This window comes from Acomys russatus, chromosome 19, assembly GCF_903995435.1.
Source record: "Acomys russatus chromosome 19, mAcoRus1.1, whole genome shotgun sequence".
Classification (NCBI taxonomy): domain Eukaryota; kingdom Metazoa; phylum Chordata; class Mammalia; order Rodentia; family Muridae; genus Acomys; species Acomys russatus.
In genome coordinates, this window is record NC_067155.1 from 17,797,160 (window position 1) to 18,071,042 (window position 273,883).

At 53.7% G+C, this 273,883-nt stretch overlaps 16 protein-coding genes and 3 non-coding genes across 21 annotated transcripts; 7 read left to right on the forward strand and 12 right to left on the reverse strand.

Moving 5' to 3' along the window:
* Positions 1 to 3,404: 3,404 nt before the first annotated feature.
* Positions 3,405 to 11,975, reverse strand: Dll3 (delta like canonical Notch ligand 3). Its single transcript, XM_051162039.1, has 9 exons — positions 11,913 to 11,975; positions 11,517 to 11,798; positions 9,967 to 10,024; positions 8,528 to 8,770; positions 8,136 to 8,353; positions 5,872 to 6,094; positions 3,942 to 4,521; positions 3,681 to 3,765; positions 3,405 to 3,410 (listed from the first exon to the last, which is right to left on the reverse strand). Exons 1-9 carry the CDS (start codon positions 11,973 to 11,975, stop codon positions 3,405 to 3,407), a joined length of 1,758 nt encoding a protein of 585 aa, XP_051017996.1.
* Positions 11,976 to 17,527: 5,552 nt separating this feature from the next.
* Positions 17,528 to 25,562, reverse strand: Timm50 (translocase of inner mitochondrial membrane 50). Its single transcript, XM_051162725.1, has 11 exons — positions 25,440 to 25,562; positions 24,336 to 24,486; positions 23,612 to 23,643; positions 23,389 to 23,410; positions 20,441 to 20,499; positions 20,237 to 20,356; positions 19,865 to 19,969; positions 19,686 to 19,784; positions 18,978 to 19,134; positions 18,527 to 18,633; positions 17,528 to 17,779 (listed from the first exon to the last, which is right to left on the reverse strand). The coding sequence occupies exons 1-11, from the start codon at positions 25,548 to 25,550 to the stop codon at positions 17,678 to 17,680; spliced, it is 1,065 nt and encodes a 354-aa protein (XP_051018682.1). The 5' UTR covers positions 25,551 to 25,562; the 3' UTR covers positions 17,528 to 17,677.
* Positions 25,563 to 29,588: 4,026 nt separating this feature from the next.
* Supt5h (SPT5 homolog, DSIF elongation factor subunit) lies at positions 29,589 to 59,466 on the reverse strand. The gene is made up of 29 exons (XM_051162782.1): positions 59,394 to 59,466; positions 59,049 to 59,135; positions 47,310 to 47,472; positions 46,282 to 46,347; positions 45,795 to 45,806; positions 45,367 to 45,436; positions 45,185 to 45,253; positions 45,031 to 45,096; positions 44,803 to 44,833; positions 44,158 to 44,226; positions 42,884 to 43,135; positions 40,973 to 41,062; positions 40,811 to 40,881; positions 39,713 to 39,818; positions 39,472 to 39,565; positions 39,250 to 39,386; positions 36,465 to 36,620; positions 36,220 to 36,366; positions 35,226 to 35,372; positions 35,013 to 35,138; positions 34,060 to 34,144; positions 33,720 to 33,830; positions 33,541 to 33,643; positions 33,305 to 33,432; positions 33,118 to 33,223; positions 32,617 to 32,775; positions 32,330 to 32,498; positions 32,028 to 32,231; positions 29,589 to 29,978 (listed from the first exon to the last, which is right to left on the reverse strand). Exons 2-29 carry the CDS (start codon positions 59,121 to 59,123, stop codon positions 29,736 to 29,738), a joined length of 3,255 nt encoding a protein of 1,084 aa, XP_051018739.1. The 5' UTR covers positions 59,124 to 59,135; positions 59,394 to 59,466; the 3' UTR covers positions 29,589 to 29,735.
* Positions 59,467 to 65,905: 6,439 nt separating this feature from the next.
* On the forward strand, positions 65,906 to 69,443 carry Rps16 (ribosomal protein S16). Its single transcript, XM_051162757.1, has 5 exons — positions 65,906 to 66,053; positions 66,973 to 67,074; positions 68,893 to 68,989; positions 69,078 to 69,125; positions 69,226 to 69,443. The coding sequence occupies exons 1-5, from the start codon at positions 66,006 to 66,008 to the stop codon at positions 69,369 to 69,371; spliced, it is 441 nt and encodes a 146-aa protein (XP_051018714.1). The 5' UTR covers positions 65,906 to 66,005; the 3' UTR covers positions 69,372 to 69,443.
* Positions 69,444 to 75,315: 5,872 nt separating this feature from the next.
* On the reverse strand, positions 75,316 to 87,839 carry Plekhg2 (pleckstrin homology and RhoGEF domain containing G2). The gene is made up of 19 exons (XM_051162781.1): positions 87,698 to 87,839; positions 86,894 to 87,026; positions 86,127 to 86,386; positions 85,943 to 86,043; positions 84,722 to 84,788; positions 84,567 to 84,613; positions 84,178 to 84,322; positions 83,802 to 83,939; positions 83,427 to 83,627; positions 80,873 to 80,965; positions 80,683 to 80,769; positions 80,345 to 80,378; positions 80,149 to 80,250; positions 80,005 to 80,052; positions 79,891 to 79,929; positions 79,695 to 79,711; positions 78,420 to 78,596; positions 77,409 to 78,288; positions 75,316 to 76,868 (listed from the first exon to the last, which is right to left on the reverse strand). Exons 2-19 carry the CDS (start codon positions 87,000 to 87,002, stop codon positions 75,358 to 75,360), a joined length of 4,056 nt encoding a protein of 1,351 aa, XP_051018738.1. The 5' UTR covers positions 87,003 to 87,026; positions 87,698 to 87,839; the 3' UTR covers positions 75,316 to 75,357.
* Positions 87,840 to 88,933: 1,094 nt separating this feature from the next.
* Trnai-uau (transfer RNA isoleucine (anticodon UAU)) lies at positions 88,934 to 89,027 on the forward strand. The gene is made up of 2 exons: positions 88,934 to 88,971; positions 88,992 to 89,027. It is a non-coding gene; the product is annotated as a tRNA-Ile (tRNA).
* A 5,199-nt stretch (positions 89,028 to 94,226) lies between these two features.
* Positions 94,227 to 96,104, reverse strand: Zfp36 (ZFP36 ring finger protein). Its single transcript, XM_051162040.1, has 2 exons — positions 96,081 to 96,104; positions 94,227 to 95,350 (listed from the first exon to the last, which is right to left on the reverse strand). Exons 1-2 carry the CDS (start codon positions 96,102 to 96,104, stop codon positions 94,322 to 94,324), a joined length of 1,053 nt encoding a protein of 350 aa, XP_051017997.1. The 3' UTR covers positions 94,227 to 94,321.
* A 7,600-nt stretch (positions 96,105 to 103,704) lies between these two features.
* On the reverse strand, positions 103,705 to 108,720 carry Med29 (mediator complex subunit 29). Its single transcript, XM_051162774.1, has 4 exons — positions 108,472 to 108,720; positions 107,456 to 107,514; positions 107,161 to 107,245; positions 103,705 to 104,069 (listed from the first exon to the last, which is right to left on the reverse strand). Exons 1-4 carry the CDS (start codon positions 108,682 to 108,684, stop codon positions 103,827 to 103,829), a joined length of 600 nt encoding a protein of 199 aa, XP_051018731.1. The 5' UTR covers positions 108,685 to 108,720; the 3' UTR covers positions 103,705 to 103,826.
* Positions 108,721 to 109,183: 463 nt separating this feature from the next.
* On the forward strand, positions 109,184 to 114,244 carry Paf1 (PAF1 homolog, Paf1/RNA polymerase II complex component). The gene is made up of 14 exons (XM_051162797.1): positions 109,184 to 109,245; positions 109,598 to 109,627; positions 110,583 to 110,675; positions 110,907 to 111,028; positions 111,117 to 111,183; positions 111,259 to 111,360; positions 111,446 to 111,551; positions 111,628 to 111,696; positions 111,774 to 111,877; positions 112,103 to 112,219; positions 112,309 to 112,437; positions 113,406 to 113,511; positions 113,598 to 113,688; positions 113,765 to 114,244. Exons 1-14 carry the CDS (start codon positions 109,199 to 109,201, stop codon positions 114,166 to 114,168), a joined length of 1,587 nt encoding a protein of 528 aa, XP_051018754.1. The 5' UTR covers positions 109,184 to 109,198; the 3' UTR covers positions 114,169 to 114,244.
* A 1,858-nt stretch (positions 114,245 to 116,102) lies between these two features.
* On the reverse strand, positions 116,103 to 154,739 carry Samd4b (sterile alpha motif domain containing 4B). Its single transcript, XM_051162693.1, has 13 exons — positions 154,706 to 154,739; positions 139,305 to 139,706; positions 127,243 to 127,713; positions 122,581 to 122,820; positions 122,128 to 122,237; positions 121,906 to 121,992; positions 121,072 to 121,390; positions 120,655 to 120,740; positions 120,209 to 120,327; positions 118,542 to 118,740; positions 118,298 to 118,421; positions 116,782 to 116,865; positions 116,103 to 116,592 (listed from the first exon to the last, which is right to left on the reverse strand). The coding sequence occupies exons 2-13, from the start codon at positions 139,498 to 139,500 to the stop codon at positions 116,564 to 116,566; spliced, it is 2,064 nt and encodes a 687-aa protein (XP_051018650.1). The 5' UTR covers positions 139,501 to 139,706; positions 154,706 to 154,739; the 3' UTR covers positions 116,103 to 116,563.
* LOC127204080 (U6 spliceosomal RNA) lies at positions 129,426 to 129,533 on the reverse strand. Its single transcript, XR_007832435.1, has one exon. It is a non-coding gene; the product is annotated as a U6 spliceosomal RNA (small nuclear RNA).
* A 5,789-nt stretch (positions 154,740 to 160,528) lies between the features above and the next one.
* Gmfg (glia maturation factor gamma) lies at positions 160,529 to 166,668 on the forward strand. Its single transcript, XM_051162758.1, has 7 exons — positions 160,529 to 160,598; positions 161,011 to 161,107; positions 161,211 to 161,260; positions 163,015 to 163,064; positions 165,310 to 165,392; positions 165,952 to 166,025; positions 166,474 to 166,668. Exons 1-7 carry the CDS (start codon positions 160,596 to 160,598, stop codon positions 166,543 to 166,545), a joined length of 429 nt encoding a protein of 142 aa, XP_051018715.1. The 5' UTR covers positions 160,529 to 160,595; the 3' UTR covers positions 166,546 to 166,668.
* A 5,109-nt stretch (positions 166,669 to 171,777) lies between these two features.
* On the forward strand, positions 171,778 to 189,262 carry Lrfn1 (leucine rich repeat and fibronectin type III domain containing 1). Of its 3 annotated transcripts, none has more exons than XM_051162684.1 (5): positions 171,778 to 171,834; positions 174,218 to 174,250; positions 177,943 to 177,997; positions 178,761 to 180,203; positions 188,298 to 189,262. In XM_051162684.1, the coding sequence occupies exons 4-5, from the start codon at positions 178,798 to 178,800 to the stop codon at positions 189,193 to 189,195; spliced, it is 2,304 nt and encodes a 767-aa protein (XP_051018641.1). In that variant the 5' UTR covers positions 171,778 to 171,834; positions 174,218 to 174,250; positions 177,943 to 177,997; positions 178,761 to 178,797; the 3' UTR covers positions 189,196 to 189,262. The 3 variants fall into 3 exon arrangements, with proteins under 3 accessions (XP_051018641.1, XP_051018640.1, XP_051018642.1); XM_051162683.1 differs by lacking the exon at positions 171,778 to 171,834 and adding an exon at positions 171,998 to 172,126; XM_051162685.1 differs by lacking the exon at positions 171,778 to 171,834 and adding an exon at positions 173,208 to 173,322.
* An 8,642-nt stretch (positions 189,263 to 197,904) lies between these two features.
* On the reverse strand, positions 197,905 to 216,964 carry LOC127203251 (interferon lambda-2-like). The gene is made up of 4 exons (XM_051162042.1): positions 216,856 to 216,964; positions 198,292 to 198,485; positions 198,096 to 198,185; positions 197,905 to 198,012 (listed from the first exon to the last, which is right to left on the reverse strand). Exons 1-4 carry the CDS (start codon positions 216,962 to 216,964, stop codon positions 197,905 to 197,907), a joined length of 501 nt encoding a protein of 166 aa, XP_051017999.1.
* On the reverse strand, positions 208,233 to 208,339 carry LOC127204070 (U6 spliceosomal RNA). Its single transcript, XR_007832426.1, has one exon. It is a non-coding gene; the product is annotated as a U6 spliceosomal RNA (small nuclear RNA).
* A 2,465-nt stretch (positions 216,965 to 219,429) lies between the features above and the next one.
* LOC127203252 (interferon lambda-2-like) lies at positions 219,430 to 221,094 on the reverse strand. The gene is made up of 6 exons (XM_051162043.1): positions 221,085 to 221,094; positions 220,811 to 221,001; positions 220,219 to 220,296; positions 219,808 to 219,951; positions 219,612 to 219,701; positions 219,430 to 219,528 (listed from the first exon to the last, which is right to left on the reverse strand). The coding sequence occupies exons 1-6, from the start codon at positions 221,092 to 221,094 to the stop codon at positions 219,430 to 219,432; spliced, it is 612 nt and encodes a 203-aa protein (XP_051018000.1).
* Positions 221,095 to 232,910: 11,816 nt separating this feature from the next.
* LOC127203253 (interferon lambda-2-like) lies at positions 232,911 to 234,574 on the forward strand. The gene is made up of 6 exons (XM_051162044.1): positions 232,911 to 232,920; positions 233,004 to 233,194; positions 233,708 to 233,785; positions 234,053 to 234,196; positions 234,303 to 234,392; positions 234,476 to 234,574. Exons 1-6 carry the CDS (start codon positions 232,911 to 232,913, stop codon positions 234,572 to 234,574), a joined length of 612 nt encoding a protein of 203 aa, XP_051018001.1.
* A 19,025-nt stretch (positions 234,575 to 253,599) lies between these two features.
* On the forward strand, positions 253,600 to 255,003 carry Sycn (syncollin). The gene is made up of 2 exons (XM_051162759.1): positions 253,600 to 254,001; positions 254,984 to 255,003. Exons 1-2 carry the CDS (start codon positions 253,607 to 253,609, stop codon positions 254,991 to 254,993), a joined length of 405 nt encoding a protein of 134 aa, XP_051018716.1. The 5' UTR covers positions 253,600 to 253,606; the 3' UTR covers positions 254,994 to 255,003.
* A 3,267-nt stretch (positions 255,004 to 258,270) lies between these two features.
* On the reverse strand, positions 258,271 to 261,678 carry Nccrp1 (NCCRP1, F-box associated domain containing). Its single transcript, XM_051162742.1, has 6 exons — positions 261,319 to 261,678; positions 260,837 to 260,899; positions 260,699 to 260,750; positions 259,388 to 259,483; positions 258,591 to 258,729; positions 258,271 to 258,466 (listed from the first exon to the last, which is right to left on the reverse strand). The coding sequence occupies exons 1-6, from the start codon at positions 261,641 to 261,643 to the stop codon at positions 258,326 to 258,328; spliced, it is 816 nt and encodes a 271-aa protein (XP_051018699.1). The 5' UTR covers positions 261,644 to 261,678; the 3' UTR covers positions 258,271 to 258,325.
* Positions 261,679 to 273,883: the final 12,205 nt, after the last annotated feature.

Genomic DNA, 273,883 nt, shown 5'->3' on the forward strand with positions numbered 1-273,883 from the left:
CCTCCATCCCCTAGCCCTGTGACACGATACCTTCTACAAGCTGTGGGGGAGCCCAACATACACACACACACACACACACACACACACACCCTTGAGCAGCGGGACCACTAAAATTTAAAGTGGTTCGCTGTCAGTCCTCCTCCCGCCTCGCCTCAGGGCAGTCTCTCTCTCTCTCTCTGTCTCTGTCTCTCTCTGTCTCTCTCTCTCTCTGTCTCTCTCTCCCTCCCTCCCTCCCCCCGCCCCCGTGGAGACCGCAAGAGACAAAATGTCTCTCGCCCGCCGCCCCGCCCCAGCTCAAGCTCAGCGGGAGCTGTCCATGGTGCTATTCTGCTTCAGCTAACTGAACAGGACACCCTTCCTTACCTCAGAAAGCCTGCTCCTGCCACCGTGGGAGCTGTCCACGACGACAGCCTTCCCTGTTTCAGCCTACTGCCTCCACAAGGGACTCTGTAAATTTTGGACACCTTGTACATTTTATTACCTCTCGAGGCAGAAAAGCAGCCAGACATGGGCTTGAGAAAGCTCTAACAGCCCAGCCCCCGCCTTCTCCAACCCCTTAAATTTGACGTGAGAAGTCGGGACAAAAATCCACCAATCCCTGAGCTTCCCCCAGCTAAGGTTTTTTTTTTTTTTTTTTTTTTTTTTTTTTGGTTTTTCGAGACAGGGTCTCTCTGTGTTAGCCTTGGCTGTCCTGGACTCGCTTTGTAGACCAGGCTGGCCTCGAACTCACAGCAATCCGCCTGCCTCTGCCTCCCGAGTGCTGGGATTAAAGGCGTGTGCCACCATCCCCGGCTCAGCTAAGGTTTGAAATCCCACCAATCCACTCTCTGGAAATCCTTGCCCAGAAAGCTCCGCCCCCTAGGAAACTATATAAAAGTTGTGTCTACCCAGCTCCCCTGCTCTCTCTTCCTGGAAGCAGAGCCAGCCAGCCACTCTTAGATTCGTCTCTCCAATAAATATCTTGTAAGAGATTTACTACCTGGGGTGACTCATTTGTCAGAAGAAGCAATGAAGAAGAGAAGAAGAAACAAAGGAGTGCAGCTCAAGCTCCAAGGCTCCTCGGTTCCTCAGGGTTTGGGGTAACCATCCCTGGGAGCTGCACTGTCTCTCTTGAGGAGGCTTCCTCTCAGAACTGTGAGGTGCCTGGGCGCCCGTGCTTCAGGATATCCTTGGTGAGCCACCACCACCTATCAGATACATCTCAGAATATGACCCTGTTGATGTCTTAAGAAATGTGAGTCCAGGCATGGTGGCTCCTGCCTTTAATCCCAGCACTCGGGAGACAGAGGCAGGTGAGTTTTGAGGCCAGCCTGGTCTACAAAGAGGGTCCAGACTAACCAAGGCTACTCAGGGAAACCTTGTCTGGGGGGAAAAATTAGCCTAGGGAAACTGCCATGGTGGCGCACGCCTTTAATCCCAGCACTCGGGAGGCAGAGGCAGGTGGATCTCTGTGAGTTTCGAGGCCAGCCTGGTCATAGCAAGTTTCAGGCCAGCCATGGATACATAGTGAGGCCCTGTCTCGAAGCTGAGGTGGGAGGATCGTAAGTTCAAGGCCAGTCTAAAGTATACAGCAAGACTTTCCCCAAGACAACAGAAAGCACACCAAAACAAGAACAAATTAAAAACCCAGCCAACTGAAAGAAGGTCATGGGTGAGGCAGTGGTTCCAGCACTTGAGAGACAGAGGCAGGAGGATCGCTGTGAGTTCCAGGCCAGCCTGGTCTACAGAGCAAGTTCCAGGACAACACAAAGAACCCCTGACTCAGAAAAGAAGGAAGAGGAGGAGGAAGAGGAGGGAGGAAGAGGAGGAAGAGATGGAGGAGGAAGAGGTTATGGGCCACATCTGAGTGTTCTTGTTGGAGTCATACACTGCACTGACTTCTCCTGGCAGCATGGCAAGATAATGTACATAAAGCACAGCATGCCGGAAGCACACACACATCCTGCAGGCTAGAGTCTTCATAGGGTCTTGGCCAGGCAGACATAGTTAATAGCCCTCTGAAGGCTGAGCTGACACTGCGTGGTCCAAGCTGTCATCAAACCTATTCTTTCTTTTTTCTTTTCTTTTTCTTTTTCTTTTTTTTCGAGACAGGGTTTCCCTGTGTAGCCTTGGCTGTCCTGGACTCACTCTGTAGACCAGGCTGGCCTCGAAACTCACAGAGATCCACCTGCCTCTGCCTCCCGAGTGCTGGGATTAAAGGCAGGAGCCACCATGGCAGTTTCCCTAGGCTAATTCCCCCGCCGCCAGACAAGGTTTCCCTGAGTAGCCTTGGTTGGTCTGGACCCTCTTTGTAGACCAGGCTGGCCTCAAAACTCACCTGCCTCTGTCTCCCGAGTGCTGGGATTAAAGGCGTGCATCACCACACCTGGCCGCCTTGGCGGCTTTTAATCTATATCCTTCCCCTGCCCTACACCATAACACAAGCCTGTCAACTTTTGGTGGCCCCTTCCATCAAAGGCTTGATGTGCTGTGTGCCTGTAACAAGAGCCAGACAGGTGCTGCAAGCCATAACCAAAAGGTGCTCGGTTTACAATCCATTGGTTCTAAAGAAAAGAAAGAAAACAAACCTCATGGTGGTAGCACTCCCTGCACTCGGGAGGCAGAGGCAGGTGGATCGCTGTGAGTTTGAGGCCAGCCTGGTCTACAAAGTGAGTCCAGAACAGCCAGGGCTACCTCATAACTGTTATTTAGCTACTGTTATGAATGGTAACGTTAATCTCTGATACGCAGGATATTTTATGTGTGACCTCGGTGAAAGAGTCTTCAACTCCCAAAGGGGTTTTGTGACCCACATGCTGAGAACTAATGGTTTAAAATATTGAGTTCCAAGCTAGATCCTGTCTCAATTTTAAAAACAACAAGATCTAGCCGGGCCTGGTGGTGCACACCTTTAATGCCAGCACTCGGGAGGAAGGGGCAGGTGGATCGCTGTGAGTTCCACGCCAGCCTGGTCTACAAAGCAAGTCCAGGACAGCCAAGACTATACAGAGAAACCCTGTCTCAGAGGAAAAAAATGAAACAAACAAAAAACAAAGTTCTCACCTGGCAGTGGTGGCGCGTGCCTTTAATCTCATCACTTGGGAGGCAGAAGCAGGCAGGTCCGAGTTTGAGGCCAGCCTCTCAATAGCGAGTTCCAGGACAGCCAAGGCTACACAGAGAAACTGTCTCAAAGGAAAAAAAAAAAGAAGTTCACAGCCTGATTTAGTTGATCAAAATAAGAACCTTTATAGATGTCTCTGGAGAGATGAGAAAAAGTAGGTTATAAATACACATAAATGTACAATAAAGTCCTCTCAAACAGCCTCCAGTCAGTGGAGGGGGGCAGGAGCGCAGAGACTGAGCATATCAAAGCAAATAAAAACATTGAGGCTCCATCTCCAGGCCATGATGGAGAAGGGGCAGGATCAGGCCTGAAAAACAAAACGAAAAAGAAATATTAGAAAGGAAATGGGCCCAGCACTCGGGAGGCAGAGGCAGGCCCATCGCTGCGAGTTCGAGGCCAGCCTGGTCTACAAAGCGAGTCTAGGAGAGCCAAGGCTACACATAGAAACCCTGTCTTCACCCCCCCCCAAAAAAAAAAGAAAGGAAGGAAGGAAATTGGGGGTGGGGAGAGTGGAGCTGGCTGCCGCCATGCCAAGTGCCAAAGGTATGGAGTATGGGGAACCTGGGGTGTGGCTAACCTCTCGACCGTGAATGGAGGGGGCCGGTATGACATAAATGGATCGAGAGTCTCCATCTTCGGGGTGATTTCTGTCAGCTGACGAACTGTGAAAGAAGAGACACGGGAGAGGATTCAGACCCCATGAATTTTTTTTTTCCTTCCCCCACCCCTCTCCGCACCAATCAAAGAACTACAGGTTTTCAAGTGTGAATTATGCAATGAGCACATCAGAAGAGGGTAAGAGGTTACAATCAAGATGGATCAAGCCGTCAGCCCTCACCTGAGGCCATCCCCGGCACCGTCTTGTAATCTCAGGTTGTCGAGTGAATCGGGGAGCGTGTGGACCGAAGACTCCCCGGTCCCAGACAGCAAGCGAACCCCAGTATCCTGGCCAGGGCCTCGGCGGCGCACGTAAACAAACACAAGTGAGGCGCCGGCCAAACTCGCCGCCAACAGCAGCCCCAAGGCGGGAGGCAGAAGGAAGCGCTGCGGGTCAGCCTGCCTCAGGCGTCGTGGGGCTGCGGGCACCGCGTCCGCGCCATCGGGGCTCACGGCGAACTCGCATCTCACGCCCATGTAGCCCGGCGCACAGGCGCAGACCAGACCGGAGAAGTGAGCGTAGCAACGGCCTCCGTGCGCGCAGGGCCGGGAGGCGCAGGGGTCGGTGCGTTCGCGACAGTCGCGCCCGCCGAAGCCCAGTGCGCACGAGCAACGGCGCGAGCCGCCGCCTTCCACGCACGTGCCGCCGTTGGCACAGGCGCGGCCGGCGCAGTCGTCCAGGTCGTGCTCGCAGCGCGGCCCCGCGAAGCCGGGGCGACAGCGGCAGCGCAGCGCGTGGCCCAGGTCCAGGCAGATGCCACCTGCGGGCAAGTGGTGTCAGTGACCACCAGTCACCCTCGCCCGCTCCCCCCACTTCCTGCCCCCCCCCCGCCCCAGCTCTTCTTCTCTCTCTTTGATCAGACGTTAAAAGTCTCCAGTCCAGAGCGCGTGCCTTTAATCCCAGCACTCGAGAGGCAGAGGAAGGTGGATCTCTGTGAGTTCGAGGCCAATCTGGTCTACAAAGCGAGTCTAGGACAGCCAAGACTACGCAGAGAAACCCTGTCTCAAAAACTAAAAACAAAAAAACGGTCTGAAGAGTCAGTCTGAAGAGCCCGGTCTGAAGAGCCAGCTGGCCCTCGTCCGTCCATGCCTTTTTAATTTTGGCCGGCTCTTTATTCTTAAACGTTTTCCTCCAAGAAGCTCTCTCATTTTCCCCCCTCCATTTCAGCCCAGATACACCGTGCCGTCATCACAGCCCTTATGCCTCTGAGTTCTGAGAGTGGGCAAACAGGAGCCCCTGGGGTAAGGCTGGCACTCACGAAAGGGCAGAGTCTAGTACTGTCCGGTCTATCGCTCCGACCAGAGGACACAATTAGCCCAGGCTAGCTTTGAACATGCGACCCTCTGGCCTCAACCTCCGGAGTGCTAGAATTAACTGCCCCCACACACCACTGTAAACAGTATTTCAGAATCACTGTTTCTAGTGGGTTCTTTACATCCATGGTCTTATTTAACCCTTTACTTCGCTTTGGGGTGTTTTTTTGTTTTGTTGCCTCGTTTTGTTTTGTTTGGGGGGGGGTGCTAGTTCATTATACAGTCCAGAATGGCCCTGAGGTCCTGATCCTCCTGCCCTTGCCTTCTAGAGGGCTGGGACCATAGGTCTGTGCGCTACGCCCAATGTGTCATGTAAAACCGGGTCAAATCAGGGTTCGTCCCTGCTTAGAATCTTCCTGTGGCTCCATCTCACTCAAAAAAAAGAACAAGACACCTTCTACCAGCTTCCCCGCAGGTCCCGGGGTCGGGCCCCTGTCACCGGTCTGAGCTCATTCCTCACCACTCGAGCTCAGTTCGCCCTGGCCAAGCTCCACAACCCGCTGAGCGCATTCGTCTATCAAAGCAGCTCTGAATTGGCGGAGGGGTTTGCCCTCCCTCTCAGCCATATCCTAAATTAAGGCCTAGCAGGCAGTAAATTCTCAACAAAAACCTATGAGATGAGGAATGTTCTTCCTGTTTCATAGCATGGAGTAGGCAGAGGGTCGTGTCCCCAGGACTCAGGACCACACAGGACATACAGGCAGAGGATTCCCAGGTGAGCCACGCAGAGACCCCCATCCCTACCTAATTCTATCCCCCCACCCGTCCCCAGGGCCACTCTGGCTTCCTCGCCTCACCGTTTTGACATGGCTGCAGGCTACACCGGTCCACCCTCTTCTCACAGTTAGAGCCTTGGAAACCAGGTGGGCAATGACAGACATAGGCAGAGCCGGGATCTTCGCCACCAACACACAAGCCGCCATTGAAGCAGGGTCCATCTGCGCATGTCACCCCGCTCACCTCACATCGAAGCCCGTAGAATCCCCGGGGGCAGGCACATTCAAAGGAGCCAGGGGTTTCCTGAACAGAGAGACAAGGTGGCTTTGGGCAGGAGGTTCCTTGGAGCCAAAGTCCTTCCTTCTCGTGAGCCACTGTGGGGGGTTCTTTGGCCAGCCCCCTGTCCCAGGGCACCCTGCTTTCCCCCGGAAATGCTGTTCGCACGCCCATCTACTCCACGCTGCTGTGTCTACACCTGGAATCCCCAGAGTGAGTGAGGCTGTGCTCCCACCACATCTGTGCCTACCACATAACACCTACTTGCCCTGCGCCCTCTGCCCCCCCACGCGCGCACGCGCACACACACACACACACACACACACACACGCCCACTTCCCCCATGAAAGCAATTGTAAAACACAGGATCTCTCCCCTTGGAGTCCAGGATGGCCCAGAACCCAGGATCCTCAGTGTCCCAAGTGCCAGATTACAAGAATGAGTTCATACCTACCCCTACGGTAGCTTCTTTCCCGCCCCCACTCCCACCCCCACCTAAGAACCAAACTCAGCATCTTAGGTCAACGCATCCCCCTCCCCCAGCTATGGTCCCAGCTTCCCCACTAAACTGTGTTAGGGACTAAACTGTGGGCTTCTCAAACGTGAAGAAAGCGCTGGACTCCTGAGCCATGACCCCCCAAGCCCTCCCTGGTGGACTCTGGGCACGTGTTCTATCACTGAGCCACACCCCCAGCTCCTTATTGGAGGATTCTAGGCACGCCCTCTGCAGAGCCAGTTTCCCCGTCCCCACCCCCATCCCCCAGCTCCTCACTGGTAAACTCTAGGCAAGGGCTGATAGCCCTGAGCCCCCCTTTCCCAGGCTCTCTCTGTAACTTGAGACTCACCCAATCTGTCAGTGTCGGAAGACCCTGGATTCGGCCCTCCCAGCATCCCCCTTCCCAGCATCCTTCTTCCCAGCATCCTCCTTCCCAGCTCTGTTCCTTGGCTCCCTCTCTGTTGGCTAGGCCTTGGCCCAGTCCGCAGGAAGCTGTCTGTTGCCTTTGCCCTCCACACTGGCCTGATCTCAAATCTTCAACTCCCAGAAGCCCCCTCGGGACTCCGTTATTGCCTCACACACACCTTCCGACTCCGCCCACTTGCTTTTTACCCTTCAATACCCTTCCCGTATCCTAATCCCACTTTAAGGCCCAAGATGCTGGCAGGACAAGCTTGCCTCCAGGAAGGCTTTCCAGGTAGCCAGCCGCCGCCCCGCCCCCAACTTCCTCCCAGGCCGCCGTGTCCCCGAATCAAGACAGGGGGGTTGCTGGAACTCACAGAGGAAAGTTCTAATTAGATCAGCCATGGTGACACACACCTGTAGTCCTAGTACTTGAGCAGGCCGACAGGAAAGTTAGGAGCTCTAGGCCAGCCCGAGTTACTCAGAGTTCCAGCCAGGGTTATACAACCAGAACCTAACTCAAAGGAAGCGGTGCGGGGGGTGCCTTTGCGGGACTGAGTAGCACACCCCTTTCGTGCCGGGTGCTCATGAGGTCTAGATATATCTCTGTGAGTTCAAGAGCAGCCTGGTCTACACATAGTGAGCTCAAGTCTAGCGAGGGCTACACAGTAGGGACCCTGGGGGTGGGGGTGAGGGTGGGGGCACTTGGGAGATGGCTCAGTAAGTAACCGATCTCTGAGCAAACGTGAGCTCAGAGTCCCAGCACCCAGGTGAAGGCAGGCTTGGTGGTGTACACCTAGCCAGCTCTATCTACGCTCAGGGAGAGTCTCCGTCTCAAAAAAAAAAAAAAAAAAAAAAAAAAAGTAAATGAGCCGGGCGTGGTGGTGCACGCCTTTAATCCCAGCACTCGGGAGGCAGAGGCAGGCGGATCGCTGTGAGTTCAAGGCCAGCCTGGTCTACAAAGCGAGTCCAGGACAGCCAAGGCTACACAGAGAAACCCTGTCTCGAAAAACCAAAAAACAAAACAAAACAAAAAACAAGTAAATGTTGAGCGATAAAGACACCGGTGTCTACATCTGGTCTCCACATGGGTGCACACACGCGCACGCATGCACACGCACACGCACGCACACAGTTGTAATCGAGATGAGGTTGAAGAGAGATACTGACACTGCAGCTGCCTCCATTGGCACATGGGTTCCCATCACAGGGCCCAGGCCCGGGTGAAAGGCATCCAGGGCTGGGAGGTCCTGGGACCTTGGAGTTCAGGCAACTGCTGGTGGCGACAGGGACCGTGCAGAGAGGTCCAGTCCAGCCCTCTAGGCAGTGACATTCAGCGGGCTCTTCACAGTAGCCGTGCTCGAGGCTGCAACCGGCTCGACAAACGGCTGCAGGAGGCAGAGGATAGGCAGAGAGAACAGCCGTGAATACTAGAGCAGGCTGGGACCCAGGCCCGCCCCCCGCCCCGTTCCCTGACGGAGATCGATGAGATGTGGTAGGGGACTGGGACCCGCGCTTAAGCAAGAAGGGCGGGGGAGAGTGGGCCATGCGTAGGGACTCACGCGGGGCTTCGCACTCGGCTAGGAATGGAGCGCAGGGGCGCAGTCCCGGGCCACAACGCGAGGGGGCGCTGCGTGAGCGGCACAGGCGAGCGCAGGCCGCCCCGACGGCGGGCGGCTCGCAGCGCGCGCGGTAGGAGAAGTGTAGCTCCCACTCTCCTGCGCGCTGCACATCGCGGGCCCACGGGCCCCCAGCTGCCAGGCGTCTGCGGCCGGCCACTCGTGCTAGCAGGTTCCAGGCGGGCCCTGAGAGGGCAGATATGGAAGGCACTGGGATTCAGGGCATCCCCACGTAGAAAGATAAAGGGTAGAAGTCCTCCTTAGCGAGCCTGCCTGCCCCCTCCCGCTAATGCACCCAGGGACTTGCATGTCACGCTTCGGTTGGTGTCACAACAACAGGTTTCTCAGAAACCAAATTACTCATGTATGTGCCCCAAGATTTTTGAATATTAAAATAGGAGATTTCTAATAGCCTGTAAAATCTGTGGACCGGGTCTACGGAGATGAGGTCATAGCGCCCCCGCAAGGCCGTCCTACGCGGAGTGCCTCCGCTCACTCCAGTAATGGCAGTTGAAGCCTCAAAAAGAGCAAAGGGTGGATGGCCAAGCCAAGAAGAGACAAGCCCAAAATGGTGGCTCATGCTCTTAAGCGCAGCACTCAGGAGACTGAGGCAGGAGGATTGTTGTGAATTCATACAGGAAGTTCTGCTCTATCACAAAGAATAAGATAAAATAAATGGATTTTTGGAGCATTTCCTATGTCTCATTTTTGGATCAGAGATGCCCGATCCGTACCAGGACATGGTCTCTACGTTGCTGCCATCAGGACTTTTTAAAATATATTTTATTAGCCAGGCCAGGCGTGGTGGTGGCGCGCGCCTTTAATCCCAGCACTCGGGAGGCAGAGGCAGGAGGATCGCCGTGAGTCCGAGGCCAGCCTGGTCTACAAAGTGAGTCCAGGACAGCCAAGGCTACACAGAGAGACCCTGTCTCGAAAAAAACAAAAAAAACCAAAAAAACAAACAAACAAAAAAAAAAATATATATATATATAATATGTGTGTTTTTACCTGCAGGCATGTAGGTAGCACAGGAAAGAAAAGCATAGAAAGAACGAATAGGGTGTTCTAGAACTAGAGTCTTGGATGTGAGCCAGACGTGGGTGCAAGGAACTGAACCTGGTCCCTCACAGAGCAAACAAGCACTCCCAACTGCTGAGTCCTCCCTCGGGACTCTTCCATACCCAAATTGTCCACAGACGGAGAGCCGTTCGCCCAGCAGCACATCTGAGCCATTAGCCTAGCAGCACATCCCAGGAGCTATGATGACATCACAGGTCGAGGAGTCTCATGAATGCTCCTCCACCTTTAGAGACAGCCCCTGTGTCTGTCCTGAACCCCAAGCTGCCCCTGCCTACCAAAGCTCCAAGACCGAAGACACTCACCTCCAGCATGCTCGCCCAGCTGCTCTCTCCAGGTCTCAATGATGAGGGAGAAGGTGCCCTTGGTGGATGGAGAAGGGAAAGGGGGGAAGAATGGAAGCCTGTGGTCAGGGAAGCTCATTAAAGGCCAGGGCATAGCACACACGCCTGGAATCCCAGCACTTGGGAGGCAGAGGGGGAGGCAGAGGCAGGCGGATCTCTGCGTGTTCGAGGCCAGCCTGGTATACAAAGTGTGTCCAGGACAGCCAATGCTACACAGAGAAACCCTGTCTCAAAAAACAGAGGGAGAAGGTGAGAGAGACGGGGGGGGGGGGGGGGGGGGGGGGGGAGAGACAGAAGGGGGGGGGGACACAGACGGGGGGGGGGGGGGGAGACAGAGAGAGAGAGAAAGAACACATTCCCAAAGGGAGCTGCCTGGGGAGCCAGGAACATTTTGGCCTTTTTCCAGATACCTTTTGAGTCCCTCAAAAGAGACCCTTGTGCCAGGTGTGTTTGCCCATACCTGTAATCCCAGCACCCAGGAGGCTGAGGTAGGAGGCTCACAAAGATGAGCAGGTCAGTTTGGGGTACCAAGAGCCAGTCTAAAAAGAAACATGCCTGGGGGTCCCCACCTCACCCACCTCACAGCTGAGGAAATTAAGTATGGAAAAAGAGTCCTCAAGAGCAGGGCGTGGTGGCACACGCCTTTAATCCCAGCCCTCGGCAGAGGCAGGCAGATCGCTGTGAGTTCGAGGCCAGCCTGGTCTACAAAGTGAGTCCAGGACAGCCAAGGCTACACAGAGAAACCCTGTCTTTAAAAAAAAAAAAAAAAAAAAAAAAGAGTCCTTAAAGATGTCTAAATTTCAAACACAGCCCTTCTCCTCTCAGCCCTACAGGGCACAGGGATGGGCACGAGGACTCTGAAAGTGACCCGATGGGGCGCGTACCGCAGAGGTTGAACTATAAGGAGTGAGCAGGGCACTGCAATAAAGCCCTTGGGAGGAGCCCCAGGTACAAAGAGATCTGGAAATAAAGACAAAGACCCCAGACCCAGCTTTGCTAATTGCACACCTGTAATTCTAGCACTTGAGAGGTTGGATATGTGTGTCGGGGGGGGGGGGGTGGAGGGAGGAGGGTCAGGAATTCAAGAGCAGACTCAGCCGCATGGTGAGTCCAAAGACAGCCAGTCCTGTCTCTAAAAACAAACAAACAAACAAAAAAAAGTATACCCAAAATCTAGAAAACCATAGTTCAGTTCCTGGGCCCCACATGGCGAAAGGACAGGACTGACATGACTCCCACAAATTGTCCTCTGACAGCCACATGTGACTGTAGTGCTAGCTTGTGCGCCCCCCACTACATACAGACATACATACATACACACGCAAACAAAACGACAAAAAGACGAGAAGCCCAGTTTTTAGACATCCCCAAAGAGGGGACCTGAGTGTGTGTGGGGGGGTGGGTGTCTGAGAATGTGGGTTCAGGGATAGTTAAGGCTCTGGAACACAGGAAGGTATCAGGAGCTGGGGCACAGAAGGAAGTGGGGGTCTGGCTATCAGGGTTGCGCTCACCGGCCAGGCGTCGCGGAAGGGCACACGTACAAAGCCGTTGGGCAGCGACAGGGCAGCCGCGGGCGCTCCAGGCTGCTCAGTGTAGATGGGGCCGCGCGTGCTCAGCGCCGCGCCCAGGGCGCACAGGGACTCGGCGGCCTCCTGGGAGACTCCCGGCTTCAGGCAGACCCTGAAGAAGAGGCGGCAAGGGCCTCTGGCGTCGCAGGGGGACCGTGGGGTCCCGGGGCCTGGGCCTGGCCCGAAAGATAGGATCTGCAGCTCGAAGACACCGGCTGGCAGTGCCTGGGACGGAGAGGGCTAGGGTTAGGGGACCTAGGCGGCTGTCTGTCTGTCCCATGAACCTTCCTAGGAGCCCGACCCCATGCGTCCATCTCCTCTCTGTATCCCGAGGCTGACCTGAGGAAGGAGGAGGACCAGGATCAGCATCTGGGGTAGCGGAGACACCTGCACGGAGACCATTGCTTTGGGGGACAGGATGAAGGGGGTAGTCGCAGCTGCTAGTTTCCTGAGCCTTATATCTGAGGGGGACGCCCCGCCCCCTCAGCCAGCCTCCTGACTCCTGGGGACCGAGGGAGAGAAGGTCGCAGGGGAAAGGGGACACTCACTGTAACTCTATGTGAGGTTCCTCCTGCGTGTGATTGTATGCGTCGGTCCGCAGGTGACAGGGGTTAATAAACTCAGTGTTAATTGGCAAGGTCTACTGGAAGACAAACTGACTTTGTGCGGGGGAGGGGGGTTAATTATGTGCCTCAACCTGTGTGGACAGTTAAACGCAGTTGCGAGGTTGTCAAGAACTCTGAGATTCCGTGTGTACAGGAGTGGGAGAAACGCAGGGCAGGTGGCTTTATTGTTGTGGCCGTGTGTGCCTTCCTCTCTCTCGTGTAAGCACTTCTGTGAGCTCCTGTCCACTGTCGTGGACCTATATGAGCCTGTGCGTTCTGTGTTTGCGTCCCCAGCTGGTTGCGTGTGGGGTTTACAAAGAAGTGTGTGTGTGTGTGTGTGTGTGTGTGTGTGTGTGTGTGTGTGTGTGTGTGTGTGTGTTTGGGAGGCCCAAAAGATGAGGCGGTGAGGGAACACGATGAAGATCCTGGGTTCTTTGTGCGCCCCTGTGTGTGTTTGCGGAAGGCCTCCCGCGTGCATGCATGCGTGTTTCCCCTTCTTAAAACAAAGCCTCCCTCCCCAGACCCAGCGTCGCCTTCAGACGCCAGGCCCGGGGCACCGCCTGGGAAGGGGCCTCCCAGCTGCATGTATTTGTCGCCATCTGCCGGGCGGCCGCGCCCCGCCCCCTCGGGGCCGCAGCTGGGACTCCCATTTGGACTCCAGAAGGTGTGAGGGGCAAACGGGCAGGAAATTAGTCCTCAGACACCAGAGGCCGGCTCTCCGCCCCAGATGAATGTAGCCGCCCACCCCACCCCTGTGGTGTGTGGGGGCTGGGGGAGCCCCTTCGTGTTCCAGGATCCAGACAAGTAAAGCCACTTAGGCGCAGGTGTCCAGTCTCAGGTCATAGTGTGTTGGTGTCCGGTACTGCGCAAGGCTGCTTAAATAGAGGAAATCCCCAGTAAGTAATGTTAGCACTCAGAACTTACGTCCTCGTTTGTCTTGTAGAGTGGAGGCAGCTCCAGAACAGCTCGGTAACTGTTCATAGGAAAGGAGCCGCGGGTGGACATGGTGGGGCCGACCTGTAGTCCCAGCGCGGCAGAGGCAGGACAAGCAGGAAAAATCTTTCTCAAAGACAACACACACACACACACACACACACACACACACACACACACACACACACACACACACACACACACACACACCACAGAGCCCTGCCACAGCAGGTTTTGTCTAACTCACAAGGCTGTGGGTATAGTCAGTCCCCAGCACTGTAAGCTCAACCACAGGCAAGATGGTGTTTCCAGAACTCTGCCTGCGCTACTAATGAAGCAAACATTAAGGAATCTCTCAAGGCTTCTTAGGGCTTTTCCTTTTGTTTTTGTTTGTTTGTTTCCTTTTGTTTTGTTGTTGTTTTGGGGGTTTTATTTTTGTTTTTTGTTGTGGTTTTGTGTGTGTGTGTGTGTTTTTAAGACAGGGTTTCTTTTGTAGCCCTGGCTGTCCTGGACTTGGAGACCAGGCTGGCCTTGAGATCCAAGGGCCTCTGCCTCTGCCACCACGCCTGGCTGGGCTTTCCTTATATACAGAAACAGAGGCCATGCTGAGGTGCCATGTGAGCTAAGGTCTGGAGCAGGAGAAAGACTCTGGGGAAGAACACACCGTGACCAGCCAGTGCAAAGGCCGTGGGCAACCATGCTTACACACTCAGCCGTCCTGCCAGTGTTCCCTCTCAGTTCATTCTGCATTCTGCTCCGACACACCTTCCCAAGAGGCCTTCTAGATGATTCCATCTAATCTACAGCATCTGCTGGTGGGTCACCTGTTTTATCTCTTGGTTCCACATGATGAACTGACCCCGGATGCTTTCTCTGACCCTATGTGCATGCCCACCCTACCCCCATATACACAAGAATGTAAAATAGTAAGTTAAATCCATCTTCAAGGCCCCAGACCACTGCTTTCTCACCTCAGTTTGTTGTTTTTGTTTGTTTGTTTGTTTGTTTTTGAGACAGGGTAGCCTTGGCTGTTCTGGACTCACTTTGTATACCAGGCTGGCCTTGAACTCACATTGATCCAACTGCCTCAATCAACTGAGTGCTGGGATTAAAAGCATGTGCCACCCCGCTTGGCTTTAAAATGTGGGATTTTTGGGGGGTGGGGGTTGTTTTGGCCTTTTGAAACAGGGTTTCTCTGTGTAACGGCTGCGCCAGCACCCCAGGCTCACCTCAGTTTTGTTTCTCTCCTGTTAGACTAGCACTCTGCGGCTGAGCTACACTCCCAGCCCTTTCATATTTTGAGACAGTGTGTCCCTAAGTTACCCAGGCTGGCCTGCAGCTTCCTACCCTCCTGCCTTCATGTTCTGAGTAGCTGGAGTTACAGGCTTGGGTATTTATCCTGCCCCCCTTCATCTTTACACCCCCCCCCAGCTGCCTGCATTGCACCTTCCCTGAGGACACGGGGGACACCCTCGTCCTGTTACCCTCGTTCACTGCTGTCTTGTGTGCCGGGGTGGGGGGTGGGGTGGCAGGACTCAACCTGTTGGTGCCAGCAAGGACTCAAGCAACTGCAATGAAACTGGAGCTCACCCCCACAGGGGGCAGATGCTCAGACCTTGCCCACTGGCTTCTGAATTCCCAGGTCCCACATGGGAGGGGAGGAGGGGCTCATGGGAAGAGGCCATGACTATACATAACAGACAGGCCTGGAGCACAGAGCACCGGGGTTCAATGCCCAGGCGCCATCACGTGAGCACGGTCTGAGGACTTCTATACCGATGGCCACTTCCTCCTCCAGCGTGAAGGGACAGGGCCCAGTTAGCAGCAAGGTGAAGGGAGAGGATCTGACTGGCCCACTGAGCTCTAGGGCAATGGAGCAAACACGCTTCTTCCTTATGCAGCAGGGAGGTGTGGGGACGCGCGGCTGTGATCCCAGCGCTCGGGAGGCAGAGGCACGCGGATCTCTAGAGTTGGAGTCCACCCTGATCCACAGCTCCAGGCCGGCAAGTTATACAGCCTTGTCCTGGGGTGAGGGGAGTCTTCAGAACATGGTGGGAGCAGACCTCCACACGGCCCAGTACCCCAGGCTGGGCGTCTGGGTGCTAATTATAATTCTCCTTGTACAGTGTCTTGCTACATGGCTCATTTTGCTTCCGACTCGTCCATTCTGCTGTGTCTTAAATGCTGAAATTGCAGCACTACAGCACACCAACCCTTCCCTCTATGCTATCACCAAATGCATTTTAAAGTGTAGAATGCAACCTGATCCAGCCCATGGCTTCAAATGCCATGAAAACATTTTTGTTGTTTTTAAGCTGGGCTAACACCAGGCCCTGGCCAGAGCAGAAACATTTGCACAGCACACAAAACAGATACTTCGGACAGGAGGAAACTGAGGCAGAGGTACCCTGCCTGAGGTTTGTGTGGCTACCACACCAGGGTCGACTGGCTCAGTTAGAACTGTTATTGGTGGCCTGGAGAGATGGCTCCGCAGTGAAAAGCACTAGCTGCAGTTCCAGAGGACCCAGGTTCAATTCCCAGCCCTCACATGGCAGCTCACAACCACAGCGCCCTCTACTGGCCTCCGTGAACTCTGTAAGTTGACAACGCATCTATATACATAACATAAAAAAGGGTGATCTAATATTGGGCTGGAGAGATGGCTGGTGGTTAAGAGCACTGGCTGTTCTTCAGAAGGTCCTGAATTCAATTCCCAGCAAGCACATGGTGGCTCACAACCATTTATAATGAGATCTGGTGCCCTCTTCTGGCCTGCAGGCACACATGCAGGCAGAACAATAAATAAATAAATAAATCTTAAAACACACTGGCTGCTCTTCCAAAGGATCCAGGTTCAATTCCCAACCCCTACATGGCAGCTCACACCTGTCTCTCCAGTTCCAAGGGAAACAAAACCCTCACAAGACATTGATGCAAGCAGAACTGCTGAATTGTGTGCCTGGGGAGGTGGGGGGCCAGATCTCAACCTGTTGGTGCCAGCAAGGACTTGAGCAACAACTGCAATGAAACTGGAGCTCACCCCCAGAGAGGGCAGATGCTCAGACTTTGACCACTGGCTTCTGAATTCCCAGGTCCCACATGGTCCCACCAATGTACATAAATTAAAAATAAATTAACAACAACAAAAACCTACTGGCTCATCCTTTGCTACATGGTCACTCTGAAAGTAGCTCCGGCTACATACCAAGCCAAAAACCAGAACAATGGCTCAGCAGGGTAAAAGAACCTGGGTCTCAGGAGCTCTACCCCAGATCCACAGGAGAACAGACTCCCAAGCGAGCTTCTGCCTTCTACACACACACACACACACACACACACACACACACACACGCATGTGCATATGCACACATACACACTTGCACACACGGGCGCGCACGCGCACACACACTCACACACACGTTACTTTAAAAAAGACAGAAGGTGGGCGTGGTGGCGCACGCCTTTAATCCCAGCACTCGGGAGGCAGAGGCAGGTGGATCACTGTGAGTTCGAGGCCAGCCTGGTCTACAAAGCGAGTCCAGGACAGCCAAGGCTACACAGAGAAACCCTGTCTCGAAAAAAATAGATAAATAAATAAATAAATAAAATAAAAAAGACAGGGATAGATAGATCCAGATCAGGATAGGATTCCCTGGCAGAGCGCTGCTTAGCACATCCCTAGTGTCACAAAGATAGTAGTAGTAGTAATAACAATAACAATAATAATAATAATAATAATAATAATAATAATAATAATGATACAACCACCATCTAGAGAAATCCAGTGGGTTGGTTGTTTTTAAATCTTGTTCTCTAGCAGAGAGCAGTGGCCTATGCCTCCAGTCCTAGCTACTCAGGATAAGGATGACTGCTTCAGCCTAGGAATTCCAGGCTAGCCTGAGCTACAGAATAGGAATTCCAGGCTAGCCTGAGCTACAGAATAAGAACTAGTCTCCCAAAGATGACTAAATCGTGGGGGCATAGTGACGAAGACCTTAGTCCCAGCACTTGAAAGGCAGAGGCAGGCAGATCTCTGAGATCAAGGCTAGCCTGGTCTACACAGTGAGACCTTGTCTACAAAAGAAAAAGTATCCTGACTTCTGGCTTCTATGAAATGTGGATGATCAAACAGTCCCAGAACCGCCTTCCCAGGGAGCCACACGCAGCAGCTAGGCTGAGCAGCCCTAGAGACAGCTCCCGAGACGCCACACTTGCCTTTATTTCCATAGCACACAAGGAATCCAGAGCCAGAGGAGAAAGAGAAGGGGGGGGGGCTTTTCTTTGCAGCTCATACAGTACATGTGCATTGAAACCCAGGTTTACAGAGTCTCAGGCTGGCAGGAGCCCCAATCCCACAAGGCACTCACTGTGCCTAGCAGTGGCGCACAGTCGCTGTGCTGACGACCCGAGTCCCGGCCCTCACCCCAACGCCCCGTCTGGACTCTCTGGACACAGGCATTGTGGCATCTAGGATGCGCTTTATTGGACACACGGCTGTCCAAACCTCGCTCCGTGAGGGCTGGGGCCCGAGGAGGCCCAGGCACCGAGTCTGAGGAGGCCCAGCAGTCAGGGCTGCTTGGAGCGAGGCCACAGGCGGCTGGTGAGTGACCCAAAGAAGAGGCTCTGCTTGTTGGACTTGGAGAGCTCGGCCAGGCGCTGCTGCTCCTCCTGGGGTTGGGCAACAGAAAGACAGAGATCGGCATCCACACAGCTGCCTGCCTGCCTGCCTTGGGGTCCACATCCACACACACAGCAGCCTGCCTGCCTTTAGACTCAGTACAGAACACCAGTCCACATGGCAAGATCTGCACCCTGACAAGAGCAACTCTGAGCCCAGGGGTGCAGGACTAGAATCCAAAAGACACTCTTGTACCCCTAGCATAGTCAGGAACAATTAAAGAGGCACAGGCCACAGCCTATACAGTCAGGCACTGTGACGCGGCACCTGCAAACCCAGACTTCAGAAGACCGAGGCAGGAGGCCAGAGGTTAAGACCAGCCTGAACTGTATGAGATACTGTCTCAAAATGAAATCCAGGGCAGGAGAGATGGCCCAGCGGTTAAGAGCACTGTTCAATTCCCAGCAATTACATGGCGGCTCACAACTATCTATAATGGGATCTGGCGCCCTCTTCTGGCCTGCAGGTGTATGACTGTGGACACTGAAGCCAAGTGTCCACAGATCCCTGCAGACCAGCTCTAAGCCTAGAGCCCACCACGAAAGGTCCCAGAACCAGCCAAGGCCACGGAAAACTCATCTCAATCAGTGCTGACTATATCCCCCCTGCTACAGAATCACCACAACAGCTCTGCAAGGCAGGCTGTGCAGAACCCCCCACCACAGGCCAAAGCCAAGACGACACAGATGCAGGACACAGAGGCAGCTGCTCAGGGCACCCACCATCAGGAGCCTCACCTGCTCAAGGCGGCTCTGCCGCTGCTTGAATGCTTCCAGCGGGTCATCCTCCAGGGCGTAGTGCTCCAGCACTGTGCGCACGTCCTCCACTTGGTTCAGGGCGATGGCTGTCGGCGCAACAGGGAGGGGGGCTGGTCAGTCAGGCCTCGGCATGGGCCAGGGGCAGCAGGAAGGGGGGCTGGTCAGTCAGTCAGGCCTCGGCATGGGCCAGGGGCAGCACACCCTGGAATGCTGTCAGCGCTGCCTCAGGCTCTGGCAGGCTCTCCAAACATGCCCAAAGAGCCCTAAAAGAACTGCCCGGGTATTCCAGAAAGCTCCGGAAGACTCCAGGATACTCATAGGTCTCTTGCACCCTGATTACTGTTTTACACTAATGACAAGCCAGAATCAAGTGTCTGCCATTGCCTTCAGGGTCAAGGGCTCTGGATCAGACACTAGGGGTCAGTCTCACTCTTGAGGAAGGCAGACAGGTCCAACAAGACTCGGTCATCTGAGCTGCCGTCCCAGGGCCGCAGGGCGACACCGTTGTAGGGCTGGAGGCGGAAAGCTTCCTTCTTGCAGTCCACGACTACTACTCGGGCTGGGTCCCGATTCAGACAGGAAATGTCCTGGAAGTGGGTGTCATGGGTCAGGTCAGAGGGGACACATAGACACAGCATCACACACTGGGGTTGTCGTGGCTTGCAGAGTCTCCCAAATACAGAGTATGGAGGGTGACCTTAAGCGTCTGGGAAACTGGAGAGCTGGTCACATGGCCACCTAAGCCAGGGGTCTCTGGAGAGAACACGGGCTCTGTCCTACCCCAAGGCTGTGGCACGCTACAAGCCAGGGATCATAGACCGGCCCTTGTCAAAGCCTGAGTTCTAGCGTACAATGGCCCAAACCCCTCGGTCACCAAGCCACAAGGGAGAATCTGACAAACACATGGTTAAAAGGGGCCTAGCCAACATGTCTAGACGCACGGCTGGCCAACATGGTCGGATGCACGGCTGGCCAGAGGAACAGGTTCTATGGCAGTCCCAAGCACAGCTCCAGAACCAAAGCCTAGGCCGCCACCCCTCGCCCAAGCACTGACGTCAGAAGGAGCAGGGCCCTCTCTCTCAGCAGTAGAAGCACCCCACTCTATCCCAGAGGCCCACCGTGATTCCCTACACGGCACCTTCACATGGTGTCCCTCCATGTATCTGGTGGCATCCCGGAACAGACGGTAAGAGATGAAGCCGTGGGGGTCCACGCTATCAATGAGTGGGAACGCAGTCTGCAAGGATGAAGGGAAGGTGAGGCTGGCTCCCGGCCGCTGTAGCTACTCACCCGGGTCACTTGGGCTCACAGCCTCACCATGCCAGTTTCTGACGTGAAGATGACTATTTCATACAGAGGGGCAAGCTGCTGGAACAGGGTCTCGATGCCTGGACGCTTCTTAAACCTCCAGCCGGTGGCCAGCTGCAGAGGCAGTGAGGACACGGGAGCGTTTAGACCAGAAAAGGCCAAAGGTCAAGACCCAGCCTGAGGTCTCCAGAAGCAGGCTTCTGTCTGCTCCTGGGGGTTCAGAACCATGTGGCACATCTACTCAGAGGCAAGGCAAACTCGTGCTTGACAACCTAACATAAGCACCAAAGGCGGCAGCAGAGCAGACGGCACAGTGAGGCTGACCGCCCCCTCCCGAGCCTCCCCAGGGGACCCCAACACACTGCCTTCCGCAGGACACACCGACCACTCCGGATGCAGAAGGACCCCGGTGAGCTCCAGGACCAGGGTATACGGTGGCTGGTAGTAGGGCTCCCGCAGAGGGTCTGGGAGAAGGCAGGGGCTGGTGGGCTCGATGATCATCTGCAGGAGACGATGAGCCGCTCACTCAGAAGCAGGCCAGAGCACCAGGCCGCGGGGAGGGACCGAGCCCAGTCCCCCACTCACCTGTCTGTAATCTTTGAAATATTTGTACGTCCGGCGCAGCTGCTGAACCAGAATTGGATCTAGAACACCAGGCACAAGGGGTTACATAGTAAGCCTCTGCTCTGCCTCCCGACAGGGCAGCTCACTTGTACCGTCCTGCAGAACAAACAGATCGCTTAAGGAAAAGCGAGGAAAACCCCCAGGGTTTTTGGTTTTCAAGACAGGGTTTCTCTGTGCAGCTTTGGCTGTCCTGAAACTCACTCTGTAGACCAGGCTGGCCTTGAACTCAGGGATCAATCCTGGGATTAAAGGAATGCACTACCACAGCCTAGCTATTTTATTGGGGGTTTGTTTTGTTTTTTCTTGTTTGTTTGGTTTGGTTTTTTGAGACAGGGTTTCTCTGTGTAGCCCTGGCTGTCCTGGACTCTCACTGTAGACCAGGCTGGCCTTGAACTCACAGCCTGACTCTGCCTCCTGAGTGCTGGGATTAAAGGCGTGCACCAGGACCACCCTGCCTCTGTGTAGCTTTTGGTTGTCCTAGACTCGCTCTCAGGGAAGCAGAGGCAGGCAGATCAATGTGAGTTTAAGGCCAGCCTGGTCTACAGACTGAGTTCCAGGACAGCCAAGGCTACATAGAGAAACGCTGCCTGAGAAAAATAAACAACAGAACCAGAACAATGCTGGGGATGCATATGAGTGGCAGAGCCCTTGCCCAGCATCAGGCCTCTGAATGCAGCATCGCTGCCCTAATAAAAAACCATCAGTGTTAAAAGAGCCAAGTGTAGAGGGATGTTAATTCAGAACATGGCTGCTCTAGCAACAGATCACATCCAAAGACCTTCTAGGCCTGTGTGATCCAGCGGGAATACAGACACTTTAATCCCAGGAGACAGAGGCAAACAGATCTGAGTTCAAGGGCAGCCTGGTATAAGCCAAGGTTCAGGTAAAGAAAAGCTTAAGCAGTCAGGGAGGCAGAGGCAGGTGGCTCTCTGTGAGGGGTGGGTGTGTAGCTTTGGTCAGGGTGTGGTGGTCCACACCTTTAATCTCAGCACTCAGGAGACAGAGGCAGGCAGATGTCTGAGTTCTAGTCAGCACGGTTCAGACAGTTGAGTCAGGGAGTTGAATTCATGGCAGTTCAGTTTTACAGGGAGAGTTTGACGCAGACTGAAGAGAGAACCGAGCCAGAGTGAGAAGGAGCCAGAAGACTAGCAGAGACCGCGAGAGTTAGTGGGAGGCCAAGCAGAGCAACTCGGTCAGAAACGAAGAGAAGCCAATTTGAGTTAGTCAACTTGGAGAGGAGTTTTGAACCAGACAACTGAGTTTAACCAGCCAGCCAGAGTTCAGAAACAACTAGAAAAGGTGAGCTTATTTAACAGTAAGTCTCAGAGCCTGAAAAAAATTCTAGGCCCATATTAGATTGTGTGGAGACTACAAGCTTCCAGGACCAGGCCTCAGTTAGCAGACGGTGACAGTGATCAAGAGACTAAAAGATACTTTAACAGCCAAGGGTTAAACTCTTGGCTAAATGAACATATAAAATTCAATAAAAATACTTAAATGTGTAGTCTGTGTTTTGTTTTGGTTTTTCAAAACAAGGTTTCACTGTGAAGCCTTGGCTGTCTTGGACTGACTTTGTAGACCAGGCTGGCCTTGAACTCACAACAATCCGCCACCACGCCCAGCCCTAAAGGTGTCATTTTTAATCTAGCTCTATCTATGAGCCTGCTTCTTAAAGTTGCAATGTTGAAGCCAATTTAAACTAGCAAACATACTTTACCCTCCCATGTCTACCTGCCAATTTTAGTAATCTGTTTAAACCAGTGTGGAGCAGGCATGGTGGCACAGGCCTTTAAACCCAGTTTGTGGGAAGAGAGGCAAGTAGATTTCTGTGAGTCTGAAGCCAGCCTGGTCTACACAGTGAGCTCCAGAACAGCCAGAGCTACATAGAGAGACTGTCTCAAAAACAAATAAAGAGCCAGGCACGGTGGCGCACGCCTTTAATCCCAGCACTCAGGAGGAAGAGGCAGGTGGATCACTGTGAGTTCGAGGCCAGCCTGATTTACAAAGCGAGTCTAGGACAGCCAAGGCTACACAGAGAGACCCTGTCTCGAAAAAACAATACTAAAACAAAAACAAATAGAAAAGAAAATAAATAAAATAAAATAGTGGGCTTAACATCTGTGAAAGAACAGGCCTGTCCACCTGTCTGGTGTAACAAGTGCAACAATCAGGGTTTGTATTTGCTGTCTATGAGTGTGCGTGTACACACAATACACACGCACGCACACAGAGGCAGGGGCCTTTTTAGAACCACCACCTTCAGGTAAGGCCACAACTACTGATAACAATCGATATGTAAGCTGAATAAATTAAAATAAAATTTAGGAAGACCCACAACTACCCCATTATCGCCAGTCATGATGGTGCACGCCTTTAATCCCAGCACTAGGGAGGCAGAGACAAGCGGGAGCGTTCAGAGCCAAGGACAGCCAAGGCTACACAGAGAAACCCTATCTCAAACAAACAAACAAACAAACAAATTCCTTGCCAAACTCCCGTGAATTTGGGTGTGTGTGGAGAAGGGGGACAATGGCAGACATTGTTTAGGAAATGAGACACGGGCTGGAGTAGGGACTAAGGGATTAAAAAAAAAAAAAGAGGATGTCGTAAAAGGGTGGGGCAAGGGGCTGCAGATGCTAAGATCTAAGGCACAGGAAGCCTTGTGTCTGGGACGGACAGCCGAGCTCCCTGCCCCCATCTGTCCCTGACCATCTGCTCCACTGCTGAGGGGCCAGGAAAGGGAGCTGGGGCTTTTGTTATGTCCCTCCCCAAAGCCATCAAACTGTTGCACCTCCATGAAAGGAGGGGGGTTGGGGTACAGGGTAGGGCAGCAGCACTCTATAAACAAACAAAACAAAACAGCAGAGATGGGAACAGAGACGGGGACCCAACTCTGTTTAACCACTCACCATTGTCGAATTCATCCGGAATCTGGGAGAGAAAAGGCAAAGATTTAAAATGGGGGGGGGGGAGGGCGGACATTAGGACCCCAGCACATCCACTCAGGGAGCTCCAACCTAAGTAGGCAAAGGTCCCAGGAAGGGCAGGAGAGGCTCACACCAGACTTGAAAGGAGCCCCAAGCAACCCAGCAGAACAGACCCCTAGCATCTCTGCGTCTCATCCCCCCTCACCTTGGTACCATTTTCATCCACAGGGTTGTTTCCTGCAAGGGAGACAGAGACAAATGAGGGAAATCAAAGCCTCGTCTCCTGGGCGTCTGGAAAGTGGAGAATTGAGGGGCTTGGACTCCCCACTCCAAGGAAACATCGCTAGAGGCACGACTCCCAGATTAGGGGAGGAAGAGGTTGGGGGCTGGGATCCCAAGTGGGCTGAGGCTGAGAAGGACACACCACGGGAAGGTCAGACTTCTGCTACTGAGGGAAGACACAGCTTCAGGTACTGGGCTAGCTCTATTCTTCCCAACGGTCCCTTAGGTCCTCAAGTCAGTACAGGGACCAACCAGAAGACAGAACTTTAAGTACAAGGGGTAGGAGGGGACTTGTTGGACTTCAAGGTGAGGATATTTTTTTAAGATTATTTATTTATTATTATGTATACAGTGTCCTGCCTGCATGTGCACCTGCAGGCCAGAAGAGGGCGCCAGATCTCACTATAGATGGCTGTGAGCCACCATGTGGTTGCTGGGAATTGAACTCAGGACCTCTGGAAGAGCAGCCAGTGCTCTTCATCGCTGAGCCATCTCTCCAGCGCCCCAAGGTGAGTATTCTACTTGACAGCCCCATTGAGGGAGGAGCCAGGAACTAAGAGTATGAGAAAGGAGGAGGAAGTTTCACAGTAAAAATGGGGGAGGCGGGGGGGGGGGGGGGGGCAACAAGCCAGGGTTATGTCTCTCACCAAAAATATAGACGATGCTGACGGTCCCACCAGCCCCAAGCAAACCAGCAAGCCAGAGTGCAACTTTTTTGGCATAGCTGGGACCCTCTGAGCCGGGCTGATGCTGTGGCCCTTGGGCCTTTGAGCCTCCACGGCTGGCGATGTCGGCAACCTGAGCGGAGGGGAAGGAGGAGACACATCAGCTAAGAGGAAAAACAACATGATACTCTGACCTCTAAGTTGGTCCAAGTAGACTCAAGATCAAGCTAGGGGGTGGACATCCACCGAGCGCCATAAAGTTGTGTCCCCGGAGGAGTAAGCTGAGAGGTTGGTCCCCTTAGAGGGTCAGGACTAAAACTGTCTATAGAGAATCACAGAGGTTCAAAGAGCTGAAAGGCCGGATTGCCCAAGATCCTGGAAACGGGACTGCAGGGTCTGAGGCCAGGAAGAGCAGGGCAGGAACGTGTGTGTCTGTGTCTCTGTGTGTGTGTGTGTGTGTGTGTGTGTGTGCGTGTGTGTGAACACGGGGATGCCAAAACTAACGGGACACAGGGCACACAAGGGACAGGTCAAACAGTGAAGGCATTCGGACACCCAGGGCCCAAGATGGAGGGGTCTGGAAGGGAAGGAAGCCAGGGGCAAAGAGATGCAACCCCTTTGTCTGGGGGACTCAGGGAACTAGTGAAAGGAAAGGGATGCGACTTAAGAGGTCAGAACGTAGGTCGAGACGGAAGGCAAAGCTGGCTCCTTCCTGTCTCTCCCGCTCACCCCCGCCGATGCTAACGAAATGTCCCCAGGGCCAGCCTGGGACCCTGGTGTCCCGGGCCCCTCCCACGGCGAGGTTCACCTGAACAGTCCCTGACACCAGGGCAGGTGACCTCTCCCGGCTCCCACGTGGCTGAGACGTGGGGTCCAGAGGATGCACTAGGGACCTCCATAACCCAGCCTCGGGGCGCGCCAACTGCGGTGCACACAGGAGGCATGGGAACAACCCCCCAAAACGCCGGCTCCGTCCCTTCCAGCTCCGTGAAGTGCGGGACTGCGGGCTCGCCGGGCTGCGACCATACGCCCAAAACTTTAGGAAGGGATCCCCCGAAACGGGGTGCGGACCCCGGTGCGGCTCACCTGCTCTGGAGTGCGGGGGGCAGGTGGCGGCGCCAGCCGCGTGCACAGTCCACGCGCGCCTACCCGGAGCCCGCTCCGCAAGCGCGAGAACAGCGCCGCCGAGGCCGCCATCTTGCGCTGACGTCACGCGGCCACGCCCACCCCGGTCGCCCCCTCCCGCCCAGGCGAGGGCCGCGACCAATGAGAGCGCTCGGGTGGGTGCTTGTGGACGGGAACCCGAGAGGGACAAAAAGGGCGTGGGCGGAGTGCCTTGGCGTTGCTCTTTTAGCAGACCTTCAGGTTGTCCCCCGAGAGCAGCTACCGTGGATTCCAAACATCTGGCACCACGACCGGCTTCGCGCGGAAGTTGGTGTTCGCCTCTCAGTGTCAGAGCTTGACCTTGGCGGGCCTCGGTTGTTTTTTGTTTTTCTTTCACTCGGACGGGGAGGTCGAACTGGTATTCTCTCGCGTCCTCAGATCTCTCTCTCTTTTTTCTTTTTTAACCCCTTCCACGGTGAGTTCTCTAGGAGTGACTGGTTTAGGCTCGAGAGTGATTAAGAAAGCAGTGAATTTGGGGTAAGGGAAGCCACCATGAGTGTTCCCCAAGTTGCTTCCGAAGATTTTTAACATTTAAACTTTAAAATACCAAAGTACTAAGAAAGTTAAAATACGACGTCGGACAAAGGAAAGGTACACAGAATTCAGAGACGTGGTTGTTTTTTGGAGTGGAATGAAATAGGTTGCGGTGCTGCTAAATTACATATGTGGGTTTGAGTGTGTGCACCCTCGTGCCACAGGGCGTGGAGGTCAGAAGACAACTTTTCTTTTCTTTTCTTTTTTTTTCCTTTTTCTTAGACAGGGTCTCTCTGTGTGTCCCTGGCTGTCCTGGACTCGCTTTGTAGACCAGGCTGGCTTCAAACTCACGGAGATCCACCTGCCTCTGCCTCCTGAGTGCTGGGATTACAGGTGTGCGCCACTGCACACAGCTCAAAAAACAGCTTTCAAAAGTTGGTTTTCTTTTTCTGCCCTGTGCGTCCAGGAACTCAAACTTGAGTCATTTGAACTAGGCTGACTCCCTTACAGTTGATTTGGAGGAAAAGCATTTGAGCTAGTGGTCAAAAAAGGCCAAAACAGGGCCTCTGCAGCAGATGGCTCAGCGGTTAAGGGCACTGGCTGCTCTTCCAGAGGTCCTGAGTTCAATTCCCAGCAACCACATGGTGGCTCACAGCCATCTATAGTGAGATCTGGCGCCCTCTTCTGGCCTACAGGTGTACATGCAGGCAGAGCACTGTATACATAGAAATAAAGAAGTCTTTTTTTAAAAGGTCAAAACGTTGCCTTGATCTGCTAAGTCGTGTTGGTCTTGTATTACTGTAACTGGGTGGAGAGAACATAGATCTTCATGATGGTTTTTTTTTTAAGATTTATTTATTAAGTAGTGTTCCATCTGCATGTACACCTGCAGGCCAGAAGAGGGCGCCAGATCTCACTGTAGATGGCTGTGAGCCACCATGTGGTTGCTGGGAATTGAACTCAGGACCTTTGGAAGAGCAGCCAGTGCTCTTACCCTCTAAACCATCTCTCCAGCCCCTTCATGCTGTATTTAATTTTTCTTTTAGATTTATTTTATCTGTATAAAATCTGTTCTGTCTTCCTGTACCCCTGCACACCAGAAGAGGGCATTAAGATCCCATTATAGATGGCTGTGAGCCACTGTGTGAGTGCTAGGAATTAAACTCAGGACCTTTGGGAGAGCAGATGGTGCTCTTAACTGCTGACTGAGCCATCTCTCCAGCCCCCGATGTATCTTAACTTCTAAAAATAGTTTTATTTGAGACAGGGTCTATTGTAGTGTTGGCCGGCCTGTAGACAATGTAGACTAGGCTGGCCAGAACTCATAAAGATCCACCTGTCTGCAACTCCCCTAGCGATGGGATTAAAGGTGTATGCCCCCTGCCTGGTTGGAGTGGTCAGAGGGGAGGACAGCTTGCAGGGGTCAGTTACAGGAGTTCAGAGGAACTGAACTCAAGTTGAAAAGTTTGGCAGCACAGAGCAATTTCACCGGTTGTTTTACTGAGACAGGCTTTTCTTTCTTTCTTTCTTTTTTAAGATTTATTTATTATTTATATAGTATTCTGCCCACCACAAGAAGACAACAAATCTCATTACAGGTGGTTGAGAGCCACCATGTGGTTGCTGGGAATTGAACTCAGGACCTTCGGAAGAGCAGACGGTGCTCTTAACCTCTGAGCCACCTCTCCAGCCCCAAGACAGGCTTTTCATGCAGCCCAGGCTGATCCTGAACTCGCGAACCTCCTGCTTCCAGCCCCCAGCGCTGACTTTAGAGGCATGTACCGCTGTACCCTGACTGATGGCGGGTCTGTAATACGTGAGGTGTCTTACAGGACGCTTCCGTTTGGGCTTATCAAATATGAGAAGCAGGGTACAGAATCCCAATCTCTTAGCGGGGGGCAGCTCGTTCTTGCCCCTAGAAGCAATCCTGAGGTCACCGCTCTCACCGTTCAAGATCAGACTGCAGGGCTGGAGACAGCTCAACGGCAGAGCGCTGGCTTAGACTCCACTCAGAAGGCTGCCATCGTGAATACAGCACAGGAGGGATTAAGAGTCCGGGAGGCAGAGGCAGAGGCAGGTGGATCGCTGTGAGTTCGAGGCCAGCCTGGTCTACAAAGTGAGTCCAGGACAGCCAAGGCTACACAGAGAGACCCTGTCTCAAACAACAACAACAACAACAGAAGAGTCCTTGGGGACACTGACTTGCTTTTTCACTTAGCCCCAAGGCGTACTTTATCAGTCATATGGCAAACTGTTTTAAGAAAATCACAAAACTCTAGACAATTTCCATTTCTTTTTGTTTGTTTTGTTATTTTTCGAGACAGGGTTTCTCTGTGTAGCCTTAGCTGTCCTCGAACTCACAGAGACCCACCTCAGTGCTGAGATTACAAGCATGCACCACCACGCCAGGCTGAATTTAAATCTCGTATCTGGGGCAGGAGAGATGGCTTAGAGGTTAATAGCATCGACTGCTCTTCCAGAAATCCTGAGTTCAAATCCCAGCCACCTTTTCAGCTCTTCCTTTAAACCTCTGGCTGTTCTTGAGGGACTTCCTGGGATCAGCTCCTGACCAGGTGTCATACCTTTTTAAATGTCACGGATTTCCTTAGGGAGAGGATACTCCCGCATGCACTTGGAGGCCAGAGGTGCTTGGTGGCCGAACGTTTACCATCTAAGCTATCCCGCTGGGTCTGGGTGCCCTGTCTTGACTCTCACCAGCCACGGACTCCGTGCAGCCAGAGTCTCTCTAGATCTAGACCCCTACATCTACTTGCTCCCTTGTATTTCACAGGGCTGACCACAAGCAGGGTTACGTCCTAACTCCATTCTCCTCACCCCCAGCCCCACTCCCAAGACAAGGTTTCTCTGTGTAGCCTTGGCTGTCCTGGACTCACTCTGTAGACCAGGCTGGCCTCGAACTCACAGCAATCCGCCTGCCTCTGCCTCCCGAGTGCTGGGATTAAAGGCGTGCACTACTTGTGCCCTCCTACGGCAGCTCCTCATGTTGTGGAGATCCCAACCATGAAACTATTTTTGTTGCTACCTGCTAACTGCAGTTTTTGCTGTTATGAACTGTAACGCAGTATGCAGGACATCCAATGTGATCCCTATAAAGGAGTCCTTCCATCTCCCCCCACAAGGGCGGTCACGACCCATAGGTTGAGAAGCACTGCACCAGGGGGCCAGCCTGTTGTCTTTAATGGGACCATTGCCCGGATAGGCCATGGACTTTTTTCCCCCCCATTTTTCCAGACAGGGTCTCTCTGTGTAGCCTTGGCTGTCCTGGACTCACTTTGTAGACCAGGCTGGCCTCGAACTCAAAAGGATCCGCCTGCCTCTGCCTCCCGAGTGCTGGGAATAAAAGTGTGTGCGACCATGGCTGGCTTGGCCATGAATTTTTGATCCTCCTCCCCAAGTCAGCTAAGCAGCTTGGATGACAGGCCTGAGCCACAAAGCCCAGTGGTAATCATCTTCCTCCTGTCTTCAACAGCCTTTGAAGAACCCAAAACATTACTTTCTAGATGGGCAGACTTACTTAGAACCCAGTTATTTGCCCCAAAAACAAGACAACCCTTCACACACACACTTCCGTCCCGCTTCTCTTTATTCAGCGCCCTGAGCACAAGGGCAGCTGGGACAGTGAGAAGGCGGGGACCTTCCTCAAACTACGCTGGTACCTAGACAGTCAGGGAGGGAGGAAGAGGAAACGCAGTCAAGTGTTGGGCCTGGCTGCACACGTGCGCTTCAGGCCTCCAGCAGCTTCCCCAGGAAGCGGAGGTTCAGGATCTTGATCTGCTGGTCTTCAAGGTCCATTCGGATGATGCCGTCCTCGCCATCGATGCTCAGCAGGACCCCGGTGGCCTCTCGGTCCTCGCCCAGAATCACCTTGACCTTGTTGTTCTTGGTGGGGGTGATGGGCTCCAGGTGCTCACTGGAGATGCTGACCACCTTCTCGCTGTCCTTCAGGTACACGGAGCACATGCCGCCCTGCAGGGACAGAGAGCCTGCTGCTCAGCCTGTGCGCTCACCGCAGTCTGGAGCCCACGCTCCAGCCTCCACAGGCTGGGCGGGGCCTGTGGTGTGGCATCAGGGTAAGCATTTAAGGAGGTTGAGGGACCCACTAAAATGCAGCTCAGTCAGGTCAAAAGAGAGCCAGACACTGTGGCCCATACCTTAATATACCTTAATCACAGCACTCAGGGACCCGGCAGACCCAAGAGGACCTCTGTGGAGTCCAGGCTAGTCTGCCTCACCTATATATCTGTGGTTTGCTTGCTTCCTCTTTTGTTTTGTTTTTCCTGTTTTTGTTTGTTTGTTTTTTCCACAGAGTTTCTCTGTATAGCCAGGCTGGCCTTGAACTCAGATATTTGCCTGCCTCTGCCTCTGCCTCTCAAGTGCTGGAATTAAAGGCACCATGCCTGGCTGGTTTGTGCATCCAGTTCCAGGCTAGTAGTCAGGGCTACATAGTGAGACCTTGTCTCAAAAACAAAACAAACAAACCCCAACAACAAAGTCAGATGAAGAGAGAGACCTGCTCGCACAAACTAGCCTGGCCTCTCCACTGCTGCTCCCCCAGCCGCCTCGGCAGCCCTGACCCCAGCCCCCTTACCTCACCATGCTCCCACCCTCCCTTCTCCACTGCCCTGCCACAGGCACCCCAACCTTCCCTGCCTCCCTGACACCAGTGTCACCTTCCCAATCTATGCATGCGACTGCAACGTGGAGAAGCGGGTCCACGTCAGACCGGGCCTACCCGCTGCCCTGCGGCTCCTCAGTGTCCTCAGACCGGGCCCACCCACTGCCCTGCGGCTCCTCAGTGTCCTCAGACCGGGCCCACCCGCTGCCCTGCGGCTCCTCAGGGTCCTCCCAACAGTATACCAGTCGCCCAGGCTGATTGAGCCCAGCCGCTCTGCTCACCTTCCCTCCCCCTGGGGATTTTACAGTCTTGTTTGGTTTGGTTTGGTTTGGTTTTGGTTTTTCGAGACAGGGTCTCTCTGTGTAGCCCTGGCTGTCCTGGAACTCAGTCTGTAGACCAGGCTGGCCTCGAACTCAGAGATCCTCCTGCCTCTGCCTCCCGAGTGCTGGGACTGAAGGCGTGCGCCACCACACCCGGCTCCTGGCTGACTCTGTTTCCTCCTCAGGGCTCAGCTTCAGTGTCATCTCCAGGAAGTGCTCCCCGGCTCCTCTCTCAGCTCACCCTGCCCCCCAAGCCTTCTGGGCTCCCCATCCCAATTCTGCCCACTCTAGGCACATCTCTACCACAACACGATGTGAGGTCTGTGAGGGTAGGGCCTAGAGCTGCAGTCATCCCCAGTGTTTGATCAACGCCATCAGAACATCGACGCGAGGGTTCACAGGGGGCAAAGCCTTCCTAGAGGAAGAAACTGAGCACCCCCAGCCCCAAACACAGAACTGTTACTATATAAGCTGGGGTTGGCACTCAACTTTTAGGGAACAGGTGGGTAACATGAAAAGCTCCGCAGATCCCTGACACAAGCTGAGACTACAGCTGTTTCCTGAGGGCTGACTGGGGTAGCATGTGCAAAGGGTGGGAAGTCAGTGAGCCAGTGGGCTGCGGACCTCTCGGCCACTGCTAAGGAGCTCATCTTTCACTCTAAGTTACCACATCCGAGTGTGCCGCGCGCCCAGGCCAAGCCTGAGCTGTGAGCACATGATGCAGCACTTCCCAGCTTGCCACATCTGTCTGTCCCCCCCTCAGCCTTCCACATCTGTCTGTCTCCCCCCAGCCTGGCACATCTGTCCCCTCCCCCCAGCCTGGCACATCTGTCCCCTCCCCCCAGCCTTCCACATCTGTCTGTCCCCCCTCCTAGCCTGCCACATCTGCCCACATCACTGCACAGCACACTTGATAGCTGTACAGTGAAAACTAAACTATAAACAGTAAGCTGGGACATAGCGCAATGCTAGAGCACCAGCCTAGCATGCATGTATGAAGCCAGGGCTCCATCTACAACACCACAGACAAAATGGGCCTCCAGAGCTGGGTGCCTGCCCAGCTCCTAGGACCCCACTTACCGTGACACTGCGGATGACTCCTGTCTGCCCCACTACTTGTGTGTCCAGATAGGTGTCTCGCACCTTCACCTGGATGTCAGTGGTCACCCAGTCGCTGGAGTTCTGCTCAATACCTGAGCCTGGTGTGTGTGGGTTATAGCCTCCCGGAGAAGGAGCTCCGGGGGTCATCGGACTGTAGCCAACAGGGCTAGGGCTGGGGCTGGCCTGAAGGAAGAGAGTAGTCACCAGCCTGGCCATCCCCACTGAGGGCCACCGAAGCGCTCCCCAACCCCCCAACCCCCACCTTCTGTGACATGGCATACCTGATAGGCCATGGGTGATGGTGTGGGGTGGTAGCTGGCCGGGGAATGGGTGTTCTGATAGCCTGCTGGGCTTGGTGCCACTTGGTGGTAGCTCTGGGGGCTGGGGCTAGGCTGATAGGACCCTTGTGGAGAGGGGGCAGCGTAGGGGGAAAACTGGTCCGTGTTGTACCTGCAGACAGAAGAACAGGCATTAGTCTCGACAGAAAGGGTCAGGAGGCGGGGCGGCAAGCAGCTGTGCAGTGGGTGACTGTGCGCAGGGCTCTCGGGCTCAGCCCTGGAGGACTCACATGGCCGGCGTCCCCGGTGTCTGTGGGTTGTACTGTGGATTGACCTGGGGGGATGATGGGTCTGGGTAGCCGGGTGTTTGGGGATTCGGGGTTCCCCCATATGCCTGTGGGGATGGGGTGGGCTCGTCGTCAAAGGCATACTCGTATTCCTCCTCAGCCCTGGTGGGGACAGAAGTCTGTTGAGAATGATGTGCTAACAAGTCTGACGGTGCCTGAAGAGCAGCGCTACAAACTGGACCCGCAGTCGAAGCCCCAGCCACAGGCTCTGCTGCCACAAAGCCACTCCACAGCAGAGTCCATGGTGCAGAGGGACAAGGCTGGCTGCTCAGCATCACACACGGGCAACATTGCAAGCAGTCACTGTACACTGAGGCTGAGGACTCGGGCACGACGCATATTCCCAGCTGTGCCCATGCTGGGCTGGGGACCAGGCTGGAGCACAATACTCAACACAAGCACTCACGCCCTTGCCAGCACCGCTCTCGGACAAGCGACCCTCACCTGGAAGGCGTGTTCGGGTTGTTGGGGTCCCAGGCCCCACTCTGAGCAGGAGTACGGCTACCATCATGCAGGGGCGTCTGTGAGCCATAGTGAGGAGTGCGGCTACCTGGACAGAGGAAGAAGCACGATCTTCACTCTATGCTGCCCGCCCCCCTCGGCTTCATGCCTAGTATCTGGACACACTTACCATCCTGCAAAGGTGTCTGGGAGCCATACATGGGTGTTCGGGAGCCAGAGCCGTACATGGGGGTCTGAGAGCCGTACATGGGGGTCCGTCCGTAGGTAGATGTCATGCCACCAGGACGCTGGGAGTCGCTGTGGACACAGGACCAGTGGAGTAGGTGGGGTGCCCAGCACCCTTGTGGTGGCCTTCCTGATGCCGACCCCTCAACCCCACACTGCCTTCCCCAAACCCAAACATACACGGTGGTGAGCCGCTGGCGGTCCACAGAGATGGTCTGACAAGTAGAGTGCAGTTCCACTCGGGCTGTGGACTCCGTGGCATCCTTCACCACACCAATGTAGCCTGTGAGGAATGAGGCAGTCAGGTGGGTGGAACTGCCTCCACCACAGCGCCTGCCTCCCCGCACTCCACTGCTCACCTTTGTAGGGTCCTTGGGAGATGCGCACAGTCTGGCCTATGAGCTCGTTGTCTCTTCGCCCTCGACCCCTGCTCATGCCACCACCTGGGCTACCAAAGCCGCCGTGCTGACCTGCAGGGTGGGAGGATGCTGGGGGCTCCAGGAATTACGCTTTTCCCTCTTGTCCTGAGCCTACAGCAGGACATCCTCAAAGCTCTCTACCAGCCTGAGCCATCCCAAGTTGGTAGAAGCCTCCTCCACCTACTCTCTAGTCCTTTCCTGACTCCACTCTGGCCAAGGATCTCAGGTTCAACAGCCAAAGTTCCCCCCTTCTAACCTCTGAACTCTGACCCCATCTCACCTTCACCACTGGGGTGCATGGGGCTGCTGATCCGGGGACTCATAGGAGTGAAGCCACCAACAGTTAAATTGGTCACATCCCGGGGCTGAGAGAGGGATAAAGAATGAACAGCCAGGCAAGAGATGAAGGAGACAGGCCTCCAGCCCTCTCCCCACAACGCCAGGACTAGATCCTGCTTGCAGCAGCCCAGCAATCATCCCCGCTTCTTCTAGGGGCAAATCCTCATCTCCTAAGACAGGAAGTGCCACCCTCCGCCTCTGTATGCCTGTCCATCAAGACTTCTGGTCTCCCCACACCAAGAGCTGCATCGTAACCATCATGAGTCAGAAATGTAAGTCCCTAGTCACATAAAGCCACAAGTCGCGGGCACAAGCCATCGCATCTGCAGGGCACTGACGTCCTCATTTTTACATTTTTATTTTTATTTTTGAGACAGGGTCTTGCCTAGTTCAAGCTGGCCTTGCACTTGCTATGTAGCCAAGAATGGATGAGCTAGCCTAGGCTGCCTCCTGCCCCCTCCCAAGCGCTGGCACTGCAGGCTAGACCATCTTGCTTCAGGGCTCCTTCCCGACATCTGGTTCTGCACAACTTCCCTGCAGTCCTGGCTTAGGGCCTGGGCAATGGCAGCTCCCCAGCTCCCTGTGGCTCTGTATTCCTTCACTCTGTCTCTATCTTTGCATTCTAACCCTCTTCCAGGAAGGGGGGCACCAGGGAAAGGGAGCCCTGAAAGTAAAGCCTGCTCCCACCTCATGGTTTCACTTGCACCCCGGAGCCTCAGCTCCAGAAGGGGAGAGACGACTATGTCCTTTGAAGGCACCCACAGCACCCCACAAAGTGAACAACCAATGACAGGAGAGCAGCTCAGAACCGCAGAGCAGCCCTCCTACCTTCCCCAACAGTCGGCAGTAACAGCCACACTCTTAGCCTCGCCCCTCCTGGGCTCATGTGCTCACCTTGGAGCCCCCGGCCAGCACCAGGTGCCGCGCCTTACACACAAACATGCCGCCGTTCTCCACCAGCTTCTTGCAATGCAGGAAGGCAAAGCTGCGGTACAGATGGCGGATCTCACCCTCGCGGCCCTGGCAGAAGAGGAGGGTCATGTGCTGGGCAGGGCAGGCCGCGCCGCACCTCACCTCCCTCAGACGCAGGCCGGGGCAGACACTTACTGAGTGGGGGCCGTCAATGACCTTGACGATGTCCTTCACGTGGATGTTGTTCTGGTCTGAGTCCAGGGCCACGGCAAAGCGGTTGTCCTTTTTCTGAGTCACAGCCTGGTGCCTGACGGTCACCACCTTCCCGTGCATGTTCAGAATCTGCAGAGGGAGAAGGGCGCAGAGGAGAGGCGATGGCGTGAAGGGAGCTGTCGGTCCTTGCTGGACACAACCCTGAGATTCTGAGCCCCAGACAGCATCCTCACTGCCTGCTCATGGGGCAAAGTCATAGCACCACCCACCAGGTACTAGGTCAGCCACAGCATTCTAGATCATTCTAGGAGACCCTATGGGAGGTTGAGATGTAGCTCAGTTCACAGAGTGCTGGCTTAGTATGCATGAAGCTCTGTGTTTGAGTCTCAGTACCACATAAATTGGGCATAGTAGCCAATGCCGATAACCTCAGCACTCAGAGTAGAAGCAGGAGCATGGGGAGTTCAAGGCCACCCTCAGCTACACGGGAGGGGGCACTTGAGAGGAGGCTCTCCCTTCCTGCCTGAGCATCAGTGTCATGAACGGAGAAGCCACTGATTATCACCCTGCTAAACTCCTCACACACGCCCCTCTGAGAACAACACAGCCACAACTCCTTCTTTCTTACAGCCGCCCTGAGAGGGTCAGCCATGAGGCTAGGGTCACCCAGGACAGCAGCAACGGAGCTGACACTGTTGCTAATGCACACATGGGCCGGGGAGGGCAGAAGTGTGCAACTGTAGCACTCCATCTTTGCACAAGCAGCAAATATTGGGGCACACATCCAATGTCACAGCCAATGAGGTAGACCTCCACATATCTAGGTGTGAATGTGAGACAGCCAGGAGAAGTAACAGGCTGCTTGCCAGCATTACACAGGCAGGCTTCAGGAAGCATGGCCAGACCTACAACCCCCACACTGCGCCCCACTGCTCCCTAGGGTGTGGGGCTCTTGGACTAGGAGCCTAAGGCACACCTGGAAGGTCTCTCGCTCTAGCCGCACAATGACGCCCACGGTGCGGGGGTCCAGCTGCACCAGCTCACCCCACTCGTGCTGGCCCCCGACATCCACACCTGAGGCTGTCTCTGAGCAGAGCTGCAGGTCCCTGGGCAGCACCTTTAACTGTGGGGTGACAGTGAAAAGGATGAGGCAGGCCCCAGGGAATCACCTACCGCGGCCCCTGGTGGTGCTGGGCCCGCCATGCCCCTCCTAGCGCTTACCTCATGCATGGTGAGGTCGGAGAAGAGAATGACAAAGCTCTCCTCCACCCGCACAATGAGGCCCGTGTCACCCTCGAATCGGCCAGCAATCACCTTGACATGGTCCCCCATCTTGAAGTACTTCCGAAGTTCCTGGGCTGGGAACTCAAGCATGTCCTGGGAGGTTTGGCCATGGGACAGTGAGCACTCAAGAAAAGCTGTAGTCAGCTGCCCCCTCCCCTCTAGCAACACCTCCGTCTCAGAAGAGGCCTGAGAAAACAGCTTGCCTACCACCACCAACCCCTGAGGCCGTCTGAAACACCTTTACCCCATAAGCCACAAGCACATGCTGCAACGCACAGGCAGCTTGTCCTCAATACATGGAACTTTCTAGGACCAGTCTTTTGATGCTGTTTCCTAGCCCAAGACACTGAATATTGGTACCAATAATTCCTCATACATGTGCGCACACACACACACTGTGTGACTGAAAGCAGACTGACTTAAGGTTACTCCATAGTCAAACCCTCAGCCCAATGAGACCCACATATGCTGTCCCTCGAAACAACAACAAAAAAGAAACCATGTCATGGGGCCTGGAGAGATGGCTCAGAGGTTAAGGGCACTAACTAACTGCTCCTCCAGAGGTCCTGAGTTCCATTCCCAGCAACCACATGGTGGCTCACAACCATCTATATAATGTGACCTGGAGCCCTCTTCTGGCCTGCAGGTGTACATGCAGGCAGAGCACTGTATACATAATAAATAAATCTTAAAAAAAAAAAAAAAAAATCTCAGGACAGACTGGAAATCAGATCTTCAACAACACATCAGAAAACATCCCATAACGAGAACCTAGTGGTTGTAAGTTGGTCATTCTAGTTACTAGAGAGGATGAGGCAGGAGGACCACACCACAAGTTTAGGTTCAAGCTAGCCTGGGTAACTTAGGAAGTCCCTGACTCAAAAGCAAAACAGAAACAAAAACAAAACAAATCAACCCCACAAACCAGTGAGACAGCTCAGCGTGGGTAAGGCACCTTCCTGCCACGCCTGACAACCTGAGCTTTAGTCCTCCTTCCTCATATACACAGGAATTAAACTTTCTTACGGTAAAAAGACGCTGGGCATTGCAATGGAGGTTTTGGTTTCTTTTAAAACTCAGTTATCGGGGCTGGCGAGATGGCTCAGAGGCTTAAGAGTACTGCCTGCTCTTCCAAAGGTCCTGAGTTCAATTCCCAGCAACCACATGGCGGCTCACAACCATCTATAATGAGATCTAGAGCCCTCTTCTGGCCTGCAGGTGTACATGCAGGCAGAGCACTGTATACATAATCAATCAATCTTTAAAAACTCAGTTATAGCCAGGTGTGGTGACACAGCGCTTGGGAGGCAGAGGCAGGTGGATCTCTGTGAGTTCGAGGCCAGCCTGGTCTACAAAGTGAGTCCAGGACTGCCAAGGCTACACAGAGAAACCCTGTCTCGAAAAACAAAAAACCCCAGCTCAGTTATATTATGTAAACATGTTTTTGTTTTAGTCCCAAGTGTAGAATTTTAGCTTGGGCTTCAGTTTGCCCACAGCTGCTAAGTGCCTCGTGCAGTGTGTGGGCTTCACCTGCTACAGTCAGCTCCATTCTGAGGACACTGAAGGGTATAAATACCAGGGCTCAGGGAGCTAGAAAGTGTGCCAATTTGGAGAGGACGGAGAAAGAAGAGAAAAGGTGAAGACACAGACAGAGAGAAAGCGAGGATGCTTGGGAGATGGCAGAGGGGGGTGGCAGGACAGGGAGATAGAAAGTCAGAGGGGGGACTTCAATCGACCATAACAGCAGCTAGGAGAAGTAAAGTGGTCTACACCCCCTCCCCACTAACCTTCTCCCGTTCCTAGTGCTGAGGTGTCGGAAGGGATTGGGGTGGAGAGGGGAGGTAGAGGCAGTATATGCCCCAAATAAAGTAGAGCTTAAACCTAGCATCAACAGGGCATAGTGGAAATGCCTTTAATCCTAGCACTTGGGAGGCAAAGGCAGGTGTGTGTCTCTGAATTTAAGGCTAGCCTGGTCTACATAGTGCGTTCCAGTTCAGTCAGGGCTACATAGGGAGACCCTTTTTTAAAAATCAAACAAAACAAAACAAAAGAGTACAAAGGGGACCAGCAAGATGGTTCAGCAGTAGGGAATTTATGCCAAGTCTGTGAGCATGAGTTCAATCCTAAAAAGGTGAAGACGGCTCTGTGCTATGATGCACGTAGACACAGAAGTAGGTGTAAAAAACAAAAGGGGACAAAGCAGATGGCTCAGTGGTAGAAACCCCCAGTGAGGGGTGAGGCACGGCTCAGGGTGAGGCACGGCTCAGTGGTGCACTACTTGCCTACAAGCGAGCAGCGAGGATCTGGGGTGGGGCTAAGCGGCAGGGCATATATCTAGCATGCACAAAGCCCTGGTTCCATCCCAAGTGCCGCACATATGCACAAGGGGGGGGGGGGGGGGGGGGGGGGGGGGGGCGGGGCGCCATCCCTTGGAGGTATTCTTCCCTTTATAAACAGTCACATACAGATATGGGGGTCACTGTCACACTGTCTCTCCTCACAACTAGGCCACAGCATGTACCCACAGTCCTCTATAGACAGGCAGGATCAGGCCTGAAACCCTCTCAGATGCCTGCTTCCTCAATCACAGAAAGCCGGCCTGAGTGCCCTCAACAGGCCCGTGAGCACCAGGAGACACAGAAAGGCCCAGACACGCTCTCCTCAAGGACCCGTGCAGGCAGGCCTGTATGGCCGCACACCCTGGCCAGCCCTGCGTCGTCACCTTGAGGTCCTCGTGTTTGGGCATGATGGTGATCTTGTTGCCGTCCACGCTGAGCACCTTGCCCTGCAGGTTGATGAGCTCACCCTCGCACACCTCCACGTTGTCCCCAGGCTGGAAATTGTGCTCTCGCTCTTTCCCTGGGGGAACAGTGCAGGGCTGACTGGGCACCTGTCTCCACAGCCACCCTCCTCCTCCACCAGGCGCGGGGCCAGGACCAGATACCTGTGCTTTCAGTCACCACCTCCAGGTCGATGCCCTCAGGCTGATCTTCAAACTTTTCCAGCTCTGACAGGGTGGGCTTCACACCCTCTGTAATCTGAGACCCAGGGTGAGGGAGGAGGAGGACAGGGGTCAGTGTCACTATCCAGTGCTGAGAACCACTGCCCAGGACAAACACTGGAGACCAGGGCTCCAGGAAGAAACACGCTGCGCCACCCCATGAGCACTGTCCAGCGAGCCTTACCACAGCAGACATGGCGAAGCTCTTGAACAGGAAGCCCTTCCGGCTGTAGCGGTTCCCCTCAAAGATGAGGAAGTCCCCATCAGAGGCAACATCACCCCCCAAGGACCTGGGGTTTCGGGGAGAACAGAAGAAGGTAAGAGGCAGTGTGTGTGTGTGTTTGTGTGTGTGTGTGTGTGTGTGTGTGTTCCTTTTCTTGGACAAAGAAGGAGCTCAGGACCATCCAGCACACAACCTTGGTGGCATAAATGACTTCTCAGGCCCCAAGGGCCAGCTAATCACTGGTCACTGGCAGGTCAGCTCCAGAGGGACAGGCCTCTAGCACCTGCTACGGTCACTATGCTCACTGGACAATGCTGGACGCACAGCAGGCTCTCAGAACAAACACCATTCTTGGAGGGCAGGAGCAAGAGTCCCTGCATGACCACAGCTATGCAGATACCCCCAGCCCTATGACCTCAGACGCAGAACATCATTATCTTGCAAAGGGAAGGTGGGCTCAATGTGGCTGAGAACAAGGCTGACTGAAGAGGTTGTGATCCCAATGCAGCCCCAAGCTGTCAGGGCCCCTCACCCAGAATATAGGGCACAAGCATTCAGCTTAGGTCCCCAGTATGGGAAGATGATGGCCACTATAAGGAAACATTTGAATGGCTGTTGCCTCAGCCATCTTTGCCACATGGAGAGTCTGGGCAAAGGGAGCCGTGAGCTCTACTGGGCACACTGAGGGCCCTCTGCTATCTGCTAGAGCACGGCCCTACAGCAGAAGGTGTGGCCAGTGCGCTCAATGCCCTGAGTCCACCCTAGTACCACACCAACACCTGGCTGCCACGCATACACAGCAAGGTCCAGAACAAGATTAGAGAAACCCGTGTCCTCTCTCTTGTCTGGGGCTGCTCTGACCAGACAGACAGACAGACAGACAGACAGACAGACAGACACACACACACACACACACACACACACACAGTAGGTCATCTTTATTAGCAATGTGCAACAGGCTGGGACGTGGCTGCATGGCAGAGTGCTCACGTAGCATGCACGAGGCCCTACATTCAATGTTAAATACCAAAACAAGTAAAGAAGAGAAAACCCACACACCTGATCTTCTCGGCGTCAAAGAGCCTCTGCGGAGGCCGCTTGAACTTCTTCTTTTTGGCAAACCAGTCTTTCTGTGGAGGACAAGGGCCACAGGGGGGTGAGGGAGGAGGGATGGTCTCTGCAGAGACACAGCGTCCCTAGCAGGCAGCACAGCTGCAGTACCAAGCTCATGCGGGCTTTGATGCGGTCATAGTCGATCCTCGGGATCATCTTGAGGGAGATGGTGTTCTGGCTGGGCTCCACGTAGTCCACCTGGGGAAAGCATCAGGTCAGCAGGGCCCAGCTGGGCTGCATGACCCTCACAAGCTGCAGACACGGCACTAGAACGCCCAGAGAACAGGGAAGAAACCCGCTTGCTCAGAACGCCCAGAAGCCTCGCTTCCCTGCCCACCACTTCTTTGAGCTGGAAATGAGCATATACCACACACCTGCCTTCCCACTTGAATGTCTGAAAGGTCCCAAAAACACTGAGGCACCTAATAATGACCGCTCTCTCCAAACTGCCCCCTCCCCATAACCCCTCACTCTACTCTGCTCAGACACAGCCTAGGGTAACTTTTCCTCCCCCGCTCCTCTCACCCCACCCCCACCCCCTCACCCCCCGAGCCAAACAGGGTTTCTATGTCACTTTGTAGACCAGGCTGGCCCTGAACTCACAAAGATCCACCCGCCTCTGCCTACTGAGTGCTGGGATTAAAATCATGTGCCACCAGGCCCCGTTATTTTCTTTTTCTTGCTCTTTGTTTGTTTGTTTGTTTGAGACAGGGTCTCTCTGTGTAACCTGGCTGTTCTGGAACTCACTCTGTAGACCAGGCTGTCCTAGTACTCAGAGAGCCACCTGCCTCCGCCTCCAGGTTAGAGGTGCGTGCCACCACCAGCTGGCAGTGCGCTTCTCTTTTAAAGGCAGGGTCTCCACAGCCTGGGCTGGCATCAAGCTTGCTGAATAGCTGAGGATGACGCTGCGCTACCTCCTGACACTGGCATTATAGGCATGGACGCCATACCTGGTTTTATTCAGGGCTGAAGATTAAAGCCAGGGCCGTCTACATGCTGGGTAAGCACCTACCAACTGAGCTCCAGCCCCAGCCCCGTTCTTTCCCGTTTCCCCTTCAGTGCAGGGGCTTGAGCCCACAGCCTCAAGCACTGCACGCAGGCAGCTGTGATGGGTTTGGAAGCCTGGCAGGCATTCCCAGCCCCTTCTTTCTCACACACTAGTGCATCCTCTGTGCTCTGAACTGTAAGGCACCCCATCCTTCCCAGCCAGGGTGCGGCTCAGCAGTAGAGCATCTGCCTCCACTCTACCTCTGAGGGGCCTGGGGTGTGGTTCAGCAGAAGAGCGTTTGCCAAGAACGTGTAAGGTCCTAGGTTCACTTGCCATTGCGTAAGAAAATTTAAAAGTTGGGCTACATTCCATAGGACCTTCCCAGCTGCCCTCCTGTGAAGCCAGAGACTTACAAGGCTTTAACCTCAACACTCCAGGGCAGAGGCAGAGGGATGTCTGTGAGCTTGAGGTCAGCCTGGTCCACACAGTAAGTTCCAGTCCAAAAGATCCCATCTCCACAAAACAGAGCAAAGCAAAGGACTTACAACGGGCCACAGGCCTAGCACCTCAGAACTAAGTTTTCCTCACCACTGCTCTAGCCACCTTGCTTTTATTTATCTGGTGTGTGTGTGTGTGTGTGTGTCTGTGTGTGTGTTGGGGGTGTCTGCATCGTGCTGTGCATGGCTCCCTCAGAGGTACATCAGCCCCATGAGCCATCATGTGGTGCTCAGCAGAATCAAAGCCAGGCCCTCTAGAAGCGTACCCACTGCTCCTAACCGCGAGCCCATCTCCCCGCCCTGCCTCACATCTCCCCGCCCACGGCTGCCTTTCCCCACCTCACTCCCTTCCTCAGTCTTTCCTCAATCTGCCTTTGCCTGTCCTAGGACCAACCATCCACCTCCTGTGTCTCAGAGCTGCCCTCACCTGTGTCACTAGGCTGAGGGAGAACCTGCTCTGGGCCCTGGGCTAGGGAGTGGGAAGGAAGGAGGGCAGTGTACAGGAGCATGGCCGCGGGCTGCCCACTCTCCCACCTGAGCGATGTCGTCTTTGTAGATGCCTCGTTTGAGGCGGACCCAGGACTTGGGCTTCAGGTTGGCCACCTCCTTGACCACCTTGAGCACGTCGGTCATCTCCTTGATCGGCACCATCTGCTGGTTCCAGTAGCCGAGCCGCAGGTTGCCCACGCCCTCGATGGCCTGCTTCACATGGGTCTGCTTGTAGGCCTCCACATAGATGTAGCCCTTCACGTGCTCCGGGGCAACCACGGACTTGATCTGCAGGGGCTGGGCACAAAGGTGGGAGGGACAGTCAGGACTGCCCCTCTCTGCCTCTCCTCCAAGAGCTGAGTCCACAGAAGCAGACGGTCACAGCAACCATACAGAAGCTGTAAAAGTGACGGACTGAAGGTTGGAGAAATGGCTCAGCAGTTCTGAGTTCAATTCCCAGCAGCCACACGGTGGCTCACAACCATCTATAATGAGATCTGGTGCCCTCTTCTGGTGTGCAGATGCACATGCAGGCAGAGCACTGTATACATAATAAATAAATAAACAAATCTTTACATTAAAATTAAAAAAAAAAAAACTTTAAGAAATTAAATTGACAGGTTGATCAGAGTCAAAATTAAAACTTTTTAAAAAGATCTTTCTTTTCAGTTCAGGCTGCCTTTCAACATGTCAATCCCCCTGCTTCAGTTTGTGGTAAGCACGTGTAAACTCTCTGTTAGTGTAACATGTGTTTTAGTATGCAAGTTTATGATCTCTACCATCAATGTGCTATAATTCCAGAACATGTCATGAAAATACCACTAAGCCGGGCAGTGGTGGCGCACGCCTTTAATTCCAGCACTTGGGAGGCAGAGGCAGGCGGATCTCTGTGAGTTCAAGGCCAGCCTAGTCTACAAAGCGAGTCCAGGATAGTCAAAGCTACACAGAGAAACTGTCTTGAAAAACCTTTTGAGAAAAAAAAGAGAGTGCTGGGCACAGTGGCGCACACGTGTAATCCCATTCAGCTGTTTCTGCAGCTAAAAACCAACAACACCAACAAAAACAAAGTCCCTGGGAAGGCAGTGTCCCCAAGTTCAGGCAGTGCTCTCATTTGTGCTCCCCCTCCCTTTGCCCCTCCCCCTGCCTCTGCACACTGAGTGCTGGGCTGCAGGCGAGCGAGCACCACGTGCCCAGCTGGTGCTGTTCTCTCCACTCACTCAGTCACTGCACAGCTCTGCTTGCCAGGGCACCCAGTGCCTGTCACATCCCTCCGCTCAGGCTTAGCCCTGGTCCTCACAGTCAGCCATTGCCCAACTTACCGTGTCTGTGAACTGGTAAGCGATGAATTTGCGCATCAAGGAAATCGCTGTGGCTCGTTCCTCCCCAATCTAGAAAGAGATGGATGTTGGAAAGCTGTGGAGGGACAGAGCAGGACACAGGAAAACTGGCAGGAGACAAAAGAGGCAGGAGAAGGTGGGGACAGAGATGGAGGGGGAGGGGCTGTAAGAAAAAGACACTAAGGGAGATGAGAGAAGAAGAGAGGAGAAAGGGGCAAAAACTGGGTAAGAGGGGCTGGAGAGATGGCTCAGAGGTTAAGGGCACTGTCTGCTCTTCCAGAGGTCCTGAGTTCAATTCCCAGGAACCACATGGTGGCTCACAACCATCTATAATGTAATCTGGCGCCCTCTTCTGGTGTGCAGGTGTAAATCTTTAAAAAAACCTGTCAAGAGAAAGAGACAGCCAGCAGGAAAAGGAGCACAGAGAGGAGCAGAGAGAGGAGCACAGAGAGGAGCAGACAGGAGCACAGAGAGGAGCAGACAGGAGCATAGAGAGGGGCACAGAGAGGAGCACAAGAAAGGAGCACAGAGAGGCAGCCAAAGGAGCATAAGACTGGCTGTTCAAGAAGATGCAGAGAAGGTACATGGTCCTCCCTCACGCAGCCCAAGACCAGAAAGAACACTTGCCTTACACTTGACAGTCCACAGGTTGGGGTCCCTACACAGCACAGGGTAAGGAAGACAAGGATGCTGATTACCAGAACTGCCTGCTCAGTGAGTCACGAGCCACAGCACATCTTCCCCTCCAGCCCAGGCACCAACTCTCACTGACGCACACAGGGGTCCTGCTGCCTCACACTTCTGTGTGTTTTGACCCCATACGGATCCCCACCTCACCCTCTGCCACTCTCTTACTTGACTCCTGGGAGCAGCTGCTGCTGGGTGATGTCATCCGACAGCTCATCAGACCCTCCATACACCCTGAGGAGAAAACAGCGTTAAAGACAAGGATATTGTGCAGGCCCCACGTGCTTTCCTCCCAGGGACCCCCTGCAACCCCCGCACTTACGTCTCCCCCACAGATGACTTAGCGTATTTCTTCATGTAATACTCGCCCAGCTCCTCTTCTCTCTGGTCCCTGGAATATGAGGGGAAAGCAGACATGAAGGAAAGTGGAGGAGGGGAGGGCAGGCTGAGCCGCCCTACATCTGTGCAAGGAAGCTGCTCCCACTGTCCTCTGTACTTGCTCACCTCCAGAGATTCTGCAGACGCCGGGCCCCAGAGCGGTCTTCATCCAGGACAACGTTGTCGATGTTGGAGGCTGGAAACAGAGGCGCAGGGAGAGCCAGGCTGGAAACAACGGCCCCGGGCAGGAAGACACCTGGCTGCCGAGACCCCACCGCCCTCATCCTGTCCTAGCCAGCCCCTTGCTTCTCATCACAGGTGCACAGGGACAGGTGCGGTTGTTGGGGGCATCCAGCAGCTCCCCATCTCAAAGCACACCCTAAGCTCCCATTCCCCACACTCCTGCCTGCACATTTTGGCATATGAACACAGAAATGTATACCTTCCTAGGTCGGGGACCCAGACTGCCTAACCCTGCACCCCATGTGAGTCAGAGCCCCAGGGCCAAACAGGACATGGGAGGAGGTCACAGACCACACCTGCCCAGTTCTTACCTTCAATCTCTTCTACTTGGAGGAAGAGGAGAAGGTGGTGGTGGTGGTGGTGGTAGTGGTGGTGGTGGTGGTGGTGGTAGTGGTGTGCAGGGTAGACAAAGTATGAGCCAAATTATAGCAGCGAAATCAACCAATGGGGTGGGGCAGGGGGAGGGACACAGGAAGGTCGAAACCAAAAGGAAAGGCCAGGCACCAGGTGGGTGGGGAAGCCGAAATGTATGAGGTGCACGGACGGAAAATAGCAGGGAGGGGCACTGGCCCAGCAAGTGGGGGGTCTCGTGGGACAGAGCCCACCCACCCTACACCCCACAAAAGGGATACCCAGAATCCTCTACCCACAACACCACCCACGCAACAGTCCCCGCCCCCCACTCATGGGCCTAAAAGGAAAAGGGTTGGGGTGCCGTCTCTCTGGCAAGGACAGAAAGAAGCAGGGTGAAGAGGGTGTGGGTGTGTGGGGGGTAACTGAGGGCACGGCCCCGCGCACCTTTCTCCAGGATGTCCTCGGCTCCGTCCTCCCACTGGTCCTCGTCCTCGTACTCGTCATCTACGTCTGGCGTGGGGAAGCCAGGTGTTCAGCGCGGGGAGCGGCCTCAGACAGCGCCAGGGGACCCAGCACTGTGAGAGACACACTCCAGAGGCCACAGAGCTGGGCGCAGGCTCACAGGGGCAGGACTCCTCACCATGGCCACGGCACAGGCCCTGTGGACCGCCTGTCTCTAAGGTCAGCTCCCCACCCAACCTGCAGACGCCCTTCTGAAAATTAAGGCCAGAGCTGGCAACCAAAAGCAAAAACAAAAGCAGCCGGGCATGGTGGCTCACGCCTTTAATCCCAGCACTCGGGAGGCAGAGGCAGGAGGATCGCTATGAGTTCGAGGCCAGCCTGGTCTACAAGGTGAGTCCAGGACAGCCAAGGCTAACACAGAGAGACCCTGTCTCGAAAAATTAATAAACGAATAAACAAACAAACAAAAGGCCGGAGCAGACATGGTGGCAAACACTTGTAAGCCCAGCATTATTCTGAGTCCGGCCCATGCAACGGGGCAGCCATGCAACTGCTTGAGAATCTGCAGGAAAGCTGCAAGGTCAAGGCCAGTGTCGGCGACACAGTCGGTTTAAGGCCAGACTAAGCAATTCAGCGAGACCTCACCTCAGAATAAAAAGTGAAAAGAGAGCTGAGGGAATGGCTCAGTGGTATCCCGTTTGCCAAGACCCTGGCAGTGAGGTGCTAGGCACATGACTCAGTGGAAAGTAATTATTTAGCACAAGTCAACCCCCACTCTTGGTTCTCTGTCCACATGCCTCTGCCTCCTGAGTGCTGAGACTAAAGGCGTGCACCGCCACTGCGTGGCCGATCCATACCCTCTCATGCGCGTGTGTACGTGTATACACACACACACACACACACACACACACACACACACACACACACACACACACACCTGGAGCCAGAGACTGTCTTGTATGTCATGTATTCTTCAAGCTTGCCCAATGCTTCCAGGCCTTGAAACATACCAGCCTCATCCAAAATGAAGCCCCCATGGCGTGGTTTCTTGGGGGGACGGTCGTCATCTTCCTCTTCTTCCTCCTCATCATATTCCTCCTCTTCTTCCTCCTCCTCCTCCTCGGGCTCCTCCTCTTTTTCACTGCCTGCGGCACTCCGTCGGTCTTCCTCCACCTGCAGGGGTTACGCAGAGTTAGGGCACTAGGGTTTTACTATCCCCAAATCCAAGAGCCCTGATGTCACACACACGTGAGTGGCAGTACAGCATGACCCAGCCACACACCCGACCCCGGGACCAACCTCTTCTCGGGATCCCTTGCTCTGAGGCTGTTCCTCACCTGTGTGCTTCTTCAAGCACCTCCTCCTAACTCTGGGTCTATTTCAGGCGCTAGATACTCACCAATGTGGGTGTCCCTACTGCTAATCCCTTGCACTTCCTCTGACAGGAACCTAAGGGTCAGCACAGCTGCCTCTTCTCCTGAGGCTGCAACACTCTATTCCTGGGAGCACGCGCGCGCGCGCGCACGTGTGTCGGAGACAGGGTCACTTAGTAATGCAGACTGCCTTGGAGCTGTGTCGTCTGGGCTGGCCGTGAACTTGTTCTGGAATACAAGTGTAAACCAGCACAGCTGGCCTCCAGTCTCTCCCCTGAGCAGCAGCTTTGGACGGCCCTTACAGGGACTGCTGCTGCCTGTCACTGGCCACTCAGCTCTCGTGCTCAGCCGCTGCCTCTACCCCTGATGCTTCTTCTCGACTTGTGTGCAGACAGAGCGCACTCCCCACTCCCCATGTGCAGCAGCCTCGACTTCCTCTAGGGATGCAAAGCCAAGGCCCCCATGTATACTCCCTGTCCAGGGCCAGTTACAAACAGGCCCACAGAATCTGCTGCCCAAGCAACAACCTCTAACTCACCCCTCAGCACCTCCTCCATTTCCACACTGCTCCAACCCATTTACCCAGTATCTCTGTATGTTCTTGTTTTTATTTTAATTTTGCTTATTATTTATTTATTTATTTGCTTGCTTGCTTTGTTTGGTTTGGTTTGGTTTTTCAAGGCAGGTGTCCCTGGAACTCACTCTGTAGACCAGGCTGCCCTCAAACTCAAGAGATCTGCTTGCCCCTGCCTAGCAAGTGCTGGAATTAAAGGCGTGCATCACCATACTTAGCTTTCCTTATTATTTTAACTTGTCAGTGTGCACGTGTGCATGCAGTCAGCCTATGTGAGTAGATGACAGACATGTGACGGTACCCAGAAGGTATAAGACCCAACGGGGCCAGAGTTATAGGCAGCTGTGAGCCACATGGCCTGGATACTACAAACCAAACCCAGGTCCTCTAGACATGCAAGGGCTATTCTTAACCACTGAGCCATCTCTCCAGTCCAATTTTACTTTTAAATTCACTTAGTTATTTCTAAATAGCTTAAGGGACAATAAGCACGGCCAGGCATGGTGGCACACGCCTTTAATCCCTGCTCTCAGGAGGCAGAGGCAAGTGGATCTCTGTGAGTTCAAAGCCAGGCTGGTCTACATAGTAAATTCCAGGCTGTATAGTGAAAGTAAAACAAAACCTACCACCAGGGCTTCCGGCTCTGTGCCTCTGGGCTCACTCTCAGGATCCATACACACTGACAACTAAAGGCTTTTTCAATGTTTGCTGGATACAGTAACAAGACAGTAACCACAAGAACAGCAGCAACCTCAGAGAGCAAGGGTTAAGGACACCCAAGCAAGCACCACCAGGAAATTCCACCTTCCAACCAGACACAGGCTGCAAAGCTGCCTAACACACCCCCTACATGGTTCAGTGTGGCCTCAGGTCACATCCTTGTCCTACCTGAAAGCACCTCCAGTCACCTGGCTGTGAAGCTTTTTTTTTTTTTTTTGGTGACAGGGTTTCTCTGTGAGCCCTGCCTGTCTTGAACTCACTTTGAAAACTAGGCTGGCCTCGAACTCACAGCAAATCCACCTGCCTCTGCCTCCCAAGCCCACTGTGAAGGTTAGGTGCTGGAAGCCAGGCCTCAGGAAAACCCTTGTTATCCTAGCACTTGGGTTGCTTAGTTACACAGACCTCAGCCAACAAGGGCTACATATAAGAGCCTGTCGGAAGCAAGGACAAGGACAGCTCCTGCAGCAGCTTCCACGAGGTCCTCATCCATAACGAGGCGAGACTCTGTGATGAGCAGATGTCTGCTGTCGCCCACGCTCCTGTGCCATGCATATGACCAGCTTCCTCAGGCCACTGCTGCCGTGGCTAACCCACCTTGATGCACTGCGGCTTCACCCTGCTCCTTACCTTGGTCAAGGAAGCTTTTTGTTTTGTTTTTAGATTTCTTTTACGTGTATGTGTGTTTTACCTACACAACATGTGCACACCTCCTGTGTAACTAGTGGCCAGAAAAGGCCATCAGGAAGTGGAGACAGGAGAGTTTTAACTGCTGCTGGGAACTGAAGCCAGGCCCTCACTCTCTAAACAACAACTGCTCTTGAGCACTGGGCCATGCTCTAGGCAAGGAAGAGGTCTGTTGGTGTTTACAGTACAGTGGTCACTACAGACTAAGTGACCACTGAGTGAGTGTCAGTTATAAATGAGACACAAGGCTCCGGAACACTCCAAGGAAGAGGAGGCTGCAAGAATGTAAGAGCCAGCAAGGCGCGGATCTCAGTGAGCTCAAGGCCAGCCTAGTCTACAAAGTGAGTCCAGGACAGCCAGGGCCACACAGAGAGACCCTGTCTTGGGGGGAAGGGGAGCATGTAAGAGCCAGAGGCTGGGATGTGCTGTGAAGTGCTGTGGCCACTGCACCCCGGAAGCCACAGCAGCTGCAGATGCCTGCATCAGATCAAATCCATCGATAATCCCAGCCCAGATTGGGGGGGGGGGGGGGAGGGGCACTGTGCTGTTGGCTGGGGAGTCGTGGTAATCTGTCTTCAGTGCTGAGGTCACTACAAGGCTGTCGATGCTTATGAAAGCAGCACTACTTGGATTCAGTGGATTTAAAAAAAGAATGACGCCTGTAACCCCAGCACTCGGGAGGCAGAGGCGGTTGGATTGCAGTAAGTTCGAGGCCAGCCTGGTCTACAAAGCCAGTCCAGGACAGCCAAGGCTACACTGAGAAACCTGTTTCAAAAATTAAAAAATAAAAAAAAAAAGATTAAACTGGGGCTGGAGAGCTGGCTCAGTGGTTAACAGCACTGATTGCTCTTCCAAAGGACCTGGGTTCAAATCCCAGCACCCACAAGGCAGTTCACAGTTGTCTGAAATTCCAGTTACAGGGGATCTGACACTCTCCCACATCTATACCTGGTGGCAGAACACCAATGTAAATAAAAATAAATTTTTAAAAATATATTTAAAAAAAAAGATTGGACACAAAGCTGAGAGGCACACTGGAGGGAGAAGGAGGGGTGTTAGAAGGCGTGTAAGAGGCACTACCACAGCCAGGTGTGGCAGAGCACGCCCTACATCCCAGCACTGTGGTGGTGATGTGGAGCCAGCCAGGGATACAAGAGGAAAGAAACCCTGTCTCAAGGAAGGGGGCTAAAAAGATACAATGTCTACATATGTGAAACTGTCAAAGAATGAAGAAATATTATTTAAAAGAACAGTAACAAACACACCTATCTGTATCAATGTGTACATTTACCAATGCTCTGGGCTACAGCCATGGTTCCAGGGCTACACTGGGTAGCCCACGAGTGCCTGTAACTCAGGCTGGGCTCGGGCAGGCCTGAAATCCAGCTCGCACAGACGCAGAGGCAGGGGATCTCTGTGAGTTCAAGGCTAGCCTGATCTACAAAGCAAGTCCAGGACAGAAAAACCTTGTTGGGGAGAGGGGGGAAAGGCAGACAGACCACTGCCTATTAACTCTAAAGCCATGGGGACCAAAGCCCTCCTTTCTTCTTGAGTGCTCCCTCCATGCAGTCACACAGACAGACAGACAGACACACACGCACACATGCACAAGTGAAGATCTTTACACTGGATGTGGTGACAAATACCTCTAATCTCAGCTCTTGGAACTCTGACTCTGCGGCAATCCTGATCTCTGTATACAATGAGGAAAGAAATCTTTTACAAACTTAACACTTCTCCATTCCATTTTAATTCATGTTCAACCTCAAAATTTTAAATTATAAATTGTATACATCTTAATTTAGTTATTAATATTTTTCCCAGTAATAAATGATAAATGTGACCTAAAGACTTTTAAAAATATGCATTCTACAAAGTAAGTACAGGACAGCCAAGGCTACACAGAGAAACCCTGTCTCAAAAAAGAAGGGGAGGGGGTTATTTAGATCATTGATTATGACACCTGAAAAAATGTAAATGTGGTCATACCATCCAACATCCAGCATGGCTCTTTTTTTTTTTAATTAATATTTATCTATTATACATACAATGTTGTATCTGCATGTACACCTGGAGGCCAGAGGAGGGCACCAGATCACATTATAGATGGCTGTGAGCCACCATGTGGTAGCTGAAGGAGGGACCTCTGGAAGAGGTAGCTCCGGAAGAGCTCTTAACATCTGAGCCATCTCTCCAGCCCTCAAAAATATCTTTTTACAGGTGGGCATGGTGGCTCATGCTTGTAATCCCACTTACAAGCTCTGAGTAACCTGAGGCAGGAGGAGGGTCACTGAGAGTTTGGGGACAACATGGGCTCCCCAGAGCATGTCTCAAGAAACCATAAAAGGGGGCAGGGCTAAGAGGTTGGCTCAGCCAGTAAGAGCACTGACTGCGAAAACAAGAGGACCCAAGTTCAAATCCCCAGTACTCAGGTATAAACTGGGCATGGCCATGTGGTCCTCTAACTATAGTGTTTGGGGGAGAGACGATATGGATGCCGGGATCTCGCTGCCAAGCCAATCTAGCTGAAACTGTGAGCTTGAGACCCTGTGTCAAAAGTAAGGTGTGGGGCTAGAGGGGCGGTTTAGGGGTTAAGAGCACCGTGTCACCTTTGCAGAGGACCCAGTTTGGTTCCCAGCACCCACACGGTGCCTCACAACCCTCTGTCACTCCAGCTATAGGCGCTCAAACACCTCCTTCTGGCCTCTCCAGGCACCAGGCATGCACATGGTGCACAGACATACGTGCTGGCAAACGCTCATACATATAACATAAAAATAAACACATCTTAACAAAAACTTAGAGTGTGATAAGAGATATTTGACATCTGCCTCTGGCCTCCACATGTGTGTGCAGAGGCACACACTACACTCGTACACACACACACACACAAGTGCACACATACCATGCACACCAACCACTGAAGGTCTGGGGTTGCAGCTCAGTGGCAGACTGCTTGCCTGGAGGGCAGGCAGCCCTGGATTTGATCCCAGGCACCTGTGAGGTGGTGCGCACCTGTGGGTCCAGTGCCTGGGAGGTGGAGGCAGGAGGGTCAGTGCTCAAGGTCATCTGAGGAGTTCATAAAGAGTTCAAGAGTGAGTGAGTGTGGTGTGTGTGTGTGTGTGTGTGTGTGTGTGTGTGTGTGTGTGTGTGTGTGAGTGAGAGAGAGAGAGAGAGAGATTACAAACACGCCTTTAACCCAGGAGACGGAGGCAAACAGATCTGAGTTCAAGGCCAACCTGGTATAGAGCAAGTTATCAGGTAAAGAAAAGCTTAGGTCCAGGCGTGGGGGTGCATGTCTTTAATCCCAAATAAAAGTAAAGCTTGTTTGTAGAAGGAAGCACATGAAAGTGATGTCTAATTTAGAGGCAGAAAAGATGACGAATCATATAAGATTTGACAGAATAGGATACGCCCAACTCTCATGAGAAGAGAGAGGAAAGGGAAGCTACTTAAGAGGCAGTTTTACAGAGAGAGGAGGCAGGTTTAGCAGGACAGTAACAGAGAGACGGGTTGCCGAGAGAGAACTCAGGTGAGGACTGAAGGAGCCAGAGAATGAGAAGGAGCCAGGAGATTAGAGCAGATCGCTGAGTTAGTCTGAGGCCAAGCAGAGCAATTCCAGGTGGAGAGAAGCCAGAGTAAATAAGGCAGCTGGGATGAGAGTTGGAGCCAGAACAGCGGAGCTGAAGCAGCCAGCCCAGGGCTCAGAAAGAACAAGAGAGGGCGAGCTTATTCAGCAGTAAGTCTCAGAGGCTGAAAACACTCTAGGCCTAGGTTAGATGTACAGAGGCTAGAAGCTTCCAGAACTAGGCCTAGGTGAGCAGGAGGCAGTGAGCCTCCCAGACAACAGTTGAGCCTTAGAACACGGAAGCCCTTTTGTTGGTGTGTTCGTGTTGTTTTGTTTCTCTCCCCATCCCAGGAGCCTCAGCGGGATGACGAGAAGGGCTGAAATGCTGCCGAACCAGGACCAGGCCCTTTCCTGACGGTGGCTGGGGCTTGGGTGAGGCTGGGGAAAGTAAAGAAAATATAATCTGCTTCCCTGAGTTGGCCTCTGGCAATGTCTGCTGTCACCGCTCTCACACCGAAAGTCTGTGGCAGTCGACTGCCACTGTGCTCTCTGCATCTTCCCCATCTTGTTCAAGACAGGGTTGGCAGGGAGGATGGGGACGGTCCATGGACAGCCAAGGCTACACAGAGAGACTCTGCCTTGAAAAACTAAAAACAACAAACAAACAAAAAAAGCAGTTTGAGAGGCAGGCGGATCGCTGAGAGTTCGAGGCCAGCCTGGTCTACAAAGTGAGTTCAGGATGGCCAAGGCTACACAGAGAAACACTGTCTCGAAAAACCAAAACCAAACAAACAAACAAACAAACAAACAAAAAAAAAAACAAGCTTTTGGGGCTGGAGAGATGGCTCAGAGGTTAAGAGCACTGTCTGCGCTTCCAGAGGTCCTGAGTTCAATTCTCAGTAACCACATGGTGGCTCACAGCCATCTATAATGAGATCTAGTGCCCTCTTCTGGTGTGCAGGTGTACATGCAGGATACTGTATACATAATAAATAAATCTTTAAAAAAAAAAAAAGCAGTTTGTACTGGGCGTGGTTGTACACACCTATAATCTCAGCACTTGTGAGGCAGAGGCAGGTGAATCGCTGTGAGTTCGAGGCCAGCCTAGCCTACAAAGTGAGTCTAAGACAGCCAAGGATATACACAGAGAAACCCTGTCTTGAAAAACCAAACAATTTTTTTTTTTAAATCTGCTTAAGCTGAGTGTCATAAATACTATGGAGGTGGAGGCTGAAGGATCAGGAATTGAAGGATTCTCGCTCAGGTGAACAAGAAATTTAAATCATCGAGGGCTAGGCAGGCGGATCGCTGTGAGTTCGAGGCCAGCCTGGTCTACAAAGTGAGTCCAGGACAGCCAGGGCTACACAGAGAAGCTCTGTCATGGAGGAGGAAACAAAACAAAACAAAACAAAACCGAAACAAACAAAAAACTAAGAAGAGGGCTGGTGCTGGCTCTGAGATTTGAAGGACTTGCTGCTCTTACCCAGAACGGGGTCAGTTCCCAGGCCCTCATGGCGGCTCACAGCTCCCCATAACACTGCAGGAACACATGCAGTCCAAATACAGCAGGCAGACAAAACACTCATACACATAAAATTTTTTTAAATTTTTTTTCTGGTTTTTTCGAGACGGGGTCTCTCTGTGTAGCCTTGGCTGTCCTGGACTCACTTTGTAGACCAGGCTGGCCTCGAACTCACAGCGATCCTCCTGCCTCTGCCTCCCGAGTGCTGGGATTACAAGCGTGTGCCACTGTGCCCAGCAATAAATCTTTAAAAAAATAAAATGAAATAAGATTTCGGAGCTGGAGAGATGGCTCAGAGATTAAGAATACTGTCTGCTCTTCCAAAGGTCCTGAGTTCAATTCCCTGCAACCACAAGGTGGCTCACAACCATCTATGAAATCTGGTGCCCTCTTCTGGTGAGCAGGTGTATATGGATACACAATAATAAATAAATATTTTTTTATTTTTTATTTATTTTTATTTTTTATTTCTTCTTCTTATTATTATTACTATTATTATTATTATTGGTTTTTTTTTTGAGACAGGGTCTCTCTATGTAGCCTTGGCCGTCCTGGACTCGCTTTGTAGACCAGGCTGGCCTCGAACTCACAGCAATCCGCCTGCCTCTGCCTCCTGAGTGCTGGGATTAAAGGCGTGTGCCTCCATGCCCGGCTCATAAATCTTTTTTTAAAAAATTCACTGACGCAGGTGTGGTGGTACCCATCTTTAGTCCCAGCATTCAGGAGGCAGATGGATCTCTGTGAGTTTAAACTGCCCTGGCCTACATAGGCAGTTGCAGGCCAGCTAGGAATACAAAAGAGACCCTGTCTCAGACAAAAACACTGAGAATATTAACACTGACTATGCCACAATAGCTCAGACTGCACTTTTTTTACATATATATTTGTATGTGGGCTGATATGTGGGAAAACCTTCAGGAGTCCTTCCTCTCTTCACCACGTGGATCCTAAGACAGGCTCCTGGATTTAGGAGCAAAGTGCCCTCACCCACTGAGCCATCCCACCTGTCCAATGTCTCACATTTTAAAAAGCAACTTCATAGGCCACTTTCAAGCAATGTTGCCATTGTGTCCCTGCCTGGGTCCCAGAGAAGCCTTTTCTCCTCTGGAGCCTTCTGCTGTGAGGCAGGGCTCCTGCACACTGCTGTGCTCCCGGGAGGCTGGAGCACAGTCTCTGGTTGTTGTTGTGTTTTGGGAGGCAATGTGAAATTGTGATCATAATGAGGACCACACAGCAAAGGCTGAGGAAGGACACAAAGCACTGAGCAGCCAGGTGGAGAGCGCTGCTAGTCTCATCCCAGCACTCATCTGCAGGCCCTCCACACCCCGCGCCCTACCGTGACGGCATGTGACATCGATGGCTGACTATAACAGACACACATAAGCCCATGCTGCCACACTTGCAGCCCTTACTGAATGAGGCGGATGGGGATGAGAACTAGCTGGTCCCTTCAGCACAAAGCAGGCTGCTTGCCTGACCACCTGCTTGCCTGACCACCTACGGAACACAGAACAGCTGGCCCTGTCTCCCACAGTTGGGGCAGGCCTCACACTGTCATCCTGCTTGGTATCAACAGCCAGCAGATGACTCCTGAGCCTGATGAGAGGCCCGGTAAAAACCTTCTGCTAGGAAGGACCCAGGGACCTGCTCTCCTTCCCACCAGGCTACAAGTGCCAGCAGTGACCTGAAGCCATGAGTCACTCTCAAGGGCCCAGGGGTACAGCTTGAGCAAAGGCCGGTCCTGTCACTTCCCCACCTGCCCTGAATCACTATGGCACCTCCCATACCTGCCTGGGAGCAGAGGACCGCCCCCAAAGGCTCAGAGACTGGCAAGTAAACAGCTACACAGGACAAGCAGACCACAGAAACAAATCTGTACATAGCCCCAAACCTGATGCCCTCCAGGACACAGGTCCAGGACACCTTCCCTTCCCCTAATCTCTGCCAGGAACGGGGGGTGCCAACACTGCTTAGTAGTAAGCACTGCCCAGCATGCCTGAGGCCAGGGGTCACGGCAGTGCTGTACCGGGGAGGAGGAGGAGATGCCACTTCCCAGCAGGGATGCTACACAGAAGATGCCTTGAGCTCCACACTGTCACTTCCCTTTGGTTCCCACTAAAGAGCAGACAGACTTGTAGCTTGGCTTACTGTCTGGCGGAAAATGATGATGATACCAGGGTCCCCAGCTTCTTCCTCAGAACTTTTCTATTGTGCACGGAGAAACCTTGGAAAACACTGACATCTCACTTAAGTAGTCAATTAGCTGGGCTGGAGAGACGGAGCAGTGGTTAAGAGCACTAGTTCATGGGGAGACGCAGGTTCAATCCCCAGCCCCAACAAGGTGGCTCACAACCATGCATAACTCCAGGGCACTGCATGCATATGGAGCAGAGTCACGCATTGAACACAACTCACCCAAACACAAAATAACAAAGGAAAAGAAGTTAATTTAGGGCCTGGAGGCACAGTGCCTGCGCTGGCTCACATCCCACCCCACCTCCCCTCTCTCCACACACACAACTAATTTTGAAGGAGGTGCAGCTTAGTGGCAGTGCTCATACTTACTGCGTACAGAGCCTGAGTTGTTTTGTTTGTTTTTTGGGTTTTTGTTTTTTTTTGTTTTTGGCTGTCCTGGACTCACTCTGTAGACCAGGCTGGCCTCGAACTGTCACAGTGATCTGCCTGCCTCTGCCTCCTGAGTGCTGGGATTAAAGGCCTGCGCTACCATGCCCAGCTAAAGCCCTGAGTTCTACCCAGGCACCGTTACTAAAAGGAAAGGGGTTGGGGAGGTGATGGTGCACACCTTTAATCCCGAGTTTGGGAGGCAGAGGCAAGCAGATCTCTGAGGCCAGCCTGGTCTACAGGGTGAGAGCTCTATGACAGTCAGGACTAGAAACCCTGTCCCAAACAAAACAATAACAACCACAAAAAAAAAAAAAAGAAAAGAAAGAAAGAAAGAAAGAAAGAAAGAAAGAAAGAAAGAAAAAGAAGGTCCCCTCAGTCACAGTCTTAGGGGAGAAGAGTAAGGGAAAATGGGAGGGAGGGAGGAATGGGAGGATACAAGGAATGGGATAACAATTGAGATGTAATATGAATAAATTAATAAAATATATTAAAAAAAAAAAAAAAAAGAAAGTAAGTAAGAAACAAAAGAAAAAAAGACCCAAAATATAGATTTCAGATCTTGGAGAATCTTTTTGGATTACTTGCACATTCATAATGAAGCGTCTTGGGATGGGACGATATGACATAAATCCATACATATTTCATATGTACTTTTGCACAGCAGTTTAATACAGAATTTTTAGTGCTCCACCGTTTTGGCTCTGATCTGTCGCATTAAGTCAGGTGTGTGGAATTTTCCATTGCTGGCCTCCATATAGGAAGTTTCAGGTTTTGGCTTTTCAGATTAGGGTGCTCAACCTGTGAGTCTTATACATGCAGCTGCTCTATTTATTCACAATAGCGAATCCGTGTTCACTTATCAGTTGTTTGTTTACATTAAAAAAAAAAAAAAAAAAAAAAAAAAACAGAGCCGGGGGTGGAGGCGCTCGCCTTTAATCCCAGCACTCGGGAGGCAGAGGCAGGCGGGTCGCTGTGAGTTCGAGGCCAGCCTGGTCTACAAAGCGAGTCCAGGACGGCCAAGGCTACACAGAGAAACCCTGTCTCGAAAAACAACAACAACAATCTATTTACAAGAGCCCAAGGATAAAGAACGGTGGCCGGCACACAGCAGGCAGCACAAATGCATTTCCCGAATAACTGGACATACTTAAAAAGCAAAAAACGAGAAAAATAACTAATAGCTGAGGGGCTGTCCCTCGACGGCAGCCCACCTACCCAGCACGAGCAAAGGCCCTGAATTCAATCCTAGCACCGCAAATAACTCATCATCGTCACCATCACCATCATCACCATCATCACCACCACCATCATCACCACCATCACCACCACCACCACCACCACCACCATCAGAATTAAGCAACTCGAGCCGGGCGTGGTGGCACACGCCTTTAATCCCAGCACTCGGGAGGCAGAGGCAGGTGGATCGCTGTGAGTTCGAAGCCAGCCTGGTCTACAAAGTGAGTCCAGGACGGCCAAGGCTACACAGAGAGACCCTGTCTCGAAAAACCAAAAAAAAAAAAAAAAAAAAAAAAAAAAGAATTAAGCAACTCGGAGACGTGACGAAGAAGCGGCCAACGACGTCCCCGGCGCCCCCCACCCGCGTCTCTCCCGACCGTCTGGGGGGCCCCGAGCGCTCTGCGTCCCCAGGCGCAACCCCCGGCGGGCGGACACGCTGGCACCGACCTCGGCCTCCTCCGCCTCGCTGCTGCGCTCGCTGTCCTCCACCTCCGAGAAGTTGCTGTCCTCGCTGTCCGACATTATCCTCCGCGACTGCACGGGGAGGGGGGGGGGACAGGCGGCCTCAGCGCACCGCGCAAGCCCGATCTCCGCCCCCGCCCCCACCCCCAGCCTCAGTTTCCCCGGCAAGTTGCACCGCTGGCTTCCGGCAGCCCGGTTCCGGCCATGGCGAACCCGGGTTCTGCACGCGCCGGCTGACACTGGCTGCGGCCGCCGCCACGCCTCCCGGGTCCCCGCGACCCCCACGCCCATCTCCGCGGCAGAGCCCCCCTCACCGACCGCTTCTCCCACCTGAAGCCTCGGCGCCGGCTGCGGAGCACACAACGCTTAGCTGGCCCGACGCGACGTCTCGCGAGAGCTGCCGCGTTCGCCTCGCCTAACGCGAGATTTTCCCCAGGCGGGAGGCTTTGTGGAGCCGCCATCTTGGGAGTGGCGAGAAGAGCGGGCGGGTAGGTGGTGGTGGTGGCGGCTCACGCCTTTATTCCCAGCCCTCGGGAGGCAGAGGCAGGTGGATCGTTGTGAGTTCGAGGCCAGCCTGGGATAAAAAGGGAGTCCAGGACCGCCAAGACTACGCGGAGAAACCTTGTCCGGAAAAGCCCAAAATAGATAAATAAATAAAATAAAATAAAATAAAATAAAATAAAATAAAATAAAATAAATAAAAAGTGAGAGCAAGTCTACATAGTTTCAGGACAGACAGGGCTACATAGTGAGACATTGTAACCAAAAAAAAATAAAAATAAAAATAAAATAAAGCTGGAAAGATGGCTCAACTGTTAAAAGAACCCTGTCTGCTCTACAAAGGATCTGGGTTCGATTCCCAGCAGCTCACAACCCACTGTAACAGCCCCAGTCTCAGGGGCTCTAGTACACTGCATGTAGTACACAAGAATTTGCGCAGACTGAATATCCACCTACGTAAAGTAAAAATAATAGGGAAAGTGAAAAGTAAATAAAAACAATACATTCGGGCAATCCGGAGGGCTCGTCCAACAAAGGGCCTTGCAATCCTAGCGCTTGGCCGGCTGAAGTTTCAAGTGACCTGGACTACAAAAACGGGACCTTTGCAAAAAACCACTATTTAAAAAAACAAACAAACAAACAAACAAACAAAAAAAAAACCAGTTATGGCCAGTGAAAGAAGTCAGACGGGGGATCTAGCCGAGTGACCGATCCCATTCATACAAAGCTCCAGAGCAAGCAAAACCAAGCTACTCATAGGGAAAGCAGATTAGTGGGCGTCTGAGGCTGAGCCCTGGGAAGGGAGAGCGTGAACAGGAGTGGAAAGGAGTGGGGCTCAGGCTTCCAGCCTCCTCAGTTCCTCAGGGCTTAGGGGCGGCCCTCCCCTGGGGGCTGTGTTGTCTCTGTTGAGGAGGCCTCCTCTCAGAGCAGTGACGTTCCTGGGCTCCCATGCCTCAGTGTCCCACCTCAGGGCTGGGATACCTTCCCAGTTCTCAGAGTTGTGGACAGCCTTACACTGAGTCCTGGAAGGCAGGCCACATCGCCCACACAACCCACGCAGCAGTGCCCGAAACAACAAACGGCAACACCACTCATGGTGCATTCTTCAAACCCTGGAAAAGAATACAATTATTTACATTTTCCTCGGTATGGAAATGGCTGCCTGCATCAGGGTACACACTGTACATGGTGCCTTTCACTACGTATAAGCCAGGCCTCAATAAGTTTCGTTTGGCTTTTTCTCTTTCTTAAAAAATGCCTGGCTAGCAGCAGAGGTGGCGCATGCCTTTAACCCCAGCACTCGGGAGGCAGAGGCAGGCGGATTGCTGTGAGTTCGGGGCCAGTCTAGTCTACAAAGTGAGTCCAGGATGGCCAAGGCTACACAGAGAAACCCTGTCTCGAAAAACCAAAATAATAATAATAATAATAATAATAATAATAATAATAATAATAACAATAATAATTTCTTTTTATTTTATGTGCATTGGTGTTTTGCCTGCATGCTTTCTGCATGAGCGTGTCAGTTCTCAGAGTTGTAACAGTTGTGAGCTGAGAACTGAACCTGGGTCCTCTGGAAGAGCAGTCGGTGCTCTTAACCCCTGAGCCATCTCTCCAGCACCACAGGTGCTCTGGGCTGGGGATGTAGCTCTGTAGTAGATTACATTACTAGCATGCAGAAGAGTGTTGGTCCAGCTCCCAGAATCCCTGCTCTCTCAAAAATACCAATCGAGGGGCTGGAGAGATGGCTCAGAGGTTAAGAGCACTGGCTCTTCTTCTGAATGTCGTGAGTTCAATTCCCAGCAACCACATGGTGGCTCACAACCATCTACAATGTGATCTGGTGCCTTCTTCTGGCCTTTAGGCACACATGCAGGCAGAATACTGTGTATAATAAATAAATAAATCTTAAAAAAAAAAATAATCGATAGCTCTTGGGAGGTGGCAGCTAAGGGATCAGAAGTTCAAGACCATCCATCCTGGGCTACAAAACAAGTTGAAGGCTAGCCTGGGCTACATAGACCTTGACTAAAAAAAAAAAGGACGCTAAGGGTTTGGCCAGAACTGGGCTGAGCTTGCTGAGAATGCTTCCAGAGGGAAGACAGCATCCTGGCTGGCCATCGGCAAGCTGGACCTCAGAGGGTCAGCGAGCACTCTCACAGGAACCCAGCAGCTGCTACCAACTGGCTCTCCTCAAACCCAGTCTCCAACAGTCTCCATCCTAACGGGGGGGATTGACGTTCTCAGCTGAGTAGACCTGGAGAGCAGAGAGAGCAGGGGTCTCCAGAGGGGACCTGAAGCTCCCGCGGCAGAGTGTGGGACCCGCCCTCTCCCCTCTCCAGGCCTCAGCTTCCTTCTCTGAAAAACTTCCCTTCTCTCTAGACAATTTTGCCCTAGGTAGGACTGTGTGCCAGCTGGAGGATGCCACTAGGAGCTGCAGAGTTCAGAGCACTGGCTGCTCTTCCAGAGGAAGGGGGTCCATTCCCAGCACCCACATGGCAGCTCACAGTCATCTGTAACTCCTCTTGCAGGCCTTCTGCCACCTCACGTGGACGTACATGCAGGCAAAACACCAATGCACAGAAAATAAAGTAAAAAGAAAGAAAATGACTCTAGCCTATAGGAGATCCGTGTGCCAGTTAGAAAGACTTTCCTTCAGGGGCTGGAAAGACGGCCCAATGGCTAAGACCATTGTCTACACTTCCAGAGGTCCTGAGTTCGATTCCCAGCAACCACATGGTGGATCACAACCATCTGTAATGTGATCTGGCGCCCTCTACTGGTGTGCAGGTGTACATGCAGATAGAGCATGCATATACATAAAATAGATGAATATTTTTTAAAAATCAAAAGGCGGGCTGGAGAGATGGCTCAGAGGGTAAGAGCACTGACTGCTGTTCCAAAGGTCATGAGTTCAATTCCCAGCAACCACATGTTGGCTCACAATCATCTATAATGAGATCTGTATACATAATAAATAAATAAGTATTTAAAAAAATCAAAAGGCAAGGAAAAAAAGACGCTCTCTCTATTGGATTTTTTCTTTCCTTTTTTTTTTTTTTTTTTTGGTTTTTCAAGACAGGGTTTCTCTGTGTAGCCTTGGCCATCCTGGACTCACTTTGTAGACCAGGCTGGCCTCGAACTCACAGCGATCCGCCTGCCTCTGCCTTCCGAGTGCTGGGATTAAAGGCGTGCGCCACCATGCCTGGCTTTTAATTTATTTTTTATTTTTTGTTGTTCTGTTTTTCAAGACAGGGCTTCTCTGTGTAGCCTTGGCTGTCCTGGACTTGCTTTGTAGACCAGGCTGGCCTCAAACTCACAGCAATCTGCCTGCCTCTGCCTCTCTGGTGCTGGGGTTAAAGGTGTGTGCCACCACGCTCAGCCTTTCTTTTTCTTTTTGTTTTCAAGACAAGATTTCTCTGTGTAGCCTTGGCCATCCTGGACTCACTTTGTAGACCAGGCTGGCCTCGAACTCACAGCGATCCACCTGCCTCTGCCTTCCAAGTGCTGGGATTAAAGATTTGCACCACCATGCCTGGCTTGTTTTTTTTTTTTTGTTTGTTTGTTTGGGTTTTTTTTTGTTTTTTTTTTTTTTTTTGAGACATTGTTTCTCTGTGTAACTAGGCCCTGGGCTGGTCCTGAGTGCTGGGAGTAAAGGCATGTACCACTAAGTACACACATACAAAACAAAACAAAAAATCCCACTCTTTCTTTAAGACACTTCCAGCCCGGTGGTGGTGGCGCATGCCTTTAATCCCAGCACTCGGGAGGCAGAGGAGGCAGCTTGCTGTGAGTTCGAGGCCAGGCTGGTCTACAAAGTGAGTCCAGGATGGCCAAGGCTACACAGAGAAACCCTGTCTTGAAAAACCTAAAAAACAAAAAAAAACAAAAGACACTTCTAAAACCAGATGTAGTAGTGAACATCTGTAGTTTCAGAAAAGGGAGGTGGAGGCAGGAGGGTCAGGGGTTCAAAGCCATCTTCTCCTTAGCTACACTGTGAGTTCCAGGCAGCCTAAACTCCAAAAGAGACTGTAGGGTGGGTGGATGGGGGGGTGACCGCAAGAGGCTAGGCAGACAGAAAGAACAGCGGTTTAAGACAATGTATTTTGGTGCCATCTGCTGGAATTTAGCAAGAATGACTCTGCAATGTCCAAGACAAACACTGTCCTCTGTAGATGTGGTCTCCCTCATGGTTTTAGCCTAGAGAGCACATTCGATAACAGAGCCAACGCATTTGGATTGGATCAGCACCTGGCACACACTAAGCACTACTTAAGTGTGACTCTAATCAACATAATTACCGCTTATGCGTCTCAAATGTTTATCTGCTGAAGTCTGGGGTAGTGGGTCAGAAATCTGACACCCAGAACACCAGCCCTACCGGCTCCTGTGAACATGTTCAGCCACGCCTAAGTGCCTGCACACAGAGCGCCCCAAGGTCTCTCCCTAATTTTCCAGCTTTCAGGGAGGCGTTACCCCTAAGGAAGGTATGGGTCACTCAGTGTGGACAAGCTTTGTTTTGTCTAGACAGCGTCTCACTACGTAGCCCTGGCTGGCCTGGACTGCTCTCTGGAAACCAGACCGGCCTCTAATCTACAGATACCCACTGCATTTGTAGGGTTTTGTTTGCTTTGCATTTTATTGTATTAAAGTGTGTGTGTCTGAAAGCTGGATGGTGGTGGCGCACGCCTTTTTTCCCAGCACTCGGGAGGCAGAGGCAGGCGGATCACTGTGAGTTCGAGGCCAGGCTGGTCTACAAAGTGAGTCCAGGACAGCCAAGGCTACACAGAGAAACCCTGTCTCGAAAAACAAAAAAGCAAAACAAAAAAGTGCGTGTGTCTGTGTGTGTGTGTACACACACGTGTGGACCTTGCGTAGAGCTAGCAGTTTTCTCCTTCTACTATGTGGGTCCCAGGACTCGAACTCGGGTTGTCAGCCTTGAACATTTCACCAGGTGGGTTTCCTTTCCTTTTGAGGTGGGGTCACATGTAGCCCAGGCTGGCCAGACACTTATGAATACAGGTGTACATGAGGACTCCTCACCTTCTTGTTGACAGCCCTGCCCTCCAACTGTCCCCAAGTCCCTGACATGTCCCAACACCCTGTACTGCTAGAGAAAGCTGTCGCCCAACGAGAGATTCCCCTTGACTTATGGGAATTCTGGGGTTGGGTACCACAGGAAAACTAAAAGCTGGGTTTCTTCAGGTAAAATTAGTGGGCTGGGCTGGAGAGATGGCTCAGGGGTTAAGAGCACTGGTTACTCTTCCAGAGGTCCTGAGTTCAATTCCCAGCAACCACAGGGTGGCTCACAGCCATCTGTAATGGGATCTGGCGCCCTCTTCTGGCCCTCTGGCTCACATGCAGGCAGACACTGTACATGATAATAAATCTTTATTTATTATTACGTATACAGTGTGCTGGCTGCACTTACACCTGCAGCTCATCAGATCACATTACATAGATGGCTGTGAGCCGCCATGTGGTTGCTGGGAATTGAACTCAGGACTTCTAGAGGAGCAGTCAGTGTCCTTAACCTCTGAGCCATCTTTCCAGCCCCAAATAAATCTTTTTTTAAAAAATCGGTGGGCTGGAGAATTCTGTGGGGTAGAGACTTAGAGCGGAGGGTTTAGTGGAGCATTAAGATCATCTGGGGGCCGGAAAGATGGCTCAGTAGTTAAAAGCACCTGCTTCCTCTTCTTACAGAGGACGTGAGTTTGTTTCTACGTGGCTCACAGACACCCTGTAACTACATTTCTAGGGAGATCCGAGGCGCCCTCGAGAGCCTGCACTCACAAAATATTATAATTTTTTTAGTTTTTCAAGACAGGGTTTCTCTGTGTAGCCTTGGCTGTCCTGGACTCACTTTGTAGACCAGGCTGTCCTCGAACTCACAGCGATCCGCCTGCCTCTGCCTCCCGAGTGCTGGGAATACAGGCGTGCGCCACCACCGCCCCCGGGCTAAGAAGGCAAATTCTGGTGAAAAGCAGATGGGCGGCGGAGAATCTGAAGGGACAGGGGCATCCTAGGGTCCTAGGGAAGATGGTTTGGGGAAAAGAGGGTGGGCAGGGGGGAGGCGCAGTGGATCCTGGGAAAGAGGAGATCGGGTGGGAGGGTGAGGACCAGCCTGGAGGAGGGGAGAAGCGGGGCAGGGGTGTCTGTGAGAATTGGCCGAAAGCGAAGACAACCAAGGCTGCGGGAGAGCAAGGGGGAAAAAAATAAATAAATACATCAAGGAGCCCAGCCCCGCCTCCCTGGAGGTGCCCGCCTAAGGGCGTTCCCGCCGCGCCTGCTGGCTTCAACGTCAGCCGTAAAGCGCGCTCCCGTCGCGACGCGGCGCTCAGGGCGCATGCGCAGACCCTGGAAAATCGGCCCCGGCGGCCGCGCTCTTCCCTTTTCCGGTGACGGCGCCGCGCGGTGAGGACCTCGTGTTCGTTCCTCGCAGCTATGCCGTCCAAGGGTCCGCTGCAGTCCGTGCAGGTCTTCGGACGCAAGGTGTGCCGGGGGCGGGATGGGAGGAGCCGAGGGAGGCCGGAGCGGGGGGGGGACCGGGAGCGGGAGACACCGGGGACCTGGGTCACCGAGGGAGGCGGGGGCGGGGAGCGGAAGACACCGGGGATCTGGGTCACCGAGGGAGGCCGGGGGGGGGGACCGGGAGCCGGAGACACCGGGGATCTGGGAGGCCGGGAGCGGGAGACACCGGGGACCTGGGTCACCGAGGGAGGCGGGGGCGGGGAGCGGGAGACACCGGGGACCTGGGAGGCCGGAGTGGGGGCACCGGGAGACACCGGGGATCTGGGAGGGCGGGGAGCGGGAGACACCGGGAATCTGGGGCGGGGACCGGGAGACACCGGGGATCTGGGCCCCGCGGGAGCGGGAGACACCGGGGACCTGGGAGGCCGGGACCGTGAGACACCGGGGATCTGGGTCACCGAGGGAGGCGGGGGCGGGGAGCGGGAGACACCGGGGATCTGGGAGGCCGGGGGGGGGGGAGCGGGAGACACCGGGGAGCGGGAGACACCGGAGATCTGGGTCACCGAGGGAGGCGAGGGGGGGAGCGGGAGACACCGGGGATCTGGGAGGCCGGGGTGGGGGGACCGGGAGACATCGGGGATCTGGGAGGCCGGGGTGGGGGGACCGGGAGACACCGGGATCTGGGGCGGGGAGCGGGAGACACCGGGGACCTGGGGCGGGGAGCGGGAGACACCGGGGATCTGGGAGGCCGGAGTGGGGTGACCGGGAGACATCGGGGATCTGGGGCCCCGAGGGAGGCCGGGGGGGGGAGCGGGAGACACCGGGGATCTGGGCCCCGAGGGAGGCCCGGGCGGGGGGGGGGGACCGGGACCGGGAGACACCGGGATCTGGGGCCCCGAGCTCACCCACGGCGGCCCCGCGCCCCTCTCGCCTCCCACAGAAGACAGCCACCGCCGTGGCGCACTGCAAACGGGGGAATGGGCTCATCAAGGTGAACGGGCGTCCCCTGGAGATGATCGAGCCGCGCACGCTGCAGTACAAGGTGTCGGGGCCGGGCGCGGGCGTCTGGGAGGCGCGGGGAGGGAAGGAGGCCCCCGGATGAATTCGACGCTGTCTGGGCCTGGGCTGGGAACCGTGAAGTCCGAGCTGGTAAAAAAATAAAACTCGGGGCCGGAGAGATGGCTCAGTGGTTAAGAGCACTGACTGCTCTTGCAGAGGTTCTGAGTTCGATTCCCAGCACCACATGGTGGCTCACAACTGTCTATAATGAGATCTGATGCATACTGTACACATAATAAATAAAATTTAAAAAACTAAACAAACAAGAGAATAATAATAAGCTAAAAATAATAAAACTCAATCTGCGGTGCCTGGAAGCCTGCCCAGCGGCGAGGAGCCGGTGGTGGCCCAGGGAATAGTAGTAATAGCTCAGTGTGTGCGACCCGATCGCCGTAGTGAGGTGTTCCCCCCGCCCCCCGAAACAGGGTCTCTCTGTGTAGCCTTGGCTGTCCTGGACTCACTTTGTAGACCAGGCTGGCCTTGAACACACAGTGATCCACCTGCCTCTGCCTCCCGAGTGCTGGGATTAAAGGCGTGCGCCACCACACCCGGCTGTGAAGCACACTTTTAATCCCAGCCCTCAGCAGGATCTCTCATGACTGCCAGGGCTGTCTGGGAAATCTGGTGGGTGGGGGGTGTCACTGGCCATCCCGAGATATTCCTGAGTGTGGTGGCCGATGAGTGGATGTGATCTGGGCCACTTCCATTTAAAAGAAGTGTGGGCTTTTTTTTCTTTTCTTTTTGGACAGGGTTTCTCTGTGTAGCCTTGGCTGTCCTGGAGTCACTTTGTAGACCTCCTGAGTGCTGGGATTAAAGGTGTGCGCCACCACCACCACCCAGCTTTTTTCTTTTCTTTCTTTTTTTTTTAAATTTTATTTATTTGGTGTGTCTGTGTCTGTGTTTCCCCCTCCCCCCAAAACAGGATTTCTCTGTAGACCAGGGTGGCCTCGAACTCACAGCGGTCCTCCTGCCTCCCGAGTGCTGGGATTAAAGGCGTGTGCCACTGTGCCTGGCTGGAAGTGTGGGATTTCTGTAATTGGAAAAACATTAGTTGCCCTAAAGTTTTATATCAAGCTGGGCACAATGGTCAGGCAGAGCCACTAGACTTGCTGTCCCTTGGGTCCGCTTTGTAAAATGGGGACTTTTTGTTTTATTCTTGGGGGTTATGTGGAACAGATATGAAAGGTTTGCCTTAAAATCCACCCATTCCTCAAAGGGAAGGAACATGATGCTTTGCAGAGTGGAAAACAGGCTTACTTTGTATCTCAGGGATTTTGAGGTGTGTGTACGTATGTATACACACATGTACACACATGTACAGTTACTTGAAGGGTTAGTGTGTATCCCATGTGGTGCATTGGGGAAACAGCAAAGATTCAGATGGGTCTAGGCCTGGATCTCATGGAGCTTCTAAATGCTGGACGTAATTTGATCCAAATAAGTCAGGACTGGGATGTGGGCTAGGGAAGGCTCAGGAGAGGGTGGAAGGACCTCGCTGCCCCTGTCAGTTCTGCTTCCAGGGTAGATTGCTGCCTCTGCCAGTGCCCCCCTTTTTGGGGGGGGGTTCAGGATAGGGTTTCTCTGTAGCTCTGGCTATCCAGCCTGGCCTTGAACTCCCGGGAGATCCACCTGCCTCCGCCGCACAAGTGCTGGGATTAAAGGCGTGCAGCAGCACTGCCCTCCTGATAGGTTGCCTTCTTTATTTTGGGGATGGTGGGAAGGAGGGAGATGTGAAATGCCCAGGCAGAGTGGATAAGCTGTCCAGTTATGACGTAAATCTGTTCACCTCCCATTTCTCTAGCTACTGGAGCCCGTTCTGCTTTTGGGCAAGGAGCGGTTTGCTGGTGTGGACATCCGTGTCCGTGTGAAGGGTGGTGGTCACGTGGCCCAAATTTATGGTGAGTCCCAGGATCTGGGCCCGTGAGTGTGAGGCAGCTCCTGGAGCAAACTTGGGTCTTCACAAAGCTTTTTCGTTGTGTCCTGCAGCTATCCGGCAGTCCATCTCCAAAGCCCTGGTGGCTTATTACCAGAAATGTGAGTGTGAGCCAGGCTGAGGGCTGTGCTTATGGCCGGGGGCCGTGTGGGAGCCAGGCTGAGGGCTGTGCTTATTTGACTCTTGTCTCTTCATCTCCAGATGTGGACGAAGCCTCTAAGAAGGAGATCAAAGACATCCTCATCCAGTATGACCGGACTCTGCTTGTAGCTGACCCCCGTCGCTGCGAGTCCAAAAAGTTCGGAGGTCCTGGGGCCCGTGCTCGGTACCAGAAATCCTACCGATAAACCCATCTCAAGAATCAGGGTTACCTTTGTAATAAACATCCTAGGATTTTAATTCTGGTTTCTATGTTGTGGTCTTTTGTTTGTGCTTAGACATAGTGCACACCCTTAGTAAGTGGCTGCTGGGCTGGCTCAGCAGTGGCTGCCTTCCCAGGGGATTTTTATGTGTCTGCGGGGTTTCTCTGTAGACCAGGCTGGCCTCAAACTCAACATCTGTGCCTGGTTCTGTAATTAAATGTGTGTATCACTACATCCAGCTACTTTTTTGTTTTGTTTTTTTCAAGATACGGTTTCTCTCTGTGTAGCCTGGGCTGTCCCGGACTCGAACTCACAGTGATCTGCCTGCCTCTTCCTCCCAAGTGCTGGGATTAAAGGTGTGTGCCACTCCCACCCAGCCTCCTTAAAATAACTCTCCCTAGTCTCTGGTTTATAGAGGTGGCAGGTAGATTTAGTTTATGGGGTGCATTGTACGTAGAACCTAGGAGACAGCGGCTTTGGCTGTCTACAGTGTACATAGTTTTTATGTACATGAATGTATAAGTGCACATGTAGATACCAGAGGGCCACCTTGGATGTTAAGTGCTGCCTCCCTTAAATATTTTTTATTTAAAAATTTGAGGTTGCTGAGCAGTGGTGGCACACGCCTTCAATCCCAGCACTCCGGAGGCAGAGGCAGGTGGGTCTCTGAGGTCAAGGACAGCCTGGGCTACACAGAGAAACCCTGTCTCAAACTCCTACCCCCCCCCCCAAAAATATTTTAGGTTATTTGTGCATATATGTGTGATATGTAGTATACATATATATATGTATGTAAGCACACCACATGCCTGGTTCCTGCAGAGGCCAGAAGAGGGTTTTAAGTCCTAGGAGAGCAGCCAGCACTTTCATGGAGCCATCTCTCTGGCCTTAAAGTGTTTGAGAGGTGTGTGTACACCGGAGCCCCTGGAGTCTGTAGTTGAGAGGTGTGTGTGTACACTAGATCCCTTGGCGTTTGTAGTTTGTGAATTGCCTACTACCTAGGCAATTGTATATATTTTAGAAGATTGGTATCAAGTAATGAGCTGCTGGGATCTGCCTGTCTCCCCTGTATAGAGATAACAAGTGTGTGCAACCATGCCAGGCTTTTTTTTTTTTTTTAAGACAAGGTTTCTATTTCTCTGGCTGTTCTAGCAGAACTTGCTCTGTAGAGCGGCCTCAAACTCAGAGATATATCTGTATTCATCTGCCTCTGCCTAGAGCTGGGATTGACGGTCTACACCATCAGGTCTGCTCCTGTAGTGGTGCTGCACTGCACCCCTTTAATCCCACCCCTGGGCATTAAGTACTCAACCACAGAGCCACCCTCTGAAATTCACAACTGTTTTTTGAGCCAGGGTTTCTCTGTGTAGCCTGGTCTGTCCTGGACTTGCTTTGTAGACCCGAACTCAGCAATCCACCTGCCTCTGCCTCCTGGGTGCTGGGATTAAAGCGTGTGCCACCACTGCCCGGCCCTCTTCCAGAAGATTCTGATTCAATTCCCAGCACCACCCACATTGCAGCTCACAATGTGGGTTCCAGAGGACATGACACCCTCACACAGACATACATGCAGACGGAATAATACTGGGCCAGAGAAGAAGGTGAGGAGGCCCAGGCCCCTCATGCTGTGCTGAGAGGCGATAAGTCTACCCTCCATCCTGTCTGTACCCTGCAGTCCTGTCACTGGAGCACAAAGTCAGAGCGTTGAGTTTGTGGGAGAAGCTGAAGCGCACAGAGTAGCCGGTCCAGCCGGGAGGTCACAGGGGATTTCTTGGGGGTGCTATGAGTCAGGATCTGTTGGTAAGCGGTCTTATTCACACAGCTCAGAGATGTGATCCGGGGACCTTGGTGACCAGAACCCACTTTGTTGATAAAATGCTGTTACTGGTAGAGTTGGTGTCAAAGTAGTTGAGTGGTCGGCGGCCAGTGAGCTGCACTGGTGAGTACTGGCCTTGGAGGGTACTGGCCTTGCATGTCAATCAGGAAAGTTCACTCAGCCTGGAGATCCACTGCTAAAGACCACACAGAGCCAGGGAGCTATTTAGGTTTTTTGTTTGTTTGTTTTGTTTTTGCTTTTTTGTTTGTTTTTTGTTTTTGTTTTTCAAGACAAGGTTTCTCTGTGTAGCCTTGGCCATCCTGGACTCACTTTGTAGACCAGGCTGGTGTTTTTGCTTTTTAAGCTTTATTATGTATACAGTGCTCTGCCTGCATGAAACTCCTGCACGCCTGAAGAGGGCACCAGAACTCATTATAGATGGTTGTGAGCTACCATGTGGTTGGTAGGAATTGAACTCAGGACCTTTGAAAGAGCAGCCAATGCTCTTAATCTCTGAGCCATCTCTCCAGCCCCATACACTTAGAGGGTTTTGTTGCTGTTGTGGTTGAGATAGGATTTCATTATGTAGTCTTGGCTGTCTCAGAGATCTGCCTGCCTCCGCCTTGAGAAGGCTAGGGACCCAGCAGAAAGGCTCCATGGGACAGCACTAACATCAGGCACAGAAAAGTGGAGTGGGACTCACCAAAGGCCAAGCAGGTGCCAGCCAGGCTCAGTACTACCTGATATGCTCTTGGTGGCCCTGGGAAAACGTCCCTAGTGTCAAAGACATTACTGGAGCTGCAGCTAATGAGAACTGCGGAGGGGGGTGGCGGAGGGGGTGGGCAACAGGCTCCACTTGAGGCAGGTCTCTCTCTACATTGCCCTGGCAGAGAAAGGCAGCAAGCTTCTTGTCCCCCTCCCCTCCCCTCTCCTGCTCCCTCCCTCCCTTCCCCCGACAGGGTTTTTATACATTGCTCTGGCTGCTCTGGAACTCACTCTGTAGATCAGGTTGGCCTCCAACTCAGTGTTCCTCCAATCCGCCCGCCTCTGCCTCTACCAGGATTAAAGACGTCTGCAATCACCCCTGGTTTCACTGTTATTCAGAAGGGCCATGGTGGCGCACACCTTTATTCCCAGCAGTCAGGAGGAAGAGGGAAGGCAGATCGCGACTGAAACCCTGTCTTGGAAAAAAAAAAGGGGTGGGTGCGGTGAGGGGGATGGGACTTTTACTGTGAGGATCCCCCTGCCTCAGCTTCTGGAGCAGCTGGGACTCCAAGCACCAGCCACATCACCACTGTCCCCCACCCCCTCTTTGCGCCTGACTGAGTGTAGCGATAAACAGGCGATGGGCAAAAAACCCTCCTAACCCTGGTAATCTGGGGCTGCGAAGTAGGGACAGGATGAGGAACGGAATTCATCAAGAGGAGGCGGGGCTGACGCTAGCCTGGGCCCTATGGTTTTCCTGGAGGCACAGCTGGAACACATCTGGAGAAGGGAATTGCCCCTCCTTCCCCGAGCCAGGCTCTGCAGCCGGCTGCCCTTTCTCCCTCCCTACCTCCTTGAATACCGGGAATTCCGGCGCCGCTGGGAGCCCAGGCCAGGCTGGGAATTTTCCTACAGTTGGGGGCGGCCGGGAATGTGCAACTGTGCAGAGGGCCAGCTTCAGTCTTGACCTTGGGGGAAGCCACAGTCACTGTGTATGTGAGTGTGAGGGGGGAAAACACAGGACCCAGCAGTGAGGGAGCCTCCAGGCACGGTCCCGGGCTTGCGGGCAGAATGGTATTCAGTAAGAAAGCAGCTCCTTTTATCCAGTCTGGTCTTGGGCTGGTTGACTCACAGTCTCCCACTTGTAACCCTGGTGGCTCTTGGCACTTGGTGGGCAACTCAGGCTGTGAGGATTTGTCCCTGCTCAGCCCTTTCCAGCAATGAGACTAAACAAAGCACTGCTTCTCCGTGCTTCTTTCCTCTTCCTGTTTTTGGGTCGGGAGGGGGTCCCACTCTGTAGCGGAGGCTGTTCCCTCATCTATACCGATTAGTAGTAACAAAGCTGGAGTGATGTCTGTGGTTAGAAGTGCACACTGCTCTTACAGAGGACCCTAGTTTAGTTCCCAGCACCCAAGCTGGTTGGCTCATTACTACCCACCCAGAACCCGAACTCCAGACGCCCTCTTCTGGGCTCCAGGGCCACCTGCACTCGTGTGCATGCACACACACACCAACCCACCAACAAGCCAGGGCTGGGACTAGGTGCTGCGCTGTGGTGGCAGAGCACTTGCCTAGCAAGCCCAGCATTGCTAACAGAAAAGCCATCCTCAGGGTGTCGGGGACAGACTGAGCTCATGGCCAACCTCTCCAAAATGTAAGGTCCTGGTTTGGTTCTCAGTGCAAAACCAAACCAAATGCTGAGGGCCGAAACAGAATAGGCTCACACAGTGACAGCCCTAAAGCCAGGAGCTACGCTGTAATACAGTACAGCCTCTGGGTGCTTAGCCAATGGCTAATAATCAGATTCCTGAGGTCTGTAGATCAGGGCGAGTGTGTGTGTGTGTGTGTGTGTGTGTGTGTGTATACACCCCTGATTAGAATGACTCCCTGGTGAGTCACAGGTTAAGATACCCTTGAGAAATGACAGGATGTGTTTACTGGATGCTAAGACCCATTTCAGGGACTCATTACTTTAAGGACAGGAAAGCCAGCACTCTGAGAGGAATGTCACACACCAAACAGAAAGGAGATTTGAATTTATAGCCCAGACACAGGGATGACTTAGAATTCTAGGGAGCTTTACAGACAGCGAAAGGAGCAGCCGTCTGTCATCCAACAAACTGTTTAAATTATGCAGCCCCGGCAGACTGCTGCTGGGAGGGGCAGGGTCCAAACACAAAACCCCTTTTTGTCTCTCCACGGCTTGAATTATTCTGTGGGAGGCAAGGGCTGCCGAGGAATTGCAGAGCTCCCAACTGAGGAGGGGTGTGGGTGTGGGTGTGTGGTGGACGCTGGACACAATAATCAGAATATTCATGGGAAAAGGGGGGCCTGAGTGCTCCCAGGGAAACGCCCACAACCCCAGCTTAAATCTGCCCTGGTGTCAACACAGAAAGGCCATGGGGTTTTAGGGTACCTGGAAGAACCCCATCAAGGAGAGATGGCAGAGCCGGGTGCGGTGGCACACACCTTTAATCCCAGCACTCGGGAGGCAGAGGCGGGCGGATCGCTGTGAGTTCAAGGCCAGCCTGGTCTACAAAGTGAGTTCAGTCAAGGCTGCAGTCTCGAAAAACCAAAAACCAAAAAAAAAAAAAAAAGAGAGAGAGAGAGAGAGAGAGATGGCAGATGGAAGGACATGTGACAATATTGAGATGGAGAGGTCGATATGGGATGTATTTAGCTTTAAGACTGGAATATGAGAGTTGGATAAAGGCTGGAAAGTGGCCGCGCACGCCTTTAACCCCAGCACTCGGAAGGCAAAGGCAGGTGGATCGCTGTGGGTTCTGGTGTAGCTCAGGCTGGCTTTGAACTTGCTATGGTAGCCAAGGATGGCCACAAATACCTGGTCCTCCCTCTCCACAGATGAAAAGTATACACTCTCAAACCCAATTTTATGTAGTGTTGGGAGTTCAACTTCGTACGGTTAAGCAAGCACACTCTCCCAACAAGCTGCGAGCCCAACGTGAGACATCCCTAAATGTTCCTAGGGAGTTTTCACGTGATGCCACAACAGTGCTCCCTGTCCCCACTCACCGTGTCTTACCAGCTCCCATTACCTCAAGAATGACAAAACACACAGCAGTTCATAAAATTAATTCACAAAATAACCCTGACCGCAGGAAGACCATCTGTGGACACAGATCCCCAGGGCTAGAAAGCTGCAGCCGTATCTGGACCTGTGTCCAGACTCTGGATGTCATAAAGGGCTGGATGGCACCTGGTGACAGTTCTTGAAGCTCAGAAGTCTATTTTTGTTGTTGTTTGTTTTTTCAAGACAAGGTTTCTCTGTGTAGCCCTGGCTGTCCTAGACTCACTTTGTAGACCAGGCTGGCCTCGAACTCACAGTGATCCGCCTGCCTCTGCCTCCTGAGTGCTGGGATTAAAGGCGCGCGCCACCACCTCCCGGCCAGAAGTTTAGAAGTCTAACGTCCAGGCTTACAAATAGAGCCATCAGGAAGGCCCTGGGCCCTGGGAAGGTCCACAGGCTCGTCGGTGGGGAGCTGCCAAGAGAGCAGGGTGGTTTAGCCGGACCTGGGCCTTAGCTGGTCGGAAGCGCCCACCACCTCCAACCTGGATACTGACTGTAGTAGCATAGCTAAGCCTCCTGGCTGGAGGGGCTGGGGGCTGAGGCTGAGGCGGTGGCGAAGGTGCCCGTGATGCGGGGGCAGAGGAGGACCAGTGACTCTGGGAGGCTACCGGGCCCTCCCCCGCAGGTCCCTGACGCCGTGCCAGGCTCTGGCTGATGTACGAAGCTGCCAGGTACCTCGAGAGGGCAGCTGCACTGGGGCCCAGGAGCTGGCGAGTGGAGAGCGACGGGCTATGCGGTGGGGTCAAGTCTGAAGACTCTGGCATAGCAACATGAGAGACTACACCTCTTGGTTTGGCTAAGCCTGTGGTGGTCTGAACTGTGGAAGTTACTAGACCTTGAAAATCCTGAGAGAATTCTTGTTCGGTGAAAGGCACGGTTGGTGTAACATGGCCATCTATTGGGTCCTGTTGGCCCAGTGAAGCCAGTCTGGGAGATGTTGTGTCTACTATGTGGCTGGCCTCTGGACCCAGACAATCTGGAGCTTCTTCCTGCTTGGGGAAAGATGGGGGCGCTTTGGCCCTGCTGTCTGTAAGGCCTCGTGACTGGGACATGGGTATGGCAGCTGGCACCTGAATGTCCCAGGGCAAAGATTTCAGAGGCCCGCAGCTGTCCAGATGGTTTGCCTGTGCAGGTAGAGGCAAGGCGCCAGGGCCCTCAAAGTCTGGGAGGTCAGGTGACAACGGTAGTGGGGCGGTGGCCGGGACCTCATGGTCAGGGCTGCTTGGGTACACTGCTAAGGGGCTGAGGGCTCGGCCGCCACCAGGAGCAGCAGCCAGGCCCTGGTCAACACTGACATCTTTTTGCTCGCTTCCCGGGGCACTGTTTGGGCTCTGGCTGGTCTCACAACCTCCTTGCTTGGGCAAAGGGGCGGTGGCTAAGATCGTAACACCAGCACTTGCTTCCTCGCTGGGCAACGGCACAGTGTTGGGCATTTGGAGGTCTGTGTGACGCTCTTGCCCAGGGAGGCAGTTGGTGCTGGACTGAACCTGGATTTTTGTGTCGTTTCTATGCTCGGTTGAAGGAGTAGCAAGTGGACACTGGCTTTGGAGCCGACTCTGATCAGGTGACGTTGAGGTGGCTGGGACCTGGAGGTCTGGAGGATCTTGCTTGGACAGAAGAGATGGAATCTGGCTGCTCTGGAAGTCAGTTTGTTCAGGCAAAGGAACAGGAGGTGGACAGCAGCTACCCAGATGGTCTTGCTTGGGCAAATCTAAAACACTTAGACTCTGGCCGTTCAGGTCGTCTCCTTGCTTAGACAAAGGTGTGGCACCTTGAACCAGAGCAGCAGGGCCCAGAGGGACGGACTCCTGGGCACAGTTCAGTGGGAAGGCCAGCTCACATACAAGCACATGTCCAAATGCAGGCAGGGGCCCTGTGTGCAAAGGAAAGAGGGTCAAGGGCTAAAGTTGTAGCTCAGCACTAGAGCCCCTGCCTAGAATCCCCCAGTGAGGGGCTGGGGTGTGGCTCAGTGGTAGAGCCCCTGCCTAGAATCCCCCAGTGAGGGGCTGGGGGTGTGGCTCAGTGGTAGAGCCCCTGCCTAGAATCCCCCAGTGAGGGGCTGGGGGTGTGGCTCAGTAGTAGAGCCCCTGCCTAGAATCCCCCAGTGAGGGGCTGGGGGTGTGGCTCAGTGGTAGAGCCCCTGCCTAGAATCCCCCAGTGAGGGGCTGGGGGCGTGGCTCAGAGTGTGGTAGAGGCCCTAGCAACAAGGATAGAAAAAAGTTTAAGTTGGGCGTGGTGGCGCATGCCTTTAATCCCAGCACTGGGGAGGCAGAGGCAGGCAGGTCTCTGAGTTCCAGGCCAGCCTGGTCTACAAAGTGAGTTCAGGACAGCCAAGGCTACACAGAGGGACCCTGTCTCAAAAAAACAAAAAACAAAAAACAAAAACAAACAAACAAAAAAAAGTTTAAGTCACCTGGTTCGGCCTCCTCCTGGGGTGGGCAGGGGGATGGCTGGGGTTGGGCCAGGACTCGAGGTCGGCGGCGGGGCGCGTTGGTGGATGCCCTCGTCTCAGCTCGCTGCATCTGCTGGATCCGCTCGCTGTAGAGCCGAGCCAGCTCTCGCACCCGGGACGCTGACCGCTCCGAATGTGGCACTGCCACCTTCTCGCTGGTGCTGCCTCCACTAAGATCAGAGTCCTCCAGGATCAGCAGAGGTTCCGGGAAGCCGGGCCGGGCCAGCTGCCCCTGCTCCAACGCCTGCCAGGCGCTCCGGATCTCTGAACAAGAACGGTATTCCAGCTCTTCTGGGAATCCTTGGACAAGGGAGGTGCCACCCTGGGTCTGCACAGCTGGGAACGGCACGCCTTCTGTGCCATCTTCCTCCTTCCCATCCCTGCCTTCTGAGGGTGGCTCGCTCAGTCTTCCTGGATCGCTCCCAGCCAACATTTCCCTCCTGGTGGCTAGAGGTTGAGCTGGCTCCGGCAGGGGTCCAGGGAGCCAGGAGCCAAGGGGGAAGGAGTGCGTGCTGGCCAAGCTGGGAATGTCAGACACACTGGACATGGGTGAAAGGCAGGGTATCTCAAAAACGCCAGGAATGTCAGCGAGACTGGGAAGGCAGGGAGCCTCTGGGATCTCTGGAAGGCTGGGCATGTGAAGCATTTCAGCTGTGCTGGGACCTTCCAGCCCCTCTAAGACGTGGAGCGGAGAAGGCTCTCGTTCATCCATCTCCAGCTCTTCCTCCTCCTCCTCCTCAGAAGACTCTCGGCTGGGCAGGGTTCCGAACAGCGGGAGGGGTTCATCTTCCACGGGCCCCCTGGAGTCTCTGGGGAGCTTGGGGATGTCGTGGGTGGCTGGCTGTAGAAGGGACACAAAGGAAGCCAAGCTTTCAGCGGGGATGGATGGGTGGGCCGACCTGGACTGAGGTCTCACTCTGCCTGCCCAAGGCCAGTGCTTCCAGGGTTGCTGTGAAGGCAGTTTCGGCTCACCCCTGAGTCCCTGAGGCCTCTCTGGTTCAGCAGTTCTAGAATCTCCTCAGTGATGGAAGTCCCTGACCGGTCCAGTGTGGGAGGCCCGGCATCCTCCAGGTCTTCAGGCGGGACGGAAGCAGGCGCTGGTGGCTGCAAGCTGGACGGGGCACAGAGCTCTCCTTCACTGCCGGCATGCTGTGAGAAGAGGAGGAGAAGAGACAGGAGTGCTCTGTGCCCCACACTCCCCCGGGAAATCATGAGCCCCACCCCACCCTCTTAACTTTTGAGTCAGGGTAAAATGTGGTTCTGGGATGGAATTCGGGGACTCCTGAATACTTGACGTGCTACCACTGTTATTCCCCTGAAAACCAACCAACACACACACACACACATACACACACACACACACACTTTTTTCTTTTTTTGAGAGAGGGTTTTTCTGTGTAGCCTTGGCTGTCCTGCACTCGCTTTGTAGACCAGGCTGGCTTTGAACTCACAGAGATCCACTTGCCTCTTGCAGGTGCCACCATGCCTGGCTGCTTATTTATTTATATATATATATATATGTGTGTGTGTGTATATATATATATGTATGTATGTGTGTGTGTGTGTGTATTTTTTTTTTTTTTTTTTTGGCTTTTCGAGACAGGGTCTCTCTGTGTAGCCTTGGCTGTCCTGGACTAGCTTTTTAGACCAGGCTGGCCTCGAACTCACAGCGATCCGCCTGCCTCTGCCTCCCAACTCCTTTCTAGTCTAGCTTGAACTGCAGGCACCTGCCAGGACACCTGCCTTAATGCCCCCACCCTTTTACTGAGTCCCATCCAGCCAGATCAGAACTCGCCTGTCGTCAAGGACAACTCTGAATTCCTGAGCTGCTTACACCTCTATCTCCCTGGTGCTGGGATTTCAGGCTTATGCCACCACGTCTAGTTTTATGTGCTACTAAGGGCTCAAACCTAGAGCCCTGTGCATGCTGGGTAAGCACAGAACCAACCTAGCTATGTCCTCAAGCCTTTAATCTTGTGCTCATTTTGACCCAGAATTGTGGTATTTCTTTTCCCCGCCGGAGCTAGGAATTCAGGTGCCAGGCTTTTTTGTTTGTTTGTTTGTTTGTTTGTTTGTTTGTTTGAGACAAGAGCTTCTCTGTGTAGCCTTGGCTGTCCTGGACTCGCTCTGTAGACCAGGCTGGCCTTGAGCTCAGAGAGATCCGCCTGCCTCTGCCTCCCGAGTGTTGGGATTACAGGCATGCGCCACCACCGCCGGCTCAGGTGCCAGGCTTTGACCCTCCCTTACCTTGACTTGAGGCTTCTCTGGGGATGGAGAAGTCAAAAAAAAAAAAAAAGAATAAAGCAAGACATAGGAGGAAATTATTATTCCCTGTAATCGATCAGACATTCCTTTCCTCCCTTTCCATCACCCCCCTCTCACCCCCCCCAACATTCCTGGAAATTGACAAGGACAGACTGACAGACACGGACCAGTCACTAACCGTTCTGGGGGAAAACGACGTAAGTTTCCTTTACGGGCTCTGAGGGAAGGATACAGGATGTTAGGAGGCCAGGCCACTGGATCCCTGGGTCCCCTTCAAGTGGCCAATACTCACCAGACTGCCTGCGGCCACGGCGACTGCCAGAAAGTCTTGGAGACGGAGCTGTGGGGAAGAGATGGTCAGGAGTCCAGCATGAGACCAGCCCTTCAGGCTTGGGGGAGGGGCTGTGGACTCAAACCCACATTCTACCTCAGTTACCTGGGTTCCTCCTGCCAGGGGTGAAACTTCGAGCATCTCGCGGTCGGGGAGAATCCAGTGGGGATGTTGGGGGTTCTGGGATAGGTTTGCTTTTTGGAGTACCTGTGGGGGAAAAGTTGGGGGGGACAAAGCGTCTACTTTCTTGGAAGCGTCTCCTCTCCTGGCATAGGACCACAGCCCTGGCCCCAGGACTCACAGTGCAGGCTGTTTTCCAGAAGGACTTGCTTTGCCTGAAAAACAGGGAGACAGAGGTGATGGAGGGATGGCGCTGGGAGGGCAGACGCTGAGCAACAGCCATCCCCAGAAACGACCGGATGCTTCTCACATGTCAGGATGATGCCAGCCAATCCCTCACCACAGCCCTACAAGGTAGGAGACTGTCCCTCCAGGTGAAAATATTGAAGGCCAGCGACTCCCTGCCCAAGGGCACAGAACAGGAGCCTGCCAGATCTGCGTGCGCATGCGGGCTTAGCCATTAGATAGCATGAGTGCCCCGCCCACACCACAGCCACTTGGCGGTGGGCAGGTCCACACCTTGGCAGGGATGGTAGCTGGATGGTTCTCAAAGAAGAGGCGCTGGAGACAGTGAATCCACAGCTGTTTCTCTTCTTGGTTTTTGGCCTGGGGGGGTAAGGTAGGCAGAGGGTCGGGGATCTGGGTTCTGCGGGGTGCTGAGGGTGGGGGTGGTAGGGGTGGGGGTCAGCCCAGCCCACCCTCTGCGTACCTGGAGCAGGTGCCTGTGCTTGGGGATGGTCAGATCTGACACCTTGAATCCTAAGGGGTCTCGAGGCATCTCGCTCACACTCAAGTTACAACACTGAGGGGGATGGGCAGAGAGGGTGGGGTGCTGAGAGCCTCCTGGCTCCAAACACCCTTCAGAGAATGCTAGGGTTCTGACCTCCTAGAAAGAAGCTCCCCCACAGGCTGTTTAGCTGCTTGTCCTGCCAGTCTGGGCTCTGCCCACTCACTCCCTTACCAGGCTCCTCCCTACATGCATAAAGTGTAATTCCCTCCTCTTCTGGACCATCTATGTATTTGTTTTTTCCAGACAGGGATTTTATATGTAGCCCTGGCTATTCGGGACTTGCTTTGTAGACCAGGCTGGCCTCGAACTCACGGAGAGCCGCCTGGCCCTGCCTCCCCGAGCGCTGGGATTAAAGGTGTGCACCACAGTACCCTCTACACTCCCACATTTTTAAATGATGCTCAGTTGTACCCTCCAGGTATTCTCACTGGATACCTCTGTGGGCAATGGCATTTTGTTTTGTTTTGTTTTTTGAGACAGTGTTTCTCTGTGTAGCTCTGGCTGTCCTGAACTAGCTCTGTAGACCAGGCTGGCCTCAAACTCAAAGAGGTCTGCTTGCCGTGAGTGCTGGGATTAAAGGCGTGCGCCATCATGTCTGGCTACCTTTTTTTTTTTTTTTGAGCTGGTATCTCACACAGCCTGAGTTGGCCTCAGTGCCCTGAATTCCAACATGTTGTCCACACGCAGCGACTGCCAGAGTTACAGGCATGTGCCACTACTGGTTTATTGGGTTGGGATGGAATACACGGTTTTCTTCATGTGAGGCAAACACTCTTCCTACTGAGCCACATTACTGGCTTATGGCTCGTCTTTTTTTTTTTTTTTTTTTTTTTTTCTTTTGGTTTTTCGATACAGGGTTTCTCTGTGTAGCCTTGGCCGTCCTGGACTCACTTTGTAGACCAGGCTGGCCTCGAACTCACAACAATCTGCCTGCCTCTGCCTCCCGAGTGCTAGGATTAAAGGCATGTGCCACCATAGCCGGCTCTTTTTTTTTCTTTTTTTTTTCTTGGTGCCCTGGTTATACTGGACTTGCTTTGTAGACCAGGCTAGCCTCAAATGCAGAGATCTACCTGCCTCGGGCCTCCCCAATAGGGTCCTCCGTTTTGTTTTTTTTGTTTTTAATTCAAGAAAAATACTGGCAAGGCATGACGGCACATGATGTAATCCTCATACCTGGGAGTCTGAGGCAGGAGCAGTACATCAAGTTTGAAGTCAGCACAGCCTACACAGCAAGTTCCAGGCAGCTAAACTATAAACTGGACAGAGGGCTTAGTGAGGGACAGAAGTGTGTGCCAACCTCAAGACCCAAGTTCAATGCCCAGATTCCACAGGTGGCAGGACAGAACTGAACTGGGAGAGCTAACGCCCCCACCGCTCCGCCCTCACATACATACAAGCAAAATAAAATGTGGCTGGGCGTGGTGGCGCACGCCTTTAATCCCAGCACTCGGGAGGCAGAGGCAAGTGGATCTTTGTGAGTTCGAGGCCAGCCTGGTCTACAAACGAATCCAGGACAGCCAAGTCTACACAGAGAAACCCTGTCTTGAAAAACAAAAAAAAAAAAAAAAAAAAAAAATGTGGGATACTACCACATGGCTCCATCTGCTCTTTATTCTGGAAGGCAAACTCGCTGCCTTTGCTTTCTAGCTAAACATCCTCTCACCTTTAATCCCAGCACTTGGGAGGCAGACGTAGGCGGTTATCTGTAAGTTCCAGGCCACTATATAGTGAGACCATGTCTCAAAAACAAATCGCACATGCTCCTGGAAGCCAAGGGCTTTGGATCCCCTGTAGCTGGAGTTCAGGTGTTTCTGAGCAGCCTGGTGTGAATGCTGGCCTTAAATCTGGACCCTTTGTAAGAACCGTCTCTGCAGCCCAAGAAACTTTACTTACTTGCGTACAGGAGGGGTGTACACACCACCAAGTACCAGTGGAGGCCAGAGGGCAGCTCTGTGGCATCTTTACTCACTGGGCCACGGAGCTACCTGCTAAGTTCACTGTTGCTTTTTTTTTTTTAATTGCTTGTGTTGCGTTTTGACACAGGGTCTGGCTCACTCCATAGTCATGGCTAGCTTAGAACCCTCAGAGATCGGCTTGCCTCTGCTGCCATTTGTTTTGGAAATAAGGTCTCATTATGTAACCTACACTGGCCTTGAGCCCCCTTGTAGGTCTGGCTGACCTTCCTTCAGTCCCCTTGACTGCTGGATGTTTAGGTGTGAGTCTAGCCTTTAGTGTTTGACACAGAGTTTCATCAAATTGCCCAGACGGGTCTTGAACTTTCTCTGTAGCCCAGACTAGCCTTGAATCTTTGATCCTCCTGTCTCAGGAGGACCCCCGTTTCATGTCACTGGGCTAAATACGGTCCTTGGAAGCCAGTCTGTCCCCTAACACACCCTTCGGGTATTCAAGTGACTATGTATTGAAGGTCTACCGGTTGTGACAGTCTTGACGCAGACCCCCGCCCCATACTCACAAATATATGGCCCTTGTAGGTATATTCAGGGCCCCGGCGCTTGGCGACAAGCAGCATCCGGGAGAACAGGAAGAGCAGGCGCTCGCCCCCACGCAGCCGGGGGCCTCCCCCGCCGCCCCCGCGGAAGGTGCCTTCCAGCACCAGCTCTCCAAAGGCACTGAGCTCCGGGCCAGTCCAGCCACCCAGCCGCCGCTGCACTTCCTGCCAGGATCACACCAGGCACGGAGACGGGGGCCCAGGTTGGTGGCACACCACACATACAGGCCAGAACAGAGGTGTTAGTGACTGGGACGCGCTGAACGTCTTGCGCTCCCCCCCTACACACCCCCAAGATCAATCCCCAGGGTAGTTTGGCCCAGCCCACCCTGGGGCCACCTGCAGGCGCGCTGCATGCTCTTGCTTGCGTTTCATGTCATTGATGTACCAGGCCACTGCGGTCATGGACACAATAGCTTCCTCCACCACTTCTCGCCCGCCAGTGTCTGGGCCCTCTGCCCAGTGCTTGCCCAGTTCCTGCCAGGCATCCAGCAGGGCACACAGGGTGGAAGAGAAGAAGGAAAGAGAAAAAAAAAAAAAGAAAATGAGAGTGACAGGAGGCAGAGTAACACGAAGGAGAGGAAGGGCTAGAGCACAGAGAACCCAGGAAACCAGGGGTTGACCTAACTGTGATGCCCCCTCCACAAGCCAAGGCCCTAGGTGGGGGTAGGGGGGAGGGAGTGGTGGTGGTGGGGGGGGGAAGACCACAGCTGACCTGCAGCAGGAGATGGTACTTCAGGATGCGCTGAACAGGCTTCAACAAGAAACTCTGAAGAGGCAGGGAGTGACGGAGCTGGGCCTGACGCTCCTGCAGCCACAGAGTGGCTGGCGGGGACAGCTCTCGGAGCACAGTCAGGGAGCTTGATGGGGGGGAGGGGAAGGTACACAGGCACAAATCAGTGGTGGCTGGTGCTCCAGCAGGTGAGCCTGGGTGGGACTGGCTAGTGGCCAGGGTCCCGGAAGATCAGGGCAGGGCAGGTGAGGTGGTCAGTTGTGGCAGGGGCTCCTTCTGGGCTCTGGGTGGGTTGGTGGGTTGGAGGGTGGTGGCTGGGATTAGCTCATGGGAACAGCCTGGCGCCAATCAGGGACTCCCTCCTGCCTCACCTCGGGTAGTTCATGCAGTACAAAGTGTAGATGTCAAAATCCTCGCTCTGCGGGGACACGGGAGGGAGTCAGCACTGCCTAGCTTTCCAGAGGCCCCGCATGACACTCAGTCCAGCCCAGCTCTTCCCTAACCTCCAAGGCCGGTTCCTACTCACTCTTTGCAGGAAGCACTCCGCGATGGCCCCTGCAGTGCTGCAGCCCTCCAAGTCCTCCAGGAGCTCACTGTGCGGGAGGGGGGAGAAGGCAAAGGACCCACTCACCCACCTCCTCTGCCCAGAGAGATCAACAGTGACAAGGAGCCTCAGGCGGCTTATGAGAAAAGCGTGTACCTCCTCCTCCCCCCAATTCTGTCTTTGCATAACTTTCATCCTAAAAGCCCTGTCACAGCTGGCACATCTTGACCTAGGTAGGGAGTGACACCGCAGCCCTGGGAAAGGGGGTGTTGGGAATCCCCGAACAGATGATCTTAAAATTCTGTTGTAAGCTGGGGAGGGGGGGGGGCACTAGCCTGTACTCTCAGCTACTTGGGAGGCAAGGATGGAGGGTGCAGAGTTCAAGGCCAGTGTGGACTGCTTAGTGAAGACTTGTCTCAAGATAAACGAAAAGAGAGAAAAGCTTAGGACACAGCTCACTGATACAGAGCTTGCCCAGTATGTCCAAGGTCCAGGGTTCAAGCTCCATCTTTAAAAAAAAAAAAAAAAAAGGCTCTTACAAGCCAGGCACGGTGCGCCCACCCATAATCTCACCCCAGGAGGCTGAGGCAGGAAAATCTCAATTCTGAGGCCAGCTCGGAGCCCATACTGTCACACACTGGGAGACCTTATTTCAAAAATCCAAGACCAGCTGGGGTGTGGTGGCGCATTCCTCTAATTCCAGCACTTGGGAGGTGGAGGCAGGGAGACTGAGTTAAGGCTGTCCTTGTCTACCTAGCAAGTTCCAAGCCAGCCTAGTTCCTCCAGAACCTGTTTATGCTAAATAGTAAAACCAACCACAAAGGCTGCTCTTGTGATTCTGAGCTGTCGTATCTGCGCCCCGGGCCCCTTCGTCACTAGAGCGAGCAGCCGAGAGTGTCTTAGGGCCCAGGGAACTTGAGCGGTCAATCTGGGAAAGTCTTGGGCACTCACGCCCTATATGACTCTTAGAACCCAGGCCTGACTCAGGTGTGAGAACGGAACTTAGCGCATGGCATCTCTGTGGCTGTATCCTTCCCCACCGTGCCCATCCTGCTCACGCAAGTGCCACCACACCTCACAAGTGCCATCCTTCACAGGGCAGTGAAGAGGCAGTCAGGTTAGTGTTAGAACGCAGCCCCTCCCTGCTGTCACTGCAGCCATGCCCCTTTTGGTCCCCTGAACCCCTTCTGCCCCCCCCCCCACCTGCTAAACTCATAGATGTCCTCAATGTTGGCAAATAGCGTGGCCACTTGCTCCATGTTCAGGCCCAGGGCCCTGCCATCCGTCAGAGGGCCCAGGTAGTCCTGAAGGAAAGACAAGGGGTTACAGAGGCCAAGGGCCTGGGGCCCCGCCTCCGCCCCTCCCTTCAGGTGCCTGCCCACCTCACCTCCACGATGCTGCGAAGGTCATGGACGTAGGCCCGCTCTGTCTCCACGATCTCCCTGGCCACTCGCTCCAGCCTTGAGGGTTTCACTGACCCCTGGATTCCCACAGGTGACAGGTGCAGGCGTATGGGGGGCTCGGGCAGGGGTTCTGGCCCGGAGGCTGAGCAGGCTGGAGATGGGTCCCCCTCAGAGCCCACGGTACTCAAGGAGGTGGAGCTGCCAGAACCCCTCAGGGAAGTCATGGTGGGGCCTGCAGGGGCTGCTAAAGCAGGGAGCAAGTGGTCAGGTCTCCCCCAGGTCTCTCCTCCACTACCCTAACTTGTCGGGTCCAACCCTGTACCTATCAGCCCTTTGGGCTTTAACTCACCTCTTCCGTCAACCACAACTATCATTTATGACTCTGTCCAACCGATCTTGTCCCTCCCATAAGCATAACCCCCTTTCTGTTCAAGTCCAAACTCTTCAGCTCCACGGGGGCCCCCATCCGACGCAACCAATGCAGATCCCTTCACAGGCATCTCTTTTAACAGCCCCCACCCCCTCACACTCAACTTTGTCCAATTACTTAAAGGTGCAGCTGTGGACCTTTGCACACACTGTCCCCTGTGTGCAGAAGACTTCTTTGTGTCCAACTCCTCTGTGTCACAGGGCTGGGCTGTTTTGGCCATGGTGCTGCTGGCAGCACTGGGCCAGCCACAGGAGGGATGCTCAGTGTCCCCTCCTTAGGAAGGACAATTGCCCACAGGCTCCACCTGTCTGGGCGGCTCACCTGTCGGAGTACCACTCACAGCCGCGCAGTCGCAAACTTCACCTTGGTGGCCACACCCGAGCCTAAGGCTGGGTTTGGACAGGCTGAGTCCCCGGGCTCCCTCAGGCATGGCTGAGTGGGCACAACCCCGGACCTACAAAGAGACCCACTTCTTTGGCAACTGTTCTTCGCTGGCCTTGCAGCCCCTCCTAACTCCCAGATAAGGGGATGAAGTTGATCTAAATCCAAGGTGGGGGGGATGGGGGGCGCCCAGAGAGATAGAAAGTGACAGAAGGAAGTGAGCTGAGAAGACAAGCTAAAGATGGAAAGGTTGAGACAAAGAAAAAAGACCGCAAAAATGCCCGAGTCTGCAAGTCCCATCTGTCTAAGGGGCCGGGGTGGGGGTGGGGTGGCCCTCCCCCCCCTCCCCCAGGCTCAGGGATCCTGGGAACTCTCCGGCTCCGGCTGAAGCTGAGGGCGAGGGGCAGGGCTGGGAAAAACCGTGGGCGGGAGAGGCCGCGGGGTCCCAGGGGAGGGCGGAGGCTGGGGGACCGGATGCCAGGGTCCTGCAGACGGCTCCTTACCCCGCCCAGGACTGTTGCGCTGGGGCGCTGGCCCCGAGCCCTTCACCCAGCTCCAGCCGGTTTCCCTCGGCGCCCCAACCGCGGTCCCCACCGCCTGAGCGTCTTCCCCCCCCACCCTCGCCGCCCCCCCCCGAGCTCCCCGATTCCCGCCGGCGCCTCCGCCACCCCCCTCGCCGGCACGCCCCCTCATTGTTCCGCTTCGGCGCCGCCCCCTCCCCCCCAACCCCTCGCTTCCCCTCACCTCCCCGGGAGCCACAGGCCCTGGGGGTCGGGAGTCCGGCGCGTCTGCAAAGTAACGCGCGGTCCCCGGGGGAGCTCACAGCCCGCACTCAGGTTCGTGGACTTGGGGGATCTGGGAATCCAGAATCCGGGGAAGAGTTAGGGTCCAGAGTCCGAAAGTCTCGTTGTTTTAAGTGGAAGATGCCGCAACCCCCTCCACTCGAGTCTCTGGCGGGGGCGCTGGGGACCCGAATTCCTGAGTCTTCTAGGTAGGGCTGCTGTGTTGTAGCGGGGACCGGGATCCCAGAGTCTCCAGAACCCGAGGAGGCAGGGATGAAGTCACCTCCGAGGAGGGACCGCAAGGACTCGAAAACTCCTCGGTCTCCTGGGAAGTGATGACGGATGCTGCGGCCCTAAGTCGTGGCGCGAGGTCCTGTCCCCAAGTGGCTCCTGGACACGGGGCGGACGGGGGGCGGAGGTCTTGGGCTCAAAAAGAGTTGGGACCTCATGGGGATGCGCGGCCGCGGGTTCTACCGGTCTTCGGAGCCCGGCGCGGGACGGGCCTCCATCCCCGGAGCTGACGTCCAGGGGCCCGCGGCTCCTCCGAGAGGGGGGGCCCCCCGCTGGGCACCCGAGGATTCCCGGCGCGCGAACCTGGACCCGCGGGTCTCTTAGGACGAGAGGTCCCGGACGCCTGGGTCCGACACTCCGGCTGTCTCGGGCTCCGGGATGGGTGGCCCCCGGGGCTCTGGGGGCGGCGACGGCGCCGCATCTGGGGCGGGGAGAAGTCGGGTCCCAGATGTGGGGCGGGGGGCGGCCGCCCGAGGCTCTCCTCCCCTCCCCCTCGCAGCCGCCCCGGCTCACATCCTGTTCCCGCCCGCTGGGGGGGAGGGGCCGCCTTCCGGCACGCCCTCCCGTAAAGGGTTAAACGCCCCCCCCCCCCCCCCCCCTCCCGCCCCCCCCCCCCCCCCCCCCCCCCCCCCCCCCTCCCGCCCCTTACTCTGAATATTCGAAGGAGGCGGGCTCGACCGCCGGGCACCGCCCACATTCCAGGCGCCCGGGGAGGAACTTTTGCCTTTTACAGCATGGGGCTCCCCGCGAGGCGTGAGAATCCGGAACAGTTTCAGGCTCTCGTTCCTATTGGTCGGCCGGAGGGCTTTCTCATTTGCATATTCATCAGCTGGGCGGGGCTGCGCCCCAAAGTGGCGGGGCTACGACAACTGACTGAAGGACTTAGCGGCGCGAGGGTGCGGCCGGAGCTCCAGTGGCGCAATCGGTTAGCGCGCGGTACTTATATGTCAGTGCAAGCGTAGGCGATGCCGAGGTTGTGAGTTCGATCCTCACCTGGAGCACTCCTTTTTTTTTTTTTTTTTTTTTTTTCCTTTTTCCTCTCCCCACTTTTCTCTCCCCGCCACCCCCACCTCCGCTTCAGCTCCTTTTTGGTGTTCTCTCGGTCAGTTTCAGACGTCTTCACATTTTATGAACAGACAAACCGATTTACCTTGTTTTGAGACAGAATGGCACCGTGTAACTCTGGCTATCCTGGAACTCGCGCTGCACGCCAGGCTGGCCTCGACCTCACAGAGATCCGCCTGCCCCTGCTTCCCGAGTGCTGGCTTTAAAGGCGTGCGTCACCACCGCCCAGAACCTACAAAACTTTTGAAGAATGAACGTTTCCTTGTAAATTTTTTTTTGCACTGCTTGGTTTGGAACAGTCCGGAAGGTACGGTTTTCATTCCGGTCGCCAGAGGGCAGTATCGCCTCTCATTAGATGGTCTGGGCGTCCAGTGGCCTCTAAATCTCACCTCCTAGGGATGGATGGATGGCACGTTAGTTAGAGCAGGCTCGCCTCCTTTTGTATATTTCTCTACATGAGGTTTATGATTCGCTGCTGCTGCTGCTGCTGCTGCTGCTGCTGCTGCTGCTGCTGCTGCTGCTGCTGCTTCTGCTTCTTCTTCTTCTTCTTCTTCTTCTTCTTCTTCTTCTTCTTCTTCTTCTCTTCCTCTTCTTCTTCACGTCAACACAATACTGAACACTCACTAGCTACCGTTTTTCCTGTCCCCGAAGACTGGACTTTTTACCGAAGATTGCTAAAAATCTTCGAATTAAGTATATTAAAAATGTGACTCTAGCCGGGAGGTGGTGGCGCACGCCTTTAATCCCAGCACTCGGGAGGCAGAGGCAGGTGGATCGCCGTGAGTTCGAGGCCAGCCTGGTCTACGGCTCGAAAAACCAAACGGGGGAAAAAATGTTACCCGGACTGGCTTCAAACTCCTGCCTCGGTCACCATCTTGGAGTGTGAGTGTATCTTTAGATTAGGTGGGGAGATAAATATGGAGCCAGTAAAGTAGGAGGAGATGTAGATTGTCATAGTCGTCAGGGATGGTTCTTATCTTACATGCACGGGCGTTTTGCCCGCATGTCTCTGCACCACACGCATGTCTGGTGCCTGGGGAGATGGGAGGAGGGTGTTATGGTGTTAGATCCTCTGGAAGCGGAGTGACAAAGGGTTGTGACCCTTGTGGTGTAGGGACTCCAACCAGTTCCTGTTAGAGAAGCCGGTGCCCTTTTTTGTTTTGTTTTTCGAGACAAAAAAGAGTTTCTCTGTGTAGACCTGGATGTGTTGGACTCGCTTTGTAGACCAGGCTGGCCTCGAAATCACAGCGATCCGCCTGCCTCTGCCTTCCGAGTGCTGGGATTAAAGGCGTGCGCCACCACGCCCGGCTTAGCCTGTGTTCTTAACTGCTTCTCCATCTCGCCAGCCCCAGGGAAGATTTTATAACAGACACCTGGAGGAGAGGAGCGAGCCATAGGCCATGGGAACAGCCTCTCCACGCCTGAAGATGTGCGTGTTGGTGCAGCAGGTCAGGAGCAAAAGGTGAGAGGGGTGTGTGTGGGTGGCGGGGCAGGCTGCTGCTGAGCTGTGGCGTTTGGACTCTGACCCCTTGTTATTGAACTCTGGTGTTCAGATGTTTCCCTGTCCCTGGTCTCCTAAGGGAAAGCAGCCAAGTGCAGTAGAGAGAGAGAGAGAGAGGAGAGAGAGAGAGAGAGAGAGAGAGAGAGAGAGAGAGAGAGAGAGAGAGAGAAGCAAAGCAAGATGGGCTGTGGTTGAGAGGTTTCCTGGAGGCTGGGGCGAGTTGCAGATGTGGGTGTTATCTCCAGAGTGTGTCTAACAAACAGAAACGGGCTGGTGTTTTTGTTTTCCCCCCAAGACAGGGTTTTTCTGTGTAGCCTTGGCTATCCTGGACTTGCTTTGTAGACCAGGCTGGCCTCAAACTCACAGGGATCCGCCTGCCTCTGCCTCCCGAGTGCTGGAATTAAAGACGTGCGCCACCACACCTGGCTGGTGTTGTATTCTTTTTAAAAATATTTGGGTTTTTTGTTTGTTTTGTTTTGCCAGGCAGTGGTAGCACACACCTTTAATCCCAGCACTTGGGAGGCAGGGCAGGCGGATTGCCGTGAGTTCAAAGCCAGCCTGGTCTACAAAGTGGGTCCAGAGCAGCCAGGGCTATACAGAGAGACGCTGTCTCAATAAATACATATATTTGTTTCTATTTTATGCATAGGAGTGCCTTCCCTGCACATATATAAGTGCACACTGCAAGCATGCCTAGTGCCCAGGAAGCCAGGACAGGGATGGTATGTGTGTGTGTGTGGGGGGGGGGGTGCGCGCACCTGTGTAGAACAAGATACTGTTTTTTGTTTTGCTTTTTTTTTTTTTTTTAAGATTTATTTATTCATTATGTATACAGTGCTCTGCCTGCATGACAGGAGAGGGCACTAGATCTCATTATAGATGGCTGTGAGCCACCATGTGGTTGCTGGGAATTGAACTCAGGACCTCTGGAAGAGGAGTCAGTATTTTTAACCTCTGAGCCATCTCTACAGCCCGATACTGGTTTTTTTTAATCGTTGTTCTTGGAGGGTTCGGGGTGGATGGACAGGTCAGTGCCAGGGCCGGTAGCCTGTGTCGTTCTTCCTTCTAGTGTCCACACGGACACTTCCTGGCAGTGTCCGGCACTGCTAACCATCCTTCTTCTGTCCACCTTCGCGATGTCTCTGGGTCCTTGAGTCTCCCTCTCCCAACCCTGTTCTCCATACCAGGGCCCGAGCCCTCTTCTCACCAGGAAGGCAGTTAAGTTTCCTTGACTCCCGGGAAGACCCAAAGGTCAGTAGAATGGAGTGAAAGACAGGCAGGGCTCGCGGTGAGGGCGAGAGCGAGGTCCAGGGCACAGTCTCGGGAGGGAAAGACGAAGGAAGGGAGAGAGGTGGTTAAGGGGGAAGCAAAGGACCCAGTAGGGGGAAGGAGACTGAGGGAGCCCCGGCTCAAAAAAAAAAAAAAAAAAAAACAAATGGAACGGAAGTCCTAGGGGTTGGGAGACCGAGGCCAAATAAGGGGGTGGGAGGAGCTGGTGGTGGGAGGGAGGGGGGAGAAGAACAGGGGAGGAATGAGAGGGAGGAGGGAGGAAGCGGAGGACAGGGAAGAGGGGCGGGGCCCTGACGCGAGCAGCTTCCGGGCGCAGCCCGCCCAGCCCGGCCCGGCCGCGGGCGCCGTCCCTTTTCCTTGTATGGTCGGAGCCCGAGCCCGACCGACCGAGCTCCGGAAATGCCCGATCGCGGTCGGCCCAAGGTTCCTGGGGTCTGCCCGTGCTACAAGGCCGCTGGTCTTCCGGTGTCTGCGCTCCCCCCACCCCAAGTTGCCAAGGGTCGGTAGCCTGAGATCCCTGGTCTGTAAAGCGCCCCCCTCCGCCGCCCCCGCTCCAATCCGGAAGGGCGGGCGTGTCTATAAATCCTAAACGCTTTTGAGTTTGAGGCAGGGGGATTGCCAAGAGTTGCAGGCAGCTCGGGGTTTCAGGTGGAAATCCAGTCTCCCCCGTCTTCCTCCCCGACCCTCCGCAGGAAAAAAATCCGTACAGAGGCGGGCGAGAGGGCTCCCCGGAGGAAAGGCGCTTGCCGTCAAGCCGTGAAGCCCTAGTTCGATCCCGGGGCCCACCTTGTGGACGAGCCTGGCTCCTGACCTCCACACGACCCGTTAAAAAATAAAATAAAATTAGCCGGGCGGTGGTGGCGCACGCCTTTAATCCCAGCACTCGGGAGGCAGAGGCAGGCGGATCGCTGTGAGTTCGAGGCCAGCCTGGTCTACAAAGTGAGTCCAGGACAGCCAGGGCTACACAGAGAGACCCTGTCTCGAAAAACCAAAGAAAAAATAAAATAAAATAAAATTTAAAAAAGCCAGGCATGGTGGCTTGCGCTTGTCATCCCAGCATTTCAGAGGCTGAGGCAGGAGATTGCCGAGAGTTCTAAGGCCAGCTTGAGCTACGGCTGACTTTGTTTCCAAAATTATAAAGTTAAACTAAAAGTAGTAAGTCCTCTGTCAAAAACTGATGGTCCTCAAACCCACCCAACCCCAAGCCCGGCTCTCTAGGCGGGGTGCACGGTCTCCTAGGTCCCAGCTTCGGGGTGACCCTTGCCCCTGGCCACCCGGGCTCGCGTTCCAGCACATTCCGTCCTCGCCGCCCCGCCCCGCCCTCCTCCCCGCCTCCCTCCCTTGGCCCCGTGGGGACGGAAACATCCCTGCCCGAGCTGGGTCAAGAGCCGGAGGGACAGGACCCGAGCGGCCCCTCCACACCAGGAGAACTGGCTCTCCTTGTTCTCCTCCTGGATGACCTCATCTCGCCACGCCCCCTCAGGTGAACAACCGGGCTGGTAACGTCACTTCCTGCCAGGTAAGCGCTGCCAGGCAGCAAGGCTCCCAGGAAAGGTCTGGAGGTCAGTTTACCCGCCGTTCACATGGCTGTAGGCGGCGAAGACGACAACTTCCATCTCAGTTCACACTCAAGATTTTATTTAAAAATTCCAAAAGGACCCACAAAAATAGACTTGTACGATAGCAATATATTACTTAATATATTATAGAATACTTAACACAGCGTTCATTTCAACATTACAAAAAGATAAAACGAAGTAGACGACCCAATATATATAAATACTATAAAATCTTATTACAATAAATAAAGTCGTCATAAATAAAGGGCCCACTGGCTGGGGGAGAAGGGGTTTGGCAATGGCTTTGGCTATTTGCTTTGGGAGGGAAATTTGAGCACCAGGATTCTCCCTCAGGAGAGGCTTTCACCACCAGACATTGAACCTTGGGTGGGTGGGTGGGGGCGTGGGGTCTAAGTAAAAACTGGGACGGGGTTGTGGGAGCCAGCTCTTCACAGCACTTAAGATTCCAGGAGACCAGAGTTTGGGGGGGAGGGGCTGGTGCACACCTGTAACCCCAGAATTGGGGAAGCTAAGGCAGGATTATCTTGAGTTCAAGGCCGGCCCGGGGTACAGAATAAACCCCTATCTCAAGAACAATCAAAGACCTGGGCTTGGAAGACCGACTGTCAACTGTCCCCTCAAAACATGCGCTACACCTTAGGTACCCTAGAAACTTGTTATCACCCAAACACTGAATTGGCAAACTGGGGAGGGGCCCGCCCCAGCCCAGCAGCACCAGAGGAGTGGGTTAATGCGTTCGGGACCGTCCAAAGGAGGTAACTTACTAACTTTAGGTGTTCCCCCCACTAAGGTCCCCATAGCAACAAGCAGTCCCTCCCCCTTTGAGATCTAGGCCGATCCATAACTGGGTAGGCACCTGTCACTCAGAGACAGAGATGCGATTGAAGATGGGAAGACGCTTTGGGGGCACCGTGGGCTGGGGAGGCCCAAACACCCCGGCCTCAAACACGGGTGAGTCTGACCCACCCAGGCTGCTGCTGCCGCTGCTGGCGTAGTCATCAGGATCGGATCCCAGAGAGTGTGCAGATGGGCTCCGAGCCAGACCACCCAAGGGCCCCCAGATGGTGCTAGGGGTAGTCGACCTTCGGCAGGAGGGGCAGCAGGCTGGGGTAGGGTCTCTTCGAGTCACAGGGGTCCCGGGGGCAGCAGAGAAGGCAGAAGGGGAAAGTGGAAGGTCCCCGGGTGGGGGTGGGGAACTGGAGGGCGAAAAGGAACAGGAAGACAGGGAAGGGCCGGGGAAGGCTGCGGGTGGCGGTGAGGTCCTGCGACCTGAGGGCAGGCCTGAGAAACTGATGCTTTGTCGGAGCACATGGGGCTGGCCGGGGGCAGCCAGGTCCTCGTTGGGGCTGTGGATGAAGTGGCAGCGAGAGCCGTAGGGACAGCGGCCCTGGAGGTAGAACTTGTGGCAGAGTTCCGTTTTGTACTTGGGGTGGCGATTGGCCTGGCGCAGTTCACCCAGGCCGTGGGCAAACTGACACTTGGCCCCGTAGCGACAGCGCCCGCTCTCAGAGTAGGTCCGACAGAGCTCGGTCTTGTATCGAGAGGAGGTGGTGGGAGTTGCGGTAGGCGAAGTAGGTGAGGGCGACAGCTCAGGGCCCGGGCGGGGAGCCAAGGGTGCGAATCCAGGGGGTGGGGGTACCCAGCCGCAGCTTCGGCCCTCCACCAGGCTGGTGGAGCGGCCAGTCAGGCGAGAGGTGACCCCCGATGGGATGGAGTCAGAGTTTATGTTCCAAAGTCCCGAGGAGGACTCGGTTCCTCCGTGGTCGGATGGGTCAGGGCTCAGCGACAGGAGGCTCTGAGAGGCGGAATAAGGTTCGGTTAGGCCACCAGAAAAGGTAAGGTGACGACGCCCCGCCCCAGTTGTAAAACACTTCACGAGCTTGCCATTCTGGTTTGTGGGTTCTCGGGGCCGGGAGCCCCACCCGGCTCACACAAACTCCCGGAGGGGCGGGGGGGGGGAGGAACCTGGTTATAGACATCTGAGTGTTTTCCACACGACTCAAAACTAATCCAGAAGGATCTAGGGAGCCCCATATCCTTCCCCCCGTGCCCGTCCCCCGACGGATCGAGAGGGGGGAACCCCCAAACCAAAGCACACCTCTGTTCCCCAGTTTGGGGCCTCTAGGCCTCCCCGGATATGACCGCCCATCGGGCGCTCCAGTTTCACAACTTGGAGGAGCCGGCCAAAGCCGACCCGGGAGGCCAGATCTCTCTAGAAGTCCGACCGAGTCAAGTCTCCCTGGACCCTACACACCCGGTGGGGCGTCACACCGCGCCGTTGTCTCCCGAAGGGACCAGACAGGTGTGCGGTTGCTTCCGCCCCGCGCGAGTGACAGCAGTGTGCCCCGCTTTCTGTCCCCTGGGGCCCGCGGGTACGAGGGCCGGGGCGCTCGCTCTCTCTCTCTCTCTCTCTCTCTCTCTCTCTCTCTCTCTCTCTCTCTCTCCTCTCCTCCTCTTCTCTCTCTCTCTCTCTCTCACACACACACACACACACACACACACACAATCTCTCTCTCTCTCTTCCAGCCAGTCAGGGCTGGTCTGAGAAGGAAGGCGGGCATCCCGAGCCTAAGATTGGGGCGTTGGGAACCCGGGGGTGCCGTCTAATCAGTACTCACCTCGTAGATGGCAGAGAGGTCCATGGTGGCGCGAAAGGCCATGGAGAAAAGAGACCGGACTGTAGTGTTCGCAGAGTCTTCAGGGGTGCTTGTCCCGCAGCAAGCGGCTTTTGCCTTTTATACGGAGGCCTTGGGGCGTGGCCAAGGGAGCTTCCCGGACGCGCCCCCGCGGCGTAGCCCGGCCAGCCTCCAGCTGGTACTAGGCCCCTTCCGCCCATCTGCTGGTTGGTTAGCATGCAGAATGCGCCTGGGCTTGGCTGGCGGACAGCCCCGGCCCCTCTCGGGCGGTGGCGGTGGGTGTGTATGACTGCCCGGCGGTGATGGGAGCCGGGCGTCTGAGTGGTTTTCAAAGGTTGAAGGCAGTCGGCATTGGGGGGTGGGCGGAGGGGGGAACTGGGACAGAAGTGGGGGACAGGTGACAAGGGCGTGTGTGTGTGTGTGTGTGTGTGTGTGTGTGTGTGTGTGTGTGTGTGTGTGTGTGTGTCAGACGGGGGCGGGGAGAGACAAGCTGGAAGAGACAGAGATGGCTGGAAGCCGAGAGAAAAACAAAGAGACACAGTGAGAGACATACACAAGCCAGGCCCACTGGTTTAGCACTGTAATTCCAGCCACTCGAGGAGGCTGAGGCAGGAGACTGGTAAATTCAAGGTCTGGCTGGACTATACAGTAAGTTAGTTCTAGGGCAGTCTGGGTAACTTAGTGAGATCCTTGTCATAAAAAAGTAAAAAGGTGCCAGGCAGGTGGCGCACGCCTTTAATCCCAGCACTTGGGAGGCAGAGGCAGGTGGATTGCTGTGAGTTTGAGGCCAGCCTGGTCTACAAAGTGAGTCTAGGACAGCCAGGGCTACACTGAGAAACCCTGTCTTGAAAATCCAAAAAAAAAAAAAAAAAAGGAAAAAGGCGCCAGGTGGTGGGGCAAGCCTTTATTTAATCCCAGCACTCGGGAGGCAGAGGCAGGCAGATCTCTGTAAATTCGAGGCCAGCCTGGTCTACAGAGAGTTCCAGGACTACACACAGACAGACCCGAAAAATCAAAACCAACCAACAACAACAAAAAAAACAAGACAGTGGCATATGGCTGGGATCCTCACATTCAGAGGTGGAGGAGATGAGATCAGGTGTTCGATGCCGGGCTCAGCGATTGATTGATGGATCGATTGAGTCCCAGGTGCTATTTCTAGAGAGAGAAACCACTAAGGTGGGGGAGGAGGCAGTGCCAGAGTGAGTACTTAGCAGGGAGAGGGGGCTGGGAGACAGATTTAGGTAAGGAAGCAGGTTACAGAAAGAAGGGAAGGTAAAATAAAAGCTAAAACCCGCCTGTAATCCCAGCACTTGGGAGGCGGAGGCAGGTGGGTCGCTGTGAGTTCGAGGCCAGCCTGGTCTACAAAGTGAGTCCAGGACAGCCAGGGCTACACAGAGAAACCCTATCTCAAAAAACCCAAAACCGAACCAAACCAAACCAAACAAAACGAAAACCCTAAAACCTCTAGGCCCAGAACCTGTAAGACACAGTTGGCCCAGGAAGGAGTACCCCAGCCCTCTCCCTCTCTGAAGTTCAGAAGCGCCCGCCCTTCCAACACCCAAGGCTAGAAGGCAGGAAGGGCCCTTTAACTAAGCCGCACTTTAAATTATTAAGGGACTTCACTTCCAAAAACTCAAAAAGGTTGGAATAGCTTGAGCCTTTTATTTGGATGGAAAACTCGCCACTACTGGGGGCAAAAAATAAGTAAAAAGGGCCAGCTTCCCCGTTAGTGGGTCTCTGGTAAGGCAAGCAGTCTTTAATTGTTCTTCACGGGATCTGTACTTTTTTTTGTTTTGTTTTTCAGCCAGGGCTCCTGGCTCTCGGATTCTCCCCCATCCTCACCACCCAAGTAATGTTAGGAATACAAGCATGGCCGCGACACCCCGAGTCAAAAAGTGTTATTTCAAGGACATCTCCGGTGAAGATGTGTGTTTGTGTATGGGAGTTATCATCGCCAGGAGTGTAATTACAATGCTGGGAAGTTCTTGCACGGTGCGTTGCGCACTTGGACTGAGGTGGGGGAGATTCTGCCAGGCTTCTCCTCACTGGCTTGCCTCATCCGAGCAGGGGGTGTGGGGGGGGGGAAATCCCTGATGCGGCGCTTTCTGGGGCCAAGGGGCCTTCCAGGGCTAGTCCCGTGAGCTGGGCTGCTGTGGCACGGTTGCGGTCTCCCGCTCGCCCGTGACTCACTCGCTTAGGGCGGGGGAGGGGGGCTTCCTGGAAGCTGTGACGAGGGCGCTCTGGGTTCCTCTCCTGTAACCAGGGCTTCAGTCTGTTGTAAACAGTCTCGAGGACAACGAGCAAAGAAGGGAAGGAGGCGCCCCCCCCCGAAAAAATTTTTTTCCTCCCGCCCAGTTTACAAATCCCTGAGCCAGGCAATTTTTTGGACCAAGCGCAGAAAGCAAGCGAGGGGTTGGGTGGGGCATGCCGGGGTTTTCGGGGGCCAGCTAGGACTGGATCCTGGGGGAGTAATTCCAGTTTCGATTCCCTGGAGAACTGGGAGCTTTTGGCCATCCCTGACTCAGCCTGGCCCCCTCCTCTATCTGCTGAGTCACTGGGACTAAAGCCCGGGACGCCTGGGTCTCGGCTGCCCTCCAAAGGATGCTGGGGTGAGGAGTGGGGTGCTAAGCATGACCCTTCGGGAAAATCAAGATTTCAAGACGTCGTTAATCTAGAACAGGAGGCCAGGTGCTCAGCCCGCATGCAGGTGCCTTGCCTCAATCCCTGCTCCCTTAACCTGTCCTGGGGTCCAGACGCACAGATTACCTCCTTCAGAACCAGGAGTCCGGGCCCCACTTATTCTCCCCTAGACTCGCGGCCCTTTTCCCTCTGACCTAGGGTTCCAACCAAGTGTCATTTCTCACTCCGACTCCGAGATCCAGGCTCCAGCCCCCTGTCCTCTGGACCTAGGAGTCCGGGTTACTATCTGGCCCCCGCCCCCTCTGCCTCTCACCGCCCCCCCCCCATAAACGCCCTAATCCCAGGAGGAAGTTCATGGTCCGACTCCTCCCTGCTCCCCACGTAGCCAGCGGGGAAAATCCGCGGCCCAGACAGTGGCCGGGAATCCCCTCTGGAATGACGGGTTGGGAAGGGGGGGGGGATGGCCAAGGTCCCCACCAGGTCCGCAGCCACGTCCCGCGCGCGCAGGGCAGGGCAGGGCAGGGCTGGGGGCTGCGGTGGGGGGGCTGGGGTAGCGAAAGGGGCGGAAACCAGAGAAGCTAAAAATATAGCAGAGCACTTCCGGCCTCGGGGAGGAGGGGTGGTGGCGGCGGGGGAGGTGAACTCAGAGCTGAGTTTCCAGAAAAACAAGCAGGGACGGGAAACACGGGGGTGTGAGAGCCGGTGGGCGGGCTGGGGCCGGTGTACACGCGGCACGTGTGCCCGTCCTGATTGTGGTCTAGGCAGGGTGTTGCCGACAGTGTTGCCACCTGTAGCATGCCGACCGGATCGGCATGTGGTTGAGGGGGGAGTCCTAAAGCTCCTAGGTATGCAGTTGGGGACACACGGGTGCGGGGACGCGCTTGTGACCCGTGTTTAGGGTCCCCCCATAGGACAGAGCCCAGTAAATAAACGTGAAGCCACCTGTCTGTGCCTCTGACTACTACTCCGCGTGTGCTGCCAGGGGCCTCTGAAGAACTGTCTACCGTTAACTACTGCAGGGCTGCGTGGGAACTGTCACCCCACCCCACCCACCTGTGTGTGGAACCGAGCCACCGTGGGGTCTGGGGTGACTAAGTGCGCTACCATTACTAGCAGGTGCTTGGGTGACGGAGTTGTGCACACAGGACCATGAAGTTGAGCGTGTGGGCTGTGGCTCACGCCACGCCGTTGTGCCACCGTGTGTTGGGCCTGTGTCCTTGTTTGTGGCTGTCCTGGAGGTTGCCTGTTGCTGACAGTGTGTGGACATAGTTCCTCTGTGGATCAGTCACAAGGCAGTGAAACCAGTGAACTTTGGTGCGTGACGTAGCGGCGGGCGGGCGCGTGATGGGGGTTGTTGCTTGTGTTGCGCTCCCGTGGCCTGCCTCTGTGGGCAGAACAGACGTGCGCACACCCGCACCTAGGTGCTGAGTGTCGCAGCCAATCTTATCTTTACCCAGCGAACGAGGTTGCTCTGCCACAGGGCTGAGTCAGCCTGTGATGGGCAAAGTCTTGATGGGGTGGGAGATAGCGGGCTAAGTGGTGGTTACAGGGTTGGGTAGTCACGTGTTAGACGGTAGCTTTGGTGTTCATGGAGCAGGGTCCGTGGGGCGGGGGCGACTGCCAGTGTGCTGATCTCTGCTGGGTGTGAGGCATGTGTTTTATGATTTAAAAAATAAAGTAGAATGAGAAATAAAATACCAAGAAATAAGATGCCAGGCAACAGATTATATCAAGTTTATTAAGTGAGCGTCGGGAGGGAAGGGGTATGGGGGGGGTTAGGAATGGGAGAGGGAGGGGCGAGGTGGGTCTGTCCTTTTATATAGCCTTGGGCAGGGCCACAACCCCATGGCAGGTAGGCAATGACATCACAGGTAGGCAGAATCCTAACAGTATGCTCACAGTAATTTTTTGTTTTGTTTTGAAGATTTATTTATTATTATGTATAGAGTGCTCTGCCTGTATATACAGTCACAGGCCAGAAGAGGGCGCCAGATCTCATTATAGATGGTTGTGAGCCACCATGTGGTTGCTGGGAACTGAACTCAGGTCCTCTGGAAGAGCAACCAGTGCTCTTAACCTCTGAGCCATCTCTCCAGCCCCGGCTTTATTTATTCAAGACAGGGTCTCTCTGTGTATCTCTGGCTATCCTGGACTCGCTTTGTAGACCAGGTTAGCCTCGAACTCACAGCGATCCTCCTGCCTCTGGGTGTACCACCATGCCCCGCTAGGTCCCCCCCCACCCCCAGCCTGTTGATAATATGAAGCAAGTTGACCTAGAACTCACAGCAACCCTCCTACTCCTGCCTCTCAGGTGCTGAGATTACAGGCATGCGCCATTTTGGCTGGCTCTGTGTTTTTTCATTTCAAACACTCTTTCCTGGTGTAGGGTTTTGCACAGACCTCAGCAAGGCCCTTCCTGCTCCATCCAGGCTCCCCTCCTTCCCCCCCGCCCCCGAAAGCTACCCAAGCCTCTTCACCCTTCCTGACAGAGGTACATGCTCTGCGGATCCCTCACTTTTGCTGGAGGGACACAGAAGACCAGATTCTTTCTCTTTTAAATCTGCCATCACCTAACCTGCCGTCTGCCTAACAAGGTTTGACAAGTCAGCTTATTTTTTGCCCAGGCTGATCTCAAACCATCCTCCTGCCTCAGGCTCTCAAATGCTAATATTATGAGTGTAGGGCCACCAAACACCTATTTAAAACATGGGTGGTAGGTCAGGGGACAACCTACATGAGTCAGCTCTCTTCTTCCATACGCATGCCCCAGGGACTGGACTTAGGTCACCTGGTTTGGTAGCAAGTGTGGTCACCTACTGAGCCACCTCAATGGCCCAGACACCCATCTCCTTTTCTCTCTGGAGGCAGGATCTCACTCTGTAGCTGTCTGATCTTGAAACTTGCATTGGTCCAACTGTATGCTGGAATTACAGGCTTATGTCCCAGGTTGCGTTCTGTTCATCTCTAGAGATCTTGAGCTCAAAAAAGCTGCTTTTGTTTGTTTTTGCTGAGACAGGCTTCTTTGCGGCTATCCTGGGCTGACTTTGTAGGGGAGGCCCACCTCTGCCTCTCACAGTGCTGGGATTACAGGCCTGCCCTGCCACACCTGGCTGCTGCCATAGTCTTTGAATGACTGTAACTTGGGGCCCATCTTCTATAGTATGGGGTTGCGGAAAACACACCTGTTACCCCATGGTCTACTGTCACCCAGAGTGTGGTTTTAAGTAGGTAGGCCTTGTGTCTTGGGTGCCACGCCTCCCTGCATGTGGTATGTTGACGTCACCCTGTAGGGCCAGCTGTACCCGTCTTGTACCAGATTGCTATATCCCAGCCAATATATGATGGAGGCCCCTGGCTGGAAACTGCCGTGGTCCACCTTCAACAGGGAGCTAGTGTTCTCGGTTGTATGCAAGATCACCAATTTCCTGAACCGTTTCTAGAAACAAAGAACCAGGAGATCAGCTTGACATATCACTCTGGGATATAGTTCCAGTTTCTAGTCATAGGGAGTTTAGGTGTTGCTGAAGGCTTAGCTTTTTTCTTTTGGTTGAGATGAAGTCTTACTATGTAGCTCAGGGTGGTTTTGAATTTGCAGTTTTCTTGCCTCTGTCTGGAGACATCAAGGTATTTTGTAAGTGAAGCTAAAGCCCAGAGTGGTGCAGCCCTGTAATCCAAGGCATTGGGAGCCTAAAGCGGGAGGGTCCCAAGTTCAAGACCAGCTTGGGCTTATTACATAATGAGACCCTACTTCAAAAAGAAAGCCAGCCCAGCATGGGCACACGCCTTTAATCCCAGCCCTCGGGAGGCAGAGGCAGGATCCCTGTGAGTTCGAGGCCAGCCTGGTCTACAGAGTAAGTCCAGGACAGCCAAGGCTACACAGAGAGAGCCTGTCTTGGGATGGGACAGGGCAGGGGGCGGACCCACAGAAACAAAACCATTAGGCTCACAATTGGTGACTTTAGGTAAGGACTTCTACCCAGTGACCTGGGAAGTTGGGCAAATGGGTGGAGCTCAGGCTTTGCTTCGCACACTGGCATTGAGGGCAGGCAGGGAGGGGGTGCCTGGTGATGTGCACACTCTTCTTTTGATGGCTTTCCAGCTTTTCCAGCGTGGGGACGGGGGCCCCGGCAAATCAGAACCCCCCACGCGCAGACACTTTTGCAGACACAAGGTCCAGTCTATGAGGCCACTGGTTGGGGCATGGGAAGCAGGGCACAGAGGTTCTGGGCGGGGCAGTTCCCTAACCACTGTTAGCCTAGCCTTTCACACAGACAGCTGGCCATTCCATGTAGTCCAGGCCTGTGGGCTGCGGCTGAGCTTCCCAAAGTCCTTGGTAAAGTGGGGTGCTTATGGGGCCCTCCCTCCTCCCCAGCAGCCCCCTCCCCAGGGCCTGCTTCCCGGAGGAGCTGAGTTCTTCCCCAAAACCTATGATTCATTGCTGCTGGGACCTTTTCACTTCTGCTTTGGGGCTAAAAGTATAGACAGGCAGGAGTCGCCGACCAGGCCTCCGCACACACCGTACACCAGCCCTGCTAGACAGGGCTGCTGACGTAGCAGGGTCGACTGAGGGCTCAGAGTGCGCCTTGATTGTGTGTGCTGAGGTCAGGGCCCACATTCCTACACGTCCCCTTCTCTGGGCCAGGAAGCCCATTTCTGTAGCCTCAGGCGTTCTGGTTCCCCTTATGTACGTAGGATCCCAAGGCTACATAATGAGACCCTATCTCAGGAAGAGAGCTGCAACCAGGGGGGACTGGTAGAGAGGTAGGGTTGGAAGATTGGGGGGAACGGGGGGGGGGGGGGAGTCTGCACACTGGACCACACTGAGGAAGGTGTAAAGGGCCCAGTCAGTGCGACTGCCAGGGCCAGGTAGGAGGTGAATTCGCTAGAACAGAGGCCATCAAGGCCCGGCCCACTCAGGGCGGAAGCAGAGTGAGTGGCCACAGCTGACCCGAGGTCTGCAAGTCTCTGCTGCCCCCTGCTGGTCTCAGCCACACTGCTGTGGCAAGGCCAACAAATCACAAACCGGAACCACCTGCTTTGCCTTAGACCATACTTCCTATTTCTGCCCCCACCCCCACAGAAACCTCAGAGGCTGCCCCCAGGGCCAGCTGAGGGTGCAGTGGTCTTGCCAGTGACCTTGTTGGCACAGTCCAGCAGAGCAGTGTGAATGTCTTTGGCACAGGCAATCTGGGCTTTGATGACAGCCAGGTACTGCGGGTAGGGCAGGCTGTCTGGCTGCACTGCATCTGGCTTGGTGGCCGTCGGTACCAGTGTTGGAGAGTGCTTGGCACTGTCACAGCTCTGCGAGAGACACTCGTGGGCCAGGCGCTGTGGGAAGGCAAGAGACCAGCAACAGCATCACTTCCAGGGGCCTGCAAACCGCCCGCCCGGGGCCCCCCAATCTGGGTCTCCCAGGTTATAGTGTGGCTTTGCCAGCCTCTTGCTGGATCATCCAGCATACACTGCCACGGGGCTCAGTTCTTAAGGGCGCTTGCCGCTGTTTGAGGCTGACTTGCTGTGCGGACAAGGCTGTCCTCAAGCTCTTCACCCTCCCGAGAGCGGGGGTCACGCGGGCGCACACTGAGCTGGGCACAGACAGCTCTTTGGGTACAGGTGCTTGCTGCTGAGCCTGAGGACCTGGGCTCCATTTCCCTAGGGCTCATGTAGCGTAAGCAGACAATCAACTACTGCAAGGCACCCTCTGACCTCTGCGTGGGCACAAGGGCAATCCCAGCCCACCATAAGATGCAGCAGTTTTAGAAATCACCAAGTATAATACCATGCCCCGAGGATAACCACGTATAAGGCAGGGTTTCCCTGTGTAGCCCTGGCTATCCTAGACTCGCTTTGTAGACCAGGCTGGCCTCAAACTCACAGCGATCCTCCTGCCTCTGCCTCCCAGTGCTGGGATTAAAGGCGTGTGATGTACTCCCGGCCGGCGACATACTGTGTTAAGCATTAGCTTGTGGGCATCAGCTGTTGCTGCCCCTGTCCTAAACACCAAGCCTGGCCTTCACTTCCTGGTGCACCAGCACCTGGTGGCTGTCCTCCCCGCTCACCCAGGGGCGGCCCTCCACCCTGGTCCCCTTCAGAGGCTGCCACTCTGCCCAGTGCTCAGGCCCCTCCCCACACTGCTGCCGCTTCCTGTGGGCCCTTGTCTCAGAGCTGAGTCCCTTGGTAGGAGTTGTCCTCCTAACCCAGCCAAAAACTCCACCTTGCAACAAAACTCCATTTAGCTGTTGTGTGCTAGACTGCAGCAAAACACGGTCCTTCCCAGGGCTGGACAGTGCTTGCTAAGGCCCGCAGAATGCTGATAAGAGGCGAGCGTTAGGCTCCATGCTGGTACTCCCAGTGACTGGGGGTGTATCAGGAAGTCCAGGCATCCTTGGCTACATAGTGAGTTCAGACAGCTTTTTTTTCCCCCCGAGACAAGGCTTTTCTCTGCGTAGCCTTGGCTGTCCTAGACTCTCTATAGACCAGGGTGGCCTCAAACTCACAGTGATCCGCCTGCCCCTGCCTCCTGACAGGCAGCTTATAAAAAAGTAAAACGGAAGCTTGGTGACAAGGGCTGAGACTTCAGTGGCGCAGCTGTTTGTCCGCACCCCCAGTGTGGTAAGGAGCTCACCCCACCATGCGAACTTTGAACCTTGCAAGCTTCAGTTCCTGTGTCCTCATTTCAAGGGTGAACACACGTTTCTTCATTGGCTCCAGAGAAATCACATTTTTTCTTTTTTAAATATATGACTGCTTTGTAATGCAGATTCCCCTAGAACTGCAGTTGCAAATGTTTGTGAGCTGCCACGTGGGTGCTGGGAACTGAACCTAGGGCCTCTGCAAGAGCAGCCAGTGCTCTTAACCACGGAGTCACCTCTCCAGCCCCCAGAGAAACCATCTAAGCCCTTCCCTAATTCCAACCATAGCCCTGTGCCCCCCCCACCTCCCGGAACTGCTTCCCCTGCAGTCTGTCAAGTCTGTGGCCTGGCAAAGCCTCCGTGGCCCCAACCCCTTCCTCATAGCTCATCTGCAGCTGCGTCCCTGGGCTCCCACCTCCAGTCTCGGCCAGTCTCAACACGCCCCTCGCTTCCTAAAACAGAGACTGGATCCTGGCTGCTCCTCACTTAAACTCCATCACCTCAGCGGAACGGACTGTGTGAGTGTGGTACTGGGATGGGTCTCCAGCTTTACCTGCGTCAGATGCTCTCACTCAGCTTGTCACCAGTCCTCGTGCTCTGCCCTTCCCACAAACAGGCTGGCCTGAACTCATGGTAGTCCTCCTGCATCAGCCTCAAGTTGGGATTACAGACAGGAACCACCACGCCCAGCTCTCTCTCTCTCTTTTTTTTTTAAAAAACCTTTTAAAGGAAGATCTGACCTGGTCACCCAGACAGGTCCTGAACTTTGCCCTTCCTGTTTCAGCCTCTTAGGCAAATAGCAGCTGGGAAAATGCCAGCAGGCTCGGTCGCTTAAGGGGATGTGTGCGTGCGTGTGCGTGTGTGTAGGGGGGCGTGCACGGAAGAGTGCCTGAGGCTGCACAGGCAAAGGCCAACCTCACATGCTGTTCCTCTTTTAAAACAGATCTTTCCTGCGGCTTGGAGCTGGTCTTGCTGGCTGGACTAGCCAGCGACTGAGCCTCAAAGATCCACTTACCTTCACCTCCCAGAACTGAGATTACAGGCATGTGCCGCCACACCCAGCTTTTTATGTTGGCGATGGGAACTGAACTTAGGGACTTGCTGCTTATAGCAAACACTCTCCAACTACATTATGTCCTCAGTGCTGCTCCCCACGGCCCCGGCTTATGCTCCACCGTGTTTGCTTCTCTGCCTGCCCACTCCAGTCTCCTACTCCCAATCAGCCAGTTACAGCCTCAGGGTCATACCTGTCCCTGGCGACACACCACAGGTCCCTGTGGCCTCCCTCAGGCCCCATCGCTGCTGCCCTTCCAGCCAGACTGTCAGGTGGAACTCCATGGTCTAGCAGGAGCAGCCTGCTGTGAGTCACTCTCCCTACTGCAGACTTCCACACGCCCCAGCCCCCTCCCGCTCTTCCTCCAGACGACTGCCATCAGTGTCTTGACCACGAGGAGCTGTCCCTCTTTGGTCTTATGTTTGTGAGCCCACTGAACTAGAATTGCCGTGAGGGTAGGAAGCAGGGCAGCCAGCACCCCCCCCCCCCAGCATCAGCTGACGCAGCCAGCTGAGGGACCCACTGACTGAAGGTTCAGAGCTGGCCATGGTGGTGTGTGCCTGCGATCTGAGCACACTCAGAAGGGTCGAGGTAAGGTCAGCCTGATCTACACAAACCCAGCGTCAGGCGAGCCTGGCCTACTGCCTGATTCTATCTCAGAGCACCTCTTTGATAGATGTTCCTGTGGGAACCAAGGAGAGCTTGGTCACAGAGTATCTAGAGAGTTCCTTACCAAGCAGAGTTCCAGCTGATCACAGAGAGCATAAAATTCCTCTAGGCACTTGTCAAAGCGCTGTATGGGCCCGTCGCTGCTTTTCCTATAGCCGGGGAGAGAAGACTGTGTGTGAGCAGTGACTTCCAACCTCCCGCACGCCAACATCGGCATATAACCGGTCAAGTGACCACCAAGAGATGAGGCCCAGGCCCAGGGCAGGGGGTGTGGCTTGGAGGGAGGGGGCGGGGCAGTGGGGGAGGAGCTCCTCGGGTTGAGGTGGGGCTGTGGCTTGGGGAAGAGGGGATTCACTCACTGTCCGTTGTCTATGTTAGTGTTCTGAATCAGGTTCTGGGCCGCAACCTTCATCAAAGTCTAGTTTCACAAAGACAGTGAGAGAGAAAAGTAAGGGACGGGAGAGAAGAGCCGCAAGGAGGATCAACGGTCTATCCTAAGAACTACGGGGCGTGGTTGCGCACGCCTTTAATCCCAGCACTCGGGAGGCAGAGGCAGGCGGATCACTGTGAGTTTGAGGCCAGCCTGGTCTACAAAGTGAGTCCAGGACAGCCAAGGCTACAAGAGAAACCCTGTTTCGAAAAATCCAAAAAAGAAAAGGAAAAAAAAAAAAAGAAAAGAAAAGAAAAACCAAGGGGGCGGGAGAAGAGAACCACAGGCCTTCTTTTCAGCTGACCCATTGTGATAATACAGACTGAAGCCCACTGCCATCCCCATAGCAACCTCTCCCGGTATTTTCCCCAGAGGCCTGCTCTCCTTTGCAAATCTCACCAATAATTTCCTGGGCGTGCCCTTTACCCGGTCATCATGGGCAGAAATGACGCCTAGGCTGCTCCTCTGCACTAAATTTTGTTTTTGTTTGTTGTTCTGTTTTTGAGACAGGGTCTCTCTGTGTAACCTTGGCTGTCCTGGACTCACTTTGTAGACCAGGCTGGCCTCGAACTCACAGCGACCCACCTGCCTCCGCCTCCCGAGTGCTGGGATAGAAGGCGTGTGCGCCACCACTGCCTGGCTAAACGTCTTCGCTCTTTCGTTCTCATTTTCTCCGTCTCTGCCCGGCGTCTCAGCATGCAGCCCCGGCAGGCCCGGAACGCGCTCTGCAGGGCGGGCTCACCCCGCACTGCACGCGGAGTTGCGTCTGCCTGGCTCCCGGGTGCGGGCGTGCGGAGCGTGCCGCGACTCCGGCCGGAGCTTCGCTTTGCTCAGGCGCGGGCGCGCACAGAGCACCGCTCTCCCTTCCCCGCCTGCGACCTCTTCCCCAACACCCGGCGCCCCGGGGCCCGCCCGCCCCGCTCGCTCCCCGCCGTGCGGCGTCACCTGCAGGCTCTCCTTCAGCTGCGGGATGAGCATCTTGTAGCGCTGCACGGGATCGAAGTCCTGCTGCTGCTGCTGCAGGAGCCCGCTCGGGGCGGGACCCACCAGTTGCGTCGGTGGCGGCTGCTGCTGGGGACCCGGGCCGCCCGCGGAGCCGGGACCCGACACGCCCGCGGCCGAGGAAACCGCCGAAGTCTGCGGCTGGGGCGCAGCCATCTTCCTCCGCCGACACACCGGAAGTCCGTCACAAGCGCGTCGGCTCCCGCTTTTCCTCGGCCTCTTCGGTGGGCGGGGCCTGCTTGCCGAGGCGGCTCAGCCAATGGGAGGAGAGGATGGCGTTCGCCTCTGCCGCCTCAAATCCGAGGCCAGGCCTGGGGTGTCTCTCAGCCAATCAGAGGCGCGGCCCGCACGCCCCGCCCCGTCGCCCTCAGCCCGCCAATCGCCGCGGGGGACTGGCCGCATTTATTTCCCCGAAGGCCTTGCGGCCCGCAGCGACCTCTCCGGTCTTCGGCGTCTCGGTAGCGGCCGGAGCGGGCGCCGCGGGTCCGTGTCCGGCGCTGCCCGCGCTCCTGCTTGGCCACCCCGAGCTCGCCGCGCCGCTCCACCCCGCCCGTCCCCGCGGAGCCCGGCCGCCGTCTGCGGAGCCGGTCCTGGGCCTCGGCACGCCCCTCGGCGCCCGCCCGCCCGCGGCCAGCGAGGACGCAGTCGGCCCCGCCGTGGCCTGGTCGCGATGGCGCCCACCATCCAGACGCAGGCCCAGCGGGAAGACGGCCACAGGTAGGGCTCCTGCCGCCCCTTCCTTTCGGCGCGGTGAGCCGCAGGCCGGGGGCTAGGCCGAGGGCCCGCTGACCATGTCGCCGGCTCCATCAGGCCCGCCCGCCCGCCGCGCCGCGCTGCGCTCGACCCCTGCGGGCCTCTGCGGCCACTCCGGGGTCCCCTGCGTGCAGTTCCGGAGTTTCGCCTTGGGGGGCTCGCGGGGAGGGGCCTAGTCCGCAGCCCCTTCCGTGAGGCTCCCCGAGCGCCCCCCGCCGCGGACGGCACGCGCGCACCGCCCCTTCCGAGGTCCCGGGACGCTGCTTTCCGCTCACCTGTCAACCCCCTGACGCCGTCTCTCTTCTCCCCCTGCCAGGCCCAACTCCCACCGGACGCTGCCTGAGAGGTGAGCGCCGCCGCGCTTCCCAGCAGGGGTGGGGCGCGGAGGCATCGGGGCGGTGGGGCGCTTTTGGTGCATTTGAGTCCCAGACTGAGCTCAGACCTGCCGTCTTCGTGCTGCAGCCTCTGGGTCGTGGGCCGCAGGCCTGGGCCCGTGCCCGGCAGCAGAGACCCAGTTTTTTGTTTTGAATTGTGTGTGCAGTCACCTCAGCTGTGTGGCAGTCAGGACTTGCTACAGAGCCACGTCTTCCACCATGTAGGTATAGACCTGAGTCAGGTCCACAGCCATGACCACACGCCGAGCCATCTTGTCAGCCTGAGGCTGTCGTGGTTGTGTTTAAATTTGTTATTTTTGTTTTTCAGGACAGTGTTTCTGTGTGGCCTTGGCTGTTCTGGACCTCTGTAGACCAGACGGCCTCAAACTCAGAGATCCTCCTGCCTCTGCCTCTACAGGGCTGGGGTTGAAGGCCTGCGCCTTTTACAGATAGATATAATTTTTTTTTCAAAGACAAGTTTCTCTGTGTGGCCTTAGCTGTCCTGGACCTCTCTCTCTAGACCAGGCCGGCTTCGAACTCAAAGAGATCCTCCTGACTGCTGGGATTACAGGCCTGGCATATTATTTGATACAAGAGTTTCACTCCCTTTCCGACTGGACTGGCCTGGAACTCGTTAGATGACTAGCCTCAAGTCTCAGTGATCTGCCTGCCTCCCAAGTGCAGAGATTAAAGGCCTATGCCACCAGCTTCAGCTATTTCCATTATTTATAATTAGATGTGCAAGTTTGTGAAGCTACCTACAGAGGCCACAGGTGTCAGATCACCCTGAGTGTTACAGGTGGTTGTCAGGAGCCTGCTGTGGGTGCTCAAAGCCAAACTCGGGTCCTCTACAGGATAAGTACTCCCTCTTAACTGCTAAGTCATCTCTAGATCTGTGAGACCTAGTTCTGAGCCATGTTTTCCTAGGTCTGGAGTGGTCTGCCGAGTCAAATACTGTAACAGCCTTCCTGACATCCCATTTGACCCCAAGTTCATCACCTACCCCTTCGACCAGAACAGGTAAGACTGAGCCCAAGGATGGAGAAATGCACCTTTCGTGACGTCTTCTTCCCTCGGAAGCGTTCAGTCATGCCAGTAGAGAAAGCAGCACGCAGTGTCCTTGCTGAGAGGATGCCAGCACCAGGAACATGGCACTCTTGAGTTTCTCTCCACAGAAGCTTAGTTAGGAAGGGTGGATGCTGGCCGCCAGGGTGGATCAAAAAACCACAACGGGCATGTTTTCCCACCTAGGTTTGTTCAGTACAAAGCAACTTCCTTGGAGAAACAGCACAAACATGACCTCCTGACTGAGCCAGACCTGGGGGTCACCATTGATCTCATCAACCCTGACACCTACCGAATTGATCCCAACGGTGTGTAGGGAGACAGGGAGGGTCTGCTCTAGGCTGCGAAGGGCAGGCCTGGGCGTCCCTCATGTCCTCCTGCCCCCTCACCTCCTAGTTCTTCTGGATCCAGCCGATGAGAAGCTTTTGGAAGAAGAGATCCAGGCTCCCACCAGCTCCAAGAGGTGAGGCGGTACCACATGGCACTGGGTGGGCGCTGCCAAGCACGGGACCCTGAGGTGCCTGGCCTTCCTCTCCAGATCCCAGCAGCATGCCAAGGTGGTGCCGTGGATGCGGAAGACAGAGTACATCTCCACTGAGTTTAACAGATACGGCATCTCTAATGAGAAGCCGGAGGTCAAGTAAGTAACAAGCAGGTGGGAAGGCAACGGGGCAAGACTTTCAGAATGTCCAAGAGTCCCTTAATGACTTCCTCTCTACACCTAGGATTGGGGTTTCTGTGAAACAGCAGTTCACAGAGGAAGAAATCTACAAAGACAGGGACAGCCAGATCACAGCCATTGAGAAGACTTTTGAAGACGCCCATAAATCGGTAACTGGAAGAGAGGGGATAGAGGCAAAAGTGTGGCTCAGGCTCTCCCTCTTTCTTACTCTTTGTGTTCTACTAGATCTCCCAGCACTACAGCAAGCCCCGGGTGACACCAGTGGAGGTCATGCCCGTCTTCCCAGACTTCAAGGTCAGGCTCCGTGGGAGGCAGGGGCAACCTCGTGTGCCTATCCAGTCCAGACTAACGTTAAGTCTTCCATTCCCCAGATGTGGATCAACCCCTGTGCTCAGGTCATTTTTGACTCAGACCCAGCCCCCAAGGACACGGGCGGGGCGGCCGCACTGGAGATGATGTCTCAGGCTATGATCAGGTCAGGGCTCTGGCTTTCTCCGTGGACCCCTCCTCCACGCCTCTCCTGAACGTGGGTGGGTTTGAGATGGAGTATGGTCCTGTTGTGCAGGCTGATCCCCACCTGCTGCCATTCCTCTTGCCTCACCCTCTGGAATGCTGAGTTCACAGACATACGTTGTCACACTGGTCATACTGTGCTTTACTTGTTTGCCTGACCTTTACTCTTCTCTCCCCCCCCGACCAGGGGCATGATGGATGAGGAAGGGAACCAGTTTGTGGCTTATTTTCTGCCTGTAGAAGAGACGCTGAAGAAAAGAAAGCGGGACCAGGAGGAGGAAATGGACTACGCACCAGACGATGTGTGAGTGGGCTAGGGTTAGGTTCTGGAATTCTGAAGTGTGTCTCCTTTGCTCCTTGGGGGACAAACGCGCTGACCACGCACCTCCTCAGGTACGACTACAAGATCGCTCGGGAGTACAACTGGAACGTGAAGAACAAGGCCAGCAAGGGCTACGAGGAGAACTACTTCTTCATCTTCCGAGAGGGTGACGGGGTCTACTACAACGAGCTGGAGACCAGGTGCACAGCGCTGCTGCTTCCCTCCCGCGTGTGCCCCTGGGCTTCTTAGAGACCGTGCAACAACTACCCCAGGTCACAGAGCCTAAGGATTTGTTGCGCTTGTGAAAGCAGCAAGGAGCCCCTTATGCATGTGGGCAGGACCTGCCTCAGGGTCTAATACCATACACCAGAAAGAGACTCTCCACACAATGCAGGGTCCAAACCCAGCCATTTCCCTCACACATGCACGGCAAGTGCCTGCTGTAAGATGCATTCCTAGTCTCAACAGTTGGAGTAGTTCTTGTGTGTGATGTGTTTGTGCTCAGGGTGCACACAGATGTGGAGGCCAGAGGTCACTGTGTGTAGACCGGCGTATGGCATGGCATGCCTGTACAAGTCAGCAGGACTTGGAAAGGGCTTTTTCCTTCCCACTTCTCACTTGGCACTTTACCAAGTGAGGCACCTCCCCCAACCGTTGACTCAACTTCCAAAGTGTCACCTCAGAGCTGTTCTCTGGGGGCAGAAGGCTGATTTGCCCTGGTGCCTGTGATTTGAGTGTCTGCTCAGTACAGAGGCGACAGGCTGCCATCCCTGCTGTCTGGCTAGAAGGTGAGGTCAGCAGGGTGGCAGCGCCTGAAGCGAGCATCACAGCTTCAGTCAACGGCACTTCCTACTCAACAACCAGAGGCCCAGAATTTGCCGTTTTCTTGTTTCTGACTTGGGTGAGGGGTCTTGGGAAATGGCTCAGCAGTGAAGAACACTGGCTACTCTTCCAGAGGACACCGGTTCAGATCCCAGCGCTCACGCAGCCGCTGTTAATTCTAGGTGCCAGGAAAACCTAATGCCCTCTTGTGGCTTCTGAGGATACTGCACACACAGTACATAGACACACATTGTATGCATCCTGTGTTCTGGTGACCAGGTGTCACCTGAGACTGGCCCCAGCAGAGGCTAACTTTAGTTTCCCCTTCTGCAACTGTCCACTGCAGGGTCCGCCTTAGTAAACGCCGAGCCAAGGCCGGGGTTCAGTCAGGCACCAATGCCCTGCTTGTTGTCAAACACCGCGACATGAACGAGAAGGAGCTGGAAGCCCAGGTAACGAGCTATAGGCGCCCGGAGGGAGGCCAGTGGTGGGTGAGGACAGGGCACCTCCCATCATCTTCCTAATCTGCTGGTTCCAGGAGGCACGCAAGGCCCAGCTGGAAAACCACGAACCGGAAGAAGAGGAAGAGGAGGAGATGGAGGCTGAAGACAAAGAAGCTGGGGGCTCAGGTAAGGAACTAGTCACACCCTGGGGGCCCTGGGAGGGTGGCAGTGGGATCTCACCCGGCCCTGCTTTCTCTCACAGATGAAGAGCGTGACAAGGGCAGCAGCAGTGAGAAGGAAGGCAGCGAAGATGAGCACTCCGGCAGCGAGAGTGACCGGGAGGAGGGTGACAGAGATGAGGCAAGTGACAAGAGCGGCAGTGCTGAGGACGAGAGCAGTGAAGACGAAGCTCGTGCTGCCCGGGACAAAGAGGAGATTTTCGGTAGTGATGCTGACTCAGAAGAGGATGCTGACTCTGATGCTGAGGACAGAGGGCAGGCCCACAGGGGCAGTGACAATGACTCGGACAGTGGCAGTGATGGAGGCCAGCGGAGCCGCAGCCGGAGTGCCAGCCCGTTCCCCAGTGGGAGTGAGCACTCAGCTCAGGAGGACGGCAGCGAAGCTGCGGCTTCTGATTCCAGCGAGGCGGACAGTGACAGTGACTGACCTCAAGGCCTCCCAGTGGAGCCAGCAGGCCCCATTCTTAGGGCAGGGAAGCACTTTTCTAGTTGTCTTGTGTCGAGAGCCCATTGTCCCTACCCCTCAATCTTTGCTGTTAATAAACCTAACTTCTCTTGACTTCACCTCTCAGAGCCTCTGTTCCCCTCCCCCAACCCATTCCCCCTCCCCCCTCCCCCAGGTGCTTAAGGATCTCCACTTAGAGCACGAAAGCAAGTCCCCACGGAGTTCCCAGGAAATGCATTATAACAAAATTCAGAATCTTTTTGGTTTTGTTGGTTTTTTTTTTTTTTTTTTTTTCCAAAATAAGCCCAGACCATTAACAATTGAAACTCCAACAAATAAGTCTTCTCCAACAGCGAGAAAAAATGTACAGTTACTCAAAGCTGATCTGCCAGTGGGGCTGGGGACAGAAGTGGGTAGGGTAGGGTGAAACCATGGAGGGGCCCGGGGATGGGGGGTGGGTGGGAATGTCAGGGTCCTGCCTGTCAGAGTGGGGCCGCCTGCGTCCTACACTCTGCTGTCAGGTGGGGGGAAGCTCTCACCTCCCTCTGGGGGAGGGTGCCCCTCATCGCCTTCCAGTGCCAGGCAGGGTCAGTCACCCTGATGGGAAGTGAACAAGACAAGACTAGACCGGCTTGTGGAGGTGAGGGTCCCATGAGAGGGACACCCTGCTTATTCTAACAAGGTGGCCTTTCACCCCACTTCCCACAGCGAGTGGGAGGGGCCGGAGCAGCCGGGAGTTAGAGGGGATGAGCAAAGGCACAGAAACCTGGAGGGCCGGGTGGGACTTGCATAGGTTGATGAGTGTGCAAGAGGTACATAAATACACCTGACACCCCGCCCAGCCCGGCACTGGGAGAGGTGGTGGGGACCACAGGCAGGTCCCCAGGGCCACTCTACCTCCTGGCTTCTCTTCCCTCCCTGGGCTCAGAGCAGGGGAGGTCCACAGACCAGGAGGCAGGGGCAAGGTCTGGGGGGAATGGGCTGATAGTGCAGGGAAGGCTGTGGTTTTTCTTTTTTTTTTCTTTTTTCCTTTTTTTTGTTTTTTTTTTTTTGTTTTTTGTTTTTGTTTTTTCCCAACATTTTGTATCTTTAATAACATACACAATGGTTACCAGCCATATTCATAACAAAAGTTATTCATAAAATGTATCTAAAAATAACATTTTTTCCTTTTCATGTGAAAAGCTTGAGAATGTCCCAATGAGGGTGTAGGTTGAGGGGGGAAGAGGAGTTTGGAATAGGGGACCCTGGCTTCCCCACAGCCTGAACCCCAAATTCCCTCCCTCCACCTGGGCCCCAGCACCAGCCCTCATCAAGAACGGGGAGCGGAGGGTTGTGACTCGGGCTGGGCTGCACCTCTGGGTTATGATATAGTGTTCCACTTACATGAGGTCATGACATAATGGGGGTAGGGAAGGCTGACGGAAAGGAGGGGGTCGGCAAGAAAACAAAAACCCAACAACCCCCTTTCCCCTGCTTCCTACCCACAAGTCTTTTGCCAACAGACCTGGGCAGCAGAGAAGGGTGGTGTTGGTGGGGAAAGGGGACATTAAGGCAACAGACTTCCTGACCTCACTGTGGGCCGGGGGCTGCCCACCTTCAACCTCTGCATCTGGGAGCCGGGGCTGGGATGGGGGAGGGCAGGGGGTCTGGAAGAGGGGGCTCTGCCCTCTCCTCTCATAAAGTTCAGGCTCCCCCTGCCACTGTCCTGGCTCAGAGAGAGGCCTGGGGATTCTAAAAATGACAGGGAATGATCAGAGAAAAACCGTTAAGAACTATATAAATATGTATCTTAAATAGGCCTAAGAAATCAATTGTAGAGAACCTCTGATAAACAGGGCAAGAAGGGGAGGAAGGAGGTGCCTGTCCTGGGGAGGGGGAGGGGAGGGGGAGGAGAGGGGAGGGGGAGGGGGAGGGGGAGGGGCTCGACTCCAGTGACACACTGCTGGAGCAGGCTGTGCACACTGCTTGCTCCCCCACTGTCATGTGTCTGAAGGGCAGGCTGCACAAGGTGGTCAGTTTGTTTCTGAGAAGTCTGCTCTCTCGGGGAAGGACAGGTGTCAAGTGGTCTGGAGGAGGCAGGGGTGGGGTGGGGCCGGTCGGGGATTTGGGAGGGAAGGGGCAGGCGGTCTGGCCAGTCCTTGCCCCTTGCCCCTTGCTGCCCTCTCTGTCCCTCGGCCTCAGCCGAGATCCCTCCATGGGCCTGGGAGTGAGCAAGGCGTGTGCCAATGTTAAACAAAAGTTAAGAGGATGAGTAGAAAAATATCAGAGTGTATAGCTGCGCCAGCCACCCTCTCGCTGCCGAGGAGGAGCCTGCTGGGGGACGGCCCCGCCCGCCGCCCGGGGAGCCTATGGGTGCGCTGGGCTGTGGGTCCCGTCAGATGGTGGAGGTTTTGTCTGTCCCATCTGTGGTAAGAAAGGGAGGAAGGGAGGAAGATCAGGAGGAAAGGCCCTCACACAGCCTGTCATCCCAGACGGGCCCTCCCTGGAGTCTGGCCTCCCCTTGGGACCCTCAGAATGTTTCCAAGTTGCTGAGCTCAGAGCTGGAGACGATGGGTAGATGGGAGCTAGGTCAGGGGAAGAGGAAATGCTCACCACCCAAGGCGTGTTCTGTCATGCTGAGACACAGAGACTCCAGGGTGGGATTGATCTCCAGGTCAGGCCCAGGTACCGGGCAGTCTAAGTGGGAAAGAGGAGAATGGGGGTGGTGAGGGGGGCCACCCAAACGGGAACAGGCCAGGGCTGGGAGGTGGGGACTGCTGGCCTGGGGGGGGGGGTAAGGGATAGAGCGCCTGGAAAGCGTGCACATAGAGGGGTGGAAGACAAGGCCTGAGGGGGGGGGAGAGTCACAAAACAGGCAGGGAGACAGGCAAGGTAAGGGTTTGGCAATGCGTAAAAGGCCAGACTTTTCAGACAGAGGAAGTGATGTGAAACCGAGGGAAAGGTCCTGGAGGCCACACACAGCTTTGATTATTTTAGACTTGGACTCCCAAGTTGCCTTGGGCTGCCTGGGCACCTAACCCAGACACTGGGCAGCTTCTTGCTGACTGATGGCTCACCCTCTATGCTTGGTAGAAGCTAAGCTAAAGCCGTTCCTATGCCCACTTGGACTTGCTGTTCCAGGCAGGCTGAACAGGTGGCGCAAAAGCAGACAGCAGCCACACAGCCTGTCCCCAAGACACTTCCCAGAAGGACTTGCAGGAGCTCAGGTACCACACTGCTAAGTACTTTGCCTCAGCTCAGGCCACCGGAGCTGCTGGCTCCTATCTCCAGCCTCATTTTCACTCCCATCTCAACTCTGAGGTTAGGTTCCAGGGAGACCCATTTGTCTTAAAAAACAAGCTTTGTAGCTGAGTGGTACGTGGTGAGGTGAGAAGAGACTTGCGCACCCATCCCGTGAGTATCACGGAGGGCTCCATCCAGCAAGTGCAGGAACGCTGGCTGAAGGGCTGGCACAGTTTCTGAGTGCAAGAACTTAAGTCACCTGCAAATCTAAGACCTGTTCAGAGCAGCCTACCGGAGGCAGGGAAGGGCTTCCTGTCACAGATGCCATGTCTAGCCCAAGCATACAGGGGCACGCAGCCAGAAACCTCTCTCCCTTTTCCAGCCAAGCAGGGACTCAGAGCTGGCATAGCTTTGATCTGCCACTGGCCGCTCAACTCTCTTGACCTCTGACCTCCAGGCTGAGGCGAGAGGAGGAGAGAGCCCACTGTCACCACCCTTTCCCCCATAGAACCTCATTAAGAGGTAGAGCCATTGGTTCCAGGGGTCACCAGGCTCTGACAGAACAGAGGTGTGTGGACAGGTTACAACCCTCATGACCTGTCAGACTAGCCCCGTGTGCGTGTTAAGCGAACCTGTAAAGACACAGTGACCGACAGCACAGCACAGCACAGGAAAGGCGAGCAAGCAGAGGGAGGGGAGGGGGAGGAGGGAGGGGAGAAGGGGAGAGGGTTAAGGCCCTATAGACTTGATGGACACTGAACCCCTCCCTACAGACACAGAGAGACGTGAGTCTGTGCACAGCCTGGAGATCTCCAGAGGGGCTAGTGGCCGTGAGCCCCAGGTGAGGGGACAAGTGTACTAAGGAGGGCGGAGCAGGGCACCTCACCTGGAGGGAACATGAGCATAGCCTGGGGTGATGAATGAACTGGGAGCGAGTGGGTGCGCTGCACAGAGCTGCGGCTCTGGCTCGGCATGCTGTTGCTGCCTCCAGGATTGGCAAACCACAGGTTCTACACAGGACATGGGGAGAAAGTGTCAGGGTGAGTGGAAGAGGCCCAGGCCAAACACACGCCCTAGGTACTGCCCCCTCAGCCCCAGAAGCACTAGGGTGTCCATACCATCCAGCTCACCTGTCGGCCCTGACCCCCAAGACTGGGGCTGGTGAGGGCATGTCGAGGAGAGACGCCCCCAATGCCTGAAGGGCTCAGGAGGCCCATCCTGCCAGGCGGGAGGGCCCGAGGAGGCATTGGGAACTGCCGCTGGGTCCGCCGGGCCACACCCATCCCCACAGAGCCAGCTATGGGGAGAGAGTTGGAGCCAAATGCCCAGCTGTCAGAGAGCAGAGCACAGGGTATTAGCATGGGCAGAAGCCCATATCTCCTGTCCTTCCACAGCTCCAATGGGTAGGACAGGACACCAACGTGCTCCGAGCCAGGGTTCCCTGGCCACGTCCTTGCACCCTGCATTTCTGTCTCCACCTGACCCAAGTTGAATATGGGGGGCACAGAAAGGTTTCCTTGTTGTACCCTCTAAGCAGTTCTTCAAAGTCACTTCTTTAGTGTGAGAAGGGACCTCAGAGCCTTTGCATACAGCTAAGGAGAAAAGGTACAACAGCAGGGTCTACTTGATAGACATGTGCTGGGTTTTGGCCACCTCAGCACCCATGTGGTACTGGGGACAGAGGCCAGGGCCTTATGTACAGTAGGCAAGTTTCCTGTAACACCAGGGCCCAGCGTTTATACCCTGTACTGTTAAATGCTGGACCAGACCCTCTACTCCAGAAGTCAGGCAACACTCCCTGTAGCTATTTCTCTCTGGTACCGAGAGCCGACATCAAAGTACGCAGTGGGTCTACAAGATGGCTCAGCAGGTGAAGGAGTTTGCCAACAAGACGGCCTGAGTTCGACCCCTAAAGCCCAGATGGTGTAAGGACAGAACCGACCCCTGGAAGTTGCTCTCTGCCCTTCAGGCGTGCACTGTGGCACGGGTCTCCTCACACACACACACACACAAACGCTGAGAGAACTGCGCTGTGCCCTCATCGGCCTCCCTCCGAGAGCTGCAGAGCAATTTCATGGCTCTACCTAGTACCTGCTTCTGTGCCCGGGGCATGTAAGCTACATCAGGTGGCCTAAGCTGCCCATCTCCCCGAGAAGTCTGTTAAGAGCCAGACTTCAAAGGAAAAGCTTGCTCCTCCCTCCCTTCAAAGGCCGCCATGGCTGCCTACGGCCACACTACATCTCCCCTACAAAGCCTCTCTGGACTCAAGGCCTGCTCTTCTTCAGTTCTTCTCAAGGGGAATCCAATGTCAGTGCCTTTCCACAGATCAAGCTCTTTTTCCACCCCCCTAGTCATAGAAATAAATATATTTGCCTCTGCTGGGATTAAAGTCCCACTAGACTAACCCCCCCCCCCCCACTTCTCTTTGAGACAGGTTTCTCTGTGTAGCCCTCACCACCCCTCACTCAAATGCTAGGATTGAAGATGTGCACCACCACACTGGCTTGCCTTTTTTCTTTCTTTTCTTTCCCTTTCTTTCTCTTTTTTGGTTTTTCGAGACAAGGTTTCTCTGTGTAATAGCCCTGGCTAGATTCAAACTCACAGTGATCCACCTGCCTCTGCCTCCAAGTGCTGGGATTAAGGCGTGCGTTTTACCTTTTTTCAGTTGTCCATCGTGTTGATTAGAAACTCTGTACAGGGTGACTTGCGTGAGCATAGCAGGGAGACCCTTTCAGAACACTTTCACCCTTTAGACACCCACATGCCGACTCCACGGCCTGGGGAGGGGCCCACCTACCCCTTCTGCTGCCGGTAGTTCTGCATGTCCAGGGCAGCTTTGCGTGGGACTGTCCGCAGGAGTTTCAGCACTTGCTGCTTCCAGGACAGCAGCCGCTTCTTCTGTGTCTCTGTGAAAGCCTGGGAAGAGGGAGGAGATGTGTAGACACAGAGGACCATGCCTACGGGTTAGCTAGGAGAGAGGGGGACACAGTGGCACTAGTGCAGTCACCTCTCCCTGTGAGCAAGAAGAGCAAGAGGCAAGGGAGCCTGAAGCAGCAGGAGTGTTTTGTGAGGTGACTTGAGGAAGCTGAATAAGCACTGGGACAGGAACAGGGATGAGGAGGTAGGAGGTGGCAAAGCTAGGAAGCCTTTAAAGGCCACACTGGAGAACTCGGGCTGGCGCACTGTGGGCTCTGAGAGGGTGGAACAGCCTCTCTCCCTCAGCAGCCCTAGCAAAGGCCCTACCTCGTGAGTCAGGCACTTTTCGATGAGCTGGAGGTAACTGGTGATGTTCTCCTCGTCTGGTCGGGACACCAGCAGCTGGGTGCACACTGAGGAACATGGGAAGAGACAGAGCTTAGTCTCAACACACCCTCTGCCACACTGCAGCCTCCTCAGGACCCGATGGTGGGTACAGGGGATACAGTTGGGTGAGTCCCAACTCCTCAGCTTCGAGGGCAAGAGCTAGTACCATCAGCCCAGACAGGCCTGCAGGAAGAGGCCTAGCCACACCGAGGCTCAGCTACTCCGGAGGCCATGACCTCTAGGTCTTTAATAAAGCAGCACTGTTCCCTTTCTCTACGTGGACTTGATGCTGGTGCTTGGGGTTCCCCTGGTGGTCTGCTTCAGGGTTCTGAGCCAGGGCCCGCCTGCTGCTCTCACCTTTGCCCATCACCCGTGTAAACTGGCTGGGGATGTCTCCGTCGGCGACAGGAGCTGGGGCTGGCTCACTGCTATCAGAGGGGGCTGGAGCTGGTGGAGGAGGATAGTTCTCTGCAGCTGGAGGGTCCTTGGCTTCAGTGCCCTTGTCTGATCCAGGGTGGGTGAGGGGAAGCTCAGCACCTGGCAGCAGCGGCTCCCCCCGGCCCCCATCCTTGGCAGTAGGGGTGGCCTGAAGGACACGGTAGGCCTTGATAGGGGTGACGATGACCTGCTGCAGTTCCTGCAGAGCGCTGCGCAGATTGCCGCCTTCCAGCACATCCTGCAAGGGAGGACGTACCTAGGTCAGGCACAGACTGCAGAGGGGCACAAAAAATGGCTACCCTGTGTGGTCAGATGAGGCTTGGAGAAGCCCACATGGTATGCAAGGTTCCACATGGAGAAGCAGAGAACTAACTGGACAAAGACAACAAAGGAGGAGGAAAAACCAGGAGGAAGAAGCAAGGCGAGGAGGAGAGGCAGATCAGTGGACGCGGACAGGACTGCATGGGAGGGCAGGTCACTGGAAAGATCCCTAATCATCTGCAACTCACCACCACCAAACACCCGTCAGGGTGATGTCAGAAGATAGAGACAGGGCAGGGAGGGAGGCCGGGAGCCTGGCAGGCAGCAGCATGTGAGCACCTGGAACCCAGCTGCTCAGGGCAGGGTCCAGCAGAGGTCAGACTGCAGCAATGAGGCGGCCCTGGCAGCTGCCAACAAGGCTGACCCAAAGCCTTCCACTTGCCAATACCACTGGGCCACTGGGCCTTGGAGACGGGGAAACCAGGTCCTCACCTTCTCTAGGGACTTGAGGACGCTCTGTCTCTCACGTAGCTTCTGGATGCTCAGAGCTATCTTGTGCCGGGCACCTTTGGTGACATTCTGTGACAATAGGGAGACAGGAAGCTGACAACAGGTGAGGTACATAGGGGTGACCCAACAGAGACCAGGCTTGATGGCAGGACCAGCACCCAACTGTGTTGGCCCAACGCCTCCCAGGTGGTCCCTCAGATTCACCTGCGACTCCAGGTGCTGCTCAGTTAGGGTCATCATCTCTTCATAGCTCATCTGTGAAAACAGAGCAGCATACTTGTGCAAGCGGAGGCTCTTGAGCCACGAGGGCACATCTGTGGAACAGGAGGGAGGACAGGTCAGGAGATGGATGCTGGTGACTAGAGTGCGAGCTAAGGGCAGAGGTCAGGCATAGGCCGCCAGCAGCCTTGGAAACTGCAGTGAGTTGGGAGGGGTTGGCCCTTTAGGACACCTGACACCCCCCCCTCGCTGCAAGGATGGCCTCCATAGTTTACCTCACCTGTCAATCATATGCGCTCTCAGCAGCAGTGAGGGCAAGGGTTATCTATTCCTTTAGGCCTGTCCCCTCCCTGAGGTGGCAGGTACAGGCAAGTGTCTGTCCTCGGGGCCCAGGCCAAGCCCTGAACAAGGGTTTCCGGCACTGCCCTCTGGACACACCTTTCATCCCGCTGCCATCCTCCTGGAAAGTGTTCCGGCTGGAGCCCTGCTCCTCCGTCTGCTCACTGCCAGAGGAGGCCACACTGCTCTGTGGCGAGAGGGGTGCGTGGTCGGGTGTGGTGAAAGCAGCCCGGGCCCCAAGCTCCTCTGGACTCGGCCACTCACCAGGGGCCTGGGGGCTCGTAGGGATGAGTGACATGGAGCGCTTCAGTGGGCTAGGGTGGATTTGGCAGGGGAGACCTGACCAGAGAAGGAAAAAGAAGAGGTCAGGATGAAGGATCTGAGCATGAAAATAAAATAAAATAAATCATGGCCTGCTCTGACCCATAATCCTCCAAAGGGAAGAAACCAAGAGGCCCCAAGGGAACTGCCTATAGATACTGTCCACCCCCAGAACTTCCCCGCATCGTCCAAGCCCAGCAGGCATGACTGGAATCGTTCCCATGCCTGACTAGACTCTTCTCTTCACCCTTGCCGTGCACAGGCCCCTTGCCTTATAGCAGATTGTTTTTAGAGGTGGTTTTTTTTTTCTTAAAGAGATTGGGTCTCAGTTTGTAGCCAGGCTGACCTGCAGCTCTGTCATCTTCCTGTGTGCTGGGATTACAGGCATGTGCCACCACATCCAGCTATGCACTGACACTTCCACATGTGCAAATCCGGCCCATTTTTAGATCCTGGTGGTTTCCTTCACAGTCACAACAAAATCCAAACTCTGCGACACAGCTGAAAGCTCTGATCACTTAACTCCTACAGCCCAGTCGCTGGTTCAAGCCCCTTCTGGTCCTCACCTCTCCAGGACCATCCACTGTTCTTCCGAGACAGACTCTTGGGCTTCTGTCTCTAAGAGCGGGGACCACAGACATATGCGACCACCCTGGTTTCTGAACACCAAATGTTTGTTCCTGGAACACTAGAACTTACACCAAAGAACTTTGGCACTTGCTCTATTTTTTTTACTTTCTTTGTATCCCCCTTTCCTTTTTCTTTCTTTTTCTCACAGGGTTTCTCTGTGTAGACCAGGCTGTCCTGGACTCTCTTTGTAGACCAGGCTGGCCTCGAACTCACAGAGATCCGCCTGCCTCTGCCTCCCAAGTGCTGGGGTTAAAGGCGCGCGCCACCACGCCCCACATTCTATCCCTTTTCCTATGATGACAGGAAGAACCCAGGGCCTCCTGCACACGAGACAGTCAGTACTCACCACTGAACCAGCCTCACAGTCTCAACTCCCCAGTCCTAGCCGCTGGCAGTCTCAAGCCTCAGTTAACTGTCACCTCCTGAGGCCGACTCCAAGCCTTCCATCTTGTCAATACCCTCTAACCTTCCACTCCAATTACTCTCCCATCACGGGCCGGAGAGATGGCTCAGCCATTAAATATAAACACCAATCACAACCCAGGAAAAAGAACCGAGGAACCGAGACCTGGCACGACATTATCTTGTCCTCAGGGTGGGGATGGCCCAGGAAGTTGCTTCCTTGGTCCTTACAAATAAGCCACGTAAGTACACTGAATCCCTTCTTACTTTCACGGTGAGGACGGAGCTTGAGGCAGGTGCTGCTATGGTGGCCTGGAGCTCACTGTGTCAGCCCAGGCTGACCCCAAACTCACGGCCCTCTGGCTACAGCCTCTCAGGTGCTGGGACAGCCAAGGAGCCACCTTCTCTAACATCCCACATGGCCACTTCTTCCTGGACTGAATCCAAACTGACACCTAAGAGGCCTTGTAACCCAGGGTGAAGTCACTACCCTCTTCCAAGACATTTCACACTCTGTCCATTCTGAGGTAAGCCAAGGGCTCTCTAGACAAGGCAGTATCCTCTAAACAGCTCGACCTTGCAACGGCCTACCCCCTGTACTGTCACTGCTTCAAGCATCTTTTCCTGTTGGCTTCTTCTGCCTTTGGGTCTTGCTCAAGCACGCACTTGTTGCTCTCCGTTCTAGCAGTTTCTCGAACTTGACTGTGGGCCCGTGAAGGGCAGCAGCAACCTTGCCTAGTCATTTTGCACCCCAGGCTTAGAGGCAGGATACAACACACAGAAGCCTTCCAATTGAGTTTCATAAAGAACAAAGGAGTGCTAAAAGGCCCTGTGAGATCAGCAGAGGGAACCCCAAAGTTCCAGTGGCAGCCTCAAGAGAAACAGAAAGCCCAAAGGCCTGGTTAGGTGAGGACAAGGCCCAGGAAGCTGAACCTCCTTGCCCCAGGTCGCACAGGAGGCTAGGAGGAGAGAGAAAACCCAGAGTGCAGGCCTTGCTCCAATGGCGAGGCTGACGTCCCTTTTAGTGTCCCAGTGACATGCAACCCAGGAGGCCACCCTGGTACAGGCCCAGAGCACCTTCTATGACCACCTGAAACAATACTGATGCCCCTGGCCAGAGGTTTACCCACGGAGGAGGGTACTGACTGGCCCTGCACGTGGGCAGTGTCAGGCTCTGCTACTGCCCAGGGTCCTGCAGTGACCTCTGCTCAGGGCTCGTTCCCAGTGTCTGGGCACTGTGGACTCTGGCTTCTACCCCACGTGGGGCGTCCTGGAAGAAGATGGCACTCTGGGCTGCAGGGCTGGAAAGCCCTCAGTACAGGCCGTGGTACCGGCCTTGGTGCTCCTAGTCACCTCCTTCCTCCTTTCTTAGTTAAGAAGTGGCCTGGGGAGGCTGAGGGCAGGAAATTACCCTGACTAGAATGACTCTGCAGTTCCTGAGCAGCCCTGCTTGGCCTGTGCTGGAGTGGAGGCTGGCCACGGCCTGAGGATTATAGAAACAGGAATGCCTGCTGCAGACTCATGGCCTCGCACCGTCCAAGAAATCCTGATCTGTCTTGGCAGCGCACCAGACTCACCCTGCCTGCCCTCCCAGGCCAAGCTTTGCTTCCCACTCAAAAATATTTGAATGGCTTCCTGCTTCCTGCAACTCTCCAATATCCAAAAGTTTCATTTTACCCTTCAAAGGCTCAGGCTGTGAAGCTAAGATCTGAGTTCAAATCCTAACTCTACCACCTTTAAAACCAGTGCTCTTGGACAAGGACCCTGTCTGTCTGTACCTCAATGGGTATAAGTTAGCCTAACACACACCATATGGTGACTCACAGAAACTACAGGCCTGCTGTGCTCTGACCCTCTACTGGGTGCCACAGCCTTTCAGTCACGCTGTGCCCTCTACATGGAATGGCCCAGTCTCTTCTCCCTTTCGGTCCATAACCCTATGCAACACCGTGAAAGCACAGTCCTTCAGAGATGCTGGGTGCTTGGGTTGCAGCTCAGTGGTACAGACTCATCTAGCATGATCCAGATTCTGAGTTCTTCCCACAGAGCCAAAATGCCTACTATGGTTATGAGCAGGGGGCACAGAGGGTGTGGGTGGCCACTGCGCGGATCACGTTCAGGCAGAGGCGGTACAGTATGCATGTTCAGGCCCTGAGCCCCAGAGCCCCAGAGCCTGACTACCTGGATTTAATTCTGGTATTATCTTGGGCAGATGACTTCTAAGAGTAAGCCACGTTTTAGAGTTTACAGCTATGAGGTCCTCAGAATACCTCCTAGTAATATGTTTACTATTTCCCAGTCAGAACAATCAATGTTAATATAGCCTCTAAACCTAGGCCAGAAGTGTGGTACTCCAGAACCAGAAAACAAACCCAAAGTAATCAGGGTTGCTAAAGTTCTCTGGAAATGCCCTGAATCCTTCATCACCCTCGGTCCACTTTAACCTGTGCCCACTAAGTACCTAAGGCTAAATTTTGAGCACTTACCTTCAATCAGGTCATGTCACTCACGGTGGCTTAGGAAAGCCACAGCACCTTACACTCTTCACCTCAGCTAACATTTCAAAGAGACACCTCAATACCAACTCCTGTTTTATCAAGTCTCAAGGCTTAGCTGGTCAGCAGGACAGCACTGGTCAGAGGTGGCCTCGCCAGCTCTTGTACTGTCCTCTGTGTGACGGCCTCATCTGTGACCCGGGTCTAACGGTCTCCAGGGAGGCTTGGCTGACACTGCACCGACAACGCTGCTGCTGGGCGCACCCGGCAGTGCCGCTCAGCTCTAACAGCTGATGCTCTGCAGTACAACTTCACAGACATAGTTCTCGTGTTGGAAGCTCGGACCAGGAACAAAAGTCCTGAGTCAGCTGAAGAGAACTCCGAGGTGGCACCCATCCCTCAGCAGCCAGGCAGGTTACGGAAATGATGACAGGGAGCACGGCAGGGTGGCTCAGTGGTTAGCAGCACCTGTTGCTCTTGCAGACAACTCGGGTTCAGTTCCCACAAGTCACATAGTGGCTCACAACCATCTGCTACTCTTTCTGTTTGTTTGTTTGAAGACAGTGTTTCTCACTGGGCACAGTGCCTGTAATCCTAGCACTCAGGGAGGCAGATGCAGCATGGTTGCCCTGAGTTCGTGGCCAGCCTGGTCTACAAAGCAAGTCCAGGACAGTCATGAATGGGCTACATAGAGAAACCCTGTCTCCAAAAAAAACCACAAATAAACACATAAGTAAATATTAAACAACAAACAATAACAACTCAAGTATGAGTTCCTAAGACACAATTATAGGTCATTTTCAGCTCTGAGGAGGTCAGTTCACAACCTCTGTATGGCCTCCCTCATAAAGCTGAGGCCCAGTAAAGTGATGGGACTTGCCAAGGCCGCAGAGCAAGAGAAGACAGCCCTCACCTGTGTTTGCACTGCTCCCAATACTGTTGATGGCCGGCGGCACTGAGCTGGATGGGTGGAAGGGTACGTGTCCATTTTCCCGGGGTAGCTTGTCCTGCCAGCCTGGCCCTGCCTCTCCAGGGGCCAGCTCTGCAGGTCCCCCCCATTCATCTGAGCCCTGGCGTGAATGGTAGGCAGGCTCTGGCCGGGTGCGGAAACCACTAGCCAGCCGCTCTTCCAGGTGGCTCAGCCAGAGGGCTAGTGCGTTGCGGTCCTCCAGTGTGGTGGCTGGGTGGATGAGGGCATAGGAGAGGAGCTGGCGGCTCTCCTCGATGAAGGCATTGCTCTCAATGGAGTAGGCCAGCACCTTCTGCAGCAGCCTCATGTACTCGGACTTGGCCTCCGTGTTGCCTGGCTGGAGCAGGGGCAGGTGAGACAGCAGGAGGGACACCACCTTCTCTTTGGATTCCTGCTGCCACTGGCTGACGATGGCTGCAGAGGGAGAGAGGGAGCAGCTTGGAGCGTGAGTGCACACTACCCAAGCCCCACAGCCCACGGCCTCTCCCTCAGCTCTAGTCTCTCCCTCACTCAGCTATCACCCTTGACCCTGTCCCCACAGAGCTGAGACCAAGCACCTGTTCCCTGCTTCTAAAGTCGCTTTTCCTAGATCTATCACTTCTGTCCTCAAAGGCCTGCAGTGAGCCCTAGTCAGCCGTGGGGAAGCCTCCACTACATGAGGCCTGCTCACTGCTATGTATCTACCTGCCCACCACTATCACCCGTATTTCCCTTCCTCCACCAAACAGCGTCTTGGCTAAACAGAGAAGGTGCTGGAACACAAGTTAAAGCTTATTCTCTGGCGTAAGATGGTCTCAATTCTTCACCAGTTTGATTTTAGAGAAGTCACCTTAAATGTCATTGAACCTTGATTTCTTTGCTTTTGGAGGCAGACTCTTGCTATGTAACCCAGGCTGGCCTTGAACCTCCTCTGCAAATACAGCTATCTGCAAGACTTGAAAGAAAATTATGCCGGGCGTGGTGGCACACGCCTTTAATCCCAGCACTTGGGAGGCAGAGGCAGGTGAGTTCGAGGCCAGCCTGGTCTACAAAGAGAGTCCAGGACAGCCAGGGCTGTTATATAGAGAAATCTTGTCTCGTAAACCTAAAAATAAAATAAAATAATACATACATACATACAAACAAACAAACAAACAACACCTGATTCACAGTATTGGTTTGAGACTCAATGGGCTAATAAGAAAAGTAACATAGGCCTGGTGCGACGGCTCAGTGGGTAAAGCCTGACAGACCGAGCTCTCGGTGGCTTGTCTTCTCACCTACACGCTGCCCTGGCTTACACTGTTATCTCCCACATGAATGAACGGACCAATGAACGCTAAAAAGAATGGAATATGGCCTACCATCAAAAATGCAGTAAACGGTAGCTACAGTTTTGTAAGCTGGCTTCTCTCTCCCCACGTGGCCACTCCAGTCTGTCCTGTCTGAGTAGGTAGGTCACTCCTTAATCACACTCAAGTCACAGCAGCCTCTGTCCAGTTCACTACAGGACCCAAGGGGTCAGTGTGACAGCTTCCTCCCTAGGTCGCCCACCTCTCACTGGACACTGACTCAGCACTGCTGGAGCAGCCTGTCTTCCCTGGGGCTCCCTTCCCGCTGTACTCACTCACGCTCCACGGTGAGGCTGTGAGTCAAGGCTTCGGCTGGAATACCCTTTTCTTCCTGGACAAATCCGGGTCTTAGTCCTGTCTTCCTCTCCACTCCTAGAGCTGTGGCCCGAGCCTGTGGCTTCCCGTGTGCTAAGGCCGCACTGTGCCGCTGAGCCACATCATCGGCCTTCTCTTTACTTTGTATTTAAGACAGGGGCGGCTCACCAAAAGTGGCCCAGGCAAGCCCTGAACTCATTCTGTAACCCAGAGAAGCAATGAAATGGCAATCCTCCTGCCTCAGTATTCTAACTAGCTGCTATAATAAGCCTGAAGCACTAGGCCCATATTGGTTAGTATGTATGTGTGTGTCCCACAGTACACTCATGGAGGTCAGAAGACAATTTGTAGGTGTCAACTTCCCTCACACACCATGTGGGTCCCAGGAATCCAGCTTACTGTGTCAGGCTTGCCGGAAAGTGCCTTTGCCAATTGAGCCGTCTGCTGGCCCAGCTTGGGTATTTTAACACAATACACAAAAACAATATGGAATACTTCACGTATCTGAGTATCATTATTGCACAGAACTCATGTTAATTTTCTCTATATTGTTCCAATTTTAGCGTATGTGCTATTAAAAGTGAGCTCCAAATCCCACGTCTTTCTTCTTTTCTTTGAGACAGGATCTTACTAGGTAGCTCTGAGCCTCAAACGCTAAATCCTCCTGCCTCAGCTTCCTGTGTGCCCCACTCTGTCCAGCTTCGGCTCTCCTTTGTCTGTAAAGGGAACTCAGAGTCATTCCTACTCAGCACAGCCATTAGGAACTAAGTGAGAGTCACAGCTTAATGTCAGTCCTCTGTTTTTACTATTTATTATGAGTACTGTGGCAGTCTATTTTACTGTGCTTTCTTCCTTTTCAACAACATACAAAGACTCTAAAGGTACAAGCCAACCCGTCAGCAGAGGAAACAGAATGGGATTAGACCTCAGAAGCCTACAGCCAGCCAGGCCTGAAGATGCGAGCCTATAACCCCTATTCAAATTCAAGGCCCACAGGGGCTACTGGGTAAATTCAAGGGCAGCCTTGGCAAGATCTTAGCTCAAAAGAAAAGAGGGAGGGAACATGTACTGGGGACACGCTCAGTGCTGGCAAGCACAGACCCAGTGAAGATGGGGGAAAAAAAAAGGAAAGGTTACATTCTGCAGTCACAACGCAGAATGAGACATAGAAACTTGCAAACTTACTCCTCTGAACCTTTTGTCCTCACCCTGCAGCCGGGAATTCACATTAGTTCTAACTCTACTTAGCTCTGTAGCTCTTGGAATGAGTCTCACAGCTCACAATCCCTGGGGCCTGGCCTGCAAGTCTCTCTACTCTCTGCTTTCTTGGAGAGGACCTGTAAAAGTGCCGGGGAATCCGTCAATAACTCACTTTATGACCACAGCACCCCCCCCCCAAGTAACCGAGCAAGCACTACTGCAAGCACTCCCCGTGAGGCTAGCAGTGATGGTGACACTGAGCGTGCTACGAGGATGGCTGCTGTCCATCCTCACCATTTCTACACACAAGTCAGAGCTGGAAAGGAGGCCGGGCGTGGTGGCGCACACCTTTAGTCCCGGCACTCAGGAGGCAGAAGCAGGCGGATCTCTGTGAGTTCGAGGCCAGCCTGGTCTACAAAATCAGGACAGCCAAGGCCACACAGAGAAACTCTGTCTCGAAAAACAAAAACAAACAACAACAACAAAGACTTGGGAAGGTGAAGTGATGGAACTGTCAAGTGACAAAACTAAGACCTAAGTTGCATGCCCTGCCTTGACATCTGGAAGAAACTTTACCCACACGTTAAAAAATATTTTCATGGCCGGGCGTGGTGGCACACAACCTTTAATCCCAGCACTTGAGAGGCAGAGGCAGGACGATCGCTGTGAGTTCGAGGCCAGCCTGGTCTACAAAGCGAGTCCAGGACAGCCAAGGCTACACAGAGAGACCTGTCTCGAAAAACCAAACCAAAAACAAAACTTTTTTCAACTTATGTGTTTTGTCTACGCGCCTGTGTGTGCATGCTGCGCGCGCACGCATCATGTGCATGCAATGCCTGTGGAGGCCAGAAGAGGGCGTCAGACGCCCAGGGATGGAGTTAAAACCTTTGTGAGCCACCGTTTGGGTGGTAGGGGTGGACCTGGGCCTCTGCAAGAGCAGCCAGTGGGGACTGAGTCACCCTCCAGCCCTCAGCGTAACTTTCCACCTTCCAGGGCACCTGGCACTCAAGGTCAGGACACGCCCCCTTCATCTCACTTCATCTCAACCAGCTCTCCGCGCCCACAAAGCTCTTCCTCAACACAACACGTAAAGGTCCTTCTGAGGTGGGGCAAGTCCTTCTTCACGTCATGAAGTCTTTCCTACCCTAGTCTCCTACCTCCACCTGGCACGAGAACACTCTGATGTCCCCTTTCTAGACTCAGTTCCTGCTATCTAGCATGAGGAAACAGAGTAATATTAAGGACAACGTCAAAGGCCTTGCACTGCAGCTGTCAGAGCAACAAATACGCTTCCTCCTTTATAAAAGGGGCAGAGGGTTGCTGAGAGCTGGGCCGCTCAGATTTAGGCAATGGTGTCCAGGAAGGATTAACAGCTGGCCTGTGGTAAATGTGCAGGGTGTAGCTCAGGGATGGTGCTCTTCTCTGTGCTCCTCATGTAGTCAGCCAGCTCCTTCATGCCGACCCCGACGTTTCCACTGCTGTGTAGGCCTTACAGTGCAGCCAGAGGCATCTAGACAGAGAAGCCTTGTCCTAACCTCCCCCCCTCCCCGCCCCAGGGCACTGCCAGGACCCAAGGCCACGGATGCAGCGTCTCCTCTGGTACTGCCAGGGCACGTGACACAGCAGCCTCAAGGGTTGGGCTCAGAGAAGGGCCTTGTTCTGCTGCTCAGGAAGGGGAGAGCGATTTTGAACCAGTGAAGCCGACCCTGGGGAAATGTGTGCTCATGGGCCTGGGTGGTGGGGAGGGCAGGCCTCCCAGGACAGGGAGCATCAATAGCGCTGGACTGAGTCCAAGGAATGTGCACAGCCCCAGGCCGGGGTGAGCCAGCTGGGGCTGCACATGCTGGGTGGGATGGAACAGCTAGTTTCCTGCTAGAGTTCAGGCACAGCAGGGCCCAGAGAATACCTGAACAATTGAGCCCAGATGGCCCTTGGTAGGTAGTGCTGTCTGTGTGTATCATGTGCCCTCTCTGGGATAGCACAAATTCACCCTGCCTTTTGTTTTAACAGACTATATTCTGCAAGTTCTAAAGGAAAAACCTGCCTGGGTGAAAAAATCTACTTGTCTCCATGACGTAGTGCACCACAGCCACGGGTCAGCCCTTTAAATTCTCTGATCGCGGTCATCTGTGTAGGTAATGCGGCTGTTAAGGCCCTGCTGAGGTCAGAGGGTTATAGAGTCCACACTAGGGAGCAAAGCATTGGCAGGAGCCAGAGCTCAGCGTGTGAACCGGGTGGAAATCTTTCTTGAAGCTGTCTCAGGGCTGCTGAGCCAGTGGCTTACTTAGCAGAGCACATCTGGGACTCCCCCTGAAGATTCCCCACAGGGGTGGGGAATTTTCCAAAATTATTTACCAAAACCAGACCCGTCGGGTCTCAGAGGCATCATCTATAGTGAAGAAATTCTGGAGATGGACTGGGTTGCAGATCCAAGTAATGCAGGGATGCCGGCAGCTCCTCCTCTCAGAGATGCAAAAGGACTGAGGGGATTTGGAGAGGGTAAAGGAGACTGTGAGTGCTCTCCTTAATGCAACGGCTGCAGGGCAGGACAGGCGACCCAAGCAAAGTGGGTCATAACGCTGGCCAATCACAGGAGCCAAACACATCTTTGAGACTATGGTAAGAGTAAACTCATTTTTATGTGCTTCGCTGTTTCAACAGCCACACTGGCCTCTGGCACTAGGCAGTGGGGCTGGAGCTTGGCTTCTGACATACCCTTCTCTGCCTCATCCCAGCTCACAGGCATGGGCGAGGGCCAGGGGCTCACATTTTTGTTTGATGAACTATGTCAGCAGGGCCTGAAAGGGAAGGGCGGGGGCATCAGAGGATGCGTTCTGGTGACTCAATCACCATAGCTGGCCCCTTCTGACCTCAGCTTTCCCACCCAAACTCAGGGAGCCAGAGGAGAGGCTTTTAAACATGCTAGACATGGGACTGACTCAGAAGACTGGGTGTAGGAAGAAATGCAGGAAATGTTGCCCAGGAAGCCACAGGATCAGGCCCAATCTCCTCCCACCAGACCATGGGGACACCCTATGATCCAAGGCGCATCAGTGGAAAGGAGGGCCATGGTTACTGCTGGAGCGCCACATGACAAAAGACCTGGCAGCAGCAGGGACGACCACATAGGAAGAAACCCCAGGCCTCTCTGTCTTGGTTGGTTTTTGTCAACCTGACACAAGCTACAATTCTTCTGGGAAGAGGAACCTCACTGAGAAAATGCTTCCAGAAGGTTTCCCTGTAGGGCAGGCCTGTGGGACATTCTCTTGGTAAATTTTCTGTGGGTGGGCCCAGACTACTACGGGCAGGTGGTCCTGAGTGGGAGTAAGAAGGCAGGCTGAGCAAGCACGGACAACAGGCAAGCAGTGTTCCTCTGTGGCCTCTGCCTCAGTCCCTGCCTCCAGGTTCCTGTGCTGACGTCCTGCCGCGACCTTCCTTCATGATGGACCGTGCTAGGAGATGACTAAGCCCTTCCCTTCCCAAGCTCCTTGTTCAATGCTTTATCACAGCAAGGAAGGCAAACTAAGACACTCTTCTCCCGTGCTCAGGGACCTAGAGTCCTGCTTTTCTTTTCTGGTCTTGGATGTTACCTCAGATTCTAAAACCCATGCTGCCCCTGACCTAGGGACATCCCCACTCCCTCCCAGACGCTTAAGCAGAAGAGCAGGCCTGAGCTGGAGTCCTCTTCCACAGCAATAAACCCACTCCCCACTTCTGCTAAGTCATTCACCACATGACTGCTCCCTCACCTTCCTGAACAGACCCAGAGCCAGCAGCAGCGCCAGCAGCCAGCCTGCTGCGTCACTGGATGCATGCTGGAGCCTCAACTGTTAGATCTAAGAGAACACTGGGCCCATAATTTTTGTAAAGTCCCTTAGGGGACTGTCATATGAAGTCAAGACTGAGACTTACTTAAGTCCATTTCTCCCAGCTCCCTGACTGATCTAAGAAGACGGACAGCAAAGGCACAAACCCAGAGGCCTTACTGGAGAACTGGAGGAAGCAGCAGGGCCTCTGCCTGATTGCTGCTCAGGCATCCTGATCTGAGGAGATCTTTTTTGTTTTGTTTTTTTCCAGACAAGGTTTGTCTTTGTATCCCTGGCTGTCCTGCAACTCACTCTGCACACCAGGCTGGCCTCAAACTCACAGAGTTCTGGCCGCCTCTGCCTCCCGAGTGCTGGGGTTAAAGGCGTGCACCGCCAGCAGCACCAGGCTGAGATGTTAAGAGTCAGAGAAGCACCAGTGGAAGCCTCACTGCAACAGGTGGGTCTCATTTGAGGACTGCTGAGCCAGCTGAGCTCAAGATGTGGCTGGTGGTAAGTATGGATCTTTCTGGGGACAGCAGACGTCACGAGGCGCCCATTATGTTTTATTAGTGCTGAGGAGACAACTCAAGGCTTCACGTTTGCTGGGCAATCTCTCTACAGTGAACTATATCCCACTGTGAATTAAATACTAAGAGCTAGTGCTCTAGAATGTGCTGGACCCTCTTCCAAAACCAAAACAGCAGGGCAGGCCCAGGAAGGCCAAGCCCCACTATACACATCTACTCACAGCCAAGGGGGCAGACATGAGTCCAGAACCCTCACAAGCTGCCATTACAAGACAACAGGTGGAGCAGAAGGTCATGCGTCACACTACTTGGTCCTTACGAGAACCTGAGCCCTCTCTGGGCCCAGGCCCTCAGGATTCTCACTGTGCCTTGGGGGTGAGGAGTGGATTCTGGATTTTTGGTCATTCTGACCCTGCCCCCGAGACTGTGATCATACAAGTGTGGGAGACACAAAGGAACCGAGACATAAGGAGCAGATGCAGAGAAATATCAGAGAAGAGACAGTTCTTCCCACGGGCCAGATACCAGTTCCACGAGGTAGAAACAAGCAGAATGGGGAAGTCCACCTCAGGGTGGAAGGAGCAGGAGACGCCAGCTCTTTGGACTTTCAGCCCTCACATCATTAGGAAGACTGGTGTGAGTCAAGGCCCCCGCAGACTTTACCCATGAGCCCTGAAAGTGATGCTTTGCTCTAACCCTGGCAGACATCCTTCCTACTCACTATGGGATATGTCAAGGCCTCCCTCTCTGCCCTCTCTACCAGCAAAGCACCAGTTCCATAGAACACTCATGACAGGGACATAGGACCTTGGTTCCTATGTCCCCACATGTAGCCGCTTCTGTAGTGGCCCTCCAGGCCTGGCTGCGCCCTCTTCAACCTAACTCTATAGGAAGGGCTCCACTGTGTTGTTCAGCATATTGTTTACAGGCAATGTGGGAACAGCAAATACTTTAGAAACACCTACCTCCAAACGAGGAGCGCTGGAGATGCCTAGGGATTCGGCCTAGAGCTACTTAAAGGGTCTTTACCATGGCTTGGAAGAACAAAACCAAGTGGACCACGTGGCAGACAGAGCTAATGGTCAACTGCTCCCAAGTCAAAACTGATCCCCAACCTCTAGCCCGCCAGTTCCCACCTGTGGGCTGTGACCTCTTGGGGGTCACATGTCAGATATCCTGTATATCGTGTATTTACACTATGACTCAAAATAGCAAAATTACACTTATGAAGGGGCAATGACACGATTTTACGCTGGGGGTCAGCACACCATGAAGAACTCTATTAAAGGTCACAGCATTAGGAAGGTTGAGGACCAGTGCTCTAGCCTATGCTGTGACCCAGAGCAAGTCACTCCGTTTCCCCATCCATAAAACAAGGCTTTCCTTACAGGTGCTGTGAGGGTTTGGCAATAATACAGCACTCCTGAGCGTAACTGCGCATACTTATAACCCCAGACAAAGTGGTAGGATCACTGCCAGGCAGAGCTGCAAAATGGGACCTTGTCTCAAAAAACAAGAAAACAAAAAACCCTCAAACCAATAACATGACAAAGCTTGGGGAAAATGTGTGTATTCCTATTGCACAGGTCATCACAAAACACAAGAGAATTCATCAGGGAAGGAGATCAACCCCACCTTTAACCTTCTATATCAACTGGCTTTTCTTGGAAGTTCAAAAAACAAATGCAAAAACTGAAAGTGCGCTAATAAATCAACAGCAACAAAGCCCATGGCTGACCTGGAGCGCAGGCATGGTATAGGGACGTGACAGAGCTCATTTGTCTCAAAGGAACACTACCCCGGGGCCCCTCTGGTGTGGGTGGAGCCATTCATTATATAGACCTCCATCCTTGGGTGCAGAGCACAGGGCCCTTCTCTCTGGCGGGGAGGCTGGCAAGGGTGGGAAGCAGGCTGAGCTCTGACTGTTGTCTGTCTGTCTGCCTCACTGAGCACCAGGCCACTGTGACTCCCGACCTACGTAACCATATGCTGCTGTGTCGTCATGTTTCTGCAGCTTTTCCTTTTCTTCAAGACAGGGTCTCTCTGTGTAGCCCTCGCTGTCCTGGACTCACTGTGTAGACCAGACTGGCCTCGAACTCACAGCGATCCGCCTGTCTCTGCCTCCTAAATGCTGGGATTAAAGGCGTGCGCCACCACGCCTGGCCTCTGTGTAGTCTTAGCTGTCCTGGAACTCACTGTACAGCAGGCTGGCCTGGCTGCAGAGTGCTGGGAGTAAAGGAGTGCTCCACCATGGCCTGGCTGCAGAGTGCTGGGAGTAAAGGAGTGCTCCACCATGGCCTGGCTGCAGAGTGCAGGGAGTAAGGGAGTGCTCCACCATGGCCTGGCTGCAGAGTGCAGGGAGTAAAGGAGTGCTCCACCATGGCCTGGCTGCAGAGTGCTGGGAGTAAAGGAGTGCTCCACCATGGCCTGGCTGCAGAGTGCTGGGAGTAAAGGAGTGCTCCACCATGGCCTGGCTGCAGAGTGCTGGGAGTAAAGGAGTGCTCCACCATGGCCTGGCTGCAGAGTGCAGGGAGTAAGGGAGTGCTCCACCATGGCCTGGCTGCAGAGTGCAGGGAGTAAAGGAGTGCTCCACCATGGCCTGGCTGCAGAGTGCTGGGAGTAAAGGAGTGCTCCACCATGGCCTGGCTGCAGAGTGCTGGGAGTAAAGGAGTGCTCCACCATGGCCTGGCTGCAGAGTGCAGGGAGTAAGGGAGTGCTCCACCATGGCCTGGCTGCAGAGTGCAGGGAGTAAGGGAGTGCTCCACCATGGCCTGGCTGCAGAGTGCAGGGAGTAAAGGAGTGCTCCACCATGGCCTGGCTGCAGAGTGCAGGGAGTAAGGGAGTGCTCCACCATGGCCTGGCTGCAGAGTGCAGGGAGTAAAGGAGTGCTCCACCATGGCCTGGCTGCAGAGTGCTGGGAGTAAAGGAGTGCTCCACCATGGCCTGGCTGCAGAGTGCTGGGAGTAAAGGAGTGCTCCACCATGGCCTGGCTGCAGAGTGCAGGGAGTAAGGGAGTGCTCCACCATGGCCTGGCTGCAGAGTGCAGGGAGTAAAGGAGTGCTCCACCATGGCCTGGCTGCAGAGTGCAAGGAGTAAGGGAGTGCTCCACCATGGCCTGGCTGCAGAGTGCTGGGAGTAAAGGAGTGCTCCACCATGGCCTGGCTGCAGAGTGCAGGGAGTAAGGGAGTGCTCCACCATGGCCTGGCTGCAGAGTGCAGGGAGTAAAGGAGTGCTCCACCATGGCCTGGCTGCAGAGTGCAGGGAGTAAAGGAGTGCTCCACCATGGCCTGGCTGCAGAGTGCTGGGAGTAAAGGAGTGCTCCACCATGGCCTGGCTGCAGAGTGCAGGGAGTAAGGGAGTGCTCCACCATGGCCTGGCTGCAGAGTGCAGGGAGTAAAGGAGTGCTCCACCATGGCCTGGCTGCAGAGTGCAGGGAGTAAAGGAGTGCTCCACCATGGCCTGGCTGCAGAGTGCAGGGAGTAAAGGTGTGAGCCACCATGGCCTGGCTACAGCTTTCCATGCACTTGAGTCAGGAGTCAGGGTGTTGCTCTGCTGGGAGAGCACAGCAGCCAAGTAGCTCCATGGCCCCCACACCCCAGTCTTAGAAGCCCAGGCTGGAGTCCTTACCTGCAAGGCAGGGATGCTAACAGCACTAATCTTACAGGGTAGTTCTGACTAACACTAGGAAGAGCTGATAGTTACTGAATATTTACTGCTTATCGGGCACTGTGGGAAGAACCCCACCTGCATGAACTCACTGACTGCTAATAAGCACCCTAAACATAGGTGGAATTATCACCTTTACTTTAAAGTCGAGGAAACTGAAGCATAATTATGGCGAATAACAACTGTGGCTTCAGCAATGGGGCCCAAGAGCCAGCGAAGGACGTGGCATGGGTCAGGGGCACGTGGCTCGCCAGCACTCCATGAAAAGTGCTTATGAAGACAATGGTGGCCAGAACAAGGGTGACCCGGAAGAGGTCCCTTGGTCCCCTTCCACACCAGCTTCAGGTTACCCACAACTCTCCTCCTTCTCTGACCTCTGTCTCCCAGCTGTGCCACTGAGAGCAGCAGCTGTGCACACAGCCAGCAGGCCCTTACGTTTTTAGCAGCAGCCCTTGAGATAGTTCTCTGGACTCTAGGGACGGGATCACCCACCCCAGCACCAGCTTCCGGGACAGAGTGCGTCTCCCTGGGCCCTTGGGGAACTGACATGAAGGACTACATCTACATTAACACTCTCCTGAAGCTGCTCACGACCTGAGAGCAATCTACTTTGGAGGTAAAGCAGCACAGAAACCCTGTGGGTAAAAGCTGAGATTCTCGAGCCGGGCGTGGTGGCGCACGACTTTAATCCCAGCACTCGGGAGGCAGAGGCAGGGGGATCGCTGTGAGTTCGAGGCCAGCCTGGTCGACAAAGTGAGTCCAGAATGGCCAAGGCTACACAGAGAAACCCTGTCTCGAAAAACCAAAGGGGGAAAAAAAAAAAAAACCTGAGATTCTCTCCTAGCCCTTGTGTCCTGCAGCTAGAGAACAAATCCCTGTGCACCTTCTACGAGGTCACCTCACGACTTTGCTGTTCCTTTCAGCAACTCAAGCACGCTACCTGCCACCATCCTTCCTCTATACGGTCAGTTTCCAGTCTGCACTGCCCTCCTTCTGGGAGTCCCCATCCCACACCTGAGGACAGCTGACAAGAGCACAACAGCCCCAGGAAACCAGACAAGCACAGAAGAACACACGTTTCTCGGTACCACCGGTGGCTGGCCGCTGTGGGCCTGCCCTGCTCGCCCCGCTGTACTCCCATGTCTAGGGCAGAGACTCACCAGCGCTGTTGGCCTCTGACTCCAGCAGGTGGATATCACTGCAGTCCGCCAGCGAGTGCTCCAGGCAGAGCTGCAGAAAGCGGGCTTGGGTGCGGGTGACGCGCTTCAGGAGTGACAGCAGGGCCACGGTCTGCTCACACTCGTTCCAGCCCTTGAACCAGCTGGCGAGGATGTTCACTTGGTCTCGGAACATCATGGTGCCAGGCCTGGGGCCAGGGTTGGGGGACGGCGGTGGCAAGGGCCAGCGCCGTCACATGGTCTCGGCTCTGGGCTCCTGACACCTCTCCCCTAAGGGCCAGGGCTCCAGGATGTCCCCTGGCGTGATGGCTGCGGGTGGTGGGGGAGGGAGGGAGCCTGCTTACATCAGGGGAGGTCTTGGTCCAGCCACACCTCTCCAGGCTCCTGGAAAAGAAAGCACAGGGGTCAGAGGGAGAACAGGCCGAGACTCCCGGCCCACGCTTTGTTCTGAGCTTCTGGGAGAAGGACGAAGGCAGCAGCAGACACCGAACCAGCTTCCTCTCCAACTGAGAACCCAGGGACAGGCATGCCTGGCCCCACAAGACCAGACCTTCAGAGGCCAAGGGAAGAACTACCTCACGCCTGGACAGCACGGGGGCCAAAGGATTAAGAATAAGTCAGCATGGTGTTCAGAGACAGGAAGAAAAGGACACGGCATTTGGGGAAAAGTAGGAAGGAAGGAGGGCCCCTCAGGGTAACATGACAAGGCAGGTGTGTGCCCAGAACACATCTCCTCTCAGAACTGAATGCTGACCTCACCAGCAGAAAAGAGCCTAAGGGCTAAAACTCACAGTTCTGGCTCAAGAGTGGAAGCTGGGCCGGGCGTGGTGGCGCACGCCTTTAATCCCAGCACTCGGGAGGCAGAGGCAGGCGGATCGCTGTGAGTTCGAGGCCAGCCTGGTCTACAAAGCGAGTCCATGATGGCCAAGGCTACACAGAGAAACCCTGTCTCGAAAAACCAAAAAAAAAAAAAGAGTGGAAGCTGGGACAGTGACCCAGAGGAAGTCTCAGGTGTACAGAGAGCAGATATGTGTGTGGTCACAAACTGGCTGCTAACTGTGAGCCCCAGGCCATGAACAGGGGCAGGCCTGCCTAAAGAGCACTGACATGGAGGGTTCTCATGCCCTTCAACCCAGCTCTTCTTCTCTGGAACAGGCCTGGCCCTGCGCTCTAAGACTCCCCCTCTCTACTATGAGGTAAAGCCCTCCCAGCCTTCCTCTTCAGTCCTTGAAGTCGGTTCAGCCCCCAGACTCCAAGGTGGGGGCCCTTGATTTTTAAAACAGCAGATTGTCATATAAGAGCCAACGGAGTGCCAAACTGAAGGGAACAGAGACAGGTTAAAAAGCAAAGACATTCAAACAAACAGACAGGGCCCACACTCTCCCTCAGCAGGACTGCACAGCGGGTCTAGTTGTGTCTCGGCTGGCTTGCTTGTAGACACTTCTGAGGCCTTTCTCAAGTGTCTGGAGCTTCAAGCATCCACCACATCTCCCCATCTCCCCCTCAGCAACCAGTACCCTCAGCTGCACTCCCCAGGGCCGCCCAAGAACCAAGAACTCTACAGCAGCCCTGTTCTGTGTAGAACCCGCAGGCCCAAGCTTCAGGGTGTGATCCCCACTACCCTGGCCTTCCACAGCTCTGCTGAGGACAGCTTTGTGGGGCTAGGTTGCCTTGAAGGACCCTGTTGGATCTCTCTTTTTTGGGGGGGGGGAATGGGGGGCGGGTTCGAGATAGGGCTTCTCTGCATCACCCTGGCTATCCGCGAACACCCTGCCTGCCTCTGCCTTCCAAGTGCTGGGATTAAAGGCATGCACCACCAGGCCCCGCTGCTGTGAGATCTCCAGAGAAACACACTAGCACAGCTGTCAATCCTTTTGGATGGAAGCAGTGGGCAAAGGATGAAAGCGAACTTCGCCCCAAGTTACGCAGACCTCCTACCAACCATTTTAGAGAGGGTATAGAAGTGACCTCCTTGCTTAAAGTCTCCAAGGACTTCCAGTTGCATTTAAATAAATCCAAATTTACCTAGACTCAAAGTGCCTTGCATGACTGCTACCGCCTCTCCACCTCAGGACACATGGAGTTCATTCCTGCTCAGTGGACTCCCCTTCCCTCCCCTGCTGGCTCTCAGGTTACCTGAGTCTCAGCACAGTGTCCCTGACGCTCTCCCATGCTCACTCAATTCTACGAGTGCTCTCATTTCTTTATAGCATGTTCATTTTTCTTCTCACCAAAATGCAGTCAATCTGAGACTAAAACAGTACTTTACTCATTTAAAAAATTATTAGAGTGAGCCAGGCAGTGGTGGCGCACGCCTTTTATCCCAGCACTAAGGGGCAGAGGCAGGTGGATCGCTGTGAGTTTGAAGCCAGCCTGGTCTACATATCAAGTTGTAGAGCACCCAAGATTACATAGTAAAGGTTTGTCTCAGAGCAAAATGAGACAAAACCCACAACAATGGGGTGGGGTGGGGTCAAGGCAATTAGAGGCAAGGTCGTTAAAGACAAATGCAAAAGCCTGCCTTGTCATGTTCTGCCTCATTTCTTTGAACTGTGTACATGAGTTGTGTTTGCTTGTGTTCAAGCACTTGTGCACATGCACACGCTGCAGCCATGTGCATGTACCAGAGGTGGCCAAAGGCTTCAGATCTGCTGAAGCTGGAGCCTTGAGCCATCTGAGGCAGGAACTGGGAATAGAACTCAGGTCTTCTCAAGCTGTAGTATGCACTTTTTTTTTTTAATTTTATGCACATTGGTGTTTTGCCTGAATGTATGTCTGTGTGAGGGTGTCAGATCTTGGAGTTACAGACAGTTGTGAGCTGCCATGTGGGTGCTGGGAATTGAAGTCCTTTGGAAGAGCAGGCAGTGCTGTTAACCACTGAGCATCTCTCCAGCCACATAGAATGCATTCTTAACCACTGAGCTATCTCTCCAAACCAAGACAAAAGATTGGCCCGAACTCAACAATTTTCCTTGCCTTAGACTCCTAAATGCTGACAACTGGTTCAATGGGCTTCTCCAGCGACAGGGCATGACTAATAAACTGAGGCAGATGCAAAGCAAGGGGAGGTAAGCACACATCCAGTGAGGAGGCTAAGGCAGGAAGGAGAACTGAGCTCTAGTCAGCGTGCACACAGAGTGAGGCGCTGTAAAAGACAGCTTTACAGAACTACAAGTGTCTCACACCTAGACAGACGGACTCTAGGCTGTTAGGAGAGGAGGTTACTCTGGAGAGACAAGGCAATTATTAATACTTTAAATGTATACCTTTCACTAGATACAAGTGAATACACACTAGTTTTTGTCATTAAAAAAGGGGGGGGGGGGAGTTGGAGAGATGGCTCAGAGGTTAAGAGCACTGATTGCTCTTCCAGAGGTCCTGAGTTCAATTCCCAGCAACCACGTGGTGGCTCACAGCCATCTATAATATGATCTGGTGCCCTCTTCAGCCATGCCGGCAGAACAATGAATACATAATAATAAATAAATCTTTTAAAAAAAGAAAACCAAGCCGGATGTGGTGGCGCACACCTTTAATCCCAGCACTCAGGAGGCAGAGGCAGGCGGATCTCTTAGTTTGAGACCAGCTTGGTGTACAAAGAGAGTCCAGGACAGCCAAGGATACACAGAGAAACGCTGTCTCGGAAAAACAAACAAACAAACAAACAAACAAACAAACAAACCAAAACCAAAATAAAACAAAACCAAATGAATGAATGAATGAATGAATTTCAGCCTTTAATTCCAGAGGCAGAGGCAGGTGGATCTCAGAGTTCGAGGCCAGCTTGGTCTACAAAGTTCCAGGACAGCCAAGGCTACACAGAGAACATCTATCTTGAAAAAACCAAAACCAAAAGCAAAAAGCAAAGCAAAACAATGGAATTGAGGCTGTTTTCTCTGTCTGCACAGTGAGAGAGCACTGTGTGGCTCTGGGGCGGCGGGGGAGGGAACAGCTCTGTCCTGAAGAGCAGCACTTGCCTCCTGCTCCAGCATTTTGCGGCTTTAGGTCCCAGGGAGGCGGCAGCTGCTCCCAACATAACAAGAACTTTCTGTGTTGGAAGTGGTCAAGCCGAGGCGGGTGGACACCCTGGGCGTGGGCGTAGTTCCCCCACTAGGGGACAGCTCGAGTGACAGCAGACCATGCTACTATCTTGAGGAAACATCTGTGATGGGAGGTTGGCTATGGCAAAAGGACTACAGCAAAAAGATGACCAAATTCTCAGGCACAATCGGCGCACATTTCCACCTGTTACTGGGCTGTTACTTTTCCTAAGCAACAGCACTATATTCCCCAACAAGCTGCTGACTGAACATCAACCAGCTTACAGCAAGGCTCTGGGACAGAGGGAGGTCTCAAATGTGACGCTGACCAGGCTAGCCTTTCAACAGAGCTGGCCACCAGGGACAATAAGCCGCAAAGCACACAGCCTGTTTAAAGGCAGAACACACTATCCTGCCCTAATCAACTGTTGCCATGTGGGAACAGACTCGTATTAGGTCTTCAGGTTTTTTTTTTTATTAGAAGAGGAAATCTGGCTTTGTAAAAAATATTCCCTATTTTTGTTTTTTTTTGTTTTTTTTTGTTTTTTTTGGTTTTTTTTGGTTTTTCGAGACAGGGTTTCTCTGTGTAGCCTTGGCTACTCACTTTGTAGACCAGGCTGGCCTTGAACTCACAGCGATCCACCTGCTTCTGCCTCCCGAGTGCTGGGATTAAAGGCATGCGCCACCACGCCCGGCTCAATATTCCCTATTTTTAAATGTTGGAAAGTAATTCACACTAAAACAGCAACTGTGAACTACTACACAGAACAACAACCAAACCCCAAGACATTGTGGCTGTGGTCCTTTAAACAAACTGGAAATAGACCAGCAGCCAACTAAAAGCCCCTCCCTGGGGCCTCTCTGGTTGTGTCCTCAGCCACCCAGGTATTTACAGTGGTGGAGCAGGGCTCTGATGGCCTGCAGTTGACACTAGGGCTTTCAAAAATCCAACCGTAAGACTCAACTGTGGAAAAACTATCCCTTAGCTAAACCCAAAGACACGAGTTTGATTCGCCAGAACCCACATGATGGAAACAACTGCAAGTTGTCTTTCTGACCTACACACACACACACACACCACACACACACCACCCAAACACACACCACACAGACACCACACACACACACCACACACACACACACACACCACACACACACACACACACCACACACACACACCACACACACACCACACACACACACACACACACACACACACACACACACACACACGGCACACATGCTTGCACACACACAAGTAAAATGTACCAAAAAAGGTTTGTTTAAAAGAGCTCTGTGAATTGAGACCAGCCTGATCTATGTAGCAAGTTATAGGTTAGCTAGAGTACATAGTAAGATTCTGTCTCAAAAATTAGATGAAATTAAAATAAATAAACGGTCGCTAATGGGGTTGGAGAGATGGCTCAGTGGTTAAGAACGTGGCTTCTCACGTGTGGTTCCCATCACCCGCAGGCAGCTCACAGCCATCTGTAATTCTACTCCAGGGAATCCAATGCCCTCTTCTGTTCTCTGCAAATGCTGGTGCATGTGCTGCACACACACAGGCAGGAGAAACACTCTTGCACATAAGTCTTTAGGAAAAAAAAAAAAAAAAAAGACAAGAGGACGGCCATGAGTTTATAGCCAGCTTAGGCTACCCCGCAAGTCTGAAGCCAGCCAGGATTAACTAGCAAGAGCCTATCTCAAAACAAGCTAAAAGTAGTGGTCTCAGGCAGAGAGATGGCTCAGCAGGCAAAGCACTTGCCACAGAAGGAGAGAGAGACAGACAGACAGACACGGGGGGGGGGGGGGGGGGGGGGGGGGCGCAAAAAGAAAAAACTGATCTGTCTTCAGGACAAAGGGGTACTTACTGAGTGCTGGGTGTAGACGGCCACTTTCCAGGCAAGGGCAGAGGCTTTTTGTTTGCAGTGAGACAGCACCAGTACCAACTGGCCCACGGCATATTACGGAAGTACTGTCTCACTGTGACGGGCTCATCTGCCCGCAGCCATGCTATCCTCTGGTCCTGACAGTGAGTCCCCTTCAACAAGCACTGTCATTCTTGCTGGTCAGCGGATATGGATTAAGTGTGAACGGGCAGAGCTCTCTTGGAACTTTCAGTGTAACCAGGGAGGGAAGGAGCTCCACTCTTCAGCTCTTACCCTGTGGCTGCCCTGCTTCTGAGTGAAGCCAACAGAGGTGGAGCATGCTCAAGAGGTGAGGGCAGGGGAAGACCTACGCCTGAAGCCTCCTCACTAGGCTAGACTTTTCAGTTCAGCAGGCCTATAAATATACTCCGTAGACCTGTTTGAACTGGATTGTCACTACTTAAACCTTAAAAAGTCTTGGCTACTTAAATACAAAACGGTGTTCACTGCAGCTCTGGTCTTTGCCCTCTTTGCTTCTGAGGAAAGCCAGGAGAGGGCCTACTGTACAGCGAGCCTCCAGACACCCAGCAACACTGCTGGCCGGTTTAGAATGTGGAACTTTCTTGGGAAGTACCTACCAACCCGAGGTGGAAAAGGGAAGCAGACAACAGCGGAGCGGCGCTGGGGATGCTTCTCACCAGGCTTCTTCCTGGCCCCAGTGAGAAAGGATCCACACACAAGACACGTGCTCAGTCAGCTCTCTTCCTTTACAAGCAGGACTGGGCCGTCAGGTGACCTGGCTCAAATCCGAGCTCTCCACTGACAGCTGCTACTACGACTTCAGCTTTTCCTCAGTGAAGCTACATGAAGACTGAGACGAGGCCGTGTGGGCAGACAGCGGCATCACACTGTCCCTCAGTTCCTCACAGGTGCTTCACCTGATCCCAGACACCTATCTGCTGTTGGTTTGAGACAGGGCCTCTGGAGCCCAGGCTGGCCTTGAACTTGAGAACGCCCTCCTTCGTCCTCTCAAGTGCTTGGGAGCTGTTATTAAAATATATGTGAGTCTTGAGGGGAGGAGGGTATAACTTAACAGCAGTGTGCTTGCCTAGTATGTGAAAGTCTGGGATTGAATCCCTATCGACACGCACACAAACCTAACACATACACGGCACATACGTACATAAGACATGAAGAGTCTCCCTTTACAGGTGGAAAAATTAGTTAGACAGACGGGCAGTCACTACCTGTGACTGTAGGACCTACAAAGCCCACGCGCCACGCGTTCGGAAGCTGGGCTTACGGGACAGCCGTTAGCAGGTCTGGCCTGCCAGCCTCCCCTGCCTGCCTAGCTCTTCTGCAACTCTGACCGCGGCCTTTGGGGACACACACCTTATAAACAAAGCAACAAGCTAGTTAGCAAAAGTAAAATAACCTAAAGTCTTTTTTGTAACAACTATTGTTTACAGAAACTTCTAAAATACATATGTACACCCAAAAAAGTATACTGCAGCCTCAGCAAAAACCAGCCTTCTCTGTTAATGACCTGCCCTGGGGAAACAGAGTAGACAAGCCAAGCAGGGCCACGGCAGCTGAGCACATCATGGGGACTCTGGGAACCCTGGAGGAAAAGGAAGTCACTCTTCCTCTTCCTATCCCAAAATCCCTTCACTCTCTGCCTCTCACACCATGTTCCCTACTCCCTTGTCCTCCTATAAAATAAATCGTCACCTCTGTGGACATCTCAGACTCTTCTGTCAGCTTTGTTTCTTTCTGAGGATGCAGTGTTTCCCCCCAGAGCCAGGATCTTGCTGTGTAGCCGAGCGGCGGGATGACAGGCGAGTGCCCCGTAATCACGGTTTCCAGGGAGGGGGGAGAGGTGGAACGCACAGGGTCTTGCTCTGTGGCCAGTGCTGCCCCTGAACTCGTAATGAGGAACCTGCAGCCTCTTCCTCCCAAGCTCTGCAGTGCTAGGACTCCAGGCATTAACCACTGTATCAACCTGGTTTTTTGTTTTGTTTTAGAGAAAAAGGAAGGGCACAGCAGGCAGAGCAGTAACAGAATTACCTGCCTGGTTCTTTTTCCCCCTTAAAGATTTAGCTTAAGCCAGGTGGTAGTGGCGCACGCCTTTAATCCCAGCACTCGGGAGGCAGAGGCAGGCAGATCGCTGTGAGTTCAAGGCCAGCCTGGTCTACAAAGTGAGTCCAGGATGGCCAAGGCTACACAGAGAGACCCTGTCTCAAAAAACCAAAACCAAAAACCAAAATACACACACATACACACACAAAAAAAGATTTAGTTTATTTTCATTTTATGTGTATGGATGTTTTGCCTGCATGTATGTGTACCACATGTGTGCAATACCTGAAAAGGCCAGAAGAGGGTGTCAGATTCTCTAGGACCAGAATTAGAGATGATTTTGACTGGTCGTGTGGGTACTGGGAACGGAACCCAGGTCCTGTGATCTAACTGCTGAGCCTCTCTCTGGCCCCTAGTTCTTTTTTCTTTTCTTTTCTTTTTTTTTTTTTTTTTTTTTTTTTTGGTTTTTTGAGACAGGGTTTCTCTGTGTAGCCTTGGCCATCCTGGACTCACTTTGTAGACCAGGCTGGCCTCGAACTCACAGTGATCCGCCTGCCTCTGCCTCCCGAGTGCTGGGATTAAAGGCGTGCGCCACCACGCCCGGCTTAGTTCTTTTTTCTTACTGGCAGCTACACGCGTCCTTATCTGTGTCAGCAGGTTAAGAAGCTACCAGGCCTGATAACCTGAGTTTAATCCCTGAAACCCACTCAGTGGGAAAAACCAGTCCCACAGGTTGTCCTCTGACTCCCACACGTGGGCCACATTGTGTGCCCAGATGTCCCCAACTCTCTTCCCTCAGACTTCAGATCAGACCTAGCCCCAGTTTTCCTCAAAAGGCCGCGGCTCTTCCTCTCTCACTGCCTAGACTGTAAGGTATGAAGGCAGGGAGAGCGGTGGTTACGATCCACTGCTACAGCACAGCATCTGGCAAAGAGTGGGCTCTCAACAAACAGCTATGGTCCACGTCCCCACTGTCCCCGCTGCCAGAAGCCCTTCCCCTCATGCGGGAATGCTGGGTTTGGAATGCCTCGCCCCCTGGGCTTCCCACGACTGGTGTCACTCACCTTTCCTGCTTACCAGGCTCAGGTGTTGTCACCTCGTCAGCAGGCCATTTCTTTCATAACACGTATCACACTCATTTCTTTTTAAAATAGCATGTGTGAGCACACATGCGCTACAGCTGCATGCGAAGGGTCAGAAGGCACGCCTGTGGTGTCAGCGCTCTCCTTCCACCCTGACATGGCTCTGAGAATCAAACTTGACAGCCAGGGCCTTTACCTGATGGGCCATCTCACTGGGGCTCACATTTCTTTTAATGTAGTATCTTCTCCCCTCTCAGAATGTGAACGTGTGAGCTTCAGGCCTTCACTAGTTTATCCTCAGCTCTATCTCCAATACCCCCAAACCTCTCCCTCCATGGACTACTCAGTGAACACCTGCAGGGGGGGACATTTAAGATGTGCAGAGTTCAGCCAGAACTACAGCAGAAACCCTGTCTTGAAAAAACAAAAACAAAAAACAAAGCAAAACCACGGCTCTAGCTCACCTCACTGGGCAGTCAGTGGTACTTGTACACCTTTAGTCCCAGCACTCAGGAGCAGAGGCAGGAGGATCGCTGTGAGTTCGAGGCCAGCCTGGTCTACAAAGTGAGTTCCAGGACAGTCAGAGCTATTCAGAGAAACCTTGTCTACAGCAAAACAAAAGAAGCCAGATGTGGTGGTGCACATCTGTTACCCCAGCGCTCGGGAGGCAGAGGCAGGAGGATCTCTGTGAGTTCGAGGCCAGCCTGGTCTACAGAGCGAGTGCAGGACAGCCAAGGCTACACAGAGAGACCCTGTCTCGAAACAACAAACAACAACAACAACAAAAAAACCAAAACCACACCACCTTACATAGCTCATATACTGTTTTATGACCTGACTTCAACCACAATTTGACAAACTTACACTAAAAAAAAAAAAAAGAAAAAAACAACTCTCTAAAGTTCTAGGCCCTACAAGTTCAAAGACAAGATGAAGGGTCTGAATCGCAGGACTATTGAATTCTATGTGCTAAGACCAGCAAGCCAGGCCACTCACCTCCTCCCTGCCTCACCTAGTCAGTAGGGTCACTCAGGCCACTTGGGCATGGAATTACTGGGCTGGAGATGGGAAGGAGGACGAGGAATCAGCACTCACAGAGTTCATGGGATGGAATCACAGTCCCTTTTGACTCAGCAAGTAAAGAGACCCAGTTACAGAGTACAGAACCCCAAATATGTCCAAGTAGCTTCTACCATCAACTCTCTCACACCTACTAGGGAGAGAAATTGGAACTCCTAAGAGCTGACCCGCCATTGCAGCTGCTGAAGAGATAGAGTGTAAACTAGGGTTGCTGAGGGCAGTATCTGTCACAAGCAGAAACTTGTTAAGGCGGGGGCTCTGGAGAGATGGCTCAGTGGTTAAGAGCACTGACTGCTCTTCCAGAGGTCCTGAGTTCAATTCCCAGCAACCACATGGCGGCTCACAGCCATCTGTAATGAGATCTGGCGCCCTCTTCTAGCCTGCAGGTGTACATGCAGACAGAGCACTGTGTACATAATAAATAAATAAAGCTTTTAAAAAAGAAAAAAAAAAATCTGTTAAAGAAGAAGCTACTTTAATCCCAGCACTCGGGAGGCAGAGGCAGGCGGATCACTGTGAGTTCCAGGCCAGCCTGGTCTACAAAGTGAGTCCAGGATGGCCAAGGCTACACAGAGAAACCCTGTCTCGAAAAATCAAAAAAGAAAAAAAGAAGAAGCTACTAACTCAGTGAAGAAATGTAAAGGTTGGAACTATTATCGCACCTCTGGATACAGTTATAAGCAGTCTGGACTTTTCAGTAACATGAGCCAATTAGCTCTCACCCCACTCTCCTGCACACCTCCCATCCCTGTTGGCTCACAATCCCCTCTGAAATTACATTTGTGGTACAATTCTACCACCATTTACGGCCTTGGCTCACATCAACTACTTTCTCCTCACGCCACTCTGTGTGTGCAAGGTACTGTTCTAAGTACTTTACATGCATTAACTTAGTCCAAGAAGTAAGAGATCTTTGCCTTTTTTTTTTTCCAGGTGTGGAAACAAAGGGCTGCACCCAACCCTGTCTGAACAGAAAATCCAACTCTCTGACCCAAGGCACTATCACTTTGGGGCGGGCAGGGCCCACAGACTGTCTATCAGTCCCGCTTGCCCTTCACTTCCTCATATGTAAAATGAAGATGATCGTGGTTTTTCCACCTCAGGTCCCTGTGGCTGTGAGACGACACAGATGCCCACAGACAACACCTAGCAAACAGCAAGCATTCATAAGCAGCAATCCCTGTCAGAGCTGTGGCTCACTGCAGTACAGCTGGGAGTATATGCAAATGAGATGCTTCCTTCCTTTAACCCTGCCCATAGGCATCAGACACTGTGTAAGAGATGAACAAGTTTTCTGGAGGCTTCGCATGTAGCTCAGCCTTTGCACACTTGTTTCAGCACAGTAAAAATAAGAACACACAGTGTTTAAATTGTGTCCCCTCACTGTGGTCCTGATTCCCACCTTTTCCATGAAGTCTTCTCAAGTGCCTGCATGCCCAACGCACGTCCTCTGACCCTCCTGCCCTTTGTGGTGCACCTGCCCAAGCCCTCAACTGACCCTGCAGACAGTGCTCATCTCGGGGTCTCTATCTCCTCTTGGCCCTACAGAGACATGGACTCTCTTGGGAGAAGCTGAAAGGACTATGGAGATCTCAGACTTAGAGGCTGAGAAACTAGCCACGGTGGGGTGAGGTGAGACACCAGAACAAGATACAGGACAGCTCAGAATCAGTGCCAAGTAAAGTTCCACGAACAGAAGTAGTGGGGCAAGAGGACAGACAAGGAGTCCGGAGAGCAATGGCGGGGGGAGGGGCAGGGAAGGTGTGCCAGGCATGATTGGTGGTGGGATCTGAGAAGCTCAGAGCTGCCCGTTCTCCAATATGCCCATAAACCCGCGAGGGGCACCTGGCGCATCCTGATAGCCCCTGCTCTTCCAGCTTCCTGCCCAGTGAAGCTAAGTGGGCAAGTGCACCAAAAACTATGAACAGGAGCGTGAGCGACGCTCTATGGCGTGCACGGCGAGCCGTGGCGGCTAGGACACAGATGGAAGACCTGAAGATGCCCACGCGCAGAGAGAGCTCCGATGAGAGGGACGTGTGTGGTCACGGGAGCAGCAATCTAAAGCAAAAGAGCCAAGGCTCTGGGGTGGCCAGAGGAGCAGGAGAGAGTGCTGAGGACGAGCTGAATGGGAACTGTCCAAGGCAGAACCTGAAGCAACTACTCAGAGGGTGGGGTAACCTTGTGGAGAAGCCAAGATCCTTCCAAAGTGGGTGAGAAGTCTTTCTGGAGGATGGACTTCACACAGTGGACTCTCAGGAAAATGGGGGTGCACAGCAGGGCTTAGAGGCACATCTTTAGGGTTCTTTCAGGAGGACTTTTGTTTGTTTGTTTTTCAAGACAGGGTTTCTCTGTGTAGCCCTGGCTGTCCTAGATTCGCTTTGTAGACCAGGCTGGCCTCGAACCCACAGAGATCCACCTGCCTCTGCCTCCCGAGTGCTGGGATTACAGGCGTGCGCCACCATACCCGACCAAGAGGACTTTTTACATTTTACAGAGAAAAGGGAGATCCTCTCAGAAGCAGTGGTTCTCAAACTGGAGCGTACATGGGATTTACCCGGAGAGTTTGTTAAAAACTCAGATTGTTGCTGGGGGCTGGAGAGATGGCTCAGTGGTTAAGAGCACTGCCTGCTCTTCCAGAGGTCCTGAGTTCAATTCCCAGCAACCACATGGTGGCTCACAACCATCTATAATAGAGATCTGATGCCTTCTTCTGCAGATAAAGCACTCATAAACAATTAAAAAAAAAAAAAAAACTCAGATTGCTGGGCTCCAAGGCTTTCTGATTCAATAAGTTTGAGTAAGACCCAAGAATTAGCATTTTCCAACCAATGGTGCTGTACGTCTAACCATACTTTGAGAGCCACTTATAGAAGGAAAGGAAACTCTTCAATAAGGGGGGTCTTCAAAAATGAAAGCAAAGAAAGTAAAACAGAGCCTTCAAGAAGTTTCCACGTGGTGTAAAGGATCCTTCTATCTCTGAAAGGAGAGACCCATGAGAGTCAGGCCTAAAAATAAAGGAAGGAAGGAAGGAAAGAAGAAAGGAAGGTCGGTCGGTGTATCTAAGAGAAGAGTCTCCAAGCACTGGGATTTCCCGAAGTAGAGGAATTCGGGAAGGGAAAGTCTAAAGAAACAGTGGGAGAAGTAGCTGAAAATCTAGAAGGATCTATGATTTTAAAGGATTGGGAGTGGGGAGGAGTAAGACAAAGTAAGAACAGGTTCATTCTAACTGGATAAAGCTGACAGGTCCTAAAGCAGTGCTGGCGATTACTGACTCCAGGCTAGGGAGGAAATCCTCTAAACAAATGTCTTGGGGAGTGGTCTTCTGAGAAAAGTCCTGACACAAGGATCTTTAAGAGGCGGAGGGAGGTGATGAGAAACCCCAAGAAAAGTAAAAAACAAAACAAAAACATGGGGGTGGTGGTTGGGATTTCTATGGAAAACCTTGTAGCATCAGAGTAGGTTTTTCCACAAAGAATTCTGGGTATTTTTCTGTATTGAAGGAAGACTAGGTGTCTGTGTAAGGCTTTCTAAAGATGGTTCTAGAGAATTGGGGGGCAGGGGAGGTTGCTCTGAGGAAAAGCTAGCTAGAAAAGTCTTTTAGTAAGAAAGTATTTGAAATAGCTCAAAAGGGGCTGGAGAGATGGCTCAGTGGTTAAGAGCACTGCCTGCTCTTCCGAAGGACCCGGGTTCAATTCCCAGCACCCACATGGCAACTCACAACTGTCTGTAACTCCAAGATCTGACACCCTCACACCAATGTACATAGATTAAAGTTAAATAAAATATATTTAAAAAAAAAAAAAAAAAAAAAGAAATAGCTCAAAAGGTCCTAGGGATGTCAGAATCTGTAAGAAGTGTCTTCAGGGCCATTTCAGGGTTCCTGGGGGTCTTTGACTGGCGATCCTGAGAGGTGCTATCTCAGAGGGGCATTTCAGGGTTGTGAAGGAAGAGCTTCAGAAAGTTTATTATCTAAGGCTACAACTTTCAGGTTATGGGAGAAGGGTTCTAGAGAAGAGAGACTATGAAGGAACTTTCTGGGAGTCCATACACAATATTTAAAACATGTAGTGTGTTATCAGAAAGGCTTTGGGATACAGAAGAGGAGATTTTTAGAAGAGGTTTTTAAACATGTAAGTGGAGTTCTCTGGAGACTCTCAGGACTAGTAAGTGTGGGGGGGGGGGCTCAGGACAAAATGGCTAGGGTACATGAGAGCTGATCTCTAGAGCACTGCAAGGCGGGGAGGATTTGTGGAACATGAGATCTCTGGGACAGATTTTAGAAATCTCTACAAGGGCCCAAGAGGTATGACTGGAGGATGGGAGACGGAATCAATGAGCGAAGGGGGTCCTCGGGGTGAGTATTGGTATCTAAGAGCGAGCACTTCACTTCAGTAGTATGTGTAAAAGATTGTTCTGGGATATGCAACCTCTTCAAGGAAGATGCAGGGTTCACCAAGGGGCATCCTGGAGGCTTTTGGGGGTGGGGATTAAGAGTCCAAAAATCGCTAAGAATTTTGGATTGGGGAAAGGCGGGAGGATAAATTCTTGGGCTATGTGAAGAAGATAGCTTGAATGTGTGATGCAAATGGGGTTGGGCCTCAGAAGCCGAGGGAGTGTCTGGGGGCGGTTTGGGGGCTTCAGGGAGGTTCCTGAGGGAGATGTCTGAGACTATACATATATACACAAACACACACATATACATATGTATGCACATGTATATGTGTGTGTGTGTATATACACACATATTTAATCATATATAAGCCAGGAAGAAACGTGTTGCGATACAGGAGGAAGGTTGGGGGGCGGGGGGGCGGGAACTGTGGACCAACGGGCGGGGATCCATGGTGAAGGTCCCCAGAGGAGGCAGTTGAAAGCGGAGGGTGGTCTCCGGGGAGGCCGGTGGAGCCGTGCGGGAGGTTCAGCAGATGCGTGCCGGGTGAGCGCACAGGTCCCCGGGCCCGGCCCCTCGGCTATCCCCTAGGGCGGGCGTGAGGGCTTGGGAGGGAAGCTGAGGAAGGGGCCCGGGTGGGGAGAAGCCGGCCCCTAAGGGGTCCTCCGGGGTCCTCCGGCCTCCCGCGGCCCGAGCCCACCGCCCGCGCGCAGCCCGCGGCGCGGGGTCCCGGAGGGGGCGGGGCCGCCCGCGCGGCCTGGGTCGCCCTGAGAGGAGCGCCGCGCGCCTCGGCCGCCGCCGCCGCCGCCCCGCGCCCGCCGCCCCGGCCTTGCCCAAGACTCACCGCCTCGGCCTCCGCCGCCGCCGCCGCCGCCGCCGCCGCCACCCGCGCCTCCTCGGGCAGCCGCGGCCACCCGCGCCTCCGCCACCACCGCCGCCGCCGTCGCCCCCTCCTCCGGCCCGAGAGCTCCCCTCCCTCCTCCCGCACCGACCACCGCCGCCGCCGCCGCCGTCGCGCTGCGTCACCGCGCCGTGCGTCACCGCCCCTGGCCCCGCCCCCCGGAGGGCCGCCGCGCGCCAGCATTAGCTCACGCCAGGCTGACAGACGGCGAGCCCAGCCAATTAGAGGCGAGGGCAGCCTGAAGGGCGGGAGCTGTGCGGCCAGGAAGGCGGGGTCCTGGCCCGGAGGGGAGCGACGGGGGGCTGGGACGAGGCCCGAAAGACCCGCCCCGTCCTCACTATGATTGGTCTGACGTGAGGGTGACGGGCAGACGGCCAGGTTCCGGGTGGAGGGTTAGAGGGGCCGGGAAGAGGGAGGAGGAGGAGGGGCGGGGCGGGGCGGAGTGGGTGGGGCGCGCGCGCGCGCGCCGCGTTGCCCCGGGCAACGGGCCGGCGGAGCCCGCGATTGGGCCTCCCGGCCCGCAGGGGGCAGGCTCGCGCCCGGGAGTCGGGGTGCGGGGTCCGTGGGGTGGGTGTCTAACTCGGCGGCGGCGGCGGTGGTGAACCGGAGTCACAATTCCTCATTCTGGCGTTCACGGCTTTCCCCCCCACATCCCCCGCAACAACCCCCGACACACACACACACACACACACACACACACACACCTTCGCCCCGCCCCTCGGCCACGCCCCGTCTAGGGCGGTCGTGCTTTCGCTGTTCCGGGTGACGGTGCAGCATCCCGGCTCCTGGTGGTGCTGATCGTCCGCGCCCCGAAGTGACACAGGGGAGCGAGATCGACCCTTTAAGGGTGGAAATAGATAAGACATCCGCCCGCCCTCCCCTCCCCTCGCTTTCCCTCCCCTCCCTACCCCGGGCCCCAAAGAGGCCGTCAATAAATGGAGGTCGCTTCTCATCACTTTTTGTCGTGATCCTTTTTTTTTTTTTTTTTTTTTTTCCCGCTTTTCGAGACAGGGTTTCTCTGTGTAGCCCTGGCTGTCCTGGACTCGCTCTGTAGACCAGGCTGGCCTCGGACTCACAGCGATCCTCCTGCCTCTGCCTCCCTGAGTGCTGGGATGAAAGGCGTGCGCCACCACCGCCCGGCTTCTGTCGTGATCCTAACGCATCCACAAACCGTCTCGCGTCCCGGGCCGGGGTGAACTGGTTGGGAAAGGGGCCGGCGCTCCAGAAGTGTGACAGCAGCGACGTGGCCTGTTCCGAGAACTCCCAAGAAATACAGTCGGGGTGGGTGGTGGGTAGTGGGGGGGGGGAGCGTCGAGTTTACGACAGGGAGTGGTGGGAAATGAGCTGCGGCCAGATGTTTGGATGGCTGCTGGGAGGGGAGTCCGCACTCGGTGCTGAAGGATTCAAGACCCGGGAGGTTTATTTTATTTTATTTTATTTTATTTTATTAGGTTTATTTTATTTTATTATTTTATTTGGGGGGGGCTAGGTAGCTGGGAGTTTGGAAGCAAACGCCTGTGGCTTACGCAGGGAGGAGGGACGGGAAGGAATGGGACGCGGAAGAGCGAGTCCAGGGAGCCACCTGGAGAGCTGGGGCGGGGTGGCATCTGGGAGGGACCCTGCGGAGGGGAGGAGGTGCGAGGTGGGAGGGACGCCCAGGTCGAAACAGCCCTCCTGGGAGACTGGTCCAGAGGAGAAGCCTCGCATGGGACACCCACCCAACTGCGAGGTTAAGAACGTTGCCCCGCCCCCCCCCCCCCCCGACCTCGGGGACAAACTGAGGGCTGGAGACCAGGATTTAAGGATCATTAGACATGGTCATTGGTCATAGAAGCTGTGGGAGTTGGTGGCCCGATCCCGGGGAGGGTGTGAAAAATGAATGGAGACCAGGACGAGAGGGGACCCTTGAGACATGAGGCCACGTGGTTTGAGGGGAGACGCTAAACGAAGACTGTCAAGTGGGAGCAAGAAAGAGAAGGAGCAGGGCATCCTGGCGCATTCCTTTAATCCCAGCAAGGGCGGAGGCAGGGTGTCTCTGTAAGTTCGAGGCTAGCCTGATCTGCATCATGAGACCCTGTCTCTAAAAACAAGAGAGGCAAAAAGAGGGGCGGGTTGAGGGAGGAGAGATAAGGAAAACATAAATTTGAAAAAAAATGTTTAAGGGGGTTGGAGAGATGTCTCAGAGGTTATAGCGCCGGCTGCTGATCTTCCGAAGGTCTTGAGTTCAATTCCCAGCAACCCATGGTGGCTCGCGGCCATCCGTAATGAGACCTGGCGCACAGGTGCACATGCAGGCAGTATACTGGCCTTGAGACCCACAGAGCTCCGTTTGCCTTTGTGTCCTGGATTTTTTGCAATAGCTCTCATACAGCAGATCAGCCTTTTAACTCTCCAGATAGCTTAAGAATGCCCTTGAAGTGTGCCTCCTCCTGCCTGCACCTCGTTAGTGCAATTTATATGGTGCTGGGGATTGAATCTGGCATAAATACGAGACACTGGACCAGCTGAACTATGGCACCAGCCACATCACTTTGAATCTTTGTCTGTAGGTTCGGTTTTTGTTTGTTTGGTGTTTTGTGTTTTGTTTTTCGAAACAGGGTTTCTCTGTGTAGCCGTGGCTGTCCTGGACTCGCTCTGTAGACCAGGCTGGCCTCGAACTCACAGCGCTCCGCCTGCCTCTGCCTCCCGAGGGCTGGGATTAAAGGTGTGCGCCACCACCTCCCGGCTGTATGTGTGTAGGTGTTTTGCCAGCATGTTTTTTTGTGCCACGCATCTGTGCCTGCTGCCCTGGAGGCCAGAAGAGGGCATTAGATCTCCAGGAACTGGAGCCACAGACAGTTCTTAGCCGTCGTCCTATGCGGTCTGGGAAGGGAAGCGGGGCTCTCGGGAATGCCGGCTACTGCTCTTAGCTATTGGTCTATCGTTCCCCTCTATTTTTGGCCTTTGGAGACAGCGTCTTGTTAGATATCCCTGGCTGGCCGCTCCCGCTTCAGCCTCCCAAGGGCTGGCGCTGCGGATGTGCGTCTGACCCGTGCTGGAGATGGGCTTGGTTTTCAAATGGAAGAACTAAGGTTGCACAGGAGACTCAGGGGACGATCCAACAGGGGACAGGGACAGACTATAGGAAGGGTTGGAGTATAGGTTTGGAGGTGGCCTGGCAGGGGGCATGGAGAGCAGTGATGGCATCTTTCATTACTGGGGGGTGGGGGGTGGAGCAAGGATTTAGGAATATTTCCTCTCATTTGCCTGTATTACTTTGCAAAATACATGATATTCTCATAAATGACTTTGCTTTTACTTCTTCTTGACAGGGCAGTTGGGTTTATTGATTTTTTTTTTTTTTTAATTCATGCATGTAAGTAGGTCACGCTACCCAGGATTTATTTCAAAAAGGGAAAGCCAGCAATATGATTGTGTGTGTGGCGTGTGTGTGTGTGTGTGTGTGTGTGTGTGTGCGCGTCTGTGTGCATGTGTGTATTATGTGTACATGTGTGTGCGTGTATGTGTGCATGTGTGTGCATGTGTGCGTGTGCATGGGATCAAACAACCAGGTCTTGTGCGTGCCAGCATATGCTCTCTCAGAGCTACAAGTCAACCCCTCAACAACTCCTTAGTTTACTTTGTCAGATTTCATGGATCTTTTATTTGTTGGTTGTTGTTCCTTTTGCTTGCTTGGTTGGTTGTTTGGCTGGTTTTGGTTTTTCCAGTCAGGATTTCTCTATGTAGACTAGTCTGGCCTGGAACTCACAGAGATCCATCTGCTTCTGCCTCCTGAGTGCTGGGGTTAAAGACCTGCGCCACCATGCTGGGCTTCCTTTTTTTTTTCTTTTTTTTTTCGAGACAGGGTTTCTCTGTGTAGCCTTGGCTGTCCTGGACTCACTTTGTAGACCAGGCTGGCCTCGAACTCACAGCAATCCGCCTGCCTCTGCCTCCTGAGTGCTGGGATTAAAGGCGTGCGCCACCACGCCCAGCCTCGGGCTTCCTTTTTTTTTTTTTTTTTTTCCCAAAGATGATTTATTTTTATTTTGTGTGTATGAGTGTTTTGCCTGCATGTATGTATGTGTACCACATGTGTACCCAGTGCCCACAGAGGTCTAAAAATATTGCTGGACCCTCCCGGAGCTGGAGCAATATGAATGATCATGAGCTACTGCTTTGGTCCTGGGAATCAAATCCTGTCCTCTTCAAGAGCAGCAGAGCAGCGGTGGTTCGTTGTTGTTGTTGTAGTTGCTTTTGTTTTTGAGACAGGGTTTCTCTGTGTAGCCTTGGCTGTCCTGGAACTTACTCTATAGATCAGGCTGGCCTCGAACTCAGAGATCCACCTGTCTCTGCCTCCAGAATGCTGGCATTAAAGGCGTGAGCCACCACTGCCTAGCTGCCAGTGCTCTTAATTGGTCTTATCCATCTCCGGTGTCTCCCATTTGTTGTTGTTGTTTATTTTATTTTTTTGAGACAGGATCTCCTGCAGGCCCAGGCTGGCTTCCTTGTCATCCAGCTTGGCCTCAAACTTGGTCTCAGTCTTTATCTTGCAAATGCTGCAAGTAGAGCATTTGACAGAAAAGCTGAAGCGCGTGGCCCAGCATGGCCTGCAGCTCTTCACCCTCGGCTTCTGCCTCCTCAGTGCTGGGAGTACACTTTTATTAGGTTACCCTTTGTTTATGTCCCTGTGTGCATGAACATGTCACATCCCACTGGTGGAGGTCAGAGGACAATTTGTGGGACTCACTTCTCTCCTTCCCCAGGTGGATCCCAGGGATTGAACTCAACTCCTCAGGCCCTTTTGGTACGCTGTGTCTTTAGGTAATTCTGGCATTTCCGGAGTTCACTATTTTTAACTAGACTGGCCTCAGACTTGTGGCCATCCTGAGTCCTGGAATATGTATACATTATATGCCACCATTTCTGTCTTATTACTTACTTTTTTATTTTTTTATTTTTGAGACAAGGTCTCTGTGTAGTGTAGCCTTGGCTGTCCTGGACTCGCTTTGTAGACCAGGCTGGCCAAGAACTCACAGCGATCCACCTGCCTCTGCCTCCCGAGTACTGGGATTAAAGGTGTGCACCACCATGCCCGGCTACTTACTTATTTTTGAGACAGGATTTCCCTGTGTAGCCGGTCACGGCTCTCCAGATGGTGGGACCTGGGAAAATGGAGCCAATAAAAGAGGTGGACTTAATATTAACCCCAGTACTCCCAGGGTTCGCGATCTCGGAGTTCAAGGCCAGCCTGGTCTACAGAGTGAGTTCCAGATCAGCCAGGGCTACACAGAGAAACCCTGTCTTGAAAAACCAAGAAAATAAAACACAAAGTTGTGTTTCACGGTGCTGGGCCTTTTTTTTTTTTTTTTTTGAGACAGGGTTTCTCTGTGTAGCCTTGGTTGGCCTGGACTCGCTTTGTAGACCAGGCTGGCCTCCAACTCAGAGAGAGATCCGCCTGCCTCTGCCTCCCAAGTGCTGGGAGTAAAGGTCTGAGCCCCCCCGCCCAGCCAATACTGGGCTTTTAAAATGTAGTCTTTATTAGGTCTACCTATCAACCTGGGAGATAGTTGAAGGTATTTCAACTTCCTAACAATCCCCGTTCGGAGATGTGGATTTACTTAGCCAGGGCCACCGTGAGGCAGTATTCGAACCACCAATCTTAGTGACTGAAAAGCCTCGTGGGCTCTGGCAGATGAGGCGGGGAAGGAAGAGAGGGGAGGAGCCCTTTGTGACAGTTGCCCCAGCCAGGCATAAACAGGATGTGGTGTTGGATGAAAACTTCCCCCTTCCGCCCGGGTCCTCACCCCTAGAAGACCGAGGCGGAACCGAGAAGAGGCCCCAGGACAGGAACACCATGGTCAGAGGGGCCGGGTGGCGAGGAAGGGCGAGGGGCTGAGGTTTCGGGTAGGCTGGGGGCGCAGAGCGGTACCCGGATGAAGGGCACGCGCAGGGAGGGAAGGGAAGCCACTGCGGCATTGGGTCTGGCTGGGCCAGAGAGGTGGTGGTTTGGCCCCAGGCAAGCAACCCCTTGGGGTCTTCTAGAATGGCCCATGAGCGCTCACCAGGAAGATGGAACCTGAGCCTCTGCCTACACCGCAGAGCCCAGCTGCGTGTCCTGCTGCCTGGTGCCGAGGTGTTTGCCACATGGCCTCTCCTACGGCCCGGCTTCAGCGTCCTCGTTGGCTTAGTGGAGAAACTGTACCAGGGAAAGGGGCCCCAGGTTCCAAGTCAGAAGCCCCAGCTCAGCTCCTGCCTTGTCCCTTCCGCAGTCGGACTCCCTGGTGGTGTGTGAAGTGGACCCGGAGCTAAAGGAAAACCTGAGGAAGTTCCGCTTCCGTAAAGAGACCAACAACGCTGCCATCATAAGTCCGCGACCTCTGCCCTGTGGAGGGGGTGGGGGGCAGGGAAGGACGAGCTAGTGTCCCCCGGCATGGGAGGGGCCGGTAACCTGTCTTCTCTCCCTTTCCAGTGAAAGTGGACCGAGACCGGCAGATGGTGATTCTGGAGGAAGAATTGCAGGTGAGCTTTGAGCGGGCGGCTGGGATGTGGGCTCCCCCCCCCCCCCCACATAGAATGAGAGGGCTGGGGTGAAGGAGGTGTAGTGGCTCCCGGGGTTGGATCTAGGGCGGGGGGTACCTCATAAACAGGGTACAGTGACACCTGCTTGTAGTGCTCCCACCCTAGAGGCGGAGGTGGAAGGCTACACTGTTGGTTAGAGGCTAACCTGGGCTACAGGAGACCCTGGATCAAAAAAGCCAAATAGAAGAGGTTGGGCTGGGCGACACTGGCTTTTAGTCTCAGAACTCAAGAGGCAGAACCGGCCAGATCTCTCTGTGCGTTGGAGGCCAGCTTGGTCTACATAGTGAGTTCCAGGCCTGCTTAAAAAGGCAGGTGTTGGCCCGGGGAGATGGCTTAGAGGTTAAGAGCACCGCCCCCTCTCCCAGAGGTCCTGAGTTCAATTCCCAGCAACCACATGGTGGCTCACAGCCATCTGTAATGTGATCTGGTGCCCTCTTCTGGCCGATAGGTGTATGTGCAGGCAGAGCACTGTATACATAGTAATAAATAAACCTTAAATAAATAAAAAAAAAAGCCAGGCATGGTGGTGCAGGCATTTAATCCCAGCACTCGAGAGGCAGAGTCAGGCGGATCGCTGTGAGTTCCAGGCCAGCCCGGTCTACCATTCGAGTCCAGGACAGTCAAGGCTACACAGAGAAACCCTGTCTGGAAAAACCAAAAAAAAAAAAAACAACAACAACAACAACAAAAACCCAGGTGTTTTAGCTAGGGTTACTACTGCTGTGATGAAACACCATGAAAACACCATGAAAAGGGTTTGTTTGGCTTAGACATCCTGAGTCACAGGCCTGTGAGGGACCTGGAGGCAGGAGTTGATCCCTACGGCTTGTTCAAGCTGCTTTCTTTTTTTTTTTTTTTTTTTTGGTTTTTCGAGACAGGGTTTCTCTGTGTAGCCTTGGCCATCCTGGACTCACTTTGTAGACCAGGCTGGTCTTGAACTCACAGCGATCCGCCTGCCTCTGCCTCCCGAGTGCTGGGATTAAAGGCGTGTGCCACCACGCCCGGCTTCAAGCTGCTTTCCTACGGCACCCAGGACCACTGGTCCAGGAGTGGTACAGCCACAGGGCCTGGGGCTTCCTCTACCTGTAAAGACAGTGCCCTGCAGGCTGCCTACAGCTGACCTAATGGGAGCAGTTCCTCCCCTCAGATGGCTATAGCTTGTGCCAAACTGACGTAAAAGTGGCCAGCACAGCAGGCAAATGCTCTACGGGCTCTTGCCCATAGATAAGGTAGCCACAGGCCCCACTTTGTGGCCTCGCTGCCTCCATGTCTGCATTGGCCTTCCTCCCTCCCTCGCTCCCTCCCTTCCTCCCTTCCTTCCTCCTGGGGCTAAGGGAAGGGTATTGACCAGGAGGAGCTGGGCCTTCCTTAGGCCCCCTGAAAAGAAGTATACTAGAGTGGTTACCATAGGAACGCAGATTCAAATCAGAACTCCGAGGCATTGGTTTTGTTTTTTTTTTTTTTGGTTTTTTTTTACTGTCTTGTGCAATGTGGGGCAAGTCCCTTGACATGGCTGAGCCTCAGTTGCTGTAGCTGTCAAGTGGGCATAATAAGACCTCCCCATAGGGTTCTGAGGAATCTCAGTGAGTCCGCGTGCACTTCTGAGAAGGACATCTCTGCGAGTTGTAAGTGCTCATTTAATGAACTAAATGTTGGTCATTTGTTTTCCCTCTCTGTCTCTCTGTCTGTCTCAGAACATTTCCCCAGAGGAACTGAAATTGAAGTTACCAGAGAGACAGCCCAGGTACACTGGGGGAAGGGCTGGAATGGAGGATTATGGGTAGGGGTGATAATCTACAAACGGGGGGACGGTTGGGCTCCAGTGCTGTCTACGGACTCGGGATCTCTGCGTATGAAGCCAAGCGGTCATAGTCTAGAAACTTAACAGTGATAATAGTTTTGTTTGTTTGGTTTTGGTTTTTCGAGACAGGGTCTCTCTGTGTAGCCTTGGCTGTCCTGGACTCGCTTTGTAGACCAGGCTGGCCTCGAACTCACAGCGCTCCGCCTGCCTCTGCCTCCCGAGTGCTGGGATTAAAGGCGTGCGCCACCGCACCTGGCTGATACACTTTTAAAAAAAGATTTATTTATTTATTATGTATAATGTTCTGCCTGCATGTACACCTGCAGGTCAGAAGAGGGCACCAGATCTCACTATAGATGGTTGTGAGCCACCATGTGGTTGCTGGCAATTGAATTCATGACCTCTGGAAGAGCAGTCAGTGCTCTTAACCTCTGAGCCATCTCTCCAGCCCGTTATGGTATTATTTTATTGCAGAATTTTACACTAGTGTGATCTCTTTGTTTGTTTTAAGTACATGAGGATTTTGCCTGCAGTTATGTATGTACCATGTGTGTGCCTGGTACCCAAAGACGTCAGAAGACATCACAGGATCTCCTGGAACCAGAGTTTGGACCCATCACATGGGTGCTGGGACTGGAACCTAGGTCCTCTGAAAGAGCAGCAAGTGCTTCTAAGTACTGAACCATCTCTCCAGCCCTTGCTAATAATTTTTTAAAGGGTAAACAAACCAGGAGGACATCTTATAATTTTTTAAAATAAAATTGTGGCCAGGTGTGGTGGCGCACTCCTTTAATCCCAGCGCCTGGGAAGCAGAGGCAGGCGGATCGCTGTGAATTTGGGGGCCAGCCTGGTCTACTTAGAGAGTTCCAGGATAGTGAGCTCCTGTTACAAAAAAGTTTTTTTTTTTTTTTTTTTTTTTTTTTTTTTTGGTTTGGTTTATGATTTTTGATACAAGATTTCTCTGTGTAGCCTTGACTGTCCAGGAATCGTTCTGTAGACCAGGCTGGCCTCGAACACACAGCAATCCACCTGCCTCTGCCTCCCAGGCACTGGGATTAAAGGCGCGGGCCACCATGCCCGGCTGTGTCCTGTGATTTCAGTCTTCTGGTTTCAGCCTTCTGATTGCCCGAATCCGTGACCTGTGTCGCTGTGGCCGGCTCACACCGGTCTGCCCACACCTTTCATCTAGACTCAGTTCTTTTGAGGGGAGGAGGTCTCTCGAGTTTTGGACCTCATTCCCAGACTCAGGGGCAACTGCAAAGACCCCAGGGCGCAGAAGGCGGCCTCACCCCTGAGGGGTGTGCTGATGGTTCTTAGAGTGTGAAATCTGATGGATCAGACAGTGGCGCTTAGCACCTCGGGCTCAGCTCACAGTCAGTCCGGCCCCTGTGTCAGGCGGGCACCCGCTCCCAGCTTGTGACTGCTGAGCCTCCACATCCCATACTGGTATAGGGAAGTTGGGGCCCAGCCCCAGCCCCACATCACATGCACGCTCCAGGCCGCCTCTCTGTGTGTGTGCTCTCCTCCAAGTGAATATCCCCATGGCGGAGAAAGCTCAGTATCAAATTCCAATTGTAAACTGGGGCGTGGTGGCGCACGCCTTTAATCCCAGCACTGGAAGACAGGCAGGCGGATCTCTGTGAGTTTGAGGCCAGCCTGGTCTATAAAGTGAGTCCAGGACAGCCAAGGCTACACAGAGAGACCCTGTCTTGAAACACCAAAAACATCCCAGCACTCGGGAGGCAGAGGCAGGCAGATCGCTGTGAGTTTGAGGCCAGTCTGGTCTACAAAGTGAGTCCAGGACAGTCAAGATAACATAGAGAGACCCTGTCTCGAGAAACCAAAAGAGAAGAAAAAAAGGGAAAAAAAAAAGAAATTCCCAATTTTATTTATTTATTTATTTTGGTTTTTCGAGACGGGGTTTCTCTGTGTAGCCTTGGCCATCCTGGACTCGCTTTGTAGACCAGGCTGGCCTCGAACTCACAGCGATCCGCCTGCCTCGAAATTCCCAATTTTAAATAGTTGTGTAGCTGAGGTTGACTCCCCCTGGGTCCACCCCAGGTGGGGGGACCACAGGTGGCGTGTGCTGCCATGACCAGCCCCAAAATCAAGGATGGGAACAAAACCCACAGAGCAGTGATGGGCGGCTTCTCAGGCCTTGAGTGTGAGTTCCTGTTCCCTGCCGTAGGTTCGTCGTCTACAGCTACAGATATGTGCATGGTGACGGCAGAGTGTCCTACCCCCTGTGCTTCATCTTCTCCAGCCCTGTGGGTGAGACACAGTCCTAACTGTCTTGAGGAGAGAGTCTTAGATTCTGAGGAGCAGGGGTGTGTGTGTGTGTGTGTGTGTGTGTGTGTGTGTGTGTGTGTGTGTGTGTGTGTGTTGCATGTGGGAGCTGTAAAGTGGAAGTAGGCATTTAGATTCATTAAGAGCTCACGAATTCGTTTTCTTTTTTCTTTTTAATTTATTTATTTATTGTATATAAGTGCTTTATCTGCAGAAGAGGACATCAGATCACATTATAGATGGTTGTGAGCCACCATGTGGTTGCTGGGAATTGAGCTCAGGGCCTCTGGAAGAGCAGGCGGCGTTCTTAACCTCTGAGCTGGCTTCTCCAGCCCCATGAATTCGTTTTCACTGGACCTGGAAACACCCGTCACATTCCTGAATCTTCTCCCAGAGACCCTTGTTATAACTCGAAGCACCTAAACAAGCCGGCCTTTAGGGTCCTCCCACAATCCTCCTTAAACTGCTGTGCCTACGCGGCGGCGAGGTTACTAACAACTTTACCGGTTGTCCTGCGCTCTCAGCCACACCCTTTTCCACACAGGCTGCAAGCCTGAGCAGCAGATGATGTACGCGGGGAGTAAAAACAGGCTGGTGCAGACGGCGGAGCTTACCAAGGTCTTGAGGGCTCTGGGGGCGGGGAGGGGGAGGGGAAGGCTGGGCAACTGTAGCGTCTGAGGGAGGGAGCCAGAGGCTGGACCCCGGGGGTTGGGAGGCTGGGCCCAGATTACGGAGTCCGGAGGCGGAGAGAGGAAGAGGCTGGGCCTGGGTCCTCAGGTCTGAGGGAGGAGGGACACAGAGGCTTGGACTCCTGGACTTGAAGGTTGATTGGGATCTGGACTCTCCGAGTCCAAGGGGTTTAGGAATCCTCATCCAATCCTCTCCCCCTTTTCAAGACAAAGTCTCTGTAAAGTCTTGGCTGTCCTGGACTCTGTAGACCACGCTGGCCTCGAACTCACAGCGATCCACCTGCCTCTCTGCCTGCCGAGTGCTGGGATTAAAGGCGTGCGCCACCCCCCCACCCCCAGCCCCCACCCCGCGCTAATGCTGACCTCTCTTTACACAGGTGTTTGAAATCCGCACCACAGACGACCTCACTGAGACCTGGCTTAAGGAAAAGTTAGCATTCTTTCGTTGACCCTTGAGCCGAGAGTTTGAAATCCTTGTGTCTGAAGACTTGGACTCTAAGATATGAACATTCAAGAACTAAATAAAGGTTTAGGGGAAAGAAAAAAAAAATCAGGAATTTAGCAATGCTTTACTTGGCTCTGTCCTGGTAACCTGCGCCTCTAGGTCGACGCTGGCGGACAGTCCCTGCAGTTCCGGCTTGTGGCCGGCAGGGGGCGGACGTCTCTAGTGGAACTAAGCTGCTCCCGGGAGAAAAGACACCTGTTTCTTAGAAACCTAGGGAGGGGTCTAAGGGATTTCCTGGGATCGGAGGGTGGCCTGGGTCTCCTTAAGGATGGGTCTGTGAAGGAGTTACTCCTAAGGGGGAAAAGACCCCTGAGAGGTCGAGTTTGCACCCCCTTTCTTCACCTCATTTCCCCACTCTGGGGCTAGAAAGCATCTTTTGGCACTAAATTGCTACTTTTCTCGGCCGAGCCCTCAGGTAGGAAGAATTTAAAAGCCAAAAGAAGTATGAAAAGGATCAAAAATGTCATTGCTTCGGGCACTCAGGAGGATGCTGGGGGATGGGTAGTTTAGGGGTTCAATAAGCTTGAAGGCTCGGGACTGTGGGAAGGGAAGGGCGTTCAGGACTCTCAGTGAACCCAGTCACGTAGAGGAGTCTTCCCACATTCTTGTCTCTCTCTTTCCTTCTGCACTTCGGGGCCTTCGATTCTCTCCAGACCCGGGTCTCTCGTGGTAGGACATTTATTGAGCACCGCGGTATACAGGGCCTCTGCGGCAGGGAGGCACCACAGAGGCGAACCCCACTCTCTCTGGCTACTCCCGTGTTCCTACAGTCCTCACACCCAAGGGCCCTGGAACTCCCTCCCTTCGCCTCTTTCCAGGTTCCCTGTTGAGAGGTGGCCGTTGCCATGGTAACAATGACACAGTGACCTTGGGCCTGGGCTGTCCCATCCCCCAACCCTGGCGCTCCTGGGGGCGGGTCTAGGAGGGATTTCTTACCCTGCCTGTTCCCGCCTCCAGACTCTTCGCCCCAGCCTGCCCCTTCGGTCCCTGTCCCTTGTCCCCAGTCAAGACAAGGCCGTTCCGAGAAGTTCTGGATCGAATATCTCTAAACTGGGCCATGGAGAAATGCCCTTAGCCTCGCATGTTCTGGGGCGTTTGGACCACGCTTGTGTCCTCTCTGCTAGAGGCCCTAACCCCACCCATATTACTTCTGGTGGCAACCTCTGCCTCCAATGACTGGAGGTGGGAAAGAGAAATCTAATGAAGAGGTGGAGGGACCCCTAGGCTGCCACGGTCTGAGAGGCAACGGGACTTGCCCAAGGTCACACATTCACAGCCTCTAACGGCAGGCCGCGCACCCCGACCCAGCGCTTCCTACAAGGGCAAGGGTTTGCAGGCATTGGCTTAGTTCCTGCACTGCGCCGTGAAGACGTGGCCATGGTTAACCTCAATCTGAAGGTAAAGACACTGAGGCACAGAAGCCGAAGCCACAGGCTCCTCCATGCCCAAGGACCACACCTGCTGTGCTAGGCCAAGAGTCTCAGCAGCCATAGCCTGCCTTCCCTCCGCAGCCTTCTGGGAAGGACCAATCAGAGGGAACAGAACAGATTATCCAATGAAGAGTCAGTTTAATGGGGGCGTTTCTATGGGTTCATCCTCGGCTGCTTCTAAGAAGTACCAAGACCCCGCTGTTTAACCTATTTTTAAAATTTATTTTATTGTATATATTCATTTGTGTGTGGGGGGGGGCACAACATTCAGAAGTCGGTTTTTTCCTTCAAAGTGGAAGGGATCGAACTCAGATCTTCAGGCTTGGCCGCAGGTGCCAGTGGGTACTGAGCCAGCATCTCACCAGCCCAACCAAGCTCACTCATTTTTGAATCTGCACTCTAGGTTTTCCCAGGACAACAACTATTCTTGGACAAGAGCGAGGCTTATGTTTGAGAAGCTCGGAACAGATTTTAGCACGGGATGGACACTCCAAACCTAGGCTGGAAGACAGTATTCTTACAGTAGGAAGGCAAAAAGATGGAGGGTGTGGCCTAGGTGGGATGGGTGGGGCTTGGGGTTGTGGGCGGGGCCTGGGATGAATATTATAATTGAGTCTCCAAGAGCAATGGTGGTGCAGTAATGATGCACTCCTGTAATCCCAGCACTCAGGAGGCAGAGGCAGGCGGTTCTCTGTGAGTTCGAGGCCAGCCTGGTCTACAGCGCGAGTTCCAGGACAGCCAAGGCTATACAGAGAGAACCTGTCTCAAAAAACCGGGAGGTCGGCCGGGCGGTGATGGCGCACACCTTTAATCCCAGCACTCAGGAAGCAGAGGCAGGTGGATTGCTGTGAGTTCGAGGCCAGCTTGGTCTACAAAGCAAGTCCAGGACAACCAAGGCTACACAGAGAGACCCTGTCTCAGAAAAATAAATAAATAACTAAATAAATAATTTTTTAAATGGGGGGGGTCGGGAAGGGGGAGCATCAGGTGGGACCAGAATTGGGGGTAGAGCCTAGGTGAAGAATTATAGACTTGGTCGTGAGTCTGTACCGGAAGGTCCGCTGCAGGAACTAGGGCTCCAGTTGGCACCCGTACTGTGCACTTTTGATGTCTCAGAACCACTGCCTGCTTCTTCATTACCCATCATGCGTTTTTATCACTTTCCCCTCGTCTCCTTCACCTCCAGCCCAGGGCTGACTTTACCTCTCTCTTTTTTAGTTTTCGAGGCAGAATCTTTCACTGGGACCTGTAGCGGACATTTTGGTTTCATTAAATAAAACAAAACCTTAGTTATGTGATGCGAACATGTTTTTGTTTTAATCCCAAGTGTGAGAAATGGGGCTGCTTTTAGTTTTTCCACAGCTGATAACTGCCTCGTGTGGCTTGGAGGCTTGGAGAGGCTTTGCCAGATGCAGATACTTTTGATTCTGAGGACTCTAAGAGGGTATAAATATCAGAGCCCAGAGATAGGAGGAAGGCTCTGAGGGGCGCTCGAAGGAAGAAGGTGGCTGCTGTTTTCGCTGCCTCTGCCGCCGCTGCCGCTGCCGCATTTGCTGTTTGTTGATTTGCTGGACTGCCAGATATCCTGAGGATTGCGATTGGAATTGCTCCAAAGACCTAAACCAGGAGGAAGTAGTCTAAGAGAGCTCTGCCCCCTTTCGCCTCTTTCTTTCCTACCTAGTGTTGGGGTGTTGGAAGGTATTATGGCGGATAAGCGTTGGAAGAAAGGGAAGAGGATAAGAGCACTGCACCGACTGCTCCTCCAGAGGTCCTGAGTTCAATTCCCAGCAACCACATGGTGGCTCACAGCCATCTATAGTGAGATCTGGCGCCCTCTTCTGGCCTGCAGGTGTAAATGCAGACAGAACACTGTATACATAATAAAAAATAAACCTTTAGGGGAAAAAAAAAAAAAAGAAACCCCATTACAGTAGACAATAAAAGGCAGCACTGAGCCGGGCGTGGTGGCGCACGCCTTTAATCCCAGCACTCGGGAGGCAGAGGCAGGTGGATCACTGTGAGTTCGAGGCCAGCCTGGTCTACAAAGTGAGTCCAGGATGGCCAAGGCTACACAGAGAAACCCTGTCTCAAAAAAAAAAAAAAAAAAAGGCAGCACTAACGGGGACCTAGGCCTGCAGGTTAGGCTACACTGGGTGGCCAAAAAGCCCCAGGGATACCCCTGTCTCAACCTTCACAGTGCTTGGATTACAGAGGTGAGCTCCCCCTGCTCCCCCATGCAGCAAGCCCTTCACAGGCCGAGAGATCTCTCTAGTCCCTCTCTACTTCTGTCTCCTCAACTCTGTAACCCCCTTGCTCTAGCTCGTAGGTGAGGTGAGGACGGTGTCCGGAGAGGAGAGCCTCCCCTGGTCATCATCTTTGCTTTGAGTTGGAGCACCCTTCACCAAAGCGGAGAGATCTGCAGTGGTGAGCTGTTCTAGGGCTGTGGCTCAGGAAGATTTATGGGAGAGGTCCCTAATGGGCCGTGGTGTTTGAGACTCTGGGGGGGGGCTACAGTAATATACATTTTGAGGGGAGGTCTTGCTGAGTTTGGGAGTCGCGTGTGTATCTCAGAAAGAGATGCAACATGGCCCAAAGCACCCAGTGGTGTCTGAGCAAGGGTGGGGAGTTCAGCTCTGTGGTAGATACTGAGGTTCCAAACGGGGAAGACCATCCGATCAGTGGGAGTCACCGTGAGGAAGACGCTGGTGCGTGTGCGTGCATGTGTGTGCGTGTGTGGTGCATGCGTATAGGTGTGTGTGTGCGTGTGTGTGAAGGCAGCAGGATTGATTGCTGGCGGTGGGTGGGAAAGAACCTAAGGCAGATGTGGGGAGGTAAATCTAGGGGTTCTCTGAAAGTTCCAAGGTCCCCCAGGGTGTTGGGTGATGACTGGAGGTGTAAGCAGGGAAAGGAGAGTTTAAGGATTTGCCACGGGCAGGAGAGATGTTTAGGGTTCCTTAGACATTAGCCGTGACCTACAGTTCCTCTTGGTAGGCAGGAGGAAAAAAAAATTGTTGGGGTGGGACCAGTTTTTTTACTCTGGATGGTTTAAAAACAAAAAACAAAAAAACTGGCTCCCCAGGGTTCCGGGATGGCTCAAGCCATGGCCGCTTCTTTCTGGTCATTGACACACAGTCTGTCCTACATGGGTTCCAGGGTGTGGTCTGCGGGCCATCTGAGTGTTGGTTGTGATTTAGGATGGCTGGGGTGAGGTGAGGTCTGAAACCCCTAAGATGCTGTGATATGACCTGGGGGGGTCTTCTCTCTGAACTAGGGGTGTATGGTCTAGGGTTCCTGACAGGGTGTGCTCCCGCCCCCTGTCTGAGGTCAGGAGAAAGAGTAGAACACTCCCAGCTTCCAGGTGGCTCTCCAACATGGTCTGGGGCTTCAAAGGAGGCGAGCCTCACATTCTGAAGATGTGCTGGGGAGAGGATGTGTGCAGGGGGAGGGGGAGGGTAGCCAAGTAGCCGCTGGGCGTGGTCTGGGAGTACAGGGGTGGAGCCGAGGCGGGGGGGGGGGGGGGGAGGCTGGACCCCGGCACTCCGCAGTGGAGAGGGGGTCTGCGGCGACCTGGGCGTGCGTGCGGCCGCCCCACCTCGGGCCGGCGCCCCCCTCCCCCCCTTGCGGCGGCGACGCGGAGGGCGGAGCGCGGCGGCGCGCGGGAGGGCGGGCGGGAGGCGGGAGGCGGGCGGGAGGCGGCCCCGCGGCACCGCGCCCCCTCCCCCGGCCCTCCCCCCACCATGGCGCGGCGCGAGGCAGCGGCGGCGGCGGTGGGGCCGGGCCCCGGGCCCCCTCCCCCGGGCTGGGTGAGCGCGGCCCGCGGCGGCCCCGGGGGCTCTTTGGAAGCGTCGGGCGGGGGCGCGGGGACGAGCGTGCCCGTGTGTCCGCGGCGCTGCGGCGGGGCCCGGCGTGCACCCGCCCGCGGCCCTGTGTGTGCCGGGTGCCCAGCCGGTGTGGCCATCCGGGCGTGTGCGGGGCCGCGGTCGGCCGTGCGTGTGCGTGTGTGCATGTGTGCGTGTGTGCGCGCGTGTGTCCCACACACTCCGGGGCGCCGGATCTGGGGGGCTGTGGCGCGCCCGTCCGAGGGGCTGTGTGCAGGTGTGTGCGGGGGCTGCGCGCCCAGGTGTGCGGGGTGGGGGCCCCCAGCGGGCCTGTGCGCGCGTGCGGCTGGCTGCGTTGAGGGGTCTATGTCCGGCTGGGTTGGATGGTTCATCCGAGGGGCTGCGGAGCCGGGTGTGTTCGATCGGGTATGTGTGTGTGTGTGTGTGTGTGTGTGTTGTGCAGGTTGGATGTTTCCGAGGGTGTGTGTGTGTGTGTCTGTGTCTGTGTCAGGTACCCTGCTGGGGTGGGGGCTGAGGCTCAGCACATAGTGGGACCAGGCCTCCGGATGGATGGGGGGCGGGGAAGTAGGGGATTTGGCTGCTCTTTCGGTCCATGTCAACTGGGGGGGGGTCCTCGGTGATCCTTGGGGGAGACGGCCATGTCTTCCTCCTCATCTCCGTGGCTGGTTGGGGGAGGGGGGATAGGAGGCCAGGAGGTGGACAGATGGAGGCATGAGAGGCCGAGGGATGGACAGATGGGCCCTGGGGTGGGGGTGAGGGTTGGAGAGTGGAGGGTGGAGTTGAAGACCTGGCCTTTCCCACCCTACCCCACCCCAAGTCCCCCACCTGCTCGGTATCTGCAGATAAGGGCCCCAGTTGCCTATGTAGTGATGGCGGGGCTGGGGAGACTCTGGGGGTTGCTGGTGGCAGAATTTTGTTGGAACCCGGCTTTGAGATTCAACCCCTTCCCCAACACTGTGGAGTCCCACCTGCTGAACTATGACCTTTGACCCCGCCTTTGTGTCTGGTTCTTTTGGGGGGCAGAGTGTAAAAGGGACTGGAAGGGATGTGTGGATGTATTTGGCCAGCGAGTAGGTGGGGCAGGAGTACCGGGGCCCTGAGGAATGGCTGTCACCGTGAAGCTGGCTGGGCTGTCAACTGTGTTCGGTGCTTTGGTATTCTGTGTGCATTTACAAGTGTGTCGGTTCCTCACGGGACTGTGGCGTGAGTGTATCTGCGAAGTGTGAACCTCCTAGAATGCCTGTGTGCCTGTTCGTGGCTCTCGGTTTTGTCAGTGTGCGCTCGGGCTAAGGGTTTCTGTGTACGTGTGTGTGAGGCGTGTGCCAGCTGTGCACGCGTGTGTCTGTTGGGGTCTTATCTGCTCTATGGCTGCACAGTGGGAATATGTGGAGTTGCGTGGATGTGTTTGGGTGTGTAAGATAAGTGTGCACCTATATATCTTTCATTGTACAGGTGAGTCTTATGTGTGTGAGCCACTGTGTGTTGACAAGTGTGCTATAGAGATGCAGGTGTCTGCTTGTCTATTAAGGGGCACATGGGTTTTTCTGTATCTGTACATCTTGTGAGCGTGCACGGGATAGTCTGTGTGTGTGTGTCTGTATGCAGATATGTCAGCTTTGAGGGTGTGTGTCTATCCTGGGAGTCCTTTCCTACTTTAGTCTCTGGGGACCAGGTTCTACATGTTTAGGCCCGTACCTGCAAGACACATGTACCTGTCTGTGCCTTGGGCGTGGGATTGACCCTACTTCTCAGTCCAGTGAGTGTGGCCCGGAGCACGCCGAGGTGTAGTCTGTGGTCCTGGGACACAAATGTGACTGGATCCTGGGCTAGTGTCCCCCCCGTAGAGCTTGGGTTGGGACTCACGTGGGTCAGGATGGTCCCGACAGCATGTGATGATATCACAGGGTCCTCCTCGTGCCCCTGGCCTGTGGATACATTTCATGTCTCTGAAGTGAAGAGCCCTCATGAGAACTCTTGAGTTCGTAAGGATAAGATGTCTGGTTCAAAATCCCGAGTCTCAAAAAGAGAAGCTTGGAGTTTAGATTTGTAGGGCAGCCGAGAGGAGTGGGTAAATTCCGTACTCCTAAAGCCTGATTTAGGAGGGACCCAGAGCTCCTGAGACCCCGGAGGGCCAAGCTCACATCCTGGACTCCTGGGGTCTGGAGGGTGAAGGCTCCTGAAGAGCAGACAAGACTTTTGGGTCCCTCTGAGAGCATGGCGGTCCTATGGCAAGAGGCCCGAGAGCGAACAGTCACTATAGGGACTCCCTCTGTTCATACGGTCTCCAAGGGAGGCTTTGGTCACCGGAAAGGAAGAAGATGCTAACTGTGGTTCTGTTCTTTCGCAGGTACCGGCCCAGGCCCTGACTCCTTGAAGAGAGGTGAGTATAGTGCCTTGGGTTGGGGGCAAAGATGTGGGGTAGAAGTGCCTGTCGTGAGCCTGGGCGCAGGCCCAGAGCTCTACCTAAGTGGGCCCAAGAGCACATTACCACAGTGTCCAGGGAGGCAGGTGCCCGCTCCCACGGAAGAGTGGAGATAAGCCTATGAGAACTGTAGTTGGGTCAGGAGGCTCAGAGGGGCCTCATATGTCGGGTTATGACATCTTTCAAGATAGGTGAGGTGATGAGGAAAATGGAGCCCATGAGGGCTTCTAGGCATGAAATAACCCCCCCCCCCCCGTCAGCTGGTGGCACAGGCAGGCCGCCCCAGCATTCAGTGGGCTGAGGCAGAGGCTATACAGTGAAACCCAGTTTCAGGAAGAAGGAGGAGGAGGAGGAGGAAGAAGAAAGAATGCCAAAAGGAGGGGGAAATAAGGCTGGGTTGTAGAGCACTTGCCTAGAATCCATCAGTGAGGGGCTAGGGGCGTGGCTTAGCCATAGAGGGTTTGCTTAGCATCTGCATGACCTTAAATTCCGTTCCTATTCCCAGCCTCTCCCTTTCCCTCTCTCTCTCTTTCTCCACCCTCATACACGCACGCACACACGCACGCACCACACACACACACACACACACGGGCACACGCACACAATGTTAGCGTCATCAAACACTTATGTAGCATTTATGTAGCATGTTACAAATATTCTCACTGAGCCCTCCAACGCTCTGTGAGGCAGCTAGGTACTCTCATTGCCACAGATGAGTACAGGGCGGCACAGAGAGGGATGTCATTTCACCAAAGCAGCACACACCTGGGACTTGGGTGCGAACCCTGGCAGAGAGATGGGATTCTGACCGCTGGTGCTCCGATGCCTTTGGGTAGCCACAGGCAGTTTTCTTTTTGTTTTGTTCTGTTTTTGAGACAGGGTTTCCCTGTGTAGCCTTGGCCATCCTGGACTCACTTTGTAGACCAGGCTGGCCTGGAACTCACAGCGATCCCCCTGCCTCTGCCTCCCGAGTGCTGGGATTACAGGTGTGCACCACCGCGCCCGGCTTCTCAGCTTCTTGAGTGCTATGATTATAGGTGTCTGTCACCATACCTGTCTATCCTCTGTCCCCTTTTCGAAGTGCTGGGGAGGGAACTTGGCCCTAGGCATGTTAGGTGAGCATGCCACCACTGAGCCACACCCCAGCCCTTCACTGGGAGATTCTAGTCAGGTGTTCTACCACTGAGACACGCCCCCAGCCCCTCATTGGAGGATTTTAGGCAGGGGCTCTACCACTGAGCCACACCCCAGCCCATCACTGGGGGATTCTAGGCAGGGGCTCTATCACTGAGCCACACCCCAGCCCATCACTGAGGGATTCTAGGCAGGGGCTCTACCACTGAGCCACACCCCAGCCCTTCACTGGGAGATTCTAGTCAGGTGTTCTACCACTGAGACACGCCCCCAGCCCCTCATTGGAGGATTTTAGGCAGGGCTCTATCACTGAGCCACACCCCAGCCCATCACTGGGGGATTCTAGACAGGGGCTCTACCACTGAGCCACGCCCCCAGCCCCTCACTGGGGGACTCTAGGCACATGTTCTGCTGGGCCATACCTGGCACCTCCTTCCGCTTCTTGGGAAGCTCTTTCTCTTTGCCTGGCTCTCTCTCAGTTGCTCGCTCCGTCAGTCCGTTCCTCCCTTCCTTCTGATTCTCTCAGCCTTCCTCGGTCCCATTCTCATTCCCTTGGGTAAAAAGATCAAGGTCACATATGGCCACCACCCTACACGGATTCCTCGGAGTTTGGTCAGCAGGGGCTGGGGCATAGGGCAGGGTGGGATGGAAATAGCTTTGAGGAAGCCCCCTTCCCATCCTTTCCTCCTTACCCTCCCCCTCCCCCCCAACCCCCACCACCACCCACCCTGTGTTGTGATGGGAGCTGACATATCGTGGGCTGCAGCTGCTGGAAGGGGAATCCCTGCCGGAAGGTTTTGCCTGAAGCAGAGGCATAGTGTGCGCGCTCACGCATGCGCCTGTAGGCACGTGTGGGCCTCTTGTGTGTGCCTGTTGTTGGTACCAGTCGGCCTGCTTGGGAGCTCAGAGGAGCCTGGAAAGAAACCATACTCAGAGGACCTCCCTAGGCTGCAGTGGGGAGACTGATGCTCTTTCTCTTTTGTTTTTTGTCTGTTTGTTTGTGTGTGTTTTTTTTTTTTTCCGAGACAGGGTCTCTCTGTGTAGCCTTGGCTGTCCTGGACTCGCTTTGTAGACCAGGCTGGCCTCGAACTCACAGAGATCCGCCTGCCTCTGCCTCCCGAGTGCTGGGATTAAAGGTGTGTGCCACTACACCCCCGGCCTGATGCTTTTCCTCAACTCTTCCCACTTTTTCCGCTTTTTGTCCACCAACTTGGGCGCGGGGCCTTAGTGCTCGCTGAGCGTTTACTGTATGCTCGCCCCACTCTCAGTGGTCTCCGTGCATAGACTCAGCAAAGAGGGGATTGTTTTAATATGCAAAGTGAGGAACCTTTGGCCTGTCTGGGGGTGCGGTGCCACACACCTGTAAGCCCAGTACTTGGGAGACTGAGGTAGGAGGTCCGAGTTCGAAGCCAGCTTTGACTGTATCGCAGGTTCTAGACCGGCATGCACCACATACTATGGGATGATGGGGCTGGAGAGATGGCTCGGAGGGTAAGAGCACTGTGTTCTTCTAAAGGTCCTGAGTTCAATTCCCAGCAACCACATGGTGGCTGACAACCACCTATAATGGGATATTGTGCCCTCTTCTGGCCTGCAGACACACATCGGGGCAGAATACTGTATAAATAATAAATAAATAACATTAAAAAAAAAAAAAAAAGAATAAGATGGACCAGGCCGTGGTGGCGCACACATGTAGTCCCAGCACTCAGGAAGCTGAGGCAGGCGGATCTCTGGGAGTTTGAGGCCAGCCTCGTCTACAAGTCAGTCCAGGACAGCCAAACCTGCACAGAGAAACCTGTCTTGAAAAACAAAAATAAAATAAACAAACAGAAGAATTTTTCAAAGATGGATGTGGTACACGCCCTTAATCCCAGCACGTGGGAGGCCAAAGCAGGTGGATATCTGTAAATTCAAGGCCAGGCTGTGCTACAAAGTGAGACCTTGTCTCAATAGCAACACCAAAACTTACTTCCTGGGGAGGCTCGTGAGTTCAAGGCCAGCCTGGGCTACTTAATCATACTGCCATGCCTCAAACAAGGAAGTGAAAAATAACAAAAATTTTTTAAAGGAGGAAAAATAAGCTATGGCGTAAAATCTTACTGTGGCCTCCTAGAGTTAGTAAGCGAGACCCAGAGTTTATGCGTGAATGTGCTTTGATCGTCAAAGCACTCGAAGGGCAGCAATGTGGCTAAGCGGGTGGAGGGGCTGCACAAGCCTAGCAACCCAAGTGTGACTTCCAGAAGCCACATGAAGGGGCAATGATAGAACTGGTTCTACAAAGTCGTCCTCTGACCCTACTACACGTACGCAATATTAGTAATAATAATATTCAAAATGAAGGCATGCGTTCGTGCCATAACACACAGTTCTGACCTTGGTGTCATTAGGCACCCATTGGTGTTGCAGCTAATAACTACTAACGTGTTAAGTCCGTCTTACGTGCTAGGTGCTGTCCCTAACGGTGCGTATGATCCTTCCCAAAATAAGGCCTGTCTCTTCTCTCTACTTCACAGATGAAGAAACCGAGATTCAGAGAGGTTCAGACACTTGCCCGAGGTCACACAGCTAGTAAGTGTCACAGCTGGGACTTGAACTAAGAATGTGTGTATTTGACCCCCTTGGTCCGACATTTCAGCCAACAGTGGTTTCAGAATATCTGACGGACGGTCTGGGAGGGCATGGGAAGTTGGGGAGCTCCTAGAGGCACAAAGCTGGGGAGCTGACAGAGGTGGAAGCTGACAGAGCGACAGTCATGACTTGCCAATTACTATGAAAATTTTATAATCAGATCTGGGCGTTTTGGCCCAGATCTGCCATCCCAGTGTTTGGGAGTTAGGCACAGGAGCATCATGAGCCCCAAACCCTAACAGTAGGGGGAGGAGGCAGAGGCAGGCTGATCTACCTGAGTTTGAGGCTAGCCTGGCCTACAAAGTGAGTTCCAGACCAGCCCAGGCTACATAGTGACGACACCTTGTAGTAAAAAACAAAACAAAACAAAAAAAGTTGCTTTGTTACACACACACACACACACACAAAACAAGCTGCTTTGTTACACACACACACAAGTTGCTTTGTTACACACACCCACACACACACGCACACACACACACAAAACAAGCTGCTTTGTTACACACACACACAAGTTGCTTTGTTACACACACCCACACACACACACGCACACACACACACAAAGAGGGGACATGAGGGCGGAGGAAGGAGGATAGAAAGCCATGTATGCAAGCATCTTTGAGGTCTGTTGTCCAGAAATAAATCCCAGGGCTGTAGGAGTGATGACCAGCACTGGTTGAATATCTATCTTCCTCCCTTCCAGGTCTCACCTTCCGCTCCTCCTGCCTACCCCCTGCACCATGGCTCCAGGTCCCTTCTCCTCCGGGCTCCTCGCGCCGCCACCCGCTGCTCTCCCTTTCCTTCTACTGCTCTGGGCAGGAGCGTCCCGCGGCCAGCCCTGCCCCGGTCGCTGCATCTGCCAGAACGTGGCCCCTACCCTGACCATGCTCTGCGCCAAGACCGGCCTGCTCTTCGTGCCACCCGCCATCGACAGGCGTGTGGTAGAGCTGCGCCTCACCGACAACTTCATTGCGGCCGTGCGTCGTCGAGACTTCGCCAACATGACCAGCCTGGTCCACCTCACCCTGTCTCGCAACACCATCGGCCAGGTGGCGGCCGGCGCCTTTGCCGACCTCCGCGCGCTCCGGGCCTTGCACCTTGACAGCAACCGCCTGGCAGAGGTGCGCGGGGACCAGCTCCGGGGCTTGGGTAACCTCCGTCACTTGATCCTTGGCAACAATCAGATCCGAAAGGTGGAGTCGGCAGCTTTCGACGCCTTCCTGTCTACCGTGGAGGACCTGGATCTGTCCTACAACAACCTGGAGGCGCTGCCGTGGGAGGCGGTGGGTCAGATGGTGAACCTTAACACTCTCACGCTGGACCACAACCTCATTGATCACATTGCTGAGGGCACCTTCGTGCAACTGCACAAACTCGTGCGCTTGGACATGACCTCCAACCGGCTACATAAGCTACCCCCCGACGGGCTCTTCCTGAGGTCCCAGGGAGGTGGGCCCAAGCCGCCCACCCCACTGACCGTCAGCTTCGGGGGCAACCCGCTGCACTGCAACTGTGAACTGCTCTGGCTTCGGCGCCTGACCAGGGAGGATGACTTGGAGACGTGCGCCACGCCCGAGCATCTCACTGACCGCTATTTCTGGTCTATCCCCGAGGAGGAATTTCTGTGTGAGCCCCCACTCATCACGAGGCAAGCAGGGGGCCGGGCCCTGGTGGTGGAGGGCCAGGCTGTCAGTCTACGCTGCCGGGCAGTGGGTGACCCTGAGCCCGTGGTGCACTGGGTGGCGCCTGACGGCCGGCTGCTGGGGAACTCCAGCCGGACTCGGGTCCGCGGGGACGGAACGCTTGATGTGACCATCACCACCTTGAGGGACAGCGGTACCTTCACTTGCATAGCCTCCAATGCTGCGGGGGAAGCGACCGCACCTGTGGAGGTTTGTGTGGTACCTCTGCCACTGATGGCTCCCCCACCCGCTGCCCCGCCGCCTCTCACTGAGCCCGGTTCCTCTGACATCGCCACACCGGGCAGACCTGGTGCCAACGACTCAGCCGCTGAGCGCAGGCTTGTGGCTGCGGAACTCACGTCCAGCTCTGTGCTCATCCGCTGGCCGGCACAGAGGCCAGTGCCTGGCATCCGAATGTACCAAGTGCAATACAACAGCTCTGCAGATGACTCCCTCGTCTACAGGTGAGTGTGGTGCTGCATTCCCAGGACCTCCTATCCGACCCCGGCATCCTGCCCGCCCTCTTTCCCTCCCTCCCACCTGTCCATCCATGCCCCTTAGCCTTGCTTAGTTTGGGCTCTGGATGGGCTTATAGTTGCCTCCATTTATCTGTCTGTCTGTCTGTCTGTCTATCCCTGCCTTGCAGTCTTTGTGTTTCTTGCACTTAGGAGGTGTTTGTGGAACACTTAATGCGAGCCGGTGTACGGCTGGGCAGTATGGTTATAACAGGGAGCAGGGCCTGTTGTCTCAGGCTTGTTATTCTAGCCTTTGGGAAGCTGAGGCAGGAGGATTGCAAGGAAAAAGCTGGCCTGCACAATTTGGAGACACTGTCTAAAAATTTTTTTAAGTTCTACAAAGCAAGTCTAGGACAGCCAAGGCTACACAGAGAAACCCTATCTCAAAAAAAAAAAAAAAAAATCAAAAAATTTAAAAGTAAGAAAAAGACATGTTACTAAGTTATAGTGAGATAGAGCCCCTGCCTAGAACCCCCAGGGGGGGCTGGGGCGTGGCTCAGTGGTAGAGCCCCTGCCTAGAATCCCCCAGTGAGGGGCTGGGGGCGTGGCTCAGTGGTAGAGCCCCTGCCTAAAATCCCCCAGTGAGGCGCTGGGGGCGTGGCTCAGTGGTAGAGCCCCTGCCTAGAATCCCCCAGTGAGAGGCTGGGGTGTGGCTCAGTGGTAGAGCCCCTGCCTAGAATCCCCCAGTGAGGGGCTGGAAGGTGTGGCTCAGTGGTAGAGCCCCTGCCTAGAATCCCCCAGTGAGGGGCTGGGGCATGGCTCAGTGGTAGAGCCCTTGCCTAGAATCCCCCACTGAGAGGCTGGGGCCGTGGCTCAGTGGTAGAGCCCCTGCCTAGAATCCCCCAGTGAGGGGCTGGGGGCGTGGCTCAGTGGGAGAGCCCCTGCCTAGATTCCCCCAGTGAGGGGCTGGGGGCGTGGCTCAGTGGGAGAGCCCCTGCCTAGATTCCCCCAGTGAGGGGCTGGGGTATGGCTCAGTGGTAGAGCCCCTGCCTAGAATCCCCCAGTGAGGGGCTGGGGGCGTGGCTCAGTGGGAGAGCCCCTGTCTAGAATCCCCCAGTGAGGGGCTGGGGGCGTGGCTCAGTGGGAGAGCCCCTGCCTAGAATCCCCCAGTGAGGGGCTGGGGGCGTGGCTCAGTGGTAGAGTACTTGCTAAGCTGGAGGAGGTACTGAAAGGAAAAATATCTCACAGAGTTCATGGTCGGCATCACTTTCTCTCCAGAGGCTTCTGATCATGAATTCCATCAGTTAAACATTGTGGCACATAAAACATGCATGTTTATGGTTACATTTCTATTTATGTCAAGACTACTATTCCAATCGGGTACATTATAGAAACAGAAAGAAAAAAAAAGAGAGAGAAAAATAGAAACATAATTTTCTAGTTTGGTTTCTATCGCTGTGATAAACACCATGGCCAAGCCAGGCAGTGGTGGCGTACACCTTAAATCCAGCGCTCGGGAGGCAGAGGCAGGTGGATCTCCGAGTTCGAGGCCAGCCTGGTCTACAGAGTGAGTTCCAGGACAGCCAGGTCTACACAGAGAAGTCCTGTCTCAAAACGTAAAAACAACACCAACAAAAGAAGACAAAAAAACAAAAAACCAAAAAACCAAGAAGCAAGTTGGGGAAAGAAAGGGTTTATTTTCAACTTACAACTCAAAGGTCATAGTCCGTCAATGAGGGAAATCGGGGCAGGAACCTGGAGGCAGGAACTGATGCAGAGGCCATGGAGGAGCACTGCTTCCTGGCTTGCCCCCTTGGCTTGTTCAGCCTGTGTTTGGTTTGTATAACATCCCAGGACCACCAGCCCAGGGGGAATACCACAGTGGGCTGGACCCTCCCACCCTGTGTAGCTCCAACAGACTTGCCTACAGGCCCGTGGGGTGGAAACTTTTTCTCAGTAGAGGTTCTCGGAGGACCTTAGCTTGTGTCGGACTGATAAGGAACAAAGCAGTACCTGTGGGTTATTTCCAAGCTATTGTCTTAGGGTGAACAGGCCTGTGGTGTAGACAGATGTCAGTTGCTTTGCCTCACCATCTCCAGGGTCTGTGGTGTTTTGTTTTGGTTTGGTTTGGTTTTTTGGTTTTTTGGCTTTTTGAGACAGGGTCTCTCTGTGTAGCCTTGGCTGTCCTGGACTCGCTTTGTAGACCAGGCTGGCCTCGAACTCACAGCGATCCGCCCGCCTCTGCCTCCCTGGGATCACAGGCGTGTGCCACCGCACCCGGCCAGAGTCTTTCTTTGTAGTCCAATGTAGTTGAGGCTGGCCTTGAACTCACAGAGACCCGCCTGCTTCTGCCTGAGTGCTGAGATTAAAAAGACGTATGCCACCGCCGCCGCCGCCGCCACCGCCAGGCCCTGAAATGAGAGTTCATAAAGAAACAATTACCTGCCTCCCCTCTCTTCTTACCTGGGAAACAGTAGCTAGTCAACACCTGTGCTTCCCAAATACAAAGCACCCCTGAGGCAGACGTTGGTGGCACATGCCTGTGATCCCAGCACTCGGGAGGCTGAGGCAAGATCTTCAAGGTCAGTCTGGGGTATGTAGTGAGCACTTGTCTCAATAAATAAATGAATAGATTAATTAATTAATTAGACAGATTCAGTAGTTTCAGTGTGCCCTGTTGGCACCTGGCCCCCCGAGGCGACCAGGAGGCACAGTCCCTGCCCTCAGGGAGTACTGAGTCTAGTGACTTGGGGCCCATGGAGAATCAGTGTCTGAGCCCTGTGGTCTCTCCATCTTCTGAGGTACGGCACACTGTGGGCGATGGCTATTGGCTAAGTTGACACATCCTCTTCTTGCCTTCCCTCTGCCTGTGGAGTGGACGCTGAGTGCCTGGCCCTGGGCGCCACTTTCTCTGTGTTGTCAGAGGCTCTGGAGCCACGTCCCCATCAGCGGTAGCCCCAACAACTTGAGTACGCTCAGCCCTTTTCCCAAGGGCCCAGTCTCTTGGCCTTCATCTCTGTCCTTGTTGGCCAGTCTGCTTGCCAGATCCTTCTCATTCCCCCTTGGCTCTGCTTTTTTTTTTTTTTTTTTTGCGCCCCCTCCCCAAAGATTTATTTATTTATTTATTTATTATGTATACAGTGATCTGCCTGCATGTACACCTGCAGGCCAGAAGAGGGCGTCAGATCACATTGTAGATGGTTGTGAGCCACCATGTGGTAGCTGGGAATTGAACTCAGGACCTCAGGAAGAGCAGACAGTGCTCTTAATCTCTTAGCCATCTCTCCAGCCCCACTTTTATTTCTGACACAGGCTCTTGCCCTTGTAGCCTAGGCTAGCCTTCAGTTCACTATGTAATCTAGGCTGGCTCGGAACTCTGGATCTGCTGGGATTACAGGCATTGCACTGCACTTTTTTTTTTCCCCCTTTTTTCCGAGACACGGTTTCTCTGTGTAGCCTTGGCTGCACTTGACTCGCTTTGTAGACCAGGCTGGCCTCAACTCACAGTGGTCCGCCTACCTCTGCCTTCCCGAGTGCTGGGATTAAAGACGTGCGCCACCACTGCCCGGCGACTGCACTACACTTAAGTGCACATTTCCTGACTTTGCTTCTGGCTGTCAGAGCATTGTTGACTCTGTGTCAGAAGCCTTCCCTCCCTAGATAGACTGACGCATTCCTACAGTCAGCAGACCAAGGTACCAAACAAACCTTCCTAAGCTATGTCCGAAGGCGTAGCTGTTTGCTGGGAAGCTGTTACCATCACTTATTTGATTTCATTTAAAAATTTTAAAATTACTTCTTGGGCAGTGGTGATGTACACCTTTAATCCCAGCACTGAGGAGGCAGAGGTGGGCAGATCTCGTGAGTTCGAGGCCAGCCTGGTCTACAGGGTGATTTCCAGGATAGGCAGAGATACACTGAGAAACTGCTTGGAAAACAAAAATACAAAAATAAAAAACAAAAAAAAGGAAAAGAAAAGAATACTTTTTTGTGTGTGTGACTTAACATTTTTAAAATTACGTGTGTGTGTGTGTGTGTGTGTGTGTGTGTGTGTGCGCGCGCGCACATTGTGCTATAACATGCATGTGGTAAGCAGGGGGGATCTTGTGAGAATCAGTTCTTTCCTTCCACCATGACTTAGGAGTCAAACTCTGGTTGTTACGCTTAGTGGCAAGCTCCCTTACCAACTGAGCTATCTTGCCAACCTTTATTTTATTTTTATTCGTTCATTTTTATGGTACTGTTGATTGAACCTAGACCCTCATACATGCTAAGCAATCATTCTGTGACACCACAGCCCCTCACTGGGGGATTCTAGGCAGGGGCTCTACTGCTGAGCCACATCCTAGCCCCTCACTGGGGGGATTCTAGGCAGGGGCTCTACCACTGAGCCACACCCCAGCCCCTCACTGGGGGATTCTAGGCAGGGGCTCTACCACTGAGCCACACCCCAGCCCCTCACTGGGGGATCCTAGGCAGGGGCTCTACCACTGAGCCACGCCCCAGCCCCTCACTGGGGGAATCTAGGCAGGGGCTCTACCACTGAGCCACGCCCCCAGCCCCTCACTGGGGGATTCTAGGCAGAGGCTCTACCACTGAGCCACACCCCCAGCCCCTCCCTGGGGGATTCTAGGCAGGGGCTCTACCACTGAGCCACACCCCAGCCCCTCACTGGGGGATTCTAGGCAGGGGCTCTACCACTGAGCCACACCCCAGCCCCTCACTGGGGGATTCTAGGCAGAGGCTCTACCACTGAGCCACACCCCAGCCCCTCACTGGGGGACTCTAGGCAGGGGCTCTACCACTGAGCCACACCCCCAGCCCCTCCCTGGGGGATTCTAGGCAGGGGCTCTACCACTGAGCCACACCCCAGCCCCTCACTGGGGGATTCTAGGCAGAGGCTCTACCACTGAGCCACACCCCAGCCCCTCACTGGGGGACTCTAGGCAGGGGCTCTACCACTGAGCCACACCCCCAGCCCCTCACTGGGGGATCCTAGGCAGGGGCTCTACCACTGAGCCACACCCCAGCCCCTCACTGGGGGATTCTAGGCAGGGGCTCTACCACTGAGCCACACCCCAGCCCCTCACTGGGGGATTCTAGGCAGGGGCTCTACCACTCAGCCACACCCCCAGCCCCTCACTGGGGGATTCTAGGCAGGGGCTCTACCACTGAGCCACACCCCCAGCCCCTCACTGGGGGATTCTAGGCAGAGGCTCTACCACTGAGCCACACCTTCAATTCTCATTCTCTCTCTCTCTCTCTCTCTCTCTCTCTCTCTCTCTCTCTCTCTCTCTCTCTCTCTCTCTCTCTCTCTCTCTCCAGTCACAGAAGTTGATGCTCTGTGGGAGAGATCATTTGCTCTCAGACACGGAAAATAGCAGAGCTATCTTTCATATGCTTGAGCGCACACTTATGGAATACCTAGCGTTTCCCAGGCAGGCATCGAGGGGAGATGGATGATGCATTTGTCAGTCATTTAGATTGTGTGATTTTTTTCTGTCTCTCTGATCCACAGCCATCGTGTGATAGGGTGAGGGAACGTTCCAGACCCAGCATGTAAACAGATTTCCACGGTCCTTTCTCCCTTCTCCACAGCTAGGCAAGGGCTTTTCTTCTCTCTGGGGACCACAGGTCTGCCCTGCCTCCTCTGTTGCAGATGCTTGTGCATAAGACAGCATTGCAGGGGTTAACTTCCTCTCTGCAGCCATGGGCTGAGGTGACATCCAACAGGAAGCCCGCTCAGCTGCTGGCTCTGGTCTGACAGCCAATGAGAGACTCGTGGGCTCAGGCTTTCTTAAGGAGCCAGTAACTGTCCTTGAAAAGGGGGGGCGGGGGCGGGGAGCCCCTAGCAACTGGTTATTTGTGGGGAGAAGCAACAAGGAAATCCCAGCCTCTAGGATAAGAAAGGGAAAAGTTAAGGCAAGAAGGGGATTAAGGCAGCTTGCGCCGGGTGGCTTGTGAGAAGGGGGAGATCCTAGTGAGAGGGTGTGGGGCCTTGAAGGGGAGTGGAGCGGGGTGCTTGGTGGCAGGGACCTTCTTAGTGGGGCCTCGTGACCAGCAGGCAGCCCCATTGGCAAGGCCTGTGCAGCTCTGACAGGTAAGCATGGGCAGAGATGAGGCATGGCTTTTGGAGGGGGGTGGGACTTGTTCTGTATGGTCTCAGGCAGAGGAAGGGGGGTTGCTTGTGCCTGGTGAAGCCACTAAGGGCCTTGGCAGGAGAGGAGAGCTCGTGAGGTTGGGTGCAGGGCGTGCCAATCAGGGTGCTGCACTCCACAGCTCCTTGATTTCCCTGAGGCTGGAAGTCGCTAAAACAGACTGTGCCAAGATAGGCTCATCAAAAGAGATCAAAGTCCGGGAGGGAATGTCCCTAGGGTGGATCTTAGAGGGATGATGAGGATGTGGCTGGGGGAGATGGCTCAGCGGGGTTAAGGCACTTTCTGCCAAGCCTGATGACTTGAGGTCAGTCCCTGGGTCACACACAGTGGAAGGAGAGACCAGACTCCTGTAAGCTGTCCTCTGACCTCCTCACTCACACACACACACACACACACACACACACACACACACACACACACAAACTCACTCACACACGCATACACACCCGTGCGTGCACACACAGATACCCATTAATAAGTGTAATTTAGATGAGGTCAGGCCTGTTAATAATGGTATTGCTAGCTGGGCGGTGGTGGTACACACCTTTAATCCCAGCACTCGGGACACAGAGACAGGTGGATCGCTGTGAGTTTGAGGCCAACCTGGTCTACAGAGTGAGTTCCAGGACAGGCTACACAGAGAAACCTGTCTCAAAAAACCAAAAATAAAGATATTGCTGTAGATTAAATGTGTGTGCGTGTGTGAGAGAGAGACAGAGAGAGAGAGAGACAGAGAGAGAGAGAGAAAGGGGCAGGTAGCCTGACAGAGCCTGCCAGAGCTGCTAGAAACACTGGATGGGACATTAGCTCACAGTGATACCCTTAACTTTGGACAACTCACTTCCTAGATGTGTTAACCCATTCATTCCTTGCGCTCTGATACCATTAGAGGGAAGTGACGCACAGAGAAGATGGCTCAGTGGTTAAGAGCACCGCCTGCTCTTCCAAAGGTCCTGAGTTCAATTCCCAGCAACCACATGGTGGCTCACAACCATCTGTAATATGATATGGCGCCCTCTTCTGGCCTGTGGGTGTACATGCAGGCAGAGCACTGTGTACATAATAATAAATAAATAAATCTTAAAAAAAAGAAAAGAAAGAAAGAAACTTGTGTATGGTCACAGAGGTAGCGACGCGCAGACAAGACCCTATCCTGGAGAGTTGTGGAGTCCTGGAGTTGACTGTACTGTATGGCCCTCGTTTGAGAAGAGGGGGTCTATAGCCAAAAAAAAAAGAGAGAAACCTGTGCTTTGCTACATTTCAGTCAGTGGTAGACAAGTGCTTGGGGAGTGCAGCTCAGTGAATTGGCCTCTGGAGTGCTGGTGGACGGTGCCGGGCATGCATGGTCGCCTCCAGAGGCACCTTCCCAAGTGCCTTGAAAGGATAAGGCTTGTGCAGTTAGAAGGGGGAATGATCGGGAATACGTAGCTCAGACGTTTGGGGAAACTGAGCCAGGACCTGGAGATTTACCCAAAGGTGGGGCATGTCCCACAGCATGCCCCCTCCCCCAAAGGCGAGAGTGTGTATCAAAGGTGTGAGCAGATAGTCCCAGTGGGTGATGCTGTAGGCAGGCGGGTCTGGAGGCGGGGCATGCAGGTGAGGGGCGTGGTTAAGGGTGGACCTAACTATAGAGGCGGGGCACGCAGTCGAGAGGGCGTGGTTAAGAGCGGGCCATGGGGCGGGGCATGCAAATGAGAGGGCGTGGTTACGGGTGGGGCTGTGGAGGCGGGGCATGTAGACGAGAGGGCGTGGTTAAGATTGGGCCAAACTATGGGGCGGGCATGTAAATGAGAGGGCGTGGTTACGGGTGGGCTGTGGAGGCGGGACATGTAAATGAGAGGGCGTGGTTAAGAGTGGGCCAAACGATGGGGCGGGGCATGTAAATGAGAGGGCGTGGTCAAGAGTGGGCCACACTAACTCGGTCCTGGTTCTATGGCTCCCACAGGATGATCCCTTCCACCAGCCAGACCTTCCTGGTGAACGATCTGGCGGCCGGCCGCGCCTATGACTTGTGTGTGCTGGCAGTCTACGACGACGGGGCCACCGCTCTGCCGGCCACCAGAGTGGTGGGCTGCGTGCAATTCACCACGGCGGGAGATCCCGCGCCGTGCCGCCCGCTGAGGGCCCACTTCCTGGGTGGCACCATGATCATCGTCATCGGGGGCGTCATCGTAGCCTCGGTCCTCGTTTTCATCGTCCTGCTCATGATCCGCTACAAGGTGTACGGCGACGGGGACAGCCGCCGCATCAAGGGCACGTCCAGGTCGCCCCCTCGGGTCAGCCACGTGTGCTCACAGACCAACGGTGGTGCAGGTGCGCAGCAGCCCTCCGCCCCACCGGCTGCAGACCGCTACGAGGCGCTCCGAGAGGTGGCCGTCCCTGCAGCCATCGAGGCAAAGGCCACGGAGGCCGAGGCGACTTCCACTGAGCTAGAGGTGGTGCTTGGACGCTCGCTGGGTGGCTCGGCCACCTCGCTGTGCTTGCTGCCCTCCGAGGAAACTTCTGGGGAGGAGTCTAGGGCCATGATGGGCCCTCGGCGGAGCCGTTCGGGGGCCTTGGGGCCTCCAACTTCTGCGCCCCCGACGCTAGCTCTGGTTCCTGGGGGAGCCCCGGCCCGGCCGAGGCCACAACAACGCTACTCCTTTGACGGGGACTACGGGGCGCTGTTCCAGAGTCACAGTTACCCGCGCCGCGCCCGGCGGACAAAGCGCCACCGGTCCACGCCACACCTGGACGGGGCCGGAGGGGGCGCGGCCGGGGAGGACGGAGACCAGGGGCTGGGCTCCGCCCGGGCACGCCTAGCCTTCACCAGCACCGAATGGATGCTGGAGAGTACCGTGTGAGCGGCGGGCGCACGGGCACCCGGGGACGCCTGTGGGCCGCACTTCAGTTGCCCAGCCCGGCCGGATACGGGGGGAGAGAGAAGGGATGGATGCGCGTGGGGCGGGGCCGGCAGCCTTCGAGGCCGCACCCACTCGCGTCCGGGATTGGAGGCGAGGCCGCCGGCCTCTCCGACGCCACACTCCTCCCCCTCCCCTCCACCCCTTGCCACGCCCCCCGCGCGCTCGCGGACCTCGCCGGAGCCGGTGCCTTACACAGCGAAGCGCGGGGAGGGGCGGGCGGGGCCCCCCCACACTGCAGCACTGAGACACGAGTCCCATCCCTTACCCGGGACCCTGGGGCAGGGGCGAGGGGCCCAATTCCTTGTATCTGGCTGGACTAGATCTCATTCTGCCCCGCGGCGGCCTCCAAAGCCTCCCACCCCCCCTCACCTCCCTCACCCCCTCACCCAGTCCCCTCCCTGGTCCCACCAGTCTGGTTTGGAGGGAGGGGCTCCTCCTTTCTTCTCTCTAGGTCCTTGTCTTTCCCGCCCTCTGTCGTCTTGTCTTAAGTCCTTCCCTACTTGTCTCCCCCTTTTTCTGTCCCATGGTCGTCTCTTTTCCTTCTGCCCGACCTTGTCTTTTTTGTTTTGTTTTTCATTGTTTTGTTTTGTCCAGTGTCCTTGTCTCTCCCAGTTCCCTGTCCTCAACAACACCCCCGGGCAGGTCCCACTGAAGGACCAGATTCTACCCTCTGCCTTCCTCGTCCCCACAACGAATCCCCTACACAAACAAAAACCAAATCCCTCTATCGGAGCCGGGACCCTCCGCCGCAGCAGAATTAAACTTTTTTCTGTGTCTGAGGCGGCTCTGCTGACGTGTGTGTGTGTGTGTGTGTGTGTGTGTGTGTGCGCGTGCGCGCGCACGTTTGGAAGAAGGAGGACTCTGGATCACAATGAAGAGAGCAAGCGTGACAGTGGCTACTGGGAGACTGGTGGGTAGACTCGGAGGTGGGAAGTAACAAAAAACAACGACAAGTGGCCAGTATGTGGACAGGTAACCTTTAAATCATCCGATCCTCCCAGGTTCCCTAGGACATCTCTCTGTTACCCCATCCTACAGATGCACTCTGAGGCCATGTGGGCTAGATACCATGTCCTGGCATAATCAGAAGGCAGAATATTGAGACTAATATATTTAATATTGATTCCAGCTAGACATAGTGGCCCTCGCCTTTAATCCCAGGACTCAGGAGGCAGAGGCTGGTGGATCGCAGTCATCTTGAGACCAGACTGGTCTACATAGTGAGTTCCAGACCAGCTACATTATAAGACAATCTCAGAGCAACAACCAGGAAGCAATTCCACATGTAATATTTACTGTTTAGCGTGTATGTATACATGTGTGTGCTGGTGCACGCATCCACATGTGTGAACGGGGAGATCAAAGGTGGATACAGCGTGTCTTCCTCTGACATGCACCTTCTTTTTGGAGACTGTCATCAGAGCTCATCAGTTAGGCTACACTGGCTGGCTAGTGACAATGACCCTGGCCAGGGTCCTCCCGTGTCCACTTCTGACCCCAGCAGTGGAATTATAGATGTGTTTTTTATGTGAGTACTGGTGATCTGAGCTCCCCCATGTTTGTATGACAAAACACTACGCACTGAGCCATCTCAAGGGCACACATGCGCATGCGTGCACACACACACTGGGTTGCTCTGGAAACTATATGTTGGCGAAGCCAGTCTCCCAGATTTTGGTGATTTGTTTTGTTTTTGTTTTTTGAGACAAAGTTTCTCTGTGCAGCTTTGGTGTTCTGGACTCTGTAGACCAGGCTGGTCTCGAACTCACAGAGATCTGCCTGCCTTTGCCTCCCTGAGTGCTGGGATTACAGGTGTGCACCACTGCACCTGGCTCAGCTTTTTGTGATCTTTGCCTCTAGCAAGGGCTGGGATTGTGGGTTTGCACTACCATGCCCCAATAAATACAAGCACACACATACACACAATTATAACTGGTATATATGGCATATTTGTGGCAATCCTCCTGTCCCTGCCTCCTATATGCAGAGATTATGCAATGTCACAGCCAGCATTTTTTTTTTTTTTTTTTTTTTTTTGAGACAGGCTCTTGATTATGCATAGCCCAGGCTGGCCTTGAACTTTCACTTATTCTGCCTTAGCATCCTAGAGTGCCAGGTTTAAGGGTATGTGTCCTGGGAAAACAGACTTAACAAAGCAGGTAGAAATTAGGCACGGTGGAGCATGCCAGTAATCCTGGTACTTGGGAGGTGGAAACAAGAACCGGAGGTTCAAGACCAGGCTGGCTGGCAAGTTGGCTTAGTGAGTAAAGACATTTGCCACCAAGTCCGACAATTTAAATTGATCCCCGGGACCCAAGTGCCATGTGCCATGTACCATAGCACATGTTAAACCACCACAAAGTAAATAAATAAATAAATACAAATATATATTAAAGTTCAAAAGTAGGGGCTGGAGAGATGGCTCAATAGACAACTAATTTTTTATTTATTTTTTGGTTTTTCGAGACAGGGTTTCTCTGTGTAGCCTTGGCCATCCTGGACTCACCACTTAACTAATTTTATTTTAGTTGTTTTTTCCCCCCCGAGACAGGGTTTCTCTGTGTAGCCCTGGCTGCCCCAGGCTTGATTTGTAGACCAGGCTGACCTCTAACTCACAGAGATCCACCTGCCTCTGCCTCCCGAGTGCTGGGATTGCATGTGTGTACCATCGCACCCAGTTTACACTTCTAATCTTGTGGAGGAGCCAGCTTTGATTCCCAGCACCCACTTGGCAGCTCACAACTGTCTGCCACTCCAGTTCCAGAGGATCCCATGTCCTCTTCTGGCTTCTGTGGGCTTGCGTGTGATGCACAGACACATACTTAGACATACTACACATAGAATCTTTTTTTTTTTTTTTTTTTAATAAAAAATTCAAGACTATCCTCTGCAACATGCTGAGCTTAAGAACAGCTTGAAGCCTGGTCTACAAAGAGAGTCGAGGACAGCCAAGGCTACACAGAGAGATCCTGTCTCAAAAAACCAAAAAAAAAAAAAAAAAAAAAAAAAGGCAGGTGGGTTTGGGCAAGATGACACACTGGACTCCCAGCTACCCAGGACGCTGAGAAAGGATGATTGCTTGACTCCAGGAGTTCGAGGCCAGCCTGGGCAACATAGCCAGACACTGTCCCAAACCTCAATAACAGTAAAAAGTGGGCCAACTTCTGACCCATCCTCAGCTTTAAGCCCTTTCAGCTGGGCAGTTTGTGGCCCTGCCTGGCTGCTCACCTTGTGTAGGATGGATTTCCATGGTCCTAGCTTAACAGACAGAGGCCAGAACCAGAGCGAGAGGGGAAGTCCCTTGTCAGAGGCTCCTCCCTGGCCTGTTTCCCATGAAGAAAAAAAAAAAGTGGAGTCGGCAGTTTGCCTCTGGAGCTGTGTCTGGAGGCTGGGGAGTGGCTCCAGTGACCCTAGCTGAACTTGGGTCTCCAAAGCCAGCTGTGATGGGAGTAGGGGAGTAACCTCCGCGTTTACCTGCCCTGAGTGTGAGAGATGGTAGGTAAGTGGAGCGGGGTCTGCGGGTGGGGGTGGGGTGGGGTGGTGGAGAGCAGCTCTAAAGGACTGAAAACTTGCCTGGGGAGGCAAAGGCTAGGTGTGCAGGGACCTCTGGGCATCTCAGTCCTTGCAGATACCCTGCCGTGAAAACTCTTTCCTATTCCTGGGGAAAAAAATAAAATAAAATAAAAAAAGGAAGAGAAGGCTTCAAGCCAGCCAGGAGCCCCCTGAGGCCTGGGGAGGAGGAGAGCAAGACAGAAATAGAAACGGAGCCAGAGGGAGGAAGCTGGTCTGGGTAGAGCGGGGTGGGAGGCCGCCAGGACAGCAGCTCTGGAGACTTTCGGGCCAGGTGGATTGCTTACCCACGGGCCCAGGATACGTGTCATTCACGGTGGCACACCGGCGTGCAGAGTACCCCCACTGACTGGGCTCTGTGCTCACGCACACTGTAGCACAGAATGCTGGGCACTAACTACACATGACCCTCAGAAAAGGCCATCACTCCTGCAAGGAGCAGGGCCATAATACACAGGTCTGGTTGCTCCGCCACTGGTGAGCCGATAAAGCTTTACTGAGCATGTGCCACAGGTCAGGCCCAGTGTGGGGGGTGGAGGGGACTTTAGCGATGGTACACGCACACGCTTGCAATCCAGCATCTGGGAGGCACCTGAAGACAGAGCAGGAGCTGCCTCAAAATTAAAGGCTGCAAACAAAGAAACGGTCCTGGCAGAACAAGCCTACCATCCCAGCACTCGGGAGGCTGAGGCAGGAGGATCAGAAATTTTGTTTTTTGGGGTTTGTTTTGTTTTGTTTCGTTTCGTTTCCAAGACAGGGTTTCTCTGTGCAGCCTTGACTGTCCTGGACTCGCTTTGTAGACCAGGCTGGCCTCGAACTCACAGAGATCAGAAATTTGTTCTTGTTTGTTTGCTGTATAATAAGTTTAAGGCCAGCCTGACTGATTTTTTTTTTGGTTTTTCGAGACAGGGTTTCTCTGTGTAGCCCTGGCTGTCCCGGACTCACTTTGTAGACCAGGCTGGCCTCGAACTCACAGGGAACCGCCTGCCTCTGCCTCCCGAGTGCTGGGATTAAAGGCGTGCACCACCACGCCCAATATATATATATATTTTTTTTTTTTTTTTTTTTTGGTTCTCTTCCTTCCTGTTTAGTTTGTTGGTAGGAGGATGTGAGGCCTGTAGATTCAGCACCCCATTCTGTGACCTTGCAGCAGTAAGTTTAGGATTTGACGCTATAATTCTGAGAAAGGCAGAGGAAACCACACACACACACACACACACACACACACACACACGCGCACACACAACAGCTCTGTGACAAACATAGTCAGATGACGTTGCAGGATGCGTTGGTATACATGTTTTTTAAACTGTTACGTGTCTGAGTGTCTTGCCTGCAGGCCTGTCTGTGTACTGTGTCTGTGCTTTGTGCTAGAGGAGGCCAGAAAAGGAACTGGGGTTACAGATGGCTGTGAGCTGCCATGGGTGTGCTGGGAATCGAACCGGGATTATCTGGGGGAGCATCCAGGGCTCTCCCTCCAGCCCCAGAGCAGAATGCTTTAACTATTTAAAACACCCTTCCCCGCCCCAAGCATCTCACCACGTAACCTTGTCTGACCTAGAATTCCTTATGTCGACCAGATTGGCCTTGAACTCACTAAGAAATCCACATCCCTCTGCCTCAGAAGGGCTGGGATTAAAGGCATCCACTACCCACTACCATGCCAGGCTTTCGTTTCTTCTCTTTTTTTAAAGGTGCTTTTTTTTTTTGTTTTTCGAGACAGGGTTTCTCTGTGTAGCCCTGGCTGTCCTGGACTCACTTTGTAGACCAGGCTGGCCTCAAACTCACAGCGATCCGCCTGCCTCTGCCTCCCGAGTGCTGGGATTAAAGGCGTGCGCCACCACCACGCCTGGCTTTTTTAAAGGTTTTTAGACAAGATCTCATGTAGCTAAAGATGGCCTTAAATTCATCATCCATTTGCCTCTACCTCCAAAGTGTTGGGATTATAGGCATGGGCCACTGTGAATGGATTATTATTATTATTATTATTATTATTATTATTATTAAATTTTCTTTCTTTTTCCTTTTTTTCTTTCCTTCTTCTTCTTCTTTTTTTTTTTTTTAAGACAAGATTTTTCAACTCAGCCCTGGCTGTCCTGAACTCACTCCATAGACCAGGCTGGCCCAGAATTCACAGGGATCCACCTGCTTCTGCCTCCCGAGTGCTGGGATTACAGGCGTGCACCACCATGTTCGGAAAGGAAGGCAGTATCTAACTCTGTAGCCCAGACTGGTCTTGAACTCCCGATCCTCCTCCCTCCTCCTGCAGCTCTGCCCCTGGATCTGAGAGCCCATGCTTCTGAATAACGGGGCACGCACCGAATTTACCCAGTGAGTTAACTTCATCAGGCTCGGACCCCTAGCTTGCCGTAGTGGCGCACGCCTTTAATCCCAGCACTCGGGAGGCAGAGGCAGGCGGATCGCTGTGAGCTCGTGGCCAGCCTGGTCTACAAAGCGCGTCCAGGACGGCCAAGGCTACACAGAGAAACCCTGTCTCGAAACCGCTGCCCCCCCCAAAAAAAAACCTCGGACCCCTGGAGCGATGACTCTCTTGTTTGACTCGCACTAGTCCCTTCACGCTCCTTAGCGGCTGGATTCAGGAGCCCTGGGGACGAAGATTTGGGGATGCTGGAGTCCCTCATACAGACAGGTTTGAAATACTCACGGGGCCACACAGCCCTTCCCTTCAAATCCTCTCCAGATGACAATCAGGCCATAGCCTGTGTAACTTCCTCCGTGCCCTTTGGGTTTCTGCGATGGTGTTTAGGGGAGTGTGACGAGGAAAATCCCGGACACGTTTAGCACAGACACGGTGGATTTAGAGTTTTTAAACACATCCCATTAGCGGATGTTTGCATGCACGAAGGCAGAGCTCTTGACGCAGAGGGCTAAAATCGCATGCAGTTCCCTCTCTCCCTCCCTCTCTCTCTCTCTCTCTCCCCCTCCCTCCCTCCCTCTCTCTCTCTCTCCCCTTCCCTCCCTCCCTCTCTCTCTCTCTCTCCCCTTCCCTCCCTCCCTCTCTCTCTCTCTCCCCTTCCCTCCCTCCCTCCCTCTCTCTCTCTCTCCCCCTTCCCTCCCTCCCTCTCTCTCTCCCCCTTTCCTCCCTCTCTAGCTCTCTCTCGCTCCTCTCCCCCTTCCGCTCCCTCCCCTCTCTCTCTCTCTCGCTCCCCTTCTCTCCCTCCCCCTCTCTCTCCTCTCTCCCCTTCCCCTCCCTCCCTTCTCTTCTCTCTCCTCCCTTCCCCTCTCCCTCTCTCTCCCTCGATCCCCTCTCCCTCCATCCCTCCCTTCCCTTCCCTCTCCTCTCTCTCCTCCCTCCCCCCCCTCTCATCCCTCTCTCTCTCCTCTTCCTCCCTCTCGCTTCTCTCTCTCTCTCCCCCTTCCCCTCCCGCTCTCTCTCTCTCTCCCCTTTCCTCCCTCTCTCTTCGCTCTCTCTCTCTCCCTTCCTCCCTCCCTCCTCTCTCTCTCCTCTCTCTCTCCTCCTCCCTCTCTCCCTCCTCTCTCTCTCTCTCCCTCCCTCTTCCCCCCCTCTCTATCCCTCTCCCTCTCTCTCCTCTTTCCTATCCTCCCTCTCTCTCTCTTCCTCCCTCCCTCTCTCTCTCTCTCTCTCCCCTTCCCTCCCTCCCTCCCTCTCTCTCTCTCTCTCTCTCTCTGGCTGCCCTGAAACTTACTCTGTAGACCAGGCTGGACTTGAACTTAGAGATTTGCCTGCCTCTGCCTCCCAGTGCCTGAATTAAAGGCATGCGCCACCACCGCCCAGCTTTTTTTTTTTTTTTTTTTATAGATGTACTTATTTATTTGGTCTCACTATATGCCCAGGCAGGTCTGCAACTCCCCATGTAGACTGGGCTGGTCTCGAACTCATAGGAATCTCCTAGCTTCTGCCTCCTGAGTGCAGGGATTAAAGGATGTGCCACCACCCACAGCTTTTCATTTTTAAGTGTGTGTGTGTGTGTGTGTGTGTGTGTGTGTGTGTGTGCATGCGCGCATGCACGCATGCATGCTCATGAGTGCAGGCGCCGGCAGAAGCCAGAGGCACCGGATCCCCTGGAGGTTCAGTTCCAGCACTTGTGAGCTGCCCAGTGTGGGTGGGTCCTTGAAACTGAACTTGGATCCTCTTCAAGAGCAGCAAGGCCTCTTAACAGCTAAGTCATCTTTCCAGCTGCACCCCAACCTCAACAAATCCCCTTACCCTACACATACCCCACAGGATCTTGGCAGAAATTATGATTTTATGAGCTAACAGCAAACTGTTCTCTCTCTCTCTCTCTCTCTCTCTCTCTCTCTCTCTCTCTCTCTCTCTCACTATGTAATCCAGGCTGACCTCACACTTAAGCATTTCTATATTTTGATGAAGTGACACACCCTTGGGCTTGAGAGACGGTTAGCTCAGGTGACAAACTGCTAGCCTAGTCCTTCAGAACACATGGGGCAGGAGGGGGGAGAGGGATAGTAGGGGGAGGAGTGAGAGGGTGGGGGATTTGGGGGGGGGGGGGGGGGGGGGGGGGGGGCGGTAGGGAGTCAGTCAGGGGAAGAGCCAGGCATGGTGGCATGCACTTGTAACCCAGCGCCAGGGAGGCAGAGAGAGAAGGTTCTCTGGGCCTCACAGTACACCTAGCAGAGCCTAACAAACAGTCAAGCTGCAGGACGATAGCTAAATAAAAAGACAAAAGCAAAACAAAACAGGGGGGACAACTGTTGAGGGACAACAGCTGAGTTTGTCCTCTGACCTCCACACGCGCTCACACCCCTGCACATCCATATCTGCTCCGGAAGCACGCAGATACAAGAAATGCATGATGGGATTTCAGATACCAGATATGACTTTTGTGAGACAAAAAAGAAGTTGCAGGCTCCATGCTCAGTAAACCATGGCCCCGCCCCGCCTCACGTCTCCGCTCTGGGTCTAAGTCCACTCATCTTCCTAGGGCCAGGTTGTCAGGGACGAAAGTTCCTCTGCAGTCTGGCATAGGAATATTATGTAGCCCAGGCTGGCTTGTTTGTTTTGATTTTTCAAGACAGGGATTCTCTGTATAGCCTTGCCTGTCCGGACTCCCTTTGTAGACCAGGCTAGCCTTGAACTCACAGAGACTCCTGGATGGGCTGGGCCGGGCCACTGTACTCAGTGTTCTTGAACAGCAGGTGGAAGAGGTTGAAGGTGACAGAGTCCTCCAGGCAGCCGGGGCTCTCCTGAAAGGACAGGGCTGGATCAGGATCTGCTGGGGCTCAGGGTTCCCAGTGGCCACGGACCCCAGTGTCCCCTCCAGACTCACCTTCCTCTGGGCCTCCTGGAGCCTGAGCAGCCAGCGGGAGAGGCGGCGGCTTGGGGACCTGGGCTCTGCTGCTGGGGGCTGAGGCTGCATCTGTGGACAGAGGGTGGGGGAGGGGACTGCGAGGCCGCTGCTGGGACACCAGGAAGCCCAAGTGGCTGGGGGGACAGCCTGGAGGAGGCAGGAACCCAGGACTCACACAGGTGTGCAGCTGTGTGTGGATGTGGCGCAGTGTGTGAAGAGGCTGGTCCAGGGTGGTGCCCGGGGCTGAGTCAGTCATGTTCTCCAAGACCGTCAGTGTCAGCGCCAGCTCAGCCTGCAAGGCCTTGGGGCGCTCCTGGACCTGAGGAGACGTGAAAAATAACAGGTTAGCGAGAGAGACAGCCAAGAGAGCTGGGTGAGGGCTGGGAATGTGATTCCGAGTGTTTGACCAGAATGCTCCAGTGATGGGCAGAGGGCATGGCACACGGTAGAGCCCCTGCCTAGAATCCCCCAGTGAGGGGCTGGGGCCGTGGCTCAGTGGGTAGAGCCCCTGCCTAGAATCCCCCAGTGAGGGGCTGGGGGCGTGGCTCAGTGTAGAGCCCTGCCTAGAATCCCCAAGTGAGGGGCTGGGGTGTGGCTCAGTGGTAGAGCCCCTGCCTAGAATCCCCCCAGTGAGGGGCTGGGGGCGTGGCTCAGTGGTAGAGCCCCTGCCTAGAATCCCCAGTGAGGGGCTGGGGTGTGGCTCAGTGGTAGAGCCCCTGCCTAGAATCCCCCAGTGGAGGGGCTGGGGGCGTGGCTCAGTGGTAGAGCCCCTGCCTAGAATCCCCCAGTGAGGGGCTGGGGGTGTGGCTCAGTGGTAGAGCCCCAGCCTAGAATCCCCTAGTGAGGGGCTTGGGGCAGAGGTCAATGGTAGAGGTTTGATAGAGCAAGGGAAGAGACAACAGAGTAGGAAGGCAGGTGAGAGGGAGAAGTCAGCACGGAGAGATGGAGCATGGAGCCAGCTGAGGTGGCGCACGCCTTTAATCCCAGCACTGGGGAGGCAGAGGCAGGCAGATGGCTGTGAGTTTGAGGCCAGCCTCTGCCTCTTGGGTGCTGCGATTAAAGGCATGCGCCACCACACCCAGCTCTTGGCTTTCTTGAAGGAGTCTACCACCCGTTGTGACAGAGACTGGAAACTGCCATTATGACAGCCTGTTCTGTCTGGAGTGGGCGTGGAACGAGGGACAGGGGCTCAGCCCCATGGTCACCAGACCCAGCAGCCACAGCCTAGCCATGCTTAAGTCCCAAGCATCTCCTGAGCAGCATGGCTACTGGTGCTATACTCGACCCTGTGTCCAAAGCAGGAAAAAGACAAAGGGAAACAAAAATGTGCATTTAAGAGGCACCAATAGTTGGAGCCAATGCCTGGCCTATGAGTGGCTAGGTGTGGGCGTGGCCAGGTGTGGACATGGTCAGCTGTGGGCGTGGCCGGGTAATGCTGATCCTGGAAGCAAAAGAGAAACTTAATCCAGTGTCAGGAGTCTTAAAAAAACAAAAAAAGCACAAAAAACAAAATCACCTCTTTCAGACCATGGAAGCCTGGCGTACCCCAAATTAGACTACACTGGAGGTAGGGAGCAGTAGTGGGGTGGGCAGAAGCCTCAAGGTCACACAGTGAGACCAGGAGGGTGGGTGCATGTGGAAGGCGCTGACTGACTGACTGAGGAGGGTGTCTCGTTAGGAATCCCATGAGTAATTGTCGTTGAGATTGGGAAGATTATTTTTGGGTGTTGTCGTGCTAGGGAGGGGCCAGGTAGCTAGCAAGGCTTCCTTTCTGGGTATCTGAGGTGTTAGAGGAAGAGGCGGGCCTGTGAGTCAGTGGGCCCTATGGGGGATGGCAGTGGGAGGGGACACTTAACTGATCTTGCACAGGACCTGGGTCACCGACAGAGCAGCTCAGAGATGCCTGTAATTTCAGTTTCAAGGCCTCTGGCGCCCTCTTCTGGTCTCTGAGGGCTCCAGGCACAGCACGCGGTACAAATGCACACAGGCAGACAAGCGCTTGCATAATAAAATAAAAATAAATAAAGAATTAAAAACAATGCAACGAGCACTCGGGAGGCAGAGGCAGGCGGATCGCTGTGAGTTCGAAGCCAGCCTGGTCTACAAAGTGAGTCCAGGACAGCCAAGGGTACACAGAGAAACCCTGTCTCGAAAAACCAGAAAAAACAAAACAAAAAACAACAACAACAACAACAAAAAAAACGCAACGACAACAGCAAAGCCTCTCTACACTCATTCCCTCACTGAGCGTGGCAGTCCATCGCTGGCTGCGTGCTGTCGTTGGGGTGCATGACCGTGGGACCCGTGGTTCTGCCTCTCGGGAGAACCCTGGCCGTTATAATGAATGGTTGCCCCACTTTTCTGACGACTCTGTTGGGGGCGGTCCCTCCACTGGTTAGTGACAGGCTGGGATATGAGCTGAATTCTCTGTGCTCACCCCCATTGTGCATGCTACTAAGAGGTGGGACAAGCTCCTGCACAGAAGCGGAGCTGGGTGTGCTGGTAGGTGCTTGTAATCCCAGCAGCACTCAGGAGACAGGCGCAAGAGGATTGAGTGTTCGAGGCTAGGCTGGGCTGAATAGCAAGACCAACTCCAAAACCAAAAGACCAGAGATGGGCTGAGAAGATGGTTCAGCTGGTAAAAGTGCTTGTCCCCCAAGCATCAGGAGTCTGAACTCCAGATAAAAATCTCTGTATAAGTGCTAGAGAGATGGCTCTGCGGTTAAGAGCACTGTCTGCTCTTCCAGAGGTCCTGAGTTCAATTCCCAGCAGCCGCATGACCACCTATAACCAACCATCTATGATGAGACCTGGTGCCCTCTTTTGGCGTTCAGGCACACATTGTATACATAAAAAAAATAATATAATCTCCGTATAACAATCCAACAGGGCCGGGCGTGGTGGCGCACGCCTTTAATCCCAGCACTCGGGAGGCAGAGGCAGGCAGATCGCTGTGAGTTCGAGGCCAGCCTGGTCTACAAAGTGAGTCTAGGATGGCCAAGGCTACACAGAGAAACCCTGTCTCAAAAAAAAACAAAAACAAAAACAAAAAACAAAAACAATCCAACGGGCCGGGCAATGGTGGCACATGCCTTTAATCCCAGCACTCAGGAGGCAGAGGCAGGCAGATCGCTGTGAGTTCGAGGCCAGCCTGGTCTACAGAGCGAGTTCTAGGACAGCCAGGGCTGTTACACAGAGAAGCCCCGTCTTGGAAAACCAAACCAATGCAAACCAAATCAAAAAGCCAGCACCATCTTGCATGCCTGCAACATGGTCCTGGGGGAAGGCAAACAGTAAGATCCCTGGAGCTTGCTGGATAGCCAGTCTTACCAGTCGGTAAGCTCCTGGTTCAGCGAGAGACCCCCACCAAAATAAAATAAATTGAAGAGCGACTGAAGAAGACACCTATTGCTGGGCTTAGTAGCGCACGCCTTTAATCCCAGCACTGGGGAGGTAGAGGCAGGCGGATGGCTGTGAGTTCCGAGGCCAACCTGGTCTACACAGCGAGTCCAGGACAGCCAAGGGTACACAGAGAAACCCTGTCTCAAAAAAAAAAAAAAAGAAAAGAAAAGAAAAAGAAAAAGAAAAAGAAAAAAAAGACACCTCTGACAAAACACCACTCACACACACTCTCACACACACACACACACACACACACACGCCCCTCAACAGTCACAGGTGTCTCCTATCTGGCTGTTAGGTAACTTGATATGAGAGGCCCTCATTTGCTGGGGACAAGGGTACTTCCTAGGGCCCCTGGCAGGCTGGGGAAGGGTCTGGGGCCCTGCTGCTGTCTGTCCACCCACTGCAGCCTTCGGATCTGCAGCCTTTACCTCTTCATTCCTTCCAGGTTCCCGGTGCCCGGGGCCCGAGGTCCTTAGTCATACTCTTCAGATCACAGCGTGGAACCACAGTTGCCCCATAAAAGACTCCCCTCCTCTCCAATCCCCACCCCGACCCGTCCGCCTCCCAGACACCCACCTCACTGGGCTTGATACACAACTGCCAGGAGGCACCGTTTTAATTTGTGACTTTGTGTGTCTATGAGGTTTCCAATTTGCACAAATGAGATTGTGCTATAAATCTACTAACTTTGAAAAAAAGAAAAAAAATTAGAAAAAAAGTTTTTTTTTCAAAACTTACCACTGAGATCTCCCCGCACAGCTGCGGACATCCAGTTCCCCCCTGGCTGGAACTGTGACAGAGTGTGCCCACTCGCCCGGGGATGGGCACCTAGGTTGCCTGTAGCTCCCCGTTCCCACAAAGGCCCACACCTGTCCCCTGCGTGGGAGATTTTTTTCAGACTTTTCTGCAGCACACCAGCTGGTACCCTCCCACCACATCCCACGGGCGCACTTTTGCGCTCACTCGTGGAAAGGGTGGGCTGCCCACACACACTGCCGGCTTCCCACCCGTGTGCCTTCTTCCGGCTTCTCTACTGCGGCCATGCAGGGCAGACCGGAAGTGGGAGTACTATTAGTGCTTTCTTCGGGAGCAGTGCCCCCCTACCCCGGGGACAGAGCTTTCAGGTTGGCGGGCGAGCCGGCTCGGCGGGTGCGCAAGAGCTTGCAGCTAAGCTTGACGACTCAAGTTCAAAACCCGGAACCCACGTGGTGGAAGTAGAGACCCGACTCTGCAATCTGTCCTCTGAGATTCCACGGGTACCAAAAATGAACATAATAAATAAATGTAACTTTATAAAAATAAAGGCCGGGCGTGGTGGCGTACGTCTGTAATCCCGCACTCGGGAGGCAGAGGCAGACAAATCTCTATCAGTTCGAGGTCAGCCTGGTCTACAGAGTGAGTTCCAGGACAGCCAGGACCACATAGAGAAACGCTGTCTCTAAATGATATCAAACAGGAAAAAAAAAAAAAAAAAAAAAAAGGTGTAGAATTTAGGCTGCTAAAACAGGGCGGATCGCTGTGAGTTCGAGGCCAGCCTGGTCTACAAAGCGAGTCTAGGACAGCCAAGGCTACACAGAGAGACCCTGTCTCGAAAAACCAAAATAAATAAATACATAAAATAATTTAGGCCACTAACTCCTCAGATAGAGGGAGCAATAAAAGACCAAAGAGGGACGCCCATCTAAGACCAGCTTGGGAAGGCAGAGTTGTTTGGAATTTACTGATAGGACTCTGGGGGACCCCCTGGTAGCTTCGTCTCAGGAAAGCCCACCCCAGCGTGGGTGAGGACTCATAAAAGCTGCGCCCCAGAGGCTTCCTTGAATCTTGTAAATTCCTGGCTTGCTGTGCTTTAGGGCTTTTGTCCTCCACCCACACTTGGAGAGCATTTCCCCGTGCCTCGCTCTTGTGTTCCTGTCTCCTAAGGCTTTGCAGAGAAGCCAAGCAAGGTGACACACGCATACCCAGGGGTGGGACTATTATGTCTCGGGGTCACAGGGCATGCCTGTGTCTGTATGCTCTTACAGTGCCTTTTCCCCACAGCTTCCTCAAACCATGGGGCCGTTGTGTCTCTGTCCTCTGCAGGGCAGCGCAGTCGGCTCTCTGGGTGGACAAGCTCACACCCACAGTGTCAACCCACTGAGACTGGTTTCGGATTTGTTCTGCTGAGACGGGGTTTCTCTGTGTAGCCCTGGCTGGCTCGAAACTCGCTCTGTAGATCAGGCTGGCCTTGAACTCACAGCAATCCCCCTGCCTCTCTCTCTCTCTCTCTCTCAAGTGCTGGCACTGGAGGCGTGGTACCACTCCCCGGCTTTCTCTTGTTTTTGGATTTGGTCTCACTTCGTAGCCCAGACTGATCTGGAACTTACTATGTACCCCAGGCTAGCCTTGAATTTATCCTCTTGCCTCAGCCTTGAATGTCCTGGACTCACTTTGTAGACCAGGCTGGCCTCGAACTCACAGCGATCTGCTTGCCTCTGCCTCCCGAGCACTGGGACTAAAGGCATGTGCCACCGCGCCCGGCCATGTACCCCCATCTTTTAAAAATGTGTGTGTGTGTGTGTGTGTGTCTGCACATTCGTGCATGTGCCCACACTCACTGGCACACAGAGGTCAGACAACTGTGGGTGTCTGTTCCCTCCCTCCACCTTGTGAACTTAGGTTACCAGGCTTGGTGGCGGGACCTTGAACCATCTTCCTGCCTTTTCGTTTTCTTCATTTTATTTTGAGACAGGCTCCTGCTACGTTGCCCAGGCTGTCATCAAACTCCTGGGCTCCCACGATCTTCCTGTCCCACCTCCTGACTGGCCAGGCCTGCGAACTCATGCCACTGTGCCCAACGAAGAGACCTTCCTGACGCTCTCACTCGGTGATGCTGACGCTGTTGGTCTGTGGAGCACCCTTTTGGGGGAGGAAGGGTTTTTCAGGTTGGTCTTGAACTCAAGAGATCCACCTGCCTCTGCCTCCTGAGCGCTGAGATTAAAGGTGTGCACCGCCACCCCCTGGTTTATCTTTATTATGTTTTTAAAATATGTTACTTTTTGTCGTAGTTTATTTTTTAATTCGAGAGGGCTTCCCTACGTCCACTAGACCCCAAATAAGTGAGACAAAGATCTATTGATTTATTTAACAAGCTTTAGCACAATTTTCTTTCTTTCTTTCTCTTCTTCTTCTTCTTCTCCTTCTTCTTCTTCTCCTCTCCCCTCCACCCCCTTTTTGAGACAGGGTTTCTCTGTGTAGCCCTGGCTGTCCTGGACTCACTTTGTAGACCAGGCTGGCCTCGAACTCACAGCGATCCACCTGCCTCTCCCTCCCGAGTGCTGGGATTAAAGTTGTGCGCCACCACGTCCGGCTCTTTTTCCTATTTCAAATAATTCCCTTTATACTTTCGTGGCTTTCCTACGTACACTGCTAAATGTAGATTCTGCATAGGAGAGAAAATTCGTGATATTTTGCCTTTCTGAGTCTGGCTTCCCTCGCTTGACACGAGGCTTTCCAGTGCCGTCCATTTTTTCTTGCAGGAACATGAGCTTTAACCGTTCCTTCTCCGCACCGCAGCGATTCATTCTCACCACGTGGGTCGATTGGGATTATGTTCTCTGAGCTGGTGAGCCGGTAGTCCTGAGGCCGGGGGATGCCTCCAGCCTACTCTGAGTTTCAGGAAGAGTTTGGACCTGGCGATAGAACATGGCGACTGCAGTAGTCACGCTTCTGGGACTGTCGCCGGGGTGTCCGGGTCTACAGAGTTTCCCAAGGGAGTGGTCAGACTCTTCTCTGACGTAATCGGTAATCGCAGGGCAGGGTGAGGTGGGGAGGGGGGGGGGAGATGGCTGGCGGGCGGGGCCAGGGGATGACGGACAGAAGACGGGTTTGGAAAGAGAAACCCAGGAGGAGACAGGAGTTTGGAACTCTGACTGGAAGGAAAATCCTCAGAACCCAGAGAGTTGTGGGAGTAAAGGAAGCTGCCCTGACTCACCCCGAATTCCTAGCGATGGCGAAGGCACACACAGCAAGGCGGGAGATGTTTTTAAAGAAATTGGGGCACGGAGGAGGCCTTTCTTGGAATCTTAGGGGACACGTGTAGGAGTTTTTTGGGGGCGTGCCAGATGAAAGATGATGGGTTTGGATGACTTGTGCCACATCCCATAATAAATAATGACAGTGACTATGTTCCATGATATGTGTCAGAAGCCGTTTTCTCTTTCTTCCCCTCCCTTATCTTTTTTCTTTCTTCCTTTCTTTTTTTTCTTCTTCTTTTTTTTTTTAGATAGGGACTCACTACGTTGCCCTGCCTGCCTGGCTGGCCTGGAACTCACACAGATCCTCAGGCCTTTGTCTGAGGGTTGGGATTACAGGCCTACGCCACTTACCAGCCCCCACCCAGACTCTCCTTTTATACAAAACTCCAGGTAGCCCAGACTGGCCTTGATCTCTCTATGCAGTCAGGGATGACCTTAAACTCTTGTTCCTCCTGCTGGCTGGGATGACACACACACCCCTACCTACCCCCCACATCCCCAGCCCTCCCCACCCCCCTCACCCCACCACACCCGCCCCAGGCCAAACCCAGGGCTTCTGCGTGCCAAGCAAGAACCCTGCCCTATGGGCATTTCCTATCTATGAGCACATAGACTCCTCAGGAAAACCTTGTACAGTGCTGTCTGTAGTGAAATTTCACTGTAAACACTAAGCCATCCTTCCAACTCCTACATACCCTTACACACTGGCACAGCACACACACACACACACACACACACACACACACGCTGGCTGGCATTTTTAGTTTTTGTTTGTTTGTTTGTTTGTTTGTTTGTTTCGAGACAGGGTCTCTCAGTGTAGCCTTGGCTGTCCTGGAACTCACTTTGTAGACCAGGCTGGCCTTGAACTCACGGAGACTCTCCTGCCTCCGGAGTGCTGGGATTAAAGGTGTGGGCTTCATATCACGCCTGTCCACACTGGCGTTTTGGGTCGCGGGGGTCTCACTCAGCGTAGACTAGCCTCAGCGTCACCATGTAAGCCGAGGACGGCCTTGAACTCCTGACGTTGCTGCTCCAGTTTCCAGCGGCTTGCTGGCAGTTCAGGCACGCCCACCGTGCCCTGCCTTGAGTTGGTTTGAGACCGGGTTTTGCTCCTCAGCGGAGGCTATCACCTAGAACTCCTGGTTTTCCTACTTCACAGCTGTGCAGCAACACTTCCGCGCCTCCACTCCCCACTTTGAAACACAACCTGAGCGGGGCGCTGTGGTGGCGCACGCCTTTAATCCCAGCACTTGGGAGGCAGGCGGATCGCTGTGAGTTCGAGGCCAGCCTGGTCTACAAAGCGAGTCCAGGACAGCCAAGGCTACCCAGAGAAACCCTGTCTCGAAAAAAACAAAACAACAAAAACCAAACATAAAAGAACCCACTCTGCAGTGATTGAGTGAGCCGAGGTCACATGTCTGCAGAACGACTTCCCATTGGTTGAGCCGAGGTCACATGGCTACAAAACTACTCGCCAGATGTCAGGGCCCTGGAGGCTTCCGGGAGGAAGACTGCAACGCAACCGATTATCCGTGCAGAGGGGGCAAGTGTGTGGGTGTTCAGTGTCCTGCGCCTCGGCTCCGTCATGCTTGCATACAAGCTACTGCTGAGTCCTCCTGCTGGCCTTGGAATTATTTGTGTGTGTGTGTGTGTGTACACACGCGCGCGCACACACACTCAAGAGGCCAAACTCAGTGTCTGCCTTTCTTTTCCTTTTCTTCTTTTGGGCTAGGGTGGCTCACCAGCTACTAGACAAATAGCATAGGCCCAGTCCGCAGCCGCCGCCTCCTCCTCCTCCTCCTCCTCCTCCTCCTCCTCCTCCTCCTCCTCCGCCTCCTCCTCCTCCCCTCCTCCCCCTCCGCCTCCTCCTCCGCCTCCTCCTCCCCCTCCTCCTCCTCCCCCTCCGTCTCCTCCGCCTCCTCGTCCTCCGCCTCCTCGTCCTCCGCCTCCTCCTCCTCCGCCTCCTCCCCCTCCCCCTCCTCCCCCTCCTCCTCCTCCCCCCCTCCTCCTCCCCCTCCTCCTCCGCCCCCTCCCCTCCTCCGTCTCCTTCTCCCCCTCCTCTCCCTCCCCCCCATCCTCCCCCCCCCCCCCCCCCCCTCCTCCTCCTCCTCCTCCTCCTCCTCCTCCTGTAGAAGGAGCCAAGTGTATAGGGAAGCCTTGCTTCATAACAGCTCTTAGTCTTAGGAGAACAAACTCGGGGCTGGAGCGATGGCTCAGAGGTTAAGAGCACTGGCTGCGGGCTGGAGAGATGGCTTGGTGGTTAAGAGCGCCGCCTGCTCTTCCAAAGGTCCTGAGTTCAATTCCCAGCAACCACATGGTGGCTCACAACCATCTATAGTGTGATCTGATGCCCTCTTCTGGCCTGCGGGTGTACATGCAGGCAGAACATTGTATACATAATAATGAATAAATCTTTAAAAAAAAAAAAAAAAAAAAAAAAAAAAAAAAAAAAGAGCACATAGTAAATCCATAAATCTTTAAAAAAAAGGAAAGCCAGCCGTGGTGGCGCACGCCTTTAATCCCAGCACTCGGGAGGCAGAGGCAGGCGGATCGCTGTGAGTTCGAGACCAGCCTGGTCTACAAAGTGAGTCCAGGATGGCCAAGGCTAACACAGAGAAACCCTGTCTCGAAAAACCAAAAAAAAAAAAAAAAAAAAAAGGACAAACTCATTCCAGGAGACCAGAATTGTTTTCTTTCTTTCTTTTTTTTCTTCACGAATTTGCGTGTCATCCTTGCACAGGAGCCGTGCTAATCTTCTCTGTATCGTTCCAGTTTTAGTATATGTGCTGCCAAAGGGAGCACAACCAGCACTGTTTTCTCCTGGACCCTACCTGACACACACTTTACGGTTCTTCTTGTTTATTTGTCCCTCCCCCGCTGGAATGTGGGTTGCAAGGGCCCCACATCTAGGTCCATGCTAGCTTTCCAGGCCTAAAGTCATGCCTAGCACGTAACGATTGCCCGACTCAAGTTCTGTTGTAACAGAATCTAGTATCATCCCTCCCTTCCCGGTTTCCCTGTCATTGGTTTGTATATAAGTGTGTGCGGGGGTGGGGGAGCGGCGGCGGCAGGGGGCGAGGAACGGGCTGCAGAGATGGCTCAGAGGTTAAGAGCATTGGCTGCCCTTCCAGAGGTCCTGAGTTCGATTCCCAGCAACCACATGGTGGCTCACAGCCATCTACAGTGAGATCTGGCGCCCTCTGCTGGCCTGGGGGTGTACATGCAGGCAGAGCTCTGTATACATAATAAATAAATATTAAGTGTGTGTGATAATAAGTGTGTGTGATAATAAGTGTGTGTGATGTATGTGTGAGTGTGCAGGTGCCTGGGCCCATGTGCACGCGCATGCAGAGTCTGAAGGAAGACACTGGGGTGGGCTCTGCTCTCAGACTCTGCCTTATTTCTTTGACTCAGGGTCTCTCACTGAACCCTGAGTGTCGATGTGCTAGGCGGGTGCTTACCCACACCCCTCCCATCACTGGCGTCCTGTCTCTTTTCTGTGGACCCTGGGAATCTGCATCTTGGTCCTTTTGCTTTCACAGTTAGCACTCTCACCTACTGAGCCCCGCCCCCATCCTTATTTATTTAATTAGTTTTGAGACAAGGTCCAGCTGGGTATCTCTAGTCGACCTGGAACTCACTACCTAGACCAGGCTGGTGTCAAATTCAGAGATTCACCTGCGTCGGCTACTTGAGTGCTAGGACAGAAGGCACGTGCCATCGTGCCTGTCAATCTCTCCTTCTTTTTGTTTTTTGTTTTGTTTTGTTTTCAAGACAGGGTCTCTCTGTGGAGCCTTGATTATTTTGGACTTTCTTTATAGACCAGGCTGTCTCAAACCCACAGAGATCGGCCTGCCTCTGCCTCCTAAGTGCTGGGATTAAAGGTGTGCGCCACCACTGTGAGATTCCCCTTTCCTTTTTTATTTATTTATTTTGGTTTTTTGAGACAGGGTTTCTCTGTGTTAGCCTTGGCCATCCTGGACTCACTTTGTAGACCAGGCTGGTCTCGAACTCACAGCGATCCGCCTGCCTCTGCCTCCCGAGTGCTGGGATTAAAGGCGTGCGCCACCACCGCCCGGCTCTTTTTTTTTTTTTTTTTTTAATAATATCTTTTTATTTTATGTTTATTGGTGTTTTGCCTGCATGTATGTCTGTGTGAGGGTTCAGAAATCCCAGAACTGGAGTTATAGACACGTATCAACTGCCATGTGGTTGCTGGGAATTGAACCAGTGTCCTCTGGAAGAGCAGGCAGCATGCTTCCGATCTGAGCTGTCTCTCCAGCACCACCACCACGCCCTTTTTTTTAAGACAGGGGTCTCTCTGTGTAGCTTTCACTGTCCTGGACTCGGTTTGTAGACCAGGCTGGCCTGGAACTCAGAGATCCACCTGACTGCCTCCCCAGTGCTGGGATTAAAAGTGTGCACCACCACGCCCACTAAGTTTTACTGTCCTGTCTGTGTTGGTGTGGGTGTACTCTCCTCGGGGGCGGAAGAGGATGCTCAGACCCCCTGGAGTTACAGACGGTTGTGAGCACCTGACAGGGGTGGTGGGCACCGAACTCTGGTTCCCTGGCTGAGAATCAAGTGCTGTTGATACTGAAGTGTCTCTCTAGGTCCCCTTCCTTGTTTTGTGACATAGGGTCTTGCTTTGTAGCCCAGGCTGGCTTCGAACTTGAGACCTTTCCCACCAAACTGCAGAGAGATGATTACAGGCATATTGTACCGTCTCACCGAGCTGCTTTCCGGCTTTCATTTGGATTCTGAAAAACAGATTTGTTAAGTGTGTTAGTCAGTGTTCTACCATGAAAAAAAAAAGGGGAGTTTAAAAAGAAAAAAAAAAGCAGTTAAAAAAAAATTTAATTAGCCGGGCGTGGTGGTGCACGCCTTTAATCCCAGCACTCAGGAGGCACAGGCAGGTGGATCACTGTGAGTTCGAGGCCAGCCTGGTCTACAAAGCGAGTCCAGGACAGCCAAGGCTACACAGAGAAACCCTGTCTCGAAAAACCAAAAAAAAAATTTTTTTTAAATTGAACCGGGGAGGCATAGTGGGCAGGTCAGGAGACTGAAGGAACAAATTTATTCACTTGGGCAACTTAATGAGGCTCTGCCCGCAAACAGACAGTAAAGCTGGGTGTGGTGGTGCACACCTGTAATCCTAGCACTTGGCGGGGGAGGTTGGAGGGGGGAAGGTACAGGAAATCAAAAATATCCTCAGCTACCTAGAAAGTTCAAGGCCAGCCTGGGCTATGTGAGACACATGTCAAAAGACTAAATAATAAATAAATTAGCTGGGCGGTGGTGGCGCACGCCTTTAATCCCAGCACTCGCAATGCAGAGGCAGGTGGATCGCTGTGAATTCAAGGACAGCCTGGTCTACAAAAGTGAGTCCAGGAGAGCCAAGACTGTTACACAGAGAAGCCCTGTCTCGAAAAACCTAAACAAAAAAAAAAAAAAAAAAGGAAAGAAAGAAAGAAAAGAAAAGAAAAATGGAAACCAAAATAAATAAATGAATAAATTAATTAATTAAATGAAAAGTAAAACAAGAACTTGTGTGGAGCCCAGTGGTTAGTGCTTGCTCAGCCCTGGATTCTTCCCCGGGAGAGGGAATGAAGAGGGGACGGATCCCGAAGGCTCTTGGCTTATACAAGCAGCCATCCTGGAGGCCGGAGATAGACTTTCCCTACTTCAAGCAAAACCTTAGCTTTGCTCTAGGGCCTCTCAATTGATTGGATTGAGTCCACCCAGAGGACAAGGCTAATCTTTCCTTAAGTCACCAGATTGTGGGTTTAATGGCCCCTGCAAAACCCTCTCGTAGAAGTGCCAGCTGCGTGTTTAGTGGGATAACCGGCCCCCACAGCCTATCCGAGCTGACACAGAAGAGGCGCTGGCAGCATCAAGGTGTGATTGACATCCACGGACTGCACACGTTGAGCATGGGTCATTGATGAGTCTCGACATCTTTATCTGCCCGTGTCTCTTCCTCTAGAAGCGGACGATGTGCTTCCTGTCTTAATAGATCAGTTTTCTAGGTTTTTCTAACAGGCACTGGATCCTGAATGAGTACTGCACAGGGAAGAAAGAAAGAAAAAAAATAGGAAAGAAAAAAACAAACAAACAAACCCAAACCTTATTAACATAAACTGGCAAAAGCTAATCCTGAGATTAAATCTACATTCGGAGGCTCCCAGGCAACATGGGACTCTCCACAGCTGTTTGTCACTTTTCTCTTAATAGGATCAAACGCTTGACAGAAACAAACCAAGGAGGGAGGTTTTAGTTCACAGTTTCAGAGATTTCGGCCCTGTGGTTCTTTGCTTTGTTGGCTCTGAGCCAGTGGTGAGGCAGAATGTCATATGGTATAGGAAGGGAGGGGAGGGGAGGGCAGGAAGGGGAGGGGAGGGAGGGGAGGGCAGGGGTGAGAGGGGGGAGGGGAGGGGAGGACAGGGGATGAGAGGGGAGAGGGGAGGGGAGGGCAGAGGACGGGAGGGAGGAGGGGAGGGGAGGGCAGGGGAGGAGAGGTGGGAGAGGAGGGGAGGACAGGGGATGAGAGCAGAGGGCAGGGAGGGGAGGGGAGGGCAGGGGACGGGAGGGGGGAGGGGAGGGGAAGGCAGTGGAGGGGAGGGCAGGGGATGGGAGGGGGACAGGAGGAGAGGGCAGGGGATGGGAGGGGGACGGGAGGGGAGGGCAGGGGATGGGAGGGGGAGGGGAGGGGAGGGCAGGGGACAGGAGGAGAGAGCAGGGGACAGGAGGGGGAGGGGAGGGGAAAGCAGTGGAGGGGAGGGCAGGGCAGGGGAGTAGGAAAAGGGGAGGGCAGGCGGGAGGGGAAGGGAGGGCAGGGAAGGTGAGGGGGGTATTCTCTTCTGTGCTGTAGGGCAGGGTTCTCAGCCTTGCTGGTGCTGCACCCCTTTACTACAGTTCCTCCTGTTGAGGTCACCCCCAAATATACAGCTGTGTTGTTGCTGCTTCATAACTGTCATTTTGCTACTGTCATGAATTGTAATGTAAATGTGACAGGTGACCCCAAAGGTGAGATTCCCCTGCGGTAGCACAAGAGGTCATTCACCTCAGGGTGGACAGGCAGCAAGTGCCGAGGAGGGTGGGGACCAGCTATAACCTTCACAGCTTGATCCTCCAAAGAGGAGGCTCAGTTGAAGCTTTCTTTCTTTCTTTCTTCCTTTCCTTTCTTTTTCTTTTGGTTTTTTGAGACAGGGTCTCCCTGTGTAGCCTTGGCTGTCCTGGACTCACTTTGTAGACCAGGCTGGCCTCGAACTCACAGCGATCCTCCTGCCTCTGCCTCCCCAAGTGCTGGGATCACGGGCGTGCGCCACCACACCTGGAGGTGTGGGGGGCGGGAACATTTCCTATTTAAACCATAACACTGCTCATGAGATTGCCTCTTCTCAGAGCCAAGAATGGCAGCATGTTGATTGCTCAACACTTGGGTGCTCTGATTTCATTCTCTCCCTGGCTGCTGCTCCTGGGTCCTAAGTACACCAGGTGTCAGTGACTAGCTTGCTGTGGTTGGGTCTGTTCTTGAAGAGTAGGCTTGGAGGTGTGCGATGGTCACTCTTCATCGCCAGTTTGACTGGGCTGAATGATCCAGAAGATCAATCAAGGACACCCTCGGGCATCTCTGAAGACATTTCCAGAGAGGAGGAGCCGAGAGGGGAAGACCCACATGCAATGTGGCAGCGCCATCTCACAGGCTGTCATGACCCACACGAAAAGACTGGGGGTCAGGGTGTCAGGGTGGCAGGGAAGCCTGTAAGCACAGCCATCATGTCTCTCTCTCTCTCTCTCTCTCTCTCTCTCTCTCTCTCTCTCTCTCTCTCTCTCCTTCTGGCTTCACCAAGATGGGCTGAACAGTCTAAAACCATGAGCAAAATAAACTCTTCTTTTCTTTTGAGACAGAGTTTCTCTGTGTAGCCCTGGCTGTCCTGGAACTCACTCTATAGACCAGGCTGGCCTCGAACTCACAGAGATCCAGCTGCCACTGCCTTCCTGAGTGCTTGTATGCATGTGTGAGGGTGCCAGATCCCGTGGACCTGGAGTTACAGACAGTTGTGAGCTGCCACATGGGGACTGAGAATTGAGCCTCAGTCCTCTGGAAGAGCAGCCAGTGCTCTTAACTCCTCGGCCATCTGTCCAGCCCCAAATCCTTCCTCCTTTAAGTTGTCTCGGCCAGGTATTTAAAATGTCTCACATGACGGAGCAGAATTATGATCCCAGCACTGGGGAGGCAGAGGCAGGTGGATCTCTGTCACTTCGAGGCCAGCCTGATCTACAAAGTGAGTCCAGGACAGCCAAGGCTACACAGAGAAACCCTGTCTCGAAAAACAAAAACAAACACACACACAAACAAACAAACCAAAAAAGAAAAAATAAAATAAAAAGGAGAAAGAAAAAAGAAGCATCATGTGACATTTAGTTAGGCCTCCTATCTTGCCCTTCTGCCTCTCACCAGGGAAGAACAAAGGAAAAAGCCTCACCAGATGCCATCCAACTGTGTGTGCATATTTGCATATGTGTGTGTGTGTGTGTGTGTGTGTGTGTGTGTGTGTGCATGCAATTGTATGCATGGCCAGGGGCTGGCGTTCAGTGTCTTCCCCTACCATCTGCACCTTGCTTTTGAGACAAGGTCTCTCTCTCTCATTGAACCTGAAACTCAATGACTTGGGACAACTCAGCTGGCAGACAAACCTCAAGGGTCCCTCTTTCCTCCTCCTCCCCAGTAGGACTGTAACTGGGGTAGCAGACACATGCCATCACATCTGGTTTTTGTTTATTTTGGGGTTTTTTTGTTGTTGTTTTTTTGTTTTTTGTTTTTTGAGACAGTGTTTTTCTGTGTAGCCTTGGCTGTCCTGGACTCACTTTGTAGACCAGGTTGGCCTCGAACTCACAGCGATCCGCCTGCCTCTGCCTCCCGAGTGCTGGGATTAAAGGCGTGCGCCACCACTGCCCGGCTACACCCGTCTTTTTTTTTTTTTTTTTTTTTTTTTTTTTTTTTACACCCATCTTTTTAATATGGGTTTTCTAGGAGACTGAACACAAGTGCTTGTGCTTGTCCAGACGTCAAGCACATCTCCTTAGGCCCAGATGTTAACATCTGCACCTTGGATGTCTCAGCTTCCAGATCTGCTTTGGGAGATGAAATGAATTCTCCCTCCTCTGTCCCGGGCTAGCCTTGAACTTGCTGCGTAGCCGAGGATAACCACACTCGCCTCCTGAGCGCTGGGATGCCAGGCGTGCCCTCCGCTAGCGTTACAAACAGGTAAGGAGCAAGCCAGGGCCTCATGTAACTGTGCCAAACAGTCTGCCAACTGCAACACGTCCCTGTTCCGGGTGCCAGGCGAACAGAGCACATACAAACCCTTGTGCTCACAGAGTTCGCTCACGTTCTAGTGCAAAATGTTCTTTGACCTGGCATGTCTGTACTCCACAATGCCAAGGCTACACAGAGAAACACTGTCTCGAAAAACCAAAACCAAAACAAAAGAAGGAAGGAAAGAAGAAAGAAAGAAAACACTCTTGTCATTGTTCAAGTCATGGTAGACGTCTTAACAGAAGAATGTACTAGATGCTTTCCCAATTGTTTATTTGGAGAATCATCACTCTTCCAGGGAGCCCCAACAGAAGGGCAATGGGCACCCCTGTCACCTTTTGTGGGATTCATAACCATAGAATTCCCTCCAGGCGGGCAGCGGTGGTGGCGCACGCCTTTAATCCCAGCACTCGGGAGGCAGAGGCAGGCGGATCGCTGTGAGTTCGAGGCCAGCCTGGTCTACAAAGCGAGTCCAGGACAGCCAAGGCTACCCAGAGAGACCCTGTTTCGAAAAAAATAAAAATAAATAAAAGAAACACTGGTGTGTGCACACGCACGTGCATAAACGTGCAGGTGAATGCAATTACCTCTGCATGTGTGGAGGCCAAATAACCCAGTTCGCTCTCACTCTCACTTGCCTGTCTCCGCCCCTTCGTCGGTGCCTGACTCTCATGTGGGTGCTGGGATCTGAACTCACGTCCTTGTCCTTGCACAGCAAGCACTCCACCCACTGAGCCATCTCCCCAAGCCAAGGACAGACTTTCATAACGGAGACACTAAGCTGTCCCCAACTTCCCTTAATCACACACACACACACACAAAAAAAAAAGACACGATGTTCCTTCCAGTGGGACGCACCAAGGACACAGAGACACTTCTGAATTATTCTGGGGAAATTCATATTTACCCTGAACTTAAATCAACAAGGAGGAGTCAGATGGGTCCAAGGAAAATAGTCTATAGAGCGGTTGCCTTGGACTCTTCACAAATGTCAATCAGCAAAGAACAAGACAAAACAGGAAGGCTGCGGGCCACTCTAGATCACAGAAAAGAAGGAAGTGTGACATTGAACTCAGACTGTGCTGAGGCAGTGTGTGTCCTGGACTTAAAGGGAGGCACACAACGTAGGAAAATGTATGGTGACATGGGGTGGGAGGGGTATCCAAGGGCAGAGTACAACAGCACAGGTGCATACACATGTCTACAGAGCTGGGCGTGGTGCCCACACGGGCGATCCCAGAACTCAGGAGGGGAGAAAGGAAGATGAGGGGTTCAAGGTTACCCTCTGCTAGGTAGTGAGTTTAAGTTACCCATGGCTATATGGAACCCTGCTTGAACAGAAAAATGAGGGGCTGCAGAGGACCCAGTTTGTTCGGTTCCCAGGATGGACATGGTGGCTCACAGTCATAGGTGGCTGCGGTCCCAGATGATCCGATGCCCCCTTCTAGCCTTCAAGGAACCATGTTGTCCATATACAAGCAGGCAAACCACTCATACACGTAAAATCATAGATATTTATAATACAGAATATTATCACCATTTATTATTACAATATATGTGTCAAGCAATATGACATTTTTGGAACGTTGATACATTGTGTCATGTAAGTTCACCCGAATCAGATAAGCACGACTTTTTACTTTTTGGTGTTTTTTTTGCTTTTTTTTTTTTTTTAAGTATTTAATTTTAATTTATGTGCGTTGGCGTGAGGGTGTCAGATCTTGGAGTTACAGACAATTGTGAGCTGCCATGTGGTCGCTGGGAATTGAATTCTGGTCCTTTGGAAGAACAAGCCGTACTCTTAACCGCTGAAGCCGTCTCTCCAGCCCCTGCTTTTTGTTTTTCGAGACAATGTTTCTCTGTGTAGCCTTGGTTGGTGCCTTGTCAAGGATTCTTTGATGTATTTACATTTATTAACGGGTTTTTTTTTTTTTCTGTATTTATTTTAAGGACTGACTGGATCTGGCTATGGATGCCAGGCTGGGCTGCAACTCACTCTGCAGCCCCGGGCTGTGCTTGAACTCTCCACTCCCCTGAGTGCTGGCGTGACGGCGGCGAGCACTCTCCAGGCTGATCATCCCCTTGTATGTGCTCATGGACGTCATTGGCCACACCTTCCCACCTACAGATGCTGGAAAGCTAGCAAGCAGGCTCTCAGGCTGCTACCCACCTAGGTTCTGCCTTTCTTTTTTCTTTCTTTTTTTCGAGACAGGGTTTCTCTGTGTAGCCTGGCTGTCCTGGACACACTTTGTAGACCAGGCTGGCCTCGAACTCACAGCGATCCGCCTGCCTCTGCCTCCCGAGTGCTGGGATTAAAGGCGTGCACCACCACTGCCCAGCCACACCCATCTCTTAAAAGTCTTTTTTACCCCAGGGGTCCCGCTCAAACTAAGGCACCAGCCAAGGACAATACAGGCGGTAAACTTTAAACCCCTTCCCAGATCTAGCCAATGGCCAGAATATTCTCCACAGTTGAGTGGAGAGTGTGATATGACTTTCTCACGTACAAATGCCTCACATTTGACCATGTCCCCTGGAGGGGGAGACCTGGTGGCACTCAGAGGAAGGACAGCAGGTAGCCAAGAAGAGACTTGATACCCTATGAGAATATATAGGGGGAGGTGATCCCCCTCAGGAACAGTCATAGGGGAGGGGAATAATGGGAAAATGGGGGGGGGAGGAATGGGAGGATACAGGGGATGGGATAAACATTGAGATGTAACAAGAATAAATTAATTTTAAAAAAAAGTCTTTTTTACATGTAGTAGCAGGTACTAGTGGGTACCTGGGTGAGTGTTGTGTATTTGTGCCAACAAGCAAATATGAAGGCTGAAGGATCGCTCCCAAGAGTCAGTTCTCTCCTGCCACCATGAGGGTTTCAGGGTTAAAAATTCAAGCCAGGTCACCAGGCTTGACGGCCAGTGCCTTTATTCACAGAGCCATCTTGTCAGCCCAGAAGGTCTATCTTCCGAAAGAGACCTTTTCAAATGACAATTGCAAGGGTCAGGGGAATGGGTCAGCAGACACGGTGTCTGCTGGGAAGCGTGAGGTCCCAAGTTCAGATCCCTGGAGACCATGGGAAGGAGGAGTAGACACGGTGACATGACTCCGACCCTAGTGCTCAGAAGGCAGAGACAGGCAATCCCAGAGCAGTCTATCTGAGATACTGAGCTCTGTTTCACTGACAGACCGCACCTACCAGATGTGCCCTTACAACCTCCACAGAAACACACACACACACTGGGTCTAGAACGCTGCCACCCTGGAAGACGCTTTTGGATATAACCATTGCGACATGTGAGCAGCGTTTTCAGTTTTACTTTGCACATAGTAGATGAATATTTGGGAACAGGGGAACAGGGTCTCATATGGCCCAAGCTGTCCCCAAGCTTACCAAGCAGACAAGGATCACCTGGAACTGACCCTCGTGTCTCCACATCCTGAGCGCATGGGCTGTCACAGCCCACAAGTAGACAACGCCTGTACACCCTGTTTGAAAGCTGTGGCACTTCAGACATGCCTGTCTGTATTAAAGGTCAGGGTGGTACAGAGCACATGCTGTGGACATCCGTGGGTACAGGTTGTCATGAACGGGCCTGGGGATGTGACTCCGGTGGGGTCAGCCCTTGCCTAGCATGCATGAAGCTGAGGGTCCGATCCCCAGCATCCTATAAAGCCAGATGTGGTGGCCCATGCCTGTCTCAAAAGCGCCAGGGAGGTGGAGGCAGGTGGATCAGGAGCTCAGGGCATCCGCGGCTGCACAGTGAGTCTGAAGCCAGCCCGCGCTCCAGGAGACTGCGCGTCATCGTGAGACCTTGTCTTCGGGATTGGGATGCTGAGCCACCTCCCTGAGTGGCCCTTTTTGTCTTCACACAGGTTCCGGAAGAGAAGATGACAAAGTGCAGGGGACCTTATCCACCACCGCGGTGTCTTTGGTGAAGCGAGAACGGCTATTGCTAGAGCCTGGCATGGAGGTGCATGCCTGCAGCGCCCAGCACTCCAGAGAGGGAACAGGGGAAACAGGAGTTTGAGGCTGTGTAGCACATTAGAGGCCAGCCTGGGCTACAGGAAGCCCTATCTCAAAATCAAAATCAAAGGGGAGCACAGGGAAGCCTGCTGCCAACACCTCAGCCACAGAGAAGAGACTTTTCCAGAACAACCCAGGAAGATCCTAAAGAGAAACAGTGTGCTCTCCACCCAGAGGCAGAAAGCAGTAGGCCAGGCTAGACCACAGAGCTCACAGGCTAGACCACAGGGCAAGCAGGGGTGTCTCTGTACAGCTGAAGCTGAGGTCATAGCTGTGACAGCAAAAGAAAAAGAGTGGACACCAACACACACACACACACACACACACGCGCGCGCGACACACCACCGAGGTCTTTTTTCATCGTGTATTTGCAGAATGTTTACAAAGAGTAAAAAAATAGACATTTTTGTGAGGTCTGAGTCTGAGACCCACACATATAAATAAATACTTTAAAAAGCCATGAATCTATAAATTAAGGCAGGGGAGGAGCTTGGTGGGGTCCACACAGTGCAGAATTCCAGAAGCCAGCAGGAGGGTCCCAGGTCAGACACACTGGTCTCCTCTGGCCACACATTTCAGGTCCTTGAGCAGCAGGTGGAAGAGGTTGAAGGTGACAGAGTCCTCCAGGCAGCCGGGGCTCTCCTGAAAGGACAGGGCTGGATCAGGGTCTGCTGGGACTCAGGGTTCCTAGTGGCCACGGACCCCAGTGTCACCTCCAGACTCACCTTCCTCTGGGCCTCCTGGAGCCTGAGCAGCCAGCGGGAGAGGCGGCGGCTTGGGGGCCTGGGCTCTGCTGCTGGGGGCTGAAGCTGCATCTGTGGACAGAGGGTGGGGGAGGGGACTGTGAGGCCGCTGCTGGGACACCAGGAAGCCCAAGTGGCTGGGGGGACAGCCTGGAGGAGGCAGGAACCCAGGACTCACACAGATGTTCAGCTGTGTGTGGATGTGGCGCAGTGTGTGAAGAGGCTGGTCCAGGATGGTGCTCGGGGCTGAGTCAGTCATGTTCTCCAAGACCGTCAGTGTCAGCGCCAGCTCAGCCTGCAAGGCCTTGGGGCGCTCCTGGACCTGCACAGGGAGACAGGAGAGGGACCACGTGAGGGAGCAGGGGTGGCTTAGGTCAAGGGAGACAGGGGAAGGGGGCAGGGTAGTGGACAGGACAAGGGACATGTGAGAGGTAGAGGGCAGAGCCAGGTGAGGGGCCACAACCAATGTGGTCAGGTGGTGGACAGGTCATGGGACCGCTGGTGCAGGGGAGAAGCGGGAAGGCGGAGGCCCCAAACTGCACCCGGATGAGCCGCTGCTGAGGCCAGCCCGTGTCCAGCTCCAACTCACCTGCAGCTGCTGCAGGTCCCAGGCCCTGGGGAAGAGGCGGGAGCTGCACCTGATGTCCTTGTCAAGCAGCCAGTCTTCCTGGAGAGCACAGACACAGGTTAGCTCATATAGGAGGGTGGAGGTTAGACCACTCACTGCGGTGGGACTTGGAGAGGGTCACAACGGGAAAAGGGAAGTTCACAGCCAGAAAGACAGAGGCTCCTCTGTGACAGGAGAGACTAGACAGCCCCTGCACTAGGGGCAGGAGATAGCCCAATTTGGGAAGGCTGGAGATCATTCTACTGTGGGAGAACCTGGGGTTAGCTCACTGAGGGAAGAGTGGAAATTAGCCCGCTGCAGGAACGGTGAGGCTTAGAATAGGACAGAAAGAATGGGTTGTGTGCCCCCACCCAAGGAAGGGTGGAGATCAGCTCTCTGCAGCAGGGGTGTCAATCGGTCTACTGCAGGAATGGCTGAGGTTAGCCCACTAGAGCAGGAGTTGAAGTCAACCGCACTGCAGGAGGTGTGGAGACCGCTTTCTTCCCAGCCTGTTTAAGGGGGTGAGACCCAGGAAGGGAGGGATGGAGCTAGCCCACACAGGAGGGAGACTCACAATGGCATCCTGGGCGTTCTTGAAAGCCAGCACCTCTTGTGGGGACAGAGACTTGAACCTGCCTATGTGGCAATCCTTTGCTTCTGGTGGGAGCCTGGAGGCCCTGGGGGCAGGGACAGCGCTGGTTCTGGTCAGCACCACGGCCAGCAGCAGCAGCAGCAGGAGGTGGCACACGTGGCCCCCAGCTGTTTCTGTGTCACAGAAGGACAGAGTGAGGGCTGCAGGATGGGGACAATGGGGACACACACACCCAAGCACCGGTCTGGGGGCTCACCTGGCTTCATCTTGCTCTCTGGAGTCTGTGAGAAGAAGGGGGAGTCCTCCGCTGTGCCCTTGAGGCTGTCCCTGGGGTCTGGGTCTTGCTTGGTGACTCTGGCCTGGGTCTTCCCCTGTGGCTCCAAGTCTGTCGCTGTGTCTTGACTGAGGCTCTCGGTTGCCAGTTGTATGTGTTAGTGCAGTGCCATCTCTGCTCCATGCTTTTAACCTGGCCTGGTGGGCAGCCCCAGCTGATGTAGGAAAAGTGAAAACAAGGCTGGAAGTTGACACCAGCCACCAGGGGAGCCCAAGCTGGGGAAGCCCAGAGCAGGGCGTGGCGGCGTGAGCAGGTGAGACACTACAGTGAAAGAGAAAATGACAGGAGCCGGGTCACCTGGGGCAACGTGAGTCAGACAGTTCTCACAGGAAGCTCACAGGAGCTGGGGCAGCGGCAGGACCCGGGCTCCAGGTCTTGTGGAGGTCCTGTGGTCAGTCCCTCTCTGGGGCACAGAGAAAGCAGGACCTCCTGGGCATAGGGGCGTGAAAATCTGGCTGAGAGACATGACTCTCTGCTTTTTTGCTCTTCTGAAAGAAATTGTAGGTGTGCCTGAGGCAGGGTGGACTCTAAGTTGCTCCGGTTCGCTCTAAGGTAGAGCCTAGCTCAGGATGGCCTGGGACTTCAACTCTGGCTTCTAGAATGCTGGCATTACTTGTGTGGCTTGCTTTGTGAGTCCCCAGATTGTTCAAAGAGAAAAACAGTGTTTGGCATGATGACGCACACCTTTTCCCTCGGCAATTCCAGAGGCAGGCAGATCACTGTGAGTTCAAGGCCTGCCTGGTCTGCATAGTGAGGTCCAGGACAGCAAGAGGGTGGGAGTAGGGTGGGGGGAGGGGTATGCAGAGAGACCCTGCCTTAAAAAAAAAAAAAAGAGAGAGAGAAAGAGAATGAAAGTAAATAAAACAAAAGTCTACATTCATTACAGTTATTTCTTTGTGCCTATGGAGGGTGTCAGGATACCTTTTGGAAATCAGCTCGCCCCTTTTTTCTTGGGGGTCCTCTGGTCTGGCAAGCCCTTATATACTGATCCATCAGGCAGGTGTGGTGGCGCACGCCTTTAATCCCAGCACTCAGGAGGCAGAGGCAGGTGGATCTCTGTGAGTTCGAGGCCAGCCTGGTCTACAAAGCGAGTCCAGGACAGGCAAGGCCACACAGAGAGACCCTGCCTCAGAAAATAAAAACAGAAACAACAAACAAACAAAACAAGAAGGAGACAGGAGGAGGCAGATAAAGCAGGCAAAAGATGGGTTTGGGAGAGCTTTTTTTTCTTTCTTTCTTGTTTTCTTTAAATCACTGCAGTGCCTTGTGGGAAGAACCTCAGGTGGAGAGTCAGGGCACACAGAGAGAGAAAGCCCAAAGAGGAACCACGAAGATGCCTGCACCCCCTTTGGCGGAGCACTTTCATGTCTGCCTGTCGGGGAGGTTTTGTGTCAGCATAGTATTAAAAGCCCAAGGTCACCTCAAATGGACTGTGGCTTGCCTACTTTTTTTTTTTTTTTTGTAAGGGAAAACAACTGCAGAGTCACAGAGAGGTGTTCAGACCTGCCCGGGGTTACATTTCAAACCCATAGTGAAAACGGCCAGTAGCTGTGGTCTCTCTGAGGCACAGAGAGACGTGTGAGCCCCTCGCCTTTGTGGGTTGTTTAACTAGGGGAGACCTGGAGAGATCTTGGAGAAAAGGTGGCCGAGTGAGTTCTGACAGTTGCCTCTGCCAGTCCCCTCTTTTTTTTTTTTTTTTTTTTTCTGCAAGGTTCTAGGGAGAGGTCAATAGTTCCATACCCTGGATAAGGGCTGAGGTGTGGCCCAGGTGTTGCCTTAAAGCTACCAGTGAGGCCTGGGGGTAGGGGATGGAAAAAGAAAAAAAGATTATAGGAAAATGCATTCATTTACATGTTATTAAGCACCTACCTGGAAGTTCTGTATGAGTGTTACTGCGGTGTTTATAACCTCTTTGCTGAGGAGTTGTTATTTTGAATATAATATTTTATTACTGCTTTGGGAATTTTGTACAATATATTTTAATCATATTTTAAAAAATAATTTATTCAGATTACATCCCCGAGTGTTATTCCCCTCACTTGTATCTTCCTGTTCCGCCCTATTTTATTTTATTTTTGGTTTTTCGAGACAGGGTTTCTCTGTGTAGCCTTGGCCATCCTGGACTCACTTTGTAGTCCAGGCTGGCCTCGAACTCACTACGATCCACCTGCCTCTGCCTCCCGAGTGCAGGGATTAAAGGCGTGCGCCACCACGCCCGGCTCCCCCCCTATTTTAATCATATTTTATTTCAATTCTCCCCTAACTCCTCCCAGATCTGCTCCCCAGCTTTTCACTCCCTCCTAATTAATCCCCTTCCCTTTTTTCTTAAATAGCCCAATTAATGTTGACCATATTTTTAGGTATGGGGCCATCCACTTGCGCATGCTTTGCTAAGCACCGGCCACACCGATAAGGAAAACAACTGTCTCTCCCGCACCCCCCCCCAAAAAAATCAACCGGCAATAGCTCCTCAGTCAGGTGTGGGGGCTCAGACACCCCTCCCTCCTCCAGGTCGATATGTTGACTGGCTGATCTTGTGCAGGTCTGACGTAGGCAGCCATGATTGCTGTGCCTTCACGGTTGTGGCAGACTTCCCACATACAGGTGTTTTCACTCCTCCCTGAGCCTTGAAAAGTGTGTGTGTGTGTGTGTGTGTGTGTATGAGAGGGGGGAGGGGGAGGAGAGAGGGTGAGGAAGAGGGAGAGAGACTTAACACTCTGGGGACCTCTGTTCTCTGCACTCTGATCAGTTCTGAGTCCTGTATTTGTCACTACCCACTATGCAAAGAAAGTTCTCAGATGAAGGTCGAAGAGCTACACTAATCCATGGGTAGAGCTGTGAGTCCAGAGCAGCGGCCCTCACCAGCCTAATGGGGCAGCTCTTTCACACAGTTCCTCATGGTGTGGCCTAAAATCGTTTTTCCTTAGCTCGCCGTGGTGGCGGCACACGCCTTTAATCCCAGCACTCGGGAGGCAGAGGCAGGTGGATCTCTGTGAGTTCGAGGCCAGCCTGGTCTACAATGGGTGTCCGGGATGGCCAAGGCTAACAAAGAGAGAGACCCTGTCTCAAAAAAACAAAAATAAAATAAAATAATAAAATAAAATTGTTTTCCTTGTGACTTCAGAGTTGTAATTTTGTTGCTGTTGCGAATCACAGCGTAGCTGGATGATGGGCCGCAGAGCTGATTTGTAACCCCTGTGAACGGCTTGATTATTTGGCCAGGTGGGGAGGCCCAAGTCTTCAATCCCAGCCTTCGGGAGGTCTGGAGGGCAGGCGGATCTCTGTGAGTTCGAGGCCAGCATGGGTCTACAGAAGGAATTCCAGGACAGCCAGGGCCACACAGAAAAACAGTGTCTTGAAAACCAACAACAGCAACAACAAAATTTACATTTGATTTATTATTGTAGTTGTTTGTGTCTATATGTGTGTGTGTGTTTGCGGGCATGTGTTTGCCATGGTGTGTGTGTGTGTGTGTGTGTGTGTGTGTGTGTGTGTGTGTGTAGGTCTGAGGACAGCTTTATGGAACTGGCACTCTCCTTCCACTCTTGTGTGGGTTCTGGGGATTGCACTCAGAGGTCCAGGCTTGAGTTGTCTCCTGAGCTCCACACATGCTCGGTGGCATTCCAATACCCACATTACACACACCACAGCAAACAAATGTAATAAAAAATTAAAAAAATAAAAGCCAGGCGTGGTGGCACACGCCTTTAATCCCAGCACTCGGGAGGCAGAGGCAGGCGGATCGCTGTGAGTTCGAGGCCAGCCTGGTCTACAAAGTGAGTCTAGGACAGCCAAGGCTACACAGAGAGACCCTGTCTGGAAAACAAACAAACAAACAAACAAAAAGAAGATGACACAACATATAATAGTGAACTTAAACGCATCCATGACGTTTTGGGTGCAGATTAGACGTGGTGCTGCACGCCTTTACTCCCAGCACTGGGAGGCAGAGGCAGGTGGCTCTTGGTGAGTCTGAGGCCAGGCCATTGGGGGCTGGAGAGATGGCTCAGCGGTTAAGCCCTGACTGCACTTCCGGAGGACTCAGGTTCAATTCCCGGGGCTCACATGTCAGTTCACTCCAGTCTGAAACTCCAAGATGTGACATCCTCATACTGACATGCATGCAGGCAAAACACCAATGCACATAAAATGAAAATAAACATTAAAAAAGAAAGAAAGCCCTTGGAAGGTAGAGGCAGGTGGATTGCTGTGAGTTCGAGGCCAGCCTGGTCTACAAAGCGAGTCCAGGACAGCCAAGGCTACACAGAGAAACCCTGTCTCAAAACAACAACAACAACAAAAACAAAACAAAACAAAACAACAACAACAAAAAAAAAAAAAAAAAAAGGAAGAAAGAAAGAAAGTCCAGACTATCAAAGGATACACAGTTGTTAGTCCTCAGTTGTCAGTGCCTGCCTGGCCTGTGGAAAACCCTAGGCTCTGTACAAACTAGGCATGGTGGTATATGCATCCTTAATCTCAGCACAGGAAGGTGGAGGCAGAAGAGCCTGGAGTCCAAAGTTATCCTTGGCCACATAGCAAAGCCAGCCTGGTGGGCTACATGAGATGCCATCTCAAAAAAAAAAAAAAAAAAAAAGTAACGAAATAACAGAAAACAAAAACAAAAAAACAAAAGAAGAGAAAAGAAATGCAAGAACTCATCTCTCTGAGAAAGACGCTGCTTTGTTTTGAGACAGGGTCTCTCTGTGTAGCCCTGGCTGTCCTGGAACCTGTTTGTGCCTCCTGAGTGCTGGGATTAAAGGCTTACACCACCATTCCCAGTGAGAGAGGTGGTAATGTGAGCGGAAAGCAGGGGTCCTTGTCTGTCTCTCCGCTGAGAAGCCAGGTTTCAGGAAAACGCTGGGCGGGCGGCACCTGTGCTAACCGATAGCTACTATATGAATCTTCTAGAGTGAGATCTGGGACAGTGGTGCGTATGGGACACGGTCCCCTGTCCTCTCCACATGTTCCAGGTACTCGGGGCCACCAGAGGCTGACTTTCAGATTTCACTGGGTGCAGCCAAGCCGTGGTGCCAGGGACAGCAGAGATGCGGTTCTCCTTGCAAAGCCCCAAATCATCTGTTTCTCCCCTTCCTCTCGCCCCTGGCCCCCCCCCTCCAAGCTGGGCGGTGAGATGACCTAGACCCCATTGTGGTGGATCTACCAGTGTCCTGGCCAGCCCTGTGCTGGCCCCAGGGCCTTGCCTTCACTGTATCTTTTTCTTCCACTAACCAAGCATTTTGGAAAGGCCACCCCCCTTTGAAACTCAACTCCAATTATCCTAAACTGATCAGGCCATCTGTTTCCTACTGGGTCCTTACTGATACACTATAATTAAAAACGGGGGGTGGGTGGCAGGGGGGAGGTTGGGGGGGTTGGGGGGGTGAATACAAATGAGAGATAATGAGGAACCTTAAAAGGCAGGCGACCAAATTGTATACAGCTACAGCAAGGATCCAACTTGGGGGACACTGCTCCACAGACGGCAGAGAAAGAAAAGAAACAGTTACAAACTGTCAAAAACAGACGCACCTCCCTGAGGTGGGAATCCAAAACTGACTACAGCTGTCCAGGTTGTAGGGTCTTCTGTAGATGGAATACTCACAAGCCAATGTTGCTAACTAGAGCGCACACCCACAGGAAAACACACAGGGACTCCCCGAGCTCTGGAAAAACTCCCATGGGTGAGAGGAAGTAAGAGATGGGGCAGGGGGGGGAGACAGTGATGAAGGTGGGGTGCCTCCCGCAAGTATTTTAGATTTTTTTTTCCTGTGTTTATCAAGCTTTATTCAATGAACACAAGTTGTTAATTTTCATCAGAGAAAGAAGTGGTAGTTTAGTTTGCACGGTTGTGAGCCATGTGGTTGCTGAGACTTGAACTCAGGACCTTTGGAAGAACAAGCAGTGCTTAGTGTCTGAGCCGTCTCTCCAGCCCTTCTAGTTTAATGTCTAAAGTAAAACAGAAGCATTCACTGAGATGTTTATATAAAAAGAAGATGGGGGGGGGAGGGACACTCAGATAAAGAGAGACACGTATCTACACATCTCTATATCTGCATAGAGATGTAAGTAGGAAACAGAATCAGAAATAAAGGTTTGGGGCCTGTAGTAGCCTTAGGGGGGGGGAAACATTTTTTGTTTCCTTATCCAGAGCTGGAGATAGAACTCAGGGCATTGTACCTGCCAGCCAAGCCTTATATATTCCTCAACTGTGTCCTCATTCTTTCAAGATGGATGGAGCAAATGCTCTACCACTGAGCCACGCCCCAGCCCCTCACTGGGGGATTCTAGGCAGGGGCTCTACCACTGAGCCACACCCCCAGCCCCTCCCTGGGGGATTCTAGGCAGGGGCTCTACCACTGAGCCACACCCCAGCCCCTCACTGGGGAGATTCTAGGCAGGGGCTCTACCACTGAGCCACACCCCAGCCCCTCACTGGGGGATTCTAGGCAGGGGCTCTACCACTGAGCCACACCCCCAGCCCCTCACTGGGGGATTCTAGGCAGGGGCTCTACCACTGAGCCACGTCCCCAGCCCCTCACTGGGGGATTCTAGGCAGGGGCTCTACCACTGAGCCACACCCCAGCCCCTCACTGGGGGATTCTAGGCAGGGGCTCTACCACTGAGCCACACCCCCAGCCCCTCACTGGGGGATTCTAGGCAGGGGCTCTACCACTGAGCCACGTCCCCAGCCCCTCACTGGGGGATTCTAGGCAGGGGCTCTACCACTGAGCCACGCCCCAGCCCCTCACTGGGGGATTCTAGGCAGGGGCTCTACCACTGAGCCACACCCCAGCCCCTCACTGGGGGATTCTAGGCAGGGGCTCTACCACTGAGCCACACCCCCAGCCCCTCACTGGGGGATTCTAGGCAGGGGCTCTACCACTGAGCATCACAACCAGTTCTTGGCACATAGAGAAAGGTGTGTCATTGGCTATAGTGGGACCTCACTTTTGGAAGGCTTCTTTCTTTTTTCTTTCTTTCTTTCTTTCTTTCTTTCTTTCTTTCTCTCTCTCTCTCTCTCTTTCTTTCTTTCTTTTTTTTTTTTTTTTTTTTTTTTTTTTTTTTTTTTTTGTCTTTAGAGACAGAGTTTCTCTGTGTAGCCCTGGCTGTCCTGGACTCGCTCTGTAGACCAGGCTGGCCTCAAACTCACAGCGACCCGCCTGCCTCTGCCTCCCGAGTGCTGGGATTAAAGGCGTGCGCCACACCGCCCGGCTTTGGAAGGCTTCTGATGATGAACAGATATGGGTTACAAGCATCCCACACATGGAGCTTGGTGAAAAGTGCTTCTCTAGAAGGTTCATTATGGTTACGGTAAAGGAAAGGACAAGGCAAGAGCAGAGACAGACACAGGGAGGGGAGGAGCCGAACCACCGTTTGAGGGTTGGGCAGCCGCCATTGTGGCACAAGGTTACTGTATGGTAAAGTTCGCATAAGCTAAGATCTCACATGGGCCTGGAGCCAGAGATGATCTTCTAAAACGCTTTCTCCAGTTAGGGAAGCCTGGCTGTGAACTGTTTCTCATCTAAGCCCATAAAAGCCAGTCGGGAGGCAGGCGGTGGTGCCTCGCGCCTTTAATCCCAGCACTCAGGAGGCAGAGGCAGGCGGATCGCTGTGAGTTCGAGGCCAGCCTGGTCTACAAAGTGAGTCCAGGACAGTCAAGGCTACACAGAGAAACCCTGTCTCGAAAAACAAAAACAAAAAAGAAATAAAGAAATGGAAAAATGAAGAGAGGTTTCACCAGCTAAGAGCACTAAGGACCTCGGTTTGGTTCCTAGGACCCACATAGTGGCTCAAAACCACCTTTAACTTCAAATTCAAGGGTCCTACGCCATCTTCTGGCTTCCTTGGGCATCAGGCAAGTGATATACACAAAGATATGCAGGAAAAACACTGACACGCAAAAAAATAAAATAAATCTTTATTTAAAAGCTCCATGAGAGCCGGGCGTGGTGGCGCACGCCTTTAATCCCAGCACTTGGGAGGCAGAGGCAGGCGGGTCGCTGTGAGTTCGAGGCCAGCCTGGTCTACAAAGCGAGTCCAGGACAGCCAGGGCTACACAGAGAGACCCTGTCTCAAAAAACCAAAAAAAAAAAAAAAAAAAAGCTCCATGAGAAACAATGTCATGTCTGCTTTCAGGGTTCTGATCTGTCAGTCACCTTGGGCAAGGTTAGCCTCGAACCTCGGGGATAAGTTCTATTGAGTGAGTGAAGGTCCCTGTTCCGGAGCCGTCATTGAGATCCTTAGCCACACGCCTCCCAGGGCACATCTGCCTAGACATGGCAGGACAAGTTCACAATCCTAGCAGCAGGAGGCAGAGGCAGGGGGACCAAGAGTGCAAGGGCACCCTCAAGGAACCCCAGGCTAGCCTGAGCTACCTAAAGTTCCTCCCACTACCTCCAAAAAACGAGGATGAGGAGAGGGTAGATGAAGAAAAAAACCACTATGTACTCCACCAGAAAACTTTAGATCAGGCAAGCACTTTCAGCGACGTTTTGATGTTTCCGGACACAAACACAACCTATAATAGCCCAGTAGCTATTATGGCGCCGGGGCTAGCACAGCCAACATCAGTGGATAGAGTGTTGCCTACCATGCACGGCGGGAGCCTGCGTTCGATCCCCAGAAATGTATAAACTGGGCACGGTGGAGTACATCCGATTCCGGCATTCAGGTGTTGAGGCAGGAGGATCAGAACTTAGAGGTCATGTACATATTGATTTGAGGTCTAGCCTGGCTGCGCAAGACCCTGTCTCAAAACAAAGCAATCAGGGTTGTTTCTTTGTTTTTGTTTTTGGTGGTTTTGTTTTGCTTTGTTTTTGTTTTTGTAAGATTTATTTATTATGTATACGGTGCTGAGCCTTCAGGGCAGAAGAGGGCACCAGATCTCATTACAGACGGTTGTGAGCCACCATGTGGTTGCTGGGAGCTGAACTCAGGACCTTTGGAAGTGCAGCCTGTGCTCTTAACCTCTGAGCCATCTCTCCAGCCCACCCTTTGTTTTTGTTTTTTTTTGGGGGGGGGCCGGGGAGGGTTGTTTTGTTTTGTTTTTTTAATGCCAATAATGAACTTGCCAGGAAAGAATTAGGGAAAAAAAAATTTCCATTCACAGTTGTTTCAGTGCAATAAACAATGGGGAGCAGATAAGAAGGGGAGACAGGAAACAGACTGCATCGTATCCGTGTGAATTGTCGAAGAACAAAATCTACTAACTAAACAGAAGTACATGAAGGGACACCTAAGAATCACCCTAACCAGGGAGGGGGAAACCCTCTACACTGAGAATTTACAGACTCTTAAAAAGGAAATTGATGGGGCTGGAGAGATGGCTCAGAGGTTAAGAGAACTGGCTGTTCTCCCAGAGGTACTGAGTTCAATTCCCAGCAACCACATGGTGGCTCACAACCATCTACAATGAGATCTGGCGCCCTCTTCTGGCCTGCAGGTGTACATGCAGATAGAGCACTGTATACATAATAAATAAATAATTTTTTTTTTTTTTTTTTAAAGAAACTACATTATAACAACATCTCTTCCGGGCTCTTGGGGGTTTTTTTGTTTTTTTGGTTTTTCGAGACAGGGTTTCTCTGTGTAGCCCTGGCTGTCCTGGACTCACTTTGTAGACCAGGCTGGCCTGGAACTCACAGCGACCCGCCCGCCTCTGCCTCCCGAGTGCTGGGATTAAAAGTGTGTGCCACCACGCCCGGCTCTTCCAGGCTCTTGAACTCGCAGAATCGATATTGTGAAAACGACTATATTGCTACAAGTGAGCCATATAAGCATTGCAAGTCCAATCAGAATCCCAGTGATAAGGCTGGTATATAGTAGAGTTGGCCTGTAATCCCAGGAGCCCTCGGGAGGCAGAGGCAGGCAGATCTCTGAGTTCGAGGCCAGCCTGCTCTACAGATCGAGTTCCGAGACAGCCAAAGCTACAAAGAGAAACCCTGTCTCAAAAAAAAAAAAAAAAAAAAAAAAAAAAAAGCCGGGCGTGGTGGCGCACACCTTTAATCCCAGCACTCGGGAGGCAGAGGCAGGCGGATCGCTGTGAGTTCGAGGCCAGCCTGCTCTACAGATCGAGTTCCGGGACAGCCAAAGCTACAAAGAGAAACCCTGTGTCAAAAAAAAAAAAAAAAAAAAAAAAAGCCGGGCGTGGTGGCGCACACCTTTAATCCCAGCACTCGGGAGGCAGAGGCAGGCGGATCGCTGTGAGTTCGAGGCCAGCCTGGTCTACAAAGCGAGTCCAGGACAGCCAAGGCTACACAGAGAAACCCTGTCTCAAAAAAAAAAAAAAAAAAAAAGAGAATATGGGAAGAGGAGCACTACGGCCGAGGAGGTGTAAACTGCTGCAGCCACTATAGACAGCAGCAAAGAGGTTTCTATTAAAAAAGAGAGAAAGAGTTAGGGGATGGGGAGGGAGAGAGGAAGGGAGGCAGAGAGAGGAAGAGAGGGAGGGAGAGAGAGAGGGAGAGAGAGAGAGAGAGAGAGAGAGAGAGAGAGCATAGGACCCAGCTCTTCAGACACCTGGGCCAACCCCAAAGACCTTTAAGCCCCACCACAGAGCCCTTCTGTCTGAGCTGCTGCTGGGCTCACAGTAACAACACAAGGAGACTCCCCCAGCTGGCCCCACCAGCAGACTGACAGCTACTTAAAGCGTGGGAAACAAACACCACAGGATTTCATTCAGCCGCTTAGAAAAGAAAGAGAAACTCCAAAGGGTGCAGGGCAATGGGAGGTCAGGTCATCACCACAGTCCCTGAGGTAGCCCTTAATGAGAAAGAGAGACCCTGAAGACTCCCCCACCGCGGGAGCCTAGTATACATCATGAAACTAAAAAGGGGACCTTGGGGGGGAGAAACAAAGGGTGTAGGGATGTTGGGGGGGCGGGAGACAAAATGTATGTGACATGAAATTAGAAAAGAAGAGGTCGGAGGGGAACGGCGTGGGTTAGGGACGGAATCCAGGAAGGTCGCCTCTCCACACACGCACTGAATGCAAATGCCTTTGGGGCAGGAGCCTAATAGGTTGATGGTCTAAAAAGAGTTAACAAGTTCAAGTTCAAGAAAGTTCACCAGAGTGAGTTTAGCCACCTGCATACTTGCTTTCCCAGAAGAGGTGGGGTCTTGGGTTTCTATCCCCGAACCTCCCCGCCCTGAAGGCAAATTGCTGTCCCATCCCCACCCCACCCCACCCCCAGGCAGCTCTTGGGGATTGTTTCTCCTCCCAAGGTGGGACACTGAGCAGAAGACAGGACACCCGTCTGTCTCCTCTGCTGTCTAGAGCACAACCGACCACAGGACATCCCCAAGACCTGGAGCCCGGGTCCTGTCGCTGCCCCAGCTCCTGTGAGCTTCCTGTGAGAACTGTCTGACTCACGTTGCCCCAGGTGACCCGGCTCCTGTCATTTTCTCTTTCACTGTAGTGTCTCACCTGCTCACGCCGCCACGCCCTGCTCTGGGCTTCCCCAGCTTGGGCTCCCCTGGTGGCTGGTGTCAACTTCCAGCCTTGTTTTCACTTTTCCTACATCAGCTGGGGCTGCCCACCAGGCCAGGTTAAAAGCATGGAGCAGAGATGGCACTGCACTAACACATACAACTGGCAACCGAGAGCCTCAGTCAAGACACAGCGACAGACTTGGAGCCACAGGGGAAGACCCAGGCCAGAGTCACCAAGCAAGACCCAGACCCCAGGGACAGCCTCAAGGGCACAGCGGAGGACTCCCCCTTCTTCTCACAGACTCCAGAGAGCAAGATGAAGCCAGGTGAGCCCCCAGACCGGTGCTTGGGTGTGTGTGTCCCCATTGTCACCATCCTGCAGCCCTCACTCTGTCCTTCTGTGACACAGAAACAGCTGGGGGCCACGTGTGCCACCTCCTGCTGCTGCTGCTGCTGGCCGTGGTGCTGACCAGAACCAGCGCTGTCCCTGCCCCCAGGGCCTCCAGGCTCCCACCAGAAGCAAAGGATTGCCACATAGGCAGGTTCAAGTCTCTGTCCCCACAAGAGGTGCTGGCTTTCAAGAACGCCCAGGATGCCATTGTGAGTCTCCCTCCTGTGTGGGCTAGCTCCACCCCTCCCTTCCTGGGTCTCACCCCTTAAACAGGCTGGGAAGAAAGCGGTCTCCACACCTCCTGCAGTGCGGTTGACTTCAACTCCTGCTCTAGTGGGCTAACCTCAGCCATTCCTGCAGTAGACCGATTGACACCCCTGCTGCAGAGAGCTGATCTCCACCCTTCCTTGGGTGGGGGCACACAACCCATTCTTTCTGTCCTATTCTAAGCCTCACCGTTCCTGCAGCGGGCTAATTTCCACTCTTCCCTCAGTGAGCTAACCCCAGGTTCTCCCACAGTAGAATGATCTCCAGCCTTCCCAAATTGGGCTATCTCCTGCCCCTAGTGCAGGGGCTGTCTAGTCTCTCCTGTCACAGAGGAGCCTCTGTCTTTCTGGCTGTGAACTTCCCTTTTCCCGTTGTGACCCTCCCCAAGTCCCACCGCAGTGAGTGGTCTAACCTCCACCCTCCTATATAAGCTAACCTGTGTCTGTGCTCTCCAGGAAGACTGGCTGCTTGACAAGGACATCAGGTGCAGCTCCCGCCTCTTCCCCAGGGCCTGGGACCTGCAGCAGCTGCAGGTGAGTTGGAGCTGGACACGGGCTGGCCTCAGCAGCGGCTCATCCGGGTGCAGTTTGGGGCCTCCGCCTTCCCGCTTCTCCCCTGCACCAGCGGTCCCATGACCTGTCCACCACCTGACCACATTGGTTGTGGCCCCTCACCTGGCTCTGCCCTCTACCTCTCACATGTCCCTTGTCCTGTCCACTACCCTGTCCCCTTCCCCTGTCTCCCTTGACCTAAGCCACCCCTGCTCCCTCACGTGGTCCCTCTCCTGTCTCCCTGGGCAGGTCCAGGAGCGCCCCAAGGCCTTGCAGGCTGAGCTGGCGCTGACACTGACGGTCTTGGAGAACATGACTGACTCAGCCCCGAGCACCATCCTGGACCAGCCTCTTCACACACTGCGCCACATCCACACACAGCTGCACACCTGTGTGAGTCCTGGGTCCCTGCCTCCTCCAGGCTGTCCCCCCAGCCACTTGGGCTTCCTGGTGTCCCAGCAGCGGCCTCACAGTCCCCTCCCCCACCCTCTGTCCACAGATGCAGCTTCAGCCCCCAGCAGCAGAGCCCAGGCCCCCAAGCCGCCGCCTCTCCCGCTGGCTGCTCAGGCTCCAGGAGGCCCAAAGGAAGGTGAGTCTGGAGGGGACACTGGAGTCCGTGGCCACTAGGAACCCTGAGTCCCAGCAGACCCTGATCCAGCCCTGTCCTTTCAGGAGAGCCCTGGCTGCCTGGAGGCCTCTGTCACCTTCAACCTCTTCCACCTGCTGCTCAAGGACCTGAAATGTGTGGCCAGAGGAGACCAGTGTGTCTGACCTGGGACCCTCCTGCCGGCTTCTGGAATTCTGCACTGTGTGGACCCCACCAAGCTCCTCCCCTGCCTTAATTTATAGCATTCATGGCTTTTTAAAGTATTTATTTATTTATATGTGTGGGTCTCAGACCTCACAAAAATGTCTATTTTTTTATTCTTTGTAAACATTCTGCAAATACACGATGAAAACAGACCTCTGTGGTGTGTCGCGCGTGTGTGTGTGTGTTGGCATCCACTCTTTTTCTTTTGCTGTCACAGCAATGACCTCAGCTTCAGCTGTACAGAGACACCCCTGCTTGCCCTGTGGTCTAGCCTGTGAGCTCTGTGGTCTAGCCTGGCCTACTGCTTTCTGCCTCTGGGTGGAGAGCACACTGTTTCTCTTTAGGATCTTCCTGGGTTGTTCTGGAAAAGTCTCTTCTCTGTGGCTGAGGTGTTGGCAGCAGGCTTCCCTGTGCTCCCCTTTGATTTTGATTTTGAGATAGGGCTTCCTGTAGCCCAGGCTGGCCTCTAATGTGCTACACAGCCTCAAACTCCTGTTTCCCCTGTTCCCTCTCTGGAGTGCTAGGCGCTGCAGGCATGCACCTCCATGCCAGGCTCTAGCAATAGCCGTTCTCGCTTCACCAAAGACACCGCGGTGGTGGATAAGGTCCCCTGCACTTTGTCATCTTCTCTTCCGGAACCTGTGTGAAGACAAAAAGGGCCGCTCAGGGAGGTGGCTCAGCATCCCAATCCCGAAGACAAGGTCTCACGATGACGCGCAGTCTCCTGGAGCGCGGGCTGGCTTCAGACTCACTGTGCAGCCGCGGATGCCCTGAGCTCCTGATCCACCTGCCTCCACCTCCCTGGCGCTTTGGAGACTGGCATGGGCCACCACATCTGGCTTTATAGGATGCTGGGGATCGGACCCTCAGCTTCATGCATGCTAGGCAAGGGCTGACCCCACCGGAGTCACATCCCCAGGCCCGTTCATGACAACCTGTACCCACGGATGTCCACAGCATGTGCTCTGTACCACCCTGACCTTTAATACAGACAGGCATGTCTGAAGTGCCACAGCTTTCAAACAGGGTGTGCAGGCGTTGTCTACTTGTGGGCTGTGACAGCCCATGCGCTCAGGATGTGGAGACACGAGGGTCAGTTCCAGGTGATCCTTGTCTGCTTGGTAAGCTTGGGGACAGCTTGGGCCATATGAGACCCTGTTCCCCTGTTCCCAAATATTCATCTACTATGTGCAAAGTAAAACTGAAAACGCTGCTCACATGTTGCAATGGTTACATGCAAAAGCGTCTTCCAAGATGGCTGTGTTCTAGACTCATCTTGTTTTCCAACTCCTCCTATCCCGAGTCCCTGGAGATGAAGACCTGAGTGTCACTCACATATTATGTTGTGATTTCTCCTGTATGTGTGTGTGTACATACTTGCTCACATGCATATATATGCATGTGCGCATGCATATGTGTCTTTACATGTGTAAGATGTAAGTGGGCATCTGGTGTCTTCCACTTTGATGATTAAGGTGGCTGAGGTGTTTTGTGACAAAGGCCCGCACACTCACTTCCTCGGATCCGGGCTCTTTTTCCACCTCGAGTTTCCCTGGGATTAAACTCAGGTCTTCATTGTGAACAGGTGTGTCGCATCTGAGCAGGGGCATGCAGGCTCTTTCCCTGAGCACTCCGAACACAACAAGGAAGCAGGGCAGTAACCCAGTATGTGGGTGCCGGTCCCGGTGGCCTCAGCATAAACACAGCCTCAGAAGAAAGTAAGAGATGAGACCCTGGGAGCTGAGGGGAGGGGAGCCAGTCAGGGATCAGAGGCAAGGAAGGTGGCGCCTCAGCCACTGAGGTAGAGGAGCCCTGGGCTGGCACCCATCACCCACCACCCACAGCTGGAGTTTAAGTTTTCTCTTTGGAACCCAATCTGCAAATGCAGCTAGTTATTGGTTTAATTTTTTGTTTTGTTTTGTTTTCTTCGTTTTTGTTTTTGTTTTTCCGAGACAGGGTTTCTCTGTGTAGCCTTGGCTGTTGTAGACTCTCTTTGTAGACCAGGCTGGCCTCGAACTCACAGCGATACACCTGCCTCTGCCTCCCGAGTGCCTGCACACCAGAAGAGGGCACCAGATCTCACTATAGATGGTTGTGAGCCACCTTGTGGTTGCTGGGAATTGAATTCAGGACCTCTGGAAGAGCAGACAGTGCTCTTATCCACTGAGCTGTCTCTCCAGCCTTCTTGTTGGTTTTGCTCAAATTAAAACATTTACTTTTTCCCCCTGTCTCTACATGTGTGCATACGTGTGGAGCTCCTATAGCTGGGCTTACAGTGGCTATACACCATCTGATGTGGGGGCTGGGAACCAAACTGTCATCCTCTATAAGAGCTGCAAGTGCTTTTAACCATGGAGCCATCTCTCCCGGCCCATCTTAAATTCTTTTTTTTTTTTTTTTTTTTAAAGATTTATTTATTTTATTTATTGCATATGAGTGTTTTATCTGCAAAGGAGGGTTTTAGATCACATTATAGATGGTTGTAAGCCACCATGTGGTTGCTGGGAATTGAACTCAGGACCTCTGGAAGAGCAGGCGGCGCTCTTAACCACTGAGCCATCTCTCCAGTCCCCCATCTTAAATTCTTTATGGTGAAAAATGCACACATCACCACCATATGAATTGGATTTTTTTTCACACTTACTATTTATTTGGTGGGTGTTCACGTGCCATGGCAAATGAGTGAGGATCAGAGGATGACTTTGGGGAGCCAGTTTTCTCTCCCACCTTGTGGGTCTCAGGGATGGAACTCAAGTTGCCAGGCTTGGCTGCAAGTGCTTTTCACTCCTGAACTACCTCATATTTATTATTTATTTTATTAATATTTATTTATTATTAACTGTGCAGTTTGGTGCTCTCAAACACATCCACACTGTTCTGCAGTGGACTCCCAGAAGTCTTTGCATCTTCCCAGGTGAGGCTGAGGCAGGAGGATCATGAGTTTGAGGCCAGCATGGATACCTGGCTGTCCTTTGTAGATGAAACTGTAGGCTGCAGAGATGGCACCATGGTTAAAAGCACTTGCTGCTGCTGCTGCTGCTGCTGCTGCTGCTGCTGCTGCTGCTGCTGCACAGACCTGAGTGTGGTTCCCAGCACCCAAATGAAGGTTCACAGATGCCTGTGATTCCAAATTCTGAAGCATAGGGTTCGACACACCCTTCTGCCTCCACAGGCACTACTCGCACACGGCACATTTATATACAGGCACCCAGTCCCTCCTACAGATGACATTAAAAGCAAATTAATCTTAAAACAACTAGACACAAGCCATCTCATTTTGTAGCAAGTTCTACTATTTAAACACCAAATTCTCTTCTTCCTCTCCCCCTCCTGGCAGCTGGCCTCTCCAGGGGCCTCGCATCCGTGTAACTAAAGCATGGGTCCTTCCATACCTGGCTTATCTCTCTTACTGTGGTACCCTCAGGGTCCATCTGCTCTTCCGTTTTGCTTATTCACTCTCTCTCATCAGCAGGAAGCCTGAGGTTTTGTTTTGTTCTGTTTTGTGAGACAGGGTTTCTCTGTGTAGCCCTGGCTGCCCTAGAACTCACTCTGTAGACCAGGCTGGCCCTTGAACTCACAGAGATCCGCCGGCCTCTGCATCCTAAGTGCCAAGACGTGAACCACCACCACCCGACCAGGAAGTCTGAGTTTCAAATCTTTAAGTCTCTGATAAGTTGTTACAGCAGCCACGAGAAACTCATACAAGCAGGAAATCTCAAAGCTGACTTAGAACGGAATGGAAATGTGGGTGGGTTTTTTGCCTTCCATGGATGGGGGGGGGGAGGAGAGGCGGGTGTCACACTGTGCCCTCTTCTGCTTAGCACAGGCTGGCTTCCATGTCCTGGGACATCGGGCTAATGGGGGCAACAGCATGGTATTTTTGGAAGGTCTTCCGAAGCAGCCTCTTTCTTTGGGTTCCCTACTTTCTTTCTTTCTTTTTTTTTTTTTTTGGTTTTTCGAGACAGGGTTTCTCTATGTAGCCTTGGCTGTCCTGGACTCGCTTTGTAGACCAGGCTGGCCTCGAACTCACAGCAATCCGCCTGCCTCTGCCTCCCTCCCGAGTGCTGGGATTAAAGGCGTGCGCCACCACGCCCGACTGGGTTCCCTACTTTTAAGGAAACATTTCCTGGGTGTCCAACAAGCCCCCTCCGTTTTTGGCAGCATGTGGGACTCAAAGCCCTACCACACACTCTCACATCCTGACATCCACGTCCTCCTCCCTGGCTCAAGCCAAGACGGTACCAAGGATGGTCCTGCAGTGGACGCCATCTTCCCAGGAGCCATAGTGAGGTTGGCACCCAAGGCTCCTTTTCTCTGACGTCAGCCAGCCCTGTCAAGCTCTGGCCTTCCCCCAACCTGAGCCTCTCCCTGGCGGCGGCCTCATCCCGTCACACCCCTTTTTCTCCTCTCTCCGGGCCAAGCTGAGATTCCAGAGGGAGCTGAGAGTTTCCACACTTGGAGGCTCAGAGGAGTATGAGGCCGGAGGCTCCCAATGGGAGGCTCTGAAACACCCAGAGAGGCGGACACCCTCGGAGGAGCCAGGAACAGGTGTGGTGAGCTGAGAATGAGTTATCCAGGGAATGCGGGGCATTTTGGAGCTAACTTCATCCTTCCTGTGGGTGGGGGGCGGCTAACCTGCATCCGTCATCCCCACCGCAGCGGGCTAACCTTCACTTCTCCGCAAGGGGCCAGCCTTTCTCCCTTCTGCGTGGGATAGTGTTCATGTCTACTCCAGCGGCTAACCTTCACTCTTCCTGAGCGGGTTAATCTGTGACCTTGCCTTCTAGCAAGAGTGACTTCTGCCTTTTCCTACTTATGAGTTTGGGGCCCCGGGGGCAGCTGCCGGTGGTGAGTCGGAGTCGCCTCCAGCCTGCCCTCTGCGGGCTTCCCGCATCTGCGTCATTGGTCCCTCCCCCTCCTCCTCGCTCCTACCGGGGGTCACCTGCTCCCTCCCCTCTGCTCTTCCTAACCTGTCCCTGGGTGTCTTCCTCCCAACAGCTGCTCTCATCTGGAGCCCTCACCTGTGTCTGTCTCCTTGCCCTGGTGTAGAAGTGCCCCGTGGCCTTGCAGGGCAAGGTGACCCAGACATTGAAGATCCTGGAGCGCGGCGGGTAGAGGGGAGTGGCGGCGCGCGGGGGGGGGGGGGGCGGGAGTGGCTGACTCAGTTCTGGGCGATGCCCTAGTATTCGTTAATTTACACCGCTGTGAGCGCTATTCTGGACAGAGACAAAGGAGCAAGGCTTTGTTTTGGCCCAGGGATTCAGAGGCTTTTAGCCCCCCCCCCCCGCTCCCCAAGGCATATCAGATCAATTCATTTGGGGGCGGCATTAGCGTGTGGTCCAGCCTGTTGACATCACAGAAGACCAGGAGAGCAGAGAGGGAGGCAGGAACCCTGCACATATCACCTCCAGATGCACTGGATGCTCCAACCGGGAGCCTTGGTTCTCAACACCAGCATGGTGGTTTATTTTGTTTTGGTTTGGTTTTTGAGACAAGGGTTTCTCTGTGTAGCCTTGGCTGTCCTGGACTCACTCTGTAGACCAGACTGGCCTCGAACTCACAGCGATCCACCTGCCTCCCCGAGTGCTGGGATTAAAGGCGTGTACTACCACGCCCAGCCTAGCATGGTGGTTCCTAAGTGCTGTCCCTCCGGTTCCAGGGAATCTGACGCCCTCATCTGGCTTCTGGGGGCACTGCACACATGCGGTGCCTATACCCAGGCGAAACACACATAAAATAAAAAATAAAAACGTCTCGCCCTAGTGACATGTGTACTTATAGCCAGGCTCCACATCCCAAAGACTCCAGTCTCCTCAAAATAATGGCAACAGCTGGGAACCAGACTAGTCATCCTGTGGGGCACATCTCAGATTTAAGCCATTACAGGCCAGGACTGGCCCCTTCCCACACCGCATGATACCCGCTCCTAGTTTTGGGACTGTGCAAATCCTGGGTCATCCACAGCGTGGCTTTACCCGGTAGGCCTTCCTCTGTGTCAAGGGCCAGGCTCACAGCCACAGATGCAGGCTCAGCCGGTACCCCAGGCACCAGAACCACCATTTCTTTCCCTGGCTGCCCAGGCTGCAGGAGGCCCAGAGGAAGGTGAGTCTGGAGAGGGGCCTGGGGTCTGCAGCGCCTGGAAGGCCTGAGCCTTGGCAGCTCCTGAGCTAGTTCTGTTGTCTCAGGAGACATCGCCCCCTCCCCCTCCCACCCCTCCCCCATCCCCCTCTTCCCAGCTCCCCCTCTCCCCCACCCCTCCTCCTGCTTCACCAGCTAACCCTCTCCCCACCCCTCCATCCTCTTCCAACCTCCCCCTCTCCCCCACCCATCCACCTCTTCAAAGCCCTCCCTCTCCCCCACCCCTTCCCTCTCTTCCAGCTCCTCCTCTTTCCCTTCCCCCCCTCCTGCCCTCTTCACCACACCTCCCCCTCTCCCCCTCACCCCACACTCCCCCTCTTCCCAGCTCCCCCTCTCCCCCACCCCTCCTCCTCTTCACCCCTCCCCCTCTCCCCCTCACCCCACCCCTCCTCCTCTTCACCCCTCCCCCTCTCCCCTACCCCTCCCCCTGTCCCCCTCCCCTCCCCCTTCCCCACCCCTCCCCACCTGTTGCCTGAAGGCCTCTGACACCTTTTATCTTTTCCACCTGCTGCACCCTGATCTGAAACATGTGTCTTGGACTCCCGCATGAGGCTATCCTAGGAACTTGTGTTTTTATGAGCCCCGTCCCTGCCCAGGGTCACCGGATCTAGGTCGCAACTGTTTGTAGAGCCTCCCAGATGTTTGTACTTGTGATTTTAGACCCTGTGAGAACTAAGTGGTGACAAGCACATCTGTCTGTGACATCGGACTTGTTTGTATGTGTGACTGTGTGAACGCGTGTAGCACTGAAGAATTTCTTCAGCCTCAGCATGTGTGTGTGTTTGTGTGTGTGTGTGTGTGTGTGTGTGTGTGTGTTGAACTTTCCCCTCAGGATAGAAACAACACCTCCTTCTCTGAGATGGGCCACCAGCAACAGACCAAAGTCCAGCTCGGGGAGCCAGTATGTTTACTGAGCTTCACTTAGAGGGAACATGGGTGATTGCCAAGCAGGCAATGCTACAGGAAGTGTCAGCCCAGCTCAGAAGGGCGGCACGCATCCTCACACAGGTGTAAACCCCTTCGGTGACTTTTCATACCCTGTGTATTTTAAAGCTTCCTGTGACAAGGCGCATCATACCACTTGGCAGATTCCATGCTGCTGGGAGCGGGGTGTACAGGTGGGCGTGGCTGGAATCGCAGGCAAATGCCTAAAGGTTCCCCACACACTTCTCCTTCCAAAGGGGGGAGGGGGGGCACAACAGTCAGCAGGCCTGATCTCAAACTCACACCTGTCCTTCTGCCACTGCCTCCCAAGTGGTGGGATCATAGACGTGTGCTACTGCGCCCGGCCGAATAATGAATTTTTTAAAAAATAATTTTTATTTAGTTTTTTATTTTATGTGCATTGGTATGTAGGTGTCAGATGCCTTGGAACTGGGAGTTACAGACAGATGTGAGCTGCCATGTGGTTGCTGGGAATTGAACCCAGGACCTTTGGAAGAGCAGACAGTGCTCTCAACCACTGAGCCATCTCTGCAGGTCCCAAGAATAATTAATTTTTGAGACTAGCTCTCACTGTGTAGCCGTGGCTAATCTAGAACCCTGATGACCAGGCAAGTCTGGAATACTTGGGAGACCCTCCTGCCTCTGTCTCCTGAATGCTGGGATTAAAGGCCATTATGAGCCCGGCAGTGGTGGCATATGCCTTTAATCCTAGCACTCGGGAAGCAGAGGCAGGTGAATCATTGTGAGTTCGAGACCAGCCTGGTCTACAAAGCGAGTCCAGGACAGCCAAGGCTACACAGAGAAACCCTGCCTTGAAAACCCAAAACCAAACAAACAAATAAAGGCTGTTATGCTTGGCTTGATCTTTATTTGTACATTTTTGTTACATGTGCGTATAAATGGATGGAGGTCAGAGTCAGAAGACAGAGGGCGGAGGGCCACTCCTGTGAGCCATTTCTCTCCTTCCACCATGTGGGTCCCAGGTATCAAACTCAGGTCATCAGGCTTGGCGACAAACACGTCTACCCAGTAAACCATCTTGCTGGCCCAACAAACCTGACCTTGAGGGACTTTTTTGAGTAGCCACACTGGCTCTGAAAAAGAAGAAGAAGAAGAAGAAGAAGAAGAAGAAGAAGAAGAAGAAGAAGAAGAAGAAGAAGAAAAAGAAGATGAAGAAGAGCTGTTCTGAGGACTATATTCTATAACAGTGATCAGACACACACATACACACACACACACAGGGTCAGGGAGAAGGAAATAGGCCACATGAAATGACTGACAGGTTCTGGCAGCCACACCACGGGCTCTGTCCCCACACGTGACTGCAGCAGGGATGAGCAGTCATAGCTGATGAGCTGCCCAGAGTGGCACTGCACCTGGGTCGCCTCCACCCCAGTCTGCATGCTCCTGGCCCAAGCACAGCCATGCCTGTCTCTCAGAATGTGTCCGACGCATGCCTGCGTTCTTCCATCGTCATGTTCCGTAGTAGCTGTGAGCCCTCGGTCTCGTCGCAAGCCATCTTCCAGCTGTCTGGTCGCGGGTGGTTTACAAAGAATGGAGATTTGGGCGCTGGCCTGTCGCTCTGTGGTAGAGCATGTAAACCGCCCTGGGCCCCACCGGCCTCTCAGCACTGGTTAGTTTCACTAACCAGTTGTGGAGACACATGGTAAGCTCAGCAGTCAGAGACAGGAAGGCTGTGCGTTTAAGGCGAGCGTGGTGAGGCCCAGGCACAAGCGAAATGTAGGTTTGTTTCTTAGTCTGGGAGGCCTGGGAGCTTGGTGTTGGTAAATGCTGTCTTCTTGCTTTCCTTTTCTCTGCCTCCAACTGCCACACTCACCACAGAGCTGGGGCTGGTCTCAAACCCCTGACCATCCAGCCTCTGCTCCCAGTGCTAGGATTACTAGTGCGTGACACCCCATTTGGCTTCAAAGAAGATTCTCCTCGGCTTCCCGTCCCAGTGTGAGGGTTCTTGGTGACACACCTGAGTGTGGCTTCTGGCTTCGAGAACCTGCATATATTCAACTTTACAAGTCAATGCCAAAATGTTTCTGTCAGAGTCTCTAACACATCTTTCCCCCTTACAGCACGCTTCCCCCAACTTAAGCTACTTTGAGTGGGTTTCTATTGCTACCTGAGCCATCAAAACGACTCCGGGATGACAGCCGCGTCTGTGATGTTCCTCCTGAGGGATTCCCTTCACCAACAGCTGTCGCCGGCAGTGGCTTCAAGACTCAACGTGGAAATTTGTCACACCAACAGTGTTGAAAGGTAAGAGGTGACTGCGTCGTGAGCGTGTCACCGTCACGAATGGGTGAAGGTGGCTGAGTGGGAGTGAATTAGGTGTCACAGGAGCGGAGGCCAGACAGTCCCTCCCTTCACGCACACAGACGCCCTCTGCTGTTGCTGCGCGTAGGAGAGCTCCAAGGTCCGGCCTGGAAGGTCTCACGTCTGCAACCTCAGCACTTGGAAGCAGAGGCCAGCAGCTTCAGTGAGTGTGAGGCCAGCCTGGGCTATGTGAAATCTTGCCTCAAAAATAAAAAAAGCGGGCTGGGCGTGGTGGCGCACGCCTTTAATCTCAGCACTCGGGAGGAAGAGGCAGGTGGATCGCTGTGAGTTCAAGGCCAGCCTGGTCTACAGAGCGAGTCCAGGACAGCCAAGGCTACACAGAGAGACCCTGTCTCGAAAAACAAACAAACAAAGGCGGGAAGTAGGGGATGGCTTAGTGGGTAAAGCACTTGTTGCACCAGTTTGAGAGCTCGAGTTTAAAGCGGGGCGGCTGCGGTGCCCTGTGACCTCGGTGCTGCGCAAAGGAGGACAAGACAGAGACAGGAAACTACCAGCTCCAGGTTCAGTGATCACTGCAGCCTGAGAGTAAGGTGGAGAGTGAAAGAGGAAGACACTTAACCCACATGCATAGGCAAATGCATGCACACACATGACCACACGTGCACACACACACACAATCCTACCACACACACACACACATACATGTAATTTTCCTGCATGCACACACATACACAAATCCTCCTGCATATACACAGAAACCCTCCTGCATGCACTCTCTCTCTCTTTCACACACACACACACACACACACATGCACACACACATACATGTAATCCTCCTGCACGCACACACATACACAAATTCCTGCATATATACACACACTATCCTGCGTGCACACACAAATCCTCCTGTACACACATGCACACACAACACACACATAATCCTCCTACATGCACACATACACACAAGTAATCCTCCTGCGTGGACACACACACACACACACACACACACACAACCTTCCTGCCTGTGCTTCTGAGAAGCTTAGATTACAGGTGTGTAGCACCAGGCCCATCTTTTGGTCTTGTTGTTACTGGGCACTAAACCCTGGACCTGCTGCGGGCTAGGCGGGCACTATACTGCTGGCTCACATCTCCAGAGCCTATTGTGTGTGTGTGTGTGTGTGTGTGTGTGTGTGTGTGTGTGTGTTCTGTCTGCCTGGGACTTCCGTAGTCTGAGTAACACACTTTTCCTTTTTTTTACAGAGCTTGGCCTCCTAGGTAAAGGACTTTTTTCTTCTCTTTCCTCTTGAGTTCTTGCACCTTTTCCCAACAGAGGAACAGGTTTGGCTTCTCTTCAGCAGAGGTCTCAGCTGACGGCACTGATCCTCTTGTGCTGTCAGGGCTACGACGAATTGAAACAAAGTTGGCTTGACACCGACCCGGATGCCAGGCTGCTTGTTAAGTGGCCAGTGGGCAGGGATGGCCTGGCACAGGGAAGATTAGGTCCCAGGGAGGATGGAGCGGGACAGCAAAAGGATTCAGCCAGCTGCTTAGAAAGCTGTGTAAATTAAAGCTAACAAATTGGGATGGGATGCAGCTCACAGGCTGTTTAGCCTACTCAAGATCCTGGTTCAGTCCCCAGGTGGAGAGAAAAACAATAAAACTTAGAACTGGCATAAAGTATCTCAGTGCCTAGAACTCTCCAGTGAGGGGCTGGGGTGTAGCTCAGTGGTAGAGCCCCTGCCTAGAATCCCCCAGTAAGGGGCTGGGGTGTGGCTCAGTGGTAGAGCCCCTGCCTAGAATCCCCCAGTGAGGGGCTGGGGTGTGGCTCAATGGTAGAGCCCCTGCCTAGAATCCCCCAGTGAGGGGCTGGGGTGTGGCTCAGTGGTAGAGCCCCTGCCTAGACTCCCTCAGTGAGGGGCTGGGGTGTGGCTCAGTGGTAGAGCCCCTGCCTAGACTCCCTCAGTGAGGGGCTGGGGTGTGGCTCAGTGGTAGAGCCCCTGCCTAGACTCCCTCAGTGAGGGGCTGGGGTGTGGCTCACTTGTATAAAGCTCTGAGCTCCATCCTCAGTACCACAAAGCCTAGCAATATACACACACTGGCACACTTGTGGGAACCCATGCCAAATTCTGCCATGTCAGAAATCCTGTGCTTAGGCTGTATGCCGTGACCTTCGAGGTGCTGACCTTTACCTCACCAGGAGGTCTTGTGTTCTAGGCCATCCTTGGACTATTTACCTTTGAAAGAAGTAAGGAAGTCTCAACTTGGAACCACCCAGAAGATCTAGGAAGTTCTTAGAAGGAACTACTCAGAGAACTAGGAAGTTCTACAGGGAGCGATTTAGGCTATTGCATTCTTGCCCGGGGGCTAGGGTGAGTGAGATTAGAATAAATCTTATTGACCTTGCCCTATATATGTTCCTGCGAGCTGGTAATAAAGTGAATCTTGATCAGAAATTTCCTGACTTGATTTGTTATTTCTCACGTCTCTGTATCCTACTTTCAATCCCCACTCCCTCTTTCAGGCTAACCCTGACTCGATATTTCCCGTGGGCTGGGCCCCGACACACAGTTACATACACACTCCTCTCTAAGTAAATGGAAGAAGTAAAAAAAAAAAAAAAATCTGAGCTGGGAGGCAGAAACAATGGCTTCAGGAGATAAGAGCACTTGCTGCTGTTACAGAGAACTTGCGTTTGGGTCCCCAGGTCCCGCATCAGGCGGCTCACAGACATGTGTTATCCAGCGCCAGGGACTTTGATACACTCCCTTCCAGAGCACTCACTTACGTGCATACACACACACACACACACACACTCACACATATGCAAACACACACATATGCTCACACACTCACACATACAAACACCCACACATATACAAACACACACAGACACACATTGACACACACTCATACACACTGATACACACACACACACATACACACACACTTTAAAAAAAAAAAAAGAAATATCTTTTTTAAAACCTCCTGCAATGGGGGCTGGAGAGATGGCTCAGTGGTTAAGAGCACTGCCTGCTCTTTCAAAAGACCCGGGTTCAATTCCCAGCACCCACATGGCAGCTCACAACTGTCTGTAACTCCAAGATCTGACACTTTCACACTAATGCACATAGATTAAAATTAAATAAAATACTAAAAAAAAACCTGCAATGTATGTTATAACAACAGTTCTGCCTACAAGGACTACATCTATGACACGGTTCCCTCAGATGACATTACACAGTGAGTTATCACCATCCGGTGGTGTGAGCCATCTGTGATGTTTGCACACCCCCAGGACACAATGCTCAGGATGTGTCCCCGCCATTAAGAGTTTGTTTGTTTGTTTTGTTTTGCTTTTCGAGACAGGGTCTCTCTGTGTAGCCTTGGCTGTCCTGGACTCGCTTTGTAGACCAGGCTGGCCTCGAACTCACAGAGATCCACCTGCCTCTGCCTCCCGAGTGCTGGGATTAAAGGCGTGCGCCACCATGCCTGGCAAGGGTAGTTTTATGTTGTTTCTGTCTCTCTGTCTTTGTCTCTGTCATTCTGTCTGTTTCTTTGTCTGTCTCTCTCTGTCTCTGTCTCCGTCTGTCTGTCTCTCTGTCTGTCTGTCTCTCCCCTACTTTGCTACTTTGACTTCTCTGAACTGGCTCCTAACTGACTCTTCTGTGGCTCAGCTCAGCTTCTCCTGGTTCACCTGCCTTCCCTCCTCGCTCTGCTAGCCGGATGCACTTTCACCTGCCACCTGCTTTCACTCTGCGCAGTCTCTTTTCCTCTCTCTAGCCCTACTCAGTCTTCTCTCCTCTGACCCCACTCTTCTCCCAGCTGGACCCTCTCCTGCTTGCGCCCCAACCCTACTGCCAGCTCTCTCAGCCTCTGCTGGCTTTTTATATTCTCTCCTGTTCCCAGAAGTCCAAGAGGCAACTGACACTGAAGGGCATAGGGTCCTTTAAAGGGCCAGGCACACAAAATAAACCGTACTACAGTTAAGCAATGAGTGACTGAAGGAAACACTCCCACTGGGTTCCTGTCACTCCTCAGCAGTAGTGGACACTGATAGCCTGACTTGCTTAGGGTTCATTTGCATATATTTCTATATGTGTGAAACACGTTCAACATTTTCATGTGCACTAAAATTTCCCTTCAGGCCGGGCGGTGGTAGCACACGCTTTTAATGCCAGCACTCGGGAGGCAGAGGCAGGTGGATCACTGTGAGTTCGAGGCCAGCCTGGTCTACAAAGTGAGTCCAGGACAGCCAAGGCTACACAGAGAAACCCTGTCTCGAAAAACAACAACAACAACAAAACACCACAAACCAATAAAATTTCCCCTTATACAATAAGATTTACTTTCTATTTTACATGTATGGATGTCTTGCTTGTATCCGTGTCTGTAACTTACATAGGTGTGCGCCCACAGAGTGGGTCAGATCCCCTTGGAACTGCAGTTGCAGCTGCTGGGAGCTGCCACGGGCATGCTGGGAGTAGAACCTGCATCATCTTGAAGAGAAGTCAGTGCTCTTGGCCTCTGAGTCATCTCTCTGGTGTCCCACACCCTTTGAGACAAGGTCTCTTGGGACTGGAGAGATAGCTCAGTGGTTAAGAGCACTGGCTGCTCATCTCAGAGGCCCTGAGTTCAGTTCCCAGCTTATGAAATCTGGTGCCCTCTTCTGTCTGATACTCTCATCTGTCATGAAAGTCATACATGCAAATAGGGTGCTTATATACACAAATAAACAAATCTTTTTAACAATAGCAACATCAGAAAGACGGTCTCTTTATGTAACCCTGGCTGGCTTAGAACTCACAGACCAGGTAGGCCTGGAACTCAGAGATCCACCTGTCTCTGCCTCCCAAGTGTAGGGATTAAAGGTGTGTGCCACTATGCCAAGCTTCAAATTTGTATCTTAAAACTTGGGCTGGAGAGATGGCTCAGAAGTTAAGAGCACTGCCTGTTCTTCTGAAGGTCCTGAGTTCAATTCCCAGCAACCACATGATGGTTCACAGCCATCTACGATTAAATCTGGTGCTCTCTTCTGGCCTGCAGGTGTAACGTGCAGGCAGAATACTGTATATCGAATAAAGAAATCTTTTTTAAAAATCCTATAAAACTTATGTGTGTGCGTGCGTTTGTTTGTCTGTGGGAGTGCACATGTCACAGTATGCATATGGATGGTCAGCTTTGGGGACTGGCTCTTTCCTTCCGCCATACGTGGGTCCCAGGAATCAAACTCAAGTCGTCAGCCTTGTCATCAAGCGCCTTTACCCAACCGAGCCATCTCTCTGGCTCAGCTTTGTCATTTAAACCCTGTGACATTTTTATGATATTCACCTACAGTGACTAGTCTGGACGAGACACATTCCTTTTTCTCCCAGGGGTGATGTCACGTGGGCAACAGCAATCTCCTTTTTTCTGGGCTGCTGGGAGAAAAAAATGTTGAATCAAGGTTGTGAGATCTAAAAAGAGGGTTTCTTTTACTAATCAAAATGTATCACTGGAAATGTAGAAAAGAAGAAAGAAAGCCAATCTTTCTTCCCACTGCATTCCCAGAATCCTTTTCAACGTGCCTGCTAGAACCCCTTTCATGGGGTGTCTGAATTATCGACTTACCGTCTGGCTCTCTCTGGGCCTCACAGATTCCTCAAGGGCAAGGTGTCCTCGCATTCTTTTGGAGAAAAATGCTGTATGAGAAGATGTTTATTTTTCTACACTTTGTCTAGTGTCTGTGAACATGCGGTGAGGAGAATTGTGCCTTAGTGGAGATACATAGTGTGTGCTCAAACAAATCAGTCAAGTGTGCGTGTGGGGAGCGGCAAGAAGAGTGAGCCTTGCAGGTAACAGTGCCCTGATAGCGCTGAGCCCCGGAAGTCTCGCTAGGCCTATGTATTAAACCTGTGTCTGCCACAGCACAATCAGAATCTGTATCGTTTGGAATCTCCCAGTGAGGGGCAGGGGGCGTGGCTCAGTGGTAGAGCCCCTGCCTAGAATCTCCCAGTGAGGGGCTGGGGTGTGGCTCAGTGGTAGAGCCCCTGCCTAGACTCCCCCAGTGAGGGGCTGGGGCGTGGCTCAGTGGTAGAGCCCCTGCCTAGAATCCCCAAGTGAGGGGCTGGGGGTGTGGCTCAGTGGTAGAGCCCCTGCCTAGAATCCCCCAGTGAGGGGCAGGGGGTGTGGCTCAGTGGTAGAGCCCCTGCCTAGAATACCCCAGGGAGGGGCTGGGGTGTGGCTCAGTGGTAGAGTGCTGGCCTAACACATCTGTGACCCTGGCACAGCACAAATGGAAAGACCACACTAGCAAAAGCACCAGTGACTTGAGGAGCAGGGTCTGCCTCTCTACCTTCCTGTGATGGTGGCATATGGTGCCCGGTTCAGGATCTCCCTACCCCACCTGTCTTATGTTCCTGGGAGCCTCCTGGGTAAACGCAGCTGTAGGTGACTGCACCACACTTTGGCATCTTTGGCTCCGTGTCCCTAGTGCCAAGGGCCGGGCCCCCGTAACCCTGAGTCCCGGAAGTACACTGAGAAATTAGCAGCTGGAGATTAGATATCACGACTCCCGAGGCTAGAGGGAGGGACAAAGCTCTGCGTCTGCTCTGGGGCAGGGGCAGGGCCTCAGAACCCTGCTGAGAACAGTGGTGACTCTCCAGGTGACCCAGCAGGTCCCGGCCTCTGGCTCTGTCCATTTATAGACACTATTTTATATTTATCCAACGTTTTCTATTAGGTATTTGTAGTATGTACTCTATACTTCAAACATGGCATATATGAATATAGTATAGTAACAATGACGTGGCTGGTTTGTAGTGCTTTGGAGTCATTGTAAATGACTTTATTGATTAGTCTTATCATCCACAATTCCACCAAGGGCAAGAGAATGATTACTGCAGCTGCCTGAAGTCGCTCAGCAAGCACACGGCAGAGTCCAACGCGAGCTCCAGAGCTGGGGATATGGCATTCGTAAAGACAGGGTTGCGAGGCCGGGGCGGTGGTGGCGCACGCCTTTAATCCCAGCACTCGGGAGGCAGAGGCGCTGTGAGTTCGAGGCCAGCCTGGTCTACAAAAGCAAGTCCAGGACAGTCAAGGCTACACAGAGAAACCCTGTCTCCAAAAACCAAAAACAACAACAACAACAAAACAGGGTCGTGGCGGTGTATGCTTGTGATGCCAGAGCTGGGGAGGCGAGCCCAGGAGAATACAGACACAGTGCTCCTGGTGCTGTCAGGGGACTCAGCCACCTACTTTTTGCACAGATCCCATCACTATGAGGTGCAGGGATCTGGACCCAGGCGCTCTGTCTCCCTAGGCAATTCTATTACATGTTTGGTTTTTAGAAATAAAAATAATGCATTTATTATTATTTTGCGTATGTATGTATGTGTGCACATGATGAGGGGCACAGGAGGAGGTCACAGGAGGACGTCGTGGGACTGGTGTTTCCCCTTCCACGGTTAGGTTGCAGGCACCGACTCAGGTTGTAAAGCTTGTGCCTTTGTCTGCCGAGCCATCTCAGCAACCTCCGTGCTTTCTGTTTTATGTGGACGTTTGTGGTCGTGCGTAGCGTGTGTGCATGTGTACATGTAGAGATCAGAGGTCAACATTAAGTATCTTCCACAATTGCTCTTTATTATTTATTTGTTTGTTTGTTTGTTTTTCGAGACAGGGTCCCTCTGTGTAGCCTTGGCTGTCCCAAACTCACTCTGTAGACCAGGCTGGCCTCGAACTCACAGAGCTCTACCTGCTTCTGCCTCCTCGAGTGCTGGGATTAAAGGCGTGCGCCACCATGCTCGGCTTTATTTATTTATTTTAAGAATGTGTTTCACTACGTGGGTCTGGGTGGCTGCCTAGAACTTTGGTAGATCAGGAGGGCCTCGAAATCACAGAGATCCACTTGCCTCTGCCCCGCGAGTGCTGAGGTTAAAGGTGAGCACTATCATTCATCTCTCTGCTTATTTTAATTAATTAATTAATTAATTATACAGTAGTCTACTTGCATGTGTGCCTGCATGTAGGCCAGAAGAGGGTGCCAGATCTCACTATAGATGGTTGTGAGCCACCATGTGGTTGCTGGGAACTGAACTCAGGACCTCTGGAAGAACAGCCAGTGCTCTTAACCACTGAGCCATCTCTCCAGCCCTCAACATGTAAATCATTTTGCTTTCTGTGTATGGGTGCAGCATGTGTGTGCATCTGGTGCCCATGAAGACCAGAAGACGGGATTGGATCTGCGGGAACTCGAGTTATAAGGCATCATGTGGCTTCTGGGACTTGAACCCCAGCCCTCTAACTCCTGAGCCATTCTTCCAGACCCCTGTGCACTTATTTTTGAGACAGGGTCTTTCTTTCTTCCTTCCTTCCTTCCTTCCTTCCTTTTTTTTTTTTTTTTTTTTTTGAGACAGGGTCTTCCTTCCTTCCTTCCTTTCTTTCTTTCTTTCTTTCTTTTTTTTTTTTTTGAGACAGGGTCTTTCTGGAACCTAGAGGTCACCAGCTGTGTTGGAGAGGCCCCTGGAGGGCACTGGGCTCTGCCTGTCTCTGCCTCCCCAGCACTGGGCTTACAGCTGGGCTGTCACACCTGCCTATTTCCCTTGGGATCTGCACTCAGGTCCCGTGTTTGCAGACTTTCATACTTGCTGCTGCTAGTGACGAGCCCCTCACACATGCCGGGCTCAGCCTCCATCGCTGACCTCCACCCCAGGCACTGAAACACACCACCAATCATCTGCTGCTATCTGTACAACCTGGAAGCCTAGAAACAAATGCTGCCGTTTCCCCAGGCAGGAGAACCGTGGTAGCGTGTCTGCAATGCCGCACTAGGGTGGCAGAGGCAGGAGGGTGGCTTTAAGTTTAAGGCCAGCTTTATATTGAGATCCTACGTTAGCGAAGCTCAAGAGGGGGCTGGAGAGATGGCTCAGAGGCTAACAGCACCGGCTGCTCTTCTGAAGGTCCTGAGTTCAACTCCCAGCAACCACATGGTGGCTTTCAACCATGTATAATGAGATCTGGTGCCCTCTTCTGGCCTGCAGAAAGAAAGAAACAAAGAAAGGAAGAAAGAAAAGAAAAGTAAAGTGAAAGAGGAGGAGGATAGGAAAGCCTCTAGGTGTGGCTGGAGTGTAGCTTGCCTGAGGCTGGGGGTTCCTCAGAACCACACAGAAACAAATCTCCAGCTCAGTTTTCTGTCTCCCGTTCACCCAGGGTCTGGAATACATCCCAGGGTGAGCTCCAATTTGGTCTGTAGCCAAGGATAGCCTTGAACTCCTGATCTGCCTGCCTCACCTCCTCAGTGCTCTCACCATCACAGCTGCACCATGAACAGTGGTAAAGGATCAAGCCCCTACCCCACCCTCAACCCCGGCTTCCTTGGGGCTGGGCAAGCACATCCCCAGCCCCTTGACTGACTTTATAACGGTCTTTGACCAGTCAGACTCCCAGCCACTGGGGTCTTACTTCCATTTTGCCTTTATTATTCTGTGGTGTGATATTTTTCATGCTGCCGGACCAGCGAGGTCTCTGGCTCCCAGGGCAGGGGGCGTGTCCTCTTTGCTCTCCAGTCTCTTTTTTTATCTCGCAGCTTCTCTCTTCCCATGGGTCAGATACATAAATGCACCTCAGATCTCTCGTGGCCCATAGTCGCCATGTCCCCGCTGTGCCCTCTCCTGTTGGCTCTAGCCCTGGTGGCTGTCCGTGATGCCCACGGCGCCTGCCCGGTGCCGGCAGACCTGAAGAAGGCAGATGGCACACGCACATGTGCCAAGCTCTATGATAAGAGTGATCCTTACTATGACAACTGCTGCCAGGGGCCCGAGCTGTCCTTGGAGCCGGGCACCGACCTGCCCTACCTGCCCTCGGGCTGGGCCAACACGGCGTCCTCTCTGGTAGTGGCCCAGCGCTGCGAGCTCACTGTGTGGTCTCGCTCAGGCAAGGGTGGCAAGACACGCAAGTTCTCTGCGGGCAGCTACCCACGCCTGGAGGAGTTCCGCAGAGGCATCTTCGGAGACTGGTCCAACTCCATCTCTAGCCTCTACTGCAAGTGAGTCCCTGTGACCCTTAAAGCTCCGAACCCTCTACCCAGCCCCACCGACCCAACCCCCAGGCTCCCCCAGAACCCAGAGACCCACTGACTTATACTAAGAAAGGTAGATTTCCCCCTACAAACTGTTCTTGGAGGCCCCATATCCCAGTGTGTGCCGGAACTAGTCCTCTTAATCCTCCATCTTTAGGGCCCTTGTTCCCCCGAGTCTCTCAGGCAAACTCTTGTTTTTTTTTTTTTTTTGTTTGTTTGTTTCCTTTTTCTTTCTTTCGAGACAGGGTCTCTCTGTGTAGCCTTGGCCATCCTGGACTCACTTTGTAGACCAGGCTGGCCTCGAACTCACAGCGATCCGTCTCAGGCAAACTCTGGACTCCCCAAACTACGACACCCAACTCCACTATTGCCTCCGGTCTAGAAGCTCCTCCCCTCCGTATTGTTTTCTATTCTGCGCTTGCATGATGTTTCCTGGCTCCCGAATCCCAAGCCAGCACCCCGGCTCCCCGCCCCTCCCCTCCCCGCGCCCCGCCCCTCCCCGCGCCCCTCCCCTCCCCCTGCCCCGCCCCTCCCCGTGTCCCTTCCCCCATTGCATTTGAAAGCCCTAGACCCAACTCTCAGACTTAAAAATCCTCTCAGGCCTCAAGACCTCAGGCCCAAGTCTTGAAGACTCAATCTATTCTAGATTTCTACCCCGCCCACTCTGTCTTCCAGCTCTCCCAGGCCCGACCCTGGGGGTCCCCAAGTCTGGCAATCAAGCCAACATATATCAGCTGTTCTTTGGCTTACTGTATCACCATCCGAACCCAGCCCAGCGTAACTCCTCCAAAGATCAGCGGCCCCACCCCCACTCCCGCCGCCCGCGAACCTCCCAGGTCAGGACCCCAAGTTTTTGTACTTGGAGCCTTGAACCTCCTCCTCAGACTCTCCCACATGGGGGTACCTCTGCCCCGCCACCCCCTGTTGGGAATTTCTGTTTCTGTTGCAGGTGCAATTGATGCCTTGAGGGCCTTTCAGCTGTAATGCCACACAGTGCTGAGCCCAACGAGACTGCCCTTGGGGATTGACTGCTGAGGCTCCAAGAGCCAGGAGGGGAGGTGGCCCGGCTTCCTGCCATGGTAGCCTCCCTGTAATACAGTCCTTGTGAAGTTACGACCCTGTGTGCTATCTGCTTGTATTTGAGACCCGAATCCACCCAGGCCTGGATAGATTAGGAGAACGCGGAGTGATCAGGTCTGGCTCAGTCCGTGCTGGGGACCCAGCCTTAGGGTGAGGGGTGAACAAAGACACCCAGGGAGCAAACCAGGGCACTGCCGACTGCTGTCTAAATATTTAAACATTCCTTGTTTACTTCGGGTAAATCTGTCTCAGACGCCTGGGGAGATACAGACACTTAACACTCATGCTTAGAACATCAGAGTTGTTCTAGGACTTTATGCCAGGATAGAGCCCTGGTGTGTTGGGTGATGTGGTAGAGTCAGGGGCTCTGCCACTGAGCCACGCCCCAGCCCCTCACTGGGGGATTCTAGGCAGGGGCTCTACCACTGAGCCACGCCCCCGGCCCCTCACTGGGGGATTCTAGGCAGGGCTCTACCACTGAGCCACGCCCCAGCCCCTCACTGGGGGATTCTAGGCAGGGGCTCTGCCACTGAGCCACGCCCCAGCCCCTCACTGGGGGATTCTAGGCAGGGGCTCTGCCACTGAGCCACGCCCCAGCCCCTCCCTGGGGGATTCTAGGCAGGGGCTCTGCCACTGAGCCACGCCCCAGCCCCTCCCTGGGGGATTCTAGGCAGGGGCTCTACCACTGAGCCACGCCCCAGCCCCTCACTGGGGGATTCTAGGCAGGGGCTCTACCACTGAGCCACACCCCAGCCCCTCACTGGGGGATTCTAGGCAGGGGCTCTACCACTGAGCCACGCCCCAGCCCCTCACTGGGGGACTCTAGGCAGGGGCTCTACCACTGAGCCACACCCCCAGCCCCTCACTGGGGGATTCTAGGCAGGGGCTCTACCACTGAGCCACGCCCCCAGCCCCTCACTTGGGGATTCTAGGCAGGGGCTCTACCACTGAGCCACACCCCAACCCCTCACTGGGGGATTCTAGGCAGGGGCTCTGCCACTGAGCCACGCCCCAGCCCCTCACTGGGGGATTCTAGGCAGGGGCTCTACCACTGAGCCACGCCCCAGCCCCTCACTGGGGGATTCTAGGCAGGGGCTCTACCACTGAGCCACGCCCCAGCCCCTCACTGGGGGATTCTAGGCAGGGGCTCTACCACTGAGCCACGCCCCAGCCCCTCACTGGGGGATTCTAGGCAGGGGATCTACCACTGAGCCACACCCCAGCCCCTCACTGGGGGATTCTAGGCAGGGGCTCTACCATTGAGCTATACCCTAGCCCCTCACTGGGGGATTCTAGGCAGGGCTCTACCACTGAGCCACACCCCCAGCCCCTCACTGGGGGATTCTAGGCAGGGGCTCTACCACTGAGCCATGCCCCAGCCCCTCACTGGGGGATTCTAGGCAGGGGCTCTACCACTGAGCCACGCCCCAGCCCCTCACTGGGGGATTCTAGGCAGAGGGTCTACCACTGAGCCACGCCCCAGCCCCTCACTGGGGGATTCTAGGCAGAGGATCTACCACTGAGCCACACCCCAGCCCCTCACTGGGGGATTCTAGGCAGGGGCTCTACCACTGAGCCACACCTCAGCCCCTCCCTGGGGGATTCTAGGCAGGGGCTCTACCACTGAGCCACGCCACAGCCCTCTCTACTTTTTTTTATTTTCGAATGGGGTCTCACTAAGTTGCCCAGGTTTTCTTTTCACTTGAGACCCCTTTACCTCAGCTTCCTTAGTAGCCAGGTTTATTGGCTTGACACTGGATCGTCAATCACGCTCAGCGTTCCCTCCCTGACCTATAGAAGACATGTCTGTCCAAATACAAGTTTCTGTTCAGGTTGGGGTCTCGGCTTCACCTTTGCCGCAGGCATAAGGGTGCTTTTAATGGCGGTCTGGTTTGGGTGAGTCTGGGGATGGTGGAGAGACATGGGACCAGCTCTGCAGGGATGAAATCCAGGGTAGAATGGAGACAGGACTGGAATCTGGGGGAGATTCTGAGTGTTAGGGGATGGGGAAAATGGGCACACACACTGAGGGATATAAAGAGATCAGCTTGAGGGGGGCTATGAGACATATTAGCATGGAAAGGGGCTTGCTACCAGGTCTGACACCCTCAGTTAGATCTCCATGACCCACAAGGAAGAAGGAAAAACTCGAGGTCACCCAGCGGTGCAGACCTGGATCCTCAGTTACTCAAGAGGCCGAGGCAGAGGCTTGAACATTGGATGCCAGGCTTGGCCACTTAGGTAGACTCTGAGTCAGACTTTCAGCAAGTGAAAAGAGCGCTGAGGGGGATATAGTTCAGTGATAGAGAACTTGTCCAGGATACGGAGCATATACAGTATATCAACCAGGCAGTGGTGGCGCACGCCTTTAATCCCAGCACTCAGGGGGCAGAGGCAGGTGGGTCGCTGTGAGTTCAAAGCCAAGCCTGGTCTACAAAGTGAGTCCAGAACAGCCAGGGCTACACAGAGAAACCCTGTCATGAAAACCACAAAAAAGAAAAAAAAAAGATTTACCCTAAGGTGAAGGGTCAGCAGGTGTGAGAGGTGAGCTGAGGGAAGTTCTAGTGAACAGAGGAGCAGGCAGACACTAGCCTCAGAGCAGGTGTGTGTCTGTGTGTGTTTTCTTACAACCACTCTCAAATGGTTTATTAAGCACCTACAATGAGGCAAGCAGTGGGTTTGCAAGGAGCGGGCCCTACCCAGAGCCACACATTCATGGAGGTGTCAGAGGAGACCCCAGGGACCAAGCAAGAGCTGAGAGACCTGGGCAGGGAAGAGAAAGTGTTAGGAAGGAGCTGGGGACCCAGAAGGGAGCAAGGTGGGGCCAGGGTGAGGAAGACAGGGGCTGAGGGTCACGGAGGGAGGAGGGGCAGAAGGGTAAGGGTGAGAGAGGGGAGGACGGTGGGGGGGGATGAGGAGGTCAGGGAGGTGAGGAGGGGTCAGGGGAGTGAGGGTTCAAGGAGTGAGGATGGGTCAGGGGAGCGAAGACAGTTGGGGGCTGAGGGGGACAGGGGGTCAGGGAGATACAGAGGAGTCAGGGGTGAGCAGGGGTCAAGGCGGTGAAGAGGAGAGGGCTGGGGGTTAAGGAGGAATCAGCTGTTGCTAAGCACAAAGAAAGGGCAGGAAGCTGGAAGCTTAGGGCGCAGAGGTGACAAACACCAGGGACTTCCCAAGGATCAGTCACATCAGGCTGGGAGAGGCCGGTCGGTGGTCACTCCCTGAGCTGCACGGACACGGAGGAGTCGGTCACCCTCGTCCTCCGAAGTCCCCCAGGCTCCATGCGGTTCTTGGCCTTGTGCTGGAAGTAGACAAAACGCACTCCCGGACCGTACTGGCGGAAGACGTGGGACACCTGTGGCAGTCCGAGGAAGAAAAACCTCAGCAGGGTCCCACAAGCCTGACGCTGTCCCTTCTCCCACTGCCCAAGGTCTTGGGAAAGAACGCTTGTGTGGGCAGGGCGTGGCAACGCATCTCACCTGGATCCAGCGGCCAGGGGGGCCTCTCCCATTGGTCCGAGGGGCCACGTGGTGCTGGGCAATGACCGTGCGGCGGTCAGCTGCTAGCAGCCAGACGTGCAGCTCGTAAACACACTGGTCCAGGCGGCTGTCTTCAAACCTGGAGGAGATTCCACCTTTCACTGCCATTGTAGCGGCAACATCTCAGCCCCAACGCCCCGGTCCTAGCCACAGCCATAGAACTCTCCAAATCCAAACTCCCAGCCCTGGGCTGTCAGAGGCCAAGACAACCTGTCCTCTGAGGCCAGTGCCCAGTGGGGGAGTAGACGTGTCACCAACAGTGACTGATATATATATGTATATGGAGGGGTACAGGCAGAAGTCAAGGTGTGATGGGGTACAGGCAGAGGGAAAGATCAGGATGAGGGTACTGTAGAGGTTAGGGGTGCAGTGGGGAACTCAGGGCCTCGGAGCAAATGCGTATGGCCCCTCTGTATGACTGAGGTATAGGATTCCAGATGGAGCCACGCGAAACTGTCTCCTTAACAGGGAGGTAGTGAATCTGGGAATCAGAGGGGCACAGGCTTCTGGGGATAAAGGAACAGCCTGGGCCAGAGGGGACCCATCCCGTTGACACTTGAAAGATACAAAGATTGGGGACCAGACGCGAGGGGACCAGGACCAGGTGGGCCCACAGAACCAAGGGGTGTCGGTGATGGGCTCAGGCTGTTGGGAAGAGGGAAGGGCTGAGGTCTGGGGTGCCTTGGCGGCATGGTGAGGCAGCCAGGCAGGGCGGGGCGGGGTGGGGCGGGGCACACCAGTCCATGACGGTGATGTCAGGCTGCTCGTCATCCAGCAGTTCCTCCCACAGCTTCTTGGCCAGCAGGTTCACACACTGCTCCTTCACGGTCCAGCTGCAGAGGAACAGGAGAGGCGGGAGGTCAGGCGATCCCATAATCCCGAGGCCTCCAAGGGGGTGGGGAGTCTAGTGACAGCAGGAGACCCCCGCCCCCGCCCGCAGCAGCCCCGCGCCCATGAGGACCTGACAGTCTTGGTTGCCAGGAGACGCTGGCAAGTCCTCAGTTCCAGATGGGAACTGATGCTTAGGATGATGACCTGACCTGGGCCTGGAATCTCAGCTGCTCTAGCGGCTGAATTAGAGGGTCGGAAGTTCAAGGCCTACTTGGGCAATTTAGTGAGACCCTATCTCAAAATTTTAAAAAAAAAAATGGACTAGGGACATGGCTCAGCAGTAGAGCACATACCCAGAATCCCTCAGTGAGGGGGGGCGGAGGCATGGCTCAGTGGTAGAGCCCCTGCCTAGAATCCCCCAGTGAGGGGCTGGGGACGTGGCTTAGTGGTAGAGCCCCTGCCTAGAATCCCCCAGTGAGGGGCTGGGGTGTGGCTCAGTGGTAGAGCCCCTGCCTACGATCCCCCAGTGAGGGGCTGGGGGCGTGGCTCAGTGATAGAGCCCCTGCCTAGAATCCCCCAGTGAGGGGCTGGGGACGTGGCTTAGTGGTAGAGCCCCTGCCTAGAATCCCCCAGTGAGGGGCTGGGGTGTGGCTCAGTGGTAGAGCCCCTGCCTAGAATCCCCCAGTGAGGGGCTGGGGGCGTGGCTCAGTGATAGAGCCCCTGCCTAGAATCCCCCAGTGAGGGGCTGGGGGTGTGGCTCAGTGGTAGAGCCCCTGCCTAGAATCCCCCAGTGAGGGGCTGGGGCTTAACTCAGTCCTCAGTCCTAAAGACTCATCTAGGTTAAAGGAGACTTCAGTCGGTACAGCAAAAACAAAAGCAAATTTATAAAAGAAAAGGTTTGACTCTGAACCCCTGAACTACACACACCCTCTTACCCACCACTCGGGAGGTGGAGTTAAGTCAGTAAAGGACTCAGGTGACTCTCTCCCAGGAAAAAAGGATGAGAGCGAGGCTTATCAAATGCCTACTGTGTGCCGGCCAGACTTCCCGGGCAACTTTGTTACATCTTTCATAGGCATTCTATTATGGCTAACCCTGTGACCAGGGGCGGGGAGGGGGTGCGGAGCGGGGGGGGGGGAGGAGGAGAGAGGCCCCTCTGCAGGTGCCTCAGCAAGGGTAGAAGAGTGATCCCACCCCCACGCCCTGTGGCAACTCACCTGAGGGGCCCCTGGAGGGCCTCAGTAGAAATGTACCATCCGCGGAAATTACCTGGCCAGTGAGGAGGGTAGAATGGTTGGTGAGGCATCCTTGCTTGAGAGCCACCATCCTCCCTGGCGAAGCCCCCAAGTGCTTACCCAGTTCCTTCAGGGGTTTCCGGGTGGGACCCATAGGGGGCGCCGGCTGGTAGATATTAATGCCTGAATCATACAAGGGAATTCCGCCTCAGGCCAGTGCCCACCGCTGGGCACTGTCTTCCTACCCCCTGGGGCTATACTGGAAAGGCAGGCACCCGACCGGGCTAGACCAGCCTAGCAGGGACTAAGGATGTCGGTGGGCGGTTATGGTGCGTCCCTGGACGTCTGGAAGAAATCTAGAGAAAGGGACTGAAACACAGGTAGAGGGGAGGGAGAGGGTGGGAGGTGCGGAGAGAGGAAGGGAGGGAAACAGAGGCAGAGAGACGGAGACACACAGAGACGAGATGCAGAGACACAGAAGTGCAACGAAAGTCAGACAGACAGACAGACAGACAGCAGAGACGCAAATAGGAGCCACAGAGAAAGATGAGGAGACCAGGGTCTGAGCAGCCCGCCGCGGGTCTCCAGGCTGCGTCCCCCACCTTCGGGGTTGGGTGAGCTGAGCAGGTTGCGGTAGAGCGGCCTCTCCACGAACAGCAGCTTCCAGCTGATGCTGGGGGGCAGCTCCAGCTTCCCGCTCAGGGGCCCCCATTCTTCTACCAGCAGCTGCCTGGCTTCCACCTCGGTTGGCGCTTTGGGCTGCGGGGGGAGCTCAGGGGTCTCCGGGGACATGGGAGACCTTGGGGAAGGCGGTGGTGGCGGGGACTGAGGAGGAGGAGGTGGCGTCTCCTCGGAGGAGGAGTTCCGGGACCCCTCGGCTTCCATCCTGGCGAGCCGGAGCGTGTCTGGGTCTGGTGTCTTCTCCATCGCTCAGGTCTGAGCGGACTAGGTCGCCGTTCCCAGGATCCAGGTTAACTGGGGGTGGAGGGGTGGGGCACGCCGTCAAGCATTTAAGAGAGGGCGTGTTAGGGGAAGGATCTGAGCCCCAGGGCGGGCAGGAGTGGGGGGGTGGGGGGGGGGGACACGCTCCTCCCTCAGACCAGGAGCTCCTGACTTAACATTCCAGCCCCCCCCCCCCACCCTCCTCCCTCAGACCCAGGGGTCTAAGCACCAGCCTCCTTCTCCCTCAGACCCAGAAATCCAGACACCAGCCTCCACCCACACACTCGGGTCCAGGCCCAGCCCTTCTCCTTCAAAAGGGGTCCAGTCCCCGCCCCCTCAGTGCTAACTTCTGCCCTAGTTTCCCCAGGCCTAGCTAAGGACCTCGCCTGGCCCCTGGGGCTAATGGCAAGCTCTCTAATGACGTGTATATCGGTCTCCATGAAGCTGGCCTGGTAGGACTGAGGCCGGTTAAAGCCACCGCCTCCCTTCTGCGCCCCCCCCCCCGACTTGCATCTCTTTTAGGGCTGGCAAAACAGCAGGGGTCTAACCTCATGCTGTCTCCTGGGGCACACCTTGGGTACTCAGACTTCTGTTTGTTTGTTTGTTTTTCGTGGAGAGCAAAATGTGTGAGGCCAGAAGCAGAGAGACCGGGGTGTCAGAGGTGTGTGTGTGGGGGTGGGACCAGGGGATCAGGAGGCAGTAGCCCCTCACTGTTTTTTTTTTTCTTCTGGGTGGCTGACTGTGCTCCTCCTTGCTTCCTCCCTCAAAGAGGATGGGGCACAGTGGAGGCAGGACTTTGGGGCGTGAGGAACCTGTAGGGCCAGATACCTAAGGCTACTTCCTGCCTGTGTCCCCATCCCTGGGCCTGGGCCCGGCCCCAATCTGGTTCTCCCTATGCAGAGACCATCAGCAGCAAGGGACTTAGGTGCCTCTGCTTGTACTGAGTGCTCCTTGGCTTTGGCTCTCAACACTCATTTTACTAAGAAAGAGGAGGAGCCCTGCGGTGGTGGTAGGTTGTAAGCAGATCTGGTCAAGCTCACACACAGAGCCCTGGGCCAGCTACACCTTACCGTCTTACTCCTTACTTGTTTTTTTTTTTTTTTTAATATACTTTTATTTAACAGCTGCAGGTCATCCCATGGGTTAAGTGGTGGATAGCCAGAACCCAGCAGCAGGGTCAGCACAACCTCCGAGCCTCTCTTTTCTGACTCCAATAGGGTGAGCACATCACCCTCTCAAACGGGGCCTTCGACGTTTTTGGATGAGAGAGCGGCTGGCATCATCCATACATTCCACACGCACCTGCGTGCACTGTCCCTGTGAACCCGTCCTGCCCAGCACTTTGGTTACCCTAGCCAGCCTTATGGGCTGCACCCGGCTCGCGTCCATGACGGCGGCGATCTGGCGGAGCTGTTGTTTTTTTGGGGGGCTTTTGTGTTTTGTTTCTAGACAAAGTCCTATGTAGCCCAGGCTAATTTTGTTTTTTTTTTCTTTGGTTTGGTTTGGTTTTTCGAGACAGGGTTTCTCTGTGTAGCCTTGGCCGTCCTGGATTCCCTTTGTAGACCAGGCTGGCCTCGAACTCACAGCGATCCGCCTGCCTCTGCCTCCCAAGTGCTGGGATTAAAGGCGTGTGCCACCACCTGGCTTAGCCCAGGCTAATTTTGAACCTGCTATGCAGCCCAGGCTAGCCTTGCTGCTTCTATTTGCCCAAGGATGAAACACAAGTTTGTGCCGCCATGCCCTGTGTGTGCCACCCAACCTTGCGGTCTCCACACACATCCATACACTCCCAGGCTAGACCCCGCCACACTTCCACACTGCTTGTCCTTCAGACTCAGAAACGAAGACAGCCTCAGACAGACACCTGGAAGTGGAGCTCACGCCCTAGCCCGGAAGTGAGGTAAGCTATCCCATCTCCACATCCACCCTAGAAAGTCCACCCTGCCGTCACACCTATCTTCTCAATGAAGAAACAGAGAGACACACAGAGGGGTCTAGTGACTCACTTGAAGTTGCACAGCAGGGAAGTAGCAAGTTGGACAGAAGCACAGGAAGTCTCAGGTATGCTCCACAGTGATCAGATTTAAATCAAGAGGGCTGGGCATGGCGGCGCACGCCTTTAATACCAGCACTTGGGAGGCAGAGGCAGGTGGATCATTGTGAGTTCGAGGCCAGCCTGGTCTACAAAGCGAGTCCACGACAGCCAAGGCTAACACAGAGAAACCCTGTCTCAAAAAACAAACAAACAAACAACAAACAAACAAACAAACGAAAGATTTAAATCAAGAAACGCAGCTACAGGTTCACACAGGTGGCTATAGTTACTGATCGGCTCAAACCCATTCAACTTTATAAAAGCCCTGTGCTTTTTAAGAAAATAACATGGCAGGAAACTGAGGCAGGAAACAGAGGAGATTTGACCTGCCCACTGAAGAGCTGAGAAGTCACCATGGCACTGAGAAGGCTAAAGTGACAAATGTGCCATCCAGGTGTCACCCTGCCACACCTCAACAGGTTCCCAGAAAACACGGGGAGAGCCCACGGCACACCCAAGACCGCGTACACTCCTGGGGCCACTGAGGCACACACCCCTTGCCCCGGCTGCCTTCCCACCTGCCTCAGGGCCATCTTGGTGCCCGGGAGAAGTGGAGCCAGAATCCAGGGCAGGGTGTGGCCACAGCCTGCAAGGACTCGAAGGAGGAATACTCCTCCTCCCCTCCCCAAGACTATAGAGGCTTTTTTCTTCTTTCAAAATTGTATTTACTCTTCCCTAATTCATACACATGTATACAGATATGATTATAAGATTCTTTGATCATATCCTCCCCCACCCGCCACTGTCCTTACCTAAACCGCTTCCCTCTGGCCAAAACTAATATGCCCCGGAACTGCTTTGTTGTGTTTTATTTGTTTGTTTGTTTGAGAATGTGTTCTTATGTAGTTCAGGCTGTCCTCAAGTTCCCAGTGACAGTGTTAGGCTGTCAGATGGCCCTGTTAAAATGCTCTGAGTTACTCTTTTGTGTCGATAAAGGTGAAACCTAGGGATTTGTGAATACCAACGAAGGGTCTATCCCTGAGCCACACCCCCGGCCCCTCACTGGGGGATTCTAGGCAAGGGCTCTACCACTGAGCCACACCCCCAGCCCCTCACTAGGGGATTCTGGGCAGGGGCTCTACCACTGAGCCACGCCCCCAGCCTCTCACTGGGGGATTCTAGGCAGGGGCTCTACCACTGAGCCACGCCCCCAGCCCCTCACTGGGGGATTCTACCCAGGGGCTCTACCACTGAGTCACACCCCAGCCCCTCCCTGGGGGAGTCTAGGCAGGGGCTCTACCACTGAGCCACACCCCCAGCCTCTCACTGGGGGATTCTAGGCAGGGGCTCTACCACTGAGCCATGCCCCCAGCCTCTCACTGGGGGATTCTAGGCAGGGGCTCTACCACTGAGCCACGCCCCCAGCCTCTCACTGGGGGATTCTAGACAGGGGCTCTACCACTGAGCCACACCCCCAGCCCCTCACTGGAGGATTCTAGGCAGGGGCTCTACCACTGAGCCACACCTCCAGCCCCTCACTGGGGGATTCTAGGCCGGGGCTCTACCATTGAGCCACACTCCAGTTCTCTTAGGCCTTTCTAGCCTGAGTCTCCATGCTGAATGGTTCACAAATCCTAGGGCAAGCCGGGCGTGGTGGCGCACGCCTTTAATCCCAGCACTCGGGAGGCAGAGGCAGGCGAATCGCTGTGAGTTCGAGGCCAGCCTGGTCTACAAAGTGAGTCCAGGATGGCCAAGGCTACACAGAGAGACCCTGTCTCGAAAAACCAAAAAAAAAAAAAAAAATAAAAAAAAAAAAAAAAAAACAAATCCTAGGGCATGTCTGAGTCACTAGGGAGATCCCTTGTCCCACCACAGAAGTCTGGGATGGACCCCGGAACATCAGAGAAGCACATTTGCCTGCTTATGAGGAATCTGGGTGTGCAGCTTGTACCCTGGCAAAGCAAGAAGATTTCAACGCTGAGTTGCCGGCTTTTGCCACCAAAAAGACCAGCGATGTCTCCAGTGCGGCATTTAGCAAGGGGACTTAAAGCGCATGTTCATACCTAGCTGGTCACCATGCCGGTCACAGTAGCGCCACGCTGGGAGAGTCCATGTGCGCACACCTGGGTTAACACCCCGGGGATATAAGTGGGGTCTGGAGTCTTCACACAGCTGTGTGTTAAAGGTGTGGCCGTCATCTTGGCACTATTAGAAGGCGATTAAACCTTTTATAGGTGGGGACTAGTAGGGTGCCTTCTGGTCCCCAGGGTACGCCTTGCAGAACAGGGGAGCTGCTGTCCTGTCCATTCTGCTCTTTCAGTTGCTGGCAACCAGGAGTTCTCACACTGACCAGAAGCAATAAGGTTGGCGGTGGGGCTGGGGGGGGGGGGGGATGGGTGTGGGAAGCAAGACCTCTGAAGCCATGAGCCAAATTAAGCCCTTTCTCTGTCTGTCTGTCTGTCTGTCTGTCTGTCTGTCTCTGTCTCTGTCTCTGTCTCTGTCTCTTTCTCCCTTTTGGTTGTTTGAGACAGGGTTTCTCTGTGTAGCCCTGGCTGTCCTACAACTCACTCTATAGGCCAGGCTGGTCTGGAACTCACAGCGATCCACCTGCCTTTGCCTCTGGAGTGCTGGGATTAAAGGCGTGAGCCACCACACCTGGTTCACAGTTTTGTTTTAAATTTGGTCATTGCATGGACATGTGCATTTGTCAAAATACATCTAGGCGTATTTTAAATGAGTGTGTTTATCGTGTGTTAATTATATCGTGATAGGAAGCAAAGCAAGAATCCGGTCATTTTCTCTACACTCTAAGGGGATTTCTACAAAGCCAGCAAGTAGAAAATAACTCTAACAGTGAGCCCCATAGGGCACTGTTGATGGGACAAGAAATACATTAAGAAAAGCATGTGTCTGAGTTCTACCACTGAGCCACACCCCCCAGCCCCTCACTGAGAGTTTCTAGGTGTGTGTGTTTTGCCGCTGTGCTCCAACTCCCCTTTCCCTTTGCTCTGAGACCATCTGACTGGATAGCTCAGGCTGGACTCCTGGCTCACCAATACGTCAGAATGCACATCTGAATAGTAACAATCCCCCAGGGTGGCTCAGCTGCTGTGGTCTGGGGCTCCTCACGTAGTGGACCACCGTACTCCAAGAGGCTCGGAGAACCACAGAAACAAAACACAAGCATCACGGCGCAGGCGCAGAAGGCTGCCTGGAGTCAGCAGTCCCGACGCGTATCCTGCTGGAGTTGGCCTGGCTTCACCCTAACCACTCCATACTGTGCTCTGGTGTTTTGGCTAGCCCTCACCTGCCCTTCCCATTTCACGGCCTTTGCACATGCTCCTCCTCCTGCCTGCAAGGCTTTACTGATGCCCTGGAGGCTGCCTTTAGCTTGCCCATGGACACCTTTCTTTTTTTGTTTTTTTTGTTGTTTTTTGTTTTTTGTTTTTTTTTTTTTTTGAGACAAGGTCTCTCTGTGTTAGCCTTGGCTGTCCTGGACTCGCTTTGTAGACCAGGCTGACCTCGAATTCACAGCGATCCGCCTGCCTCTGCCTCCCGAGTGCTGGGATTAAAGGTGTGCGCCACCACGCCCAGCTTGTGGACACTCTTCTTAATCTTTCCTAGCAGCTTGAGGTCTCCGGATCCAAGCTCAGCTGCGTACTGCTGAGCCCACTCAGCCCAGGCAGGTTGTGCCCATCACACCTCAGCCTTGCTTCTTGCTCTCATTGTGAGCTATGACTATGTCTGAGTGTGTGGGTCCCTCTGGGTCACCATCTGGCTCACTCTTCTAGAATGTCGCCTTGCCAGGGTTGGGCTTGCACAAGCTCTGTTTACTGTTTATCCAAAATGGGCCAAGGCCATGCCTGCTGGGCAGGAAGTACACAAGGACCAGACACTGCCCCGATGAGGAACCAAGTCCAGACTTCCTGAGGCCATAGCTTCACTCTGCTGCAAAATCAATATGTGCCCCATGAATCCAGGTCCTGGGCCTGTTGGAGGCTGGCGGGGCAATTCTAGGCAGGGGCTCTACCACTGAGCCACACCCCAGCCCTCACTGGGGGATTCTAGGCAGGGCCTCTACCACTGAGCCACGCCCCCAGCCCCTCACTGGGGGATTCTAGGCAGGGGCTCTACCACTGAGCCACACCCCAGCCTCTCACTGGGGGACTCTAGGCAGGGGCTCTACCACTGAGCCACACCCCAGCCTCTCACTGGGGGATTCTAGGCAGGGCCTCTACCACTGAGCCACGCCCCCAGCCCCTCACTGGGGGATTCTAGGCAGGGCCTCTACCACTGAGCCACGCCCCCAGCCCCTCACTGGGGGATTCTAGGCAGGGGCTCTACCACTGAGCCACACCCCAGCCTCTCACTGGGGGATTCTAGGCAGGGCCTCTACCACTGAGCCACGCCCCCAGCCCCTCACTGGGGGATTCTAGGCAGGGGCTCTACCACTGAGCCACACCCCAGCCTCTCACTGGGGGATTCTAGGCAGGGCCTCTACCACTGAGCCACGCCCCCAGCCCCTCACTGGGGGATTCTAGGCAGGGGCTCTACCACTGAGCCACACCCCAGCCCCTCACTAGGAGATTCTAGGCAGGGGCTCTACCACTGAGCCACACCCCCAGCCCCTCACTGAGGATTCTAGGCAGGACTCTACCACTGAGCCACACCCCAGCCCCTCACTGGGAGATTCTAGGCAGGGGCTCTACCACTGAGCCACGCCCCCAGCCCCTCACTGAGGATTCTAGGTAGGACTCTACCACTGAGCCACACCCCAGCCCCTCACTGGGAGATTCTAGGCAGGGGCTCTACCACTGAGCCACACCCCCAGCCCCTCACTGAGGATTCTAGGCAGGGGCTCTACCACTGAGCCACGCCCCCAGCCCTTCACTGAGGATTCTAGGCAGGGGCTCTACCACTGAGCCACGCCCCCAGCCCCTCACTGGGGGATTCTAGGCAGGGGCTCTTCCACTGAGCCACGCCCCCAGCCCCTCACTGGGGGATTCTAGGCAGGGGCTCTTCCACTGAGCCATGGCCCAACCTTATATATTGTGTGTGTGCTTGCATGTGTGCATGTTCCTGTGTGCAAGTGCAGAGACAGGAGCACCACAGTGTGTGAGTGGAAGGCACAGGCCAACCTCAAGTGTCAATCCTTACCTTCCACCTTGTTTGAGATGTTGCAGACCCCAGGCCTGCAGGTCCATAAGCTCTGTATACTTGGTTTCTGGGGATTTGAACTCAGATCTTTATGCTTGCACACAGATCACATTTACCAAGTGAACCATTTACTAAGCCCTATGACATTGTTACTATTGTTTTGTTGTTGTTATTTGGTTTTTCGAGACAGGGTTTCTCTGTGTAGCCTTGGCTGTCCTGGACTTGCTTTGTGGACCAGGCTGGCCTCGAACTCACAGCAATCCGCCTGCCTCTGCCTCCCGAGTGCTGGGATTAAAGGCGTGCGCCACCATGCCCGGCTTCTTTTTGAATTTTCATTTCTTGGGTGACAAGTCAGAGCCTCGGGCCTTTGGGCTTTTCCTTCTCCAACCTGACTGGTCAAAACCTTTGCCCATGTTGCTTCTCGTCGGCCTGCTCTCTTTCTTTATCTAGGTTTTTCTGACCGGTGTGAGTGTTTGCAAATATCCCCCACCCCACCCCCGCCGTGCCCTTTCTCAAATTGGACTATGACAAGTGAACATTATTTAATTACCTAATTCGTTTTGAGTCAGGGTCTCACTGGAACTCTCCCTGCCTCAGCCTCCCGTGTGCTGGGATCGCAGGTGTACACCGCCATGTCTGGTGTGAATCGAGTGTCTTGGTTTGTATCGTATCAACTATTTTTGTCTGCTTATTCTTTGTTTTTTTTTTTTGTTGTTGTTGTTGTTTTGTTTTTGTTTATCGAGACAGGGTTTCTCTGTGTAGCCTTGGCCGTCCTGGACTCACTTTGTGGACCAGGCTGGTCTCGAACTCACAGCGATCCGCCTGCCTCTGCCTCCCCAGTGCTGGGATTAAAGGCGTGCGCCACCACGCCCGGCTCTTGTCTGCTTATGCTTTCAATTATGTTCTTTATATGGTTTTAGTTCAGATGTCTTTCTTTTGGGGGGCGTCTCTAGTCATGGGCTACTTTCTGGTCATTTCTTGGACATAGCCTTTCATAGCCGTGACTAAACACGTTGGGGCGGGGTGTGAAAAATTATTATGGGGATGAAATAGTTAATATCACCAACCTGGCAGTGAGGAAGTCTCTAGATTAAGTTAAGTGAGGTGGGAAGATCCACGGTGAACATGAGGTGTCTGTCAGTCTGTGGGCTGGGACAGACAGAATAAAGATGAGAGGCAGGTGGGGCTGGCCGGCTGGTTCAGCAGCTAAGAGCTCTGGTGTGGGACCAGCTAGTCAGTTTCCTAACTCACTCAAGGGACCATGTGTGAGCTGCTGAATCCACGCTGGAAGTCGAATGGGTCCTCTGAGACGGGGAGCCGGCGCTCTCAGCCACCAAGCCGTCTCCCCAGCGCCCGGTGGCTTCATTTCATCTCATGCTAATTTTTGCTTATCTTTGTGCCGTTGAGAATTCAACTCAGGGTCTCATGAGTGGGCAGGCAAACCCTCTGCTGAGTTACACATTAGGTTAAAGTTGAACAGGCACACACTTGTGCCTGGGGTTCCTGTTTTGGTTAGCACAAAACTGGGCTGCCTTTAAACGTTCTAAATATTTGTACCCATTTGTTTTTTGTCTCTATCAGGGGGCAGTTTGCAGGAATCGGTTCTCCCCTGTCCCCATGTGGGCCCTGGGGATGGAACTCAGGTCACTGGGCTTGGTGGCAGGCACCTTTGCCAACTGAGCTGCCTTGCACTTTGTAGGCTCTGTAGGGATGTTTTTTTCTTCCTCGGTGTAAAAATGAACCAGTTTCCTGAGCACTGTTATCCAATGTCTCTCTTCCCTCATTGCCTTTTGGACGCCACCTTTCCTGTAGGGGTGGGGGACCTCCTGCAGACATCTTATCTCCTCTAGACTCTGATGTGTCACAGTTCCTAGGGTCAAACCCGGCAAAGCCAATGAGCCACCTGGGTGGGGGTTTCTCAAGTCCAGGATACAGCAAGGACTACACTTTCCAGTTTTCCTTGCCTGTTTTTGTTTTTTAATTATTTATTTACTTTATGTATATACGAGAGCTCTATGCACATGTACACCTGCAGGCCAGAAGAAGGCACCAGGTGATATTATAGATGGTTGTGAGTCACCATGTGGTTGCTGGGAATTGAACTCGGGACCTCTGGAAGACCCCCTCAGTGCTCTTAACACCTGAGCCGTCTCTCCAGCCTGTTTTTGTTTTTTGAGACAGGCTTTTTCTGTGTAGCCTTGGCTGTCCTGGAACTCTCTTTGTAGACCAGGCTGGCCTCGAACTCACTGCAATCTACTTGCCTCTGCCTCCCTGAGTGCTGGGATTACAGGCCTGCGCCACCACGCATGGCTGAACACCTGGCCAATGACAAACTGGTGCAAGCCCTGGGTCAAGTCCTTAAGGGGGGACCAGTTGTTTATGCAGAAGAGTGCGGGGCCAGGATGGAAGGCAGCGGGCTGCTGGGGTCCCTGCGAGTTTAAGACAGAATCCCAGTTCCACATTTAGCTTAGAGAGGTTGCCTTGTTTCTGGGGTTTCCACACCGGAGCAGACGTCACAATCCCTTGTTGACATCGATGAACACGTCAGTGGGCCCACCCAGGTTCTGATTCAGCCTGGGAGGAACCCAGGAAATCAAATTTGCAAATTCTTAGGGTGGACCGAGAATGAATGCTTTAGAGACCCACTGGTCAGACCAGTTTCCACCGTTTGTTTGGGTTCTTGGCTCACGGCCCTCTGGCCCGCAGAATAAACACCTCTGACTCCGCCTGAGCTTGGACCCCACTTGTCACCCACCTTCCCACCCAGCCGAGTTGCTTGGAGAGTGTGGCGCCTGGCCAGTTGCATTTGGGGAGAGCAAGCTGATAATTTCATCCTTTGGTCTGTGCTGCCACTGCAGGTGGCTTGCACGGCCTACCCGCGTGTTCTCTGGGATCGTCCCTGCTCCTGTGCCACCTAGAGGTCCAAAAAAAAAAAAACCAACACTGCTGCAGAAACATTCTTACCAATGCACCAAGAAGGCTCTGCTGGGGGGGGGGGGGTGTTGCCGGGGGGAACGGGACACACACACACTGGAAGTTCAGTGCGGGCAGCCGGGAGGAGCCATTCTGCTCTGGCCACAAGCAGAGGTGTGACCTGTCCAGGGTTGGAATATCGCCACAGACGACCGCCCTCCCACTCCTGCCAGGCAATGGTGGCACACGCCTTTAATCCCAGCACTCGGGAGGCAGAGGCAGGTGGATCCCTGTGAGTTCGAGGCCAGCCTGGTCTACAAAGTGAGTCCAGGACAGCCAGGGCTACACAGAGAAACCCTGTCTCGAAAAACCGAACAAGACACTGTAGACGCCCTCTATTCTCTCTAGTCACTCTTGTGACAGTGTCCCTCACCCCCCACATAGGCCTCTGGGTAATTGGTCTTTTGGCTCCTTCAGTCTTCCGGAGTCTGGGACTGCCATCCCTGCACCAAATCCCAACTGAGACCGGCAGGGAGTTAGGTGTTCCTGGGGAAGACTTCTGCACATGTGACAGGGACAGCAGGTGGAGCTGAGAGTGGGATGGCCTCTTGGAGCAGCTCTTACTGTGAGACCCAGAGCCACGCCCTCCAGTTGCGGGGACAGCTGGCTGAAGATGCCAGACTCAGAGTAGGGAACACAGGGGGACGAGACGGATGGGACGGGCGACAGGTGACTTCTGGCCCGAGACTACGTCTTCTCCTGTGGTGTGGGACCTCCCAGAGGTGACCAGTTGCCAGTGGGATCACAGGGATCTCAGGTTCTCAGCTGCAGGGCTCCAGAATATTCTAAGCCCTTCCCTGGTTCTCCAGCTCCCTAAGCAGAGCCGGGTATTTATTCCTTTGGTCTTGCTCTCTGGATTAAAAATCTGCGTTCCTTTAATGTTTGCTACATGTCGTTGGTTTTATTTTTGAGACAGGGTCCTGTTTATAGAGAGCCCTGACTGCAGGTCACTCTGGCCTCACACAGAGACTCACCTGCTTATGCCTCCAAAGTGGTGGGATCTAAGGCACCGCGGCAACACGATCAGCTTATTTTTGTTTCATGGTCTCAGGCAGCCCTGGCTGCCCCCGACCTTCCACTTCTGATCCCCCTGCCACCTGGTTGCTATCGACGACAGGCATGCAGCACCAAGTCTGGTTTTACATGAGGCTTGAGACTGGACCCGGGGCACGGACTCTACCAACTGGGCCAGATCCCCAGCCCAAAGTGGAGCTCCCCATCAAAGCAGCCAGGCCTGAAGCTTACTTATCTGTGGGCCTCTGTCGGTGTTCTGTCTTCTGCTGCCCATTTGGGCCTGTTTCTTTAGAGAGGAATCCAGCTCAGGTTCCTACTCCTAATGGCAGGAGCTGTTTCCTGAGCTGCAGTGTCTACTCCGTAAGGTCACCAGGCACCTAGCACCGCCCACCACAAACAGGCGCTGACTGGAGGCCAGAGCTGCTGTGTAGCTGTGGACATGTCATCTGGACAGCCCTCATGAGCCAGTCCTGGAGCCCAGCTGGCCCTCAGTGCCCGACTAGCTGCCTCTGGGGGATTTTGGAGGCTGTGATGGGTATGCTTGGAGAGCAAAGGTGGGGTGGTCGCTGCTACAGCACCCTTCTCCCTGCGGTTGGGCTTGAGGACTCTCTCCTTGGGTAAGTTTCCTGGGCTGGTAGCTCCAGGTTACTCAACCTCAGTCAACCCCACCCCAAAGGACCTACCTGCCCAGTAACCGACTTATCAGATGGCCATTAGCGAGTTCCTACACTTACAGAATGAATCAACGGCAACATTTCCAGGACACGGCCATGTGTGGCGGCTGTGGCATAGGTCACGTGGAAGCTCAACAGCATTCAGGAGATAGAGGCAGGGGAGTGCTGGGAAACTGAAGCCAACCTGGGCTACATAGTGAATTTAGGCTAGCCTCAACTATGCAGTGAAACCCTGTCTCAAAAAGAAAGGAAGGGAGGGAGGGAGGGAAATCCAGGCCACCAGGACATGAGAACCGCAGCACTTGCACTCTGACCAGCCCTCTTGCCCCATGCAGGAGTGGGCAGAGTCTCTCTCCAGCGGAGCCAGGCCCT

Excerpts from the sequence above, each read along its gene's own strand:
- Paf1 (XM_051162797.1), top strand. The coding sequence starts at position 109,199 with ATGGCGCCCACCATCCAGACGCAGGCCCAGCGGGAAGACGGCCACAG. Across the intron at positions 111,029-111,116 it reads CTACCGAATTGATCCCAACG|TTCTTCTGGATCCAGCCGAT; the intron begins GTGTGTAGGGAG and ends CTCACCTCCTAG. Across the intron at positions 111,184-111,258 it reads GCTCCCACCAGCTCCAAGAG|ATCCCAGCAGCATGCCAAGG; the intron begins GTGAGGCGGTAC and ends CTTCCTCTCCAG.
- Sycn (XM_051162759.1), top strand. The coding sequence starts at position 253,607 with ATGTCCCCGCTGTGCCCTCTCCTGTTGGCTCTAGCCCTGGTGGCTGTC.
- Gmfg (XM_051162758.1), top strand. Across the intron at positions 161,108-161,210 it reads CAACAACGCTGCCATCATAA|TGAAAGTGGACCGAGACCGG; the intron begins GTCCGCGACCTC and ends CTCCCTTTCCAG. Across the intron at positions 166,026-166,473 it reads AGACGGCGGAGCTTACCAAG|GTGTTTGAAATCCGCACCAC; the intron begins GTCTTGAGGGCT and ends CTCTTTACACAG.
- Supt5h (XM_051162782.1), bottom strand. The coding sequence starts at position 59,123 with ATGTCGGACAGCGAGGACAGCAACTTCTCGGAGGTGGAGGACAGCGAG. Across the intron at positions 44,227-44,802 it reads TGTGGACTGTCAAGTGTAAG|ATTGGGGAGGAACGAGCCAC; the intron begins GCAAGTGTTCTT and ends ATCTCTTTCTAG. Across the intron at positions 35,373-36,219 it reads TAGAGCGAGAGACCTTCCAG|ATTCTGAACATGCACGGGAA; the intron begins GTGTGCCTTAGG and ends CTCCCTCTGCAG.
- LOC127203253 (XM_051162044.1), top strand. Across the intron at positions 233,195-233,707 it reads AGAACGCCCAGGATGCCATT|GAAGACTGGCTGCTTGACAA; the intron begins GTGAGTCTCCCT and ends TGTGCTCTCCAG. Across the intron at positions 234,393-234,475 it reads TCCAGGAGGCCCAAAGGAAG|GAGAGCCCTGGCTGCCTGGA; the intron begins GTGAGTCTGGAG and ends CTGTCCTTTCAG.
- Samd4b (XM_051162693.1), bottom strand. The coding sequence starts at position 139,500 with ATGATGTTCCGAGACCAAGTGAACATCCTCGCCAGCTGGTTCAAGGGC. Across the intron at positions 121,391-121,905 it reads TCCTCAAGTCCCTAGAGAAG|GATGTGCTGGAAGGCGGCAA; the intron begins GTGAGGACCTGG and ends CCTCCCTTGCAG. Across the intron at positions 120,741-121,071 it reads TACACGGGTGATGGGCAAAG|TGTGCACCCAGCTGCTGGTG; the intron begins GTGAGAGCAGCA and ends CATGTTCCTCAG.
- Timm50 (XM_051162725.1), bottom strand. The coding sequence starts at position 25,550 with ATGGCGGCCTCGGCGGCGCTGTTCTCGCGCTTGCGGAGCGGGCTCCGG. Across the intron at positions 20,357-20,440 it reads ATTTCAAAGATTACAGACAG|ATGATCATCGAGCCCACCAG; the intron begins GTGAGTGGGGGA and ends CGTCTCCTGCAG. Across the intron at positions 18,634-18,977 it reads CCTGTCTGCCTTCCTCAAGA|CCATCGCCCTGAACCAAGTG; the intron begins GTGAGACTGACC and ends TTGCGCCGACAG.
- Med29 (XM_051162774.1), bottom strand. The coding sequence starts at position 108,684 with ATGGCTGCGCCCCAGCCGCAGACTTCGGCGGTTTCCTCGGCCGCGGGC. Across the intron at positions 107,246-107,455 it reads ACTAACATAGACAACGGACA|GAAAAGCAGCGACGGGCCCA; the intron begins GTGAGTGAATCC and ends CCCCGGCTATAG. Across the intron at positions 104,070-107,160 it reads ATCAGCTGGAACTCTGCTTG|CGCCTGGCCCACGAGTGTCT; the intron begins GTAAGGAACTCT and ends GCCTTCCCACAG.
- Nccrp1 (XM_051162742.1), bottom strand. The coding sequence starts at position 261,643 with ATGGAGAAGACACCAGACCCAGACACGCTCCGGCTCGCCAGGATGGAA. Across the intron at positions 260,751-260,836 it reads GAAACCCCTGAAGGAACTGG|GTAATTTCCGCGGATGGTAC; the intron begins GTAAGCACTTGG and ends CTCACTGGCCAG. Across the intron at positions 259,484-260,698 it reads GCCCTCCAGGGGCCCCTCAG|CTGGACCGTGAAGGAGCAGT; the intron begins GTGAGTTGCCAC and ends GTTCCTCTGCAG.
- Plekhg2 (XM_051162781.1), bottom strand. The coding sequence starts at position 87,002 with ATGCCTGAGGGAGCCCGGGGACTCAGCCTGTCCAAACCCAGCCTTAGG. Across the intron at positions 84,323-84,566 it reads TACTGCATGAACTACCCGAG|CTCCCTGACTGTGCTCCGAG; the intron begins GTGAGGCAGGAG and ends CCCCCCATCAAG. Across the intron at positions 80,251-80,344 it reads TCTGGAAAACAGCCTGCACT|GTACTCCAAAAAGCAAACCT; the intron begins GTGAGTCCTGGG and ends TTTCCCCCACAG.
- Rps16 (XM_051162757.1), top strand. The coding sequence starts at position 66,006 with ATGCCGTCCAAGGGTCCGCTGCAGTCCGTGCAGGTCTTCGGACGCAAG. Across the intron at positions 67,075-68,892 it reads CGCGCACGCTGCAGTACAAG|CTACTGGAGCCCGTTCTGCT; the intron begins GTGTCGGGGCCG and ends CCATTTCTCTAG. Across the intron at positions 69,126-69,225 it reads GGTGGCTTATTACCAGAAAT|ATGTGGACGAAGCCTCTAAG; the intron begins GTGAGTGTGAGC and ends CTTCATCTCCAG.
- LOC127203251 (XM_051162042.1), bottom strand. The coding sequence starts at position 216,964 with ATGACGTCCATGAGCACATACAAGGGGATGATCAGCCTGGAGAGTGCT. Across the intron at positions 198,486-216,855 it reads GCACAGCCCGGGGCTGCAGA|CTCTCTTGGCTGTCTCTCTC; the intron begins GTGAGTTGCAGC and ends GCCCTCACCCAG. Across the intron at positions 198,186-198,291 it reads ACACACAGCTGCACACCTGT|ATGCAGCCTCAGCCCCCAGC; the intron begins GTGAGTCCTGGG and ends CTCTGTCCACAG.
- LOC127203252 (XM_051162043.1), bottom strand. Across the intron at positions 220,297-220,810 it reads AGAACGCCCAGGATGCCATT|GAAGACTGGCTGCTTGACAA; the intron begins GTGAGTCTCCCT and ends TGTGCTCTCCAG. Across the intron at positions 219,702-219,807 it reads ACACACAGCTGAACATCTGT|ATGCAGCTTCAGCCCCCAGC; the intron begins GTGAGTCCTGGG and ends CTCTGTCCACAG.
- Zfp36 (XM_051162040.1), bottom strand. The coding sequence starts at position 96,104 with ATGGACCTCTCTGCCATCTACGAG. Across the intron at positions 95,351-96,080 it reads ACCTCTCTGCCATCTACGAG|AATGGCAAGCTCGTGAAGTG; the intron begins GTGAGTACTGAT and ends CCCACAAACCAG.
- Dll3 (XM_051162039.1), bottom strand. The coding sequence starts at position 11,975 with ATGGTCTCCGTGCAGGTGTCTCCGCTACCCCAGATGCTGATCCTGGTC. Across the intron at positions 6,095-8,135 it reads CCAATGGAGGCAGCTGCAGT|GAAACCCCTGGCTCCTTTGA; the intron begins GTCAGTATCTCT and ends CTCTCTGTTCAG. Across the intron at positions 3,766-3,941 it reads GGTGCCGGGGATGGCCTCAG|TTCGTCAGCTGACAGAAATC; the intron begins GTGAGGGCTGAC and ends CTTCTTTCACAG.
- Lrfn1 (XM_051162684.1), top strand. The coding sequence starts at position 178,798 with ATGGCTCCAGGTCCCTTCTCCTCCGGGCTCCTCGCGCCGCCACCCGCT. Across the intron at positions 180,204-188,297 it reads GATGACTCCCTCGTCTACAG|GATGATCCCTTCCACCAGCC; the intron begins GTGAGTGTGGTG and ends TGGCTCCCACAG.